Source organism: Ochlerotatus camptorhynchus, unplaced genomic scaffold, assembly GCF_037179485.1.
Source record: "Ochlerotatus camptorhynchus isolate MF236.1 unplaced genomic scaffold, CSIRO-AGI_Acam_v1.1 ptg000232l, whole genome shotgun sequence".
Classification (NCBI taxonomy): Eukaryota; Metazoa; Arthropoda; class Insecta; order Diptera; family Culicidae; genus Ochlerotatus; species Ochlerotatus camptorhynchus.
Window position 1 is genome coordinate 8,186,315 of NW_027040722.1, and position 288,358 is coordinate 8,474,672.

At 40.4% G+C, this 288,358-nt stretch overlaps 3 protein-coding genes and 1 pseudogene across 4 annotated transcripts; 2 read left to right on the forward strand and 2 right to left on the reverse strand.

Moving 5' to 3' along the window:
• Nucleotides 1–14,747: 14,747 nt before the first annotated feature.
• Nucleotides 14,748–145,811, reverse strand: LOC135704232 (Kv channel-interacting protein 1). Of its 2 annotated transcripts, none has more exons than XM_065225709.1 (6): nt 145,531–145,811; nt 28,978–29,505; nt 28,616–28,685; nt 28,468–28,538; nt 17,251–17,445; nt 14,748–17,189 (listed from the first exon to the last, which is right to left on the reverse strand). In XM_065225709.1, exons 2-6 carry the CDS (start codon nt 29,131–29,133, stop codon nt 17,061–17,063), a joined length of 621 nt encoding a protein of 206 aa, XP_065081781.1. In that variant the 5' UTR covers nt 29,134–29,505; nt 145,531–145,811; the 3' UTR covers nt 14,748–17,060. The 2 variants fall into 2 exon arrangements, with proteins under 2 accessions (XP_065081781.1, XP_065081780.1); XM_065225708.1 differs by having other exon boundaries at nt 144,605–145,811.
• Nucleotides 134,908–135,861, forward strand: LOC135704167 (ADP,ATP carrier protein 1-like; annotated as a pseudogene).
• A 58,425-nt stretch (nt 145,812–204,236) lies between the features above and the next one.
• On the reverse strand, nt 204,237–205,468 carry LOC135704224 (uncharacterized). Its single transcript, XM_065225699.1, has 2 exons — nt 204,686–205,468; nt 204,237–204,622 (listed from the first exon to the last, which is right to left on the reverse strand). Exons 1-2 carry the CDS (start codon nt 205,407–205,409, stop codon nt 204,276–204,278), a joined length of 1,071 nt encoding a protein of 356 aa, XP_065081771.1. The 5' UTR covers nt 205,410–205,468; the 3' UTR covers nt 204,237–204,275.
• Nucleotides 205,469–212,222: 6,754 nt separating this feature from the next.
• On the forward strand, nt 212,223–230,525 carry nxf2 (nuclear RNA export factor 2). Its single transcript, XM_065225618.1, has 4 exons — nt 212,223–213,403; nt 213,470–214,186; nt 229,372–230,148; nt 230,203–230,525. The coding sequence occupies exons 1-4, from the start codon at nt 212,321–212,323 to the stop codon at nt 230,407–230,409; spliced, it is 2,784 nt and encodes a 927-aa protein (XP_065081690.1). The 5' UTR covers nt 212,223–212,320; the 3' UTR covers nt 230,410–230,525.
• The last annotated feature ends 57,833 nt before the right edge of the window (nt 230,526–288,358 follow it).

Consider the following 288,358-nt stretch of genomic DNA (forward strand, 5'->3'; position numbering starts at 1 on the left):
GATGCGCTGTTCCTTCTGCACGTATGCCTCTTCCAAAATTCGTTACAAGAATGCCGTCAACGAGTAGTAGTAAAATTTACGTTTATTTGCTGGTTTTTTCAAGTTTCAACATTTGGGTTTACATTTCAATTGGTTAGCCTTTGGCTCTTCATCTTTGTTCTAGTTAATTGGGTATTCTTATGTGATGATTGCGTTTAGCGCTAATTTACAGGATACCCATTTAGGGGCTTGTTTTCGTTTGAATTTAAAAATTTGATAATCAAACTACTTGAGCACAGGAACCTACCTAAATACTTGAACTAGGTTGCCAAATCACGAATGATCTAGTGGTTTGATCGCAGACAGGTGACTCTGAACCTTTCCAGCGTGGACGTCTTTCGCTCCTCGAGTTCAAACACTGGCCAGGTGGTGAATCTCAGAATTACGCGGTGGACTGTTAAGGATCATTCTGAGGATCTTGTTTTGGATCCTCTGAAGCTTTAGGTGGTGGCACTTAGCACAACTTTCCCAGATTGGCATACCGTGCTCAATAGCCGGCAGAATGATCTGCTTGTGGACAGCAAGCTTGTTTTTGAGGGACAGGGTGGACTTCCTGTTTATCAGAGGGTAGAACGACCTGATCAAGATGTTACACTTGGTGGATGTCTTGTCCACATGGGATCGTAAATACTAGCAATTTGCTATCGTGGGGGTTAGACCAACGTATTCTACTTCACTCGACCATTCAATGGGAGAGCTATAAAGATGGACCTTGACGTTAGCAGGCGGAACAAGCCGAGGTGAATTAGAGTGTGGAAACAGAATGGTTTGTGTTTTAGCTGCATTGATACAAATCTTCCAGCTCTTGAAATATGTAGTCGGACAGAACATCCAGGCCTGATTGTAGTTTACTCGCCAGAGCACGGATCACTCGACCCTTATATATGATGGAGGTGTCATCTGCGAACATTGACAGGATACCACCACCCGGCAGGGGAGGAACGTCTGACGTGAAATTGTTGAATAGGATAGGCCCAAGCAGGCTACCCTGAGGGACCCCTGCATCAACGTTGAAAGTATCAGAGGGGACATTGTTCAAGTAGACCTGGAATGATCTGCCCGACAGGTAGTTTTTGATGCTCTTCACGAGGTAGATTGGAAAGTTGTATCGATGCAGCTTGTACACTAGGCCATCATGCCAGACATTGTCGAACGCCTTCTCGACGTCCAACAATGCCATGGTAGATGTATTGGAAACGGACTTGTTGCGCTTGATGAGTTGGTGGATGGTAGAGTGGCCTTTCCTAAACCCGAATTGCTCTTTGAAAAAGATATTATTATCATTTGAAAACACCAGCAGACGGCTGAGTATCAACTTTTCGAATAGCTTCGAGATGGTGGCCAAGAGGCTGATGGGGCGATAGCTTTTGGCACTGGTAGGATCTTTGCCAGGCTTGTGTATTAGAATCACTATGGCTAACTTCCAGCATGCAGGGAAGTAGCCAAGCTCCAAACATTTGTTGAAGATAATGGTAAGATGGTTGAAGAAGTCAATACTCAAGTCGATATTCTACTATCATCATGCACTATTACGGGGGTGTCAGCGACTTTAGACATTGCCTCCAGTACGGCAGGCCCATGGGGGCTCACCATGGTTCGGCCAAGATTTTGTGAAATTACAAAATGTTAGCCAAGAGCATTGGCCTTTTCAACTGCGGATTATGAGTAGGGATGGGTTCGAGTTCTGGTCAACAGAGGAAAGCGGAGGGATCGGTCTCGACTTATTTTTCAGAATTTTGGTCATCTTCCAAAATGGTTTTGCACAAACTGGGAGAGAACGAGTCTTGTTGGTAAAATCGTTATTCCTGAGTTCCACCATCCCGGCCTGGATAATTTTGGTTAGCCTATTGATATTGTTCTTCAAGTAAGGCAGCCCAGAACACTGGAACTTCCTACGAATTGTGTTACGGAGCCTGATAAGATCTTTGGTTGGGCTGTCAAGGTTCAGAGTATGACTCACCAGTCTGGATACTGGTACGTGTTGCTCCCTGGCACGGGATATCGCCTCTTCGATGGTTTGCAGATACCGATCAAATTCTTCGAACGATTCCGGTAGGACGTCGTAGTCGATTGGTGTGTCCACACAGCGCTAATAGTCCAAGTTGACACGATGGTAATTTCCCCGGGAAACTTGAAACCTATTGGCCGAGGAACCACCGGGTAGTGGTCCGAGCTTAGTTGCTGATAGGCGATATATTGAGAGATGTTATCGCCAATGTTGCTGATGAAGATGTCGAAGGTGGCATGAGCTCCGGATCGACTCAACCGGGTGGGAGTGTCCGGACACAGGATTGATGCTTGGCGTTCAGGTCGCCAGCGATGATGAAATTTTGTCGCCGTTGTGTTAGCTTGATGATGTCTCTTCGGAGGTCTGCGGCCGAACCGTCCCTAATGTTGGTTTGCTTGGGGCAGTAGACTGCGATGATGGTGATTGGACCAAGCGATGTGCTCACCTCAACTCCGATGGCTTCGATAATTTTCAGCTGGAAGCTTGGTAGTAGCCGGCAGCTGATGTTCCGCCAGACAGTGATGGCCACTCCCCCTCCCCCGGAGCTGGTGCGGTCAAGCCTTACGAGCTAAAAGTCGGGAAGGAAGACGTTCAGCTCGGGCTTCAAGTGAGTCTCGGTGATGACGGCTATGTCGATGTGCCGTTCGTTGAGAAAGTCAACAAACTCGATGTTTTTGCTCTTCAAGGAGCAAGCGTTCCAATTTGCAATTTTTATAGCTTCACGGGTCCATACTTAGTGACAAGGGACAAGGCAGCATGAAGCTGTTCAGATCGAGTCTTGCAGGTGCGCATGATGATGATGACCTCGGCCACGAGCGTCACAAGTTCCTCCGAGGTGAACGGAGAATCGTCGACAGGTTCACCTGAGACAGCACCAGCGTATGATAAACCAGGGGCGGTGGATGAACCTGGAATTGGCTGGGCCGCAGCAGCAGCGAGACGATGCTGAACTGTCCGACTGTTGGGAACCATTTGGATACTCGCAGGATTGGCTTGTTGGTTGTTGAGCGGAAGCGGGGCTAGGTTCGGAACATGTCAACGGGGCTGGAGAGCTGGGTACTGGACTTCCGTGAGTACAGGAGGCGAACGATTATTACGGAGGCGACCGAGCTGGTTGTTGATTGTAGCCTTCCGACGGATATTAATGAACTCCACTCGCTTGGGACATTTGCCATTGGAGGCTTGGTGGTTTCCACCGCAGTTGACACACGTTGGCTCTATGTCATCAACTTGCTCACAGGACGCAGTTGAGTGAGTTCCAGCACACTTGCCGCAGTTTGTCTTCATATGGCAGTTTTTGGTGCCATGGCCATAGGAGAGGCAGTTCATACACTGCGTAACATCACGATGTTGGGGTTTGTAATGCTCCCAACTGATGATGACCTGAAACAGGTCCCGGATTTTGGATCTCAGAGCCGCAAGACTGGTGGATCTCTTCGTGAAGTGCACCAGGAACAACTGGTCACGGAAGCTGGTATTGTTGTTGGAACGCCGGTTCATGTGGAACACGGTCTCAGGTTTGAGCCCCAGATCCAGCTCGGATTTCACCGTAGCCGCCTCGAACGACGGTAATCCACGCAAAACCACCTTCAGTGGCTTGCTCGATGGCAGATCATGCGTGAAGAAGTCCTTCAGGAAACATCCTATTTTGGTTGTACTTCTCCAGGTTGGAGCACATGATTTTGGTACCGATGCTGCAAAACTTGAAGCGAGGCAGCAGCTTGTGTTTTGCCAGTTCGGCACCTAACTTCACTGGCGTGAAAAGCGGGGGAATCTGCTCTTTTCTTGCAATGGGAACGCCGTCACCATCGGGAGTACTGCATACTGGTTGGCTTGCAGTACCCGTTTTCCGGCGTCATCCTACGACGCGCTGGACTTGATTAGCACCTTCTTTGAAGGGCCCGCTGCTGTCTCACCATTTGTTTCATGTTTGCAAGTTCAAGTAAACTTGCCCGAACGCGAGAAGGTGGCGACACATCCACGGCGCAATACGACAGCACAAAACGAAACAAAATCGAAACGAGATCTCGAGCGAAAATACGGACTGAACAGCTCAACAGTCGAGCAAAAAATAATGAACGATCGCCGTCAACGAGCTTAGATACCTCATATTTATACCTGCTAACCTATCAAAATTCTCGAACCAATGAAATTCCATTTACATACGGTATATCACGCTTCACGCTCACTCGATTCTACTCATTCTTTATTCCACACTAACCCTATCTACTACAGTCGGATCGCAATAGAGTTGGACATGGTCAAAACCACCGTCTGTGCAGTGGTGAAACGTTTCAAGAAACGTTTATCTGATTCCCGGAAGGTGCAATCAAGGCGTCGAAGCGATACAGTGGACCGGAAACTGCTGCAGAACGTCATGAAGTCTTTCAAAACGAATCCAGGCCTTTCGGACGTGGCTGTGGCAAACAAAATCGCTGTTTTTCGCCAGTACAGTTCGGAATATTTGGGAACGTTTCTTCAAGTATCAGGCTATTAAGAAACACAACCGGACCTTAAAACAAAACATTACGGCCAAAACGCGGGCCTGAACTCTTGAAATTACATGTCCCAGATCCAGATTCTCCAGCACTTGGCAATAACTTTTGACTGAGAAGTCCAATCAATTTACGGTCTTTGACAAAGTTGTTCTGTACGGTTTGCTCAATCTAAGTTTCCAGTTTGAGCAATATTAAGCTATGTTTGAATTTTTGACAAGAAAATTAATACTTTATTTCCGTTTTCCAGCAAATCCAAATCGTAACCAAATTCGTGCAAATTTGGCATAATTGTTGGGGACCTGAATACAGACTGAAAGAGCAGTGGGTATCAGGGTTTTTTTTTATAAAGTAAGTTTTAGGAAAGCTTCAAAAGCCTGGCCTGTCGAAGACCACATGCTCCGGAGTTTCATCCACGTTGCCACACTCCGGACAGAGGGTTGATGCTGCGTGTCCGAACTGATGCAGGTATTTCCTGAAGCAGCCGTGGTCAGACAGAAACTGCGTTAGGTGGAAGTTGACTTCTCCGTGTTTTCTGTTCACCCAGGTCAAAATAATCGGCATTAGTCTATGTGTCCATCTACCGTTCTCAGCCGTTTTCCACTCCTGCTGCCACTTAGCCAACGACTCCGATCTCACAACTTTCCGTACTCTTCCGGCTTCACTCCACCTATAGCACTCGCTGTCCTCCGCCAGGGTGATGCCGATAGGGATCATTCCGGCGATAACGCATACTGCTTCCTACGAGATGGTTCTGTACGCACTCACGACTCGCATGGCCATGAGCCGGAACGTACTGCTCAGTTTCCTTTAGCTCTGTTTCGTTTCCAGCGCTGCAACCCAGGCTTGACCTCCATACCTCAGTATCGACGACGACACACTGGCCAGAAGACGCCTCTCGCTATTGCTGGGACCAGCGTTGTTCGGCATGATTCTAGCTATCGCGTTGATGGCCTTCGAGGCCTTCTCAAAGGTATATTCGACGTGGCTGCTGAAGTTTAGCCGGTTATCGATCATCACTCCCAGCAGTGTTGGAAAAATATCAAAAAAAAAATCAAATCTCACCAAAGCCCAAAATCGTGCTTGATTTTCGTAGACAAAAATCAACAAGCACACAACTGCGGTTGATATTGCAAGCTGTGATTTCGTAGCTCAAAATATCAAGCTAACAGAACTCACCAGCTGTAAATCTCTCCACACTGTGGTGAGATTGAGTTTCATGTAAAGCAACCCGAACGCAACCATAACTTCCATAACGGCTAGCAACAGTCGCTTCGTGTCTGCCATCGATGAAGATAAAAAAGAGATAGCATTGTTGTACCTTCTCATTCTAAGAAAACGAGGTGCAACGGAATCATTTTTGCATCGATTCAACTCTCAGCTTCAATCGAGACTTCAACTTTACACGTTGTGAATAGTCTCGCAATATCAAAGAAGCTTGTAAAATCAATATCACGCATTATATTTTGCTCCAATATCACGAGTGATATTGAGAGCGCATGAGAGCGGAAAAATATCAACGACGGTGATTTCTGCACGCTGCACCGCTTTACAGTTACTGACCAATAGCACTTCCGTTTTGTGGTGGGCTATCTGCAGCTTCGCTTCTTACATCCAGTTACCAATCATGTCGATCGCCTCGGCTGCCATCACTTCCACCTCCTCCAGCGTCTCGCCTGTTACCGTCAAGACGACGTCGTTCGCAAAGCCAACGATCTCAACTTCTTTGGGCAGCTTCAGCGTTAGCACGCCGTTGTACATCCCGCTCTAAAGCGTTGGATCAAGGATAGAGCCTTGTGGAACTCCAGCTGTGATTCTAATCGGTCTCTGTCCATTTCTGTTGCGTAGACCAGAACCCGGTTCTGGAAATAACTCCTCAGGATCCTGTACAGGTAGTCAGGGACCCTCATTCTATGCAGTGCTTCGGTGATGGCCACCCAGCTGGCGCTGTTGAACACATTTTTGACGTCGATCGGTATCACGTTATCGGGTAGCAGGCGGTTGCGATCCACCATACACACTTGACTCACCCTAATGATCATACTTACTTATCTTAGAGATTAATCATCATACGCGTAAAAGGAAGGACCAGCGATCAATGCAGCTCATAATGAAAATACGACTTTTAGGTAGTTGTCAGAACGAACAGCACATTTTCAAGTCTGTGATATTCTGCGTAATATTTCAAACCGACCTCCCATAAGTTTTCATAAACATGTATTTACTGCTTTGCATTTTTGCTTCCTTGGAACAATTGCATTCGTTTAAACCCACGTTCCCTATAATTTATATATCCTTGAATATTCACAACTCTCATCCTTATTCCGAGTTTCTTCCGTTTTAATCCTTCCTATTTTAAATTCCAACCGCTCGTATCCTACACGCTTAGTGTCAATCGAGTAATATAACCAAACTGTACATATGAAAATAAATTCCTCACACTTTGTTTTTGAAACTCTGTTCCGACCTGTGCTTTCCTAAATCCCACGCACCGCACCGCGTACCGCAGCCGCACCTATTCCTAGACGACGACAATCGAAATAAGTTATAAATTTTTCCATCTTATGCTGTGTGTGTATTGTGCAATGCGCACTGCATCGGAGCTTCTTCTGTGCCATCGAGAGCAGCCGAAAGTTTTGATATTTATATTAATTCATTACTTTGTGATCAATAATAACTGCTGTGTTCTCTATAACTATAGTTTTCATACTCTGTTACTCGCTAGAGATAAACTTTGGTGGGAGAGAATTTCCGGTTTCTGCATCTTACAGCTAAGGTTGACTTCTGTCTTCGGCATGTCCGCTGAATTACAAGCTACTTCATGCACAGGTACATTAAAAACTGTTTATTTTCTTTAATCTGTTACAACTCTGTTGGGGGGGGTGTTTGCTTTAAAATTTCAACTTTGTTTCTGTTTGCTAGTTAGTTCACTTTTGGGCTAGTTGGCTTGTTTCTGTTACCAGTGCAAGTTTTGTTTATTGTTCTAACGATATATTTTGCCGTTTGCATGGAATACGAGGTTCGTGTGTACTATTTACACGCTATGTAAAACTCAAATCACGTAAATTATCACTAGCATGCTTGTCATTGTTTGTGTTAATGCGATCTAGCTATGACACTAATGGGAGCATAGGGGTTCTGCAATGTCGTCTCGGGTGTCGACCAGACTCGTTGGAAAAGTGTGTGAACATCGTTGGAGCTACGCGGTGAGTGAAAAATGATTGTAGATTTCGAGTTCCGATCGTTAATTGACAGAATGTGGGCATCGTAGTAGAGCCTCAACAAGTGTTAGAAAAGATTTCCAAGTGTTCTAAGAGATGTAAATCAGTGATTCTTGTTTCTTCCTGTGATCTTTGTCCGGCAAATATTTAAGAACCCTTCGAAAAATATATGTTTGTATCGCATCCTATAGTAAGTCTGCATAGGCATTTCTTTCCGGCGTATAGGTTTTGTTGTTGTATAAACTATTGATTTCCAACCTGCTTCCTGAACGCTCATTCGAGCGTCAGCTTCAGTGTCTATGTGTTTGTGTGGATTGGAATATGAATAAATTCGTCGAATAAGATTTACATTAGTGAGAATCTGGTGCATTGAAGTTGGGAACGCCATCAATTGAATAGTATTTTTTTCATAGTAATGAACTTTATCTGATGATTTGAGCCACTTTTAAGACTCCCCTACTATCATACCAGTTTACCAGAAAATCACTTGATTATTTATAGCGAATTCGTTTATTATCGGGGTTGGAACCAGTTCCAACCCAGTGCGAAACCGAACTTTTTGTCAGTGCGAACCTCAACCTGAACTGGGTTTTAAAAACAAACGATCAAACTGACGTTTGTCAGAGAACAAGCAGGCCCAATCTTGATACCCGATCCAGGTTGGAACTGAATAATAAACGAATTCGCTATTAGATTGCTGCATCTAACATACCCTAAATTATGTTTCTATAGAGCATAGCAATTCTGCCATAGTTTTATCGAAGACTGGCCACTTTTATTTTATCTTCTACAAACAATATTACTCGACATTAACTCCCTCGTCATCTACCAATTATACCATCTACCGTTCAAAGGTAAATGTTCCGAATGCATTTACTAATGATGATCAGGAAATTAAGAAAATCCTATCTTTCGATGCTTACCGACGATAAAACACTAGTAAATGGAATCATGATCAGTGTACATCTGAGATGATGGACTATCATCTATGTCCGCCGTCATTTTTAAATCCAAGATGGCGGTCGTTGGTTTCAGAAAACTGTCAAATACCCAACAACTGGGATGACGTGTATAGGCCCAAAATCGATGTCCGCCACCATTTTGGAGTTCAATATGACGTCCATTAGATTCAGAAAAAGTGTCAAAACTGTTCCAAAAATATCCATATTTCGAGTATTTGACCCTTTTCTGAAATCCATGGCCGCCATCTTGGAGTTTGAAATGGCGGCGGACATCAATTTTCGACATCTATACGTCATCCTAGTTCCAAAAATACCAATATAATAGGCTATTGGGGAATTTTCAGTGACGACAGTTGATGATGATGCTCGGAGATTTTCGCTATTTCATGGTCTTTCATTTATTTATCGTCGGTCTCTGTTCCGCAATCTAGTGCCAATCACCGACGAACATCGATTGCCATCCATTAACGGCAATCGAATGTGCAGGAAGGCAGCTTCCACAACCAACGGCTTTACTTCCCTTCCGAAGGAAGACGTGACCAGAGATTTTAATGCCTCAGAAAAATCCCACCGACCTCGACTGGGATCGAACATAGACCAATTGGGGTGAGAAAGCAGTCACGCTTACCACTACACCACCGGCGCCGGCTTTCGCTATTTCATATGATCATGATCTGTAACACAACTGTCCGTTGCGATGTTTGAGTTTGTACTGATTATGAGTGTAACCAAAATGAGGATGACATTATCTTTATCTGAATCGTTGATTTTGATTACCTGATGATGATATATACCTAAAAAGAGAGGTTTGAATATTCGTTCACATGGCCGAGAAACTTCTACTCAGATTGCAACGGCTGGATTTGAGACATTGTACCCATAGTCACTATATTCATAGTCTGGCAGAGACAATGACGGGAGCCAATTCGACCTGTCACTTGCGGGAGCCCATCGAGCATGACTGTTTCTTTGGTCGAAGTATTGTGATCGTCACGATAAATAAATCGAACAAAAATTAAACCAATGCAGTTGATATCAATGCATTTCTGAATGCTGTTTTTATGTTTTTCACAATCTCATAATCGCCGCTAATGCGGAGACGACAATTAATATACTTTTTGATGTATTTTTTTTTTACGGATGGAACGGTAATTTTGCAGGTATGCGCAGGCATGGAAAATCATTTACATTTATTTCGTGCATTCAGTTACATTCATTTGCCTCTAACTTATTTCATCAACAGAATTCCGCAAAATGATGTATTAAGCTTTTGTAAGTTTTGTGATTAGCTACAACTTTTGTGAAGAACTATAATCCGTATCTCTTATGCATGACGAATCAGAGCAAACAGAATCCACTACTGTTTTCAGTGAATGTATTTTACATTCACTGAAAAACAGTTACGAGTTCTGCCCGCTCTAATTCGTGATGCATAAGAGATACATATTTGAGTTTTGGGCAAAAGTTGTAGTTAATAACAAAACCTACTAAAGCTCTATACATGATTTTGTGGAATGCTGTTGATGAAAAAAGTTAGAGGCAAATGAATGCATGAAATGATTGTAAATGATTTTCCATGCCTGGGTATGCGTTGAAAAGTGTAAGTTAATCGATATTCTTTTAACACATTTCCTCCAATTTCGTCTAAAATTGGTAACATTGATATTGATACTGTAAAGACAAAAAAAAATTATGTTGCGTACAACGAAAACGTTCTGCAAAAGCTTGAACATTTTCACGGGGTGCCAGATTAAAGGGTGTCCCACACAAGGGGTAGGTCACTCCGCTCACCAATCTTGGGTCATCTTTTTTGTCAGTGTGCCGCAGGTGTGCCGATTGTGCCGGTCACAGAACAAGCTGCGATTGTTTGTAAAATACCCATCCCGGCAACCCGGTATTTCTGACACCTTGAATGATTTGATTTGAAATCACAAGGATAAATCGGATTGAGGATGACGCGGGAAGTGGCTGGTGTTGGTGTTTTATGTTCATAGGATGATAAAATTCCTGTGTTTTAGTCTTCTATAATGCCCTCAAAGGCAGACCAGAAACCTAGCCTTTCGTGATGTGAAAAGCATCGGTCTATCAGCGGCCGGAAAGAGTTGGAACCGGTGGGGAGCATTGTTGGAAACTGAGTATAGAGGATGAATAGACTTCTTTAGTTTGGGGGTCTAATTAACTGCCTCTTTCTCTGGAACCCACTCTAAATATATTTCGTGTTTAGATAATTTTTATAAGTGAACTGCTGGTCTGAGTTCCTCTGGTATATTAAATTAGAGGATATTCCTGAATATACAGTCAAACAGCTCGTAATGATCTGAACAACTTCAATGACAGTTGTCCAGTAGTACCATAGAGATAACTCTTAGTGTAGTAGGTCCCGAAGAAATGAGCTCTACTTTTTGGCTCACCTCTGGTACTATCTTCGGTCCCAAGCTAATCGATTCACCCCCCGAAACATAGGAAATTTCACTAACCCCTCATTTTATCTGTCAAACTTTCATAGCGAATCAAAACAAACATTGTGTAGTACTAGAATTTTGACTAGAATGGGGTACGTTAATCGATTTGCTTGGGACCAATAGGCTAGTCAAGTAGTAAGCCAATTTCAAATCGATAGTTTCATATTGATTGTTGGTAGTACTCCCATTTTATTTACAACAATCCAATGCCTACGAGATTGTGCCGAAGGTGTGCTCAAGGTATGCGGAAGGTGTGCCGATGGATGTACCCAAGCTGTGTCGAATCTAATTTCGGCACAACGTGCTGAGTGACTTACCCTTGGTCCCACATCAAATTGCATCATGGAAAAAACGATGTAGAAAATTAACTATTCGACCGATCCTTTTCAAACTTTCAGACAATAAAATATAAACCATTAGTAAGCTTTTGGTTCACACCTTACGCCTAACGTTCTGTACAACATCTGGTTGCAGCTTCTTCTGTACGGAATCCCACTTTTTCTTCATGTCTTCCTCAGATTTGACCTCCTTGGAATGCTTCCATAGTGTCTGCTTCATAATAGCCCAGTATTTTTCGATGGGCCTTAGTTCCGGTACGTTGGGGAGGTTCATGTCCTTGAGTACGAAAGTGACCCCGCTAGCTTCGTACCACTCCAGGACAACATTTAAATAGTGACACGAAGCTAGATCCGGTCAGAAGATCGTATGGCCCTCGTGTTGCTTCAACAGAGGAAGCAGACGCTTCTGTAGACACTCCATGAGTAGATCTCCCCGTTTAAAGTCCCGGTAGTCACGAATGGCGCACTCTGTTTGCCACATGAGCAGATCGCTGCCAAGTCATATATTTCTTGCAAACTTTGAAATTTTCTGCTTCCTTACTTCCTCCGGAACATCAAACTTGTGCTGGGTGGTGAAGAACAGTAGTCCCGGAAGCTGCCGGGAGTTTGGCTTGACGTAAGTCTCATCATCCATGACTTTACCACCGTATTTTGCCGTTCGTCACGATGTGGAGCCTTCTGCACTTTGTACGTATGTAGTTCCTCCCGGTCCTTGGCTCTCTGAACGAAAGGCTTGGACAGATTCAACCTTTTGGCCATATCCCTGATCGAAGCATTGGGATTCCGCTTGAACGCTTTAACGACACGCTTGTGATCGCTAAAGGGCCACCCACATTAGATCCGTTTGCGTTGCGTTGACATAAATTTGACAGTTAGACAATAGATTTAGCTGTCACTTTGCCGCAACGCGTCCGATCCGGATCTAATGTGCGTGGGTCTTAATAGAACATCCATTCTGACTCACCGTTGTCTGCACGATTCCGAGTTGTTTTCCGATGTCCCGATGAGAGAGTTGAGGACGCCATTCTGTTCGAACTTTCGAAAATCTGACAGCGATAAAAATACAGGGTAAACAATATACTCTAAACTACTTCTACCCAAATTGTCAACAGAAAATACCCAATGGGCAGTTTTCTACAGCGTTTTTTCTGTGATGCAATTTGATGTGGGACACCCTATATTATTGAAGAAATCAAAGTTGCCAGTTGGCAGGATTTTGTATCCACCAGACTATAAATATAGTGACTATAATTGGGTTTTTTTAAGGGTATTGAGGTAAATGCATATCCGTAATCTGCATTAAAAATGGAATCCAAACCCAAAATTTCATCAATTTTGGTACACTGGAACTATTTTAAATAAGAACGATTACATTTGCAAAAATCACCTTATTAGCGCCCCTCGGTGTCATTTTGTATGGGAGCGTGCTGTCAGGGGGCTGTTCATAAACTACGTAGACAGTTTAGGGGGGGGGGTTGACAATTATCCACAGCCCATACAAATTAAAAAAAAATGTATGGACAATTGTCTACGCAGGGGGAGGGGGTCAAGAATCCCAAAAAAACTGTCTACGTAGTTAATGAACAGCCCCCAGTTTGTCAGTTTAGTGTCAAACAGTGAAGTTATTATTTTGCTTGTGTGTGTGTGTGTTCGAAAAAAATATCGCTGTGCTCAGAAAACGGAGCTTTTTTAGATGATATCTAGATAGAGCTGGAATTAGGGCGTAACAGCCTTTGTAAACAATGACTTCTCTCGATGATTTCTACGAATTCAAGGCACGCCTACATAAAGCAACATATCCATCGAGTAGGGGAAGTCTTCCCCTAATCGCTGGGGATGTCGATTTGCCAGGGCGAGATGACTTTCGAGAAATCATCGAGAGAAGTCAATGTTTACAAAAGCTGTTTCGCCCTAATTCCAGCTCTATCTAGATATATAAAAACCGATATATTTTTCAAAATTAAAGAACCCAATTGTAAAATTCTCAGTGCTGCAGTTGCGACGTCACCAATGATCCGAGGTACATAAATTCATCCACTACCTCGAACTCATCCGTCGATTATAACATTTCGGTCTATGTGAGTTCTATCGCGTTCGGCTCCTCTAGCCAACAAATATTGTGGCACCAGAACCAAACTAAAGTTTGGAAATCTAACTTCCAACTTCCGAACCTGATGCCAACCTTAATCATGGTTTTCATATGTTTGTTGCTAATATTGTTGACACTAATGACAATTCTTTTGCATTGCTGCTAGTCGCGTTGGAACTCAATACATCAGCGACATGCAGATAATTTTTATCTAAATGCACAATACTTAGTCTTCGACGTATTCACCTTTAATCAAACCTTATCTGCTTCACGCTTCAGTCTGGTTTATGTGTCCGCCACTGGCTGGAATGTTCTTTCGACAATGTTCCCGTCATCAGTGAAGCAGATGAACTGCCTGGATTTATTGAAGATCGTGCCGCGCATGTTGAAGCCCGCAAATCTCATAACACCTTGTAGCGCAATGTTGAACCGGAGGCAGGAAGATCCATCGCCTTGTAGAAGTCCTTAGCGGGTCTCAAACAAGTGCGATAACGCACACACGCAATTTAAGTGGATTAAGATCCAGAAACGTAGTACATTCGAGAAATTGGAGACTAGCAGCCATGAACCGTGTTGTGTGTGCAGTAAAACTTTCTTACTAGGTGACTTTATGAGGAAGCCTTTATCTTGAAACTTCAAAAGCACAACTGCCAGCTTCCACAAAACGTACAATGGTAAAATTGTAACTCTCTGCATTGCAACTGTAATTGTAACTGTTCTACTGCAAACGTTGAGTTCCACTTTCATTATTGTATGTTTGGTAGGAGCGGATTTATGTGCTTTTGAAGTTTCCAGATAAGGCTGCCTTAGAGATTCATCATAAGGGATTGAAAATTAATTCATGATTATTTCGAAAATATCCCAAATAGGGTAAATGATGGCTTCGGCACCCATTGACTGTTTTTGGCAACAAACATTTGAACGTTAATTCGCTGTATTTTCTCATTAAAACACGAGTTGCCGATAATAGAACAGCTGGTCAACACGCAGTTCAAATGGAAAGGTTGCCGAAGAAAAGAAGGTTGCCGACAATAGTCAAACGCAACTGAGAAGTTTGGAGCGTTGTAAAAATGTGTTCAACCCGTTTCGAATCATTCTGCCAATTGGAATGAATAGAATAGCAAGCAGCAATTATTTGACAGTTAATCCATGGGTTAACTGTCAAATTTACGTCAGCGCAACGCAAACGGATCCATTGTGCGTGGCTCTTTAGAGTGAAGACTCTCCAAGAAGGACATTCCCAACTTCAAATTACTTACATAAATTTTTTTTTTCTTCTCGTGTAAAGCGAATGACATTGACAATTGGAATGTGTATGGATTGTGTTGTTGTTGTGGTTGTTTTCATTCACGAATATTATGGCTTTGTTGCTGGGCGCGCTACTATTCCTACATCAATGTGGTAGTAGTATTTTGTTTAACTTTCTGGTGTAACACTTAATTTTTACGTTTGATTTGCTGGTTTTTGTTTTTAATTTATTTATTTTTTTTCCATTCGAGAAGCCACTGCTATTTGGTAAGAAATACTTTCGCCTACAAGCGGTGGTTTATGGACTAATGAAAAGATTAATTTGCCTGCTAGTAGCGCTTGCCTCCAACTTTTAACATACAGATCAGAAGATGATGCTTTGCATTGATTCGTTTCATCGTGCTAGTTTGTGTAGATAATAATAATAATAATGATACTTTGCTGAAAAACACACACACCGATAAAACATCCGCGCATATTTGGAATCCACTTGCCGGGATCCACTTACCATAGGTTATTAAATGCACAGATAGAACTTTGTTTAACACACATTCTTTGAAGTCCACTTGTTTAACGTTTGCGATTTACGATATAGGTTTGGGTAACAAATTTGAGCACTCATACTATGTTACTACCAGTAGAGCTCACAAATGGGTTTTCTTCGTTTTGCTAGTAAACTTATGTAATTGGTGTTTGTTTTGCTTTCCTTAAACCTTGAATGGTGGTGAAATTAACATAAACTGATTGCTAGAAATCGGTTTTCAAACTTCGGTTGGTGCTAAAATGACATTGAAGAATATAAAGAAGAATAAGATTGATATTTGCAAATCATGTTGGATTGCATTTTGAACTATAGTCTTAAAAATAATACCACTAACCAGTTGTTGGCGATGTTGTCATGTTTGTTGTTCGTTCATAGTGGAAGCGAATTTCTAAACTGCCGATCATTTAATTCTACTTCTCTCACCTAGATTGCATTTACTAACCGTCTGCCTAACGGTTCGAAGCTAGTTTTTTTTTGTCAAAACGATTGTCTATTGTCAACTAACGCCTGTGTCGCTACGAATATATTTTCTAGTTTCGAAAATAAAGTAGTAAAATTCCGTTGTTCTGTTAAAGTTTACTTTTTGCAGTTTGCTTTATATTCTATTTAAAATATCCTCCAGTCAAAGACAAACTTTCTTCTCTGGTCTCCAATTCGATTAACCACTTCTATAAGCTTAGCTCGTACGTTTTTTCCCCCTTAGTATCTAGACTTTTAACTGCTCCTAATACTAATTCAATATCTGTTTTCTTCTGTCTTCTCCCAATGACTATTACATGGCAATTTTAATACTTTAGTTACTATTTACTTGTCTTATAAAAAAATTAAATCAAAATATGTTATATCACAAAAACAACCTACCAAATTATGTATGAATATTTTGTCTACAATATTACATTATTTGTTTATAACATAATATTGCTTTGATTGGTATGGAACATGATATGAAATTCTAAAACTTATATTCCTTGCATGATTCACATATTGTTTTTCTTGTAGTTTTCATTTTTTCTCGTTTTCAGGGAAAATATATTGCACACAGTCAAAAAGAATGCTTCCTTTTACAAACAGTAAATTGTTTCGAACTTAATTATTTTTTTTTTCAATAATCCATATCATATTTAAACTATTTCACGTTGTGCCTAGAAACGGTCGGTATCTTTTTTTTTTAAATAATCCAATGCAATTCAATGTTTTGAAGTTTAACCATTTTCGAAAAAAATACTTGACTTACACAGTTTTATTTTTTTTTTCATTTTTGGGAAACATTTAACTCATTTTACACATATATCAATGCAGTATTTTCTTCGAAAATGATTAAACTGCATCCATTTTTGATAAATATGCAAATGCCGTGTGGAGAAAAAAAAAAGTTAACTTAAAGAAGCATCACTATGAATTTAAACCTTATCACCATCTTAAAACTTAACGAGAACCGTTGAACCACATTTGAGCGAGTACCTTCCGTTGAGAGCACTTCCGTCAGCTTGTGTTATGCTGAGTCGGGGTGCACCGTCCGTTCCATTCCATCCCTTCCATCCTTCCATCCAACTGCCAACTTGCTGTCCCTTTCCGCTTACAGATGTATCAGAGCGAAACGGTCCAGGTCGGCGGCCTTCTTCGAGGCAGCAAACACGCTGTCGGTAGACGGTCATCAAAGGCAGGTGTCGAACATTTGTAGCGATTTAGTAACGACGTCATCCTTCAGGCAGGCCTCCAGGAACTCTTCGATCGTGATGACACCGTCCTGGTTGAGGTCCAGCTTTCGGAAGACTCGATCCACCTACGTGTGTCAATCAAACATATAAGTAATGTTTCAAGAATGGAACTCGAGGCGTTCTCACCTGTTCCTGGGCCTTCACTTCGTCGTCCGGATGGTTGGGCCTCCGGCCCATTAGTTCGTGCACTGACAAGATTATTTCACCCAGCTCGCCCCGGCTGATGCAGCCATCGTTGTTGATGTCGTACAGACGGAACGTCCATCGTAACCGTTCGTATACGGAGCCCCGCAGGAGCGTTGATAGGGTTACTAGCAGATCCTGTTGGAAAGATGAGAGAAGATTGTGGATGTAGAATGTGATTAGTAGAAATACTCAGAGGGAGAGATGGGCGGAGAAAACAAAATACAGTTCGGCAGCAGGGATTTGTACCTAAATAATCTTGCAACCCTTGCTAGAAGCTAGCATTTCACATGACTGTTACTTTTGATTCGATTTACGTGCAAAATAATAATTCTAGATAGAGCTGGAATTAGGGCCTAACAGCTTTTGTAAACAATGACTTCTCTGGATGATTTCTAGAAATTCAAGGCTCACCCACGCAAACCAACATCCTCATCGGGTAGGGGAAGTCTTTCCATACCCGATGAGGATGTTTGTTTGCCTTAGTGAGCCTTGAATTGCTAGAAATCATCATGAGAAGTCATTGTTTACAAAAGCTGTTAGGCCCTAATTCCAGCTCTATCTAGAATTGATTACATCGCAATATTTTGCATTTTTCTTTGTGACATTTATTAACAAAGTAAGATCAATTAATCAATAGAGTTAGCATATTGTTTTTTATTCAAAAACTAGTTGAATTTGAGAAGCACACGAAACATAAAGGTGATTGAATTTCTGTTCGATTGCAATACTCTCAAATTTAATCTAGTAAGAATAAGAAATCCTCGTTTCTAATAGGAATGTTCGACAGATTTTGACAGTTCATTTGGCTCAAAACATTCCTTCTGCTTATCTCTCCCTCATATGTGTACACTCAGAAAATTTTTCACTTAGATGTTACATGAAAACTTATATAGATATTTTCCATCTAGTTTTTCACGTAAATTTTACGTTTTTCATATGTACATCGGTTCTAAAGTTTTAACTACAATCCACATAAAACTGCAATAGGTAGTATAGGCTTTTGAAATAAATTTCACTATATTTTCATGTAACATCTAAGTGAAAATTACTCAAAGTGAAAAGATCTTTCCCCAATCCACTAGAAAGCAACATACATTTTATAGTACTTTCTATGTGAATTTTATTACACTTTCACTTAAATTTTAGTAAATTTCTTCGAGATAATAAAAATAACTGGCAAGATATTTGTTTATTTATTTTATTGCTCAGCTTAATGCAGCGATGGTTTCTTATATCTACTTACACGTTTAAGCTATTTTTTTTTACACAAAAACTAATTGTTAATCCAATGCAATGCAACTGCTAGCCGCCCCCGGCCAGCTGCACTTCCTCTGCCAATCTTTCGGGTGAAATGGTAAGGAAATCAAACTCGTCGATTCCTCGCTCTACAAAAAATATATGATTTGTAAATGGTGTATTATGACGAAAATAAAACAACTTACTTTTCAGAAAATTCAACAAATCCAATGGAATTTGCAAATTTATCCACTGGTCGTCAGCAATGCACCGCTTGTACGCTATATTAGGTTTTGTTTATGCCATCGCCACTTAGAAATTTTCACACTATAAATTCATGTAGAATCTAAGTGAAATAATCTCACATGAAATTCACTTGAAATTTATATAAATTTCATCTAAGTTTCAAAGCTTATCACATTGCTTTTAATATCATTTGTAATGAATTTTATTAACTTCATGTACTTTTCAGATAATTTATAATATCTGAAGGTTACGTGTTTTTTCCAGTAAAATTTATGTGACAAATTTTTTGAGTGTATTGTCAGTTGCATAGAGATTTCCACGTCCGGTTGTCTTGGTGCGATATGTGAGAGCGTGTTAGTGAAAATCCGAGGAAAATACATGACAAATCGCTGTCAAGCTTTGAAAGATCTAATTTCATACATTTTTTAGGTTAGCCAGAGGAAAATAATAAACAACGTGCGTGCGTTAAACGTCACTAATCTCCATAGCCAATATACTAAACAATAAGTTAGTATGGTTTTCAGGACACAGACATTCATACACGAAACGAAAATCAATTATTTTATTCATGTGTTTCACTTACACATTTTTGCCAAAACATCAGCCTTATACATTCCATAAGACAAACCACATAGGTCCTATAAGAATGCATAAAAGGTATGTGTGACCGCCTATACATTTCATTTGACACATGATCTTCATTAAATTTTAGCAAGGCGTCTGCTTATTAGTTCCCTAATAAACAAATACCATAAACGAACTGTATCACGGATAGGTAAACTATCCCACAAATGGTTTGGAGGATACTCCGAACACGTCGTTAAGCTGTCTTTTATGGTTATTTTTATTAGGGTTGGCTTGTACATTTTATTAATAATCAGCTATAGAAATTTGCCAAAAGGTATAAGGAGATTTCTATCCGTGTACATGGATTTGAGAAATTTTCTTCTCCAACCATCTACTGCCCAAGCCCGTCTGCGCAAAATTTAAATAGCAAAGACAAAAATTACAAAACCATTGTGAAAAGCTATGTTGAAAAAATGTGTATTGTGACTTTCAGTAATTGAAAAATGCTCATAAGGCCGATGCAAATATCAAATTTATTCTAAGATACTTATTCTAAGATACCCAAGTAACAATTTTGGTTTTATGAGGGTTCTGTAGACCATGATTTTGTCTTGTAGAATGCTATAAAACCTCGATAAAACCTGCAATGTTACTTGGGTAAGAACATTGGGATTAATCACTGCCTCTTAGATGCAAATGGCACAACCTCCTTCGATCGAGAGCTGACCTATCCACGTCCTTCCAACTGGTGGGGATAGGAGGGATTTGTTAGTTGGACACATACTTATGAGGAATGCAGAGAAGTCTACGACCGTTTAATAAGAGTCGTTAGAAGGGTGGAATTGTTAGTAGTACGGCTATAGGATAACGTTATTCAGTAAGTATTTATATCAAAGTTACACGTTTTAAAGTGGACAGTGGACATACTAGGGCTTAAACCTACGACATTTTGCTAACTGACCCAGAGTAACCCACAAATATAAGTTCAGATTTAGACAGTGCGAAACATTTCTTATAAGTTTTGATTAAAAGTTTCTGATTTGAATAGCTGAATGAAAACAAAAATATTGGTTGCTGTCTGTTTTACTCGTACGCTTGGTTTAGATTATTTTTAAAGTTATAAAGTTCTAGACTTGAACAGACCATCCAAGATTCAATGATTAACATAACGCCTTAGCTGACTAACCCATATGAGACCACTGGCTACGAACCAGCTAATTGAGCATGATAAGACATTTAGTTTCGGATTTTCGGATGCAAGTAATGGGAGAAATCGCCTGATTGAAGTTGGGAAAACTGTTGGTCACGACCGTCACGACACTTACTATTCGCATATTCGAAATCATGCGAAATAATATTGTTAGACACTATAGCACTTAAGGCGGCTTCCAAAGATGGAATCCTCAATATTATTGAAATAGCTACGATTGAGAATAACCAACAATCAATACGAAACTAACGATTTTAAATTGGCTTACTACTTGACTAGCCTATTGGTCCCAAGCAAATCGATTAACGTACCCCATTCTAGTCGAAATTCTAGTACTACACAATGTTTGTTTTGATTCGCCATGAAAGTTTGACAGATAAAATGAGGGGTTAGTGGATTTTCCTATGTTTCGAGGGGTGAATCGATTAGCTTGGGACCGAAGAGAGTACCAGAGCTGAGCCAAAAAGTTGAGCTCGTTTCTTCGGGACCTTCTAGTCTTAGAGTTACCTCTATGGAATAACCGTGTTGATCTAGTCTAATTCATCCTTCGAAAAACTCCAACACTCCTACGGTGGATGTCGTAATCAAAATCTAAATTCCAGCGATAATGTTTACAGAACCTTATATGTCACAGCCTTTTTATTGACAGCATTTAATAATAAAATGCTCTGTGGGAACTGTCATGCTATCGAATTGCTTGTAAATCGGATCATTGTTGATCTGTGGTTTTTGGGTATTACGCATCCTGAATTGGAGTTGATATAAGGTTTGTTATTAATATGTTATACTGGGAAATCCAGGAATTAAAATTTTGATCATCCGAACACCCCCCAAATCACGATTAGAGCCATATTTACGGAGATAAAGGTTTAAAGGTTTAAAGGTTTGGGACATCCACCATCATGTAATATAGACTGTCTTGCAATGAGCACTCATACATTGGATTTCCAATGAAAACTAGATATATGAGTGCTCATTGCAAGGCTGCCTATATTATATGATATAAGCCATATGCCGCGGATACACTTGTATGACAAACTATGAACTTAAGCATTATTTGTATAATAAATTATGAGCACATCCCTGATCACACTTGTATAGTTTGTGTATAGTTGTTGTATAGTACTCATAATTATTATACAAATAATGCTCATGTTCATAGTTTGTCATCCAAGTGTGTCCGCTGCAATAGTCTGTACGGGGTATTAGCATAGAGGTAACTCTAAGACCACTGGGTCCCGAAGAAAATCATTATTATTTTTGGCTCACTCAGTACCAGAACAACGGTCCCAAGCAGTCCCAAGCTATTTCACTCACCCCTGCATGTTCTGCATGAATCCACACACCCCTGATGTTATCTGTCAAACTTTCATAGCGAATCAAAACAAACATAGTGTAGTAATAGAATTTCAACTAGAATAGGGTACGTTAATCGTTTGCTTGGGACCAATAGGCTACTAAAGTGGTGAGCCAATTTAAAATCGTTAGTTTCGTATTGATTGTTGGTATTAGCATAGAGGTAACTCTAAGACTAGAAGGTCCCGAAATAACGTGCTCAACTTTTTGGCTCAGCTCTGGTACTCGCTTCGGTCCCAAGCTAATCGATTCACCCCTCGAAACATAGGAAAAACCAATAACCCCTCATTTTATCTGTCAAACTTTCATAGCGAATCAAAACAAACATTGTGTAGTAGTAGAATTTCGACTAGAATGGGGTACGTTAGTCGATTTGCTTGGGACCAATAGGCTAGTCAAGTAGTGAGCCAATTTAAAATCGTTAGTTTCGTATTGATTGTTGGTATTAGGCTGCCCCAACCCAGTATATAATATACTGTATAACATATATGATTTACATTAATTTTCCACCACATGCTGCAAAATGTGCAGACAATCCATTTGGCGTTCAATTTGGCGTGGAGAAAACTCCATTAAGAATTTGTCAAATTTAAGAGAACCATGTAAATTTAGTTTAAATAGATAAAATCAGATACGATCTTACCAAGTGAGTCCAAATGAATCCACAGGAAGCATCCGTGCTATTGTTGCATTGTAGTTCCAATCAATCAATCAGTTTGTAGTGTCCAAATGTGGAAGATCACTGACTTGGGATAAAAGATAATCGGTGGTAGTCGATTGCTGGATCCGAGTGAAGGTAACCAAGTATCAGGTCCAGCAACTTGCAATTTTTTTACAAGAATGAATTTTATTTTATTTAGACGCAAACTCATCCTATTTAGCAAATACCATTCGTTCTTGCCGGATTCCTATAGTACTGATGCCACTGGATTCATATAGTACGGTTGATCCGGCATCAATGAATACACGTAGCATATGGGATTAGAGCTAATTGGGACAAAACACTGATTGTACGGCAATTTGAAGAGATAACTTCCTGATGTCTTTTGAGAAGTTGTTAAGTAGAAAGTTAGCCACCTTTTAGGACGATTCAGCTTTCGGTAGGACACAAGTCTGGTCCTGTGGAAGATCCGGAACATCCGTAAAAGTGGTCAATTCATGAAACTGATCCTAGAGCTCCGCGTATTTTTTGAACCACTCATAACCGTCTTATCAGAATGTATTCGGAGTTGTGATTTGAATATGGACTCTGGGGACCACGGGATGGTTCACCGGAAGATCCGGAATATCCGTAAAAGTTGTCAATTCATGAAACTGATATTAGAGCTCCGCGTTTTTTTCGAAACCACTCATAAACGTCTTATCAGAATGAATTCGGAGGTGTGACTGGAGTATGGGCCCTAGGGACGTCGGGATGGTTCACCGAAAGATCCGGAACATCCATAAAAGTGGTCAATTCATGAAACTGATCCTAGAGCTCCGTGGATTTTTCGAAACCACTCATAGACGTCTTATCAAAATTAATTCTGAGTGTTGACCAGAATATGAACCCTGGGGACTACAGAATGATCCACTGGAAGATCCGGAACATCCTTAAAAGTGGTCAATTCATGAAACTGATCCTGTAGCTCCGCGGATTTTTTGAAACCACTCATAGACGTTTTAACACAATAAATTCGGAGTTTTGTTCGGAAAATGTACTCTGGAGACCACGGGATGGAAGATCCGGAACACCCAGAAAGTGGTTAATTCATGAAACTGATCCTAAAACTCCGTGTTTTTTTTCGAAGCCGCCCATAGACGTCTTATCATAGATAATTCGGAGTTTTGACCGGAATGTGGAATCTAGGGACAACAAGATGGTCCACCGAAAGATCCGGAACATCCGTAAAAGTGGTCAATCCATGAGATCCTAGAGCTCCGCGGATTTTCCAAAAAACACTTATATACGTCTTATCAAAATGAATTCAGAGTTGTGACCTGAGTATGGACCCTGGGGACTACAGGATGGTTCAATAGCAGATCCGAAACATCCGCAAAAGTGGTCAATTCATTAAACTGATCCTAGAGCTCCATGTTTTTTTTTTCGAAACTGTTCATAGACGTCTTATTACAATTAATTCGGAGTTTTGACTGGAATTTGGACTCTCGGGACTACAGGAATGTTCACCGAAAGATCCGAAACATCAGAAAAAGTTGTCAATTCATGAGACTGATCCTAGAGCTCCGTAAATTTTGTGAAACCACTCATAAACGTTTTATCCGAATGAATTTGGAGTTGTGACCGGAATATGAACGCTTAGACGGAAATGGACCTTTGGGACCACGAGATGGTTCACCAGGAAGATCCTGAAAATCCATAAAAAAATTCAGTTCTCGAAATTGAGCTTAGAGGTCCGCTTTTTTTCGAATCCACTCACCGGCGTCTTATCAGAATTCATTTGGAGTTATGACCAAAAAATTGACCCTGGGGACCAATGCACAATCCCAAAGCCGTGTTAATGAAGACAAAAATGGAATGGAGCAAAATAGGATAATTTATTGGTCTGCAGTGTGAAATTATTTGTAGCTGATTTTCTTGACTATCTACCACATCATTCAGAGCATTTCACCAGCATTTTATGACACATGATCAGCAGTCGCATATAAAGCCAAAAAACTGTTAATTCCGCCTAAAATGGGGAGAAACCGGCAAAATGGGGTGCTTCCGGTAGTTTGCGCAAGACGAAACCAGCGGCATTCGATTTGCCAGATAAGAATAGGTATTTCAAGCCTCCAGATACCAGCCACACGAAATAAGTGCGGTTCTGGTTCAGCTTTTGTCCACTGTGCAATGCTCACAACCGTTTTAATTTCAAACGCAAAGTAGTTTAGATGTATAAAAAGAGAGAGAGAAAGATTAGAGTAATTTCCATTTAATTACACTACCTTATTTGTTTATCCTTGACAGATACGCGCATTTTGTCTACAATGTGCAGACTTCTTCAGTGCCTTGTACTAATACTCAGTCGAGTACAATACATCAATAGTACAATACACTGAAGAAGTCTGCACATTATAGACGAAATACGCGTATCTGTCAAGGATAAGCAAATAAGGTAGTGAAATTAAATGGAAATTACTAATATTTCTCTCTCTCTCTCTCTCTCTCTCTCTCTCTCTCTCACGATTTGGAGCATTCTGCACTTTGTACGTATGCAGTCCCTCCCGGTCCTTGGCTCTCTGAACGAAAGACTTGGCAGATTCAACTTTTTGGCCACATCCCTGACCGAATCATTGGAATTCCACTTAAACGCTTTCACGACACACACTAATCCAGCATTTAGTTGTTCGGTATTTTTTTGTACTGGGCTTACACCGTAAAACAAAAGATTTACTGAAAATTCAGTTTAAATCAGGTGAATAACCGACGTCCTGTAAAACACAAACTGAACTTCGGTATCGTTTGATGCAAAATACTGTACACAGAATATTTATTTACTGAGAAAGTCGTTAATTTCCAAATCTTCGTGATTTCACGAAAAGTCAGTAAAACTAATTACTGTGCACAAAGTAGTTTTTATTTTTTACCGACTGGTCAGCAAAATAGCCTCCTTGTTTTACCGACCACGAATTGTAAAACTCTAACCTGTCAATTTTATTCCCGCCGCCATTTTAGGTTCAGTCAAATCCGGGAGCAAGTCTTTAATCGCGCAGTTTTGTTAAAATTTGAATTATATCATGTGTGGAGGCGAACCAGCCCATGGCTGAAAGCCTCCCTAATAAAGAGAAATTAATTAATTAATTATATCATGACGGAACTGAGAAAGCTCGACAGCGAAATTGAAGAGCTATTTCGTTAGTACCAACAATTATTATTTACTCTTTTTGCAGTTCCTTGATCTCCAACAAATTTTGATTAATAAAATTGATGTTTGCATTATTTGCTTTCACTGTCGATGCGCTGTCCCGGGGTACGTCAAGGGATTAAGTCGTCATATTAATTGGCATATTATAAACGGTGAATTGCACCAGCATTCGTGATTTTATCACTGCATATTCACAACTTTTAATATAACTGGGTAACACGGTACAATAATGAACCAAATAACTGTCTTGTCAGTTAAATTGCAGCAAAATAAACAAAACAAAATACTGGGTTTTCCAGTATACGCAACTCAAACCAATTACTGAATGAACAGTTATTTCTGACAGATTGACTTTACGGACAGTTCGGTAATGCAAATTATTTCTGTGATGATTACTGGGCGATCCGCAATTCAAAAACCCAGTAATATTTTACTGACTCCAGTAATCTAAAGTTAGTGTGCACGCTTGTGGTCCTGATCACTAATAGAACATCCATTATGACCGCATTTCTCCTTCCGTTCGATGCTCAGAGTTTCGTAGTAACGTTTAATCACACGACTCACCGTTGACCGCACGATTCCGAGTTGTTTTCCGATGTCCCGATGAGAGAGTTGAGGATTTTCCAGGTGCTTGCGCAAAATCAATTCGCGACGTTGCTTTTCGGGTGACGCAATTTTTTCCAACTTTCGAAAAACTTACAGCGATAAAAATACAGTGTAAACAACACACTCTAAACTACTTCTACCCAAATTTTCAAGAGTAAATAGCCAATGCGTAATTTTCTACAGCGTTTTTTTCCGTTATGCAATTCGATGTGGGGCACCCTTTATTCCAAGAAAACTGAAATATCGGCAAATATTTTGATATATTCAGCCAAGTTGTCCCACCTCTAGGTTGTACAGAGGTTGTACAGACTCAACTCTTGTCCATAGACAATGGGACACACATAACACCCAGTAGACCAGTAAAGAAATTAACTTGTTTTTTCAAAAGTTCTACAGGCTGGAGCGGCTCACTTACCAATAAACCATTTTTTTTTTCTAAAATGCTCAACTGATTCTCTTCAACTTCTTCTAGGACACAATTTCGATACAATCGAAGATTTTCGAGTTAAGATTTTTTTTTGGAAAAAATTGGTGTGAAATTCGTCTTTTTAAAAGTTGATTAAGTGTGTATAAATATATTCGCCTGTCGATACCCGCAAGTAAGCAGCAATCTGCATTAATGATGTTCAACATCTGTCTTGTAATTTCAATACAATATTCAGACAAATCGAGTTTACAATAGCTTTTAAATATTCATTCATTCACATATTGACAGATTTCCACGCTCTTCATTTGTGGATACCACTATCTGCTCTCAACGATGTCACCCTGTTATCAACGAACAAAATATGTAATCTGTAGAGTCAATATTTGAAAGATCAAAGTTCCTTCAAAAACGCCATAATCTCTTCTATTATTCATACGCTGTGGGTATCGCTAACACCTGTGTTCAATTTAATGAAACGCCTTCTCGGAGTCAATTAGCTAGGGACAAATTACAACGTTGGTACCATATTCGTTTAACCATACATTTTTTTATGGGAAGCTCTTTCTCAACAAGGAGTTCCCCATACTGGTACCGTATTCTGTTTAGCCTGTCATCGGACGACTAAACGACGTTGATATCCAGCTGGTTTTTGTTCTCAGACTAGGTAAATGTGTTCTTGGTTCTTACGACGCGACGCAATATTCGCGTGACAATCGGCAAAATTTACATCAGTGACTGGTGTCATGCTTACTGTATGAGCATGACATTCCACCTTCCATTTAGGAGCAACAGGGGCAACATCGTTTCTACAGCAACAATTGGAAAGGGCCGAAACCATTTGTAAACAATGGTTGGAAATGCAAATTTCTCGAGAATCAAAATACATTGACGCAATTTGATATAGCAAACTTCCTTTATCCGATGAAGAAATTTGGGTTTAAAGCTATTGTTTACAAATGGTTGATGATCCGCCCTTTTCAATTGTTGATACAGGTTTGTAGTCGTTGCCAGTAGGCATCGAGCCTACGGGCGAATTGCGTGAGGAGGTCGAAAGTTAACAGAACGCTACACGATAATACATACTTCGCGTTCACGCTCCTGTCAGTTTGCCGTAAAATCGCTGTTTTCCACGAAAGGTGTTCCCCACCTCGTTCAGTTAGTCAGTCAGTCAGTCAGTCAGTGGGGATAAGCATTGGTTAGTAGGTGAAAGTCTGGGAGAGGGGATTCTTCGTTATTATTTGCGCATGAAACGGTGCGGTACTCTAGAAATTTGGAGCCTTTGGATGCAAACTTTTGGAACAGATTGCGTGACCTGACTAATTGGGTTGCTGCTTCGACGCATATTATAAACTAATTTGATTTTTAGCTTAGTGAAGGAGCACCACGCTGAAAATGAACTCGACACGGATGATTTTTTTTTGCCGACAATTTAGATTTCTGAATAGCCGTACCGTCGGGTACGGGTACGGGTTGAGTTTTGGGTAAATAAACCCGTTCCTGGTGATCTACAGTTAATATATTATATTTTAGCACTCATCACTAACTACGACTCGTGTTGAAAAAATCTTCTTTTTGCAACTTTGGTGCAACTAATTATTTTAGTTTGGTGCTCGAAAACTTTAGAGTGCATTAAAAAAAAATCATTGGTTTGTCATGCTTACCCGAAAGGTAATGTTTCCGTTACAATTAACATCGAACGCTTTGAACACATAGTGTGCATAAAGGCTGGAATCTGAAATGGTATATAATTAGGGAGTGAGAATTAGTTTCTCTTGAATGTGACATTGTTCGAACGGGAGAAATACTTACTTCCATGAGGGAAAAACTTCGCATAAATGTCCTTAAAACTATCTTCGTTCACTACACCGTCAGGGCATTCCTGTGGAATAGAAGATTTGGACATTGTCAGTGTTATATGCCAAGAAAGCTCACGCTTAGCAACTATGAAATTAGTTGTAGTTGAGAACAGTCAAGAAGAGGAGTGATTCCGTCGAAATCATTTATGCCACTAACATATCAAACTTCTCTTTCGTCAGACAGGAACATAACGTTCCCATCCTTCTGTACAGTTTAATTACCAAACTTTCGCAGTTACGAACTATCTTTGCTGTAATTTATGAGACGTAATATATCTGTACATTATTTTCTATACACCCACTATCGGAACGTACCGTTTTGAATCCCCGATACATGACTCGTATCTCCTGGCGGGTGAACTTTGTTAGCTTACAGAGGTCCTCGAGGGCAACGGGAACAGGTTTGGGCGCCCGGGTGGGCTCCAGTTCGTACACGACCTCCTCGATGGGACTGTCCGGTGGGGTTGCCATTTTCGCATTGACTGAATTGTTGGATGCGCTTCAACCTATTCCTACCGTATTTCAGGGAGTTTAATTATCTTTCTACGGAGAAACGGTTCAACTGTGCTATACTGCTGCTGTTAACGCAGGAATACGAAAGGAACGACGCCACGTATGTGTTAACTTTTTAAATGAGGAAGCTCAGCTAATGGCTATGGAAAGTTATTCTTTAATTCCACTACCGCTGTTCGTTGGGCTCCATCAAGCGTTGTGAAGTTTTTGATTTTTGGTGTGGTATGTTTTTGTGTTTGTTGGTTTTTGTGTGTGAGTATTGATTTGAGCTTTCACGTGTTGATGATGTTTTCTTGCTTGATGGTGGTCGATGATGATGGATTGATGGATCTGGAAAGAAGTAGAAACAAGGTATGAACTTTTAGTGTGGATCAGAGTTTTGTTATTCAAAATTTATTGCTGTGGAATGGGTAACGGAGAGTGTAATTTAAAAATGGCATAGGAGGCATTTGGTCATTAGTGATCTAATATTCTATCTTTTAATATACATTAGAGTTAACAATTGATGTTATTGAACAACATAGTTTGTCTTAAATTACTTTACGCAAGATATCAATACCACTTTATGCATTCTTGCCCAACCACAAAAAGTATCATCAAATTGGTTTTCTGTTTGTAAACATTTATAGAAACGATCTGTGAAGATTCTAGATGCTAATACTTGCTAATAATCTGAACCGGTGCATTTCAAGTCATAGATGTTATTCACCGCATCTATCAATATTGCATACACTGATAAATATTAGAATATTCCCATTTTTCTTAAAATTTTATCATTTTGACATTAAACTCAGTTTAATCATATCGAATGATTAAAATTTAATACTCTCTTTCTAAAAAAAAAAATGGCAGTTACTTCAGCAATCCCTATGAAATCCCTGTACTGCATTCAAAAATTCGGTTTTTCGAGTGCTTATTACATGTTTCTTACAAAATGGACATCAAGAAATGTAGTGCCAAGCAAGATGACTACAGAGAGCGGAAGCACGTAATTCAGAAACAAATTCACCGGGAATTGGGAATTCTAGTGGATACGAATTAATTGAAAGGTTTAGTGTTATCTTGAACGCGGCATGTGGCTTTGCCATCGATCCAGTTAGCTTTAAAAAGTACGCTTTAGAAACTGCCCAGCTCTTCAAAGAACTTTATCCATGGCAATACATGCCAGCATCAGGGAAACAAAAATAACAGGTCATTTAGAGAACACCGAACTCGTAAAGTTTCCAGGGAAGCCACTATGACCGATTTGTTTCACAGGCTTTGGATTACCGGTGATATTCTATTTTCATCTTTGTGGAAATACGAACCCAAGGACAAGGAAGAGTTGGGCGAATCAGTAAGTAGTTTGCTTTTATAAGTCTCTTTTGTTTTGTAAAATATAATTAGATTTAATTAATTTTTAAGTTACATTGATTTGTCACATAACCGATACTTATTAAAATTATAAACATAATAAATGATTCTCTCAAACAATAAAGTATCACAAAATAAAGAAATATAATCCTCTTAAAAGACTAAGAAAGAAAAATTTGTGATTAGCAAACTGCAGGAAAAAATTCAAAACTTCATTCAGATTCTGGCCACTTCCTTGGAGGCACCTGGAGCATATCCGGATGTGGCCAATGTGGTTTTGGGCACTCAATATGATTACCACTGATGATTGATTATTGATTATTTGTAAGATCTGGTGTGTGATGTAATGTGGGTTGAACACGGTTTTCGTCATATATGGTTTGAAGGATATTTACAAAAACTTAATCCTATCTAATCCCCTGAACCAGTTGTCCGATTTCAAAAATATTCGATAACATTCTACGGGACCATTGTACTTTTCATTTTTCGGCTGGTGCATTCAATTTGGAGCAGTGATTGTCGAGAAACAAAAACGGTATATATATATACTCTTTCTAAGAAGGGAAAAACATAATGTTCAGCTTTACGGCATATTGAAATGTTAGTTTATAGTGCAAATTTGAATGTTTTTCACAAGAAAAAAATGTTAGTTAAAGAATCCAAGGCCATACGGTTTAACCAACAATCAATACGAAACTAACGATTTTAAATTGACTCACTACTTGACTAGCCTATTGGTCCCAAGCAAATCGATTACGTACCCCATTCTAGTCAAAATTCTAGTACTACACTATGTTTGTTTTGGTTTGCTATGAAAGTTTGACAGATAAAATGAGGGGTTATTCGATTTTCCTATGTTTCGAGGGGTGAATCGATTAGCTTGGGACCGAAGATAGTACCAGAGCTGAGCCAAAAAGTTGAGCACGTTTCTTCGGGACCTACTAGTCTTAGAGTTACCTCTACGGTTTAACCTCGAGTGAAATAATAATTGATGCCAACTATTTTCCTATATGGACCACTGTGCGACGATGCTGACGAGTATCGCAAAACACACAATGAGCAACAATCAATACGAAACTAACGATTTTTAATTGGCTCATTACTTCACTAGCCTATTGGTCCCAAGCAAACGATTAACGTACCCCATTCTAGTCGAAATTCTAGTACTACACAATGTTTGTTTTGATTCGATATGAAAGTTTGACAGATAAAATAAGGGGTTCGTGGATTTTCCTATGTTTCGAGGGGTGAATCGATAAGCTTGGGACCGAAGAGAGTACCAGAGCTGAGCCAAAAAGTTGAGCACGTTTCTTCGGGACCTTCTAGTCTTAGAATTACATCTATGCTATAAGTATGGTTGTTGCCATTCAATTTAAAAGTTGCTGCGAAGCAAATCAATCTTTGGTAAACTGACCCGATTTGCTCAGCTCCATTTTGATAGACAACAACAGGACGGTACCATAGAGGTAACTTTAAGACCAGAAGGTCCCGAAGAAATGTGCTCAACTTTTTGGCTCTGCTCTAGTGCTCTCTTCGGTTCGGCTAATCGATGCACCCCTCGAAACATAGGAAAATCCACGAGCCGCTCATTTTATCTGTCAAACTTTCATAGCGAATCAAAACAAGCATAGTGTAGTACTAGAATTTCGACTAGAATAGGGTACGTTAATCGATTTGCTTGGGATCAATAGGCTAGTCAAGTAGTGTGCCAATTTAAAATTGTTAGTTTCCACCAGTTGACGGTACTCTAAAGTAGGGCACACTAGGAAAGCCATAGGGATGAAACCCAAAGATCAGGAAGCTTTGTCGGCGATACAAGCAACAATCAATACGAAACTAACGATTTTAAATTGGCTCACCACTTTAGTAGCCTATTGGTCCCAAGCAAACGATTAACGTACCCTATTCTAGTTGAAATTCTATTACTACACTATGTTTGTTTTGATTCGCTATGAAAGTTTGACAGATAACATCAGGGGTGTGTGGATTCATGCAGAACATGCAGGGGTGAGTGAAATAGCTTGGGACTGCTTGGGACCGTTGTTCTGGTACTGAGTGAGCCAAAAATAATAATGATTTTCTTCGGGACCCAGTGGTCTTAGAGTTACCTCTATGATACAAGCAATGTGCTGATTGAACGTAAGCTGTGAGTCCAAGACGATACTAAATCTTTTACGTGATTTACTCATTCAAGTAAAACCCCCAGTTTTACTTAATGTCTTGAGCAAAGTTGGTCAGGTGACCAGGTCCTTTTGGATGGTGGTCATATTATTTAAGAACTCTCTCACTACGCGGCGCTAGTGCACACGTGAACTTCCTTAATATGTTATGTCTGGAAAGCTTGTCCATATAAGATGTTGCTGTGCAATGTGAGGACACGAAGCGGAATAGGGATGACGTGTAGAAAGGCTTTAATCTATTTCGGATGCCATTTTAAAATCCAAGATGGCGGTCATTGATTCATGACATATTGTAAAATTCTCTACAATATGGGTATTTCCATATTGTAGGGTATTTGACAGTTTGTCGTGAACCGATGGCCGCCATATTGGTTTTCAAAATGGCATCATTTGCGTAAAATAAATTTCTATACATTTAGGATTTAAACATGTTCAAGATGAGGATTTAAAAATTTCGAAAAATATGAAAAAGTCTGGTTATAATTAGTCATGATGCTGATATTTGAAGAGAAAAAAAAAAGCAATAAAGCATTTATTCAGATTTTTTTTTGACGTAGGACTACGTCTTTGATTTCTATATGGGGGTACACTTTGTAAAAAACGAAAATGGAACATGTAACAAATTAAGAAAGATTTTGAACGTTAATAACTCAGCTGCCCCTGGTCCAATTTCAATAATTGTATCACCAATCGATCAGAAATATGGCTACGCATCGATAACAGTGCTTCCGAATGTTGATTTTCAACAAGAAACTTTTGAAAAACTGGTAAATGTCCAGTATTATCCAAAAGCGTCGAATTAACTAACAAATCCACCAATTACCTACATGTATATGCTGCTTCCCCAGCACAGTCGTCAGAGAGTAGTAAGTAGACGAAACAAGTCGAAGTGGTATTCGGCTCCGATCCTCGGGCGCGTGCGAATAGGGAGGATGGAATTGCGTAATATTTTGCACACTCATCGCCATATTCAGAACCAAACGCAAATTCATCGAGATAACCACCATCCGTCGTCTGGCTCGTGCTGACGGCGGTGTCTGACGTATCTCCTGTCTGATTTACGAGGTGTGCTGAAGGTGTTCTTAAAAAGTGAGATCCGTGATGCTGTCACCTACACTAAACACGCCAAGCGTAAGCGGCCATGGATGTCATCTACGTTTTGAAGTGACAGAGACGCACTCTGTTTGGTTTCGAAGGTTAAATCATCGCCAACCTTGGCAACAAAACGGCTCTTTTCAGGGCCACCAAGCTTATTACCGTAAAAAGTAGGAATAGAATTCATCTGCTGTTTGTCTATATTCAGAACCAACGATCACACAAAATGCTCATGTAACCAAACTGGAAGCAGGACGGCAGTTAACATTCGTGAAGCCGAGTTATTTACGAAAGAGAGTGTCGATGAAGAGAGTTGATCAATGTAGATAGGACCTATTGAAAAGTGACGCGAGATTTGTTTTCCGTACTGAGCTCCAATGCTATCACGCCAGGGAGGCAGATCCCACACCTGGACCCTACCAATCGACCCATCAACTCAACCGGGGACCAACGGCTTTACTTCCCGAAGGAAGGCGTGATCAGAGATGTTATGCTTTAGAACATGCCGGTGGCGCCGACTGAGATTGGACCCAGGCCTGCTGGGGTGAGAGGTAATCACGCTAACCACCGGCGCCGATATCTTTCAAGGTGATATAAAGGCGAATGAGATCGACCCAAATTTGAGTTTAGTTATCTCAGAAATAAGAAATAAAGTGCAGGAATTCAGCGATGAGTAAATTTGCCTCATGGTTTCCCAGGTTTTTTCCAGGATTTTCCAGGGCAAAATTCCCGAATTTGAGAAAAGTAAAGATTGGATTCACTCAGTCTATTGGTACTACTCCGAGACTGAATAAAATTTCCGTCAATTTCCTCATTTTCTGGCGAATTTGGTAGGTTTTCCACATGAAACCATGAGACAAATTTACTCATCGCTGAGTTCCTGCACTTTTGGCGATTATGAGTGAACTAAACTCAAATTTGGGTCGTTTTCATTCGCCGTGTACGCAAAAGGAAAATAGCCAGTGTCGCTACTTGATAGCAAACTACTCATAAGGGAGGAGTCTTTGTAGCTTTTATACCACTTGGTTGTACATCATTCTGCATTAACCTGAAAAGATATAAAGAGCGCTGCTGTATGTCATTATCTCATTTTCGCTTCGGACGGCGTGGTGAACAGCAATAGCAGCAGTAGGAAGGTGGTGGCTAGTCCACTCCTTCACACCGAACAAGCAACAATTGACTGGTCGTGGCAAAGGAGTAAAAGGTCTGGTAAAGGAGGCGCTAAGCGTCATCGCAAAGTTCGTCGAGATAACCGCCATCGGTCGTCTGGCTCGCCGTGGTGGTGTCAAACGTTTTTCCGGTCTGATCTACGAGGTGTGCTGAAGGTGTTCCTGGAAAATGAGGTCCAAGATGCTGTCACCTACACTAAACACGCGTAAGTGGCCATGGATGTCCTCTTCAATAAAACGGCCCTTTTCAGGGCCATCAAGCTTACATCAGTAAAGAGTTGGTATAGAATTTACCTCTGCCCGTTTTTGTCCATATTCAGAACCACAAGCCCCCAACGACCACACAAAATGCTCTCCAGAGTTGTAATCTTTTAACCAAACTTTAAGGCATGGATACAAGTGATTGATTATCTTAATCAACTTTGTCTTTGAAAAAGATTACTACAAATTTGGTACGCCTACAATTCAAAAACGGATCAATTAAAATAACTAAATGCTCTTCACATTTATTCCGTCCACTAGCGGTCCTACGTCAAGCATCCGTTCGTGCCCCTAGGCACAGACCCTTCTACTTTTTATTCGATGCATCCGACTAACTAACATTCGGAGTCAATCAAGATTTAACTTTAATCGAAGACTACAAATCAAGAAGACTGGCAACTGTTCCCTTCTCCCATACAAATGTCAAACGTCACTGATAACAGCGCCTCTGTCAATCAAAGGTGGAACTTTGAAGCACAAGTGTTAGTGAGACTGCTCATAGACAGTGACTGTGTGTGTGACCTTATGTCACCGAAACGAATAATCATAAAATGGTACTCGTTGTTGTTTTTGTTTTGCTCTACAAAATTTCACGGCAATTTGAATCCTAATCCCAGCAAGCCGGTGGTTTTGCAACTCCAAACCGAAAAACTTGTCATGGTGGATCAAGTAGAGGATTGAAACTTGGATCGATATATAGTGAAAGAAGCTTTTACTTCTGAACGAGGAACTGACATATTGTTTATTTTGCCTGTTGGAAGCAAATAATTATAAGGAATTGGCAGCTTCCACCACCATTGAGTGAACTACCGTCATTGCATTGGAAGCTGCTGAAAATTCAAGGATTCAAAAAGAAGAAAGATCCGATACCTGTATCACGATCCAATGGAAGGCGTAGCAGGATCTAATGGTGGAGAAAATGAAAATGAAAGGTTGAAGCACTACAATTCCATTTTAGATGATGTGGGAACATGAAACCACCGGATAGTGATCCTCTGTATGCTTTAACTATGCTTGGAATCGACCGACTCCTTCCAGAGAATGATAACAACAGTGTCGGATTGGTCAGTGACATTCAAATGGTCAGCTAGTACTGTGCCAAATTGCCGAGCATCACAACTTAACTCCCCCGCTGTGGCCAGGTGCCAAGGCCGTGCGGAACGGGCATGAATTTTACTAATGCACCATACAAATGCCCATAAATGCATCACTAAATAGCTTAGGAAAAGGGGAAGATAATTCTGAGGTAGCAAATTAATGATCAAGGAAGGTCCCACCATTATTGTCAATGGCATCAATGCCATAAGTTTAATTTTCATCACAAATTTACCTATCCATCTGTTCAATGTCAGCTAAAATTTTACTCGTTGTCAGCATAAAGTAAAGAAAGAAACGTTTACTTTTTACGACAATCATAATAAAACCAATAATTGACAGCTATTTATGTCTACCTATGTGTGTGAATGCACTCATGAATTAACACACACCATCATACACAGGTTCCACTTTTGCTCAGAAGAGGCGTTGCCGTTACTGTCTCCTGATTTTTGGCAGAGTTGCCAGTCTTCTTGGTTTGTAGTCTTCGCTTTAATACTAATCAAAAGAAATGAACTCGAAACTTGAATGATTGTGTCCCTGTTTGTAAGTAGATAATAATTGAATTTAATTTTACATGAAGTTAGTTTTGGTTGTACTCATTTGGAACCAATTAATTATATACACGAGCTTTTTCAGTGCTCTTGATTTATTTAATCAAAAAATACACACAAAAGGCACGGATTTTTTTATGTGCTAAGGCATTCAAACTATCCTGAAGTTGAATTCAGGGCATACATTTCATCGAAAAGAATTAACATTAGATTTATGTAGAAATTTCCATCTCTTCGTTAAAATTTATGTCCGGAATTCAGCTGCTAGCGTGCTAATTCTTGACAATATAGCTAAATCACCAAGACACGGGTCTTCCCTATAGAGAATGTACAAACATTCCCATAAAATCTAGATTCATCATTCAAGATTTCATCAGATTCAATTAGCTGGAAAATTTTGCAATACCGTAATCTGGGGATAAATTGATCACTATTTAACGTAAATAAATAAATCTCTACAAAAAACTAAATTGAAAAACTAATGGTATTTGAATCAGTAGCTATGAGGGCTCCATCGTCCTGCAAGATTTCTTATAATATTGGATGTTTTGTTATTTTTTTGAAATTTTTGAAATCTTAAATTTGAAAATATCGATATGGGGTGAAATTGATCAACTCCTCAAATGGCTTCCCAGTGTATTTCTAGTCACTGTTCTTATTAAATGTGGGTTCCCTAAATCTGATTCAGATGCGAAAACCCTTGTGTGAAAAGTATTTTCAGCAGAAACGCCAAACAAGATGTGCCCAAATGTGTGCAATTTCATTCAAAATCAATAGTAATTTTGTGAAAAACCTGGATTTCTTGATAGTTGAAATATTCTACCGCAATTTATTAAATAATTCGGATTCATTGACACTTAGCTTAGTAAAAAATGATACTTGAATGGTAATGACATCAATCGTTGCAGTCCTATGATCGTTTGCTTGGATGTTGATATTGTTTGCTACTTAAAGTCAGCTCTATGAATTGAAATTTATGCTATATTTTTTTGTTATGAGAAACAGTCTCATGGAGTCTCATGATGATATACTTTCAAGATTTCTTTTGATATCTATCACCGAACATTTTATACGTGACAATTAAAAATGCAACGCATTATGATCAATTTCACTCAGGTGATCAATTTTCCCCCGGATTACGGTACTTCCTGAACAACTTACAGTCTTGAAAGAACATTGAATTTTTAAACAGTTGGAGATCCTCAGAACTTGATCAATATATCCAGAGAACTTTAGTAACTGAAAGAACATCCTGTAACTTATGCAACGTTTCATCTACAAAACTCCCTTAAGTTTTACTAAATTACCTAAATTAGTTTTTTTTTTCTGAATTTATTCCAAATTCCATATTTTGTCAATCTCTCTTAATTCTACTAAGATCTCTGAACATCTTTGTACTTCTGGAAAGGCACCTATCATCTACAAATGTTCTTGAACATCTGGAAAATTCCTTGAAATTTAACGAAGTTCTCAAAACCCCCAAGAAGTTCATGGAGCTTTTTCGACATTAGATCTCTTACAAATTGCATACTGAAACGAGAATCCCTGAAGTTCCTAGAAGTTTATTGAATTATCTTTAGATCTTCTACAAAATTCCCTGATATTTTTCAAAATTCCTTACACTTATATGAAGTTGTACGCTACGAAATTCGCAAAACTTATACAAAGTTTGCTGTACTTCTACGTTTCTCGATGAATTTCCGCGAAGTTCCACGAACAAAATTTCTTGCATTTGTACGTAATTTCCACAACTATTCCAAGATCATGAGGCTTCAAAAAAGTGCCCTGAAATTACATAGAGGTTTCCGATCAATAATAAGCTTCCCTGAAATAAAATAATGTTCTCTTAACTTCTTCGAAGCTTCACAAACTCAAATGAATTTTCTACTTCTACGCAGTTTTCAGAATTTTCCAAGTTCATTCTTTCTATTATTTTTTCTGTAGATGTTTGAAGCTCCCAAATTTTCTAATAAGTTTCCTAAATTTCTACGATGTTCCCTGAACTTCTTAGAAGTCCTTGAAGTTTTACGAAGCTCCCAGAAGTTAAAGAAAAATCCCTGGACTCATTACCAATTTTTAGATCCGGTAGACGTCTTATTATGACATCGATTAAATATCGATATAATATAATCTATCAAAATTGCTTCTTCTAGTCCAGAACGTAAGAAAAGTAGGCAACATAAAGGACTTTGAAAAAGTTTAGTAACATCGAACTTGAGAAGCTTGACAAAATACCAACAAATTGGCACCCCCAGTAGCTACGCCAATGAGCATAGTAAGGAATGGAGTGGCATATCATACAAAGGGTAGTGGATACGATTCCCAGTCGGAAATGTTAATGGCATAACGCATGATAATCTTTGCCAATTTGTTACCAATTAGTCTATGGTATTCTCCCAAAGCTCTCAATCGATAAATTTGGATGTGCTTTAAAAGAAAAATGATTTGAATACTGGAAAATTTTTCAGTTCACGAACGTCATTAACAAAAAAGAAGAATGTATCAGAAAAGCAGCTAACACAAAAGCACATGTCCTTCATACTATAGAGCCACCCATAGGCTGCATGCTATCTGATGGTTATGCCAACTGTACATAGGCAATAGAACGTCTGCCATACCAAACTTCTGGCTGTCATCATAGGACAACACATGTTAAGCGGGCTTCCCACTGTTGGATTCACTTGTGTGCATGTAAAGCCATATTACCATCATGAAATTCTACCAACCGCATTATCCAGGTCAACGACAATTATAATTGCTGCTATCGTTCAAAACTAGCATAAATCCTAGCGCTAGTTTAGCTTGTAAACGACCACACACTTTGTGCAACGTATCTATCTAGGTGATTTTGATTACGCATTCACAACGTGCTTCCAATAGCCCCATTGGAAGTTTCCGCCCAGCTTCAGTCATCCAACGTCAATCAATGTCTGGTTGGGATTTTCCCGTTTGTGCTTTACATGTCCTTCCTTTGTTAGATAACTGAACGTAAATTTAAATTCGTTTTCTACATGTTTGATTGTTGTTTTATTTCTCCCAAGTGGTTTGCTCCCTTGTTTTCACTCCAGAACATACGCACAGGATGCTTGCTGAAGTACCATGCGTCCGCGTCAATTGCTGACACAGACTGTTAGTTTATTCAGGCGCACTGTACAAATCAAAGCGACAAATACGAAGGAGTAACAAAAAGCTGAATGCTGTAACTGGAACAAGATTACAATTGACTGACAAACATCGTGCTCTCTCCACTGTATTCATACACGTTAACAAAAGGAAATCCCCAGTGGTAGTGAACGTTCCGGGGACAATTGCGAAAGAGTAACACATTTCGAACGAGACAACATAGTTCCGTGTGTTTTTTTTTCAGTTACGAACTGTGGAAAGAAGCACATTCCATGGTTGAACACTCGATTGAGATTTCAAACAATGTCGAACATGTGGAATTTCCATCGTCTTCATCATCATCGTCATCAATACTATGGTTGTCGGCCAGGAAGCGCATTGAGCAGCGCAACATTGTGCACTGAAATTTGAAATAGAAACCGGTAGGTGCACAAAGCTGCATAAAGGAATTCCCGTCAAAATACTATAGTATAGTGGCTGTGGTTGAATGATGAACTCTTCCTAGGAAACCACAAAGTTTTGTAGTTCAAAAAAAGATCGCATTTCACAAGCTTCTTATTCTATAATAGGGTAAACGCACCTGCAGGGGAGGTACGTTAGTGCAATGTGTTCCTATAGTGGCTTATGGAGATTCCATAAACCACTAAAGAAACACGTTGCTCTAACGTACTTTCACTACAGGTGCGTTCACCCTATAGCATTCCGAACGCATGGGTGTTGCAAATCGGCTATAAAGTTTTTAGTTGACAATGGAAGGCTATGCAATATGGTATAAAGTGGACTTTCTGTTTTATTTACACGAATGTAGATGATAATTTCAAAAGGTCATATCTGGCTGATGCAGTGCTCAAAAGGGAAGGGAAAGCAAATTTTCACAATAGTTTGCAAATTATTGATAAAGAGTTGATTTTAATTTTCTTGAGATGGGGGCCTACAATCAAATCAACAGTCAAGTTAAAAAGTGTTAAAAAATGCATTTTGAATTAAAAAAAAGTAGAATGGTCAGTGCTTAGGGGCACGAATGGAAGCTTTACGTTGGACCGCTAGTGGACGGAACAAATATGTAGAGACTTTAGTTCTTTTGATTGATCGATAATCTAACATCTTAACTCTTTCCGTTTTTGAATTGGTGGCCCTGAGAAGGGTCGTTATTTGTTTTTTTTTTCTTTCTGGTATCCTTTTGATCGTTTGAGACGGCTACCGCGTAGCCGATGAAAAAATAGTGATTATTAATACCTGTAATTTTAAAAATTTGTTTGTGACATTAAATACTGAATGATGATATATCAGTAAGTATAGGCCGATAGTAAGAGAAATAGGTGATACATACTTTACATTTAAGATCTGGAATATGTAGCGCAAAGGCTGTGAGTGGTGGGAAGAAACGTGTTTGCTCTTAGTTCTTTTAATTATTCGAAAATCGATTATCTTAACTCCTTCTGTGACTCTGAAAAGGGCCGTTTTGTTGGTTGTTGGCCCTGAAAAGGCCTTTTCTTGTTTTTTCCTGGTGTTCATTGAAAGAGTTGTTGGAGTTGGAGGGTACGGAACCAATAGGTACTAATCGCTGTTGCCTTATTTTGGCGCTATTTGTTGATATTGCTGTTGTATTTGCTTCAGTTGATGGAGAACTAACACGAAATGCATAAACGTACTACCAATTGACGTCTGCGGGAAGGTTTAGAGCTGGATGATTTACGGAAGTTTTATTCTCTCACGGACCCAAAGCTGATAGTGATTTTACGAAAACTTCTATTGGCACTGATTGATGATTCTTTGCTGTTAATTATCTCCATGGTTTAAAAATATTTCAATTTTATGAACCTGTTTTACCCACCATCTAGAGATTCTACAGCGTAGAAATATAGTGGCCCCGAAAAAGGCCACTTGGGATCCAAGAGATTTACATGCTGGTACTTTCGGGATGGCGTGCTTACACCATTGCACAGTGGTTGAAATTTTGCAGGTGATCAGGTCCTTCAGGTTCTTACCAAATTGATGATGGTGACCAAGTCCATCGCAAATGAAACTGCCAGTTTGGATCGAAGCGAACAAACTGGTGTACTTGGGTATCTCCAAAGACATCGTGCTCAGTCGGCTTTCCTGGCAGCAGCATTACGCAGGTGATAATTGTAGTCACCTGTAGTCACCTGTAGCTGTGCAACGTTCGAAGGATGTCGTTGCCGTTGGTAATGCATCTCATTCCAACGTCCGAATCCACTTTCTGGGTCTTTCAAATTAGTTGTGACGACTGCCAAACAGCTAATGGAATTTCAACTGTTCATGTTCACTGAAATACAGCCTGTTTTATACTTGCAGAATATCTAATTAGGCCCCTCCATTGCCCGTAACGTGGGTAGATCACCTTTCCGTGGTACGTTACGGGATGTAAGAACTACCACCGATTCATAGTCTTGACTACTTCAAAGTAGGGCAACAGGATTTTTCAGTAATCAAAGGAACACATCTTAGTCCTTGTTACTCGTTATACCTTGTTGATAATGATAAGACTCGGCTTTGTCCACCGAGGATGATCTTGAAACAAAGAAAAATTAGTTAGTTAGTCTTCATCTATGTGATTCCTAATCTTCTATTCGTTGTTCCATAGTTTGAAGTGGTTAAGACTAGGGTTCTGATGCATGGTCATTATCGGTGTCATTGTTTAATTTTGATGCTAAGGAATACAATTTTGACTGACAAAGGGGCGCGCCTTTGGAGGGTGTTCCAACACTCCGAAGGGTATAAATAGCGGGACCTTTCAATTAGAATCGATTGCTTGCGATGAAGGCAAGAATGACAACTGTATCAAAACAGAATACTTCATCTTTTTTCAATAATGATGGAGTAATACGACATGCACTAAAATAAGGACGGGATATAGGATATAAGGACAATAGATCAAATTACTGGTCGCAGTGGTGTTTTGTTCCGAACAGAGAAAAAAAGGCCCCTCCATTTTGGAGTATTTTTCGTCAGAGCGTTCCTAGTTGCAAGTATATGGCAGCATTCACACCAGACCAAGACGTGCTTCGATCAGTATGCCGATGCCGACCGGATGACGACCTATTGCGAGAAGCCTTTCCTCTGGTCGATGTTATAGTCGCTATATTCATAGCCTGGCGGATTTAATCTCGGGAACCAATTGAGCTGTCAAATAGCGTGAAAACCAAAAATGGAATATGAAACAACATTATGAAAGATTTTGAACATTAATAACTCAGCTGCCCCTGGACCAATTTCAATAATTTTATCACCAATCGATCAGAAATATTTCTACGCATAAATAGCAATACTTTCGACTGTTGATTTTAAACAAGAAACTATTCAAAAGTGGTAATGTGAAGCATTGTCCCATGTACAAATAAAAAGTGATAATTTTATCACTGTTTTCATGAAATAAACGTTCTTCCCAAACCCAGTCGTCATAATCGAGTACCACTTGGTTGCACATCATTCAACTCATTTTCGCTTCGGACGGCGTGGTGAGCAGGCAGCAGAAGTATCAATAGCAGCAGTAGGAAGGTGGTGGCAGGTTAGGTAATCCACTCTTCTACCCAACAAGCAACAATGACTGGTCGTGGTAAAGGAGGAAAAGGTCTTGGTAAAGGATGCGCCAAGCGTCATCGCAAGGATCTTCGTGATAACCGCCATCCGTCATCTGGTTTGCCGTGGCTGTGTCAAAGGTATCTCCGGTCTGATCTACGAGAAAATACGAGGTGTGCTGAAGGTGTTCCTGGAAAATGTGATCCGTGATGCTGTCACCTACTCTGAACACGCCAAGCCTAAGCGGCCATGGCTGTCGTCTACGCTTTGAAGTGACAGAGACGCACTCTGTACGGTTTCGGAGGTTAAATCATCTCCAAATTTGACAACAAAACGGTCCTTTTCAGGGTCAACAAGCATTGCAGTAAAGTGTTGGAGCCTAAAGGTCACGAGTTCACATCTCGTCCCCAGAAAATCACGAATGATCCCAAATGTGTAGAAGTGACGACTTTAATACAAACATAAAGGAGTAAACAATATATATGGCTCTGTCGAAGGTAAAACAAATCAAAAAGGTGATCTGAATTTCATGCCAAATATTGAAAATTGAGTCTGGCTTTAGGGAAAATTAGCCTTCATCTATCCATTTCTAAAAATGCAATTAAATGATGAATCTTTCTTTTTTGTGTACTCAGTGGGACAACCCTGTACATCATACTCCAGTGAATCAGTCAATTTGTGTCGTTTGCGAAACTTGGTGTTCCGAGATTGACTTTTCCATTCCAGCAAAGCACACGCGCGACACCACTTTTCTCGGGTCAGTCGTTTCCAGGGGACACATCGTTTCCGGTTTTCGATTTACCGGAAGCCCAACAAAAGCGTGCTGTGGACAGACGGAGGAATAGAGCAATCATCACGTCGTCATGCTTGGTTGAACAGCAAACTTTTTTTTGTTTGATCAAATCAGATTTGAGAAAAAGTTTATGCTTTTTGTTTTTAGTTCGTTTTGCTTTATTCTGTTCTACATTCTAATGGAGCACTATCACTATCGTTGTGAGTGCATCCTTGTGTATTGTAGAGCAATTGGTAACCCAAACTACCAAAGGGACTGTTCACAAACCATGTGGACAGTTTTTGAGATATTTTAGATCTCCTCTTGCCCTTTTCCTCTTTAAACTGTCCACGTAGTTTGTGGGCAGCCCCCATCGTTAGAGCATGTTGGGAGCAACATCCAATCATAACCGCAAACTTCAGTGTCTCCTACCCATTTGCATCGGAATGGCTCTTTTTGTACATAGTTGTGTCGTAGCCTTGTGGTTTGTGAAAATCGAGAATGACTACAAATATCAATTTATTCTCTCCACTGGAGAGTCTCCGGGGTCGTGCACTTTCGAGCGGTTTTAGAAATCGCAGATGGTGAATCCGATATGAATTATTTCACTCAGCAGAGGTATGCAGAAAAGTTTTGGATTCCTCCATGAATTAACAAAATTTTCCTATTTTTGCGAGCAATGTTGTTCGTATAATGATGAAGTGTAGTTAGTGTACATTCCATTCAATGGGCAGTGATAATCGTTTGTTATTACCAGAAGATTGTCGATGATATTTTACATTAGGCATTGATTGATTGTTTTCTGCTTCATTGCTTGCTTTGGCCCAGTAATCATAGGCTTTTCTATCATTTATCATACCGAACATAATATATATAGTTCAATGATGATGAGCACGACAAGCACCTCTTTTTTCTTCTCGATCAATCAATATATGGTAAATTACGGCTTTGGCAATACCTGTACCAGTTATCGTCAGGAGGTAAATGAAGTGGAATTTTTTGCATGAGGGTACATCCCGAGTAGACGAGAATATCATACTCATAGCAAGTTGTGCTATTCAATTTGGGTAATAGAACATCAAAAATTACTCATAGTCTGATTGAAATAAGTGGTAAAATATCAAAAATTATTTCCAAAAACTTATGGGACTATAACTGAGGAACAGCAAAGTCAGTCTAAAGAATAGTAAAAACCATAGCTAATAGCGGCACCGGTGGTGTAGTGGTAAACGTGATTATGTAGTCGGCGCCGCCGGGATGTTCTGAGCCATAACATCTCTGATCACGCCTTCCTTCGTAAGGGAAGTAAAGCCGTTGGTCTCCGGTTCATGAGTTGATGGGTCGATATGTAGGGTCCAGGTGTGGGAGCTGCCTCCCTGGCGTCGGTAGCATTGGTACTCAGTACGGAAAACAAGAACGACGGAAAACAAATCAAGGGAAAAAATAATAAGATATTATTGATTGTAAAATTTGATATTATTTTGCCCTGGTCTTGCTATTCCCCTCTACCCGTGATCTTGCTTCAAAGCATATCGTTTGGCAAAGATTGAGCCCTCTTGGACTTCTTATAGGGTGGGTATACCAGTTATGACTATACATTCTATACACATCATTTCCAATTATGGCCTATTGGATTCCCAACTCTCAACCCAAGAAAAACTCTAATAGGCATGTTCTTTGGTGGAACTACAAGCTGGAAAAATTGAGGAAGATGTCCAGACGATTGTTCAATAGTGCCAAAGCTATTCAGATTGGGGTTAATACAAAAAGGCACTATCTAAATACCACAGAGAATTAAGGCGAGCTAAACGCAAGGATTGGAGACGGGTATTTGAAGACACCAATAACGCTCCAGCAGCTGCAAGGATGCATAAAGTACTTTCAAACGACTATTCAAATGGTCTTGGCAGCCTAAAAAGAGAAGGTGGTAATCAGGGTTGCTTCCACTCACTTGCTATAAAAAAATGTTTTTCGGAACTATGAAATCATTAGATGTTATAATGGTTATTAGTACTTGAAGGTTAAAAGAAGGGGTCGTGAAGTATGTATTTGACACAAAAAACCTGTCAATATTGCTTTCAGTGCGTCACAAACAGCGATTTGACGATTCGTGAGCGTTCACTCACATCATAAGATCACTGATTGTGACGCTCTGGAAGCGAAATTGACAGGTTTTATGAGTCAAACACACACTATTCACCAGGGTTGCTTCCACTCACTTGCTATAAAAAAAATGTTTATCGGAATTGTGAGGTCGTTGGATGTTGTAGTAATGATTGGTACTTGTTAGTTGCAGGAAGGGATTGTAAACTAGGTGACACATGAGACCTTTCATTATTGCTTTCAGTGCGTCACAGTCGGCAATTTTACGATTCGTGAGCGCTCACTCTGAGTGAACGCTCACGAGTCGTGAATTCGCTGATTGTGACGCACTGAAGGCGAGATTGACAGGTTTTATGTGTCAAATACATGCTATGCAACCTCTTCTTGTGTCTGGCAAGTACACAGTATTATTGTAGCATCTGGTAGTTCCATAGTTTCGAGAAGCATTTTTTATAGCGAAGTGAGTGGGAGTAATCCTGCTTTTCACCTACTTCTTGTTACTTGCAAATACAACATACCGTTCCGATTCAAATTTCGGACGATTCAAATTTCGGACACTTTCATTTTTAATTAAATATTACATCCAGTTAGAAACAAAGTAATAATGTTAGATGATCGTGGAGGGCACTAGTCAAAAAAATTTAAAATTTACAAGACATGTGGATCATATTCGACCGAGATAATCAACTTTTAAAAGTGTCCGAAATTCGAGTTTAAGTGTCCGAAATTTGAATCGGCACGGTATCATTATATCATCTAATGATTTCATAATTCCGGAAAACAATTTTTTATAGCAAGTGAGTGGAGGCAACCCTGGTGGTAATTTTACTGCTGAATCTTCTGAAACACTGCAAGAAATCATGAGGATTCACTTCCCAGAGTCGACTCCATTTTCGTCGGAAGAACAGGAGTTTTAAATGGCGAGACATGAATGGTCAACAGATGCCTATCAGAAAGCTTGTGAAACCTTCACGCCATTTAAAGTTAAATGGGCATTGAATTCTTTTCAACCTTTCAAATCTGCCAGGAAAGATGAAATATTCTCAGCATTACTTCAACAGGAGAAATAAACGCTAAGCCCCCTTCTTACTGAGCTATTTAAGGGGAAGCAGACCGCTCCGAAAAAAAAATTACGTTTTGATTTTTCTAAAAATATTGAAAAAAAGTATCAAAAATCTAAAAAAAATCACATTTTTTCTAATTTTTTAAAGAAAATTCACGTGCAAAAACATGTTTTATAAGTCATTATGGCATAAAGTTGGACTCAAACAGCTCAATGCGTTCGGCTATGGAAGCAAAGGGCTTGAAAAAACTATCATAGTACCTTTCACCAAAAGAACACAAGTTATGATGGCACAGCCTACTCTAGATAAGGTTCAAACTGAGTTCGCGGAAGATGCTAAATACCTTGGTGTTACTTTGAACCGGAAACTTAATTGGAACTCTCATCTTGATAAGGTTATCACTAACGCTAGAAATGCGCTATGGGTTTGTAGTAAAGCTGTGGGGCAAAACATGGGGCTACGACCAAATATGGTATACTGGATATATTCAGCAATAGTTTGACCAAAAATTATTTATTGCTTCACTGATATGGTGGCCCAAAATAAATGAAGTATCCGCTCTAAAGAAGTTAGGAACACTGCAAAGACTTGCTTGTAAGGTCTGTTCATTAAAGAAAGTGGACACCTGTTTATCAATGGTTTAGGGTTAAAACGTAACGAAAAATTGTGAATTTTCACTCATTGTGTAAAAACATTGTTTATTTTGGCAACACACCTGAAAAAAGTGAAAAATTTCGAACGATGGTTCGGATCAACTTATCAACTCGCAAATTAATTCTGCACATTTTCCGTAAAGTTGTCGTTTCGAGAATTGGCAAAAAGCGTGAAGTGCAGTAAATCTACAGTGTTCAAGATTATTAAGAAGTTTGGAGAAACGTGTTCTCTTGAAGATTTACAGAAATCTGGGCGCAAAAAGGAGGCATTGAACCAGAAAACGGAGCTGGCAGCAGTACGCCTTTTGAAATCGCATAAACCGTGTTCCGTTCGTGAAATTGCCAAAAAATTGGGCATTAGCGTCGGAACTGTGCAGAATATATATATAAAAAAAGACGTATTAATATGAGAACCTAAAAGAGGTAAAAAAGCACCCAAAAGGACGGATTCACAGAAAGTTTCTTCGAAATTACGGTCACGGAACTTGTATGACGTTCTCCTTCAAAAGCCGAACCGGTGCATTTTGATGGCCGACGAGACGTACGTCAAATTCAACGCTGAGCAGAGGACAGATGTGCCTGATGATGTGTGATACATCCGAACCGAAAAATTTGGAAAAAAAGGTTTTGGTGTGGCTTGAAGAGTTCTTCGTATTTCACAACGGGCACAATCAATGGTGAAATTTACAGAAAAGAATGCATCAAAAAACGGCTTCTACCCATCTACTCAAAGCATACGGATCCTCCTTTGTTTTGGCCGGATCTGGCATCTGCTCACTATGCTTCTGCTACGTTGGAGATGCTCAAGAAGGAAAGAGTCGATTTTGTCGAAAAATTCCAATTGATCAATTTAAATGGTCAAGTTTTGAACCCACCACAACATGCTTTTGGCGCTACTGTACATGGACGATCAAATGTATAATACTATGGTAGCCATAGCGTAGTTCTGTCAAAACCTCAACAATTTCACTGATCCATTCTACTTTCTTGTTTTGCTTTAGTTTTCTTATTTCGAATTTCTCAGCAAAGGTGTCATCAAATAACTTTTAGATCTTAAGAAAATCAAGACCAGTATTACGGGGTCAAAACCATAAATATTTTCCATGTTCGACTTTAGGAAAAAATAGGAAGCAAACGATTCAGACAACCATAATTTACGGTTGCTAAATTTGATCCAGCGATTTTCGAATTTACTCATCAGTAAATAAATTTGTTTATACTGCTCAAACATAACAATTATTAATCGGCATCGATCTATCACTATATGATCAATCAATCAATAATTAAATAGTATCAACGAAACAATCAACTGTCCATCTTACCACCCACTGTTTCCCAATGGAATTCCCATCTGTACGTGAAAATATCAATTTTCATTTTATATGCTTCGACCATAAATTGTGAAACTATCAAATCCTGTAAATTCCCATTCCGTAAACCAAAATCCACTTTCGCTCTCGGGGGTTCTTCACTAATGAACATTCAAAATTCAACAGAGCAGCAAGTAGTACAGCATATATGCATCCGTTGTCATAATGTCCACTTGAATAAGTAACAAATTTCGAATTATGTAACCGATTTTTGCCTTTCGCCTCGGAAAACGTGACTTATCTCTAGGTTTGAACATTTGCATCGCAAGCGTCTATAAATAACTGAATATTACGCTCCAGAGCGCTTCGGACCCTGCGGTGTCGATTTTCCATTTTCATTCACCGTCATCGCATATCGTCCTCACGGCAACGAACGGTGACTGTGTCCTAATGGGACGAAGGATTCTACATTTTTTAGCCTGATTTCACCACTTTTCTTTTTCTTTCCCAACTAGGTATATAGTCTTCCTTCTCGGTTATCTTGAATCGGTCTTGTGTTTGATAGTGTTCCTCTCTCGCTCTCTCACTTCTTGGATCACTGCCCAGCATTTATAGCATTCCAGTTTGAATTACATTTTCCACTGTTGTCACACGGTGGTGGCGCTATCTGTGCCGTTTCATTTGCCTTCCTGTCGGGGCTATAAAAAAGTAAATTAAATCTTCAGCACCGTGCTTTCGCGCTTCGGATTTTTATATTGCATTTGCTGGAGTCTTGCTATCGTGCTAGGAACCGAATCGAATGCCTCGCTCGTTTGGGAAAAATCGAAATCTATGCGTCAAATATTTCGCTAAACATACGAGTGAAAGGTTGGAAGAGAACATAAAATTGGACTTTTTGTCATTGGTTATGATTTCATCAGCTATATATCTTAACATTATCAGACATTCAGACGCGAGGCACGATTGCTCTTTTGAGTTGTGAAAAAAATAATAATGTATCTCTGCTTTGCGCTTCCGCAGTGTTGATTGTTTGGGTCTGCCTTAACCTAGTCAGTAGAAGCTCGGTTACATAGAAATATAGCTATAGTTATATTAGAAACCTGTTTCCTACTTGTTTTAATGAGATTAATAAAGGCTGTTCATAACTCGAAAAAAAAATGCAACACATAAAAATGATCACCAAAAATTAATTTTAAGTCGGATATTTTTGAAACCCTCCGGGAATAATAAACACACATTGACTATGTTTTTGGAAAGTTGGTTTATTCAACCTACTCTTCAAGGCTAATTGCCCGTACCTTGGACTTACTACCCATTACACACTTTGTTGATTACTTATTCGCCTCAGTTTTGAATCTGTTTTGAAAAATGTCACCTCAGTTAGTAATTTCCGGAATCGTTTCTGATTTGGTCTCACTTCTAAAAATTTTAAACCGATTTTGAAAAGATTGGATTTAGCTCGGAAATTGAAATTGAATCGCTGTAGAAAAGAACTGAATTCTTAAGTAGCATTCCAGCAGGTTTGTAAGCTGCAGGTTTTTAGATCGAATGAAAAAATCGGGCAACTACGGATTGCCGAACGAGTGTAAATTCTTCCAACCAAGTGACTCTGCAGGTCGACTCACAACTGACCAGCGTCGCCAGGTCATTTTCAGAAAAATCTGGACCAGGTAAAATATAAAATCTGGAATGCTCCAAAAAATCCACTTTTTAACATAATGCTATTGAAATCAAAGTGATGTGCCAATCTTCCGTAAAAATAGGTAATTACGATCATTTGGAATTTATTTAAAGTACTACAATGGTTATAAATTACATGTTTAAATAAATTATTTAAATAATTACATGAAGATTTTATTAGTTCAAAACATTATAATATTACTCTGAGGTTGATCAGATTTACAGTTTAATTCTTGGCATCATACAACACACAAAACCCAACAGACCAGTAGGAAATTTTATTTTGAAGCAAAATTCACCGAGCTGAAGCCTAACATCGTGGAACTCACACCCAGTTCACCTAAACTACGGGTAACTCCACTATTCGCATGACCATTATGCCAAAGAATAATTTTATTATATTACTAAAATGAAAGTCTGATAGCTTCATTTTTGAAGTCTCAAGATCTTGCAATGATTCTAAATTCCGAAATTTATATTTTTTCCTGCTTCTCATATCATGTTTTTTTTTTGTTAGTCTGAATTTACTTGGAACTCTTCACAGGATATCTTCGCCTTTTTTAAGTTCAATTTGAATCATCCTAGAATTCCATCATATTTCATTTATATATTCCCCTAAAATAATCTTGAAAATATCTAAACTGTTCCAGTGACATTCTAAGAGTTCTTGAAATCTCTTATTAATCACTCTCCAATTCCACAACTCCCTCAAATTGGTAATAATTTCCAAGAATTGGCTCAATTTTGTGTCCATTTTTCTCTATGAAATTCTTAACTATTTCCTTGGTACACTTTTCAGAATGGCCGTCACACTCTTCTTAGACCTATCCGATAATTCCCTTTAAACTGCTTTGTAGGTAAGGTTAGAATTGTTTTGAAATCCTTTTCAGTATTACCTGAGTACTCAAGTACTTTGCCAAAATGGTTTTGAAAGTCTCCCAGAAATTGCGTCTAAAATTTGATTAAAATTAATCTCCAAAGAAACATTGGACAGAATTCCATTGACATTATTCTCACGATTCGTATCAGCATACTCTTTAAGTTTCATCATGAGAATTTTCTATGATACAATTGTCATCAGAGTTGACAAGACAATTGACACCGTATTCAACCAGAGGTTACACAGACTGAATATTTAACACTAGACAACGTACAACACACCACACCCATTAGAACAGTAGGGAAATTTTCAGGTTGCCAAAATTTGCACCGGCTGGAGCGGGAATCGAACCCTCACTTTGAGGCACTCACAATACGCCTGAATGATGGATGACGCCGCACGACCTCCAAGCCCACAAAGATGGATGTAATTCTACTCAGAAGTAGCTTGAAATTCTCCTTTGATTTCACAAAGAATTCGCCTCACACTTAACTGTGAACTATTTTCAGAATTACCTTAAAATTCCAATAGTGTCTAACGTTGATGGCCTTTAATAATTAAAGTAGCAAGTTTGGCTTTTTTTTTTTTTACTAGAGGGTAAATCAACTGCAATGACATTTTTAAAGCAACATGTTTAAAAAATCTGGGAAAATCTGGAACATATTTTAAAAAATCTGGAAATATACGTGGTCTGTCTGTGTATCTGGCAAGACGACTAAAAATCTGGAAAATCCAGATAAATCTGGAATACTGGCAACGCTGCAATTGACAACAGTAGAAGGAAAGAAGGATAAACTGAAAGGCAGCCGAACTTTCTCTACCGAGCGAGAGCCAGATTGAATGCGTAAAATCCGAATGCTAACGATTTAAATAGCCGAATCAGATAGGTTTAGACTCACTGATTGAAATCAGTTGAATCGGCCACAGAAGTTTTACGGTATTTGCGTGACGCTTATGTTTATGTTTTACAGTATAGCAGTTTTCTCCATATGAATAGCAATTTAGTTGTGTCAATGTATGTTTAAAGCAAGAAAATAAAAAGTGATTCTTTCTGCAAAATTCTCATTTAGCTCACGCAGCAGAATGCAATCCTAAAAAGCTCAGCATGGAAAAAATAATAAGCGAGGAATCATCCACACTACTACATTCAGAATCATTCATGTTATGCTCAACTGTCTGTTTTGTGCAATTCTGCGTTCATCGAAGAAAATAGTAGCAAGCGAATACGAAAGAAATCAGTACGGCTCGCACAAGCTGCTGTTCGTTTCTGATTCTGAATGCGTGCGAGTGTGTAGTAAATGCAAAATGAAACGATTTTTTCCATGCTTGATCCTATGCCCCGCCCCTAACATTATTTTCCGGCTTTTCTTTGATTGGCGCGGGATTTAGGAAGCATTTTTGTGTTGAGTATGCTTAAAAAAGGGACTTACAATTGGATTCTAAAGGCCTAAATAAGGGATCCGTCCGGGTTTTTCAGCAGTGTTGTTAACTTTCCATGCAGTACGATCCATAGATAGGTCAATTTGTTTACAATGCATTACTTATTGCTAAATTTAATGACTATTTCCCAAAAACCATCATTCAAAAAAGTTAAATTTTTTAAAAGTGATGAGCAGGGCCAAAATTTCGTTCGAGAATCCGTAGAAAAAAATTCCTTAAAATTTTGTAAAATCTGTAGATTTTTATGGTCAGTTCGTAGATCCGTTGTAAACTAAAAAATCCGTAGATCTACGGATAAACCCATAAAGCTGACCACACTGTTTTTTAGTACTAGGTACTAAATTCTGAAATCTGTGTTTTTTTTCCACCACAGAATTGCCCTGTTTTCTTATGAAAAATGATGGATGCACGTGTACAGAACGCTAAATTGTTCTGATCGCGAGATATTCTCCATCGCTTGCAAAATTTCGCTAAGTAGGTGCTTTGCGCTTAATTAAAACCCCCAGAAAAGTAGATTCTACTTCACAATTCTTTTCCGTGTAGCATCCTGAACAAAGCCTTACCTACATTTCAGTGCCAACATTTCAAAGGGGCGTAATTGCTTTTGTAAACAATGGCTTTAGCCGTCAATTTCTCGCGAATGAAATCTCATCCCTGAAAAATAACAATGCTAGCTGGTAGACGAAACATTCATCTACCTGTTGGTGTCATTATTTTTCATGGGTGAGCTTTTATTCGCGAGAAATCGATGGCTAAAGCCATTGTTTTCAAATGCAATTACGCCCCTTTGAAATGTTGGCACTGATTTGATGGTACCTTCTCAACGTTAGAGTTTTACCCTGACTGGTATTAAATCGGAAACCAGTCTAAGTAAGAGCGCGCAGGCTAATTATTACTCATCAACTCACAAATAGAACCGGAAAACTTGATTGATGTTCCATCGTTAGCGATTTTCGTGTTTGGTCCGGTTTATTCAAAATAATATACAGAGTGTGACGACTATAACCACACCATCATCATAATAATTTCCCTTTTCCAATCATTTGTCGTTCGTCAAAGTCTCAAATCATCCCACACCTCGTCTCACCAGTCCGTGAATGCGTGCCAACCACAAAATAGAAATCTGCCACCAGATTGGTTGTGGGTTGACCTGTTTTTTTCTTCAACCAATTGCGTGCGCTATGGCCTTTTCCGCTCGGTCCGGTTCAGTTCCGGTTCATTCAATCATAATCATAAATTAATTAGACGGGCTAAACGGGCTTCTAGGCACACAGTGATTGTTTATTATTGTTATTTTCCTTCCATGTCCTGTCGGTCGTCGTAGTGGTATGGGGTGATGCGGGTGTCGGCGGTTATGTCGTTTGCACAGACCTCGTGCGGGCAGTAAACGTGTGCGCGTAGGTACCAGCCTTGTTATACCGACTGAATTAAAATTGGTAAAGGCGAAAATGGCTGTCTCCGTCTAGGTCGCAATCTAATAAATATTTGTAATTTTCAAGCTAAAATTAATTCAATATGTACAATCGCAAACCCAAGGCACACAAAAAGTCCGCCAATATCTCACATTGGGTGCACCGTCTGATACTGCAGACATCCCACTGACACTGGTTGCTTCAGTACACAGCAAAGAAAATTGTTTAATATTACGTCAAAATTGCTGCACCCACCAGTTGTATAATTTTACGTAGTATACAGGTTTTGCGAATAAATTTACATCGATCGATGTAATATTGCATTATTTTCATTAACATCAGTATTTGATACATACGCATAAGCTACGTCTCACCAAAGCCCATTTTTTAGTTGTGATACACAGTCAAAAAATTGTAATATAGGTCAACGTAATTCATGCTGATGAATGAAAGATTGATTTGATAGCAAAAAGCAGATACATTCAAGAGACAAAGAAATCCTGATCCTATCTTTCGGCAATGTACCCATCTAACTTCGGGTAAGCCGCGAGTATTCGGCCCAACTCCTACTAAACATAGAAATAAGGTAAATTTTACAAACAACGGACAATGAAATATCGGCTCCGTAAAGCTAACGCGATTGAGCCTTCCAAATAAACGAACTAGATAAAAAAATATTACATTCATAGATGTAAATATGTTAGCCATTCTGGTATACATCTTACAATGTAATATTCCACAACCGATGGAATTGACCTGTGTGCAGCAGTTTCGATGTAATATTCAACAATTTTTTTTTGCTGTGATAATTATTCCCTCTCGGTGATGGAACAGTTGTTTACTAATGGACGCTGCAGTCGATGTAATAGGAAGCACGCTCACCACATCATCACTTAATCCTTCTGAGAGGAACAAACAACTCCATCTTGCCTGCTGCAGATGGGACGTCAATCGATTTAGAGTGGATCCGGATTAGCTGAAGCACATTCTTGTGGTAACTGCTCAAATAATACGGTACTGAGGATGCATAGTGTGTTTTCTAAAGGAGAAAAACGGAGTACATATGCTATGCTATCGTAACAGGGAAAATCCTCTTTACCGAGCGTTAAAGTCAATCAGTATTAAATATTTAAATTAACATTACATCAGTTCCAAGGACTCCTAATTAGAGAGTTATCTAGGCTACCTGATCCCGATTTGCGTTGATTCGGATACGGTAAATTGAAATAGCTTCAAAATTTGCTGAACCTTTGCTTTTTCCACAAACCAGAAAACATCGCCTCACATTGCTGTTGTTAATTGCCACCAGTTCACTCAGTGCATACCTAGAACTTTTCTATATCCAGGTAACAACCAAACCAATTTTTTGTCATCAAAGCTAATCTCCACATCGTACAGCTTCATTAGCCAAAGTGCAGTTGGCAATTTCAATCAGTTTTATGCCCGAGATCTGGCTTCTAGATTTTACACCTTTACTGGGCTGGAAACTTTCCAGTTGAGTTTCGACGGACATGCTTACGTTGTTGAAACGAGAGCAATTTCGTTTACGACCACCTAGATGCAGCATCCGCACTAATGGAATGGGTGGGATATAATTTGATTTGTATGGAAGCATGTTATGACAAGTTTTATAATTCCTTCATCAACCACGCAAGAATACGTGGAACCATTCTCGGCGTTCCGTTTACCGCCTATACCGAAAAGCACTAACCGGCAGCAACTTTTGTTTCCTAGTATATTTAAAAAAGTTTTATTGCGACTCCAAACTTATCCAACATATCCCAGGGCAGAGGATCTTTGCCAAAAACTTCGTCATCCGAAAAAAGGCCACACCAAAAACTTCGGGCACATCCTTGGGCTTTGTACCTACGAGGGCCATCCGTGAGCGTGTTAATAGTTTTCTACACGGCCGATTAAACCAACTCAACTATAAGCTTCATTCACTCAAAATCGCAAAAACATAGGTTACTTATAGACAGAGTAAATATGAGGAAAATCGAGTGAGCTTTCACTCAGTCTATTGGTATACTCCTAGACTGAGTAACAATTTCGTCGATTTTTCTCATGTTCGTGCAGGTTTTTAAGTAAAAGCAAGGACAATTTTACTCAGTCTATGAGTAACCTTCATTCACACTGGGCCAGGAACCGAAATTAGCAAGACAAAACCTCTAGCGCATTGGGTTTGCATTATATTGAACTAGTGTCTTTGGCAAAGTTTCTCGGTTTAACATGCGCCTTCATCTGGTCATAAACATTAGTTCAAATTTTCTCCGCATAGATGGTGCTGCGATACTAACTTTCTTATTTCGCATGATAGAGGTTTGCTGTCTTGAGCAAAGTTGTAGAATGCCATTGTGATATGTATTCCGATTGGTTTATTATCTGAAGAGGCGCAAGAGCGGCGGAACAAATCCATCAGAAAATATCGAGAGCACCATTCTCGACAATTCAGTCGTCTTGCAAACATCGAGGACTTATTCCATCGACGTTTGCTGACCTCTGACTCAGTGATGACAATGCAGAAACAGTTTCCTCAAACCGATAAAGAGCAATTTCCAGGACCCGTGCAAATGCTGTTGCAATATCGACATTGCAAGAGAACAGGTAGTTGTAAGAATTAAAAAATACTATGAATCTAGATCTCATCAAAATTTGTCACAAGCACACATGTTCGAGAATATACATGAAGAAGCTTTGTGCATACATTAGTACAGCGTTCGCCAACGTGCAGCTAGCAAAGCATAAGAGACATATTCCATCGTTTCTATCGCATGCAGCCAGCAAGCCGTGCGTTGGCGAACGCTGCTTGAATAAACAATGTTGTCTATGAATTCAGATATCTCTAAAATATAAAATTATATGTCCGGCAAACTTTCACCTTTGATTGATGATAAATTGTACATTTCAGAAAGTAAACGACTTTTTGCTAATACTTGCTACTTTTCGAGAAACCGGATTATGAAAATCATGGTAATTTTCACTATTTTGGCTAATATTTCACTTGTATCGACTTGTAAATATTGGGAACTCTTACTCAAAACTTGCAAATTATTCGACTTAAAAGATACACGGCCTAGAACTTTGAGTCCTTCTGCATTTTAATATATTATTTTATATTCTACAACTTTGCCCAAGACAGCAAACCTCTATCATGCGAAATAAGAAAGTTAGTATCGCAGCACCATCTATGCGGAGAAAATTTGAACTAATTTTTATGACCAGATGAAGGCGCATGTTAAACCGAGAAACTTTGCCAAAGACACCAGTTCAATATAATGCAAACCCAATGCGCTAGAGGTTTTGTCTTGCTAATTTCGGTTCCTGGCCCAGTGTGGCATTGTTGCGAATGTGAGTGTAAAACCACTGAATGTTGAGTCGATCTTATCGGTCGTGTTTTGGCGAGTGCCATGTTTTCAAAGAGTGCTCTCATTCTATGTATAACACGTTAGGCAGGATGGACTGGCACGTGGAAAATTAAGCCACAGCCTTTTTCAACAAGAAGGAAAGGACACTTTTGTGCTTCTAATGCGCTGAGGTAAAACATGTTAAGTTGCTTTTAGTAGACATGATTCGCAGATTTATAAATCCTACGGGAAATTCTATTGAAAAAGTTTGATGCGCTAATTTTGAAGCTTCCGAGTAAAACCCATAGGTACGGTGATCAGAAAGACATTGGAAAAACAATATGACAATACATTATATTCTGAACGCTATTGTTTTCCCTCAATCAATAATAACCGTTTAGGGGAAGGAGAGGCATTGTTTACAGGTGGGGCATAGTAGGCTTCCTGTGCTTTAACCTTGGATTTTTTATGGTTTGATACAAATGAATTGGTCAATAATCATTGCAATGGTGATATTTAACCTACTACCTACTACTGTTCTATGCAATCCTTATGCACCGTGGGACCACAAACGAAGTGACAGACGACTAACTGGCGAAGAAATCAATTAAAATAATGTGGTTCGCTGTAATAGAATTTTCTTAGAAGCTTGTGCCATCAGCCACCAGATGGGCTAGTTTTTTTTGTTTTGATTTGAACATAGTTGATTTTGTGTGCAATATGTTCTTTGATAGTGTGCAAAGAGTGTATCATTTTCTAATTTTTTGACGTTGGATAACGTCTTTCGGCAACATACGGGGGTACAAAATTGAAAACAGTCATTTTGGATGCGTTACGAAAAATTAAAAGATTTTGAACGATAATAACTCAACCGTCTCTCGATAGATTTACGAGATAATGGCATCAATCGATTGCAAATATTTCTAGCAATTTGCTGAATGTTTCAAAACTATTGATTTCATTCTGTAAACTATTGAAAAATGGTTAAAAGTAAACCATTGTCTAAAGATGGTGAAAATCGATTGATTTTTTTTATATTCTTATACTTTCTCCAACCGAGACATCAGATGTGAGTATCTGACACCTCTGATATTTTCTGTTCTACTATATAAGCGTCCAACAAGGTCACCCGTTCCATCATTGTCTATCCGATCGTCGACCCAGCAGCAGAGCAGCAGAGCAGCAGTACCAGAGCAGCGGAAGTAGAGCAACGGCAGCAGAGCAGCGGCAGCAGAGCCTGGGGGCAAAAGGGCAACTACGCCGAGTGCGTTGGTGCCAGTGCTCCGGTATACTGGGCCGCCGTCATGGAATGCCCAGCTGCTCAGTATTCACCGTCTGCTCCGCAAGGGCAACTACGCCGAGCACGTTGGAAAAATGGCCCTTTTCAGGGCCACAACATTATCAAGAAAGAGTTCAACGATTAATTTTCTAATGCCTTTCCGACACTTGAATATCGAAAGTTGAATCTTCGCAGAGCCATAGATTCCATTTTTTTGCATTTCTTATGCATAACTTATTTCAGAATCGAACTCGTCTTCACAGACTGTGTGAAGAAGAACGATGCATCATCGAGCACAACCCGTTCCGTTCCAAAATCGTCCTCATCACAACCTCCAAAACAACCATCTACCCTCTCGACATCTCGAGTGGATTTCCCGGTTCATCATACCACCTAGCGCTGTTCTACTGATTGGTAATAATATTTACCCGGAGTTCACCGCACTCGTGGTTGAAGCAAAGCGCCCGGCATGCAAACCGCTCATCAAAATCGCCATCCGGTACCCGTGCTCGGCATAACCATCATTCCAAAACCTCAACCAAAACGGCCCTTTTCAGGGCCACCAATAATTCGACAAATAGTTAGTTTTGAAGACAATTTCTTTCCAGAATATCACAGTTACACTTAAATTTGGGGACTATACTGGGGTGTGGGAACGCTCGAAGGGGAGATGCTGTCTGTCTTCGAACTACCAACATCATTACAAAGCTCCTCCAGGGCGACAGAGTAGAGCAAACCCAACAACATCAGCCCAACAAAACGACCTTTTTCAGGGCCACCAAATTTTCGCAAGAGAGTTATTAAGGAATATTCCTAAAATATAATATACACAATTAAGTACAACACATAACAAACGTTATCCAACGCCAACCCTGCGGTCGTATCTAGTATACAACCCTTCCAACTTTTTTTTATGTATTTCAGTTTAGAGTATTGTGAAAGAGATAGAACCAAAACATTCTAGTTCAATTGGTGAAAATGCTAGTTCAATCCAGTAGTAGTGTTGCCATGTGGTACAGTCCAGTAGTAGTGGTGTTGCCATGTGGTACACTGAAAAATTGCAATAGCAGGTTAGTCACCAAAGTTTTCGAGCCGCACCGTCTGTCACTTCGTTTGTGGTGGGACTCTTATGCGCATAACGGCACGTGCGCACGTGTTTTCACTAATGTGTTTAAAAAAAATATTGCTCTAAAACGAATATATTTTGAAACTATTTTTTTCTCAAGAACATTCTTTCATCATAAGCTTGTCGTGGTTCGCCATCTACATCAATAGAATTTTTTAGAAGTACATAAAATTCCTTACATATTACTTCCCTGTCGAACAAGACTCATGGTTACTCCATGAGTAACAACCCTAATAAAAAATATCATACCCGAACGATAACCCAAATGATAGAACTATCCCACAAATGGATTAGATGATACCCTGAACACGCTGTTAGCAAAATAACCATTCAAATTTTATTAAGGCAGCTTCGAAAACCGATTATTAGATTTTTCAAAGCTAACAAGGCGCAAATCTCCTCTGCTTCGTTGTTGACGGAATGTCTGAAGGACTGCAGACCGACGCTATCTACATAGATTTGTCTTCCGTTTTTTGACAAAATCAACCACGCTGTTGCAAAACTCGCCAGGTTCGGTTTCACCGGCTCACAGTGGGGCAGCGAAGCCATTCGCGTGGCCAAAACCTCTAGCGCCGTTGGTTTGCTTTCTACAGCAATACAATGTCCTTCAAAGTCGCTCAAAATTAAAAGCGCCATCTTTTGAAACTTTCATATTAGTTCATTTTTACGCCACATAGGTGGCGCTCGAGTCTATATTTTGAACGGAGCATCCTAGCCAAATAGTTTTTCCTGCAAAGTTGTGTAATTTGAAGTTTTAATGATTGTTGTCGAAAACATTGAAACTCTATGACTCGCATTAAGCGAGATATCGGGCAATTAGGAAAACTAACCTCTAAAATTGCGTTTTTTCCTTTTTTTCACCCATATACGTCAAATGTATAAGTTTTATAGTCTGCTAATTATCAAAACATTTAGACTCATCCAACAAATACCCATGATTTTATATATCATGCTTTATTATAAAGATATTAACATAAATGTCTTAAAAAGGTTATGCATAAAATTGTCAATTACTCAAAATATAGCAAAAAGTAGCAGCCAATTTTTTAACAGTGATTAGTGTAGACCTTGTTGGGTAAAATAGCGACCACAGTTCAACAGGTAACTGCCAGGCATTTTCATATAACATCATTTGAATATTGCATATGGTAAAATCGTTCCAATTTGTTGAAATTTTGCATTGTGTGTAAAACATGATCAGATGTTATTGATCGGAATAGATTACACACAATCAGAAACACAAATTATAATTCTTATTATGATTTTTAATCCAACTGCGGTTCTAATTGAGCAAATTTTTCTGCTTTCAAATGGCTAAGTTGTACATCAGTTATGCAACATGACTCCTTGCATGGATGAATTTCTGATGAGTTTAGGTTCTTAATTTTTTTTCCGTGCATTGAATCGAATAACTTCGCCAGTTGCCAACTGTACCGCGGTGACCAGCACTGTCAATAACGAAAAAAAAAACGTAGTTTCAAATGTCAACAATGTATCAGCGTGTGCAAATTTTTCAGTTACCTATACAGAAAAAAAAACATGCCCATGGGACGTTCGTGACAATCACGTTTTTGAACATGTTAAGAAAGTGATGAAAATTGACAAAAATGATACTCGTGTGCTTCAAAGTGTGAGAATATGCGTAAAAAACACTTTGCACTGATACGCAAACGATGGAATACATGTGACCGTATTGAGAAAAGATTCAAAACCGTTAATGAACGATGGCTTGCAGAAAATTATGCTACTGTTGTTGCACGTTTAATGTGTCTAGGCATCGAATTGAAAACATTTATTCCTTTAAAATACAATGAATTCTGTGAAGTACAAGTCAAGAAATGTGCTGTTCTAATTTCATTCGCGTTTCTAGTATTATATCTATGAAAATCACTTCCTCTTTCAATTCGATCACACAAATATCGAGGCAGCAAACCGTTAACTACTCTCAAAATAAACACCATAGTGAAATATATTACTCTTTGCTTCTCTGACAACCATTGATTGTAAGGCGTCTAGCATCAACGTTGAGGAAGTGAATCTATTACATCGTAAAAGCATTTTTTTTGTTCTGCAAGCGCTGTAATCTCGATATTTGTGTTTTATTGGCCAGAAATAAAATGGATGGGCAAAAGTCTAGATGAGATTTGTTACATATAAATTTGAAGATAATGTGACATTTTATAAATACAACTAAATATTATATGCAAGGAAATGTTCTCTTTGATGCTTCAAGAATTTGTGCATTACATGCATTGTTCCACTCCATTTTTCTTTCAGGAAAACCTGGTTGACCTTCTGTAGGTTATGAACAGGGTAGTACTCGTTCAAAACGGAGGAAGACATCTGCATTACGGAAGTCAATTCCGTCACCTGCTCTTTCAAAGGCTACGGAAATGAGTCTTCGAGCTGAAGGAAAAACTGTTGAAGCTGTACTTGTTAAAGAAGCTTTAAATACAACACCAAGTCGTGCATCGAAGATCGTCAAGGCATGGAGTGAATCTAAAAAACAAACAGGAATCCGTCCATATATGTACAGCGAACGAAGCCTTAGCACTCATTTTGGATACTGGTGTTTCGAGGAATGGGTATCAAATTATGAGAGTACAAGCAAAGGAGAGAGGTGTTGATATGTACCCTTCGTACAAAAGAATTCAAGACGCAAACAGTGCTTCTTACCCAAATAACGAGTTTCTTAAGATTACCGAAATTAAGGCTGAGGTGAAGTTGCAAGCGTTATTGGATCTGACTATTCAAAGAATTTCTGAAGTCCAATTCGAAGCATTGGCAGTCATATCTTTAGATCAGCTTAAAAGGTGTGTATTGATTACAAAATGGGGTTTCGATGGCAGCTGAAATCAAAAGTCTTACAAGCAATCTCAAGCGAATTTGGTTTTAATGACAGCAGCATTCTTATGAAGACTCTTGTTTCGCTTCAGTTATACGTTGAGTATGGATCAAACTTAAGAAAAACAATACTGTGGCAAAATCCAAGGCCTTCCTCGACTAGATTTTGCAGGCCTACCAAAATAGAGTTAGCTAAAGAAACCACCAGCTACATCATCCTCGAACAACAACACGTACAAGAGCAAATAAATAACCTCCGTCCATCTGTCATTGAGGTAAACGATGGAAAACTGTATGTCAATCACGAAATGACGCTAACAATGATTGATGACAAGGTGTGTAATGCACTTACTAACACTAAGTCTGCACAAAGGTGTTATGTGTGTGGTGCTCTGCCAAAAGACATAAATGATGTGGATAATGTTATGCAAAGACAAGTCGATGAAAGTTGCTCAGAACTCGGTTTGTCGACTCTGCATGCTTACATTCGATTCTTTGAGTGGTTATTACATGTAAGCTATCGCTTGGAATCCAAATGCTGGCATAAAACAAAAGCTGTGAAAGCACAAATTGCAATGCGAGAAGCTGGAATATAGCGTCGATTTAAAGAGGAGACTGGATTACTGGTTGACATGGCTCGACAAATGATGGCAATTCTGCACGCAGATTCTTCACTAACGCAATAACTGGTATTAATGAATAATTAATCGGCCGATGCGATACAATTCTTCGTACGTTGTCTTCCGGATTTTCGATCAACATATAGCATTTCGAAATTTTGCTGAAGAAACTGCTCGTCTTTATGTTAGCCTTAATAAATGGTATCCAATGCCAGCCTCTGTCCATAAGGTTTTAATCCACGGATCGCAAGTAATCCAAATTGAATTGCTTCCAATTGGTATGTTAAGCGAGGAGGCTCAGGAAGCCAGAAATAAAGACTTCAGAAAATTTCGGGAACGATACAGTCGCAAAAAATCGACTTCTATACACAATGAGATTCATTCCAACGAGAAAGGATGGAAATTTTAAACCAGCAGTTTTAAGTCTCCTAGAGTCACCAGTACCACCAACATTGCTTTCGGATGAAGAAGATTGAAGGTAAATAGATATAAAAGATTAAGTAACGAAAATACATTTCATTCCATTTTCAGTGTTCATTTTCGTGCTCCTTTCAAACTCAAGTCTTACTTGTAATGCAATAGCTACAATAATCGATTTAAAAATGAATAGTGCAGTTCACAGTCCACAATTTACCTCAAACAAATATAAATCTAAGTTTATCAAACAATCTATCACCTATAGAAAAATTTCAACAAATTTGAAAGAATTTACCATATACAATATTGAAATGATGTTATATGAAAATGCCTGCAGTTGCCTGTTGAGCTGAGGTCGTTATTTCACCCAACAAGGTCTACACTAATCACTGTTAAAAAAATGGCTGCTACTTTTTGCTATATTTTGAGTAATTGACATGTTTATGCATTTATGTTAATATCTTTAAAATAAAGCATTTATGTTAATATCTTTATAAAAAAGCATGTGTTCGTGCAGGCGACTACTACTGCCTCTACCCTTAACATAAAGTAACTACTGTACCTACTCATAGATGTCACCACTTGTCCCGGTATCATTGTCATTGCTTTTGTAGTTTCCTTGTTATGTTACAATAAATAAACGTTTATAGTTCTTATACCTCCGCCATGGCAAGACGGTCAAATATTAGTTCTCGTTTAAACTAATTATCACACAACGTACAAATCGGGTCCTATCCGTGCGCGATCAGCATGATAAATTAAAAAAAAATGGGTATTTATTGGATGAGTCAAACTGTTTTGATAATTAGCAGAGTATAAAACTTATACATTTGACGTATATTGGTGGAAAAAGGAAAAAACGCAATTTTAGAGGTTAGTTTTCCTAATTGCCCGATATCTCGCTTAATGTGAGCCATAGAGTTTCAATGGTTTCGACAACAATCCTCAAAACTTCAAATTACACAACTTTGCTGGAAAAACCATTCGGCCAGGATGCTCCGTTCAAAAGATAGACTCGAGCGCCACCTATGTGGCGTAAAAATGAACTGATATGATGGTTTCAAAAGATGGCGCTTTTAATTTTGAGCAACTTTGTAGAACATTGTATCGCTTTAGAAAGCAAACCAACGGCGGTTTTGGCCACGCGAATGGCTTCGCTGCCCCACTGTGCGGCTGTCTTCTTGGTTGGTTCCAATCTTACTTGATCGGTTGGCGTCTTAACGTCAAGATTGGAGACTGCCTCTCTAACACTTTGTCTGCCTCTTCTGGAATTTCTCAAGGCAGCCCTTTGGGCCCGTTAATTTTCCTAATGTACCTGAATGACATCAACATTTTACTAGAAGGACCTCGTTTATCATATGCAGACGATTTCAAAATATTTTGGAAAATACTGAAACCACACGATGCGAATTTTTTACAAAGGCAACTACATATATTCGCCGAATGGTGCGACTTGAACAGGATGGTGCTAAACCCAAATAGGCTGTAATTTCATTCACAAGAAGCCAGAGTCCGCATATCTACGACTATTCTTTGTCGGGTGTTCGTATTAGTAGAGAGAGCCTGGTGAAAGATCTTGGGGGTGATCATGGGTTTCAAAATGTCTCTTATACAACGGATAAAGCTTCGAGAAACCTGGGACTGATTTTCCGCGTACCCAAAGATTTCGAAGACGTGTAATGTTCGAAATCACTATACTGTGCACTCGTTCGATGGAATATGTATCAGCAGTTTGGAACCCTTTCTACCAAAACGGATCCGACAGGATGGAAAGCGGTCAACGCAGGTTTCTTCGCTGAGCCTTGCCATGGCGCAATCGCTTTGAGCTGCCACCTTATGAAAATCGATGTCAGCTGATAGGTCTATACACTATAGACTGATGCAAAATTTGAAATTTTCTCTCCACAGTGCTCAAACGGTTTCAAATCAGGTCTTGATTAGCCTCCCAAAATTTAAACTCATTTGGTTAGAAACTGACTTGGCACAAACTATTCAAAGTTAATATGGAAATTACTATGGGAAAACCAAAATTTTTGTTCATTGGCTTCTACCCACTTTCCATATTGCTTTTTCGAAAATTTCTATAACTATTATTACGGGAAATTTTCTAAGCTACAACTTTGCGAAATATCGTTTTTCAGCCAAATTTCAAATTAAATAGTTATTAATTTTTTATGAGATTGATAATCTTATGGCATGATCAAGCAGCTGATCTGTAGGCAACACTGTATTCTGCAGTGTGACATAGTAGCCATGATATTTGTGCTCTATTCTTTGCACCAGAAACACCAATGTTGCCTGATGAACAGTTGAATGAGCATAATCATAAGACATCAGTGACTTGAATCATTAATAATAATTGATTGAAAACTGGTTTTCAACAAAGTTGTAGTTGGAAAAATTTGCTACAATCACTGCTATCATTTTTAAAAGCATAGTGATGTGGTGAATTGTGAGATAGATATCAACAAAAACATAAGTTTTTTTATAGTAATTCCCATATAAACTTGAAATGGTTTGTGCCAAGTCAGTTTCTTGCTAAAGTAGTTTAAATTTTGGGAGGCTAAGCAGGACCCAATTTGAAACTGTTTAAGCACTGTGGAGCGAAAATTTCAAATTTTGCATCAGTCTGGACACTCACAGCGTCAGAAGCAATACATCCAGTGCTCTCTGTGTTTCTGATGTGCACGCTATGTCAGAACTACCCTATTTTGGGTAGAATACACCCAGATCGGTCAAAACTGAATCTGCCCAAAAATGGGTAAACTATGTTGGGAGAGACAAGATGACAAATGGACAACAATGAATCCGATCGCCTTTGTTCATTTGTTAACTTGTCACTCCGAACATAGTTTACCCATTTTTTGGTAGGTTCAGTTTTGACCGATCTGGGTGTAGTCAAATGTAAACTACTATAAGCGGCTTACTGAAAATTAGCTTATTGAATCGAACATGGGAGATGAGTGAAAAGAACTTAATTTTGGGTAATTTTTCGGTTCCGTGCATTGACTGTCCCACTCTACTGTAAAAAAGTACTCAAAAGTAAGTTCTTTTCACTCATCTCGGCACTATAGTGCAGGAATCCAAAAGTAGGTAAAGCGGGTCAAAGTAGTTTTCATTTAATTGTGTTCAATTCAAATTCACTACATTTCTCTCCAAAAGTAAGTTATTTGTACCCCAAAGAAGTTATATATGATTATACTCAACGTTGGGTTCCCACACTTTACTACCTCTGTTGGGTGGTTTTGCTCCTCCGTTTATGACAACATTAGAAGGAGAAAAGCAGACAAACTACATTCAAAGTGTTTTATGTTACTTCATACGCGAAGTTAGCGTTTCCAGAGTTGGTTGGAAATGCTAACATGAAGCTTTAGTGTGATAATTTATTAGCTAGAGAAAGATCTTTAGAAGAGGGTAGGTGGATACTTCTGTTAGAGTATGGCAGTATGAAAATTGAATAGAAGTTGAAAATGAGCGAAGGGCCATTAATGCGACAGTTTTTGAAATAAGACGCGCATTTTTTGCCTAACCCGTACGATGTACACGAAGACTTGAAGTATGTCTTCAAGTCTACAGGCAAAAGATGTGCGTCTTATTTCAAAAACTGTCGCATTAATGGCCCTTCGCTCATTTTCAACTTCTATTCAATTTTCATACTGCCGTACTCTAACGGAACTATCCACCTACCCTCTTCCAAAGATCATTCTCTAGCTAATAAATTATCACACTAAAGCTTCATGTTAGCATTTCCAACCAACTCCCAGACAAACTAGTCAAAAGTAGGTAAAAGTGAACTGGCCGTTGGGTACTTTTTTCTTACCGTGTACCTGTTCAGGCAACTAAAACGCTGGCCAGACTGAGCAGTTATAACATGTTACACTGGAACCTCCATTTACGAACCAAAACGGGGGTTCGTAAATCGAATTAGTGCGTAAAAAAAAACCTCGTTATTTGGGATTTACTTCGAAAAAAGAAAACTCGTTATTTGGGATTTACTTCGTAAAAAGAGGTTTTTGAAAATATTGTCAAATACCTCAAAATATGGGTATTTTTGGAATCAGGGAGACGTGTCGGGACCGGAAATCGATGTCTGACACCATTTTGAAATCCAAGATGGCGGCTTCCGGTAACGTAAAACTTCGAAATTCAGTCAAATACCCCACAATATGGGTATTTTTGGAATCGGAGTGTCGTGTCATTATTTTTCTGTTTTTCTGTGACCGGAAGCCGCCATCTTGGATTTCGAAGTGGCGTCAAACATAAATTTCCGGTTCTTACATGTCACTCCAATTCCAAAAATACCCATATTGTGGGGGTATTTGGCAGAATTTCTAAGTTTTTCTGTATCATCATTTGATATCTTTTAGATATCAAAATGGCGTCAGACATTGATTTCCGGTTCCTACACGTCACTCCGATTCCAAAAATACCCATATCGTGGGGTATTTGGCAGAATTTCTAAGTTTTTCTGTAACCAGAAGTCGCCATCTTTTCGATTTCAAAATGGCGTCAGACATTGATTTCCGGTCCCTACACGTCACTCCGATTTCAAAAATACCCATATTATGGAGCATATGACAGAATTCCCAAGTTTTTATGTAACCGGAAGCCACCATTTTGGATTTCAAAATGGCGTCAATTTCTGGTCCCTGCACATCACTCCGATTCCAAAAATACCCATATTGTGGGGTATTTGACAGAATTTCCATGTTTTCCTGTAACCGGAAGCCGCCATCTTGGATTTCAAAATGGCGTCACACATAGATGTCCGGTCCCTACACGTCACTCCGATTCCAACAAGACCCATATTGTGGGGTATTTCATAGTATATCCCAGTTTCCCAAAATCACAAAAAAAAACTCGTTATTTGGAATTTACTTCGTAAAAAAACCTCGTTATTTGGGATTTACTTCGTAAAAAGAGGGACGTAAATTGAATACTGCGTAAAAAAAGACTTCGTAAACGGAGGTTTCAGTGTATAACGGTTTTCAAATAATTGCACCGCAGAAACCACCATCAAGATAGCGCTATAACATGTTATAACTCTGTAGTCTGAACGTGCTATAATAAATAACTCATTAATAAGATTACCTTTTCGTCGTACCAATTATAGTGCAAACTGTGGAATTCATGGCCTCCTGCGAATTTTCAATTGGCGTCCTGCAGCACAACTATGACAGCTCATGCGAACTCTGTGTGTGGAAATAAGAACTAGTGAACAGAGGATGTTTCTTCGATTCCCGCATTAGTTTCCAAGGTCCGCAAAACGAAACTTGAATTTACGGTAAATTAAAAGCCTTTCCCGAATAAAATAATGGCATCCACAGGTAAGAATTCAATATTGTCACAAGTGAAATACATTGTTGAGGCGATTAACTCAGGATTTTCCTTCTTATAATGCCTTCAAAAAATGTTTGTTAGTCGAAGTGGGGTTATGTGATGTTTGTTTTGAATTTCAGCTGATGGCCGGGAGGAAATCAAAACCAGCATTCTTCTAGTGGACATACTGGACTATGTAGCTGATTCCGTCCGTCCGTCCGCGAGGGTAGCTGCGTTTTCGATGCCGGACATGTGATTTGCAAAATACCTAGTTAATTACTAAGCTCTTGGTCAGTGTTCAGGATATTTACCGGTTAATACATCGCTTGGTTTAAAATGCCGTGGGCACACCCTCAAGCAAGCATTTGGCACGTCGCTTGTCAAGCGGTTGGTGTTGCTTTTTCTGCTTGGCCGGAGGAAAAGCCGTCAGCATTTTCATTGACCGGTTCCAGCAAGTGGAAATACAGCATACTCCATCGGATTTTAAGTACGGATCTGCTTCAGGTAAATTCACCGATGTGCACGGCATCACGGCGTACCATTCTACGAGTATCTAAAACACAAACATTACTTCAATTTGTATTCATACTCATAGATGAAAAAACCTACTCATGGTAAAATCTTTCTCGATTCCCTCCGAGATTGATGAAATCGCACCACTTCTTGAACAATTTGTGAGTCCTTCCGGGAGCAGTAAACATTTTGAGCTCATCTTGTGTCCTGCAACCGGGAACAGCACACCGAGTAGGCTTCCCTCCTTCCTAAAAATAACACCAACTAAATTCAAGTTACACTGCATTCCTTTGACTAATTTTTTACCATCGCTTAGAAAAAACATTTTTTAACCGTTTTCAGTAAGAAATTTACAACAATTTCCACTATTTAAGTACCAAAAAGTGTTTTTCTTATGCTTGTTCGCTTGTTCGCGCTTTGACATAAATTTTGATTCGATCATCAAAAGCACAGCAGCGCTGCCTAGATGTCATTTGCTAGTGAAATCTTCCAATAGAGTAGCCTGTATTTTTGATTTCTGTTTTTTCCCCATGAAACATTGAAGAATAAGTTTGTGACAGCTTTCAGACGATGTGTGTAATTAAGACTAAATCATATTTATCATTAGGGCCCTGTGCGGTCTGTTGATAGTATAACCAAATACATAAATCTTGTTCAAATGATCAAATTTAGTGATTGCAGTGTAGATTTCGTTTTAAAGTAGGTTTAAAACAATTGAATTGTTATTAAAACAATTGAAGGTACATTGCTCAAATTTTACCGAATAGTTCAACTGTTGAGTAACATTTATCGAAGTCGGCGATAACTCCAAAGTGTGTATGCAGAGGATGTAATAAATCCAACCTTACATTGGATGTCAGAGAAATTTTTATTGCGTGCACGAACCACACTTCAAACGCGTTTCTATTGGCTTCTTGATTTGTGCTATTCGGCAGACTTACAATAAGCGGCAGTTATTTCATCTATAAAGATTTTTTGTGCGTCGTCCTAATCGTTTCGCAAAACCTTCAGAGAAGTTTCAAATTTCCTCTACGCAACGGTTGGCCTAAGTGGTGTTAGCAAATACTGTTGTCATGGTCTAGCTTTTTCTCCTACTCTATGGCTCGTGGTTGAAATGTGTTATATGGCACAGCCTCAACATTGTTGAACACTCGGTGGAATAGAATTCCTATCCTGCATGCTGCAAATGTTTGTTCACCAGATCCTATCATAAGTTTTTAATGGGTAATAGATCCGATGATTTATATGGCTTCCTCACACTAGATCAAATGTCTACCGAGATTTGCATGTCGGAAGGGATTGAGCGGAGCCATTGACATTTTGATAATTGAATGTCAAAGGCTGCCATCAGCAAAGAACATATTCTGTAGGACCTTAAAGTTGATCCCATGTCCTTTTGGCTTACCGCTCTACGCCATCATTACGTTGAGAGGGTCGAACAAAGAAATTCCATCATCTTTTGCCCATAAATCTCGACCGCAGAAGAGCGTCAACATTTCATAATTTTACAGGGCCATTAAAATACCAACCACTAGTGCTAGTCGGTGGTCCCCGATGCGCTCGAGCTGACTTGGGGATTTGGCGGATGTCCTTCCTCTTGCGCTGTCAGAATGGCACAAAGAGGGCGGTGAATGTATCTTCTGGTGTCAGTGTCATTTTTAATATTCAATAGAGCAGTTTTTCAGCATTTTTGTTGTTGTTGCTGTTGTTCTGGAAAAAAAAAACCATCGCCATCTGGGGTGTGCTTGTTTTTCCTTATTCTGTTTCTTCAGAGAGCTCGCTCGAAATTGTATTTTAATCTCCTTTGCCTGTACCCGGTGGAAAATGGCCAAACAAGCGAAGAGGGTGGATGAAATTGTGCTCGCTGGCTGATTTGAATGGATTTGTCTCTCGAGCAACGGAACGGAACGAGAACAAATCCCACCGGCGGGTTAAGGTCAGGGAGAGCAGTTAATAATGCTAAAGAACAGAAAATCCTTTGAAATGGCTGAAATGGTGGGGACGCCTGGTTATTTAAAAACAAATCTCGGGACTTCATAAAATCCTGCATAAATCTGAATGTTTAATTATCTATAGTGAAGTATACTGGGAAGTAGTTTTAATAGTGGTTTATTTTCAAGCTCCTGTACGCTCTGCCAATTGCCAGATGAGAGACCCGAAGTTCCAAGTCCACGTCTAATATTCGACCTTCAGCTCGATTGCGCTCAATTCAGCATTATTTGTTCCGCTCGAAATTGTACAGATAACCGCATGACCTCATCCAGTCTCTCCGAATTGCTACTGAGGGATATTTGCATTATGGTTCCTCAATTTAAAATTCATTCATTCATTCATTGGCAAATTGAGTAACGTTTTGTTACGAAAACCACGACCGTCATTCTCTGACATTTATGTTTCCTTTCGCGTACAACAACAATTTCCATCTGAATTTTATATGTTTCGCCATTAGCAGCCCGCCGGTCGTCGTCGTCGTCGTCATCAGACTGGGAGGGATTTTCCCATCTGATGCCTCTGTCAGACTGGCTGTACCGATATGTACACGTAAGTGAAACGTAAGGAAAGCCGCTGCTGCTGCTGCTGGGTGGAGACTTGTACGGCCATTACATACACAAAAGGAAATGTCGAACAGTCGTAAAAGAACAATCGAGAATCATTCGGAGCTCTTTTTTTTTTGTTATCGGTAATTTTAGCAGATCTTGACAAGGGTAGGTGTAACCCCATTGTCAGCGGTGAACATTTTGGCGATCACAAAAAAAATGGGACTTTACTGCTAGTCTCTGGAGAGGTTTTGGGGCCTATGCTGTAAAGCTGTTATCTGGAGATGTTTTTTATTAGGCAACGTGGTTGCAGTTTTGCAGCTTATGGTTTGCTCGTAATGTAAGGGTTGAGGTTGAGATTTATTGGACCAGTTTTATAATCTACTGTCAGGTGATACTCAAGTTTTCGAGCAATTGCTGATCAAGCTTACAGTAAGCCGGTGATTTTTTTTTTTGATTTATAGTTACACACATTTGACGGTTTGTCTGAGGATGAGTTTTTAGCTCGTGGCCTTTTGCGTGCTTAGTACTACGCCGGGTCCGTCTCGCGGTGGACATCCATTTTTTTTTTGCATTTGTGTGTCGAGTCCAATCCATTGATAACCATATTGCATAGTTACAAGGGGTGTTTTTGCTGTGTGGTTGCCGGCATCTTAAATTCGAGTCTATCATCTTGGATTAAAAAACGGCGGCAGACATTTTTAGCCTCTTGGACTTGTCAAGTCCTTTCTGATGATGTACATATTAGGGGGTGTGATACATAAATTATGTCACGCTCTAAGGAGAAAGAGGGAGTTAACGTGTCCTCAATTGGCATTATGAATGCATGGCCCTTTTACAGTTACATGGTTTCAAATGCGTATTTGCTTTCTGCAATCACCTTTATGCTGATTCACCAAAATGGAGCGCACAGCAAGTTCAGCTTTAGATTAGTATTCACTGTTTGAAGGCCACCATCTTGAATTCGAGTCCACCATATTCGATTAAATCATTTTTGGACATCGTTTTTCAGTTTACAATCGTCGATCACATTACGTAGGTAACAGATGCGTAATCGCTGTCCGGAAGCCGCCATCTAGAATTCAGATTTGACATGTTTTATGTGTGTCATCCTCTACCCTTGACCATCCTGGGAGTGTTGGACAAATAGAACTGAAAACATTTTGTTAAATTCTAATGCTCCGTAATGGAGCCCTTAATGTTGTGAAGATCAGTACTTTAAAAGGATAACTTTTGAAGCAAGACAAGGCGTCCTCAACAAGTTTAAGGAAAAGGATGTACTAATTTACACAACTGGTGCAGCAAAACATCATATGGACGCCCTTATTCACACTTTCCATTCAGAGATAGATGAAAAAGAAGTGCCACAAACAATGCCCTGTCGTATTTAGTATTTGAATATTGTTGCATTTATAAATGCATTTTATGTTATGTACTGGAATAAATTTATTTTTTTAAATGGATAGCTCTCACTAAATTTTAAGCCTGGTGGCAAAATTTGTTCCAGCAGCAGCATTATAAAACCTCTGGTAACGCTTAAAAAAAATTACAACCGACGAATAAATCGCAAAACGAACGACGGTTGTTCATTTTATTTTCTTTTTTATTTTAATATTAGTCACGCAAATGCCACGCAACCGCCGTTACCGAAATGAGCAAAAAAAAAACACAAGATCAACAATAATAAAACGTCATATCATCACCAATTTTTCTCATTGCCAAACGATTGCTGGTGATTTCCGATATCACAATCGATACAAATTACATAGACTACACTTTGCGTTTTTCTGGACACGTGATATTCGCGAGGTGCTATGAATGACATGTACCCGCAAAACTATGTAGGTGGTTAGGCCTTGTAACGAAACAAACACAAAACGCACACACGAAGAAGAAGAAGGTTCTGGGTATATTTTTCTACACTTGGATGGAGCTCCGGGAGCACGAAATAGACACAGACGGACCGACGACGGGACTAATGGAGCAAGAAAGGAGATTAATCATAATCAGAATTCGGATTTGCAATGTTGGAATCTAAAAGAAATTTTTAGCTTTTACTTGTCGAGTCCATTCTGTACCCGCGCAAAGTTTTATACCAAATTGATAACAGTTTCTGCTACCCGATTATCAAGGTTTGATAACTGTATATGCTATCATTCCCAGACAACCAGAATGCACGTATATTCAAAGTTGTTTCTGTGATATACAAACATATATACAAACAATCAAATCGTATAGAATGCAAAAACAGGGCTTATACGTACAAAAGTGGAGGCCATATACGTGTAAGTTTTAATTTCTTTTTAAACGATTTGATTAGACATCATATACGATTTAATCTGTAACAACAAATTCAATTTGAAAAGTTTTACGATGTTATCCGATTTAATTTGTGATACAGTACGATGGAAAAATGATTCATCGCATCTAAGTCGGAAATTTGCATTCTATACGATTAAACTTAAACATAATCCGATGTATGTCATACTTATATGCGATGTTGACTAAAACTGTAGCTATTTACGATGCTGTCTGTACATTGTTTTACGACTTCTGGTTGTCTGGGTTGTGGTTGAATAAACAGCCATCATAACAACAATTATTTAAAAAAAATGAACACTCGTTGGATATCGCAAAATTAACTAATTTTGTCAAGGGTATTCAACTCTGCACACCTTAATCTGTGCCAAGAGTTTTGGCAGTGCCGAAAGCTGTGCCAAGCGTTGTGCCGATCATTCCGAAGGAGGCCGAAGTGTATCAATCAAGGTGTCAATATCCCATGAGTTTGGCAACCCTGAAGTTAGACTTTTGTGATTGTGTTTAGGGGCTGTTCATAAACTACGTAGACAGTTTGGGGAGGGTGGGTTGACAATTATTCACGGCCCATACAAATTAAAAAAAAAAGTATGGTCAATTGTCTACGCAGGGGGAGGGGGGGGGGGGTCAAGAATCCCAAAAAAAATTCTACGTAGTTTATGAACAGCCCCTTACTTGTTCAATTCATCTAATTCATGACCATGGTTCATGGCAAATATTAAGCTTCATTCTCATTAGAAAGAGAGTGGATTGGGCAGTGGAAGAGGAACTGGAAGCAATACAACCTATCACAAGAAACGGACGGTGGACAAAATTTTCACCAGCTGCCAGTAAAATCAAACACAGAACTCGAACGGACGAAAGTTCACTCCCACCCTAGAAACAACATCCTCGACACCGTTCTGATCGACTCAGAACTACGCAACCTCGAAGAAATTACCCAAGCCTATTGTATCGGAGATTGTGATGTCTCCAATCATCACCCAATTACACACGTTCAAGCCTATCAAGTTCACGATCCTTGGCAGATGTGATACCTTCCACAAGGTACCACCAATCAACACCAATGGCCAATGTACCACCAGTGAAAGGCATCAAATGTCCCCCCACTTCATATCTGTCATACCTCGGAAATGGTGCACGATCCAGATAAACTTCGCATCTGCAGTTCAACTCTACTCTTTGATTGTTGTTGTTTATCTGCACGCCCATGGGATCTTGCCGAACAGCAAATTACTTATAGCGAATTTGTTTATTATCCGGGTTGGAACCAGTTCCAACCCGTGCGAACCTCAACCCGAGCCAGGTTACAAAAACAAACGTTAACACTGACGTTTGAAAGGCAACAAGCAGACCCAATCTTGATACCCAATCCAGGTTGGAACTGAATCAAAAACAAATTCGCTATTAGTATCGTCATGCGTCATGCACTTTCGAGATTGAGCAAGGCCACCCATCGCACCGGATCCTTTTGAGACGAACTAGTGCAACAGAAGAGTACAGCTTGGATTTTTTATGATGGGGTGCACTCACGGAATAGAATGTAATTGCATTTTTGATTGCATTGATCTGTCCCTATAAATCCTATACTGCCTCGCTAAGGCAATCGTCCAGTCCTGATGGAATATTTGGGGTTAATTTGATCGACATTCCCCAATAAGTACTAGGACTTGTATGGACATCCTTATAATGTCCTGTGGATTTCCACTCGAAGTCCATACCAATTGAAACCAATGACTGGCAAGGATACCTAAGGAAAAACGTATGAGAAAACGATAAAATTTTCATCCCGGAAGACCCTTGGCAAGACCGGGATTCAAACCTGGCCAAAATACAAAACCCATCACCCACACCCAGCCTCCGAAGCTGGCACAATATTGTCGTCGCTCAGAGGATATTTCGCCTATCGCATTCCATACCGTACCGTCGTATTAGACGATCTTACAGGCATTTGACCTACCGTTGCTGGAGGGAACTCATTTTGGCCATCTTGACTGTCGTATCGTCCCTCTCGACCGACCATGGTGTGGAAGAACGCTGTTGACGTGAAGCTATTCTGGACGAAACCACGAGCCGCTGGGATTTTTACTACGAATGGGATGAGATCAGCCCAGTGGCAGGCCCTTAGGCAACATGTTATACCGTGACAGTAGGCCCAGCACAGCAAAATAAACTATTTGAGCCCGGGACATGCTACCTACTGTTGGTATAGGCCTTGTCATTGGCCTGGATGAGATAAACTTAGTTTCATGGTGCAGACATGGAATCTGAACCCAATGTATATATCGTTATGTTTCTCCGTGTACTTTTTTGGCAACCGAACTAAACTGACACACACATTGACAGTGAGCAAGTGTGACGTTCATTTCCTCTTTAATTTTCGTTTGCTCGTTGCTTTGCGCGCATTATATTCAAAGAAAAAATTCTGACCGGTGATTTAATTGAATATCATAAAGAAAAGAATTTATTGGGATACCAATGTAAACAAGCGTATAAAAAAATCTAAATATCGATCTACCAAAGATCGATTCATCAGTAGCGATTTAATCAGTGGATCGATTCCAGCGCCAAATAAAAGATCGATCTGTCAAGATCTATCTCCCCTTAGAAAAGGTCATAAAGTGATAGCCATGATGGAAGCCTTCGGTTCCGAATGGGATGATCGGTAGGTACTGGCACAATGTTTTCAACAACTTTCTCATGTGCTGGTATCTCATCTTGAACATCGTCTTTAGGTGGGGCCACCTCTTCTTCACTCAACGGTTCGTCGCGAGCCAGAACTTCATCCAGTAGCTGTGCTTCTCCAGGATCGGTAATATCATCAGGTTGCATGTTGAACTCTTCAAGCAGCACGGTTCATGGTAGATGATCACTTGGCGTAGTAGCTTCGTTAGCGTCTTCCAGATAACGTTGGCTTAGTTGGTTAGTGTGAGAGCGGATAAGACGACCGTTCTTCAGAAGGACATTGAGGGAACCTTTTCTCTCGATCACCTTTCCAGGAATCCAGGATGTTTCATTATGATGATGAGTCTCTGCATACACCAAATCAGCAGCGGATAAATTCTCTCTTGACGGTGCCATGGCGTCGGTTGAATTGCTTGTTTACAACTGGTGTCATTGATTCACAAGGCTTGAGCAAATCTAGTATGGTAGTGATAGGCCTACCTAGGAACAGCTCCGCAGGTGATTTACCATCAGGTGCACTTTGGTTGGGCGTCGACCTGTATACGGAAAGAAATGTTTGAAGATGTTGGAAACTTGCCGTGTTTCCTCCTTCTCGTAACTTCTTAAGTCCTCGTTTCAGTGTCTACAAAACGCTCAGCCTGTTTATTGGACTGAGGATGGTATGGAGCAGAAGAAAACAACGAATGAATACCTAATTCTGATCTGATACCAAAATTTGGTATTGACCAGCATGCCATAAGAGGTAAAATACCAAAGAATAATACCAAAACATTACATGCAGAATACTTTGTACATGAATACCAAAAATTGATATTAGGATACTAAAAGAATACCTGGGTGGTATTGTTTTGGTATTGCATTATCATAATTTGTCATTGGAATGGTATTGTGCGAACATTTTTTTGGTCTTTTACCTCTTATGTCAGGCTCATCCATACCAATTTAAGGTATCGAGATATTCGTTCCTGCTCGGGTTGTTAGGTGCGTGATTCCATTTTCATCACAAAATTGATTGAAGCGAGTGCTGACAAATTGCGTTTCATTGTCCGACACGAGGGTTTTGGGATTACCAAACCTCGCATAGGTTTCCTGCAGCATCTTCAACGTCACCAATGCGGTAGTAGTTCGTGTGCGGAAGATATCTGGCCATTTTGCAAACGCATCGATCATCAAGAAGTAGTAGAAACCTTCAATCGGATCAACATAATCTATGTGGACCATGGCTTTAATGAAATGGGCCACGATTTCACGTCGTTTTTGTGTGGTGATTTAACACAAAACTTACAACATCGAACAAAATTCTCGACGTTGCTATCAATATTAGGCAAATAGACGAAGCTTCGTGACTTCATTCGGTCCATTCCCGGGTGACCTCGATGTAATTGCTTGAGAATGCGTCTTCGAAAGCGCTCCGGAGCTACGACTCTGTCGCCGAGCATGATGCAGTTCTGCACAACTTGAAAACTTCCTCGGTGATTGAAGAATTGTTGAACAACTGGATCATAGATCGCCTTGGAATGATTAAGTCATCCTTCAACTCTTTGGTGCAAGCAATGGAAATGTTTACCTTATTTGACAAAACCCAGGTAATCATGACGTTTGATTATTGAAAACAATTGGAATGAACAAAATAGACCTACTGGTGTCATGATTATCTAAGATTTGTCAGATAATTTAAATATTTACACCGATTGCATCGAATGTGGAACAGAGAGTGTCTTGTATAAGAGAGGAGCGGAGTCTAAACAAACTGCTTTGGCAACCTATGTCTATATGAATTCTAGCAACACTGCAATCAAGATAGGCGCTGCTCGATTGGATCTGGCTTTGACAGTTCGTTTGGCTCAAAACCTACCAGTTCACTCCTCAAATGTGGAACACCTCCGATTGGAGAGCAGGACTCTTGAGATTCAGACGTCACGGGGCGACTTGAAGTACAATCGCTGAGAACGGCTTTGATATCAGTTTCCATTTGTACAGCAATACATGGAATTTCATCAGTCGTGAAAGGAGGTCAGCGTGTCCCAATTCCTCAGTCGGCACAAACTGGATGTCAAAGTTGTTGTTTATTAATTTATTTGATAAGGCTCAAACGAATTAACTTTACAGAGCCGAGGATTCTTGGTTACTATACAATACATCTTAAAACTACAGTCAAAAGGTACAACACAATAAACACTACATCTTCCGCTATCCAAATAGCCTCCTCCATCAAAACTGGAGCCGTTTCCAGTAGTTTCATTGTATGGCAGTTACGCCAACGGGGGTCAGAGCGCTTCCATTGCAGCAATGGACGCAAAACGTGGTCAGCACTCACACGCTCATCACTAAACGGTTGCTTTCCAAAGTCGACGACGCATCGACCAATAGAACTGCCGATGAAGAACAATGGCTTCCGAATACCTTTAAAACTGGATTGTGGTCGGTCTGCAAAATGAACTTTCGACCGAACAACATCTTGTGGAATCGTGTAACAGCAAAAACTAGTGGCAAAGCTTCTTTCTCGATTTGGCCGTAGCTCTGCTTGATACATGCGCGATAGCCTTCACTGATCCATTAGAGAAGCGATGCATAATAAAAGTGCCAGCCGCATCTTTGTATGCGTCACATACAACGCGGGGCAACTTGTCGGCTCCAGTATATTGCCAGTAGTTGCCAGTGTACCCCAACAATTTGGTGCTGGTGGTTCTGTCAAACTCGCAAATTTCAGAAGTGCTATCTGAAAAGGGCGAATGCGGAATTGATGTACAGTAAACCAAATTAATGTTTAAAATTCATCGTATAGGAACTCCAGCGATGCCAGCTAAAAATTTCCCCTTGATTCTCAGTAGTATGCACAATACATTATCACTTTATGAAACTTTTTTTGTGTGTATCGTATGCATTTGAGCAGTACAGAACCAAAATCTCAAACATATGATTTGTAAAACGAAAATATATGATTGCCATCGAATTAATTAGAACACATGGGAATAGAACAAGGATACTTTCGGCATTTCCAAAGCTATTGCAATTATCGTCGATGATGGAAAAAAGAAAGAATGGGTTTGCAGCTAGTAAGAATGTACTAATAAAATGTTCTATTTGAGGTACTAGCATAAAAGAGTACAACGTTAGTATAACCAACCGGTGAAAACTAACGATTTTAATTTGGCTCACAATTGACTAGCCTATCGGTTCCAAGTACATCAATTAACGTACCCCATTCTAGTACTGCACTATGTTTGTTTTGATTCGCTATGAAAGTTTGTTAGATAAAATGAGGGGTTCGTGGATTTTCCCATGTTTCGAGGGGTGCATCGATAAGCTTGGGACCGAAGAGAGTACCAAGCTGAGCCAAAAAGTTGAGCACGTTTCTTCGGGACCTTCTGGTCTTAGAGTTACCTCTATGGTAAAACCATAGAGGTAACTCTAAGACCACTGGGTCCCGAAGAAAATCATTATTATTTTTGGCTCACTCAGTACCAGAACAACGGTCCCAAGCAGTCCCAAGCTATTTCACTCACCCCTGCATGTTCTGCATGAATCCACAAACCCCTGATGTTATCTGTCAAACTTTCATAGCGAATCAAAACAAACATAGTGTAGTAATAGAATTTCAACTAGAATAGGGTACGTTAATCGTTTGCTTGGGACCAATAGGCTACTAAAGTGGTGAGCCAATTTAAAATCGTTAGTTTCGTATTGATTGTTGGTAAAACGGTGTACTTTGTACGTATGTCGAAGGCCTTAAATACCCTTAAGCTAAATATGTGATATATTATTCAATTTGCCTAAATTTTCAATATATTGCTACAACGGATCTGTGACCAATACTTATGTGCAAAAATCATCAGAGCTCCATTTCAGCTGATATTCTAGATAATTCTGATTAACAATCACTTCATTTATATGATCACTACATTTTTCAGAGTTCTTCGTGGTATTTGAGTTGTCATTGTCAATATGCCCATAACTGTGTAACAACATAATATAACATACAATTTTATGGTCTGATATGCTTCTTGAGGCTTCAAGTTTGGTGAGGAATAACGTTAATGATACGGACGGGTGTAACACAATACAAACTGTGAATAATTTTTTGTGAGACCCTCATTTGATTTAGTTCATTTAAATTTATGTATTTCTTCAATTTTCAATGGATCTACAAAATGTTCCTCATCAATCAGCAAAACTGCTACTCACCGCGAAATATAATCAATTTTATAAGTTTTTTGCGGATACAATTCTTAATGTTTCCAAAGTTTTTGGCCTATTCCTCCAGTTTTAAATAAAAATCGTTGCACAATTTTATCAAGATATTGCGATGATTGTTTACTGCATCCTGCTTAAAAATAAGTTATGAAAGTTTCAAAAAAACTTGTTGATGAATGTTGCAGATACTCATTAGGATTCTATTTTCAAGCCGTTCGTAATATCTTCCAACGTTGAAATATTTGTGATGATTAATGAGTATTTTCAGTTAAATTTCAAAAGTCTTGCATGAAGAATACGCAAGAACACAAGAATAGAGAAACACAGGAAAGTAAAATTTTGGTTATTCATATAGCAAGCCTTTATCGCACCACTATTATCAAAAAAAAAAACCTGTAGGCTGATTATATTCAAGGGCAAAATAAAATAGAATTATTTTTATTGCCATTTGATTATAAAAGAAAAATAACCTTCATCAATCGGTTTCAAGTTGTTTGGATTATTTAATTTCACCATGAACATAATAAATTCGCTCTTATCATATAGCATTCTTGCTTGTTGTTTGACATCCACACATGGAGAAACAAAAGGTTTGATTCCCATAGAGAAATGCCATTGCGGCGGTGAAGGACAATCCCTTTGTTTATGTTGTGTGGCGACATCTACTATTTGCAAGTGGGTATGTGAAAATAAGGTTATCTGTCACCTTGCCGGAGACTTGGTCACATACTACAAAGATTTCCTTGTTCGGGTCAAAGTATGTTAGCAACAAGTCAGAATTGAGTAGACTTTTTAACTTCTCGAATGACTTTTGGCAGCTGGTAGTTCATTCCCACGTCACATTTTTCATCAGCAAGTTGTCCATGGGTGCCCTAAGCTCCTTCATTTGCTTGACAAAACGTCCATAATAACTGATAGCCCCAAAGTACGATCGAAGTTGAGACACGTTCTTGGGGGGTGGCATCGGCGAAATCATGGGTGTTTTGGCTGGATTTGGTCGTAAACCATCTTCGTCGATGATGTCGCCTAAAAACAAGAGACCAAAATGGCACTTGTCAAATCTAGGGTGGAAGCCGTACACCTTGATTCGTTCCAGGACTTCATTGAGGCTTTGGTCATGCCCTTCCTTCGTCCTACCGGCAACCATGCTATCGTTGAGATATGGTTTAACTCCATGAATTCCTGCAATCATGCTATCAATAATCCTTTGGAACGCGTCAGGGGCCAAAAGGAATCAACCTACATTCTAAGGCCCCTTGCAGAGTGAAAGCCGGTGACCGAGCTGACCAGCATTTTTTTCAAAATGGTCTAAAATCAATATATATGGCAACACTGTGCCTGACTGTGAAAAAGCAACTGGGTTATGGCTGCTGGCCAACATGTATAAATTTACTGTTGACCGTTGAATTTTGATACTAGTAGGTATTTCCATTTTTATAAGCACACTATAGAATCGTTCCTGTATATTTGATGAAATAATTCAAGCAGTTGATTATCTCATTTCGGACACACCACTCCAAAATCTCCCTATCTAAAGTGAAAACTGTATTATATCAAATATTTACTACCCCTTAAAAGCATAGGAAAAGATCCCACAATACTCATACATATGAACTACCCAGCAAACCACTTCACTCCAGTTTGAAACGAAGCTGCATTTCCCGTATGACGTCCCGGTTTTATCGCCACTATCCATCAAAGCGGTAAGCGGAACAGGGGGCATCCGTACCTGCGATGACCGGAAGCCAAGGCAAAGTGGAGACAAAACTTGTATGCTCACGTTTTATTCCCTCCCACTTGATGGCACTTCATCAAGCTGGATTACCTCCCACCTATGTACAGTTATCCCTCCATTTATGCGGTGGGTGGTACCGTCCACCCACAGCTATTTCTCGGCTGTCCTTCGATCAATTTTCTGTTTATGGTTGACACTATGGACAGTCGACGGTACCACCCATCGCATAAAAGGAGGGATTACTGTATGTGTTTTGTGGCTATGTTTGGCGCTCTGCTGCGCTGAAACTCAATCTGAACAACCCAACAGATCAGAACATTATTGCTATAAATAATTGAGTACTATAACTACGATTGTTGAGTTGATTGCTCTTTTAGCTGTTTTGCACTTGCGATGTGATATCGATAAGCCAATCGACAAATACACTAAATGAGAGCATGTGGCTCTTATATTTTCTCTATGGAGCCTCAGAAAGCTTGATCGGTAAAGGCACGGTATCGGCATGCCGGAGGTGGTGGGTTCGATTTCCGGTCTGGTCTAGAGTTGGAAATTTTCTCGACTGCCCTGGACGTGGAACATCATTGTGCATAAGGGTGGGTCAACTGTTCCCCACTGCTTTTTAAATGCGTATTGAGGTCCCCAACATCTGCAAAATTTGAATGAATTTGAATATATTCTCGATTTGCGGGAGAATTTTAAATTGTCTAACGGAATACTATACACAGAAATTTTTTTTTTTTAATATTACATCCAAGAGGATGCACTTCAATCATGTCGAAAATCTCATGTAATTTTTAGGGCCGCAAATATAAACAAATACAGTAAAAGCAGCGTAATGTCAGTTCATGCACTGTATTAATGATAATTTTGTCCTTTTTGGCAAGCAATATTACACCATATTTTTGACACGATTGGAGTGCATCCACTTTGATGTGATATCAAAATTAATTTTTTGCTGTGTATGTTTGGGAAACGAAACGATCTTATTAATTTGCTTACCAAAAATCAAATATATATCAAATTTCACGAAATCTCGGACTTAGATTGAAAATACTATTCAAACAACTTTGATCTGTAGCAAGTTGTGAAGCAACTGTAAACTCTAGAGGGAATTTATATCTGTAACTGAAACCAGTTCGATTTTGTTTGCCAACCTGGTTAAAATGTCATATTTAATTATCTTAAAGATAAATCGTCCAGCTCAAACCTTTGTAGGGGTAAAAGGTGGGACCATCATCATCATCATCATCATCATCATCATCATCTTTTTACACAAAGCTACTAATCTATCACTTTAGAGTAAGTGTTCCACACGTTACCTGTAGGTATGCCTGGAGCAATAGGTCTAAATCAAGATAATAATAACTTTTTCTCAGAAGTCTAATTTATTTGCAGTCTTCGGCAAACTTGTTTTGAATAGTATTCCCAACCTATTTGCTAGATTTGTTGAAATTTGCGCAATATTTGAATTTTTGGCCTTCATACTGCAATTGGTTCGATTCGTTTCCCATACATTTACCTATGCAATATTGAAAATTCTCCCGCAAATCCAGATCATAACCAAATTCGTTAAAATTTGACACCGTTGTAGGGGACGTCAATACACATCGGAAGAGCAGTGGGAAACAGGGGGTTATGATACACCACACAAACTTGATTTTAAATGCCCAGATTAGTCAGAACTTGGTGAACAACGAAATCCACACGAAAATAGTGGTTTTCAACAATAAATGCAAAGGGTAGCATTTTTCTAGGCTTATGTCACATTCTACTCCATACATGATTGTTTACAGTAAATACATAAAGAGAAAGAGAAAGATTAGTAATTTCCATTTAATTCCACTACATAGTTTGCTTATCCTTAACAGATACGCGTATTTCGTCTACAATGTGCAGACTTCTTCAGTGTCTTTTACTAACACTCGACTAGACTAGACTAGTCGAGTATTAGTACAAGACACTGAAGAAGTCTGCACATTGTAGATGAAATACGCGTATCTGTCAAGGATAAGCAAATAAGGAAGTGGAATTAAATAGAAATTACTAATCTTTCTCTCTCTCTATCTCTCTCTTTATACAGGTATTCCACTAAGACGCCCAAATTCATCAGGAGCAAATACATGTTTTCTAGAAATTTGTGTAACATGACTGCTCGAAGTTTTCCTCCACTATGGGCAATTCCAGTTTTTCGATGACACATAAAAAGTCTGATACTCTTTATTACATCTTCAATAAAAGCACAATCATGACCTTAAGGCAGTACTGTGGTTGTGGGGAGTCACGGGTAGTCAACGACAATTTAGCACCAAATGAATTTTTTTTTTAATTATTTTCACCAGGAAAAGAATTTGGATTACAAGAAGCTAAGACAATTTTTATTTGAAAAAGCGCTATCGAATTTGGATTACGAGATATGAAGTCAAGTTTTCCTTTGAAAAGTGCAATCGAAATTGGATTGCGAGAAGCAAAGTTAAATTTAACTTGGAAAAGTGCAATCGAATTTGGATTGCGAGAAGCGAAGTCAAATTTTTCGTGGAAAGCGCAATCGAATTTGGATTATGAGAATCGAAGTCAAATCTCACATGGAAAAGCGCATCCTAATTTGGATTACAAGAAGCGAAGTCCAATACTGCTTGGAAAAGTGCAATTGAATTTGGATTATGAGAAGCGAAGTCAACTTTTACTTCAAAAAGCGCAATCGAATTTGGATCACGAGAAGCGAAGTCAAATATTACGTGGAAAGCGCAATCGAATTTGGATTATGAGAAGCGAAGTCAAATCTCACATTTAAAAGCGCTTCCAAACTTTGATTACGAGAAGCGAAGTCAAATATTACTTGGAAAAGTGCAATTGAATTTGGATTATGACAAGCGAAGTCAAATTTTACTTCAAAAAGTGCAATCGAATTTGGATTGCGAGTGAAGTCAAATTTTACGTGGAAAAGCGCAATCAAATTTGGATTACGAGAAGCGAAGACAAATTTTACTTTGAAATGTGCATTCGAATTTTGATTATGAGAAGCGAAGTCAAATATTATTTTGAAAAGTGCAATTGAATTTGGATTACGAGATGCAAAGTCAATTTTTTCTTGGAAAAGTGTAATCGAATTTGGATTGTGAGAAGCGGAGTCATATTTCCTCCTACCATCAGGTTTATAACCTCTGTAGTAAACACAAAAAAAGTCCATCTGGAAAAGCACAACTTACGAATAAGATTGATAGATTCCACAAATGGCCGCTATAATGGTTGATTTGATAAGGCAACAAGCGTCAAACCGTTGAGGTATATTTTGCACGGGTTTCGGAAACCTCAAAACGACCCACCTCTCTCAATATAAACAGCTTACCGACAGTTCAGGTTGATTTTCCAAAGTAATCTTGTCCGAAGCTTCGTTGCTTCTTGCTTCCCCGGATTGCATTAGCATTCGTGCTCAGAGGCATTAGGGTATTAATTATGTTCCACTTGAAAACTTAGCCCCAGCGGATGCACAATTTTGTAGTTCACAAAAAAGACGGGCGTACACAGAACTGCTATTGAGTCGAAATAGGTAAAAACAACCCGCTGCATTCGAGCAGCGCCAGCGGACCGGCACCAATCTGCTATTCCTGACTAACAGGATTTGTTTTTACCTCTTTGTTGTTTTCATTCACTCGAGTTGGACGGGATGGCGAATCTAATCAGTGTGGATTATTAAAGCTTCAATAGTGGTGGAGCTGCCACTCGAACACGACCAAGAAGAAAAACAATGGGAGCAAAGTTAGTTCTGATTGCGTGACCTTTGAAAAGTGTATAAGTTTTTCCTGAACTAATAGGTAGCACGTAAGATTTCATTCTGGATGCAATCGTTGATAATTTTTTAATCAATTCTGTTGTCTTAACATTTTGCAGCAACTGCTTTTGGCAAACGAATTTACATTAATTCAAAGTTGAATGGAAATAAAATTGTTTATTGAAGAAACGTTGCATATCCTTTCAAATGTCTATGATGATGATGATCATGATGATAATTGTCTAGCACGGAAATAGCAGTGGGCTTTTCTCACTTTTTGATTTGATCAAGCTCAATAACCTTTGATTGTCCTCTGAAAGGCCAAAAACGGATTGGGTGGATCGATAGGCAAAGTCACCACGATAGGTAAAGTAAAGAACCTTCTTCCAGCAGCATGATCATGCAATTGGTCTAAAAACAAGCCGTCAAACGGAAGGATGCCCCAATCAGTGTGGAGATGAGCCCACCCTTTATTCACGAATGCACAACAGGAAGTCCCAATCTCCAACATAAGTATATATAATATATAACGAATTCTGGCGTAACATTTGAAAAGGGCCTATCCTCGTTGATTGATTCTCTTCATCGACTTTCTCTTTGGTTTATCATGGCTACATAAACGAATTTCTCGCTAAGCTCGCCGCACAGAAGACTATGTTAGCTTGCGCCTGAAACAACACACTCAATGGAAAATTAATTAGCGAAAGAGAAAATCGTTGAAGAGAACCGATCAAGAATGATAGGCCCTTTTCTCGTGTTGCGCGGGAATTATGAAATAATAAGAGTAAAATAATATGGACAGGTCTCACCAAATTCTGCTTCGATGGATTCTGCCTCAAGTACGCCATCGTCCTCCTACTCATGCTCATAGATGCTTCTTTTACAGCAGCTACTGTTCACAATCTACCATGCGCACAGCACTAATTGATCCTGGATTATCATTAAAAGGTCCATTCGCAATATAGGCCCCAATTATCTTTTGTATATTTGTAGTAATTTATAAAAAATAGCACAAATTCTTGAAAAAATAAAATACAGAAGCAAAAACTAAAAAAGAAAACGAACCACGACCGAAGAAAACAAATAAATCCAGCTACGAGCACAGCCCACTTCGATCGTATGATATCCTTCAATAATACATGACACAATAATGCCGCGGATACACTTGGATGACACACTATGAGCATGAGCATTATTTGTATAGTAAATTATGAGCACATCCATGGTCACACTTGCATAGTTTGTGTATAGTTGTTGTATAATGCTCATAATTATTATACAAATAATGCTTATGCTCATAGTAGGTCATACAAGTGTATCCGCGGCATTACTCGGATTGCATGAACATCAAATGTAATGGTCGAATCAAGGGGTTGGTCACTCCGCACAATTTGCCAAAAATACAGATGGGCACACCTGGGCACTTTTATTGGCACCCATGGTTAGACATTTTCATGATATTTAAAGTTACTGGCAACACTGTCCTATATCTGCGTCTGCTCTGTGCATGTGTCAAAATGTTAATCATTGTTGTTGATACAATTCAATTTTTACCAAGTACAACTGTATTCTGGAGGCAGTACTGGAATTCTCCTAGATAATGCTGGAGTCACTACCGGAAGACTTCGAGATCGGAGAACCTCCACTCAAGACGATTGAACCGTTCAAGGATCTTGTGCGGAAGGCTTTGGTGTTTCAGAACAATTTGATCGAAGTTGGGAAGGGGGTGGCATCGTTCCGGAAGCTGATTGAAAAGATGACCATGAAGGAACTGCTACTGGTCATAATGTCGATTCGGAATGTAATTAGTGAGTTGCTTAGTGGGGAGAGCGAGTCCCTGAAGGAGGAAGTGAAGGGAACGTTGAAGACGTTGGTACATCGATTTGGGGCGGGGAGATTCATGACGGAGCTGAAATCGCAGCCCAAGGAGGTTAAATGGAATTGTAAGATAATGATTGGTCAGTTGTTGGGCTTGAAGGTGAACTCCTGAAAGTCGACATCGATGAGTTGGTTGAAGGATAAGTTTAGCTCTCAGACACGCTTTAGCTCTGGTAACCCAGCGCTCGAAATAGCGCGTAACAGCTTTTTAAACAATGCATTCTTTCGATGATTTCTTGGAATACAAGGCACACCCGCGCAAACCAACATATTCGTCGGGTAGGGGTAATCTTCCCCTACCCGATAGTAATGTTGATTAGTGTTGCCAAGCCTTGACTTTCTAGAAATCATTGAAAGAAGTCATTGTTTACAAAAGTTGTTACGCCCTAATTCCAGATCTATCTAGATTTATAGGCTTGGCGCAGAAGAAGTCCCGACGAAGTGTAAAGTGACCGGTGTTTTCCATGATGCCTAGCAATTGGAGCAGTTCGGTAAGCATTTCAACATCGCTATGATTGCAATAATATTCGTAGAACTGATCCGCACGCAGCTTTTCGAACTCTATGAGGTACGAATTGATTATGGAATCCGAGCCGCACAGAAAGTCGTAAGGGCATCGGTTTCAATACAACGACCACCATCTGGCCGTAGCAGTTTTATCAGTGGTCGTTTACCATGTTTGATTTCGTAACGCTTCACCACTTCGTTGATTAGCCAACCGACATGCAGTTCCATGTATCGTTCCTCATCGTAACACGCAGAACATGTTCGGAGGTAGAATCTTCACCGGTGTTGGCTTTCATACCATCGACAGCGCCCCTGTTACAATTGTTCTCTGGCCGGCACTGCTTTTCGACAGAGACATCATACTTCTCTCCATTTGTCCGATCGTTGGACTGTCTGACCGAGTGGACATATTAAATCCCACCTCCACCAGGGAAGTCTGATTCCGGCTAAAACTCCCACTAGAACGCTGACGAAGCATCTTTGACTGAGTTGATGGCTTTCGGAAGAAACTCCTCCCGGAAGCGTTCATCAGAATCTGAAGAGCATCTGGACCAGTTTCCTCTGCACGCTCGCTTCGTCTACTGTGGTTCATCCGAGTATGTACGCATCATACTCCAATCCAGTAGAAGTTATTATCCTGTCGGAAATTGGAAGTGCCTCCCCCGGAGAACGTTCTCTCTCGAAGCTTCGATTCGGTGGCCGAGGCCGTTGCTTATTAGGGTCAGTGTATTCCTTTTCCGAGATAATTTGGGAGCAACGAACCAAGAGTCACGACAGTTAGGATCTGGTATAGGATTCCACTGCTTGTTGTTTTGTTTCTTCAAACATTTCACTCAAATTAACCGGGTTGCCAAATATACCATTATACAAACAAAAAATCAGTCTGATGACACTCTTGGCGATGCCGGCACAACTGCGGCACAAATTTACGTCAACGCAACGCAAGCGGATCTAATGTGGGTGGCCTATTACAATGGACTGTAGCAAATGTATCTAAAATGAATGTTTTCGTATGAAGCCTCTTTTAGCCACAGTTCAATTGGCAAATAAACTTTGTCCGAAAATTAAGCAAACATAAAAATTTGAAAAATATAAAACAAATACTTTTTTCCGACGATCACATTCAACTGACGATAACATATGCATTAATTCAACTTTGAATTCCAGAGAGTTCTTTGATTTGATCTCAATTAAATATGCGAGTGTTTTATCAATTAGTCTAATTTACTGCTAATCCGGTTGGGCTGATAGTTGAAACATCTAGGTCAATCGATGCTACATTCCAATATTTTTTAAAGGGGATAATCATGAATCATACCTGTAGTAAATGTCACGCATAAATTAGTAAATGTCATTTTGCGAATTGGAGTAAATGAATCTCAAATTTGAGTTTACATTCAACGGCCGCTTAGGGGTTAGTACAAATTCGTGGTCACCAATCGTTATTTTGAGTAAAACCGTTGACGGGAAAAAGCTGGCTGAAATTGACAGCAGAAATTGAGTAAGTCACCCGCTCATCTCGTTCAAGTGGGTGGCACTTTAATGATAGGTCCAATAGCACAATCTTCATACAACAGCAACTCGTGGCTCGTAAATTCTCCCCCACTCGTTCCAGTGCTAAGGGCACTATTTGGTGTTTCTTTTCGGTTTATGCTAATGCAAATATGCTCGGTTTCTTTTGACTATTCAAATGGAGATACTATGCATAGGAATGACTTCTTGAACTGATTTGATCTGAGTTGTTTGGCGGTGGCGGTTTTCCTTTATCTATTCATCTAGCAATTGGACATATATGTATCATGGCATAAAAGCTTTGACGGATTGAATAGATTCTGTTTGAGCAGGAGGGAGGGATTTTCATACATATAATACTAGAAACGCGGATGACATAAGAACACCACATTTCTTGATCAGTGCTTCACATAGTCCATTATATTTTAAAGAAATAAATGTTTTCAATTCGATGCCTAGGCACATCAAACGTGCAGCAACAATTTAAGAGACACTGAATTTCACACGTTAAAGCTGTTTGAACAGTCTACAAACGTATGAGCCTCGCGCGCGTATTACGGATATAGAGGACTGAATTTAACATTTGATAAAACAAAATTGAACTTTGAAGCTTATTTGAAAGATGCCTTGAATTAGTAATAAGTTTTCTAGCTGAATGTCGGGGGCTCGTGAGCACACCTGACGTTGCTGAAAACTACGATAGCATTAGATTGCGGGGTTGCTAGTGTATTAGAATGCTTTGTTCATTATTCGTGAATTCTTGATCGCTGGGAATGCTTGTGAATATTTGAGGAGGGTAAAAGGGTGAACAAAGATGTGGACGCCTAGACCTTTTCACATTTATATAGCTGAGGAGCAACTTTAAAATTGTTGAGGGAATTTATATCTGTAACTGTAACCAGTTTGGTTTTATTTGCTAATCTAGTTAGGATCATTTTCTTCTTATTTTGGCTTTATTACGTCTCTACTGGGAATTTACGCCAGCCCTCAACATTGGACAATACAGGAGCACCCATAATTGGAATATATATGAAATATGCATGAACACACAATGTAGTGTTCTCGACCCTAAACTTAATTTACACTAGGGTATGGATAAAATGTTTCTGAAATCATCTCGACATGTAACTATGGTACACGTAAACACCAACTAGAGTTGAATCCAGACCCTCGCCTTAACTCCTCGCCGAATTCCTAATCAAATCGCACCATGTTCGCCCATGAATCGGACGCGATAATTAAAAAAAATCCTCGCTGCATTACAGAAGAAAAGTCAATAGACGCCACGAATTTAAGCGAGAATATGAATATCCAACAGATACAGATAGACATTGTAACTTGCACATGCCTGTAATTTGCTACAGTCAGATATTAAAAATAAGGCAAAGGCCATAGAGTTCCTGCAATTTTCCAGATGTTCATAAAAACGTTCCTGAAGAAACCGGAATTTTCCTGAAGCTTTTGGTACGGCCGTGAAGTTCATGTTACTTCCGTAAAGATCTCAAAATTATCGTGAATTTCTCTGAACTTCCTCGAAGTTCTCTTGACTTTCCTGAAACTATCTGGATTTCATTGAAGTTCAGTAGGCGTTTATGAAGTCCACAATTTTCCTCAAGTTATCTTTAAATCTCTGAGATTCTCATGTCTTCCTTCAAGTTTTCTTAATCTCTGGTGTTCTCACAAATTTCTCAGAAGCTACAGTTATCCAGACATCCCTGACATTTTGTTTTTTTAATATTTCCTGAAAACCTCGGCATTTCTATTCATTCTTCAAATCTTTTTTGAAATTTCCTACAATTTGCTTGGAGCTTATGGGACTGCCCTGAGGATCTCTAACCTTTCCTGAAGTTCAAGAATCTGCCCTGAACCTATCGCTATTCTTCTGAGGATGTTCCTGAAATTGCCTTGATACTGCCTAAAAATCTCCAAACTTCCATGAACTTCTTGAAACTACTGTGTAAATTCCTAAATTTTTATCAAACGTTTTTTCATCAATAGCTGTGAAAAAATATCAGTGCTAACATTTGAAAACGGCACAAAAGCCATTTGTAAACAAATGGTTTGTGGGCCCTTTACTCACTACTTGAAGTACACCCACGCGACACAACAGCAACATCGGGTAGGGGAAATTTTCCCCTTCCTGACGATGCTGTTGGTTTGCGTGGGCGTTCTTCGGGTAGCGAGTAAAAGGGCCCACAAACCATTTGTTTACAAATGGCTTTTGCGCCGTTTTCAAATGTTAGCACTGATATGTCCTTAAGAAAAAAAAATCTGATAAAAACCATTTCTTCTACACTCACCTAAGCTGAAAATTAAGACAACCTTATCAGATAGACCAACTACCTGCGTGAATTTGAATTTTGACATAAAAAGATTCTCTTGATCAAGGCAACCTCTAAGTATCGAAGTCAACATTTGTTTTTGTTCATTTGTGGCTTTATCTGCATTATCGCCTGTGTTGTTGTCAATATTAATATTCGCCTTGATGGTTGATGGCGATGATTTTGAGGATCAATTGCAAAATGATTATTTTCATTTAACACTGTAAAACGTGTCGTGTTAGTTTTTACACACAGATCGATGCAAAATTATTGCCTCATGCTGAATTGATGATAATATCGAGGTCTTAGGCTATGGGGTCGACAATATTCAAAATAATCATTTTGGCTAAAATGAATTTGATTATTTTGCTTTTGAGGATTGCTTCTGATTTTGATCATTTTGGGTTGGAAAATCAACGCGTATTCGTTGATGTTCGTTTCGCTCGCACGTGACAACGAAGATATTCAAAACGAACACAATTCATTTACTCTTGGTTAAAGCGCTACTCCTTGCGTGTGATGGTAAATGATAAAAACAGACACTGCTTAAGAGGAAGCTAATCACTCGAAATGCGTATTGATTTTTCTAAAAAAATTTGACAAAGTTATCGGAAATATAAAAAAAAAAACTGTTTTTTTCTAACATTTACATGTAAAAACATTTTGTTTCTTAGGCATCATGGCAAACATTTGTACTCAAAACATGATCTTTCGGTGTTGCTTAGAGTTCAACTTTTTTTTTTCATCATGTGATAGAAATCATATTTTTACATGTAATTTAATTCCGGTCCAGTCCTGAGATATCGTGGGACCCGTAAATCAACTTTGTGTTTCGAGAAAAACGCTTTGCCAGTTTTACAGTTCGCTTTGCGCGTGGAACAAAATTTGGTCAACGAATATTAGTTACGGGTCCCACGATACCTCGGGACTGGATGGACATGTTTACTAATACGAATCGAATTCGACCATTTTTGAAAAATCTATTTTTTGGTCGATTTTATTCATATATAATCCCTGAACTTCATTGAAGTTTCCCAAACATGTACATGTGCCCCACTTTTACGAAGCTTTCTAAAAATCGATGCTCTCCGAATTCAGATTCCAAGCATTTCTACGATATCCATTGAACATCTTCAAAGTCAATACAGTTTAATGAAATTTAAAGAAAAATGACAAATCATTTACGAGCTTCACCTAATTTTTAACAAATTTCTACAACGTTTGATTTACATTTCTACAAAGTTCACTGAAGTTTTACTGGATTTCTATGATGTTCGCTGAAATTTTACACTAATGGATTAACTCCTATAAAATGCGTTGCACTTATAGAAAATTTCCAGAACATCTACGCAGTTTCTGAAGTCCTAATAAGTTTTCTAAGGTGCTTTGAAATTTCTGAAGATATTTGAGGTATCTTGAAGTTGTATAATATTTCCTAAACTTTTAAAAAGTTTCCCAACAATCTACGTTCTCAGAAATCAATCTCTTATGTCATAGCTTCAACGAATTTTCATTTATTTCTAAGAAGGTTCCTGAACTTCTGTAAAAATTCACTTTACAAAATCTGAAATAGGGTTACGGGATGTAATGTCAGCCTATCGGCTTCGGCATCCATTGACTATTTTCTGCAACCAAAATGTAAACGTTAATTTCACTGTATTTTCCCATCAAAACACTTCCCTGAATGTGTTCAAACGATTCCTTAGTCTTTCAGCTTCAATCTGATTACATACATGTTTATAACTGCGCAATCCTATTATGCCAGATATTTTCTATACGCACTAAAAAATGCGGCTGCTTTCGAGTAGCTGATAATAGAACAGCTGGTTAACACGCAGTTCAAATGGAAAGGATGCCGAAGAAAAAGGGGCTGCCAACAATAGTCCCACTCATCTGAGTAGTTTGGAGCGTTGTAAAAACGCTTTCAAACAGTTTTGAAGAGAGAAGCAAGCAGCAGATAAATGTAAACAAATAATCACGTCGTATGTATGCGTGACATTGATAAAATGCTAATAGAAGTTTAGACGCTGCTTAGATTGACGAGAAGACGTAAATTCCCCTAAATGAATTGCATATTGTTTGAGTGAATTTTTTATATTTTTTGATTCCTAGGCGCCATGATCTTGCCGTATTATTACTTTACTTAACGATCCTGCGCATCTCCAGGGGTGCAAAGGGCCTTTGTGAAAGATTTCCATCCTGGGCGATTACTAGCTTTGGCCTTGACCTGTGCCCAAGTCAAATTTCGGTCAACGTTCTTAATTTCACTGTTTAGGCTCCGCCGCCACGAGCCTCTGGGTCTGCCTCTGCTACGATGTCCTGCTGGATTCCAGTCCAGTGCTTGCTTGCAGATTTCGTTTCCGCTCCGTTATAGTGTGTGGCCGACCTACCTCCACTTCCGTTCACGAATTTCTGTCTCTATCGGCTTCTGATGGCACAAACGATGAAGCTCGGAATTTGAGATCCAATTGTGGGGCCACCAGACACGAATTATGTACCGCAGGCATCGGTTGATAAACACCTGCAGCTTCTGAGTGTTCTTCGCTGAAACACACCATATTTCACTGGCGTATAACAGCACTGGCTTCACGTTCGAGTTAAAAATTCGGATTTTGGTGCGTCAACTGATCTGATTCGCTCTCCATACATTTCGCCAACTGGCAAAAGCAGCCCTCGCTTTCTTAATCCGTGCACTTATGTCGCTCTTTGTGCCGCTATCCGACGCTATCTGGCTGCCAAGATATTGGAAACTTTCGACTTTCTCCACTGGCTGCCCAGCTACCGTGAAATTTGAACGGTTTTCCGTGTTGACATCCAACGATTTGGTCTTGTTGACGTTGATAGTTAGATCTGCTTCAGAGGTCGTCGAGCTTACCCTGCATGTCAGAGCGCCGTTGTGCTAATAACGCAACATCATCAGCCAAATCGAAGTCGTTGAGATACTCCATGGTAATAGGCTGCCACAGCAACCCACGGTTCGGTACACTGTCAACGGCTCCAATCATGATCTCGTCGATTACGATGAGGAACAGTAGCGGTGATAGTATACATCCTTGCCTCACACCCGCGATTACCCGAATCAGGTCAGACAAAGCTCCGTTGTGCAACACTCTGCATGAGAAAGCCTCTAACTGCACTTCGATGAGGTTGACGATCTTATCAGGGACTCCCTTGCGTCTCAGAGTTTTCGTGGTTTAGTCGGTCGGAAAAGTTTTCGTAGTCAATGAATACCAAGTCAGGGACTCTTGGAACTCATTGACCTGCTCCAAGATGATGCGGAGCGTGACAATATGGTCCACACAGGATCTTCCAGCACGGAATCCTGCCTGCTGTCGTCGGAGATATGCGTCGATCTTCTCCTGTATCCGATTGAGGATAACTTTACACAGAACTTTGAGAAGAATACACAGTAACATGATGGCTCGCCAGTTGTCGCTTACAATTGGATTCCCCTTATTGGAGACTTTTATCAAGACGCCCTGCATCCAGTCGGCCGGAAAAGTCGCGGTGTCCTAGATAGTGACGAATAGTTGATGCAACATTTGTGAGGATAGCATGGGGCCTGCTTTGAGCATCTCTGCTGATATGCGATCGACCCCCGGGGCTTTGTTGGACTTCATACTTCTGATGGCTGCTTCTATCTCCTGCAATGATGGAGTTTCAGTGTTGACGCGAGTAACGCGCCTCACCCTTGGCGGATCATGCCGAGATGTTGATGATTGGTTGACCGTTGAAACTTCGAGAAGTTGTTCAAAGTGCTCAAACCAACGTTTCAACTGGTCAGTGGGGTCGGTGAGTAACTGTCCATTCGCGTCTTTCACAGGCATCCTTGGGTTCATCCTTGTCCCACTCAGGCGTCGTGAAACATCATAGAGGAGGCGGATATTGCCAGTTGCTGCGGCTTTCTCCCCTTCATCAGCCAGGAAGTCAACCCACGCTCGCTTGTCCCGTATGCAGGAGCGCTTAACTTCCCTCTCTAGAGCCGAATACCGCTGACGGGCCTCGTTCTTGGCTCCTCGGGCCCTTGCTCGCTTTATCGCGGATTTTACTTCTCTCCGCTCCTCGATCTTCCTCAAGGTTTCATCGGCGATCCACTCCTTCCTCTGAGTGCGCAGCTCACCCAGGTTGTTCTCGCTTGTTTCAGTAAAGGCATTCTTGATGCTCGTCTACTGTTCTTCTACGCTGCCACCTTCCGGAATATTAGCTGCGCGAGCCTCGAGTTCTTCGATGAATGATCTCTTCACTGCTGGGTCACCAGTCAGCGTGTGTTGAATCGCCGCCCGAGTCTCTCCTCCCGCCGTTGAACCCGTGCAATGCGTAGGCTGATCTCACCGACCAGGAGATGATGGTCAGATGCGATGTCGGAGTTGCGTTTATTCCGAACATCAAGAAGGCTCCGTCTCCATTTTCGGCTGATGCAGATGTGGTCGATTTGGTTCTCTGTATATCCATCACGGGAGATTCATGTGACTTTATGCACTGGGCGATGGGGGAAGAGCGAACCCCCGATCACCATGTCGTTGTTGCCACAAAACTTTGCAAGCAGCTCGCCGTTCTCGCTCATATCTCCGAGATGATGCGCTCATAGTCCGAGTTGTTGGAGCCGATCTTCGCATTGGTGGCCCCCGAGGTAGATCTTGATATCACCTCTTGGAGTCTTATCCACGGCAGCATTCAGTTGACTGTAAAAGTTCTCTTTGTCCTGCAATTCGGCAGCATCGGTTGACGCATAACATTGGACTATAGTAAGGTTTCGGACCCGTGTTCTGAATCAGGCAACGATTATTCTCTCATTGATAGGTTCTCACTTGATGAGCGCAGCCTGTGCTTGGGCGCTAAGCAGAAAGCCAACTCCACGATGTTGCGGAGCGTTTTTACCTCACATACCAGAATATAAAAGTACCTGTCCCGAAGGCAGCTTGTGGTATCCAAAGTTCGGCCAACGGACTTCACTAAGTCCCAGGCTTTCTAGCTTCATACGGTGGGCCTCACTGGCGAGTTGTGCCAGTTTACCCTGTTGGGCTAGCGTCAGTACATTCTATGTTCCAATTCTTGTCCGTTGTTTAGCGCTAAAAGTCGTTGCCATAAAATCAGTTCGTAATCTTTCACTATTGGTTTCTGTAACAGTTTCGGAGACAGTAGGTGGTTAGCCTAAGGTCTCCTATCCGTCGTGATGGGACTGCCATCTTGGGTATAGCTTTCGGGGAGAAGTATTTCGTATTCAGCCGCTGGATGCCAGTCAGACGCTGTTTGAGCCGCCCCTAACATGGAGAACAGACGCTCGGGTTTTGTAAGCCACATCCTCCGAAAAGGATGCAGCTCCCCCTTCCCTGTCAGCATACGACCAAAGTTCCCACCGGGGTTGGTTACCCGTACTAATGAAAATCTACACTGCGGTGGTCATCAAAAAACCTGAAAATTCAATGAATTGAAAGGACTTACCTTTTTGTAACATGGTAGCCTAATATTTAAATCAATATCACAGTTTTCACTTGTATTTTTAATTCACATCTATATAAGGGGGCGACCCCGGCGTAGTGGTTAGCACCCATACCTCTCACGCCAAAGTCACGATTCTCACTTCAAATCTCACCCCCGCACAAGTCACGAATGACCCAAGAGCGTTAAAGTGACTATAATTAAAAAAAAAAAAAAAAAAATTCACATCTATTACTTCTAGAGCAACATGTCATAAAGTTCTATGAGCCGAATGTAAATAATGACTTTACACGATTGCTCATGAATCACAACACGTCCACGCAAACTAACTACACAATTTGATAGAGCAAACTTACTCTGGCAGATGCTGCTGTTGGTTTGCCTGAATGAGTCTTAATCTGCAAGAAATCGATGTTTGAAGCCAGTTTAACATTTGGAACATAAGCCCGTTTCACATGTTGATCTAGAATGTACTTGACAGTTCGTTATAGGTGTGGTCGTGAGATGATCGATTTGGCATCGTGGTTTATGTTATCTGGATCAACCGTAAAGAAAACACTGTCTCTTTCTTCCTCATCAGTTCTAACGCGAGAAGTGTAAGTGACGTGTAAGTGTAAGATTCGCTTATAATTATGTGGGATTCATCATCAGAGGATGTTAGTGGAGACCGCATGAACCGAGGATGCGATATACCTAGCTGCGGTCCAATGCAAGAAAATTGGAGACCGAAAAATGCAGAGTGTATTAGTGAGGTAAATAAGTTATGTCGAAAAAAATAGGAAACAGATTGCCGACTGGACTCGAACCACGAACGTTGCGAAAATCAGACCTTTGCTTTCTCCACTGCTCTCTCCATGCTTCTGAATATGGATAGCCTAAAAGCAAAGATGAAGCGCTCATTTTTTCGCATACTTGATTTCGAATGCTTTTTCTGCTGGAGAGATTCGAGGCAAGTGTGTGCGTCGTTCTACAATGTTCTACAATGAGCGTCGTTCTACAAGCTTACTGGTATAGTCGAAAACGTAGATAGAACACGAAATAAAAAAGACAAAAAACCATTACATCGCCTGCATAGTAAATTTCTAAAATTCGTTACGATGTTCATGAACAGAGGATGATAGGAAACGGAACTAACATTGATTGTAATAGATTTTTGGTTTGTGTGTAAAGTTTTCATGTTAAAATGGTGGATTTTACAATTTTCCGTCGTGCCTAATTCATATTTAAATAATAAGGATATTTGAGTTTGCATGTTGGCAGTGACACATCTTTTGTAGCTCAATTATTAAATAGAATGTAATTAAAGGTTTCATATTAGACCCAAGTTAGGGACATGTACCCTAGTGTACATCTTTCGCCACCCGTAATTTTAAAATCTATAAAGTGAAGACATTTTGTCGATTCCTCCATACTACCGATAGTTTATGGGTTATGTCTTGTCAGCAAGGGCCAAGGCCCTCCCTAGCCCAATATCCTAGATACGCCTATGTCTCGGTGTACGATAAAGCCATAAAACCCCAAACACGGAGCCCCGTCTCTACTACTGCTTTAGTTTCCTTAGTTTCCTTTTCCGGTTTTTCGAATGTTTGTCAAGTATGATCTAGATATGATCAATTTTTTTTTTTTTTTTTGTAATTACTTTATTTGTACAGGCTCAATCGAATAAACTTTACAGAGCCGAGTTATCCTTTGCGTTATACATTGTTACTGTCTTATATTTAAAGTTAAAGGAACTGGACCGAGTACTCGCGGTCGTCTCGAGGTTAGTGGAGATTTACAATTTTTTGGATGGGAAAAGGGAAGAAGGAGGTTTTAAATGTGGTTTACGATATAACTATTTAATTAATCCTAAAGCATGAAATTATTTCTATTCATCTTGAAAACAAACATTGAAAAAAAACCCACACGTACAAAATACAAACTAAACACAAGGTTAATCAAACTTACAAGCTAAGGTTAATATCCTTAAAGTAAACATATATGAGTTTCATAAACTCCAGATCGCGTCTAGCCAAAATATCCCGAACTGGAACATTAGGTTGTCTACCTCGAGCCCGAAGGGAATCATAAAAATGTGATCTGACTCCACGATACTCCACACAAGACCAAAGGATGTGATCAGCGTCCTGGTAACCTTGTCCACATTCACAGAGATTGCTGTCTCCCAACCCCACACGGAACAAGTGAGCGTTTAGACAATAGTGATTGGACATGAGACGAGACATCACGCGTATGAAGTCTCGACTCAAGTCCAACCCTTTGAACCATGCAAACTTCGACACCTTAGGGATAATTGAATGTAGCCATCGTCCCAAGCTCCCTTCACTCCATTGATGTTGCCAGCTAACGAGCGACTGCTGACGATAAATAGAGAAAAATTCACTATAGGCGATCTGTCGATCATAAATGTCGCCTTCCATAGCGCCCACCTTCGCAAGTGAATCCGCCTTCTCATTGCCCAAAATTGAGCAATGCGAAGGGACCCACGCGAAGGTGATGATGAAAGAGCGCACGGATAAAGCACTAAGCAGTTCTCGTATTTTCAAGAGAAAATACGAGAAGTGCTTTACCGGCCTAATGGAACGGATAGCCTCGACAGAACTGAGACTATCCGTAAAAATAAAGTAGTGGTCTGGAAGAAGTGAAGCAATAGTTTCCAAAGTGTAGTGAATTGCTGCCAGTTCAGCCACATACACAGAACAAGGAGCTTCAAGTTTTCGAGAGGCGCTATGAAATTCATTAAATACACCAAAACCAGCGGACTCCTCTATTAGAGATCCATCTGTGAAAAACGTTCTTGCAGAATCAACATGGCCAAACTTTGCAGCGTATAATGACGGAGCAATCATAGGACGATGATGCTCTGGAATTCCGCGGATTTCCTGCGTCATAGATAAATCAAAATTCACTGAATTGCCGAAATCGGAGAAGACTACACGATTGGGAATATTTATTGAAGGGCTGACATCCTGTGTTAAATATAGGTAGTACAAAGTCATAAAACATGTTTGAGGATTTAGCTCCAGAAGCTTCTCAAAATTTGCAATCACCAGTGGGTTCATTACTTCGCAACGGGTGAGGAGCCTAAGAGATAACTCTGAAAAACGGACGGATAGTGGCAACATGCCCGCCAGCACTTCGAGACTCATAGTATGAGTCGAGTGCATGCATCCTAACGCGATACGAAGACAACGATACTGGATCCGTTCCAGCTTGATGATGTGCGTTTTAGCTGCCGACTGGAAGCAAAAACTGCCGTACTCTAAAACCGATAAAATCGTTGTCCGGTACAACGTCAGAAGATCTTGTGGATGGGCTCCCCACCACGTTCCGGTAATTGATCGAAGGAAATTGATCCTTAGTTGGCATTTTCTTCTCAGATACTCAATGTGGGATCTCCAGGTGCATTTGGAATCGAACCAGACCCCGAGATATTTAAAAGACATGGAATGAGTGATCGGTTTACCCAAAAGTTGAAGCTTCGGTTGTGCTGGGCTATGCTTCCTAGAAAAAACGACCAACTCAGTTTTCTCCGTGGAGAATTCGATACCTAGCTGAATAGCCCAAGTAGACAAATTGTCCAAGGTATCCTGTAAGGGTCCTTGCAGGTCAACCTCTTTTGGCCCTGTGATAGACACTACGCCATCATCTGCAAGTTGTCTCAACGTGCAATTGTCACTAAGACAATTGTCAATTTCTCTAACGTAGAAATTGTACAAAAGGGGGCTTAAACATGAGCCTTGGGGGAGACCCATGTAGCTAAATCGAAAAGCTGTAGAGTTTCCATGAGAAAAGCTCATATGTTTTTCTGACAGCAAATTGTACAAAAAATTATTAATTAATGGAGACAATCCACAAACGTGGAGTTTCTCTGAAAGAACTTCAACGGATACTGAATCAAAAGCCCCCTTGATATCCAAGAACACAGAAGCCATTTGCTCTTTCTTAGCAAAAGCTAACTGAATTTCCGAGGAAAGCAACGCGAGACAGTCGTTCGTTCCCTTACCCCTACGGAAACCAAATTGAGTATCTGAAAGAAGGTGGTTCGTCTCAACCCATTTGTCGAGGCGAAAAAGGATCATTTTCTCCATCAATTTCCGAATACACGACAGCATCGCGATGGGCCGATACGAATTGTGATCCGACGCGGGTTTATCAGGCTTTTTAATGGCTATCACCCTTACTCGTCTCCAATCGTCGGGAACAATATTGAGCTCCAAGAACTGATTGTACAAGTTCAACATGCGCCTCTTAGCGACGTCTGGGAGGTTTTTCAACAAGTTGAACTTGATTCTATCAGATCCCGGGGCAGAATTGCCACACGAAAGGAGAGCGAGTGAAAGTTCGACCATTGAAAAAGGCTGACTGATTTCGTCTACCGAATTCGCGGTTTCGTGAAGAATCAACTGCGACGGCACGGAATCTGGACACACTTTTCGCGCGAATTTAAGAATCCATTGATCCGAGCATTCCTCGCTTTCGTTGTTAGTAGACCGGTTACGCATTCTTCGCGCCGTACTCCAAAGCGTATTCATAGACGTTTCGCGCGACAATCCGTCTACAAACTGCCGCCAGTAACCCCGTTTTTTGGCCTTGATGAGGCTCTTGAGTTCGCGTTCAAGAGATGTGTATGCGTCGAAACGCTCGCGTGTTCCGCGTTTCCGAAAAAGTTTAAACGCGTCGGACTTTTTACGGTAAACCTCCGTGCATTGTTGATCCCACCAGAGCGATGGTGTTTTCTTACGAATAGACGATCGCGGCACCGGTCGTGTTTGAGCTTGAAGTGCGCTGTCGACGATGAGATTAGAGAGGAAATTATATTCCTCCAACGGCGGAAGCTCTTCCACTGACGATACTGTATCGTCTATCGCAGATTGGAACTTAGTCCAATCGATGTTACGGGTTAGATCATACGCGACGTTAACGGATTCTGACGAGTTGAACCCACTGGCAATCGAAATTTTGATCGGCAAATGATCACTACCGTGCGGATCCTGGATTACATGCCAAGTGCAATCCAACGATAGTGAATTGGAGCAAAAGGTGAGGTCTAATCTGCTACCATTCGAGGATGGACCAGCCAAACGTGTTACTTCTCCATTGTTAAGTATTGTCATGTTGAAGTTGTCGCAGAGATCATAAATCAAAGTAGAACGGTTATCATCGTACAGTTCCCCCCAGCCTGTACCGTGGGAGTTAAAATCTCCCATGATCAACCATGGAGCGGGAAGTACCGCACATATGTCGAAAAGTTGTTTGCGATTAACAGGGACTCTAGGAGCAATATATACAGAAGCAATACAAAGGCTCTTACCTTTAATGGTAGCCTGACATGCGACAACTTCAATACCGGGGAATTCGGGAAGATTCACTCTATAGAAGGAATGGCACTTTTTGATCCCCAAAAGTACCCCTCCTCCACGTGAATCCTCACGATCCAATCGAATAATGTTAAAATCGTAAAAAGGGAGATCAATTTCTGAAGAGAGCCATGTTTCACAGAGGGCAAATGTATCGCAATTATTGTTATGGACTAAATACTTGAACGAATCTAATTTCGGAATAAGACTTCGACAATTCCACTGTAGAACAGTGATCAAATCCCCGACCTCGTTTGGAAAATTATCCATCGAAGGAGATGATAGCTGCAAGAAGGGGCCATTTTGAAGTCAATTGCTTCAAGAAGGATTTCACAGTGGGAAGCAATGTGAGGACAATGCTTTTCAGAGGATCAGAAATGTTGAGGTATTTGAGAATACCGTCCACAATGTCATCAAATGAGAACAACCCAGATGAAGAAGGGGTTTCTGTTCTTAAAATTGGGGCATCAGGGGTTTTGGATGTCCCCGGAAGTGGTGGAAAATCCTGGGTATAGTCAGTTCTGCGGAATCCAGGAGGAGTAGAAGTCTCCTTTTTTCCACCACTCCTTGATTTAGGCAAGCTGATTTGGGGTTCTTTATTTGCAACAATCCGCGAACGGATGCGCTTTCGTTTCCGTGCAGAACCTTCCGGAAAACTGAAAGAAGTTCCCTCCTCAGCCAAGTCAGAGTCAGTCTCGTCATCTGACAAAAGAGAAAAGGGATTTTTGTCATTGGTCGATGGCGTGGCTGTCTTAAGCATTTCTGCAAAAGACCGCCTGGAACGTTCCTTAAGGGAGCGTTTCATTTTGTCCCCGAGCTGTTTGTACGTCGGGCACGACGAGAGAGCATGAGGAGGAGTTCCGTTGCAGTACACGCATTTTGGTGCAGTAGCTGCGCAGGCGCCATCCTCATGCTTCTCCCCGCATTTGGAGCAGCGTGCCTTGTTGCCGCAGTGGGAGGCCGTATGTCCCAACCGCTTACAATGCTGGCAGTTCATGACCCGAGGTACAAACAACCGCACAGGAAGACGAAGTTTTCCCAGCTCGATGTATTGAGGAAGGGCAGATCCAGAAAAGGTCACCCGAAACGAGTCTGTGGGGGTAAAACTCTTTTTACCCTCGCTGAGCGATACTGACTTCATTCTATGAACGGCCAGTATCTTTACCGGAGGAAGCAAGGAGTTCTTGAATCGGCCAACCGCTTGCTTCTCCAGTATCTCGGGGTTCAGACTCGCCTCAGTGACCACGCCTTCGATCTCCACATCAGAGGCTGGAATGTACACCCTATATTCCAGTGTGAAAAATTGGGAAACAGCAATCTCATTGGCCTGTTTCAGGTTAGCGACGGTCACACGAAGTTTGTTGTGCCTAACCTTCGTTATTTCGGTCACGGCAGAGAATCGCTTTGTCAGATCATCAGATATCTGAACAACATTCAAGGGTTTGTTTTTGGGCTGAAAATAGACAACCCATGGGCCAGTCGAGTCATTCGGGTAGGCCCGCAATCTGGTGCTTTTCTCAGCCTGCCCATCGACAGACTGAGACGACGAACCAGGGATGACATCATCATTCTTCTGAGATGAATGGTCATCCATGTCGTCTTCTGACAAAACATCCATTTTGTTCAATTAGTGGGAGCGCAAAACGCTCTCCCACTGAACGCACAGACACAATACACAGAAAACACTACAAACACAGAAATACAAAATGAAAATTTAACTAATGGGGGAGTAAAAGAAACAAGAAAAAAACAAAAACTTATCTGATAATCCTATACTACTACCACCGAGCGTTATATGTGTAGGCGTTTACACCGATGGCTGGGAAGCGACGCGCAGCGTGGATGACCTTCGCTGTGGTGCACTTGATCGAGGCGCGGCACTCAGCGCACACAGGCGCACGATGAATGATGAACGATATAGATGTAGAAACGGGTGCTCACACTCGATGATGATGATACGTGAGCGGGTATGCGTAAGCGCGTATGCGTGACCACGCAACGATGATGCCCAAATTTGTTTGCGAATTTCCAATAGCACGGATTAATCTTTCCGACAATGACACTTTCTACTAAAAAAAACTCACTTTTCGATCAATTTACCGGGAACTATGCCAGGAGTCACTTAGTGAGAAAAAAACTGATAAATTATATCAAGCGAATACCGAAAAAACTTCCAAAACAACGGAGCGCGAAACAAGTCGACCGTACTTCTTGCTAGGACGCAGTGGGATCATATGATCAATTTAGCATCAAAGATATGCATATCTTAGTCATATTGGGCATTTTTTGTGGTTATACTATCCATATAATTATGCAACTTACGGAGTTGAATTCTAGGGCCGGAATAATCGAGATTAGTTCTCCACAACGTGGAAGGGCTAGTGGATATTATGAACCATATTCATTATCATTAATTGGATTTATATGAAAAAAAAAAAAAAAACAAATCATAACAGTGTCACAAGTCCCATCCTATACAATTAAGCGCAGTAGGCCTAAATCCATGCAGCATATGACTGGTTACTTTCCAACATGGTCATTATTAGTTAGGAATATTCCCAAAAATATCATTTTCATCAACAATTCAACATTAAATAATAATAAGGTTTTCCTCTCTTCTTCGCTCTCTGAAAAACTCCAAAATTCATGATTTATTATACACCAAAATTTCCGCCAAGTAGTATGAATAACGTTCCCGTCTGGTGGCTGTTTTTTCGTACGACGATACGTCATATGCGTAACCAAGTCATCCACCATAATTCTGATTTCTTGTTTTTTTTCTGTACCGTAATTCAGATACTGAATACAGGGAAGCCCACCCCCCATCGTCTGTGCACCCATGTGCGAATGTTGGCTGATGAATGAGCTTGTTTTTCGAGACAATCTGTCTCCTGTTGAATTGCGAAAGCAAGTCTCGGTGTATCCTAACTTATTTGGTTTTTTGCTTTCTTTCGTTCGGCTACCAACCAACCGACCTCACTACATCAACGGAATGGGTTAGTTTTCCGTTGGGGGTTTTGTGAGCGGGTGGTGGCAAAATGATGTCTCGGCATCCCACTAGCATCACAGCCAAGGTTGATACACCGAACAAACATATTTTGGCTACCCAGCGACGACGGCTGCGATGGACACGGAAGGGGACAAAAGAAGCTTGGTACGTAGTGGGTTGCAGGTCATATCAGAAGATTAAATCCCAAACCGCTGATCGGAGTGAGCAAACTGGAATAACGAGAAAAACGAACTTTGCCGGGGTTAGGGGATTTCACAGAACGTTTTATGACGAATGGAACGTGAGCAATGCAAATCAACTGGAAGGACTGAAATAATGACGTGAGAAATCAGCGATAAAATTTGATTGCTTAACGGTTGAAGATTGGTGAATTGGTTGCATTCCACTTTGGATTATGAATATTCATGTATTTGCTGGAAAAGAACTGCTTCCACCGTCGAGAAAGCAGCATTGACTTGATTGAATGAAGAAATTGCGTATAGGCTATATGTTACAGTTTGCTACAGAAGCAACCCTTGTTGAAGTTCCGTCCCCAACAAAGAGATGATACTCAAGGACCAAACCGCCGTTTGCTTTCAACCTTACAATACAATACCTCATCAGCTTGATCCGTTCGACTAGACCGGTGTATGGATATCAACACAGGAGCCACTTTCACGGTCGGCTTGCTACTATTGAGTTGGGGCATACCAACATCAGTACACCTACCCCGTTGCCCTTGATTGCCGGTCCGAATAAAAGCTTTTGATGGCGAACATAAATCGCAATTGGATTATGCTTCAATGGGTTAAGGTACCCTTTTTCGGCGCAGCGGTGCGGACCCAATCATTTCGGTTGGCCTCAAATGGACATATTTTGCAAAGTACCCTCGCGGATGGCGGCGGCGTCAGTGAATTATCGTTAAATTCCAATATTCACCTCGCAAATCACTCTATTCATGGGGCTGTGAGGCTTTTATTAGACCGCGTGGAGACGAGAGGATGAACACACAGGAGTGCATCAGCGACCAACGACGAGTTTTATTATGCATCATTTGTGACGTGTGTCCCTTCGGATATTGTGAGAAATTATGTTCGACCTGATTTCCCCCGTGTCGAACGTCACTCGTTTATGGATGTTGAATGGGTTCACTTCAGGATTGAATTCAAAATATGTACGAGTCTATTATCGTTAATAGAGTTGCGATGTGTTGGAATCATTCGACCATATGCATGTTTATGTTTTTCACGACAAATTATCTTCTGCTGCGTGGAGAAACATGCTCGGGCCAACTGCTTTTTTGATCCTGTGAACTATGTAGTTTGAAGTTATCTATTTGATTTTAGTTATAAATTCAAGATCAACACTTGTTTTTTTTTGATTTCATAGCCACAATATTGCCAGGTTTGAATGAGTAAAACCAGGGCTCCACATTTTCGATGCTTTAAAATGAACTCGAGTTTTATTTCATTCATACAATTTCTATAATGCCTATCAGCACGAAACGAAAATGAGAACGAAGCACGCTTAGAACGAAAGACTGGCTGTGGATTTTCTCGACGTTGCTATGCTATCACCCCTTTCAATGAAAGTATCGCAAATTTTCGAATGAAACGAAACCTCATTATGGCTTTTAATCCCTTCCATCGATACTTTGTCACCGTGCTTATAATTTGTTTGATATGTGGATGGAAGATAAATTAAACATATTAGGATAAACGCTCCTATAGTTGCGGTACTTTAGAAGCGTTAGGTTCCTATAGTTGTGTATTGAGTCTCCATGCACAACTATAGGAACCTAACGCTTCTAACGTACCGTAACTATAGGAGTGTTTCCCCTACATGTAAACAGTTTGAAAAAGTTGTGTAAATGTTTGTTCAAAAGCGTCACATATCCTACAAGTTTACATTATAAATCGTGTAAAGTTCTGAGACCTCCCTTAGCTCAGTCGGTAAAGGTACAGCTACAAAGCAAGACCATGCTGGAGGAGGTTGGATTCGATTCCCGGTCCGGTCTAGGAAAATTTTTCAATTTCCCTGGTCATAGAGTATGATTGTACTTTTGCCACACAATTATACTAATGCAAAAATGGTACAGGCATCGAAAGCTCTCAGTTAATAACTGTGGAAAAGCATCTAGAACACTAAGTTGAGAGCACGCAATAAGCTAATATGCCATACGCAATAAGATTGAAATGCGGGGAAGAAGAAGAAGAAGAAGAAGAAGAATAAGAAGAAAGTTCTGAGACATTTCATGAAATGTTGCAAATATTGTATGCAACATTCCATCTTTGTAAGCAGCATTTTTTGCAAGTGGTTTGTTTGTGTGAAATGAAACATAAGTTTACGCGCATCAATGTTTACATCACAAGAAAAATTCAGAATGTTTTGCTATGTAATCTTCAAATGTTTTCACTTGAGAAATGCTTTAAATATGTATTTTCATTTTCCGTCATATTCGTCATGAAACCACGGTTGATGTGTTCCATAAAAGAGGAATTTTAGTGCTCTGTCACTAGTTTGATTCATCGAAGCTTTAAAGAAAGACTAATGAAGCGACGGGAGAGAGAGAGAGAGGTAAACTATTGAAAATTTGTTTGTAGACGCCTACTAAGCCTAAGCTGCTAGAATGCTGCGAAGTTGCTCGACTTCAACAGAAAAAGAATGCTAGCAGTCTCTTCATCGCATCGATTTTGTCGATTGAAGCTGATATTGTGACACCCCAACAAACAATTCAGAGTCACAAATAAGCATATATATTGAATAAATGCTTTATAACAGTGTACAATGCTGAATAAAACGGGTTGTCAAATTATGTGCTGAAAAAACCTCATTGAGATCGATAGATGTGCCTTCATTCCGTTGTTGGCTCTGATTTGATTGATATACTTATTAAAAGCTATACAAACGATGCCTGTCTTCCTGATTCAACACCACAGGGCTGGTAGCGAGCACTTCTGTCAAAAATAGTGATTTTAGTTACCATTTTGAAGAAATAAGTGACCAAATAGTGACTTATAGTTGTTAAAATAGTGACTAAAAAGTGACCTAAGAGAAGAAAAGCAATCATTATGATGGCACACAAAAGCTTTAATACTTCAAGAAATTTTCAAGAATCTGAAGTCAAATTCCATGCACAGTTTTAGAGGCTCGAGGCATTTTATTATTATTTCTAAGGACCTCAAACCAAAGGAGTTCTGGGAAAAAATCTTTCAGAAAAACATCAAATGCAATCTGCAATGAAATCTCTTAGAAATTTCTGAGAAGGACAACTCCTGTGAAAGGAAAATTCCAAAAGAATTCTGGGGATAATTTCATAAATTTTGTGGTAGAAAACTAATCCGGAGTCCTTGGAATTTGTTTTAAAATACTAAAATGAGGATTAAGATTAAATCTGAGAATAACTCCAGGACATCTTCAAAGGAATTCAGAAAATAAATTCAGGAGAGTTTGCCAAACAGATTATGAGAAGAAATCGAAAGAATTTTTGAGGAGAATTTCCAAAGAATTCTTAGGAGACTTTCAATGAGAGTAGAATGCCAAGGGAATGAGTGAGATTCAAAAGGAAATCGGAAATGAATTCAAGGAATATTCGGAGAATCTTTCCAAAGGGTTCATATTGTGAAGAATTTCAAGGCAATTCCGAGGAAAACTAAAAAAAAATAATTCGGAGGATAGCTTCATCGAAATTTTGAGGAATATTTCAATGGGAATCTCCGTTGAATATGGAATGGACTATTCTGAGGTCTTCAGAACTACTTGAAAGTTCTCAAATATTTTCCTGAAGTTAATGAAACTGCCTTGAAGTTCTTTTGTAGTTTGAGAAACTAGCCTGATTCTCAAAATACTTCTCATCAAATTCTCAATCTTTCCTGAATGTTATAGGAATTCCTAAAGTTTCCTCAATATTTCTAACGATCATGGATTTCCTCACTTCTTTAAAATTTATGTGACTTATCTAATGTTAATGGAACTGCTCTGAGGTTCTCTGTTCTTTTCTGAAATTCTCAAACCTTCTCTAAAGTTTTTGCAGCTTGTTGTACTGCGCTGAATTTGAATTTGATTGAAGGACCTTTAAATGTTTAAGCTTCAGTGAACTTAACTTTTTAACGTCTCTGAAGTTATCTAAAAATCTGGGAACTGTTTTAAATTTCCCACTAAATTTCTGAAACTAATGGAACTGACCTCCCCCTGAGATTCTTCCAATTTTTGGATGCTCCCGAATTTTGCTAGTATTTATAAAAAAAAAACCTCGCGGATCTCTTGTTAAGCTCCATAGATTTCTAAGAAGTTATCGAAATTTTTCTGAAGACTACTGTCCTTATATAAAGTTTTCGAAGTTTTTCTAAATTTCTGGAACTTTGATGATGCCGCAATTTTCATGGAATTAGAACGAAATAATTAATAAATTTCTATGATTAACACTGAAGTTCTCAAGATTTTTCTGAAGTTCATGGAGCAGCCCTTAAATTATCGACACTAATTTAAAACTTCTTCAATAGTCTAGACCGTCCTGGTGTTATTAAAACTGCCTAAACGATTACTGAATGTCTTTAAAGTTCTTGTATCTGCCCTGAATTTATCAGTATTTTTTAAGAACACGCAACTTTACTGGAGTTAATTGATTAGCAGTGAAGTTTCGACATTTTTCCTTAAGTATAACCATTATAAACGCTCACTAATTTTCCCTGAACTTATCTATGCTTACCTGAAGTTCTCTACATTTGTTTAATAATCCGGCAAATTTTCTGATATAGGGGAAATGGATGTAATGTCGGTCTAAATGCTCCTAATTTGGGCCCATACATAAATTCATCAATCGACTAAATTTTCAATAGCGACCAAAATATCCATTATTACCGTCCCAATGTTCATCTAGATAAAATTGATAAATATCAGATTTTTAGTGATGGGCCCAATCTTAGATCCATAGGTCAACATTAGCGCCATGTCCCCTATATTCATAATTCCTTGACGCTTCTGACGTTTTCGGATCAATCATAGAATTCTTGGACTACCCATAATGCCACGGAACTCCTTGTATGTCGCTGCAAATTTTCTTAAGTTAATGGAATTATTATGAAGCTATCTCAGCGTCCTCGAAGTACTCGGAACTTCGTTGAATATCATGAAACTATCTACAAATATCTTAATTTATTAGAAGTCCGGAGATGAACCAGCGTCTGGCTGAAAATCTCCTTAATAAAGACAACCAACCAACCAACCTATTAGAAGTTCTCTGGAATTTTTTGAAGATATCGCTGCTTGCTAAAAGTTCCCACATTTTTCGTTAATTAATGCAACTTTGATAATGTTCTCTTATCAATTTAGCTAAATTTTCGCATTTTTTTAAGTTCTTGAAATCTCCAAGATATAACACCCTTAAAATACTCTCACGTTTTCCGGATGTTCACATAATTTTTATCACGTTCCAGAAATTCTGAAGTTTCCGGAAATTCCCTGAGTTTCTCGAAACTTCTATACGTTTTTTACAATTTTCTTGAAATTATTTAAGCTGCCCTTTGATTCTCTGATCTTTCTTGATGTTTTCGAAGCTCCTCTAAAGCTCTCAATTCTATTGAAGATCTCGGTTCTGATCGGCAAAAAATGGAATTCCCGTAAACACCTTTAAATTTTCCTCAAAATTCTCTGGACTTTGTGAAATTCCTGAAATATTTCTGAAGCTTTCATAAACTCTCTGAAGGTCTCTGTACTTCCCGGAAATCCTCGGAACATCTTAAGGGTTCTCGATTTTTTTCAGCACATCATGGAACTATCCTGATTTTATTCTAAATTTAAGATTATACATCTTTAAACTGCTCCAATTATAATTTTAACTTATACGTTAACTGCTCTTAAGTTCTGAAATTCCCCAAAGATCTCTAGACCTAGCTTAGAAGGTGCTTAGAACTTCTTAAAAATTAGCACAATACCCCTCAAGTTTTCTATATTTTTAAGGTTCGCTTGACACTTGTGAAGTTCTCTGACATTCTAGGAACTTCATAAAAGTTCCTGAATTTTTTTGGTTGCTAAAATAACAGCTTTGAGGTTCTTAAAGCTTCCAGTAAGTTCCCCATATTTTATTTACTTCCCTTACGTTCCCGCAGTTTGTTTATGGAGCTTCACTGAAATTCTCAGCATTTCTTTTCATTCCTCAGAACTTCTCCAAAGTTCCTACAATTGTTGTGAAATTGATGGTAATGCATTGAAGATGTCTAATCTTTCATAAAGTTAACTAGGAACTTGAAATAAATCATTTATTTTTTCACTTAATTCTAGCACTTTGAAAATTTTCAATATCTTGAACTTGTACATAGAATAAGAAACACCAAGACATTGAATATTTTTAGATTGGAATTACTTGCTTGGAAAACTCAGGTCATTTTATTAAGAAAAATAAGTAGACATCCTGTACATAGAGAGAGACGATTAAACGTTCCAAAGCAAAGAATAATCAATCTTGAAATAAATTCACGCTAAAAATGTTGAAAATAGTGACTTATTACAAGAAAAAGTGACTTTAGTGACTTGGCCTTAAAAAAGGAGACTTTTTAGTGACTGACTTCAAAAAAGTGACCAAGTCACTAAAAAGTAACTCGCTACCAGCCCTGACACCAGCAGTTTGATCTAATAACATACTCAATAAGTGTAATTTGCACACACATTGTAGCTTTAATCCGACTGTTTTCAATTGATTTAATAACATGCTTGTCTAATAATTGTTTTCTAGCTCCATTTTTAGATTCCACACACAGAGTTTAGATTACCGAAGTCGGTAAAATTTTACTGGGTTTTTAAACAGCTGAGTTTTTAGTAATCAACCCAGTAGGTTTTGCTTTTGCTGAAAACTCCGTAAATCGCAGAATCTCTGAACTGTCAAAAATTACCGTGTTAGTCAGTACTAGTATTGCTGTCTTATTCAGTAATTTATTTGTTTACGTAGTTTTTTGCTGATTTTTTCAGCATTTTTATTTTATTTTTTTAATGAATAAGTCAGTAAATTCATCAACAATGTTCTCATTTCATTATTTGTTTAAGTTCATTCGATTAAAACATTTCGAATTTATAGTGATTTGTATTTGGGGACGGAGTTTAGTGGCAGATTAGCAGTAATGCTGTTTTAACTAGTCCAGGTTGAGCGGCCAGAGTTTCCCGGTGGTTTAGTCGGGTGGTGGCTCTTTCGATGTGCCGGATTGGATGCCTAAGTCTGAAGCTCTATAACAGGAAATTTTAGTGAAATTTCTTTCTTCAAACTAACTTTAACATCTGAAAGTCAATGCAGGAGTGGAGAAACTGATAAATTTCGGGGTAGTTTATGCAATCCTGTGTTGACTTCCAGATGTTTCACTGATTTTCACAATGGTTTCTTGTTTTCACGAGAAGATATCTGACGTCAAGTGTGAGGTTGAATCGAGGAGGATGACATAAGAAATTTGCTTTACTGTCAGCATCAGCAATGTTGGAATTTCGTTTGATGACTGCTCCAGTAAAACATAACGAATACAAAAAAACTCGGTACTCTATTTTACTGAGTTTTAGTCATTATCCGCAAAGCTGTTATTTTACGATAAGCTCAGTACTTACTCTTACCGTATTCAGTAGTTTGTCGCAAGAGCTACTGATCGTCAGTTGTTTTATTGAGAATAACTGTGTATTCGTTAATTTTTGTGATTTACAGTTCGAAAACTGTAAAACAAATTACCGAACAGGGAAGCCGTGATTAAGTGTGTACATTGCTTAACAATATTGCTGAATAAAGGTGAATAAAGTCAGCATAATAGCTCTTATACCACTATGCGTCCATGTTTTCATTGCATGCTTTGTAAATGCTTTACTAACTGCGTATGCATTCATTATTCCACAACACTGTTTCGGGCTAACAATAAAACGAAATTGGTAGCATAGTAGTTACCGTTTCCACTTTCGAAGTAGAAGGTCTCGAGTTCAATCACAACCTCAACCCGGTTTTTATCTATTTTCTACGCCTAATTAATTTAAATCGTAATCATAGATCGTATCACTCACGACAACCAATTCATCGATCCATCGAAAAGAAGAGCCCAGCATCCTTTCCATCGAAATTAGAGAAAAGGAGAGGTAAAATTGGTCTCATGTAAAACAACTATGAATGAATTAATCATTTTCACATCTCCTTGAACTAGCTAGAGTTACGGCTGGGAGTGCTGATAGGTATTCAGATTCAAGCTTTTATTGCTTATTTAGCTGCCCATATGATGTATTCTAGGATAGCTCAGATGGCAAGGCAAGTGGCTGGTGATCGGAAGGTCATGGTTCGTATCCCATCTGATGGGATATGTAATAAATTTTCTAGTATCTGTGTGGTGGGTGCGTGCTTCGACAGAAATAATGACACAACAATCACTAACGACAATAACCCTGCTCTGTGCCGTTCTTATTTTCGGATTAATTATCCCGTAGTTGAATAATCGTTTAATAAATGTATAATAGTGTCTAATTAAACATTATTTCACATGAGAATCAAACGTCTATATACACCTTTATACCATCGCTGTTTAAGGAAGTAATGATGTCTAATAGACGCTGAATAATCAAACATTTGATCTAATAAGCTCTGTTACAACTCTTGTAAGTCGAATAAAAGCTTCTCGACATATATTATTCAACATCAAATATTTCGATGTTGTGGTTGAATAAATTCTCCAGATTCGTGTGAACAAAGCCTGAACAGAAGGTATTATTAAAAATAGTACAAGTATTATTAAGCATGCAGTTGAATAAAATCGTCAAGAAATCGTTTCTTCAATAGACAATTGTTTGTTGGGACCCTGGCTATAACAACTCGATAAGTGGTGTGATGTGATATGAGGGGCTCGGTGGCCTTAGAGCGATTGTTTTTGTTACTGAGTAGAATATCATGAGTTTAATCTCAGGCCCCTTAATATTCATGATTTGATAGCCTATTTTGTTCTTAATTCAAATCCATTACTGTAATTCAGTGTACTGTTTGCCATAACGAACCTTGTTACACCCTTTTATCCAACATCCCAGCGATCTCTCGTGGAAGTGCAGAGGTCTTCTTGGCTTCCAACAAAGTGCGTATCACATCAATACATTTCTACTAAATCCTTTTCGCATTCGGACACGGCCGGCACTGGTATTGCCTAATTGTAGATCACCAATTGTAGTTTTTACACATTGAGCATGATTACTAGTTCCAAGCATCATCTGTTGGTTATCTGTGCAATTACTGCTGATCTGGCAATCCACGGGCGGTCAACCATGCTCATGCTCATTATCACATATCGGTTTTTGGGCATTACGGTGAATCAAAACGCTACGATGTTTTATGTACGACGTTTAAGTCTTCGAACTAGTCCTTCTTCAGGGTATATAAAGTTGCATCGTCTTTCAGCGCAAATATTTTGTGATCTATTGCTAAAAAGAAACTAGTCCTTATGAAAATCCTAATCTCCGGATCGAAACGTTGGCGATGATAATACTGTAATCGGCCGAAAAATACGAATTGTTTAAAAAATTTAAACTTCCCCGAAAGTCTAGACTATTTTCGGTGCTTCTCTGAGGTCATTGGAACTGTCGTAAAGATATATGAACTTCAATAAAGTTCTCAAAACGTCCCTGAACTTCTCATAACATTTTTAAATTCCCCTCAATTTTCCTGAAGTTAATTGAACTGTCTTAAAATTCTGTTACCTATCCTGAAGTTCCCGTAATTTTTTAAGAAGTTTTTTGAGCTACTTCGTGGAATTTCCCTTAAAATCTATTGAAGTCTCGGGACATGTCTGAAGTGTTTGTTTCTTATTCACTAGCATTTTTGGAACATTTTGAAATTCTCAGAATTTTTCATAATTTTTTTTGATGATGTTTCTCGAATTACCCTGAAATTCATGAAACTGCCCAAAAGATCTCTAAACTTCAAGAATTTTTCTGCACTTCCTTGAACTTCTCGGAACTTCTGTGAAGACTACAATTTCTTCTTTAATTCACTTAACATACCTGATGTTTTCTGCACTATCTTAAAATTTTTGTACTTTTTTAAAGATATCACCTTTTTTTTCTAAATTTTCCGTCAAGCTCTCGAAATTTACCCTCATGTTCTCGGAACTTCCCTGAAGAAGGTTTGCCTAAACTCCTCGAACTCAGATTATGCCGTATAGACGCTCATTCATCGTGAGCTAGTTCATCCCTCACATATAAAGAGCAATGATGTCAAATTCAAAGAGCGCAAAAAAACTCGAGCTCACATTGATGCTCAAGCTGGACTTCCACAAAAAACGCATCACGATGAGTGATGCGGGGTTCGTTCTTGAGTGAGGCGTGATTCACATCGGCTCTGCTCACCAAACAACATTTTGAACTTCGGGATGGACTCTGTGAAACCGTAAATATAGAGCTTCGTTATGCACTCGGAAAGAACACGCACGGCCTTTGATTGATGCACGGTTTTTCCATTCAATATTACGATAAAAACAATACATTCAATGGACTATTTCCAGTGTTCACTCGGCTGTCGACAAAAGCAGACCACTCTCGATGTGTGCTACGCGATCGTCTGTTTTCTCGGCAGCAACCATTGTGTGGTCCTCCTCATTGTTCTTCATCAGCAGTTCTTTCGGTCGATGCGTCGTCGACTTTGGAAAGCAACCGTTTCGTGATGAGTGTGTGAGTGCTGACCACGTTTTGTGTCCATTGCTGCAATGGACGCGCTCTGACCCTCGTTGGCATACAACAATTTGCCATACAATGAAACTACTGGAAGCGGCTCCAGTTCTGATGGAGGAGGCTTTTTGGATAGCGGAAGATAAAGTGTTTATTGTGTTGTACCTTTTGACTATATTTTTAAGATGTTTTGTATAGTGACCAAGAGTCCTCGGCTCTGTTAAGTTAATTCGGTTGAGCCTTATCAAATAAATTAATAAACAAAAAAAAAAAAAAAAAATGGACTATTTTCCGAGAACGTAACATTTTGAGAGAATGATGTTGTTTTAAACTTGGGGACAACTTTTTGGGTTACTCAAACTCAGTCACAAAAATCTTTGATCGTTTTTCCGCTAAGTGCTTTATGAGTGAATAAACGAAATTATATTTCTGACTTAGAATGTACAAGGAAAAAACTAGTAAAAGCAACAATTACTCCGTTTAAGGATTATCCCTTGGTGATTATTATCTAGTTTGTTTATTTGGGAGGCTCAATCGCGTTAGCTTTACGGAGCCGATAATTCATTGTTCACTGTGTGTAACAAAATTCACTTAATTCTATGTCTAGTAGGAGTTGGGCCGATTACTCGCGGCTTACTCGAGGTTAGAAGGGTACATTTTCGAAGGATAGGATCAGGGGAGGAGCTTGGGGTAGGGTTTCGTTGTCTCATCAGAGCGTTGTCGCCAGTATGAACGGTAGTGCTGTTCTAGCTTCGTCCGGAGTTCGACCGGCTATGGTGGGTGACCAGTAGGCGACGATGAGACTCATCGAGACGGGGGGACAAGACAAACAAAAACTAATAAAGAGAGACAAAAGACAAAAGGAATTAAATTCTTATACTAGACATTTGAAGAAAAACATAAACGGACTGCATATAGCAGAGATCACGGGTTGCCAACACGTCTCTGATAGGAACATAGGGTTGTCTTCCTTGGGCCTCGAGGGTATTCAAAAGTCGCTCTCTGGCGGCGTCATTATCCGTACATTGCCAAACTGCGTGTTCGATGTCATCGTAACCGTTTCCACACCGACAGATGTTGCTGTCCACGAGGTTTATTCTATTGAGATGAGCATCTAGCGAGTAGTGGTTGGACATAAGTCTACTCATCACGCGAATGAAGTCACGACTTAAGCCCAAACCTTTAAACCACGCTCTCGAAGAAACATTAGGAATAATTGAATGTAACCACCGTCCAAGATTTCCAGTGTCCCAATCGGTTTGCCAACTCGAAAAGGTACTCTGACGCACTAAATGGTAAAATTCATCGTGTGAAATTTGCCTGTCATAAAATTCGCCTTCCTGCGCGCCCACCTTTGCGAGAGAGTCCGCCTTCTCATTGCCTGGGATTGAGCAATGTGAGGGGACCCATACAAAGGTAATCATATATGATCTTTCGACCAGCACACACATCTGCTCCCTTACCTTTGAAAGGAAATAAGATGAGTGCCTACCTTGTTTCATCGACCGAATAGCCTCAATCGAACTGAGACTATCCGAGAAGATGAAGTAATGGTCTGTGGGCATATTGGAAATCATCCCCAATGCGAAGTTGATTGCTGCCAGCTCAGCAACAAAAACGGAACAAGGTTCCTGAAGTTTGCGGAAGGCGCTAGAGTTTTCATTGAAGACACCGAAGCCAGTGGATCCATTGAGACGGGACCCGTCTGTAAAATATCTTTTCATGCAATTGACTTGTTGGTACTTTTCAGTAAAAATACGTGGGATAATAATAGGTCGAAGTTGATCGGGAAACCCATGAGTTGCTTGTTTCATGGTCAGATCATATTCAATTGAGGAACTGCGATTGGTGAAGTGAACACGGTCTGGAGTATAACAAGGAAGACACATATCTGATGATATGTAGTGGTGGTAGATTCTCATAAATCGAGATTGTGTGTTCAGCCCAAGAATTTCTTCAAAATTAGCAATTATAAGTGTGTTCGTCACTCCGCATTTGATTAGTATTCTGAGAGAGAGCTCCCAGAAACGGTTCTGGAGGGGTGTTACTCCTGCCAGAACCTCGAGACTCATGTTATGCGTTGAGTGCATACAGCCAAGGGCAATACGCAGACAACGATATTGAATTCGTTCCAATTTTATTAGGTGACTTTTTCTTGCCGAGAGAAAGCAGAAAGAGCCGTACTCTAGAACAGAGAGAATTGTTGTTTTATAAAGCGTTATGAGGTCTCCCGGATGAGCACCCCACCATGTGCCGCAAATTGAACGGAGAAAGTTGATCCTCTGCTGACATTTTTGCTTCAAATACGTAATATGGGCATTCCAAGGGCACTTTGAATCAAACCAGACCCCAAGGTACTTGAAAGACAATGATTGAGTAATCTTTCTGCCCAAAAGATTAATTTGCATTTGGGCTGGGTACCGCTTTCGAGTAAACACTACCAGTTTCTGCGGCGAGAATTCGATCCCTAGATTCCTAGCCCAAGAAGACAAGTTATCTAAGAAACTTTGCAATGGTCCTTGCAAGTCCACGGCATGTGGACCTCTTACGGAAACCACACCGTCATCTGCAAGTTGTCTTAGCGTGCATTGTTCTGCCAAACAGTTGTCGATATCTTTGACATAAAAGTTATAAAGAAGAGGGCTGAGACATGAGCCTTGGGGCAGGCCCATGTAGCTAATTCTGGAAGTTGTCAGTTGTCCAAGGGAAATGTTCATTTGCTTTTCTGACAACAAATTGTACAAGAAATTATTTAAAATTCCAGAAAGTCCACATCTGTGCAGATTGTCTGGCAGAATTTCAATGGAAACTGAATCAAAAGCCCCCTTAATGTCCAAGAATACTGAAGCCAATTGCTCCTTGTGTGCAAAGGCCAGTTGAATATCTGTGGAAAGCAGCGCTAGACAATCGTTTGTTCCTTTGCTCTTGCGGAACCCAAATTGTGTATTTGATAGCAAGTTATTTGATTCGACCCAGTGATCGAGTCTCCGAAGGATCATTTTCTCCAACAATTTCCTAATGCACGAAAGCATAGCAATCGGACGGTATGAGTTATGGTCAGACGCTGATTTGCCAGGTTTTTTAATTGCTATTACTTTGACCTGTCTCCATTCAGGCGGTACAATGTTGTTTTCTAGCAAGGAATTGAATAAATCTAGCAAGCGTCTTTTAGCGATATCTGGGAGATTTTTCAGAAGATTGAATTTAATCATATCGCTTCCCGGTGAGGAGTTGTTCGATGAAAGAAGAGCCATAGAGAAATCCAGCATTGAGAATGGTCTATCCAGAGAGCCGCCGCTAGGAGACGCTTCTCGAAGAATATTTTGTGCTGGAACTGAGTCCGGACAGACCTTTTTAGCGAAATCGAATATCCATCGGTTGGAGTATTCTTCACTCTCATTGAAAGATGAGCGGTTACGCATGTTGCGAGCCACCCTCCACAAGGTGTTCATTGAGGTTTCTCGTGAGAGTCCCTCGACGAAATTGCGCCAATAACCGCGTTTTTTTGCTTTGATTAATTGTTTCAGCTTTGTCTCAAGCTTTGAATATTCCTCGAAGTAAGTGGAGGTTTTGTGTCTACGAAAAGCTTTGAAAGCATCAGATTTTTCTACATACAATTTTGTACATTCTTCGTCCCAACCAGGTGTGGCTGGTCTCCTTTTAAAGGGTGCACTTGGAACTTTTCTTTTTTGTGCTTCCAGTGAGCTTTTGTAAATCAAATCGGCTAGGAATCGATATTCTTCCAATGGTGGAAGCGCATCTATTGATTCGACACCGATTGTCACCGCCGTTGCATATTTCTGCCAGTCGATGTTCCTTGTAAGATCAAATGGAACCCGAGATGGTTCTGCAGAGTGAGGGCCACACTTTATTGAAATGATGATTGGCAAATGATCGCTACCATGGGGATCATTGAGAACCTTCCACTGACAATCCAATGATAGCGATCTTGAACACAAAGATAGGTCGAGTCGGCTTTCTCGAGCCGGAGGTTTTGCTATACGTGTCGCTTCACCAGTGTTCAAAATAGTCAAATTGAAATCGTCACATAAATCGTAAAAAATAGCCGCTCTATTGTCGTCATATAGATCGCCCCACCCAGTACCATGGGAGTTCATATCACCCAGAATTAATACTGGGGATGGAAGAATCGAAACTAGATTCCAGAGTTGACTACGGCTAATGGAGGTTCTTGGTGGAACGTATACTGAAGCTATGCAAAGATCTTTGTTCTTCACATTTATTTGGCAAGCAACGATTTCGACGCCGGATAGAGCAGGAAGGGAAATTTTGTAGAAAGGGTAGCACTTTTTGATCCCTAAAAGTACTCCTCCATAAGAATCGTCTCTATCCAGGCGTATAATGTTAAAATCGTGGAAGTTGAGTTCTTTATCGGAAGAAAGCCATGTTTCACAGAGAGCAAATATATCACAATCAGAATTGTGAAGTAAAAATTTGAACGAGTCTAGTTTAGGCACTAGACTACGGCAGTTCCACTGTAGCACAGTGATCATATCTTCAACCTCGTTCGACGAATTATCCATCGAAAGATATGATTGATGCAAGGAGGGGCCATGAAACAGTCAATTGCTTAAGATATGATTCTAACGTTGGAAGCAAGGCAGAAACTAAGCTTCTTAGAGGGTCTTGTATGTTGAACATGTTTAATATGAATTCCACAATGTCCGAAAAAGCTAGCAAACCTCGTTCGGACTTGGATTTCTTTTGAGAAGTTTGAGGAGCAGCTTTTTTATTTTTTTTATCTTTGTTGGGCAATGGCGGAAAATTCTTGCTGCATCCAGGGATTGGATCAACAGGAGCCTTCGGTTTTGTTTTTTCATCCCCATTACCCTGGGAATTTGGCAATCGTCTGGAGGTGACTTTAGTTTTCTTACGGCGCACTTTCGGGGAGGGGCATTTTCTTTTTGAGGAACCGTCTATTTTTGAAGGTGCGTGTACCACCGTAGAATCACCTTCATCGGATGAGTCAGAGTCCGATTCTTCAACTGACAAAACCGAAAATTGGTTTGCATCTTGGACGGCTGATGCAGCCTTCAACATTTGAGCATATGTCTGCTTGGAGCGTCCAGAGATTGAACGCTGCACTTTATCGGAGTGCTGTTTGTACATCGGGCACTCCTGCAAGGGGTGAGGATTCTCGCCACAGTAAGCGCATTTTACTGATTCTTTGTGGCAAGAATCCTCTTTGTGGTTTTCACCACATTTGCCACAACGAGTTTTGTTGCCGCAATGGCTGGCCGAGTGTCCCAGCCTTTTGCAGTTGGTACAATTATATACCCTCTGTACAAACAACCGCACCGGAAAAAAAGCATCATCAATTTTAACAAAGTTTGGGAGAACTGAACCTGCGAAAGTCACCCGGAACGAGTCTGAATGTTTATAAACTTTTTTACCGTCTAGCAAAGATGCTGAATGCAGTTGCCTTACATCCAGTATCTTCACTAGCGCGGTAGCGAATGTCGAGTTTTTAAAAGTTCCCGAGGCATGTTTCAAGTCCTCGACAGTCAGACTCGCGTCGGAGACCACGCCTTCTATCTCCACATCTCGAGAAGGGATGTAGATGTTGTACTCAACACTAAACAACTCGTGATCAGCAATTTTATTTGCCACATCATAAGTCGGTGCTTCTACACGCAGTTTGTTGAATCTTTCTTTGTGTACCAAGATTCCCGGATACTTACGCAGCAAATCTCTCGTTATGTCGAGAGTTTTCAAAGGTTTATTTTTGGGCCGAAAAAAGACAACCCATGGTCCTTTCGAAGACGGTTCATAGTATCTGGTTCGCGTAACGTAGGCATCGGAAGATGCCATAAGTGTTGCGCAAAAGCGGTGCGCAACCACTTAAGAAGGAAAAAAAATAAAACCTTCACTAATTAATTAATTTTAATTACTAGTAATTAAATTTTTTGCCCGACGTACGAACAAATCAAAAAGAAAAAAAAAATCGAAAAAAAAAAAAACTTATATCTACTTGCAAAAAGTTGTCTCACTATGACCCATACTCCCCTACCAGGGGTGAGAGACAGAGTCACGCGCCACGAGGCAAAATTAAACTACAATAGGGAGGCAATGGACTTGCAAAATGTATTGTCTAATACTTATGCCGGTTGTAAACAACCTATCAGCCGTTGCAGCTAGATGGTCCGTTTGCTGCTGCTGGTGGTGATGGTTGGTGTTGGTGGGTCGGCACGATGATGAAAAAATGGCTTGACGACCGGATGGATTACCGGGGTGAATTAAAGCTGGATGGCAACTCCAAGGGGCTCGGCCCATGGAATTCCACTTCCTCTGTTGCACACTGGTCACTTGGGGCACCCAATGGGGGGGGTGAAAAAACCGCTCGGGCGGAAAAAACACCGAAAAAAATTAGATGCCGCGCGACTGAGACCGGGACGTTGTTAACCGACTGAGTGTTCAACTAGGAATGATCCCTTGGTGATGTTTTCGTATTCTCCTGTTGCCTTTTAACATGTTCAATCATTCAATTCGCTACCCTCGCTGCATACAAGGTAGCTCGGAAATCTTTCTGGACCAAGAATTGAAATAGGCAAATGTAAGCAATGGCTTTAAACACAACATTCTCGAGAATCAAAACGCTTCCACGTAAACTAAAATTGCCATTCGATAAAGGAAGTTTGCTCTATCAGATAATGGTGTTAGATTGTTTGGATGTGCTTTGATTTTCGAGGAATTGAGTCATAAGAGAACATGAATTGTAAATATTTATTCCCCATTTCAATCTGTCCCCATTCCCGATTTCCGGGTTTTCAAAACCGCCGAAAGTTCACCAAAAAATCATTTCGTTTTAATTTAAATCAATTTTAATTGAAACGCTATTCAATGAACGCGTGATAACTATAAGTAGTATAATTATCACGCGTTCATCGATTAACATTTTAAATAATCAGATGGGTAAAAAATGTTTTTACTCTACCTAAAAATTCAGCATAGCATTAAATTTGCAATGTGCCAACTAATGCATGATAGATACCGTAGAATTTTCTATCTCTGACTCTATGTATGTATTCCCCGCATAGGCCAATATCTCTTGAATCTTAACTGCGATTTTAGTTTTCGACACAAGAGATGATCCGCTATACGATGCCGAAATCGTGGTCTAATCTTCTAATCTGCTTTGCCTAAAATATAGGCGTTTGCCAAGAATATAGACAGTTAACCCACCGACAAACCGACATGAAACTTAAACTTAACTCTTGATCAAGAATCCATAACGGCGTATTCAAATGTGCAGCGATCCCATCTGTCAAAACCATAGAAATTTGTTATCTAGATAAAAATAATTTTCCCGGAATAGATTGGACACGAACCAACTCATACATTGTATATCCGTGTTCGTGGCTAGGATACACATTTTTCGCGAACACGGCGGCAGATGTCAGTTTTGTGCTTTGATCAGAAATTTTATGATACTTTGTATGGTCATTCATGTCGGTTTGTCGGTGGTCAACCTACACGGTAATCACAACAAACACTCTTATGACTATAAAGTACGCTCTTTCTTTGGAAAATGGGACTACCCAATAAAGGAGTATACTGTTTTTACTCTCTTTTGCGTAAATTGAATGTACGTCAGAATCTGCATACTTTTTACACCACATAGTAAACTTAAAAATGCGTAGTTTTGACACCCCGAGCAAAGTATAAATGCGTAATTTATACTCCCACATGCAAAGTTAAATGCATAGTTTTTACATTGAAAACAAAATATACCTACGATAAAACAAATTTTGTATTTCAAGATCGTTTCAAATATTGAATAAAAATGCATAAGAATTTAACAGTAATATTTATTTATTTTATTAAATGGAATAAATCCTTTCTAGATTTTATTCGTATAAATCGTCAAAACACTTACACCAATCCATCGAATCAGCGGTGCTGCCAACTCCTCCTCGACTCCCAATGGCATCACGTTTGGCGGTTTTTTAACGCCTTTGCTGGACAGTTGTCCCATGATTCGGAGGCATCCGCGGACATGATCTACATTTAGATGAAAATTTAATTTAACACGTCATGAATACTCGATGTCCTTTTTATTCGGTTGAATTTTTTTATTTGGTTAACAATAAAAGTAAATGCTTTAATTACCTGTTCCAAAGTGGACAATTCCTCCATTTTCCGCTAACCCACCGCTGAAATAATCCGGGACCGGGAACTGAATTAAAACGCTGCTTTTCCATTGAACGCTGTTTTGAATATGGCGGCACGTCGCGGCATAAATTTTCTTTTCTCAGCGGGGACTACTTTTTACACATTTTTGTTCGTCGTTGACATACTCGGAAATGCATAAAAAGTACTCTTCATTTGTAACTAAAATGTAAACATTTTTTGACGTATAAACCGTATTCTCGAAAATGTGTAAAACATAATCATAAAAGGAGTATTCTAGAATTACCGTGTACGAATACAACTCAAGCTGAACATTGCATTAGGTCCTAAGTAACATAGACAGATTCCCTTCGTCGACTTTTTCGGCCTACGGCCATGTAAAGACATTCCCAGGTATTTTCAGCACACAGTTCGATGAAATAAGCTTTTATCTAGCATCTAATACGACAAACACAACAACAAACGCTTATGTGCTCAAGTTATTAACGAAATAGAAAGTCGACGAAGAGAATCGATCATTGTTACTTAGGACCCAGTGCAATGTTCAGTTTGAATTTCCACTTTGGAGTTACGGAATATATGCAAAGTTCATTCTATACGCACGAGTACTGATGGTCCGAAAGTGAGGATAACAATAACAAATCATTTTGTTTTGGGCTAAAGCGCAAGTGTGCGTGTTATAAAAGTCAGAAAGGTCAATACGTTTCATAATGTCTGTTTTTTTTTCATTTCTTGGTTGTGCATTTCTTTCTCGAATACAATACAAAATCACTCATTCATGCGCATTGGCAGAAGCCATCAAGAGGCAAGCTCTCTACGAATACATCACGGAGCTCCAAGTTTACTGCTTTGCGCGAGCGCATCACGAAGTTAAACTTTCTGCTCGGTAGGCAGAGTCGATGCGGGTTCGCAAGAGCCCAGCTTGAGCATCAAGTATAGCTCCGTGAGAGAAAAATATATCATCATCAAAATATGCTGGAGCTCAGCTTATTGATGACTCTCGATGGAGCTTTTGGCAAGCCTGCCCTGAAGTACCCGGAATTTCCCTGATATTCACTTAACTTCCCTTAAGATTAGAGGTTTTTGAAAGTTCAGCAAAGTTCCCAGAAATGTTCAGATGTCTACGGAAGTACTCTTATGATCTCAGACCTTTCCTAAAGATCTTTAAAAATGCCTGAAGTTTTCTGGGGTTTCTTGAAATATTTGATAAGTTCCTGAAATTATCTTGAAGTTCATGGAATTAACCTGAAGTACTTGCTAAAGATCGTTAAACTTTTCCCAAAGTTCTGAACTTTCCTGTAGTTTTCGGATCCCCTCTTGAAGGTTTTGAAACATCTCGGAAGATTTCGATGCTGCTCTGAAGTTCTCGAAATTGCTCTAAAGAATCTGAACTTCCCTGAATTTCTCAGAACTTCTGTAAAGTTGCTGCAATTTTCAAAGAAATCCAGGGTTTTTCGCAAAATAAGCAGTGGTTTTGAATGAAATGGCCTGGGTTCAATCCCAGTCGGCGCCGCCGGGATTTTCTGAGGCATAAAATCTCTGATTACACCTTCCTTCGGAAGGGAAGTAAAACCATTGGTTCCCGGTCCATGAGTTGATGGTTCGATAGGTAGGGTCCAGGTGTGGGAGCTGCCTTCCTGGTGACGGTAGCATTGCACACTTGGCCAGAAACGCAATCTAGCGGAGCGAAATTAATAACTCCGAAACGAAGCATTTCCGCGACTTGGTGTCTTGGGTAAAGTTTCTCATCATAATAAGGACCATCTTTTGACATAAACAAATAGTTCAAAACTCTTCCGCAAAGATAGCGCCACAATCACATTTTTTTCTGTAATTCCATATAACTCAAAAAAAGTAGGCTGTGGAGTTGTAACTTCTTCAGAAGAGTTGTTTATTTTATCAAGATAAACAACTTTGCCTAAGTTTTCAAGTCTTCAAAACGCCATATCAATGCATTAAAAAAAAAAATTATAGAAAAAAATACATGCTCCACTAAAATGATGAAATCTCAAAAACACCAAAATGATCGTTTCTGAAATTTTGATATTTTGTTTATCGATTTTTGCTGAAAATGTAAGGTTGCAATTTTTTGCGCTTTGGGAGATATTAAAGTTCAAAAATTGTTGTTTTTTTCAGTTTTTCAACAATATCTTTGAAATTTAAAGCTGAAACCAGTATGTTTTTGCACAGAACTTATTTATTTAATGCATTTGCATAAGAGAAAAATATAACGTTAAAAAAAACCTAAATAGAAAGAAAAAAACATATTTTCGACATTTTTTTTTCTTTAACTCCATATAACTCGTAGCCAGTAGGCTGTGGAAATTTTACGTCTACAAAAGAGTTGTTTATTTTGTCAAGGCAAACAACTGTGCCCAAGACATCAAATCTCTAAAACGTTAGAGAAATAAGTTAGATTGTGGCGCCATCTTTGCGCAAGAGTTTTGAACTATTTTTTTATGTCACTAGATGGTCCATATTATGATGAGAAACTTTACCCAAGACACCAAGTCGCGGAAATGCTTCGTTTCAGAATTATTATTTTTGCTCCGCTGGATTGCATTTGCAAAAAATGAAATTGCCTACATTTAGGTGCAATTGAGCATTTAAAACATCTCATTTTGATGTTTCTGCTAAAAATACTTTTCACACAAGGCTTTTAGCATCTGAATCGGATTCGGTGAAGCCACATTTAAAAAGAACAATTACTAGAAATGCACTGGGAAGCCATTTGAGGGGTTGATCAATTTCACCCCATATCGTGTTTTTCAAATTTAAGATTTCAAAAATTTCCGAAAAACTAACAAAACTTCCAATATTACAAGAAATCATGCAGGACGATGGAGCCCTCATAGCTACTGATTTAAATACCATTATTTTTTTCAGTTTCGTTTATTGTAGAAATTTCTTTAGATATTTACGTAAAATAGTCATCAATTTTCCTCCGGATTACGGTACACGCACACTTAGAAAAAATCACCGACTTCGGTAATTCATTTACCGAATTCTCAACAGCTGAACGGTCGGTAATGTTTTCGGTTATCGAGAAAATTACCGAAAAATCTGTAAACTGGATCACCAAAATTAGCTGTCAAATTTGCCGAACGATCGGTAACGTTTACCGATGTGCAGTGCTTGATTTGTAGTCGACTTTACCGGAGAACTGTAATTTTGAGGACGATATGCAAATCAAAAAATACCGAGAGATCTGTAATTTTTTAAAAAGATCACCGGCTCAACTGTAATTTGCTTTAATATTGTTTCAACCCATGCAAAAATTTGGCTGCAGTCGTGATCAATAAGTTAGTGTTGCAAATTGCACCACCAATGAAAAAAACCGTTGGCGACGATCTGAAAACTATTGTTTTTGTCGGAAAGATTCGGCGCTACACTGAAAACACGAAAGCATTGGAAGAAGATTTCAAATGCTGTTTTCAGATCGTCGCCAACGGGAATGGAACTTGGACCGACAGAAAAAAACAAGCAACAACATCGGCCATCTGTTAACGGTATTTATTTAGATAACGAAAATTAATTATTTACGGAAAATATCTACGATTCGCTCATCTTAGCGTTGCCGAGGGCGTTGCATAACAGCCTCCATAATTTCACTTTTTTTTATTATTCACAAGCACGAACGCTTTTAATGTCGATCGAAATTAACAATATGGTGGATTTGACGTTTACCTAGACCGTTACCGAACTCAGTAATGGAACGCTTTGATTACCGAAACTTCAGTAAAATATTTCACCGAAGTCAGTGATGAAGCTGATTTACAGACCTGCCGGTAAAAATATTTACCGTTTTCGGTAAATTAAAATAAAATTACCGAAATTCGGTCATTTCATTTACAGTTTTCAGCAATAAAGCGAGAAAATACCGAAACATCTGTAATTTTTAGCATTACCGATCTAGGAGGTATTTTTACCGCAAAATTGGGGAACAAATTGAATGCTCCATATATACTAAACCAATTAAATATATAATATTCAAATTGTGTTTCCCTAATCATTCACTTGTATGTAAGGTAGCCACCATCCCTTTGAAGATCTTGTCTTGTATGCGGCTCCACTTAATAGCAAGATCGAATTGAGTTACCGGTCCGAAAAGAATTTATCACCATAAAATTGCAAGGAAGGGGACGGGCCTGGGATTGGACTCCCGACCTTCTGCTCAGTAAGCAGAAACGGTAACCACTGAGCTACCAGGTTTCGTTAATCATTCACTTTAGGATTAAATACATCTACCATGTTTTATTCCGGTGGAGATCATGTTACCTTTCGTTTGGAGAATGTTGAGTCCGATTCGATGCAGTGGTTGTCGAGTAAGACGTCTCTCAATATTTTGTAATTTATTATTCCAGCGCTAAATAAAAACATTGTACACTAAGCTTAAATTACTTTTTTAGACAAAGGTTTCAATGCTACAAATATAGCAATGCTTTTTCCTGATCAGGGAACCACTTGGAATGAAATTCATCTGCTTGGATTTCAGTCAGCTCAAACACTAAACAGTTTTTGTTAAATAACTTGTTTCCTTCAAAAGTGCCCATCTTGAGATGTAAGGACGACTTGATAAATTGTTTGTCTTTCTGTAGAAATAATTTCAGATGTAAAAAAATAAGTTTTTGAGAAAATTAAATTAATTTTTGTTTCAGTGTAGTAACATATTTTTGTATATCTTCTTATGACAGCTCACGCATATCATCTTTAGAAAAAAATTGTAGGACTTATCAGTTTTAAGTCATATTTTTTGAAGGAAATATTGGAAAAAATAAGTTCGCCCCATTTCAAATTGTGGTCTTGATTTTTTTTTAATTAAATAAGTAGGGGAAATGGATTTATGTTGGCCTAAATGCCCTTAATTTGAGCCCATACATAAATTCTGCAATCGACTAAATTTTCAATAGCGACCAAAAATATCCATTAGTGCCGTCCCAATGACGCGTTCATCTAGATAAAATTGATAAATAGCAGATTTTTAGCGATGGACCCAATCTTAGATCCATAGGCCAACATAAGAGCCATTTCCCCTATGTAAAGTTTCTTAAGTAGAAGATATCTTTACACTCAAAAAAATTCTTTGAAATCTGAGAGGATGCTGCCAACCCCATAGTCGAGTTGACGTGAAATTCATCAATTTCGTTTGATAATTTTGAAATCATTGTGGTATCTTCAGCTGAATTGATAATTATTAAAATTAGAAAACACCAATTTCAATTTGCGAATATTAGGAAAGAGTACGCGTACCCCAAGCTTGCAAAAATCTTGAACATTTACTTACTTTGGAGTGGTAACTTTCTTTTACCTGGATTGCATGGATGCATGGATTCAAAAATATTGATAAATGGAATATAGTGTTTAAATACCATCAGTGAAAAAAAAATGGTTGGCAGTTATAGAGGGTGTCACCGAATGATGATACGCCCCTGTGTTTACCCCCGAGTAAGGCACATAGCCTCTAGGAGGTAATACAAGTTAATGAAAAGGGTTTTCTTGATTGTGCTCCGAACTATACACATTCCTCATCTATGCCTATTGTCAACATATGCCGCCGGAAATGTCTAAACAACACAACGTAGGGTCACAAAACCAAGTTTCTTGGATTTCTGCAACCCATCTAAGGATAGTCCGCAAGCCAAAGATTGAATAAAGCTGTGTTAAGGTGTAGTGGATATCCTGGGCCTAGCACAAACTATCAATTAATCATCGCATTGGATCATTCTTGTCCTGATCTGCTAAATTGTTCAATACAGAAAATTTGACTTGTACCCAGAATCTTGAAAAAAGAAAATCATTTGGAATATCTGGTCGATGTAACCTAAAATTTACCTGGTTCACCATGACTGATCAAAGGTCACAATACTCGACCCAATCAACAATGGCTTCCACATGTCAGTGTCAACGTTGACATTATCATGCATGATACGTGCACCAAATACTATGATTTATCATCCTGGCTCCCGGGAGAGATATTGAAATCAACCCCGACTTGCCAGCTTTAATCAGAATTACGATCCAATCCCGGGTGCCAAGTATCGTACATATATGCGTGCTCTATCGCTATTCCTTGCCCACATAAAACGTTCGAAGAATGTGTGGGTAGACATCTTACCCCTCCGTTATACAAGAAGAGCATTCAAGATGAATAGTCTTGTCGCAACATGAAAAAAAATCTGGATTAAGACCTTTCAGGCAAGCAGTCAGCAGCATGGAAAACACTTATCTAGTCTCTCCACCTTTCCACCTCTTTGAGCCACCCAATCTTGCTAGGCCGCTCTTCCTTGATTCCTCCGTTTTCTCGAGTATCTATCTACTGAAAATAGTCAGACGTCATTACAACCCTATATCTTCATCAATATTTTAAAAGGGCGAAACTGTTTTAGTAAACAATGGCTTTAGCCGTCAATTTCCCGCGAATAAAAACTCACCAAATGCAAACTAACAACACTATCAAGTAGAGGAATGTTAAGGTTGGTATGGTAAGTTTGCAAGAGTAAGCTTTTATTTGCGAGAAAGCGGCGGATGAAGTCGTTGCTTATAAAAGTAATTTCGCCCTAATGAAATGTTGGCATCGATGTACACAGTGACCAAGTGGCTGCCTAGGGATCCATACTGCCTTGTTACACACCAAGGAGCATTCGAGTGCTGCTGCTGACGAGCTGTTTAATAAACGAACAAATGCTGTATGTATCCCATCGTGACAGAAAGTGATTTGGGACCGATTTCATGGTGGCAGAGGATCCCGCCCATCACTGACATACACACGCGCAGCCGTCACTCGTAAATGGTGAATCAGGAAATTAATGCGAAAAGGTCTCGTTTAACTCTGATACCAGCCCATCATTATTACCTTCTTTTTTGGCTATAACGTCAAAACTAGAACTTAACACCTTGTGAATTAATAACTTTTTAATACTGCACCATTTTTCCATTCGTATGTTGTGTGGTCCGAAAAATGCATTAACCAAAACCGGGAATCGAACCCATTCACCCAAAGCATGACCTAGTTCAACGCTACGCCTTTACTGACTGAGCTACTGGAGTCCCAAGCGTATCATGCATACAAGTACATAACCAACAGACATGCACCCCACCGGTAGTAACATCATCACCAAGCTACGTAGCTGTGCTGTGCCTAAGATATGGAATCGTTTCAGTCACGTTTTTCACCCATCAGAAGAGTCACACGCATCCTGTCCTGATCCTGAAAGCGCACGGCAACACGTGAACACGCGAACGGAGATTGCATGTTCGTAATTAAATTTTTCATCGCATCCTTTCTGTTGGGACAGAAATAGACGGCTGTATAGAAATGTTTTGAATGAAAGAATACTGAATGTGTATTTGGTTTTGTTTTATTATTCAGCTACTCAGTATGCTGCAAATGTTAATAAAGTCATATAAAATACGGGTCCAGAATGCTAAACGAATCGTGTGTTATTTACGCGTGGTTATGGGATGTAAACTAGGCCTAGCTCCTCAGTTCGGTCTATCCAACAAATAAATCATTTTCTGCAATCAATCACATTCAAATGAACTGAAAAAAAGAAGTAGGCCGCGCTGAAAAACTTACGTTTTTTGATTTTGCTGCAGTTTGTGTTTTGTGATTTTAATAAATTTTAATGGTTTCCTAAATTCTTAATTCTAAACTTTTGATTGAATCGAATTTTGGCACGTGCACTGCGTTTGTCGTGAAACAGTTTTTCAGATGCTTAATATTGACAAAAAGTCGTTAATTCCAACCGCAGGGAGGAAGCCATTCAAACAAGCTCTATCACAGGCCGGACCATTTCATATTCATCGCCGTCAAGTAATTGGGATCACACGTCACCATGGCTATTTGGATTAAAGAAATGGTGCCGCATTTGGGAGATGCAATTTGATTCAGCTTAGGAAACACGAGAAGGCGGGCTAATTACAGATCATTCTGGTTAGACCAAGGGATCCGCACACCAATCTTGGGTCATATTTTTTTTCAGTGCCGATTGTTCCGGTTATAGAGCAAGCTGCGATTGTTTATAAAATACCCATCCCAGCAACCCGGAATTTCTGACACCTTGAATGTTTTAGCTTGAAATCGCAAGGATAAATCGGTCTAGCGGCATTTCGGATTTGATCTATAAGTGAACCGAGAAGTTAACTGCTGGTCTGAGTTCCTCTGGTATATTTAATTAGATGATGTTCCTGAATATACAGCCAAACAGCACGTAATGTTGTGAACAACTTCAGTTGTCAACAGTGCTCCCATTTTATTTACTACAAACCAATACCTACGAGATTGTGCTAAAGCTGTGCCGAATCTAATTTTTAAGGGTGAGACCCTTCCTTTTTATTTGCTTACATTATATTTCAATCAGTATTTGTAAAAACTTTACCAAATAGGTTCTTGTTGAAGCACACCATCGGCTTCGGGCTCTACATGATTTAAAATTGTAAGCAGCAACAATAAATACCCCCCGGTAGCGAAGAACAATGTACAGTTCTATTCCCACTACTGTGTCAGTTGTGTGTATACATCGTTGTGTATTGTGCCCTCCGTACGGTTAGGAAGCTCTCGGCCGTTGTACCTTCAGTGCGCTCATCGCCTAGTGTGTGTGCCAGAAAAAAAGAATCAGAAGCAATGTCTGGAAAGAAGCCTGATCCCTATGGCTTCGCCAAGGATTTCCTGGCTGGTGGTATCTCCGCCGCCGTGTCCAAGACTGCCGTGGCCCCGATTGAGCGCGTCAAGCTGTTGCTGCAGGTACAGGCTGCTTCAAAGCAGATCGCTGTCGAGAATCAGTACAAAGGCATCGTCGATTGCTTTGTTCGCAACCCCAAGGAACAGGGCTTCGGAGCTTTCTGGAGAGGTAACTTTGCCAACGTGATCCGGCACTTCCCGACCCAGGCGCTGAACTTCGCCTTCAAGGATGTCTACAAACACGTGTTCTTGGGTGGCGTTGATAAGAACACACAGTTCTGGCGTTACTTCCTGGGTAACCTGGGATCGGGTGGTGCCGCTGGTGCCACTTTGCTGTGCTTCGTCTACCCACTCGACTTCGCCCGTACCCGTCTGGGCGCTGATGTCGGCCGTGGTGGACAGCGTGAGTACAACGGTCTGATCGACTGCCTGAAGAAGACCGTCAAGTCCGATGGTATCATCGGTCTGTACCGTGGCTTCAACGTATCCGTTCAGGGTATCATTATCTATCGTGCTGCCTACTTTGGCTGCTTCGATACTGCCAGACCCGAAGAACACCTCGATCTTCGTCTCGTGGTGTCAGAAGACGCATGATGATGTAGTCTGGCCGTGCCAAGGCCGACATCATGTACAAGAACACCCTCGACTGCTGGGTCAAGATCGGCAAGCAGGAAGGTTCCTCGGCCTTCTTCAAGGGCGCCTTCTCCAACGTCCTGTGTGGTACTGGTGGTGCTCTGGTGCTCGTGTTCTACGATGAGCTGAAGGCTCTGATGGGTTAGATATAAGTTTAGCGAAAACAAATCACAAAGATACAAAAACAATTGACTATATATAAACGTAAACAATAACAATACACAACGATGTATACACACAACTGACACAGTAGTGGGAATAGAACTGTACATTGTTCTGTAGGCGGGCTTCGCTACCGGGGGGTTTTTATTGTTGCTGCTTACAATTTTAAATCACGTAGAGCCCGAAGCCGATGGTGTGCTTCAACAGTCCTAAATTTTAATTTGAGGAGCTCGGCTAGTTTGGTGGCTGCCGTTTTTGCTTACTGAGTAGAAAATTGTGGGTGGTGTTTCCTAATAAGATCCTCCAAAAACAAAACAATTACTATGGTCGCGTTGCCTGCTTAAGCGAATCCTGACCCATCTTACCAACTCCGTAGCATGTATGGGGAGCGTCGGTGTAGGCACTGGCCTCCCGTTATGTAGGTTATGTAGGTTACATCAATAATATCCTTCCTTTCCCCGCAACGGAGAAGATGAGCGTGGCCGGCAATGGTGATTGTCATGCTTTTCCTGTTCTGAACTTTGATTGGCGAGCTATTCACTCCTAAATAGTCTTCCTTGTCTACGAAACTTTGAATCATTATTCAATCATAAAAGATCTACTCCATGCAATCAACAAAAATTCCATCCTTGCAAGACCATTATCCTCTCATTTTGTTGATTATCTGGTAAGCTATCAATATAAAACAATAAGGAACAGAGCTACACGTATTCTGATAAACAAAACATCCTCTGCTCTTAACTCAAAGGCACTCCAATGTGCCTAAAGCATTGATTGTTGTTGGATATAGCTGAAGGTTACATTTTGTCAAACGCTATTAATCATATGTTACCATGCTTCTGCGTAATAAATTGAATAAATGTAGAGCTTTGAGTGGGTTGTTTTATTTCCTTTAAATTCCGTTATAATTGCTTATCTTTTGACAGATACGCGTATTTCGTCTACTAGCACATCGCAGAGGTAAAAAAGGCTAACAAAGAGATGGATAAAGGACTTCATTATGAATTTAAATCCAAGGTTGCAGAACATATCGTTACAAAGGGGCACAATATAAAAAAAGGATAACATTAATATCCTGCGGAGTGTATCTTGGAAACTAGACGTAGCAGAAAGTTTAGAAATATTTAAACATAATCCATCAGCATTACTTAATAGAGATCAAGGAAACTGATACTCGAGACTCTTTAGCATGCTACCTAAAACAACACATCGTAGCATGCATCTACCTGTTGGAGACTACATTTAGGTACCTGTTTAGGTAAATTGTGACATGGCAGTGGATACCTGCTGATTTTGAGTACCTATTGATTAGTATTTAACTCGTAGACAAAAGATGGGTTCTTCAGCGGTGTTGAGTACTTGGCACTGATGAAACCTGCAAGTAGTAGACGAAATACGCGTATCTGTCAAAAGATAAGCAATTATAACGGAATTTAAAGGAAATAAACCAACCCACTCAAAGCTCTTCATAAAGGGAATCCGTTAAGAGGTTCGAAAAATTTAAAGGATTGAATAAATGTTCCACTGTGTAGCCCTTAGATTTACCGTTCTGCTCGTGTTTGTTTTAGTTAGGGGAGCGTAGCGACGGGCAAGCTTCTTCTAAAAGAAGTTTCTAAAACAAGAAGCTGTTTGAGAAACAAGCTTATAAAAGAAGCTTCTACAGAAACTTCTAAAAGAAGCTTATAGAAGACGCTTTCCCGTCGCTGCACTCCTCTAACTAAAACAAATATTAAAATATTTGAGGGTTACACAGTTTATTAAACATTTCATCGATAGTTTTTCCGACAGATTATCGGGTTAATCTAGTTAATCAGACTGTCCTTACTAAAAATAAAAACAAACAGACATCATGCTTAAAGCATAAATAAAAAAAAACTGACAGCACATTGTATTCAAATGTGTGTTAATATTTTTCAATCCGGTATTTTCCGAATTAACGGGGTCCAGATTTTTGAGTCGTCGGATAAGCGGGGGAATAGTTTAGTGATGTTCAGCTATGGATCATTATTAGGGCAGCCATTTAGGAATCTAGTAGTGTTCAGATTTGGAAATCTTTTTTCAAGTATTTGGCCAAACGGCATTCGACCAAATGGCGTTCAGCCAAACGGCATTCGGCCAAATGTCCAGACATCGATTAATGTATCCATCCCAGGTGATTAAAATCCCCGTGAAATATTTTGGCCAATTTCAAGTTTCGAGCATGCAGATTTTAATTTATTTTAGCAGAGCTACCAATGAAAAATAAATTTATTTGTTTTTCCGCCATTATTCTGGAACAAACCTCCACCTAAAGTCTGTTCCAGTTAGTATTTGGCCACTTCTTTTTAATTGCTGTAGCGCCTCTAGTTGTCGTAGCAAGAAACTATTGACATCGTTTTGATCCGGATATTTATTAGTAGTGAAAAGATTATCAGGATTCATAAACTTGTTCAAAAGCTATGGAAGATGGAACGTGACAGATGTGAAAAAATTCTGCACACTCACGGTCCAAATTCAACGTGGTCAGAAGGAATGATTGCAAAGGCTGTCAAATTTCCAAAATCGACTGTAAATACCGTGCTTAAACGTTACCAGGAAACACTAACGTTGGATCGTGCAAAACAAAACAAACGTAGAAGTTGAACATATGACCGAAAACTACGAGCGAAGGTCATAAGGCCAGTCCAAAAGAAACCTGGGATCTCCGGTCGTGATTTGGCGAAAAGGTTCAGTGCGGCACACAGTACAGTTCGGCTAATCTGTATGCGAGAAGGTTTCCGGTCGTACCATGCCAGCAAACATCCCAACAGGACGCTGAAACAAAACCTGGTTGCCAAAAATCGTGCAAGGAAGCTAGTACGAGCAAGTTCTGACCAAGTATAACGGATGTATTTTAATGGCCGATTAAACTTACGTAAAAATGGACTTTGGACAAATCCCGGGCCAAAACCTAAGGGGGATACTCAGGATAAATTCAAATTTGTCTTTGCAGATAAATTTTCTCGCAAGTTGATGATTTGACAAGGCATCTGCCGTTCCGGAAAGGAAAACAAAGGTTTTCATCACTGGAGCGACTATGAATGGACAACTTTACAAGGAGGACCCATAAAGTTCTGGCCTGACGTAGCCAGCTGCCATTACAGCCGCGATGTCATAGAATGGTATAAGCAGAATAACGTCGATTTTATAGAGAAAAGTATCAATCCACCAAGTTGTCCAGATTTTCGTTCACTGAAAAATTTTGGGCGATTATCAAGCGCAAATTGAAGAAATGTGGCAAAACAATCAAAACACCATCCGATTTGGAGAAGAGGTGGAAAAGGATGGTAGATGAGGTTAGCAGTACTACCATAGAGGTAACTCTAAGACCAGAAGGTCCCGAAGAAATGTGCTCAACTTTTTGGCTCAGCTCTGGAGCTCTCTTTGGTCCCAAGCTAATCGATTCACCCCTCGAAACATAGGAAAAACCAATAACCCCTCATTTTACCTGTCAAACTTTCATAGCGAATCAAAACAAACATTGCGTAGTACTAGAATTTCGACTGGAATGGGATACGTTAATCGTTTGCTTGGGACCAATAGGCTAGTCAAGTAGTGAGCCAATTTTAAATCGTTAGTTTCGTATTGATTGTTGGTACTACTGTACAAGACATGATGAGAGGTATTCCGCGAAAAGTTCGAAAATTCATCCGAAAAGCTGACGAATAATTTTTGTTGCATGTTTCCCTTAAAGCTAAATAAAAAATGATACCTTTAGCGTTTTTGTACTTTATTTCCGCTTGGAGAAATGACCTATTTTGTGCGGCCAGATTCTAAATGGAACAGACTTCATAGTTGAAGAACCATAGGTACACTACTTTTACTGAAACAGCCACCTTAAATAGGTGTAAAATTTATTAATGGCGGTAAGTTCCAACTCGGATTAACATTTAATCCATTCCCTGTTTGGATCACCAGCAAAATGTTTGCTTAGAGTCGTGTTGATTGAATCTGATGTCGACATCAAAGCAGCCGGACATTCTTGATCGGGATTTGATCATAGGGTAATACCGGTTGGAGCATACCACCATAAAAGACACACATTGAAGATAAAAATCTACAACAACTAACAATGTCTAGCGTCTACGAAAATGGATTTATATATACACTCAGGATCTCAGTTCAACTCAACAATGTGCCATGAAGTTGTTTGAATTAATTTGAATTTTAATATAATTCCCTGAGATTCCATGAATTTCCAGGTCGAAAATTGAATTCCCTGATATTTCCTGATTTTCAAGGTTTTCCAAGTAGTTGACACCCTGTGATAAAATGTGACAATATGTAAGCATCGAGATTTCAATTGTTGAATGGATGGGGATCTTTAGAATAATACCTGATACACCTGAAGCTTTGAAAACAGCAATTTCAAGAGGAATTACGACAGCATATCTGAAAGAAGTAATTTGAATCCAATCTGAAGTCTTGAACAGAAGTCATCAGGTTATTGGTTCAAGATTTCAGCTTGATCAGGTATTATTCTGAAGATCTTCATCTGCCCAGCAATTCGAATCATATTTCCCAGTTTTTCTCTCTAATACCAGGTTGCTTAGAATTTATTCCAACGCCAGGTGATCGTACAACTCCTCAGGATATTCGTTCAAGAATTCAGCTTGATCAGGTATCATTCTGAAAACCTTCAACTGCACAACAATTCAAATCAAATCACAACTCTCAGATGTTCTCTTAATATATCATATTGCTCAGAAATTTTTCAAAAGACTTACAGCTGATCAGAGACCTCCAGGATATTTGTTCAAGACTTCAGCTGGATCAGCTATCATTCTGAAGATCTTCAACGGCACAACAACTCAAATCACATCTCCCAGGTATTCTCCAAAGATCTCCAAAATTCCACTGCCCAACAATTCAAATCATATCTACCATGCACTTTTCAAGATACCATGTTGCTCAGAAAATATTTATAGACCTCCAACTAATATTATAAATTAACAATATGGTCCAGTCTTCTATTATCCCCAAGATACAATTTTTCCCGATGCTAGCGCCACTAATGACATGACAGGTGACTAGTACACTGTAAATTGAGCGCTTAGCAGCTCAATTTCAACAAGGCTATCGAAAATTACTCATAGTTGAGTAAAATTTTACTCAGTATTGAGAATTATACAAATAATGCTCATGCTCGTAGTTTGTCATCCAAGTGTATCCGTGGCATAAGAATGCTTGAGAAAGCTAATACCAACCGGTGGAAACTAATGATTTAAAATTGGCTCACTATTTGACTAGCCTATTGGTCCCAAGACATCCATCCACATCCAGCGAACACCATTCTAGTCGAAATTCTAGTATTACACTATGATTCGCTATAAAAGTTTGAATAAAGATAAAAGGAGGGGTTCGTGGATTTCCTATGTTTCGAGGGGTGCATCGATTAGCTTGGGACCGAAGAGAAGTACCAGAGCTGAGCCAAAAAGTTGAGAACGTTTCTTCGGGACCTTCTAGTTCCGAGAGTTACCTCTATGCTTATACCATAGAGGTAACTCTAAGACCAGAAGGTTCCGAAGAAACATGCTCAACTTTTCGGCTCAGCTCTGGTACTCTCTTCAAATCCACGAACCCCTAATTTTATCTGTCAAACTTTCATAGCGAATCGAAACAAACATAGTTTAGGACGAATTTGGAATCAGGAAGCAGTGTTAGATTTTGAACAATATCTTAATAATGTGTGGCTCTTTATCAAACTCAACGGTACTAATGGAAAGGGGAATAAACTTAGAAGTCATCTTTGGTAGAAACATTTCATTTATTGTTAAAACCCGTTCGATAAAGAGAAGTAAAGCGTGGGTTGTGCTTAGTAGAACGGAAATTAGATCAAAAACCCGATACTGTGTAGCCCGTCACTAATACTTTTTTTCCTCATTTGGTTGCGATCTCATACTACTGGAAAAAAAGCATTAGTGACGGACTACACAGTATAGTTTGGAGTTTTTTCACACACAGCTTAGTCACCAAGTGCTGCTAGCGAGCAAATCAACTCCCCGCACAGTTGTTCAAGTGACCAAAATCCTAGTTAATGATGGTGAGCAATCTAAGTTGAGTTCCTAGGCTAAGAATAACTAGCATGCATATAGATTAGAGTGGTTCTAAATATAGATTTTGATTTACCTAGCTCAATCGATTCTCAATCAGGTCCTGATCATTCTTTCAAAATGTGAGCTCATTTTGTTGCGATCTCATACTGCCCTGGCACTTTGAAGTTTATAGAGGAATTACTGTGGGAAAAGTGAACTTTTTGTTCACCTCGATAGCCCTTGCCATACTCTGTATATCTCGAGAAATAGAATGAGACAATGTTTTGGATTGTGGACCATAGAAAACATAACAATTTAAAATTGTGTAGTCAAATCGATCTAGTGAAGAGCCCGAATGATTTGCAATATATTTTTTGCGAGGGGGACGATATTTACGATGCAAGAACAATTTTGTTTTATTGTGGTTAGCTGCGCGCACGCTGAGTAGATAGAATGAAGATTGATGACGATTCTGAAGATTTCCTGCAAAAAGATGATGCGCGATGCAGGTAGATGCGAGAAATGAATGAAGATTTTTTGTAGATTGATTTGCTAGTGTGAGATTTTTCGAGCATCTAGAATTAAGATTTAGATGTGACGCCAATTGTCTCAATGTGGATCCAGGTCGTAAAAGTTATGATTCGAAAGTATTTCTCCGAAAACAAATATAGTCATTGGGAACAGCAGCACAAGGAGAGAGGTTGTTGTGATGGACAGCAGAATCCATCTAATTGAGTAGATCGACCCACCATCTGACATTTCAGTGCTGCAGTATTAAAATCCACCGTTACATCTTTCTGTGGTAATATTTTACTGTAATTGGCTGATTGATTTTAGGCTCCCGGAAATGCTTTCAACAATTTCAAGTGTGTTAAAAGGTACTGTGTTCAGGAACAAACCAGTGGTATCTCAGACATGGAATTTGGTGAGATCTATCTGATTATAAATGATTTATTGCTACCGTATTGAGCCAGCAACGTTTACCAATCCTATCCTGTGGATTTACCTTCCCCACTAACAAGCCCCAAAACTCCGGTAACACTTATGACAGTGCCATATTATCGGTAGAGCGATGGTGGGCTAAAGCTAAGGCCCCCATATTGGAAGGGACTCCCTGGCTCAGAGTCATCAATCATATCCTTCTCATTAGTATGTTTCAAGGAGTTAATCGTTGGCTAGCTTTGTATCGAACACAAAAGCTTTGAAAATTTGAATCAATGCATCATGAAAAGAAAACTAAAAGCTCTCACAGATTACAGAACAACATTAGGACAGTTAGGTCGTTAGCGTGGCCAAAATCTCTTGAGTCATGGGCATGTTTTCTACAGCTTTACGTTCTTCGACAAAGTTGCTCGGTTTACAAAGCACCAACTTTTAAAGGTTTCTGTTTAGTTCTTCTTCTCACATAGAAAGTCGCCAAGTTTTTAGTAAGCCAGAACTGGAAACCGGAAGCAGGTGAGCTGTACAAACTAATTATTAATATATCGACAGGTCCCAAGTAGTATTGCAAGTTTAAAATGAGTGAATAATACATTGAGGGATTCTATAAACTAGACTTAATTGGTTACCGATCATGAGTATTGAATGCGAAATATTGATGAAAATTGATATCAACCCCACAGAAAAAAATCTGAATATTAACTATCGCGTAGAATCTCCCTTCGATTAACTTTGAGCTATACTTGGCATAAACAACGAAATCGTTTACAAGCTTGCAAACAATTTTGCTAATTTATGTGATAATGCGCTTAAAATTAAACAAAATATCGCGTATATTTATGCCAAATCTAGCGTTAATTTTATGTGCGCTATATCTCGCAGAAATTTACATAAATTTTTCGAACGGTGCCAAATTGGCATTTAAAATTAAACGGAAAAGGATTGTCGCAAGTGCCTATTTTTATTTTATGTGTGCTACAATTTGAAAATTGTTATCGCGGGGGCCCCGCAATAAAAAATAGACCAGGTGTCCAAGGGTGGTTAAGACGGCCCTGACTTATGAGAGCTCATAGAGTTCTCTGCATCTCTCTCTAGTAAGTGTTCAACTAGATATGCTTTCCCATTCCCAGCAGTTGCAAGGACGTGGCCAGGACCTTCGTTTAGGAGGCTGAGATCAACCCCCAATTTCGGTCTTTACACAGCAAAAAAAAAAAAGTGGATGCACTACAATCATGTCGAAAATTTCATGTAATTTTTATGACCACATAAATAAACAAATGCAGTAAAAGTAGCGTAATGTCAGTTCATGCATTGTATTAATGATAATTTTGTCCTTTTTAGCAAGTAATATTACACCATATTTTCGACATGATTGTAGTGCATCCACTTTGACGTGAAATCAAAATTATTTTTTTGCTGTGTAGGGTAATGGACGAAGGTGGCACTACTCTCATACAATGGTTTAGGTATTGTACCATCAACGAATTTGTGCAACTAATGCGAATGCGAATGCGAAATCGATCAAGTGAAGAGCCCCCTTTCCAATGTCGGTATTATTTATGAGATTAGAACTACAACTCATGATACACTTTGTCAACAGTCTACTGGAATGAATTGGCTTCTTTTACAGCTCTATCATTTCTTTTCACTTAAAAAAAACCTCCATAATCTAACATTGATTGTGAACCTCCCTTTCATTGCTAACGATAGACAGTCGTCGAATGATGATGATGATGATAGCAACATTGATGAATGATAACTTACATTGATTATTATCCGTCTCGCTTCGGTTCCAACAGCAGCGTCCAATGCTCAAGAGCATCGTAAGGGTCCACTTTTTGGGTTCATCGTTATCGCTGTCTCTCGATGCAACCGAACTGAACCAGCAGCCAATCCAAATGTGCGAATACGAGCACGGAATCACAAGGCTTTCAATCTATGCTTTATTTGTACGACGACGAGCGGCAGCAGCAGCGGTGGCACAAGTAGTATTTGAAGCTAGGAAGAACCGAGCTTACAGCTCTAGCACATACAACACCCCACAAACACGTGGAAATATGGATCCGACACGAGACAGACGGGCAGGAAATGGGAAAAACTCGAGCAAAGGAGCCTGTGTAAGAAGGACTGTGTGTAATAGAAAGAAGATCCTTCCACCCACACACACACACTCACACACTTGATTGAAGCACCTCGCCGTCGTTGGTTGGATTGCACATTGGTGTGTACGGTCTGTGTGCCAACGTGTGACGAGAAGCCACTGAGAGCGCAGGGGAGTCGAGATTTTCCAAGCGCTCGTTTTTTTTTTCTTCTTTCAATCCGCCCAGACTTATTTGTCGGGATTCCTTTGCTCGGATCCTTTTGCTTCTAATTTCCTTGATTATATGAACTTTCAACCTGGGCAGAAATTCGCTCTTATCTTTACACTCGATTTTGTTTCACTATTCTTTCAACACTTTCTCGTTAATTAAGTTGAAGATTGCTACCCTATCGCATCCCCATATCGCTCCGTTGTATACACATTTTCCTTTCAGTAGACACACACGAACACATACACGGTTTACATTCTCAAGTATCAAACGGCCGGGAAAAGCATTCGAAAATATCCACCCAACCCTGTGCCGTCAGAAATAGTATCAATTTACATTTCTCGCACACTTTCCATTGCACGCAGATTTCGAAGCTCTTACCGCCATCCAACAGGCGCTCCAGCACTTCCCCTGAACGCAGGTTTAGTTTTTCCACCTCATTTCGCGCGAATCGTGTAAAACCAAAACTACTGAGTTAATCCACTCGAAGATGAACCCGAACTAATCCACTCGTCTGCTTGATTTCGTCTCAACCTAGTACTGGTAGAACTCTTCTATTCCGGACCGACACCCCAATGTCTTGTGCTACCCAAAAGAAAAAAAGAAAGCAAATTTGATCACCGTCGTGTGCGTTGCTGCGGATGCGGGCAACTCGCGCTGGCTTGTCTCTCGGAAGCGACCGTGGGACTGAAACTTTCCGTGAAATCACCTCGGAAAAATGTACCATAAGGACCTGCTGCCACTTGATGAGCCCCAGCGCCGCTGATTTGCTGGGAGAGTTTGTGAGCCTTCCGCTCTTTTTCGGAGTGGGGAGCGTGTCCGGTGCCGTCACGTCAGTTGTCGTCGTCGGGGATATGGTGGCATGGCAATAAGGTGTTGCTCCCAGTTCGGTAGGGAGATTGGTTTCTCTATCCTCTCCGAGTGGGGTTTCTATCTAACGCTCTTGGATGAGACAGGAGAGCTTTACGGGTAGGTATAGATTTGCAATTTGCCCCTCTCGTTTGTTATCAGAATCTATCAAAACAAAGGTCCTTACAATACAACCGTGATGCTGGTTTTACGGTAGTTTTGCAACCGTTTTTTTGTTTGAAAGTAAAATCTAAATTAATTTATTTAATTAAAATATTTCTTTATTAAAATTGATAAACGTAAAAAAATGCACTAAAATTATAAACAAAAACTTGAATGTATCCACCTATGGTGAGATCTGACCCATGTTACGAATTACATTTCGGAAAAAAAAAATTGCTCAAGCCTGCATTCAGGAAAGAAAAGGAACATTGTATGTGTCCAATGTGATCGTGGGCACTTGATGTAACCAGCATTGCACTTGTTTTTGAATTCTCATATGATTTTAGGTGTCGCATGATGGGTTTTGGACCAAGTCAGAAACTTGCCACTTCCCTTGGTCCGGAACATCCGGATGTGGCTCAAAATAACTAAGATTGATCTTTTTTTTTTAATTCTCATGTAATTTAAGCTGCCACATGATGGGTTTAACACAGTTGAGCTCGATTATAGAATCAAGACCCGTATTCACCGTAACATCATAGAGGTAAAACTAAGACCAGAAGGTCCCGAAGAAACGAGTTCAACTTTTTGGCTCAGCTCTGGTACTGTCTTCGGTCCCAAGCTAATCGATTCACCCCTCGAAACATAGGAAACTAACCCCTCATTTTATCTGTCAAACTTTCATAGCGAATCAAAACAAACATAGTGTAGTACTAGAATTTCGACTAGAATGGGGTACGTTGATCGATTTGCTTGGGACCAATAGGCTAGTCAAGTAGTGAGCCAATTTAAAATCGTTAGTTTCGAATTGCTTGTTGGTAACATGTTAATGCCATATTTCCGGAACCAGTTGATCGATTCAAAAAATATAAAAATATAATTATATATGGGACCACACCAGGGTTGCTGATCTTTGCAACGAATCGTGTTTCGTCTTTTCTACTGCTCACCAACGCTATTATCATAGAGGTAACTCTAAGACTAGTAGGTCCCGAAGAAACGTGCTCATCTTTTTGGCCCAGCTCTGGTACTATCTTCGGTCCCAAGCTAATAGATGCACCCCTCGAAACATAGGAGAATCCACAAACCCCTCATTTTATCTGTCAAACTTTCATAGCGAATCAAAACAAGCATAGTGTAGTACTAGAATTTCGACTAGAATGTGGTATTTACGTTAATCGTTTGCTTGGGACCAAAAGGCTAGTCAAGTAGTAAGCCAATTTTAAATCGTTAGTTTCCAGCGGTTGGTATTATTCTGCTGCAGTAAAAGCTTTTCTCTTCGTGCACTAATACTTGTGAGCATAGAATGGTCCGTTCCCTTTCTGTTTTCCACTTCTCCTACTGTTATCTGTCATTCGCTGAGTTACCACCTTTCGCAATCTAGCAAGCGTCACTCACCAACTGTTTATTACTGCACGAAAATTGATTCGACGAATTTGACAGCAACTTGCTTCGCAGCCGAATAATATTCGCAGTGAATGCTTCTGAATGAAGCGTGAGCATATGGAACTGCACAGATAAGAAAATAACAGGCAGCAACAGCTTGTTTAGGTAGGGGTTCCTGGGGTAAAATGCACCAGTTAAGGAACTCAAGGTGTTTTCCCCTTAAAATTAAAAGACAACAGTGAATATCATGTATTGCATAAATTTTCTTCAGCATTATTTAGTTTTTTATATTCGAAACATACATGAAAACTTTGAAAACATATCTTTATAAGTGATTTTAAGACATGATAAAATAATCTGGAAATGCCACTAATCGGGGAAAAATGCACTGCAACAAAGAGGCAAGACACCCCATAATAATGAGGCAAAATGCACCCTAACAATGGGACAAAATGCACTACAATAATGGGGCAATATGACTCTCGTTATCATGCCCAATTGATGCAGAAGAACGTCTTCGTTTTTGACAGCCCCCAGTTCCGATCGTAGTTGTTCAAAGGTCCATGTCCGCTTAGTAGACTTCGGAACGTTGCGCACAATTTCTGAACAAAGAATTGAACGTCAACAAGCTTGTTTACTAAAGGATAATTTTACCCCGAACTTAGGAGTGCATTTTGCACCAAATGATCATAAAGTAGAAATACATATTGAAACTTATAAAATAGAAATACATATTAAAACTTGGAAAATGGTTTTCAGAAAATTTAAACAATAAATCAATCTTGTAAAAATTGCTAGAGATATCAATTTTAGTTCTTTAATTTTGCACGGAAGAGTTTTTTTTCGATTGAGCGCTGCGTTATTTTGTAAAAAATCTATGAAGTGAGTCATTTTAATCTGATCCAATTTCACCTTAATTACTGTGGAAGTGCATCTAGAACACTACATTGAGAGCCGGTTAAACGCCCGCTACGGAAGCGCGAAAAGCCTAGAAGAAGATAAAACCATCTACAAATGCATTATAATCCTATTTCTAAACATTGTCTTAGATATATTAAAATCAAAGAGGACAAATACTTCATTAAAACGACGACAACAAACATCAAACGGATGGTTCTGGCGGAGAAAATCTGCACGCCGGATCGTTATGGCCGGAATGTTTACATTTATATTGCTCAGCAGTACTGAGCAGTCTACGTTGCTCTTCAGGATGTCGAATATAAAAAGCTGCTGCAACAGGATCCTCCTACTAGCCAAGGTCGGTAGATGTATCAAGGCCTAGCGATGCTCGTAGGGTGGTAATCGAACCGGATCATTCCACAGAAGTAAACGAAGTGCAAATCGAAGAAAGTTCCTTTGAATACGCTCGATCCGGTTAATCTGAACGACATGGTATGGCGCCCACACCAGCACTCCATATTCAAGTATGCTGCGTACTAGCGCGGAGTAGAGACTTTTCAAGCAATGAATGTCTTCAAACTGCTGCGAGTTTCGTTTGATGAATCCAAGCACTACGTACGCCTTGGCGGTCGTTGCAGCTATGTGTTGGGTAAACCTCAGCTTACTGTCAAGTAGTGCTAGCCCAGATCTTTAACAGTGCTTACTCTGTCGATACTAGTTGTCAACATTCTATAATCGAAAATGGTCGCCATCCTTGATCGATAGAAAGAAATTACATTACATTTTCGGGCATTTACATCCATTCCGTTTAGCCTGCACCAGTGTAGTAACGCGTCGATGTCAGCTTGTATGGCACAGCAATCAACTAACGATGAAACTACCCGAAAGAACTTCAAATCATCGGCAAACATTACCTTCGGAGATTTAATCGTTTCGCAAAGACATACTTAGACATAGTTATAACAACCGGTGAACGCTCGTGTTTATTTCTGTAACCGTGGGGACGTAATTTGTGATTAGCCCCGGTCCTTTTCAACTTGTATCATTATTTATGTACGGTCCTTATATTTGAAATGACGTTTCACATTCATCTAGTGATGGCCGATTTTCATTCGAATAATCGATTAATCGATTAACGAACCGAAAGGTAAAATATTTGTAATCGTTTGTATCATGCCTATATTTAATCTAATCTAATCTAATCTAACACCAACACAGCCAGTTCTTGAAAGCATCCTCGAAAATGATAAATATACCTTCATCATTTTCTTTTATCTATTTGATATATGTTTCACATCGAAGATCCGTCACACATATCAAAACGGCCAGGCCTACTGTGCAGCATTTAAGGGGCAAGATGATTCCGAAAACATCGGGCCTGTTTAAATCAAAGAATTAAACACGATGCTTCAGAAACCAATAAATGGATGAAACGTGGACATCTCGTACCGTACGTTCCGATTTGGGAATTATATGATTGGTTGGTCGTTGGAAGCATCAAAGCTAGAAAGGTTAAGTGATGCTCCATTTTCTTCTGACGGTTGGGGCCTAGTTTTTATGACTTCTGGTTATAGCGCCATTACTCGCTTTCTGAAAATTTGAAAAGGGAAAGGAAAAGAAGAAGGACAAAGGGAAAAGGATTATGTAAAATCTATGAACATAAACAATATTTTTGATTTAAAATATACAATATAGAAATGCATAACGGCGTGGTGGTCACTACCCGAGTCTTGTCACTATTATCATAAAAAAGTAACAAGGACTAAAATGTGATCCTTTCATTACTGGAAAATCCTGATTCCCTAGTTTGAAGTTGTCACGACTAGGTTTCGGTGGTAGATCTTATACCAGTAACGCACCACAAAAAGGTGATCTCCCAACTTTACTGGTTTGAAAAGATAATAATTTACAAAATTGAACGAACTCACCAAGTTAAGCCAATTAATCATTTTGTTCGACCATTTTCCACAGATATGGCGCTGTCCCGCTGGTAGGAAGTGATAAAAACCCCATATAGAAATTGAGAGAAGTAGGAATAATTCGCTTTCGGTGCATATTCAGGTCAAAAAAAGTGAAAGACAACCTAAAGAAATTAATCAGGGACTTTGTCGTTCAGTTTTTCCCCGGAAATTATTGTTAAACAAGCTACAATTAAATAAAAACGATTTTTCCCCATACAGTTTTACCTGCTTTACTACCAGTCCCCAGAGAGCCAAAAAATCAAATTTGAGAGAGAAAATTTGCTCTCAACATGCCATGTATTTTGTTGACACTCGATTTGTGATTTCCCTTTCACAGACTACAAAATAGAGTACCTGACACTACAAAACATGTCTGGTACCTCTATATATGCATTTACTTTAACATTTGAATTCCTTCCTTTTTTACATATTCTGCGCAAAAGATACTTTATGCCCCGCCCCATTCATAAAAATCGGCAGGAAATTCTGTAATGGGTGAGCTATTTTGTGTGCAGAATGTGTAAAAAAGGAGGGACTTCGAATAATAATCTTAATGCATATATAGAGGTACCAGACATGTTTTACACTTCAGTGTCCTCTGTGAACAATTATAGGAAAATAGATTGTTTGTAGTTTCCAATAGATGTCACCGCAGTGTCATCTGATGGAACATGAATGCAGAAGCTTGACAAAATGATTAATTCAACCTGAAGGATGCCTGACATGTGTTGATGTAGAAGTCCAAATTTTAGGCGAAGCTTGACGAAGATCAACATGAACTAGTCCGGTTGATGGTAGGTGCGCGGAATGTCTTGCTTTCATTTGAGATAAACAAATGTTCTAATGTATGTAGGGAAAATGACGGCTTCGGCATGACAGACTATTTTCGGCAACCCAAATTGAATCGCTAATTTCATTGGATTTTCTCAAGAAAACACTTCCCTGAATGCATTCAAACGGTTCCTTAGGCTATCAGCTTCAATTTGATTATATGTTTATCACTGATAAATGGCAATCTATCAGGGTTTTCATGAAATGAAACACACGCACTACAAAATGCTGCTGATTTAAAGTTGCCGATGAAAGCACAGCTGTTTAACACGCAGCTCAAATAGAAAGGTTGCCGAATAAAAAGATGTTGCCCACAATAGTCACTCTCACTAGAGAAGTTTGGAGCTTTGTAAAAGCGTTTCAAAACAGTTTTTGACAATTCTTTCGACTGAAATTGTTAGAGCAGATGGCAGCAAAGGATTGTAAACAAACCAATACTGTATATGTGTGCGTTCTTTAGAGATAAAGGCTATAGAAAGATGGTCGCTGCTTAGGTTGCCGAGAATACGTAAATTCCCCTAGTCGATTTTTGATGTGCATTGGCAAGACTTTTCGTGGCCAATAGTCAGGTTCAACGCTGTGACTCAATTCATGATGGGACGCCTCGTGGAGGTTCTACTTGGCTTTGGAACAGCTTCTAAGCGGTAAATAATAGGGACCTAGAATGAGGAACTAGAAATTATCTCCTGGGCCTGGTCATAGCCAGATCAGCAACCGATTATAGATCCCGTCATGTTACATGCATGATCCTTTCAAAACACCATACTCCAGGCTTTCGACGATCTCCAGTGGCTGCAGCTCTTGCAGGATGCCGTCTGTGGGCGAAGTCGCTGTTATCGACGACACTCTACCGTCACCCTCCCTTGTCTAACCGAAGCTGACCAAACGGACAACACTCCTCCCCTCCAACACGAAACACTTCACTTGCTCTTCTAAACAAACCACCGGCTATATCGTTTCAAACATGTGCAGCACTCTCATTGGTGGAAAAATGACAGAACAGCGAACAAAAAATAATAATCGATTAGTGGAAGGCACCGGTGGTGTAGTGGTAAGCGTGATTACCTCTCACCCCTGCAGGCCTGGGTTCAATCCCAGTCGGCGCCGCCGGGATGTTCTGAGGCATAACATCTCTGATCACGCCTTCCTTCGGAAGGGAAGTAAAGCCGTTGGTCCCCGGTTCATGAGTTGATGGGTCGATAGGTAGGGTCCAGGTGTTGGAGCTGCCTCCCTGGCGTCGGTAGCATTGGTGCTCAGCACGGAAAACAAGATCAACGGAAAACAAATCAACGAAAAAAAATCGATTAGTTGTTAATCGCGTAATTAAAAAATGGGACATCTCTGATTTTGGTGTGATTGTTTTGATAAAAAAAGTGCGCAAAATTTCATCTTTACCGAGGAGGCAGCAAAACCACAAAATTACCTTGCAACGGATGAAAGAGGACACTAAAATAGAAAGTTTTTCTTCCGACAGTTTCATCTTAGTATTCTTCTTTGCTTAAACTGCTTTTCGCTTTCAATAGTTCTTTGGGTTTTCTTTAGGTTCCGCTTGACCACAGACAAACAGACGTAACACTTCATTGTGTATCTTCTTTCACGCATTTAACGGTTGATTTGAATATTATCAGTTCCGCGAACTGCTCGCCGCAGCGCTGGCATCGGATCACTTTGACGTTTCTATACATTCTATAGAACATTGATGCAATATTGTTTGCGAGTTAGCGAGCAAGCTTGTTTTCCGCAAGAAGGCCGAGAGATGCCGTTACTGAGGTCCTATGTTTTGAGATACTATGTTTTCAAGAAAAACTTTGTCAAAGAGTTATGTCTGTTTGTCTGTGGCTTGACGATGACCCAATCAAGAGCAAATTTTCATTATGTCGTAAGTAACATTCGCACCAATCCGAGAAAAATAAAGTTTTGTTTTGATGACCGAAAAGTTATTCCTATTTCCAAGTAAACACATATAATCTCATAGTGATAGCAATGTTTAATATATTTAGCAGGGTTTTAATCATACAAATGCAAATCGCTAGCTTTCATGCTAAAAATACTGGTTTTTGAGACAAAAGTTATTATACGTCGTTTGGTGGCCCCTATTGAGTCAAAGTGTATTTACCAGGATATTCGGGAGAATTATCAATTACGTCTCCTTACGTGCAGCCCATTAATCATTTTAGGACTACCGAAATCATCTTAGCAACAAACAGTTCGATTTATTCACTTTAATAATGAGAAAGCGAAACGACGAACGTACACTTTTCACGGGTTTCTCAGCGCTGTTACTTAAGTCAAACGGCATCTCCATAGAAATTGGGTGACTTAAGTAACATCGAAAACTATTTTGATCGGAAGGTGATTACGTCAAAAAGCAATTTGACTGGCAAATAAATTTAAAAATGGGATTTGATCCTATATTCGGACAGTATTTAGTGTAATAGCAGGAGAATCGATTGACACTGATAGCTCGACTTTGTTTACCTTTGTTACATTCGACGTAATGAAAATTTGCTCTTGCAATATTTTTCGATTGGGCGGAGCACTGGCGTTTTTGGAGGGTTATTGTCATTTTTTTTCTAAAATGGCAGGATGCCAAATCCGGCCAAAACAGAACGGAAAAATCGTGTGCTTCAGGAAAGCCAGCAGACGTTTTTCAGACACTTGTTCACGTAAATTTCCGGGTTGATGGTTCTGGTTGCAATGAAAATGTCGCTGTTCAAGCCACAGCCATTCCCCTTCCAGTTGCCGTACAACACTCCTGTAGACTTCAAGCCTTGACGTATTCTGTGTGCGAGTAGTTCGAATTTCCACGATTCGCGTGCAAATTTTGATGCGTTTTTCCTCTTGCTTGGACGCCATTTTGATAACTGAAGAGCAAATGTCAAAATGAAAATTGAGGAATGATTCTGCGCAAAATGAGAGGTGTTCAGGTTTTTTAAATGCTCGATTAAAAGAAATGCGTTAAGTTTAAGTAGACCAAATTTTTATCGTAGCACCCATTACTATAATTTAAGTATTCACGAACGGTAGACTCAGAATATTTCAATGATAATAAACTTACTGCTAAAACTGCATCCATTGGAACTAAATCTCGAATTTAAACTAAAATCTTCTCTCCAACTATTCTTTGTAGCCTCATAAGCGACATAAGCAAGGTAAATACAGAAAAAGGCTTCTTAATTTTTTTTTTCTATTTTCTTATGATATCTGTCTGCCATTCGACCTTTTGTCTCTCTTTGGACCATTCGACCTTTTGCCCCTTGTTAGATTATTCAACCATTTGTCACCATTCAACGTTTAGTCAATTCGACTTTTTGATTCTCTTTGAGCCATTCGACCTGTTGTCCCTCTTTGGGCCATTCGACCTTTTGTCCCTCTTTTCATCATTCGACCTTTTGTTTCCCTTCGACCTTTTCTCCATTCAAACTTTTGACCCTCTTTTCATCATTCGATCTTTTGTTTCCCTTCGCATAATTCGACCTTTTGACCCTTTCTCAGCATTTGACCTTTCGTCCATTCGACCTTTTGTCATTCGATCTTTTGTCATTTGATCTTTAGCCTTTCGACTATTTGTCCCGCAGCCATCTGCACTGAACAATCAAATCTTAGCATGCGAATTTCATCTCAAATCGTCTATGATGGACTGGATAGCACCCTTCCAACTGCTCCGGAGAAATTTCAGGAACTGTGAAGAATAGTTTGAAAAGAAGCAGTTACATTACCTCAACGGAAACTCTTCCAAAATAATTCAGAAAGCAATATGCAAAAGTGGCATCGATCTTAGGGCTATGTAGTCAAATTTAATATTACGTCGCCGGGATAAGCCTTAGCGGCCACCAAGTCCAATTTGTCAGCCCACCAAGAATGGCAATCAATCATAACCTCCCAGTCCACAATTCGCCATCATTACGGTGAGTAAATATTTTCCCAATCACCAATCTGGCACTCGGGGAAAACCATCCCCACACTTTCGGACGAAATTGATGAAAGAAAAAAAGGCTCTCTTACATTGACGGAGATTCTCAGAGAGAATACAGAGCACCTCACCACCCCATATAGAACTGAAAACTAGCTCCGGTTCACTCTCATCAATCTCACCCCGAGGATAAGTAGGAACAACACACAAACACCCCCATCAGAGCCTTTATTACACATGGAAACGATGTGGTAAAGTAAAGGCCATTTGCAAGTGGAATTGATTCAAATTGAGCCAGTTACAAACAGTACGTAGTGTAAACATTTGCCTTACTCGGAGCAAACATTGCTCTCCTGAGCTGAGCAAATGGAAGTATGAGCTTTATCTTCAGTTGATGTTTCAAACGTACATATTCAAGGTGGGAAGACTCGCTCATTTGCTGTCTATTAAGTACACCCCACACGACGGAAGTTTCGTCAATATTTTCACGTCAATCTTTCCAGCAATGCTGGGTCGTCAATATAGGACTGCTCCTCACTAAATTTGCGATATTCGATCGAATATACCTGGACAAATTGCAACTTTTCTGTCTGAAGATGCTCAGGATCTGGAAATATCTACTGCTGTAGTCGAACAGAGGTTGAAAATTAGGAGAAATCAAGTTGAAAAATGGTTTCGGCCCTACGTTACAGACTTTGTATTTGCATTCCCACGGCCATGCATACACATTTCCAGTTATTTTCAACACACAGTTCCATAAAAGAAGTTATTATTTAGCACATAATACGGCAAACACGGCAAGAAACCGCCATGTTACCTAGGACCTAATCCATTGTTCGGCTTGAAAAATTGAAACACGAAATCACCCTTTTTGATTTTGTGTCAATATTTGCGTCATCAATATTTGCATCAATACTATTGGCAATACTTTTGAGTATTGTCAAATATTTTCATTCGTGTGGTGGGCGCTTTAGAAGAGCAATCTTGTGTAAAGATGATAAAGGGCCGTAGGATGGGTGAAAGCTTGATGGAAAAGCACATGGAATCACCACTAAACTTCTCCCAGTAACGATACGGTGTTGATATGTGCGTGCTTCGGGTCTCGATGGGTGGTGGGGCAAGTTTCCGGTCATGTACTGACGAACAAACCAGGACGGAGTAGTAGCTAGTATATGTACGGGAAAGGTCGAGCAATGCGATCTTATCTGTAGAAGGGAAGTTGAATGAAATTCTATGACTTTATTATTTCTGAAGTCGAACCAATGTTTGCTTTAGAAAGGAGCGATGCGATTAGTACGCATGATGAGGGGTTGAATCTGATAAGATTTTCATTGAACCGTGAACAGGTTAAGAGAAAATTTAGCTACCATTAAAATCCGCCTCATTGAATTTTGCGTATTTGTTATACAAAGTGCACACGCCATCAGTGTCAATTATATAGGCTGAATTAGAACAACATACTTCTAAGATTATTCCTTCCAAAATAAGTGTAGTTGAATACGAGTTTAGTGGTGTACATTTCCTTTAGAAAAAAAATAATCAATTGAAGTTTTAAAGATTTTTTTCCGATATTATGTATTGCACGAATTTTTAGACTTCTGCGAGAAGATTTCAGTGACAGTTATGCTTGCGCACTCACTAATACTACTTAATCCTTATGTCAGACAGTGTTATGCAAACATTTTATTTGTATTTATCTCGTTCTCAAAGATTTATCTGACAGTTACAAGCAAATGTATGTTTCTTGCAACTATTTATTGAATTTTACACTATTTATTAATTGTTCCCTTTTATCACCAGGATGGCAGATATCCTTCAGGAAATTACCAAGCGCCGTGCATCGGATAATACCGTTTACCATGCTTTATACGTTTATTTCTTCCTGGGACTTTCGAAAGCCAAAGTCAATTTACCGGAAACATAAATCAACAATCGCTAACTGGATTTCTAATTACCAGCAAAACGGATGTTTTTCCAGAAAGGAGCAGCAAACCATCAAAACCAAAACAAAACAAAATAAAATTTCTCACGATCTGTCAAATCACAAGCCAACTAGGCTATCCAAGACAAGGAGAGGAGGTCTGGCAATGTGCAGCTTGTTGTTTTTTCCTTCGCTCGCATTCGAATGGAACAGTGAGTTTGACGTCACACTTGTTGTTAAATGGTAACAGTAGGGGAATGAAAGAGACTATAAAATTAGCATTGCCCGATCTTTCTCTTTGACATAGCTAGGCTACGTTTGTGTGAGTAAGAGATAGGTGTACGCTGGGTGTGCGAAAATATTCACTGTGCAGAAATTTTCTGCACAGTTGTCTAAGAAGGTGCAAAATGCGCAATATTTATAGAAAAATTAAAACGTTTTTTTTTTGCTCGGGGTGGTAAACTTTTATTAATTTTGTTGTTGATGCTCCACCACCGTGAGATTCTGAGTCTGACTCTGCTGCGACGTTCTTCCGGATTCCAATCGAGAGCTTGCTTATAAATTTCGATAAGACTCCTAACAACCGTTTAATTAAGACCATGTCTTAATTTGTGCATGCTGTTTGTGTTGTTTATGTGTGTTTTAGTGTCAGTGTAGGGAAAGTAGTATTAGTACACTGAGAATTAAATAAGAAATAAGCTTAAGAATTTCTGAACAATGTTGGTATCATATGACACTTTTGAATTAATCGAACGCAATGATGTTTGAGGCGACATAAACTGGCTGTTCATAAACTACGTAGACAGGTTAGGGGGACGGGGGTGGCAATTATTCACGGCCCATACAAATTTTAAATATTTTGTATAGACAATTGTCTACGCAGGGGGAGGGCGGGGGGCAAGAATCACAGACCCTAAACTGCTTTCCGTTAGTTGTCAACAGAGGACAGTGCAGTCATCAATCTTAGGAATCCCCTTAACAGTTTACAAAATAGAGTGACTTACATTGCAAACATCTCTGATACCTCTATAAATATATGCATTTAGATTAACATCCAAAGTTTTTCTTTTTTTGTATAGGGTAGAGAACTACTTCGGCCTATCGAGCAGAAAACTTCAAATAAATCCATGATTTCAGAGTTAACAAGTCAATTATGCGTTTGGTACGATACTTTAGTTAATAAGCTACCGAACGAAGTCAATGAGAACGCGTGATATGAAGGTTTGCATCCATTATTCTCAAAAACAAAAGAAGCGCTCCGTCCGAATCAATTTTTATCTTCATCCGATAGGCCGAAGTGAATTCATTTTCGTTTCAAAGGCGTTTCAATGCGTTAGGCCGAGTTTAGCATCCGTAGGCCGAGTTTGGCGTCAAGAAGCAGTGTTAGATTTTTAACAATATCTCAACCACAGACAAACAGACATAACACTCGCAAGTTGTTCATCGAACAAGCATTTAACGGTCAATTAAAAAGTATCGTAGTTGGTAGTACCGCCACCTGTAGCGCGCATAGTCAATTCTCTTGCGTTTGACGTTTACACACTACCGCCATCTATTCAGCGTACTACCCACCACAGTGTACTCAACAGATGGCGGTAATGTTTTAGCGACGATGTTTTACAGTGAGAAATATTCAATGCGTTATGTCTGTTTGTCTGTGTCTCAACGATGGGGTTCTCTTTATCAAATCTTTTGGTACGTACGGAGAGGTAAATAAATTTGGAAGCCATCAGTAATAATAATATTTCATTTGGTTCTAAACTGCGCTAGATTAAGAAGAACTAAGTGCGGGTTGTGCTTAATAGGCCGGAAATGGGGTATTTAACCCTACTCGGCACAAAAAATACTTCCTAAGTCCCGTCCCTAAAAGGATTTCCCACCGTTTCTATTAATAGGGCAGGGCTTAAAAAGTATCTTTTGTGTCGGATATGTTAAAAACGAGTGTCTTCAGATGTTAATCTAAGTGCATAAATAAGGGTACCAACAACTTTTTCAGTGCCAGGTACTCTGTTCTGAAGTCTGTCAGAGGGAAATCACAAATCGAGTGTCATCAAAATACATGGCATGTTGAGAGATAAAGTAGCTTTTTTTTTTAAACTAGTTCGTTTATTTGGAAGGCTCAATCGCGTTAGCTTTACGGAGCCGATTGTTCTTTGTTTGTAGCAAAATTCACTTAATTCTATATCTAGTAGGAGTTGGGCCGAATACTCGCGGCTTACTCGAGGTTAGAGAGGTACATTGTCGAAGGATAAGATAAAGTAGCTAATTCTTTAGGTAATAAGGGTGAAAGGAAAGTGTATGGGAATGAACTGTTTTATTTATTTAACAGTAAATTAACAAGTAAATTTTTAAGTAAAATTTTTCATCAAGGTAGATATTCTATGCACTTCGCCACGTGAATTGTTGATAACTGCAGTAACAGTTGCTGTCAAATTTGACTTGATAGTCACTTGATAGGCAGTATGATCACATTTCCAGACAAATTTTCAACAGTCAAATATTGATAAGTCTGTGGAAGACAAACTGCGACAGAGAAACTGACTGTTTCTATGCACCACCTATGTAGAGTGCGCTAGGCGATTATGAGAAGAAACCTCAACCAAACCGATTGTTTACATCAAAATTACAATTTTTACATCTCAAATTAACGCATATTGCAATGCGTATCTTGCATATTTTCATCGGGAGGAGTCATATTTTATTATTTTTCACATATTTGAACGGATTTATAGCTCAAATAACACCACATTAAAAATCCGGACGATCATAACCGCTGGGGTAGATTTATAAATCTTTACTTTTCTTAACAAAAATATGTGGAAGCACCAGCCGGTTCACTCCAAAATCGATACAGAAAACAAAATATTCTATGTGATTACAAGCACCTGCGATCAGGGATGGAAAATCATTTACATTCATTTCGTGCATTCATTTACATTTATTTGCCTCTAACTTTTTTCATCAACAGAATACCGTAGAATGATGTATAAAGCTTTTGTAACTTTTGATATGAACTACAACTTTTGTTAATAACTAAAATCTGTATCTCTTATGCTTGACGAAATAAAGCTGGCAGAACATGTTATTGTTTTTCAGTGAATGCAATTTACATTCACTGAAAAACAATGGTGGGTTCTTATCGCTCTGATTCATCATGCATACAGATTTGAGTTGTTTACAAAAGATGTAGCTAATATCAGAGCCTACAAAACCTTCAAACACTATTTTATGGAAGTCTGTTGATAAAAAAAAAGTTGAGACAAATGAATGTAAATGAATGTAAATGATTTTCCATCCCTGCCTGCGATGGATAAATTCAAGACCAACAATTGAAATGGCCTTAACTCCATTTTGTAAACAAACCTTGTAAGGCCATTTTCTCGCGAACCGAAACCGTCTTTCGCAAACCTAAACCACAAACGGGTAGAGGAGAATTTCCCCTACCTGTTCATTATGTTGGTTTGCCTTTGCGGACTTCGGTTCGGGACAAAATGGGCTTATAAGGTTTGTTTACAAAATGGAGTTAAGGCCATTTCAATTGTTGGTCTTGAATTAATCAGAAAAGGTAAAAAACATTTTCCTCTTCCTATGCTTCACGGCAAATATTTCAGCCCTCATCACTCTTTTGATGATCAGTGTTCACTCGGCTGTCGACAGAAGCAGGCCACTCTCGATGTGTGCCACGCGATCGTCTGTTTTCTCGGCAGCAACCATTGTGTGGTCCTCCTCATTGTTCTTCATCAGCAGTTCTTTCGGTCGATGCGTCCGTCGACTTTGGAAAGCAACCGATTAGTGATGAGTGTGTGAGTGCTGACCACGTTTTGCGTCCATTGCTGCAATGGAAGCGCTCTGACCCTCGTTGGCGTAACTGCCATACAATGAAAGCACTGGAAGCGGCTCCAGCTCTGATGGAGGAGGATGCTTTTTGAATAGCGGAAGATAAAATGTTTATTGTGTTGTACCTTTTGACTATAGCTTTAAGATGTATTGTATAGTGAACAAGAATCCTCGGCTCTGTAAAGTTAATTCGTTTTAGCCTTTTCAAATAAATTAATAAACAACACTCTTTTGATGGTTCCCTTATTCACCACCAGAGGTTGAAACGTTCACTTTATTTCTGTTGGATTCGCCTATTCTGATCGTTGCTTAAGTTGAGAGCCGGCAAAACGTTCGCAATAGAAGCGTAAAAATCCAAGAAGAAGAATTACCCTGGGGAAGTTTGGGTAATCTGTTTGGCAACTTCCATTGGATGTTTTGGTGATATTCTTGGGATGTTCCGGAACACATTCTGAGAATTATTTGGATTTCAAACGCCTTACAAAATAGGTTGAAGCAGTTTCTTATACAATCTGCAGAAGATTTTTTTTTCATGTGACGTAATTCAGCTTTGACGTAAATCATGTAAATCACGTAAATCTGATCACTTACAGAAACCGCAACATATATGCAACTCGACGAAAAGTGCTTCTGATTGAGTTGAATTTCTAGTTTCTTTCAACTGAATCTTATTGCATAACGGCCGCTTACATGTGTCAGTCTCACGGTACAGACAAAATGAAGATATCTGTTCTATCCTTGTAACAAATCAAATTTTGTAAAGAATTAAAAAAATGTGGAATTTAGCATATGTCCAATTTGAGGACCACTAGGGCCAACATCTGGCGAACCTACCCCTCTATTCATAAGTCGCGTAACGAGCCTTAATTACGCATAATCCAGTTAAATTTATCAATGTTGCTGGGTCTACTATGCAAAACGTCCAGATTTACCACAACGAGTTCCCATCATCTGTCATTCGTTCGCGCTCCGCAATGAGCCATCCATCCCCGAAACCACAGACTTATTGCACCTCGCATCCGGCAAGCGACTGTACGAGTGGAAGCTTTTGCTATTTTTAGCCGTTGGACAAGTATTTCCATCATCACTCACACATGTGTAGGGCAATGACGACGCGCTCACATCCTTGACGTCGTTGATAGGCTACTGTGTTGTGAGAAAATTCGATTCTCACGCGAGAAAAATCAGTTTTCCTATTTTCGCTCTCCCTCCTGCTCCCACCCAGTTTAGTTTTCACTCTCACTGGAGAGAACTCATGTGCTCTTTCTTCTTCTCTTTCTCCGACAAACTCATTGTTTACTGCGATTGGATTAGAATGTAGTGGAAACCTGTAAACATTGATAAAGGCATCTACTCTGCTATCGAGCCTCGCATGGACCTGGCGGCGATTTCACTTTTTTTTTCTCCCTACAATGGAAACAGATGGAACGGGTAATTGTCGGAGGGAAGGGGCTAGGCTAAGCGTTTCCCCATATGTGAGTGTTATGTAATGTTTTTGTCCCATGGTATTAATTCCACTCCGCACCCTTTGGCGGAATGCGTTCCCTTCGCAGCTCGCCACTTGGCTCTATAGCGGGATGGTCAACCCTGGATCGTGGGCTTTCGCATAGGGTTTATGTCCCTAATGTCTGCTTAATAGCACATTTGTTTTTGATTCAGTGGCAACCAAAATTGGAGCTGCTTGTTGTCTGTCAAACGTCAGTGTGAACATTTGTTTTGTAAGGGAAGATGCATAACTGACGTTAACGTTTCATGACCCACCAACTTTGGTCCCTCTCGCCCTTGTAGCGTATTTTCTACATGTCTGGTCACCCTAAAATGCTACCTCATTTATGCATCTTCCCTAACCTGGGTCGGGTTGAGGTTCGCACTGACAATAAGCTGCAGTTCGCAAGGGTTGGAGCTGGTTCCAACCTGGATAGTAAAAAAATCGCTATAAGTGTCCCATATCCTAACATTGAACGAAACATTTTTTGACAATTTTTCACTAGCATACAAAAATATCCATTTGTGTTGTCTAGATGATACATTGGTACAAGAAAATTTTTAGAACAGGAGATTTTTTTAACGATGGGCCAACATTAGTGCCATTTCCCCTATATCACAACAATTAGTTTGCTTTTGCTTTCGGTTGCCCTTTTGACATAGAGGAGGACCGGTTGCTCGTTGGTAGATGTCGTTTGTGGTGGTAAAATTGAATTAGATTTGCTTGCCGCAGCAATTCTGTGTCGTTTGAAAGTGCGATTATTTAGCAGTATAGCATTTATCGAATTCCATGGCTTCGTGGGTTCTACTATGGTATCGTTCTAAGGGAATATTGTAAATTGAGATTCCTGCTGTTGTGTATGCATCCAGCATTTTAAGGTAGCCTTATATAAAAAAGCAATCATCCAAATTTGACACTAGGGGCCCTTTACAAACTACGAAGACAGTTTTTGTGAGGTTTTAGATCTCCCCTGCATAACAATAATCCCACAAAAAATTTGGAAATTTGTATGGATCGTAGACACTTACCACGTAGTTATGAACTGCCGCTTAGACGCTTACCTTTAGGCCGGGCGCCCACTGGTGTGGTCATGTGGCATCATACATCATGTCAAAACATCATTTCGAAGTCGTGTGGCGTGTATTAATGATAAATTTGTCTTTATTGGCAATGTTCGACACAATTGAAGTGCATCCACTTTGATGTGATATTAAAATTATTTTTTGCTGTGTCAGACAGGACGTGTCTGCTCAGAGATATATTCCCTCGTGCAAATTATGCTTGAGTTTACAATCCCTTACATCCATTTCTTGTCACTCATCGTCCAACGGAGCAACGTCAATTTGAATGATCCAGGTTCTATTTGGATTCCTCTTGCCATTCAGGAAATAGGTAAACCTACAATTATCAATCAACCCAAATGTGGCTAACTGGAATCTCAGTTAATTTAATTTACGATTTACACTTTACGCAGCACATTCTGCCGTGGGGAAAAGCTTAAAAAAGGAATGTCTTCCTCGTTTGCCTTTCCCAAGCAGACTACTGCTAGCAGCATGGCCAAGCCAACAACAAAGTACCCCATCGTAATCTAACTCAACGGTGTGAATAAAGTTTTTCTCGCTTATTGAGGTCGAGTTTGCGTTTTCCATATAACAATGACCACACTGTACCAAACCACCGTCCTTTGTTCGAATGAAACCTCATACCATTCTAATCGAAACATCGAAATCGCCCTTTCGAATGATAGCTGCAACCGGATGACGGTTGATTTGAAATCAGTTGATTTTCCACTCAAATACAGGATGAACATTGTTATGAAAAAGGATAGGGCCTTCAGTTGGAATGCCTAATGCTCTCTGCAGAATGATAGTCGTGTTAAATTGAAATGCATACAGTATTGGTTCAGCCCCTTAAAACAAATCATTCAAAACGATGATGTAAATAATTCTGTCGAACGTCATTTGCTGCTCTGAGAAGACAAACGAGGTGGAAGCATAGCAATCGATATCAGAGGTGTTACGAACGTAAAGCGTGGAAACCGTAAATTGTCTATTTCATGGTGGAGGAAGTTTCCTCTACCAACAATACATTTTTGTATCCATGATGAATGTCTGTTCATGGCTTTTCAATATGGAAATGTCTAATCTAAAGCATTTGCGTGTCATCCTATCCTTAAATTGTTGTCCTCTGAGCCAAGTATGTTTTACAGCTAATTTTCAAATTAATATCATCCTTTATTTGGAAGACAGTCATATGGATGCTCAACAGTTAATGACGAATTCAACCATAAGGAAATCATCCGAAATTCGACAGAAAATTGTTAAAGGGCTCGAGCAATACAATAATCAGTCGAAGTATTGCGGATGTTTTAGTTCAGTGCAGTTCCTATAAAAATCGTTTCTTCTACACTCAACTAAGCTGAAAATGAAGACAACCTTAACAGATAGGCCAACTACCTGCATGAATTTGAATTTTGACATATTCACTAGAGAGGGTCTAGTATAAGAGAGGAGCGGACTAGCTGATTTTGAGCCAAACGATCTGTCAAAGCCCGAGCCAATCGAGCAGCACCTATCTTGATTGCATTGGCAGTGTTGCTATAAATCGCCTAGGCATAGGTTACCAAGGTATTTTGTTTGCAATCCGCTTCTCTCTCATACTAGACCCTCGCTAATATCCACATCCTTTTGATCAAGGCAATCTGTGAGCATTAAAGTCAAGAGCAAATTTTCATTAAGTCGAAAATTACAAAGGTAAACAAAGTGGAGCTATCAGTGTCAATCGATGCTGCTGCTATTACACATTTTTAAATTGATTTACCAGTCAAATTGCAAATCACCTTCCGATCAAAATATTTTTCGATGTTACTTAAGTCACCCGATTTCTGTGGTGATGCCGTTTGTCTTTAGTAACACCGCAGAGAAACCCGTGAAAAGTGTACGTTCGGCGTTTCACTTTCTCATTATTAAAGTGAATAAATCGAACTGTTTGTTGCTAAGTTGATATCAGTGGTCCTAAAGTGATGAATGGGCTGCACGTAAGGAGACGTGATTAATAGAAACTTTTTAATAGAAACTAAGCGATCGCTTCAACCTCTGGTGGTGAATAATAGAACATCAAAAAGAGTGTTGTGAGCAGACATTTTTGCCGTGAGACATACGAAGCGGAACACTTTTTCATTATTCCTGATAAATTGATTCATCTGAGAGGCTCCAAAACCTGATCTACAGTTGAAAAATATAATTTTCATCGTTTTTGAGGGGATCCTGCTGGTATTCAGAAATGTTTTTGGTGTGAAAAAAGGGAAAATTAGAATAGTGCTTTTGTAGTTATGATCTTCCGGATTTCTTGTGTGTGAGTAGTTTAGATGCAAATCAGTTCAGATCTGTGGAAAATCGTTAAGGTGGTTCGCTGTGAGATCCTTATTATCGCTACCACTTCGAAACTTTAAGTGCACAAATATCAGCTTCCATGACACGTTTTACAATGAAACTGTGCGCTGCAGCATACATGCAGTAGCAATTTCAGGTGAAATGGAACTCTAATTTCCGAGATTTGTGTAATTGAGAATTCGAGGTGGAAGTGCATTTATAGCCTACGTGGCGGCCATTTGTGGACTCTACAAGAAATCACCTTAAATAAGGCAATTACCGATGGAAATTGGTAAACTTTTCAAAAACAAATTCTTTAATTTGCGTGTGCAAAATCTGTATTCTGATGTAAACAGATGGTTTAGTTGACGTTTCCCCTCAACTCCTCCCGAATGCCCTGGTAAATACACTTTGACTTATACCCCGTACAGACTATGGCTTATATTATGTAAAATAGGCTGTCTTGCAATGAGCACTCATATATCTAGTTTTTACTGGAAATTCTATGAATAAGTACTTATTGCAAGACACCCTATATTACATGATATAAGCCATAGTCTGTACGGTGTATTAAGTAACATTAGGGGGCCACTAAACAACGTATAATAACTCAAAAAACCAGTATTTTTAGCATGAAAGCTAGTGATCAGCTTTGTATGATTAAAACCCTCCTTAATATGTTAAACATTGCTATCACTATGATATTGTATCAAGGAGTTGGCATCCCTATCTCTACTACAGGCATACCTCGATATAACGTAACTGTCACTTTTGACTTCCATCGTCGATTTCTCGCAAATTATCATTCAAACAAAGAAAGTAATATCACCATCGGACAGATGAGGTAATATTAATTTGTATGAATCAATTGTTATTAGCGAGCAATGGTAGTTAAAAGTGACAGTTACGTTACATCGAGGTAAACCTGTAATTCTTTGGTACAAGCAAAGGAAATCCCAAGTAACCAAAAGTTCTGATAAAAGGCCATTTGTGGCTTAAGCAGCTTAGTTGGTGATGGTCTTTAGAATTCTAAGCAGCCTCATTTTTAAGTAGTTATAAGAACTTGAAAGTTCCGGTATAATAATTGAAGAGCATTCTAAGCAGCTTCAGGCGGAACTTGAACGGAACTTTTAGAAAATAAAATAAAAAAGGTTTTTGTGCTCTACACCAATTCTATGTTTAAGTTCGCACTTTTATGAAAGTTATTTCTAAAGACAGGTATTAATGTGTATTGATTTATCAGCGTTAGTAATAGAATTTGAGCTGTTTGAAGAATTAAAGCCAGTCCTTCTGCGCGAGAGCCCCAGCACGAACCGCTGCGTCATCTGAAATATATTAAAGTGAGCTGTTGTCCCGCCTACTGTTGGAGTTTTCAGTGCCAGCTGACTGACTTGCATACGAAACACAACACCTTGAGGAATTTTAAATTGCTATTTGCCCGCATGGTATTCCAACACATTTGTGGCGCAGTGGTTAGCGTTAGTAGATCGCATGCCAAATACACGGGTTCGAATCCAGGAAATTACTTTTTAAATTTTTTTTAATGTTTGGATACAATGTTGATGCACTGCATAAATATAAGAATTATGATTTATTCGGGCCACTGATCATTTAATATTTACGTACATTAAATTTTGTTACTAATAAAGACTTGTGAGGATTGCTTCATGTGGCTTGAAAGTTCTATCGGAACTTTATTTGAACTTTATGAAACTTGATAGTTCTGTCAGAACTTTATTTGAACTTTTTGAAACTTGAAAGTTCTGTCGGAACTTTATTTGAACTTTATGGAACTTGAAAGCTCTGTCGGAACTTTATTTGAACTTTATGGAACTTGAAGGTTCGGTTGGAACTTTATTTGAACTTTATGGAACTTGAAAGTTCTGTCGGAACTTTATGAAACTTGAAAGTTCTATCGGAACTTTATTTGAACTTTATGGAACTTGAAAGTTCTGTCGGAACTTTATTTGAACTTTATGGAACTTGAAAGTTCTGTCAGAACTTTATTTGAACTTTATGGAACTTGAAAGTTCGGTTGGAACTTTATTCGAACTTTATGGAACTTGAAGGTTCGGTCGGAATTTTATTTGAACTTCATGGAACTTGAAAGTTCTGTCGGAACTTTATTTGAACTTTATGGAACTTGAAGGTTCATTCGGAACTTTATTTGAACTTTACGGAACTTGAAAGTGATTTTAATCGTTGAATGCGGAACTTTTGGTTACTTGGGATATTTACCTTATTTGACCAAACCCAGGTAATCAAGACGTTTGATTATTGAAAACAATTTGAATGAAGAAAAGAGACCTACTGCTGTCATGATTACCTGAGATTTGTCAAATAATGTTAATATTTACACTGATTGCATCGAAGAATAACAAGTAGTCCTACACGGTAAGAAAAAAGTACCCAACGGCCAGTTCACTTTTACTTACTTTTGACTAGTTTGTCTCCTTCTAATGTTGTCAAAACCGGAGGAGCAAAACCACCCAATAGGGGTTAGTAAAGTGTGGGAACCCAACGTTGAGTATAATCATATTTACCTACTGTTGGGTACAACTAACTTACTTTTGGTTAAAAAGCCAGTGGAAAATTCCATACGAACTGCACATAAGTAAATGAAAATTACTTTGACCCGCTTTACCTACTTTTGGGTTACTGCACTATAGTGCCAAGATGAGTGAAAAGAACTTAATTTTGGGTATTTTTTTCTAACCGTGTAGCGAGTATAGACGCGGGCCCACGCTCTGGGCCCGCTTGGATTGATATGTGATCACGTTTTTATGCTGGCTACGAAAAGAAGGCGCTTGGATTACATTTGTTTAATTGGAAACAGGAATAACTTTTCGGTCATCAAAATAAAACTTTATTTTTCTCGGATCGATGCGAGTGTTACTTTCGACATAATAGACATTTGCTCTTGAAGTCAACATTTCAGTATCAACATTTCAAAAAGTCGTAACTTCTTTTGTAAACAATGGCTATTGCCGTCAATTACTGTCTTTGGTCGAAAGGTATAGTAGCAGCACCTACCCTACCCGTTTCCGCTCGAGATCGTCACGTCGACGATGACAGGAGCACATACCGTGGTAGAGGTAACAATAGCTGCAATAGATCAGTGCTGCACTCTTCTCTCACCCGTAAATTTTGACAGTTTTGGGTGGTTTGTCATCTCTTTTACTCAGAGACAAAATGATTGGAACCAAAAAGTGAGGTTAGGGACCGTGCACTGCTCTATTTCCAAACCTACGACTGGATGCCTTCATTCGGATAACAACATAACAACAATCGATAGAACTATTTCAAACACATCGTCGGTAAATGAGCGAGTCGGTAATCATCTCATCTCGATTTGTACCTTCCTTAAAAAGTTGTCCTAGCTCTCTAGTTATTCTAATATCTATATGCAATCTTCACACTGCCGTACTCTAACGGAACTATCAACTCTATGCTTTCATCTACTCCATCTATCGTATAAAAATTACCACTACAGTCTGTTATTTGAAATTAGCATCTTCAACTATGTAAATCGTTGACTTCACGCAGAAGTAATACTAAAACATATAGTCAAAATATTTTAAGCGTTTACACACACTTAGAAGGTGCTCTGAGAGGGACATATACGAGCGTCAATTTTGACATAAATTTGAGTCATAACAGACGCGAAATATAGCTTAATCAAACGTACTTTTCATCGAGCAACGAACTTTTCAGTTTCAGAGCACTTAATATTACATGACATGTTTGTTTACGTCTTAGCTTTTATGTCAAAGATGGATTCCTTCACGTGTAAAATTAGTTATTTCTAAGTGTGCTGTATCCTGTTTACGTTTAATACTGTTTAGTGCAAAACTATAAACACTTCAAAACACATCTGATGACCTGCAAAGTTTGACTATATTTTATATAACTTTCCAATAGCATCATAAACATGGCCAATGTACCACATTTTAATATGTTGGATATGAAATAAACATTTCTCAAAAATACAATTAACTAGAATACATTTCAACATATTTTAATTTTTCGTTCTTGCAATACACAGGTTGCTTTAATCTTGTGAACAAATACGGTTTGTAGTAAATATGTTGAACATTTAATTGGCAAACAGCGCTCAGTCCATTCTCTGTCTCACTTAAATCAATACGCCCCTCAATAACGCCTAAGATATAAAACGCCCCCCTATTGGTGGCCTGTCCTCCCCCTAATGGAGTGATTTTCGTTCACCTATGGTATATTTTACGTATATTAAAGAAGAAAAAAAAGTCACTTTTCATCAACTATTAGCAATTCGATTCGCAATGGTCGTGAATGACTCAGTAGAAACATTCGTGATTTCGTGCTTTCATAAGCATAACTATACAGTGGCATTATATCATCTATACATCAAACTGCCGAAGCATAAAAATTTCTCCCTGCACGATCGCCAAGAGAGGTGTGCTAATAAATTGCTCCAGCAACAACAACAAAAACTGGCCTATCGTGCACAAGCCCTTGGTATCGTCATATTCTGATACGGCAGTTACAGTCAGTACAGAGGATATTATTTATGGCAAAAATTGAGCAACACACGTGCTGCAGTACACCTTCACCTGGGTGTGAGATTATCGTTCACTGGAATATCGTATACATATCTACAACATGAGGAAAGCCACTTGATGGTGACGTAGTGCTTGTAAACCTTCTCGGTTTAGCCCCCAGAACACGATGCGAGGAAGATTAAACACAACTTTGTTTCCATTCTGACCTATTCTAACATGCTATACAAATGGGATGTTCTAGTCGGAGCAACAGTCGTTAGATAGGGGAAATGGCTCTAATGTTGGCCTAAGGATCTAAAGGTTCGGGCCCATCGATACAAATCTGTCATCTGAACAATACAAATGAATATTTTTGGTTGCTAGTGATAAATTGGCAAACAATGATTTGCTTCTAATTTATGCATATGCCGGCCTTGGGGACATTAACCCTACCTACATAGTGCCAAAGCGTCAAAGGAGGAAAACTAGCCCTCCGGCAGTCCTAGAATGATCAGCTATAAAGCAACATGCAAGAAAGACGAAATGCTAATTCAACTACTACAACAGACACCTGTTAGGGTGTCACGCTGACACACGAACATCACGCTACAGGGCGTTCGACAGGCGTTTGAATTCAGTCGGTGTCAGGTGTAGCTACTAGCTAGTATGATGTACACCGTCAACCTTCACCGTGTTGGATTTTTTATTATTCATCATTTGGATATTATACGTTACCGAAAGAAGCTTTGGGGACCTTTATTGAAATAGAGATGGTTGCAGACAGGCATGGGAAATCATTTACATTCATTTCGTGTATTCATTTACATTAATTTGCCTCTAACTTATTTCATCAGCAGAATACTGTAAATTGATGTTTATAGGTTTTTATATTAGCTACAACTTGTGAATAACGCAAATCTGCATCTCTTATGCATGATGAACCAGAACGAACAGAACCCCAAAAAAATTCAGTGAATGTACTTTACTCATTACTGTGTAATTTTTCGACACTGTTTTGAATAACATAATGGCCTACTATTTATAACTAAAATAACAGTATGGGAAAGTACTGCTTTAAATCATCAAGTGAAAAGGGCATACAAGCTTTTTGCAAACAAACCTTCTTATGCCCTTTTCGCTACCCATTTGACACTCACGCAAACCGGTAGGGGCAACCCTGACCGATACACCCCTCGAAACATAGGAAAATCCACGAACCCCTCACTTTATCTTTCAAACTATCATAGCGAATCAAAATAAACATAGAATAGTACTAGAATTTTGGCTAGAATGGGAAACGCTTATAGATGTACTTGGGAGCAATAGACTATAGTCAAGTAATGATACAATTTTAAATCGTTAGTTTCCAACCGGTGGTAGTACCCAACCCTATCAAACAAGTCCTAGATTCCGCGTTCTGGAATATAGCCTTTCCGAATGCAGTTGTTAAGCTCCTTAGAGCGCCCATCCATACACAATGCACCACATGTTCTCTGCAAATGCTTTACTAAACTAAACATTTGCTGCTGAATCCTCGTTCAAAGAGACACATACGAATACGGGATCCCGTACCACCGCTCACCAAACCGTCGAGAATGTGTTTGACTTTGAATAGAACTAAGGATACAAAGGTAACGGACAGACACCGAATACGGGCGGCTCCAGTTGAATAAGATTTCAAATAAATGCGTCTATTTATTCATTTTTCATTCAGCACAACACTCCACAAGTGGAGAAGCAAACAGTCAAACTGTCTGTGTCTGTCTGTATGTACTAGGGGAAGGTGCCGACGATGGGACACAAGAATGTTAGGCTCTATTAAAGAGAAGCTACACAGAAAAAAAAGTTGTTGAATATTACATCAAAACTGCTGCAACCAGGTCAATCCATCGGTTGGGTAATATAACGTTGTACGATGTACATCGATTTTGCGAACAAAATTACATCCATTGATGTAATATTGTATCTGCTTTTTGCTATTACATCATTATTTCATACATCAGCTTGAATTACATTGATCGATAGTACATTTTTTTTGCTGTGTAGAGACTTGCTGATACGAAACACAAACTTTTTCATCGGCTTTCTGTCTGTGTGTGTTGATTACTTTTTCAAATTTAATGGACTCTAATACACAAGCATTGCACAACCCTAATACAAATGTTATGGTTAATTTGCTTAACGACGTGTTCAGAGTATCATCCAAACCATTTGTGGAATAGTTCAACCATTTGGGTTATCGTTCGCGTATGGTATTTTTTTTATTAGGGAAGATACTCGAAGCAAGATGCTTTGGATGACCCCAGAATATACTGGGTTTTCTCCAAGTCCGTCGTACCACAACTCTGCTCTTCGCAGAATGAACGTCGCGAAAATAAAATTGCTCCTCAAACAAGATGTTGTAGGAATTCGCAAAGTTCAGAGGAGAGGATGATCTTCTCGAATACACTGACACACTGACCCCACAATTATGGATCATTCAGTCTAGCGTGTTAATCACATGGAAGTGATCCTTAAATGTGGGTGATCCGTAATTGTGGTATCAGTGTAGCTTGGAAAGGCCGGAGAGGAGACTGATTAGCCGATAGCTTTTAAGTGAAGAGGGATCTACACATTAACGTTTAAGCTATTTTCAATAAATACATTCAATCCATTCTTGACATTTTGCAACGATTTTCAAAGTGTGTATTGTTATACGAATGCACAAACAAACAACCCACACAAACAATGTAATTCGACAGATCATGGCGGATGAGCAACAACCCGAATAAATAAGTATTATAAATCTACCATACATGTTATCATTCTACAATTATAAAAATAAATAATATTATGATTCATGTTATCCTAAAATAACCATAAATCCTACACGCTAAGATCAGTTTACCTAGACGGTACAAAGAGATTACCGAGATTGGCCGTAAATTGCACAAACTCACATATGGGTAAATTTTTTTAACCCAAATATGGGTTCTTGTGAACCATAAATGATTTATTTTTATGCAAATTTGATTTAAATTTACCCATATTTGGGTTAAAAAATTTACCTATATCTGAGTTCGTGCAGTTTACGCCTGATTTGGGTAAAGTAAACCTATATTTGGGTTATCTGATCTTAGCGTGTAGACAATCTGAATCATATTGGTGGTCAGGGTTGCTTCCACTCACTTGCTATAAAAAAATATTCTTCGGAATTATGCAATCATTAGATGCAATAATGATATGTTGTACTTGTTAGTAACAAGACGAGGGAGTAAAGTATGTGTTTGACTCATAAAACTTGTCAATTTCGCTTTGAGAGCGTCACAATCAGCGATCTTATGATTCATGAGCGTTCACTCAGAGTGAGCGCTCACGAGTCGTAAAATCTCTGATTGTGGCGCACTGAAAGCAATATTGACAGATTTAATGTGTCAAGCATATATTTCATGACCTCTTCTTGTAACTTACAAGTACTAATTAGCATTATACTATTTCTTGTTTTCATAATTCCGAAAAAACATCTTTTTATAGCAAGTGAGTGGAAGTAACCCTGTTTGTCTCCATACGCAATAACAGCGGCACTACCAGCCTTTGCGGACCAATCAACTTTAGAGTGGAGATAACTTTCATAGCGAATCAAAACAAACATAGTGTAGTACTAGAATTTCGACTAGAATGGAGTACGTTAATCGATTTGATTGGGACCAATAGGCTAGTCAAGTAGTGAGCCAATTTAAAACCGTTAGTTTTCACCGGTTGGTAGTAGCCAGTTAGCATGTAAGCAATGCTGAGTTAAACTTCAAGGTACTTTTAATTTTCCATGAAGGGAATCGTTACCCAACATGGTATATTTCTCGTTATATTCCATATATTGTTCTATATGGTTGAAATATTTTTTGAACGTGTCATAGCATTATAAACGGACGATGAATCTATATGTCTCATTTTAAATGACTATCCTCTACCATATGTATGCATTTTATGAAAAGCGTTGTTGCGATTTACGAACGCAACAGGGTGATACGAGTAGGAGTTTGTATGTATATATATATAGAAGACATGCTGGTGGATGGCTTTGGATATACAATTTGAACGCAAGAGAAAATCCTCGTACTACATAGCATTAACGGATGCTAAAATTGTACCTACAGAATGGGGCAGGATTTATTGCAGGCAGCGAATGCATAAACACATCCCTTGAATGGCAGTCCAGGCTTCGCACGACAGTCGAGGGCATGATTATTTTAAATTAATTTCATTTCCATTTGTCAGTGCTACGTGAGGTGGAATTTTCGCAGAGTTCTACTCGCAAACCCAGTGGCAAATAAAAACATATATTTCGGACAAGAAACGTAATGGTAGGACGAAATGCAGTCTGTAGGAAACAAGTTTTTTGTTTTCTAGAATCAAAATTTTATTTCAAAACCTTCAACGAAATATTTTCTAGATACAATATACATTGCAGAATCTGTTCATGCAGTAATTTCTTGCAGTTTTCTTTTAGTTTTGATGCACTGCCCACAAAAGCATAACAGTCCCATGTGGATTTTTGTATGAAATTAGATATCCATTAGAATCGATTGTAAGCTACCTGCGTTTTACTAATAGTTAGATGATTTGTTCAGAAAATATAGTGAAAAATACCAAAACTAGGCAGTCCATTAGGGTGCTTCATTTTTCAGTTCGTAGTATTGCCCCAAATACTGTACCAGTGCAAAAAAGGGTGAATGATGAAGGTTTCGAGGCCGCGCAAATGATTTGAAATTTGTATGGAAATGACTATGGAAGAATTTAAAAAATCACTAGGTATATCCCTCTAACTTTGCTTCTACAAGTTCAAATGTTGAAAAAAATATACTAAGGTGCTAAGACCATCAACGGTGCCGGTGGTGTAGTAGATAGCGTGATTGCCTCTCACCCCAAAACGCATGGGTTCTATCCCAATCGGCCTACTGCCGATAGATGAGGAGATGAAAGTCCTTCCTAAAAGTTGTCCATACTCGCTTTCTACTCTATATATACAATTTTCACACTGCCGTACTTTAACGGAACTATCAACTCTATTCTTTCATATCCTCATCTATCGTATAAAAAATTACCACTTTAGTCTGTTATTTGAAATTAGCATCTTCAACTTCAACTCGTTAACTCCACGCAGAAGCAATACAAACAAATAGTTAAAGTATCTTAAATTTAATACGGGTGAGTCGCAAGCTTATAAAATTTTTGAAATTGGGTCGTAATCGCAAAAGTTCGAGAACCACTGGTCTAAGAGTAGTGAAATATCTCTCAATTTTCGTCATAATCAAGATGTTTTTCTTGAAAAATCGAGGAAAATTTTACTTTTTTTCAGTGAGCAACCTCATTTTTTGCAATTTTGAGACAAGTTCACTCAACTTTAAGTAACTCTCATGGACTGTGTACATTTTTAGATTTGTGTTACCATAAACGCTACTTGGTGACAAAGTTTCATAGAATTCCAGGACCCTTCGACCTAACCTGCCCGATAGTATTCAAATCCCCTAATGCAAAAATTGTATGGGTTTAGAAACCTTTCAACGGATCATATCATTTGAGAAGTGAGAAGTTTCCTACCACCACCCCCCGAGCTTATCGACAGGAAACCTTAGTTTCACGTATCCAATTAAGGCTGGCGCACAATGTAGATGTCTCCACCGTACACTCAAAAAATTTGTCACATAAATTTCACTGAAAAAAACACGTAACCTTCAGATATTAAAAATAATCTGTAATGCACATGACGCTAATAACATTCATTAGAATTCATATTAAACGCAATGTGATAAGCTTTGATACTTAGATGAAATATAGATAAATTTCAAGTAATATTCATGTAACATAAATTCACTTAGATTCTACATGAATTTATAGTGTGAACATTTCTTAGTGGTGTTGACACAAACAAAAACTAACAAGTTACTGCTAAATTTGCAAATTCCATTGGAATTATTATCAAATTTTCAGACAAGGAAGTTGTTTTATTTTCGACAAGATACATAATTTAATAATAATATGCTTTAATTTAAAGGTACCATCTACAAAACAGACATTGAAATTTAAATGTTTGATAGCTTCCCGGTTGCATTGACAATAAGTTTTATATCCGTGTAAAAATAGTTTAAACATATAAGGCATAAGATGTAGGTATAAGAACTTATATATATTCTAATTAACAATAAAATAAATAAACAAATATCTTTGACATAAAATCTGCTTTCCAGTTATTTGTATGATTTAGAAAAAAAAAACACCTAACAACAATGTGTATGCCTCGAAGAAATTAACTAAAATTCAAGAAGAAATATAATAAAATTCACTGAGAAAGTACCATAAAATCTATGTTGCTTTCTAGTGGATTGCCCAGCGATCTTTTTGCGTTGAGTAATTTTCACTTAGATATTACATGAAAATAAAGTGAAAGCTACTTCAAAAGGCCTTAAAAGATTTTGAACCGATCTACATATGAAAAACGTAAAATTTACGTGAAAAACTAGATGGGAAAAATCGAGGTGCTGTCAACTTGAGTATTTTCGTTTCATCTACCTGACTTGAAAAGGTGTATTTTGTTTTTTCGTATATATGTATTCTTAAGTTTTGTGGGAGAACGGCGCTGATCTATTGGGTTTTGCAATGTGAATTGCTTTTGTGCACGGAGTGACTTGAAAAAGAAAAGCGAAGAAAAGTGATATTTGGTTGTTGTGTCGTTCGAGTCGCTGGAGGAGGAATTGTTTAGGGATTACTAGAGAAAAATATGCGCGGTAGCATCGGGAATGCGCTCCCGGGTGAAGTGATTTGGTGAGTACGTTCCAGTTGAAGATTGTTGACAAGTGTATTTGTGGTGACGCAAATTATGGTTTAGATGACGCATGGCTTCAAACATTTTGTGTATCCAAATAAAACATATTACATACTAAATACGCACAGGGCATCGTCTGCTGACCATTGCCGCGGGTATATCGTGGGAGTCCCAGGTACCCGGTTCAAGCTTTAGTTGGCGGCGGTGGCTCTTCTTGACCTTCTACCCCCTGAGTAGTTAGTGTGAATAAGGGCGTCTATGTGATGTTTTGCTGTACCTGTTGTGGACATCTAGTGCATCCTGTTCCCTTAACTTGTTGAGGACACCCTGTCTTGCCTCAAAAGTTACCCTTTTTGAAGTACTAGTCTTTACAACAAAAAGGGCACCATTACGGAGCATGAGATTTGATCAAATTATTCGCAGTTCTACTTGTCCAACGCTCCCGGCTGGGTGAGGGATAGAGGATGACACACACACACACATATGTATTCTTAAGTTTTGTGTATTTTTGCATTAAAGTGTATTAAATTCATTATGAAATATATTTCTCGTGTACAAAGTATTTACGGTGTATTTTTGGGTATTTTATTGAAGGTATTTTGGTTTTAACGTGTACACATTAACGTATTTTTATGTATTTTTTTAAGTGTGTATTTACAATTCAGCTGATTCATTGATCGCCCCTATAGGAAAAAATCTACACGGTAAAAAGTTTTCATATCTAATCCAAATGCTCTTGCACTTGACTTAGTCTGTCATGCGGCACTACGAATCGAAGTGATTTATCATTGATTTTCAAGAGATTTTTGTTTAGAGACAAAATGATTTGCCCTTTACATCAAAATGATTATCATTTGAGTTGGCACTACTGTTTTTATCCATTGAATTTGATTAGTTTTGCTTTTGGAAGCAAATGTCAAAAGCGCACATGACAAACATTACTCGCGAAGATGGCAAGTCAACAACAAATGAAGTCAAATGAGAGAAGCGATAATTCTTCATTTCAACCCGAAATAATTTGCATTCTAGAGCGGGAGTATTATGAAATTGATGCTTGTGAAGTTCTGCCATTGATTGAGGAATCCGATTGCAAGCGTCCACTCGCAATGACGGTATGAGGAAGAGGACGAGAGACGATCGCTGCGTGCTCTCTTAAGCTGGGTTTAGACAAGGCAAGTCAATTAGCTCTATAGCGAATTTGTTTATTATCGGGGTTGGAACCAGTGTGAAACCGAACTTTTTGACAGTGCGAACCTGAACCTGAGGTAGGTTTAAAAAACAAACGATCAAACTGACGTTTGTTAGAAAACAAGCAGAGCCGATCTTGATACCCGATCCATGTTGGAACTGAATAATAAACAAATTCGCTATTAGTCTGTGTCTGCCGTCACATCTGCTGAGAAGTGCGCAGGGCAGGGATGCCAGATGATTTTTTCAAAAATCTGTATGAGTGTCAAAAAATATGTCTGTATTTGTCTGTATTCTAGAAAAATCACCGCATTGCAGATTTCGTATTTCCCACATGTATTTTGGTTATAAAATTGCTCGCCACACACTAAGCTAAACAAATAAGTATGTTTAAACTTAAAAAAAAGTCCATTTTTGCGTTTTTTTTTTTTTAATTTGTATTCTTAGTGAAAAAGGTCATATACCGAACCATCGGAATTAAGTGACAACGTAAAAAAGGAACATAGGCATGCAAACGCAAATTCTTCAAGATAACCACCATCCGTCGTCTGGCTCGCCGTGGCGGTGTCTGACGTATTTCCGGTCTGATTTACGGTGTGCTGAAGGTGTTTCTGAAAAATGAGATCCATGATGCTGTCACCTACACTAAACAAGCCAAGCGTAAGCGGCCATGGATTTTTTTTTTCCTTTGGTTTGTTTTTTTCGTCGATCTTGTTTTCCGTGCTGAGCACCAATGCTACCGACGTGCCAGGAAGGCAGCTCCCACACCTGGACCCTACCTATCGACCCATCAACTCATGAACCGGGGACCAACGGCTTTACTTCCCTTCCGAAGGAAGGCGTGATCAGAGATGTTATGCCTCAGAACATCCTGGCGGCGCCGACTGGGATTGAACCCAGGCCTGCTGGGGTGAGAGGTAATCACGCTTACCACTACACCACCGGCGCCGTTAAGCGGCCATGGATGTCATATATGTTTTGAAGTGACAGAGACGCACTCTGTTTGGTTTCGGAGGTTAAATCATCACCAACTTTGGCAAAAAAACGGCTCTTTTCAGGGCCACCAAGTTTATTACAGTAAAGAGTAGGAATAGAATTCCATTTTTGTCCATATTCAGAACCAACGATCACACAAAATGCTCATGTAATCAATCTGGAAGCAGGGATACAAATTATTTTGATCAACTTTGAATCGTCACGGCCGGATATTTTCGATGAAAATAGCAACAATCTAGCATCTAATTCGACGAAGACGGCAGGAAACATTTGTGAAACCGAGTTATTTACGAAAGAGAGTGTCGATGAAGAGAATCGATCAATGTAGATAGGACCTATTGAAAAGTGACGCGAGATTTGTTTTCCGTACTGAGCTCCAATGCTCCTGATGCCAGGGAGGCAGCTCCCACATCTGGACCCTACCAATCGACCCATCAACTCAACCGGAGCTTACATCAGTAAAGAGTTGGAATAGAATTTATCTGTGCTTGTTTGTCCATATTCAGAACCACAAGCCCCCAACGACCACAAAAAATGCTCTCCAGAGTTGTAATCTTGTAACCAAACTTAAAAGCAGGGGTGTAAGTGATTTTGATTGATTCTCTTAATAAACTTTCTCTTTGAAAAAAAAAATACTACAAATTTGGTACGCCCACAATTCCGTCCACTAGCGGTCCTACGTCAAGCTTCCGTTCGTGCCCCTAGGCACAGACCCTTTTACTTTTTTTTATCTAGATAAAACATTTCTATGGTTTTGACAGGTGGGATCGCTGCACATTTGAATCGGCCGTTATGGATTCTCGATCAAGAGTTAAGTTTCAGTTTCATGTCGGTTTGTCGGTGATACGACCACGGGACCATCACTCTGAGCTTCCGTTAACAGGGGCGGCGTTGTCAATCGATTCCCGTTCCATCGGAGAACAGCACATTGGTTTACAGACGATGAAGAATTCGTGGACATTAATTCCTGGGAATGGAAGTGCGGCCGATTATGTGCACTGAGAACAGCTACCAAAAAATGCCGAATTTATGAGAACAAGGAGCGGATTTTTCTGGCGTTGGCCAGCAAGATCACAAAGGAATGACTTGCCTCTCGTGTGAAATACATTTTTGATTAAACGAATGTCAAATGTACACTTAAAACCAAAATAGTCAAAAACAAACAAAAAACAACTGTCAGACCAAGTATAAGATTCGCAAATATCACACATATTAAAATATTTAATATCTCCACCATCGGTAATGATACTGATACTTGGAGCTGTCCTTCCCCTAGCCTGGCAATGGTTTACGAGAATCAAATCATCCATATTGATACGTTTCCCGATTTGATTTACAAGCGTTATGTAGAAGTTCATCGCCATTGTTCTGAAGTGATAAACATCCTCAAGCTTGATGCGATTGGATGACAAAACATCATCCAAATGTTTGTGTACGCCAGTACCCATATAAACCTATATAAACCTTTTCCACAGTAGTTTCTGGGTTGCAAAATTAACGAACCCAGGTCTTCAAGCTTCGCAATGTAGTCTGGCCTCATGAAATTATCGAGGATTTCCTTGAGCAAACGAACTAGCTCAGAATTGAGTCGGAATATTTAAGGCGCTTCCGATTGGAACAAGCGGTTTAGTTTGTTAACTTTTGGTAGAACAAAATTCCAAAAACCTCAAGCAGAGCTCCGTTATGGGGTTCTCCAAGATACCGCTGGTTTCTTTTATCTTCCAGGAGCGTCTGGCTGAAAATCTCCTCAATAAAGACAACCAACCATCTTTCATCTTCTCGGCATCAAGTCCACATTCGAATTAGTATTATTTAAGTATACTCTGAGAGCTGGAAGTCTTTCTAGCATCCGTTTCACCACCTGCTCTAATGACAACCAGTGCACTATGGGCAAAAATGGGTTCAAAATTACCCAAAATTCAATATCTCAACAGCACGCTGAATTCCGGCCATGAAAAACGACTTTTTCGAAGGGAAATCGTCCGGGGAATCGATTTGGTCCAAATCGCATAATGGTCCAAAACACATACCTACAAGGCTCTCCGGTCTATGGGACCACCTGCAATCGATTCCCTGGACGATTTCCTTTCGGAAAAGTTGTTTTTCATGGCCGAAATTCAGCGTGCTGTTAATATATTGAATTTTGGGTAATTTTGGACCCATTTTTACCCATAGTGCAGTGTGTGGCAGTCGGGTGGAGCATTTTCAATGGTTTCAAGTCCATAATTGCTTAAAGCTGTTCAAATTTCGAAAATAATTTTGTTTTGTTAGATTTCAGGAACCAACTAGTAAAAATCTGTATTAAGTTTCAAATATCTGTATAATGTCTGTAGTCTGTATTGGGTCTGTACGAAACTTCAAATATCTGTATAAATACAGACATATCTGTATATCTGGCACCGCTGGCGCAGGGTTATGTTCGTAGTAAGTAGTGAGCGGCTAGCATCTCTATGCGGGGGTATTCAATACCGCACATCTCCCTGCTCCATAAAAAAAGTAGAAGGGTCTGTGCCTAGGGGCACGAACGGAAGCTTGACGTAGGACCGCTAGTGGACGGAATAAATGTGAAGAGCATTAAGTTCTTTTAATTGATCAAATCAGGCATAACATTTGATAACGGCACAAAAGCATTTGTAAACAAACATTCCAAGGCCCTTTACACGCAAATGATGTTGTTGGTTTGCGTGGGCGTACTTTGGTTCGCGTGTAAAGGGCCTTAGAAGGTTTGTTTACAAATGCTTTTGTGCCGTTATCAAATGTTATGCCTGAAATATCTATTATCTCAACTCTTTCCATTTTTGAATTGTAGGCGATCCAAATTTGTAGTAATATTTTGACGTAGGACTACGTCTTTCGGGAAGATGGGGGTACAATTTATGAAAAGCAAAAAAAGAAATTATGCAAGATTTTGAACGTTAATAACTTAGCTGCCCCTGGACCAATTTCAATTATTTTATCACCAATCGATCAGAAACATTTCTACGCATCGATAACAATGTTCTTGACTGTTGATTTTCAAATTGAAACTATTGAAAAAGTGGTAAATGTCAAACATTGTCCAAAAGCTTCTAAATAGCTAACAAATCCACCAATTACGTACATTCATATGCTGCTTCCCCAACACAGTCATCAGAGAATGGTTTCTAGATGAAACAAGTCGAAGTGTTATTCGCCTCCGATCTTCGGGCGTGTACGAATAGGGAGGATACAATTGCGGAACATTTTGTTGCCAATTCAGAACCACACGCCCCCAACGACCACAAAAAATGCTGTTTTTTTTCCTTGGATTTGTTTTCCTTGCTGAGCACCAATGCTTCCCACACCCATGCTTGGCATACACAATTTTGGTCACGAACTGCTCATTGGCTAATAACTTTGCACACAGTTGACGGAACATAGTTCTTTTTGAAGCAGTAGATATAATAGAGTGTAAGCTTGTTATAGTTATCTTCTTCTATATATATATAAATGAATTTCTGTCTGTCTGTCTGTCTGTCTGACCCTTATAGACTCGGAAACTACTGAACCGATTGGCGTGAAAATTTGTATACAGGGGTTTTTGGGGCCGTGGAAGGTTCTTATGATGGTTCGAGACCCCTCCCCCTTCTGTAAGGGGGGGCTCCCATACAAATGAAACAGAAATTTCTGCATAACTCGAGAACTAATCAAGCAAATGGAACCAAATTAGGCATGTGGGGGCGAGTGTGGGGGTATAAGGAGATAATCATAGAGGGTAGCCCCTTATATAATAGGGGGGGGGGGGGCTACGTACAATATAGCATGCTTTTTTTTTTTAAATCGGCGCATAAACTCAAGCTAATATTGAATCCCGAGCAAGACCGGGCACACTCAGCTAGTGTAAAATAAAGTAGATTCTAATGCTAGTAGTAAACTGTATTTGTTTTTGCGTTGTAAAAATGAGGTGAGAAATGCTCACTACACATCTCGGAATTTAAGTGTTAAATTGATTAGTGTTGATTCAAATGTTAAGCATTACCTAATCTTCGCATATCTATAGTAAACTATGAGCCTAATCTATCAATTACTTTAAAGAAAAATAAATTTCAACATCTGAGTGAAAAGTTATTACCAAATGAGCAGTTGGTGTGTACAACTGTGCATGCCCACACCTGGACCCTACCTATCGACCCATCAACTCATGAACCGGGAACCCCGAAGGAAGGCGTGCTCAGGGATGTTATGCCTCAGAACTTCCTGGCAGCGTTGACTGGGATTGAACCGAGGCTTGCTGGGACGCTTACCACTACACCACGGGCGCCGCTGCTCTCTAGAGTTGTAATCTTGTTACCAAACTTAGAAGCAGGGGATACTCGATATATAATTCTATTCTAACTCTTTTCTGAAATGAACCTGGTGGCCCTGAAAAGGGCCGTTTTGTTACATTGGTGATAAGTTTTAACCTCCGATACCGTACAGAATGCGTCCCTGTCGCTTCAGAGCGTAGACGACATCCATGGCCGTGACGGTTTTGCGCTTGGCGTGTTCAGTGTAGGTGACGGCATCACGCATATTTTCTAAGAACACCTTCAGCATACCTCGGGTTTCCTCAAAGATCAGACCGGAGACGCTTGACGTAACCACGTCGAGCCAAACGACGAATGGCATGCTTGGTAGTGCCCTTGATGTTTTCACCTAGAACCTTCCGATGACGCTTGGTGCCTCCTTTTCCAAGCACTTGATGCTTGTTTGTCGTTGTACGGGTGAATCGAAACCAAGCCTAAAGCGTAGATAGCAACCTGTTATATAGACAACCAGCTCTGCGCCAAACGGCCCTTTTCAGGGCCACCAAGTTCATGTCAGTAAAGAGTTAGAATAGAATTTATATAGAGTTACCCATGATTCACCCATTCAATTTGTCACTAAATACATCAAAATGATTCAAAAATCAAATAATTTGTTAGGGAAATAAATTATGTTCTATTTGTAGTCTTATCGGTGGGTTAATTATTTTCCGTTTAACTGTCATTACCTGAGAAACCCTCATCGTATGCATTTTCCTGCTGCGCGACATCTTCGAAAACGTCCGAACCGTAAAAAATTTCGTAGTCCTACGTCAACAATGCGGTTGTGTCTTTTACACCACCCTCCAACTTTTTTGTGGTCGTTGGGGGCGTGTGGTTCTGAATTGGCAACAAAATGTTCCGCAATTGTATCCTCCCTATTCGTACACGCCCGAAGATCGGAGGCGAATAACACTTCGACTTGTTTCATCTAGGAACCATTCTCTGATGACTGTGTTGGGGAAGCAGCACATGCATGTACGTAATTGGTGGATTTGTTAGTTATTTAGAAGCTTTTGGACAATGTTTGACATTTACCACTTTTTCAATAGTTTCAATTTGAAAATCAACAGTCAAGAACATTGTTATCGATGCGTAGAAATGTTTCTGATCGATTGGTGATAAAATAATTGAAATTGGTCCAGGGGCAGCTAAGTTATTAACGTTCAAAATCTTGCATAATTTCTTTTTTTGCTTTTCATAAATTGTACCCCCATCTTCCCGAAAGACGTAGTCCTACGTCAAAAACATCACTCGTAGTAGATTGAGAATCTTGAAGAATGGCTTCACGGAAAGAGGAGGAAAAGAACACGTTTTTGTTAACTTCACTCACAGACAATCAAATGTAAGATGTATCAATCAATGTTATTCATGATGATGACGAACATCTGCAACAACTGGTAAAAGTGGACACAATATTACACTTATCAAAATTATGTTATCTCAAATTCTGTGTACATCGCACATCGTTATATTACACAACAACCGCATTGACCAATGGGAAACTGTTTTTTTTTCTGTATTCGTCAGATTAGTAGGTGGTGAGTGTCTCCAGTGAGATTTCTTGGCTCTCTTATCATTTTCAAGAGGTAACATTTACTAAATTTACCTTAAAAAGAAAACTGGCATCACTGATATGTTCTTATTTGAGAATAATTGCCAAAAACTTGCGCCTGCAGATTCTGGCGTTTCTGGATCTACACTGTTCTTCTCATGCTCGAGTCTCTTAATCTCTACCAGTTTCTCCTTTCCAATGATATCAAACATACTCAACTGGGATGCCTTAGTTGGAGTAAATGCAACCATCTTCAAATTATCTGTGTAGCTTAAATGTATCGCTTTGATGGATTTCTCTTTAATGAACAAACAAGCCATCTTGCAGAGCTGATTAAGCGGAAGGTTCTACTTGAGGTTCTAGCTTTGCTAGATATAGAGGTCCGCTCCCGATGCTGCCCAGGTGGCCATTCAACGACGAGAAAGAAAGATATCTGAGTGACTGTTCCACATTATCGGGAGCGAGACTGACCATGATCGTTTTCCTTCACTGGTGCGTTCGACAATCATTTTTGTTTGCATCCACCTTACCTTCTTGTCCATTAAACTCGTATCTTCAATTAGCTTCTATATATTTTTAAAGGCTCAATCTCGTCAGACATTCCACCTGGTCACTATTTCGCCACTGAATTTGACTGAACTTTATGTAAATAAACTTCTTAAAATTATACATCTTCCTGTTCAGCGATTCATCCAGCTTTTGGTGATGCATTTTAACCATATTCTGGGTTTGTTCGAAATTAAAACATTGCCATTAAAGCATGTACATTTGTCAAAACAATGATTTTTTTTAAGTGTTCCTGGCCTTACTTTTTAATGGAGTACTCCATCTCACAACTTCATTGGAGCCTGGTCAAACAGTAACGTCCATTGATGCTTGCAAGTTACAACCATCCCGAGAGCATTTGCTTCGCAGACTTTTGTTTTGATTTCCAAACCTCTAATGCGTTGCTCCTGTGGTCTTCCTAATGCACCTTTAATCATGTTCGATCAATTTCCCTCACCATAATTCATTTCCGATCATTGTTCCGGTAGTTTTCTAGACGCACTATTAATTACTTTCGATCAATACTCCGGTGGTCCTCCAGACGCAACTTAATTCATATTCGATCATTGTTTCGGTGGTCTTTCAGACTCACCTTTGACCAGCAATTGTCGCAAACAATTTATGAACAACTTGCTGATGGTCTTCCAGACGCACCTTGGATAATTGCAAATCACAAATCATTAACATTCCGGGGTCTACTAGACGCACCTTAGCAGGTCACAAACCACTGACACCAATATTTCGGCGGTCTTCTAGACACACCATTGCATGACGATTTTCGATGGATTTCGAAACACATCCATCTTTAAGTCAAACTGCACAGACTGCACATTCTTCAGTGGTCTTCCGAACACACAATGTGTCATGCCAGTCTACGAAACGGTTTGGATCAATTCTCCGATGGTTTTCGAGACACTGCTTGCATCGTTCTCAGCCATAATAAACCAGAAATTTGAACAATAATATGAAATGCTTTCAATCAAAAGCTCCGGTGGCCTTCCAGACACACCTTGCAGCATTCCTATGTATGTATGTATGTATATACAATCCAACTTCCACTGTCCGGCAGTGTTTTTATGGAAGAAAAATGTTTGCAATATAATCTATCATTATTATACTGATCTCATTGCAAACAATTTTAGCCCGGAAGTTGAAAGGTGATAGCTCTGTTGAGATTCAGTAACCCATTTCAGAATGTCTGGTCACTCACGTCCATTCCGAGGTTACTTTCACTTACAACAAGCCCCGCATACACGTAGTACCGATATAAAATGTATATTGGTACCATAGAGGTAACTCTAAGACTAGTAAGTCCCGAAGAAACGAGCTCTACTTTTTGGCTCAGCTCTGGTACTATCTTCGGTCCCAAGCTAATCGATTCACCCCTCGAAACATAGGAAATTCCACTAACCCCTCATTTTATCTGTCAAACTTTCATAGTGAATCAAAACAAACATTGTGTAGTACTAGAATTTTGAGTAGAATGGGGTACGTTAATCGATTTGCTTGGGACCAGTAGGCTAGTCAAGTAATGAGCCAATTTAAAATCGATAGTTTCGTATTGATTGTTGTTGGTACTGCGTGTACACTTCCATCATCAAAGCAATTCCTGCTTTGTAGATGGCACGTATTTAGTAGGATGCATTTCATATTTTTATATCTAGTTGTAATCAGTTAGATCTCACCGCTTATGTATTGTGTCCTCGACGTGGAAGCATCGTAGTCTAATCTGCAAATTCATCTTTCCCGGTTTTTGTCTAGGGGCAGAACGCCAATGCTTCCGGAAGTGGAGGCGTAGCACCGGAACACACTAGCACGACGCTACAGCAACACAACTATTCAAACAAAATTCTAGCCCGGGAATTTTCACAATAATTCACAATATTAAAACACTGATAAATTAATCATAATGAATCTATATACACATGATAATAATAAAAACGAATTACTTTTTGCCTTAGTACAAGCCAAAAAGCACGCGGAAAATACGGAATTTGTGACAGCGAAATTAAAACCGCCCGTTTGCGGGCAGAGCCTACTGCGCACTCCACACACCTTGCAGCATTCCTAGCCACAAAAATGCACAATGCTTTATGCCAAATACACGAGGTTTTCCAGTCAAAGCTCCGATGGTCTTCCAGACATACCTTGTGGCGTTTTCGAACCACTAACCAAAAATCTGCGCAATGCTTTATGTCAGAATACGCAATTCCTTCAATCAAAGCTCCGGTGGTCTTCTAGACACACCTTGTGACGTTCCACAAGCCAAATTTCACATTTTTTTCGGTTGAAATTGTATGAAAAATGTGAATCCGTTTATAACAGACTCAGGAATGACCTGGTAGGATCGCCAATGTGAAGTTCTGCCATTGATTGAGGAATCCGATTGCAGGTACGGTACGAGGAAGAGGACGAGAGACGATCGCTTCGTGCTCTCTTATAGCGAATTTGTTTATTATTCAGTTCCAACCTGGATCGGGTATCAAGATCGGGTTTGCTTGTTTTCTTGCAAACGTCAGTTTGATCGTTTGTTTTTAAAACCTAGCTCAGGTTGAGGTTCGCACTGACAAAAAGTTCGGTTTCGCACTGGGTTGGAACTGGTTCCAACCCCGATAATAAACAAATTCGCTATTAGTCTTTGTCTGCCGTCACATCTGCTGAGGAGTGCGCAGGGTTATGTTCGTAGTAAGAAGTGAGCGGCTAGCATCTCTATGCGGGGGTATTCAATACCGCACAATGCTGTATTCAATAAAAGTGTATAATAGAACTTCTATCACAAAACATTGTCAAACTTATCAAATTAATTGCTTAATGTCTCGTCTTGCATCTACTACAAGCCTTGCTTTGTTTTTCAATGCTACTTGGAAACTTGTGATCTGGGTAGTAATATGATACAGTTACATATAACAAGGCTTGCCGTATGAACAAGGCAATATATTTATTTAAACATTTTCAGCAAACATGAAATCCAAGGATAAATTAGTTAAATTTATTGATAGATTGTTAATATCAGTATGGTTGACATTTTGAGTTCAAAGAACAGCACATCAACAACGATGTGCAATACAATCTAAAATGAAGTGATTTGCTGTTGATTTCATCGTGCTTCGATATGATCTCTTCCAAAGAATTTGCACATCGAATTGCAATGTTTGGCAAGTAGTGCAAATTCAACAGCAAACCACTTTACATGAGCATGATGTTTTTTACCGTGTATGTATGTTTTCATGTAACATTTAAGTGAAAAAATTTCTGAGTGTATACGTAAACAATGGGGTCAGCTAGAGTCGGTGTATAGTGAATCACGCCAAGAGAAAAACAGTTGAACTCGCATCACGGTTTTCGAAAGATTCCCTTTCTTTTAACTTGGCAACAGAGGACTTCTACATCAACTTCAAATGACTTCTAGCGAAAAAAAATTATAGCGGCTGTAGTAAATCATTATATCAGTGATTTTGTCAAATTATCTTAACAAAAAATAGTAGAAATTCTCATTACTTATCATTACCAAACGTATCCCATGACAATTTAATGCTCACTGCGTATTTATGATCATTTCTTCGATTATATTTTATATTTTATTGCAATACCTTTCGGGACCTTTCATAGCATCGTAATGTTTGTTTACTATGCACGATAGGTAGCTGGTTTGACAGTTCGATAGGTAGACTTTGCTTCACTCTTGGCGTGACTCATTATACACCGACTCTAGGGTCAGCCATCGTTGGGGGCACAACTTTGTTCACTTCATGTGGACGTCGAAAGCAAGCCAAGAATAAATTTTGAGTGAGACGTAGGGCCTTATTACGGGTATCACTACACGGTAATAAGGAAGTAATATTCAGAATAAGAGCCGTGATTGCCGTGAAAATCAAATGGGAATCACTTCACCGTGACGATAAGTGACAAGTTTTCACCGTGAAGTGACATCCGTAATAAGCCCCGTATTACTGATGTTGCATTATTTTCCTTATATCTTGGAATTTGATCGATGGTCTGGTTAATTACCGGTGGACATCTGGAACATGCCCGGTACTGACCAATGTGATCCGCGGCGTTCGAAATGGCTATGAGGTCATGATACTTTTCATTTGTTGGTTGTTGCATGTAATCCGCATTATTATCGATAAAAAAATTGCAGGCCTGGGTTCAATCCCAGTCGGCGCCGACGGGATGTTCTAAAGCACAAAATCTCTGATCACGCCTTCCTTCGGAAGGGAAGTTAAGCCGTTGGTCCCCAACAGTGATGGAAAAGTTCGCAAAAAATCACTGACTCGCGAACTTTTCCCTTGGAGAACTTTGTGAAATATCGCGAACTTTTCCAACACTGGTCCCCAATTCATGAGTTAATGGGTCGATAGGTAGGGTCCAGGTGTGGGAGCTGCCTCCCTGGCGTCGGTAGCATTGGTGCTCAGCACGGAAAACAAGATCGACGGAAAACAAATCAAGGAAAAAAAATTATCGATAAATGCGACTTAGCTCCAAAAATCCATGTTTATCGGAACTTGTCCTGCCCATATCTCCGGAAATAGTTGACCGATTCTAAATTTGATCAGCAGCAATCAATATGACCTTAATATTTCCTGGTTGTTTAGTTTATTCGCTTGTGTGGTTGCTGAAAAACTCCACTTAGAAGCGCCTAACCAACAATTCGGGTTATCATCCCAACTTTATGTTGTATGGTCGTACCATTTATGATATCGTTAGTGTATGGATATGTTTTAAAGAGCATTCTATAGAATCATGGCACCTTTAATTTAGTGGCTGTTGCGTTCAATTCGGTAGAGTGGTTGCCGAGAAATTCGTTTAAGAAAAATGTGTAACGCGCTCTCACACACACATACACAGACAGACAGTTTCCGATCCCGTCAAGTTGAGTCTATTGGAAAACTATGAGAAAAAAAACAATGTTTTTACATAAACAAAACTCAAAAACGTGTTAAAAAGAGTTGATCAAAAATAAGACCAATTGTAAATTTACTGCATTGACATTATACTGGAGCTGTGGTGGGCGTTGGCCAAATTTGGATTTTTCAGATATAATCCTAAATAGGACCTAGATTATTTAATACTCTAGTAACCTCAAGTCCGTGCTCTGTCACAATGTTTGATTGTGATTAATCAACACTCAAAGGAGTAAAATATAAAAATTGGGGTAAATTTGAAAGAAAGGGAACTAGGAGTGTAGAGCGCACTGCCCACTGGACGATTCTGAAGTCTGGCCAAGTGAGTGGGGTATGGGTTTATTTGATTGAACGTCATTTCAAATGTATATGTATATTGATACATTCAAACCATTGACATTTGAGATAAGACAGAGATAGGATGCGGAGAGTCCGCTTAGGAGGAGCGTAACCCATGTTATGGCTTCCATTTATTAAATACTTGAGATAGGCTAGAAATGACAGGTTTATAGTGAGAGAATGTACCATATTGGGAAAGCATAATTTTCATAGGGTTCAGAGCGGCTGAGCTGTTCGTTTGTAGTTTGACCTTCCTTCAAAACCAATTTGGCTCTAGAACAATTTTAAACTTGTTCTGCATTATTCACATGTTGCAATTATTTAAAAGAGCTCGATATAAGATAGCCAATTTCTCTAAAAACTTGTGTAAAACTTTCTATTCGACTTAGGCGCCACTAACGGCGACTTCCCCACTTAAAAACCCTCTTTGACAACAAGATGGCGCTGGCGTTGCAAAACTTACACTAGACACTAAGTGCTGGTAGCGCAAGTGGCAATTTTCAGCAGATAATTTATCGATACTAGCTCCAAATTGGTCGCAAGTGATAAATTTATAGAGGAAATCAGGAGATGCTAGTTCTACGTAACGGCAACGTTTCCACTTAAGGTGATACGATACGTCACGCTTTTTTTGCTTTTTTTCTCTCCTTTCTATGTGTCAGTGAATTGATTATCATTGATGCTGTAGTGGTGTGAGTGTACATCATGCACTACCGCAACTACCGTAAACCTAGCTGCTAGAGTTCGTTATTATTAGGTCGAATGTGTAACAGAGACTATTATTACATTTCCATTCAATTTGCCAATATTATCGACCTACCACCTCCCAGGACACCCCTTCCTATACAGAAAATAATTATGCGCCTAGCCACCAAGACCAACATGTCAAGTCATCATAGCAGTTGATTGATTCAACATCACACTTTGGTTACATACGACCTCTCCAAAAGTGACTCCAGAGCTCAAACCTCCAGGCACACGGTAAGAAAAAAGATCCCAAAGTGACTCAATTTCACAAATCTCGGCACTATATTGCAGGAAGCCAAAAATAGATAATGTGGGTCGAAGAGTTTTCATTTGATTGTTTTCAATTAGTATGGAACTGACAATTCGTTTCTACCCATAAATAGTTAGTTGTACCCAAAAGTAGGTGAATACGATTATACTCAAAGTCAAAAGTAGGCAAAAATGAACTGGCCGCTGGATATTTCTTATAGTGTATGTTTTTGTTTTTGAATCATCCTTTGCCGCCTTTTGCATATCAGCTGATGGCTTCGAGCAGTGCAACCAGAACGACACATATGTTTTCTATGGAAGATTTCTAGGATCATTTACTATCATTTTTTTGTCTTGAGAAACAAAATAAGAAACTGTTTTAAACATTTATTAGTGATGGTTTCAAAATTGCACACAGTTTAACCACCTTAAAAAGCAATAAAAGCATTGTTTTTACACACTTTGTTTCAATTTAATCGACAACACTGAATACGATGATAGATGATTCGTACACACACCTCCATAATGCGGTGTGTAGAAAAAAGGTAATCAAAACAGTTTCAACTTGCAAAATTATTCGCGGCTCGCGTTTTTAAGTAAATATCGTATTTAAAAGTGAATTAACTTGAAAGTTCTTGTAGAAGCACGTGTCGTAATTGTTTTTAGTGTGGTTCTGAGAAGTGAAAGCTAGTGAAAACAGTTATTGAAATTTCATGCCCTGAGCAGAGCAAAATCGGCTGATCGTACTTTTTAATGTAAATATTGCCAATGAGTGAATGAAATGGAAATATTTTGGTGGCAAAGTATAGAAATATGTATCCAGATCTTATTCATACAAATCATTCCCATTTTTCAAGGTATATAATTAGTAACTTACTGTTTTGTAGGAAGATGTCTTTCGTACGCATACCATAATACATTTATTTAATGATTGTAGGGACAGCCATTGTTGCATGACGTGCCGTATCACCTTAACTTTACAAAAGTTTCTGACCGAACTTGGACGTCTGGTCTCTGTGAGATAGCTTAATACAATTAAATAGAAATGCCAAAAACTTACCGAGTAGTTTAGCTGTTCTGATTTCGGTACAGTTTGGTGAGGTCGGGTATAGCTTCTGAGTATGGATGCCCATTTTGAAATAACTTATATTAGCACAGAGTAATAGTTTTATTGCTAGGGAACTTTCTTTTGGGATCGTCTTTTCTCCATACAATTCTCATTATTCATACTATATTATTCATGATCAGTCTTAGAAAATGTTATATGTTTAAGCCCCGTTCTAGATTTGTTTGTTATTCATATCTTATGCATTGCAGCTCGCGAAAGGTTACCAAATATGGGTTCTTTTTCTCATCCACAATAGTTTGGTGGGAGGGGGCGATCTTAGAGCTGAATAGAGGCAAATAAAATAGGGAACACAACACCATGAACCAAACGACTAACAACCCGAGCAAAGTCTGAGATCAAATCTAAATTTGATGTTGTGATTTCGCTGATAATGATTACACAGGTTGCTGTCGTTTTGGTCGTTTTAACTGTTAAAATATCAAAATTGAGAGCATTGAAAACTATTTCTGCTATCTGTGAGAGCAAACTGAAAACTCAATTTGATATCAATTTTTCCTGTTGATAACAAAACAAGTATTCAATTCGATGTTATGCTAAGGCAATGTAAACAAACCCGCAGCAACATATTTTTGAAGAGCAAATGTACAGCAAAATGAAAACAAAATTTGATATCAAATTTGTCAATTGCGTAAACTGAAATCAAATTATGATTTCAGTTTGATGTTGATATAAAAACTTGATTTCAATTTGCTGTCATTTTGATGCTGGACTTTGTTTGGGCAACGCATGCGGCTCACACTTAACTTGTTCTATTTCTTTCTTCCCCTCATGTACCAATATTACCTGTCTGAGAACACATGGGAACACGGGCAGATTTTCAATAGGAAGAAGGAAAAAAAGCGAGAAAACGTAAGAGAGTAAACAGTCAGAAAGGATTAGGCCATTTGGAAACAGCCAATTTATACTGGACGGAACTTGTAAGTAGGATAAGAATTGTAAAAGGTGTGTGCTTGCATGATTAACCTATTTTAGAATTACCCATAAGCCACATGAGAACCTCATTTCCTTCAATTACTACTCCATTGCAGCACACACCTAATAATGATCACTAACATTCATATAGTTTCAGCATTATCGACATTTAAAATCAAAAGGTGAGTTGTAAAGTATAATTACCATGCATAGATACAAGTTAATGTACCAGAACCTGGACGGACACGAGCCTACCCAGGGGAGGACCCGGATACGACCACCCATGTGTGTCTAGAGTATCGCACGAGCTGACGAGTGCAACGGGAAGGACAGTAGGTGTATAGACTAGGGGGTTAGTCCCTAGATAAGCCAACTTAGTGGTTACAATTACAATTGGGTACTTTAAGGGTATTGAGGTAAAAGCATATTCGTAATCTGTATTAAAAATGGAACCCAAACCCAAAATTTCATCAATTTTGGTACATTGGAACTATTTTAAATAAGAACGATTAAATTTGCAAAAATCACCTTATTAGCGCCCCTCGGTGTCACTTTGTATGGGAGCGAGCTGTCAGTTTGTCAGTTTAATGTCAAACAGTGAAGTTATTATTTTGCTTTAAATCTTGATTTAAAAATCGAGATGAAAGTGTGTGGGTTCGAAAAAAATATCGCTGTACTCAGAAAACGAAGCTCTTTCAGATGATATATAAAAACCGATATATTTTTCAAAAAAGAACCCAATTGACATTATACTGGAGCTGTCAAATAGTTCCCTGTGTGATATCGACGCTGCGTCAGTCTGTTAATTTTGATCAGATTCAAATTTGACGCTGACGCTAATGGTTACCCAGTATTGTGGGTCCCGCTTAAGGCATACAGAAAGCGAATGATGCATTATTGGAGCAAACATTTGAGAACATTGCTGAAAAATGCGACAATCTACAACATATATTGGCCTATAGTTTTCGCCAACAAATACTGGCGTAATGCATAAGCTGAAGACATTTTACTTTCCTGATTCAATAAAGTTTTTCACGCAATCATGCTTTTATGCCTCATTTGCAAATCATCCAAAATACGGTGTATATTCACTAGGAGTTCCTTTCTTTTCGTCTTAATTTTATTCTGCAGCGCCACAAGGATAACCGACTAGCTGGTCCAACAAATTACTCTAATTTCCGGCCAATTTATTCCACCCATTGTGTCCAAGGCAGAATTCACGAATCACGATAGAGTGAAACCAAAAAAAAAAAGTCAACACCAGGAAAGCACACCACCCGAATCACCAATATTTCGGCAGACCGTTGGCGTCGTAGAAATCCTCTGCACATAGGTCCTTAGTGCAGGCAAGTAGCCCGCTTGGTTTGCATTGACACTGGTTGCACTGCTTGCGGAATGTTTTCCCAGGGGGACATTTGAGGCGCTGTCGTTCCGTATCGGTTCCCCGGATGGCGACCCTCTCGATTGCTTCCAGCAACGGTTGGTCGTACGAACAGAAGCGCTGTTGGTCCAATCCGTCGACTAGCGTCAGGCAGTTGATGAAGCCATCGGCAGATCCAATTGTACGCCTGATTCGCTTTCCTGCTGGGGAATCGTTTTCAATGGATATAAATTTAATTTTATCTATCCCGTGTGGCAACAACGGGTTGTTTTACCTGATGCACTCGTGTTCAAGGCTGCAATACATATAACCGTCGTCGCTAGGAGGAAGAATGGAAGCGAAACTCGGTGATTCATTTTAATCCAGCTAGCTAAAATTATAGTTCACAACTGCAACTGTCAGCAGGCTTGTCTTTGTTTTTAAATAATTAAGCGGCTTATATTGAACATGCGAATATGTATGAACGAAGAATGCAAGGATGTACGAGCACCGACTACTATTAGCCCAGGGACGAATCAATAATAATAACATTATATACGATGATAACAACTGTGCACCAGAACGAATGCAGGTCAATTCAAACTCCATGTGCCACGGTCAATGCTATCCGCTATGTTTATGCGGTTATAGAATGAACGAGATTCATTGTGTGATAGTGAGATCTTTTAACTGCCGATGAATTTAAAAATGTTTTGCTCAATAGCATAAAATATTCAGGCAAATTATTTTAAAGTGATGCAATAAAGAAACCACATCACGTGCCGACAAGAAAATAGTCTCAAATTATCATCAATTTATGAGGCGTGTGCTATATACATGTACTGATATACCGATGTTAGGCAGCCGCAGCACCATCAGAGCTATTTTCTTCATATTTTCACACCCCCTCGGGAACAAAAAGATCCCTCCTTGATTTACGATAGTTTTTAAGTGTTTGCCATCAGTGATGGATCGCTCTTTTGGGGCTTTTTCATAGAATGCTAAGGTAAAATCCAGTCGAATTCGCAAAGTTTCTGCACCGCAGAGCCACACTCTGTATTTTCACTGAAGGTGTACCTTCAGTGAATACACAGAGGTGGCTATGCGGTGGGTAAATTTTGAGTTTCGATAGGGAGATTAATGCACTAAACTATCTATTTTATGATAGGTTAACAGAAAATTCAATTGGATTTCTGCATGAATCTCTGCACGGCGAATGAGAACGACCCAAATTTGAGTTTAGTTCACTCATAATCGCAAAAAGTGCAGGAACTCAGCGATGAGTAAATTTGCCTCATGTATTCCCAGGTTTTTCCAGGATTTTCCAGGGAAAAATTCCCGAATTTAAGAAAAATAAAGATTGGATTCACTCAGTCTATTGGTACTACTCCGATACTGAATAAAATTTTTGTCAATTTCCTCATTTTCCGGCAGATTTTTTAGGTTTTCCACAGGAAACCATGTAACAAATTTTACTCATCGCTGAGTTCCTGCACTTTTGGCGATTATGAGTGAACTAAACTCAAATTTGGGTCGTTCTCATTCGCCGTGTGCATTCTATATTCAAAAGTAATGAAAATGTCCCAAAAGAGCGATCCATCCCTGATTTGCTTCGTGATATAATAAACGTGGGTAATGGACGCATGTAGGGGCTGAAGCAGCACGTTATGTTCGATCCTGGTGAATAATATACCATAACACATAGTGCCAAAAATAATACTTACATATCTAACATAGCTATTATCGTGTTGCAGAACTTTTTCGGTGAATCATTTTTCCATCACGAAATTATCGTCAGCAATCTGACCTTTATGTTTAAAGGTGCTTTTTACAGCCAATATTCAAACTACTCTGTTATTGATTACTGCATACAGGGAACTGACTTCTAATATAGAAATGCGAAGTAACTTATTGTCACTCTACAATAATGGTAGCATGTACCTCGAGGGGTGCATCTATTAGCTTGGGACCGAAGATAGTACCAGAGCTGAGCCAAAAAGTTAAGCACGTTTCTTTTCAACTTTTTGGCTCAGCTCTGGTACTTTCTTCGGTCCCAAGCTAATCGATGCATCCCTCGAAACATAGTAAAATCCGTGAACCCCTCATTTTATCTGTCAAAATTTCATAGCTAATCAAAACAAACATTGTGTACAATATGGACCAACAAGTCTGTGCCATAAAAAGGAAAAAAAACATAGTGTAGTACTAGAATGTCGACTAGAATGGGGTACGATTATAGATTTACTTGGGACCAATAGGCTAGTCAAGTAGTGATCCAATTTGAAATCGTTAGTTTCCACCGGTTGGTATAGGGGTGTGCGTAGCGTGACTTGAATATTCGAATATTATAGTGAACCAGTTAGTCAAGCTTAACTTATTGACGTCTTTAATTTGCATCCTAGGGGTTACATTAAAAAAAAAATCAAAATTCAGACATGTAACGAAAAATCCCAATCACTGACGTAACGATAGAGTGCAAATCGAACACACGACACATTGCGCATGCCCACACGAGAGAGCTCACCGCTCGGTTGACCGCTCACCATTTCACCAATGAATGGAAGGGAGCAGGCCAGCAGGCCTGGGTTCAATCCCCTTCGGCGTCGCCGGTATGTTATGAGGCATAACATCTCTGATCACGCCTTCCTTCGGAAGGGAAGTAAAGCCGTTGGTCCCCGGTTCATGAGTTGATGAGTCGATAGCTAGGGTCCAGGTGTATGAGCTGCCTCCTTGGCGTCGGTAGCATTGGTGCTCAGCACGGAAAACAAGATCGACGGAAAACAAATCAAGGAAAAAAATCGTTTTCTTCTTCATTCACTTTCGAGCAACGGACGGATATGCGTCGGATACGACGTATGAGTGGAACAGCACGCATCGTACGAAATACGAAAACGACGACGAATGCACCCACATTGACCGGAGGAAAGGCTTTCCGCAATAGGCAGCATGACTGGGCCACCGTAATCCGGTCGGCATCGACTTGCACTGGCGTGAAAAAGTCAAGTAGCGCTAGTTTTTTTTTTTCCTTTGGTTTGTTTTTTCCGTCGATCTTGTTTTCCGTGCTGGCGTGATCAGAGATGTTATGCCTCAGAACATCCCGGCGGCGCCGACTGGGATTGAACCCAGGCCTGCTGGGGTGAGAGGTAATCACGCTTACCACTACACCACCAGCGCCGTTAAGTAGCGCTAGTTGTTCTTTCACAACAATCCAATTCAATGCTGGTCGGAGCACGTATTGGTCTGGTATGAATGCTACCATATAGGGGAAATGACGGCTTCGGCATGACAGACTATTTTCGGCAACCCAAATTGAAACACTATTTTCACTGGATTTTCTTACGAAAACACTTCGCTGAATGCATGCAAACGATTCTTTATGCTTTCAGCTTCAATGTGGCTATATTTTTACCACTGAGAAAAAGCAATCTATCAAGGTTTTCTTGAAATGCAACACACGCACTACAAATTGTAGCTGATTTCGAGTTGCCGATAATAGAACAGCAGATTTACATGCAGTTCAAATGGAACGGTTGCCGAAGAAAAACTGGTTGCCGACAATACTCGCTCTCACTAGAGAAGATTGGAGCTTTGTAAAAGCGTTTCAAAACAGTTTTTGACAATTCTTTCGACTGAAATTGTTAGAGCAGCTGACAGCAAAAGATTGTAAACAAACCAATACTGCATATGTGTGCGTTCCTTAGAGAAAAAGGCTATAGAAAGAAGGTCGCTGCTTAGGTTGCCGAGAATACGTAAATTCCCCTACTTGTAACTAGTAACGCTCTGACGAAAAATACTCCAAAAGGAAGGGGCCTAATAAATTAGCTATTCTGCAAGTATAAAATAGACTGTCATTCCAAGAACGAGATCATGATTCTCTGCTTGAACGTCAAGCAGTACAGTTCGGTCTTTGCTCGCTCTGTCGAGTTGTTCGATACATCTATAGTTTGTTACAAACGTTCGCAGATATACCATAGAGGCTCTAACTCTTAAGGGCCACCCACATTAGATCCGTTTGCGTTGCGTTGACGTAATTTTGAAAGTTAGACAATAGATTTAGCTGTCACTTTGCCGCAACGCGTCCGATCCGGATCTAATGTGCGTGGGCCTTAAGACTAGAAGGTCCCGAAGAAACGTGCTCAACTTTTTGGTTCAGCTCTGGTACTCTCTTCGCTCCCAAGCTAATCGATTCACCCCTCGAAACATAGGAAAATCCACTAACCCCTCATTTTACCTGTCAAACTTTCATAGCGAATCAAAATTGTGTAGTACTAGAATTTCGACTAGAATGGGATACGTTAATCGTTTGCTTGGTACCAATAGGCTAGTAAAGTAGTGAGCCAATTTAAAATCGTTAGTTTCGTATTGATTGTTGGATATACTGCACGTCGCGTCGTCAGTAGTGTCGGTCGCATCGCGTGATTGGAAGACAGCGCTCCCGGAGCAGACTTCGTGACCAAGCGGAGAAGAAGAATAGTGATGAGGGTAGCTCGATACCTACCTCAAATAGGTACACTACTCTTCCCACCGATGTTGGGAATACCAACCCATTCCCGGTGAAGCGGACGAAAAAGAGGTAGAAGAATCAAGGACAGTCAAATGGTACGAGCGGACGCGACGATGTTACCGCGACGAACGCCAGCGACATCGGTGATTTCGGCGACGCCGTCGAAACCGAGAATTCTGCCGGCCCGAGTGCGGCGAAAGTCAAGCTTCCTCCACTGGTGGTGAAGGTAGTGCCACTCAAGACGCTCATTGGCGATTCAGCATCGCTGGGCATCGCAGCTGAGTACAAGATCAGCAGGATCGGCACTAAGGTGATGCTCCGGACGAAAGCGGAATACGAAATCGCCGTAAAATTCCTGAAGGATTCCAATGCGGAATACTTCACGCACGACATCCCCGGTGAAAAGCCCTTCAAGGTAGTCATCAGAGGTCTACCGAATGTTGATCCCAAGGCGATCCAAGAAGAACTCAAAGACCGGTACAAGCTGGCCCCAATCGCTGTCTTTCGGATGACGAGGCCAGACGAAAACGTGAAGACGTACCCAGATTGTCTTTTCCTGGTGCACTTCCAGAAGGGAACGGTGACGCTGAATGCGCTGCAGGCTATCCGCTCAATCTACTCCATAATCGTACGATGGGAGCCATACCGTGGAGGCCATCGCGATGTGACCCAGTGCCAACGATGCCTAAACTTTGGACACGGCACTCGCAACTGCAACATTAAGCCACGCTGTAGCAACTGCGCTCAAGAACACGCCACTTTCAACTGCCCTGCGGATGGAGCCGTGGCGTTAAAATGCGCCAACTGTGGTGGTGCTCATCAAGGCTCCGACAGACAGTGTTCCAAACGCGAGGACTTCAAACGCATCCGAAAACAGGCGGCAACTAACAACCAACCAGGACGCAAGAAGGACAAAGTCCCGGCATTTCGGACGGAGGATTTCCCGCCCCTTCGTGCTCCTCAGCAAAGGCAAGTGAATTCGCGGGTGCATTCCGCTCAAGCAACTTCCGGTGATTCTGCTGGCCAAAGCTCTCCATCCCCCCCTGGATTCTGGAGACAACCAACAGCGCAAAACAACAACCCCGATTTGTTCTCAGCGGATGAACTGATGGAAATTTTCGTCAACATGTCCGGTGCTCATCGTAAGTGCCGCAATAAGCCCGAACAGATCCAAGTGCTCGGTAAGTTCATCATCCAGTATGGCGTGTAAACCGCTAACTATCGTCACCTGGAATGCTTGCTCTGTAATAGCAAGAGATTGAGCTTGCCGACATCCTCCGCAAGTACAGCATCGACGTGGGCCTTCTAACGGAGACCCATCTAAAGTCCGGTGACAGCTTCTGGTTGCCCATTATTCGGCTTGATCGCACCAGCTCCAGGGGGGGGGGGGGGGTAGTGTTGCGGTCGCGTCAAGAAAGGAATAAAATACCACACTCTGTCCCATATCCGCACCTCTATCATCGAGGCCCTTGGTGTGGAGGTGGAGTCGTCGACTGGATACGTCCAGTTCATCGCCGTCTACTGCCCTCGACAGTGTGCCGCCAGCAGTGGACTAGCGGCTAAATTCAAGAAGGACCTGTCCACCATCACCCGTACCGGTTCCCGCTTCGTAGTTGGAGGAGATCTAAATGCCTGCCATGAGGCCTGGCAGAACTACCAGCAGAACCAGAACGGTCGTCTGTTGTTCGACCACTCACAGCATGGGCTGTACTCCGTTTGGTTTTCGAATGAACCAACATTTATCTCACCCATCGACGCTAGACCTGTTCCTGACAAATATCGGCTTGTCCAAGCCGGTAGCCTTGAACGAACTCAGCTCCGACCACCAACCGGTAGTGGCTGAACTGGGCTGCAACGTGGCCCCTGCTCCAAGTCTGCGCAAGAACTACCATCGCGTAAACTGGGCACGTGGAAGACATCGACCGAGCGTTAGAGGGACTCCACCAAGCCATAACCGAGGCTGGGTGCGTCCGACGAGTTCCTGTGAGGGGTAAGTTTATTGTCATTGATTCCCACACCCAACTTTTGATTCGCCTGAGAAATGTTCGTAGACGCCAGTTTCAGAGGACTGGAGATCTGAGCAAAAAACCTGAAATGGCCGATCTGAACAGGCAGATTGCTTCCAGAATGGACTCACTCCGAAATGAAAGTTTCGGGCGTGTTGTCCAGAATCTGGACGACCGCTCCAGACCATTCTGGAAGGTAGCCAAGGTCCTGAAAACTCATCCCAAACCCACCTCTCAGAGACGAAAATGATGACGATCAGCCCATTATCACCCCACACGAGAAAGAAAATGCGATTGGCAAGCATGTCGCTTCATCGCATTTGCTTGGCTCGACAATCCAAAGTCCGCTCGAAGAACAGGTAGCGCAATGCGTTCAAAACCTAGATGCCTCCCATTGTGTCGTGCCTCCGGCGGATATGATTACAGTACAACAGATTTGCTCAGCGCTGAAATACACCAAGAACATGAAGGCTCCCGGGTTTGACGGTATATTCAACTTGATCTTGAAGAGACTCAGCATGAACGTGCAGTCTCTTCTAACCGCTATCTTCAACAGATGCTTGGAACTGCACTACTTTCCATTATCTGGAAAGTAGCTAAAATCACACCAATCCGCAAACCCGGTAAGGATCCAACATTGTCTTCAAGCTACAGACCAATCAGCCTCCTTTCAGCGCTGAGCTCATTCTCAATCGTTTGCTCAGTTCGGGGTCAGGAAGGGGCACTCCACCAATCACCAGCTAGTACGGGTGATGAATAACATCCGAAGTAACAAAGCTGTATCCAAGTCCACAGCCATGACCTTTTTAGACGTTGAAAAGGAGTTTGACAATGTTTGGCATGACGGACTTGTGTACAAGCTTTGTAACTTCAACTTTCCTTTACATCTGGTTAAAATCACCCGTAACTACCTCCAGCAAAAGTCGTTTAAGGTATCGTTGAATGGTTGTCTTACAGACACATTTTCCATCCCAGCAGGAGTCCCACAAGGCAGTCTAGTCTGCTGCTTGTATTTTGGAGGGATTGATTTTAATTTTAAACGTGGTGACATAATCAGCAAAGGCGTTAAGGCATCGTTGAAGTTTGTTCGTTATTTCGCGAGGCATCCTTCCTTTGACGGCTATTGCGGTATCATCTGCGAACAGGAAAAACACGCAACCGTCACCGAGAGGAGGAATGTCGGAAGTGTAAATACTATACAGCAGGGTAACTTCCACTCACTTGCTATAAAAACATATTTTTCGGAATTATGCAATCATTAGATGATATTATCATCTAATGATTGCATAATTCCGAAAAATATGTTTTTATAGCAAGTGAGTGGAAGCAACCCTGCTATACAGTATTTACACTTCCGACATTCCTCCTCTCGGTGACGGTTGCGTGTTTTTCCTGTTCGCAGATGATACCGCAATAGCCGTCAAAGGAAGGATGCCTCGCGAAATAACGAACAAACTTCAACGATGCCTTAACGCCTTTGCTGATTATGTCACCACGTTTAAAATTAAAATCAATCCCTCCAAAATACAAGCGATCATGTTCCTCCATCGAGACTGAAACTGGATCCATCTTAAACTGTAATCATCGATGGCACAAGGGTTGAGTGGTCCGCCGAAGTAACCTATCTCGGGATGCTGTTCGATGAAAAACTCCTTTTCCGTTCGCATGGAGAGAGAACTGTAGTCAAGTGTTCTGCCTTGGTAAGGTGTCTGTATCCGCTGATTTGCCGCAGATTCCGCCTCTCAAGGGTGAACAAACTGACTGTCTACAAACAAATCGTAGCACCTGCGATCCTTTACGCAGCTCCGGTGTGGGAATCATGTGCACAGACTCACAGGAACAAAATCCCAAAAAAACTGTCTACGTAGTTAATGAATAATCCCTTAAGACTAGGTTTGTGCATAAATGCAATACATCAGAACATGCTTTGATAAGCAATTTGTAGGTTGGGTAGGTTAGGTGTATATAGTAGCTGTAGTTATAAGTAGTCTCTTTTTTTCAAATTTAAAACAACCCAATTCCACCAAGGTGGTCATTCTCTAAAACAGACCTGATACGACTACGAACTGAAATTAATATTAATTGAAATTTCATAAGAACCAACACATAAATACAAGAAATAAAGATCATTTTAAGTCAAAGTAAGTCAAAAGTGCCTCTGCTCATTTCCGCATCGTCATTCGCAAGTCAACGGTAAACGGTGGAATTTTTGCCCTCTGCCACCGTGCATTTGTTTTTTGTGGAGTGTCGACTCACTAAAATTGACCGATTTTCAGTGAGACTACAATATTATTTCCAGAGAATTTTTTATATAAGATTATTTATGGAGTCGCACGGTCAATTGTGTCAACCAAAATTAATTGTTCTTTCGGACAGAAAATACATTCGCTAAACTGAATCTCTAGCCATTCATTTTCTATTTGCTACCTCAATCAACACTATTATAAATGCAACTTATTCCTTCTTAAAAGCAAACCCGAACGTATCTGCCCAGGACATCTTCCTCAACGTTACCAACCCGGCGGCTTCAACATTCAGCTTATTCTCGGTGGTTTTATTCCCCACGCTTACCTGACCCGCATCGTTCAGCTCCGCATGTTGATCCCCCGTCAAACCGGGTTCAACTTCCAGCTGGTCACATGTAATGTGGATTTCCGTATTATCGTACACGGTGTCACTAACGGCTAGATCAAAGACATCGGCTGATTTGGCCAAAACAGTACATTCACCCACGGTTTCCGAAAGCTGCAGCGATACCTCTCGACTGGCAACGTTTGCGTTGAGGGTCCCATAGAAGCCGTCTGTGGAAAAATTAAAATCAACTTACCACCCTCCTAAACATTAATTTATTCAACTAAACTTACTCATAATGAAACGTCCGGGGCCGCTGGAAACAACCTGGCACGATTTGTGAATACTTTTAAGCAGCAAATTGCCTTGGTTCGTTCTGTAGCTCGAATTGTTCGAGTAACTGGAATTCACGGAAATGTCCCCGGAATAGGTCTCCACTTCCACTTCGCCTCCCTGCAGTTTGTCTAGCAAGATACTTCCCTTGCCGGTTGTGACCACCTTGATAATTTGAGCCAACGTCGTCCCGACACAGGAAATGTTTCCATCCGAGCTTCTCAGATCGATCAGCGTACATCGGAGGCTCTTGGTTTCAACATTCCCCCCAGATTCGACACGAATTTCGTCGCTGTACAGATCGGAAATTGCTGTACTGCCATTGTTCAATACCTCGAGATTCGCTTTGATCGGCACCTCCAGAATACAGCTCACCGGGGGAGTGGAAGGTACACCGCTGTCGGAGATTACCACTTCATTGCCATTTATCTCGACGTCAAGCTTGTCGTCAGCGGCACTGTTAAATGATGCCTTGAGAAGATTCGAATCAGGACAGTCCAGCAGGTCGTAGGGAACAATCTTGAGGTTGCAGTTGCAGCGGATTTTAATTTTTGAGTACGGATCCACAATCTTGAGAATTTCTTGCGCTTGTTGATAGATACTCGAAGACGCCGAGAGGTTTCTCACTGAACGGAGCGATTCGAAACGCTTTAATAGTACTAATAGCTGGCGTCCTTGATACATTTTCACTGAATTTTCCTGAGGTTTTTTCGAATTTCACACCAAATTGAGACTATTGACCGGCGCTAGTAGTAAACAGCTGATGATGAGATATTTATTATATTTATAACTCAAACAACTCGCTCCTGAAACCATGGTGGGTACAACATGGTGATACAGCTTAGTGGAGGAGATCGCGCATTTTAGAGCAAATGGTAAACATCCCGCATAAACGCGAACCATAAATTGACCTTACCTAAAATGGTTAAAAATTGTTTATAATCCCTGCTAAACTTTAACTGAAATGGTTATGGAACTTTACATGAACGTTTAATGATAAAGTTTCAACCTTATGTATTATGGTTTTTTGGAACTGGACCTTACAAATAATGGGTTGTTAAGAACCATTACCGTTCCAAATGCTTGTTTTCTCCATACATTTTCGGAAAGAGAACTATATTAGAACCTTTTAACTTATGGTTTGAGAACTTTAATGGTAATGGTTATGGTAGTCAGTAAGGTCCACGAATGGTTTTGTAACATCGATCAACTTTATGTGGAATATATCGCGAATTGGTTGCCTGTAATTTACTGATTACCAATTCACGTTATATTCCACGTAAAGTTGAGCGATAATACAAAACCATTAATGGACCCTACTGACTACCATAACCATAACCATTAATGTTCTCAAATCATAAGTAAAAACGTTCTTATATAGTTCTCTTTCTGAAAATGTATGGAGAAAACAAGAATTTGGAATGGTAATGGTTCTTAACAACCCATTATTTGTAAGATCCAGTTCCAAAAAACCATTATACATAAGGTTGAAACTTTATCATTAAACGTTCATGTAAAGTTCCATTACCATTTCAGTTAAAGTTTAGCAGGGATTATAAACAATTTTTAACCATTTTAGGTAAGGTCAATTTATGGTTCGCGTTTATGCGGGATACCCGCCCTAATAAAAAAACACATAAACGAACGATAACCCAAATAATAGAACTATTCCACAAATGGTTTGGATGATACTCCGAACACGTCGTTAAGCAAAATAATTTCAATTTTATTAGGGCGGTCACTTCTCATGCAATACAAAAATCCAACATGACTGAATCGTGAATTTGACTTATTAGAACACCTGTACAAACTCACCTTGCAAGAAACTATTGGTAGCACCAATTGGTAGCAAATAAGTACACGGAAAGATGGAACAACTCAATATCGAGATAGAAAGTACTGCAAAATAAGTACTCCGCTATCCCTGCTCTTTTGGATGAAATTTCGTTATCATTGATTAATTCTTTTAACTTACTCTAAAGTATAACCAGAACACTTACTTTTCATTAATTTTACTGAAACACTCACAGAAATAAAAAAAACTACCCAAAATTTAGGTTAAAAGAACCCAAAAATAAGTACATCCGTTAAAGTATCCCGTTGGGTAAAAATCAAATGACGCGTTGATTAATTTTTACCCAACGGATAAGTAATGTGTAGATTACCTAAAGTTAGGTAGAAAAAAACTTGTATATTTTTTGTCAAGGTGCGGGAGTAATAAATTTTATATATTGTATCATTATTTCAATTAAATGTTTGATTATCACGATATATTTTCATAATTTGACTTATTATTAACAGCAACATAATTTTTTCAGACAAATTCACCGTTTAATTTAGTTTATAAATCATAACCGCAAAATCGACTTCAATTTACTCAACGCTGAGTAACTTTGAAATTGTCGTTGAGTAAAAATAACCCAAAGATGGGTAAAAAAAATCCCTGTCGATTTGGCTTTCGTACGAAAACCAATGTCCGCGTTGTTCTACACTTTCGAGTGTAAATTTTCTTTAGGTAAATGTGTCTTTAATTGACGGATTCAGTGCGCGAGTTGCGAGAAATCAGTTAGGATCTGAATAATTGGAGCCTGGCTAGCGACCCGCTACAATTACGACTTTTCCGTATTTGGATTCTGTGCTCGGAAGGAATTCCTGGTAATTAAAGCGTGAACTTTTTTTCTCATAAACTTTGATAACTAAATTAATGTATTTGCTTTTAGGTTTTCATCCCGCCATTCCAGCATCGATTACAAGCGAGTTTGCTGGCAAATTCGTTGGGTCGTGTATGTACATCGGTGGATAACAGGATCCGAAGCAGTCATCGTTAATCGACGTGTTGCTACGTTTGTGTTTTGAATAAAACAATAAAAGATCGTTTCCTGGCACGGTTTTATTACCATTTACATATCACACTATCCTATTATTTATTATCTTTTCCCTCATCGAAAGTTCCACCAAAGCAGTTCTGCCTGTTGAGTAATTTTAACCCAATGGTAGTTTATTTTCTGGCGTTAAAATTTACCAATTGGGTCATATTGGGCTATTTACACAAAATTGGGTATTTTAGTGTTTACCCAAAAATACCTTCTTGCACGGAAGTTCGAAGTTGAGTGAAAAGAATTCAAATTTGGGTAGTTTTCTATTTCCGTGTAGTCTTAAGAGAGATCTTATTTATGAGGACATTTTATCTCAATTTAGAGTTAATTTTTTTTCTTCGCTTCGAAAGTATCCAAAATCAAGTGTTGCGATTGCTCTTAATTTTGGATGAAAATTCGCAGCGTACGCCATATTTATTTCGTTTTCGATTTCTATTCTGGCGGAAGCAACAGAATTTCGTGACCTATAATAGGTAGTGCATAAGGTAGTGAATTAACATTACCATTGAACTGACGTACTGTTCGATGGGGTAAGTTTTCAACATTCATGTGAATTTAAAGTCAGAAATATACAGGAGTTTTAATTATTATAGACCCCGTTCGAAAGAAGATAATGGTGTGCGGTTTCGGTGATCGAAGTGTCCACTTGAGGAATACCTTAGTCTGGTCAACGGACATCCACACATGGTCAATTTGGAGCACAAGATGGATATCTACAGTACCAGCTAGGACTGCACCGTCAAGAGGAAGGAAAGGTTGGTTAGATGAAGAAAATTTTCAAAGAAAATATCAATGTTATATTTATGAATCGATCCTTACTTGTGTACATATTAAAAGTAATTAATAAAAAATATGTTTTATTTATAAGAATGTTTGATTTAAATTTTGAAGAGTAACAATTACATCCAAATTTTTGAGATAAAATTTCCTGAGATAAAAACCCAATTTTAAGTATTTTTTACCTAATAGTCACTCTTTATGCAACAGATACCTTTTACTCAAAATGATGTCTTTGCAAAATACTGAAAATTGGATACTTGGCAAAGAACTCAATTTTGTCTGGTTGCACTTAGGTGTCAAGATGAGTACAAAAAACTTAGTTTTGAGTTGTTTCGTCTTTCCGTATAAGAGACGTGCGGAGAGAATAAAAGTAAATCTGGGTGCACGGCCAACTAATTTATTTTTCTGCAAGATTTGGCAATACGCAGCTTTGTGTTTACTTCAAATGACTTTTAATTTGAGCGACTGTCGTCGACTGATTTATCATTATGGTAAAATTAATACTTTTTAACCGTATCGGTAGTATCGCTATTCAATGGAAGTATTTGAAGACTCAATTTTTGACAACTCTGAGTGAAACCAAATATTGCGCATTTCACACCAAACTGGACTAATAAGCGCGTTTTCACTTATTAAAAAGTGTGATTAAAGTGCGAGCTTCCGTCTAATTGTCTTGGTGTCTTCGGCGGTGCACTTATTTCTTATGATGCAAGCAATAAGTGCTCCGAAGACATCAAAACGATTTGACTCAAAGGTGCACTTTTATCACACTTTTTGCATTTTTGGGGCAGTCCAATTTCAGATGCAATCAGCAATATACCACATTGGATTCTACAGAGCGTTGCACAAAACTATTCAATCTGCAATTGTTGATTCCTATCATGTACAAGTGAAATCTCTTTTTAAGTCTTTCTCAAATTTAACTATCTTGAAAAATTACACCGTAAACGCCTTGATCTTTGTTAAGGCCCAAACCCTGGCCCAAACGCAATGTGGACGGAAGCGGAACGGAAACGGAAAGTTTGACAGTTGTCAGAAATGACATCAGGATGCCTAACCGAAGTCGATTTGGTTCCAACAAGTTTTAAATCCGACAAGTTGGCTTACTCAGATCGGTCTTTTCCCTCGGCTTTTCCGCTGCCGTTGCCGTTCCGCTTCCGCTGTCATTGCACTTGGGCCTTAACAGAGCCTGTGTAGATTTATTTCGTTGTGCTGGAGCAAATATTTCGTGAGAACGTAACGAGAATACAGCTGTAGAAAAACAATAATCAATGTCCAATCTCATTTGTCATACGCAAACTTAATTATATTATTTAATTCTCAACAGTTAACCACCGTCTGGCTGAAAATCACCTTAATAAAAATAACCAACCTCAACAATTAAATTCAACACCAATCTCAATACTTCCCACGCTTTTCTTCGTGAAGCGCTCGTGTTTATTTACATTGCTCGATTGGAACCGCGTTCGATGGTTCGATTGGAACTTTTGGCTTCAGTCTTCGCGCGTCTCTTATTTAAAATCGTCTCTGTAGCAGTACACGGAACGAAAATGACTTTAGATTACTGGAGCTAGTAAAATTTTACTGGGTTTTTGAATTGCGGATCGCCCAGTAATCATCACAGCAATAATGTGCAGTACCGAACTGTCCGTAAAGTCAATCTGTCAAAAACAACTGTTTTTCGTCAGCGTACCATCAAAGTGCGACTCAAAATATTCCCAAAAATCCAGTCACCACTGCAATAGACAATAATGAAAACAAAGTAAACAGAAATAATGCAGAAATACGTGCAGTAATATTTGTATACCCATAACATGAGTCATAATCTATATAAAAAAGAATTGTCTTGCATCTACGTTGTAATGAACATTCTCAACCGAGCCTGCCAATTCTTTTCATCCTCCAGTTCCCGTTCCGTTTGACGATGTGCGGAGCGATGTCTTCCTATTAGATGGCAGTTCATCCGATTTTTGCAGTATTACGTATACGTAACCCTTGGATTCCGACCAGCAGCACCAGATCGGATTCTTCACAGGCTCAAAATTCAGTCAAAACTGAAATGGAAATTACGATGGTTCCTTCCGGTGAAGAATATTGGTATTAATTTTAAAATAATATATGTTACATTACCTGTTGGTTGAAAGCTGGGTACTGCGGACTCACTCAATGTGCTTGTCACTTGGGAGCCAGTCAGAACTGTCAAACGGGAGCCAAACATTCAGAAGCAACAAACTCAGTTACTGTTCTTACCTCTCGTCAAGCATTGCAATCTCATAAAAATGATTAATACTTTTTCATAACACATTATTAAGGTTCAATTTACTTTGATGCTTTTTAGAAAATTTCAAAAGCAGTTTTTTCCGACGCATTATATCAGATTGCAAAAAGTTCACACTATTCGATTCCTTTTGATATTGTACACAAATTGACGCGAGCTTTTTGCAATCTAAAATAATGCGTCGAAAAAAACTGCCTTTGAATTTTTAAAAAATGCATCAATGTAAATTGAACCTTAATTGTAAGCTCAAAGACAAAAACCAACAGACTCAATGATGAAAGTATAAAAACCAGCCTAGTTTTTATGACTCAGCTGTGTTTTCAATTACAGTAAAACATACTTTGGCGAAACATGTATGTAAACAAACTTTGATAGAGTCATGGGGCTCGAGCACTTCTGGCTCAGAGCTTTTGGCGGGAATCAACTGAGAAAGAACAAAACAATTTTAAACTTGAACAAATTTTCAAGCAGTTTTCCATTGGCTTGCAAAATGAAATCAATTTACTCCGCAGTACTCTGGTTGAAAGTGTCTTTTTCGATTATATTTGCCCACCTGAGGCCACAAAACTACCCACGAAACTAAATGACCGAAATCGATGTGAAAACAAAAAAAATTAAAGACGGGATAGAAGAACATTATGCGCGCCAGCGCAATATTAACCTTGAAAAATACAAACTGAACGATTTCTACGCCTTTATCCCGACTAAGTATAATTTTGAAATTAAATTATAATCAAATCAATGTTTAAATAGGGTAAATTATGGCTTCGGCACCCATTGACTGTTTTCGGCAACGAAAATTTGAACGTTAATTTCGCTGTATTTTCTCACTAACACACTTCGCTGCATGTATTTAAACGATTCCTTACCCTAATAAAAATGGTATGGTTAATTTGCTTAACGACGTGTTCTGGGTATCATCCAAACCATTTGTGGAATAGTTCAATGATTTGGGTTATCGTTCGTTTATGGTTATTTTTTATTAGGGTAGTCTTTCAGCTTCAATCTGATAATATTTTTAAGACTGAGCAAACCTGTTTTGCCAGGTTTTTCTTCAAATGAATGATACGCACTACAAAATGTGGCTGATTTCGTGTTGCCGATAATAGAACAGCTGGTTAACACGCAGTTCAAATGGAATGGTTGCCGAAGAAAAAGAGGCTGCCGACAATAGTCACACTCACTTTAGAAGTTTGGAGCGTTGTAAAAACGTTTTGAACACGTTTTGGACAATTCTGTCGATTGGAATGGATGGAATAGCAAGCAGCAGATAAATCTAAACAAATAAACTCATCATATGTGTGCGTGACGCTGAGAAATTGCTTATAGAAGTGCGGACGCTGCTTAGATTGACGAGAATACGTAAATTCCCCTATTGATAAAACATAAAATGATTAGTTTTTAATCTCTCTATGTTTAGTAATATTTTTGAGTGTGCGTATAGAAATATTAATTTATCGGTATTCCTGGCAACGCTGGATTCACTGCCCGCTCCCTCGGTGCATTGGTAGCAAAAGAGCTGTCAAAATTCTGTTCGTTCGGCGTCAGTCTACAAAAGTACAGAAATTTATTTGTGCTTGCCGGGTGAAAAAGTGCGTGTTTCGAAATACAACAGTAACTGTTTTTGTTGCTCCTATTAGGTCGGTGAAAAATCGAAGAAAATGGCCAACTTAGACGATCAATATAATACCTTTATGGAGGAGCTGGAACAGAAGCCGGACATCCGCACGTTGGGATTCCATCATGACGATGAAGATGACGATCCTATGCGCGACGTAAAAGCGATGGCGGAGGCCGAGCGAAGAAACAGGCGCCGGATGAAAAATCCGGTGGCGTTGGCCGGGCATTTGCCGCTGGAGCATGACGAACGAATGGACACGGATGTGGACGGGCCCATAACGGAACTTAATCCGAACGACATGAACCGGAAGGTGCTGGTCATGCGGAGCGGCGAGATGGACATTGTAATGGAACCGGAAAAGGCTCTGGTTTATACTTGTTTCAATACGACGTACGATAGGGCTTCGCTGAATCGGGCTGACGTTTGGCATCAGATTATGGTGCATCACGATGGGAAGTATCAGAAGCAGGAGATTTTGGATGCGCTCTTTGCGGTTATCAGTACGGACGATTTCTACCCGGTTGCCTACCGGCAGCATACGAATATCGATTATTTTTTGGTGAGGCTTTGCAGCAAGGCCCTGGTGAAGCTGTTCGATAAGAATCTGAAACTACCGATGCCGGGTGCATCGGATCCGTTGAAGTTGACCGTTAAGCTGAACATTGCCAAGTACATGCAGGGACAGATCTTTCCGAATGGGAAAATTTTCTCAGCGGTCGCCGAACGGTGCGACAATGCCGGATTATACGGGTTCTCGAATATGTTGAATTTGGACAACTTTCGAAATCATGGGGATTTCGAGGAGCTCTGTGTGTTCCTAGGAAACCGAGCTCATTTGGAGTTGGTTTGCAGCTCCATCAACAGGCTGGATGAAGTTCGGGCCAAGATCAATGCAATCAAGATGACTAACAACAGTATTGCACACATTTCGCCTTTGGTGGCGATTAAGGATTTACCGATTCAGACGTTGGATTTGCGTTTCAATCGAATCAAGCATCCGGCTTCGTTGAGACCGCTGAAGGGTTGCAGCATTAACGAGCTGTACGTCGAGGGAAACGGAATTGCCGATGTGCCCGGGTACATGGATGTGCTGAAGGAGTATTTTCCGAGTATTATAAAAATTGTAAGTTGATTGATTTACTGTTATGCTGAAATCGGTTGACATAATGATTTGTTTCAAAATTTTCAGGACCGCACATTCCTCGGGGCAAAGCCCAAAAAGCAGCAAAAGGTAGTAGCAGCTACAACGCGTATCGGTGGAGACGATGAAGTGGAAGTTACATCTACCGGAGAGGTTTATTCATGTGTCAATGGAGTGGTCCCCAATTCTAAAGATTTTAAAAAGTTCAAATTCACCACCAAGTGGCACCAAGTGGTGATCTCCCACGATGGCCGTTATGATAAGGGCGAAATTCTGGATAACCTATTCATCATGCTAGACAGCTACGACTTTTATCCGTGCTACTACCGGACTTACTCCAAGCAGGACGAATTTTTCGTCATCAATAACTACGAAGCACTGGCTTTTTTGATACAGTCCAAGCTGGCACTGAAGATAAAGAGCAGTAATGAGTACATTTCCATTGTGCTGAAAATGAACGTCGCAGATTTCAAGGACGGTCAGGTCCTGGTCGAGGAGAAATTGAACTTTGCACTGACTGATCGGTTCAACGATCGCTGCCTGGATCTGTGTTCGTTTCAGCAGCATTTGGACAAGATCAAATACGTTGACTTCAGTGTGAAAAGCACTCGAACACTGTCGAAAATTCTAAGTCTGGCTGGGAAGAAGTTCGGCATTGCCTGCCTAATCCTTCGGCTGCGAAACAACGGTATCAGAAGCCTGGGAGCATTGTCAACGTTGATTTCCTACCCGAAACTGATTGCAATTGATTTGAGATTTAATGATGTAAGTACCTACATATTTCTTAATTTCCTTCTACAAATCACCGTTTTCCCTGTCGCTGCAATGGTTCGAGATAAAACAGTCGTAGAATAGATGACCCTTGCTGCAGCGGCAACGGTTGCAGCCCTGCTTGAACTCGTCCTGGGCTGTGCATATTTTCGATCCTGGCATTACCGGGCGACCGGAAGCCGGGTTGCACGTGTAGACGCAGTGCTGGCGGTTGCCGTGGATGTTGCATTTGCAAAAGTAGCAGGCCTTCAAAAGAGGTTCTAGGTATTTCAACACGATTGAATTGGGCTAAAATGGGGAATGCGATCTAATTACGTGATTCACTAGATGGTGTGGCGTGCAGGGTAGGCTGGTTTCGTTGAATAGCTTCTGGATGGCGAAGGGAGTTGGAAGTGGATCGTCGGCTGGAATTGTATGCATTTGATTCCGGAATTTTGTTCTCATCAAATGAAATATGAACCTTTGATGATAGCGACTGCAAATAGTATTGCCAACCAAGTAATTAGTTGCGTCATAGTAAAAACGTGTACTGTTTGATAGAAAGTTGAACGCAGACTGGGTGAGAAGTTGGGTGTTTTGTTTGCACAAGTGCTTTTCGGTGCGTTTTGTTAGCTATTCATGAGCAAAACCGAATTGTTTACCATTACGTTGTACATGGAAAATGGAACGTTTTATTTATTTATTTATTTATTTATTATTCTCTTCATCGGACTTTTGTTGTCTAAATGAAGATTGATGGGGAAAAGCCTATTTGGCAAATATTTGCGCAAATAGGCGTAAAAACCCCATATCTTTTCAAAATTCAAGGAACAATATAAAAAGGACAGAAAAACACATCAATTATAAAAATAAACACCGAATAATAATAATAATACTATGGTCTTCATCATGAAAAAAAAAAAAAAAAAAAAATTCAAAATAACCTCGGCCTATGGCATGGAGTTATCCTTGGATCAGTCGAGGCCGTCATCACAGAGTTGATCGGTAACAAAAAAGGAAACAGGTAGCAAAATTCATCAGATGTACATTAATTGACAGCTACTCACCGTCTTGCAACGATTTGCTGATTGAAAGCAGTTGCATTTGTCGAACCGTATCGTCACCTATCCAGCAGACTACTACGAAATGTTTCCACTGTGCAATTGAAATCGAAAAAAAACATAGAATTCATTGAAACGGGCAGACATGAACCGTATTGGATCATGTAATCCGTAATTAGTTGCACGGAATCCGAGATGCAGGAAACTTCTCGATCGTAGAACTCGTTCAGGTGCATAGATTTCGAATTCAGCCAAAATCCCGGTAGAGTCGATTTCGCTTATCAGTACGTTTGCTGCAAAAACTGCCTGGTTAATCTTCCGCCTACGTTCAAGAGTTTCAATACCCAGTAGTTGGCAACGATCTTCGTAGGGTGCAAGGTTCGTAGGATCGTACCAAGGAAGGTGGCGAAGAGCGTAACGAACGAATTTCCTCTGCACAGACTCGATCCTCGCTATCCAAACTGTTTCATACGGACACCATACTGCTACACCAAATTCCAAGATCGATCGCACTAGAGAACAATATAGAGCTGTCAGGCAGGTAGGATCCCGAAACTCATCAGAGATCTTAAAGATGAATCCGAGTTGCCTGTTAGCTTTGGCTATGATATCCGTGTAATGTAGCTTAAATGTCAAAGCTGAATCAAGTGTAATTCCTAGATCACGAACGTTGTCCACACGCTGCAGAGGTTGGTTATCGATCGTATAATTGAATGCAATAGGTTTTAGCTTGCGATGGAAAGTGATGATATTGCATTTTTGAACACTCAACGTGAGAAAATTCCTAGAGCACCACTCTTCGAAACTATCGATCAGGTGCTGCAACCGCAGGCAGCCAGTTGGAAGTATCAAACCGATTTCGTTAATGAATATGGAGAATAGCAGCGGTCCCAAATTGCTGCCTTGAGGAACGCCTGAGTTGTTTGAAAAATATTCCGATTGATCAGACCCGATTTTCACGCAAAGCTCTCGATTGGTAAGATACGATTCAAACCAACGAGTGAGTCCATGAGAAACACCAAGCTTCTCGAGTTTGGCAATTAGAATGGCATGATCAACCCGGTCGAAAGCAGCCTTGAGATTCGTGTATACGACGTCCACCTGTGCCTCTGCCTCCATATTCCGTAGGCATAGGGAAATGAAAGGAGCGAGGTTTGTTGAAACCGAACGTTTGGGTTTGAAAACCATGGTTGTCAGGAGAAATGTAGTTTCTACAGCTGGCAAATAAAGCGTCGTTGATGATTATCTCGAATACTTTCGAGCAGGCACAAAGTGAAGTAATTCCTCGGTAATTCTCCACATTTTGTTTGTCTCCTTTCTTGAAACTTGGGAACATGAACGAAGATTTCCAACGAGAGGGAAATACACCTTGTTGTAACGAAATATTGAACAGCTTTGAAAGCGGAGAGGAAAGCTCTGTTGAGCATTTTTTGAGTATGGACGATGGAATGCCAACAGGCCCAACAGCGTTCGAGAATTTCAGCTTCTGGATGGCAGAGTCGACGAGGTCTAATGTGACCGTGAAAATATCAAAGCTGAACGCGTCACTGGGAGTACCTCTGATCCCTTCAGCAACTTGGCTTAACGATGCCGTTGAATCGTTGAAAACACTCTTGAAATGCTCAGCCAGGAGGTTACATTTCTCTAAAGAGGTGTTGGCTCTTTTATCGCTTAGATGAATCTCAACCGGTAGCTTAGGATTACGCCGGAGATTGGTCTGCATACGTCTTGAGTACTTCTTGTATAGAAAACGGTTGTACATTCGGTAGCAATAACTTGCTAACGAAAATAATCGCTTGGTGAATGGATTACGGGACTGGCTGTATTTTCGAAGAGCCTTCGATCTCACACGCTTCAAGTGTTGTAGTCGAGCATTGGACCATGCAGGTTTTGGAGCAGGTCTCCTCAGAGGCACACAATCCATTATTAATCGGCTAACAACTTCGTCGAAATAGTTAACGGCTTCATTAATGGACGAACACAAGTCAAGTGACTGCCAATCTACCTGGGCCAGTGAGTGATTCAATGCGACGTAGTCAGTTCTACGAAAGTCCAGGCTTTGTACATCAACGATGTTTTCATAGAGAACAGGAACTGATAGATTGATGAATGCTTCCAACGCTGGATGATCGGCGTCTAGATGTATCAGAGGCTCGGATGCCTCAGCAACACTGCACTCTAGTGCAGCGGCTTCGTTCACCAACACAAGATCAAGCAGCCGAGAGTTTCTGTTTGGTACAGAATTAATTTGCATTAAACCATGCAGGCTAAAACCATCCAAAAGAGCACAGGAGGAAGTATGCATGTACGACCGAAGAATGTCAATGGTTGGATGATCATTCGCGGAAATATTCCAAACAAGCCCAGACTGGTTATAGTCGCCAAATAGCAGAGCTAGATCGTTGTGATGTAATCGGGACAATACAGCACCAATGGAACTGATATGGTTCTCAACGCAGCTCAAATTAGATTTACGGTCAGGAAGAAGGTACATAACGAAGAAAGAAATTTAACGGTTATTACAGTTTTTGGCTTCTAGGTTGATACTTCAGATTGAAACGACGAGATTATACCAGCGTAAACGCCGGGAATTTTCGTTAATATTTCAGCACGCGAAGCAAGTCGAGCATCGTGTAAGATTTAAACCAGGAAATTAACGATTCAAACACCCCGAGTTTTCTAAGCTTGCCTAAAGAAATGCAGCGGGCCACCCGATCAAATGCAGCCTTGAATTCTGCCTGAAGCTTGGGACCGAAGATAGTACCAGAGCTGAGAGAAAAAGTTGAGCTCGTTTCTTCGGAAAGTTCTGGTCTTAGAGTTACCTCTATGATTCTACTGAATCCTTTTTTAGAAGCGTGACAGATCCTAAGGGGTAGATGTTTGATAGTTATAATCGGTGGTACGTTGCAGTACACACAAAAAATTATCGTTACTAAAATTAAAAATACCATGGGTACCCGCATAAACGCGAACCATAAATTGACCTTACCTAAAATGGTTAAAAATTGTTTATAATCCCTGCTAAACTTTAACTGAAATGGTTATGGAACTTTACATGAACGTTTAATGATAAAGTTTCAACCTTATGTATTATGGTTTTTTGGAACTGGACCTTACAAATAATGGGTTGTTAAGAACCATTACCGTTCCAAATTCTTGTTTTCTCCATATATTTTCGGAAAGAGAACTATATTAGAATCTCAAATCATAAGTAAAAACGTTCTTATATAGTTCTCTTTCTGAAAATGTATGGAGAAAACAAGAATTTGGAATGGTAATGGTTCTTAACAACCCATTATTTGTAAGGTCCAGTTCCAAAAAACCATAATACATAAGGTTGAAACTTTATCATTAAACGTTCATGTAAAGTTCCATAACCATTTCAGTTAAAGTTTAGCAGGAATTATAAACAATTTTTAACCATTTTAGGTAAGGTCAATTTATGGTTCGCGTTTATGCGGGTAGAATTAAAAGTTTTCTATGGTTCTTTTTGGTCGAAAGTACAAAGAATTCATCATAAAAATGTGTAACCTGACAAATCAAAAGTTTACATCCTTGATAAATTTAAAAGTTGAAGCTTTTGAATCAAATTGTAGAACTGTCAAAAGAAATTGTTTAAGTTCAAAAGGAGTCGTTTTTACCATGACAATATTAGTTTTTATCTCAAATTTGAAATATTTTCAGATTAATAGTTTTCAAAATTTAAATAAAATTGGGTACTCATATTTACATGATTTATAAAAAATAATGTTTATTCATATATTTTATAAACAAAAAACAAAATCATACATTGTTAAAATTACCAGAGCAAATTTGGTCCGAGTCCTAGTAAACAAAGGAAGGTATTTGGTCCAACCTCGGGTCCACGGCATTTTCGGAATTTTCCTCGTTCAAAATGACGATAAACAAAAGGAAGGCGATGATTACGAAGAGTGCTTTGGGAACCGATCCCTTTACAATGCAATCCCAATATCACTCCATGGAAACGGCATTCTTGACGACGTCTTCCTGCTGGAGCAACATTGTTTTCCATGAACTGACGATAAGGAATCTACAAAAACAAAAATACAACCTTTGAAATACAAGCCTCAACCATTGCATACCACAGAAGTGGAACACTCACCGTAGCAATATCCAGCAGAATGGTGAAGACATTCATAAATGTCATCAGCATCGATTGGAGGTAGTTTTCGTACACTGATTCCACCGTAAAATGCTTTTTTTTTACTTCGTCTGGTCTACTCAAATTCAATTTTGGCGGCAAATAAAGTTGGGTTCAGTGCTGCCAAAAACTTTGCTATGAACAGGTATTTTTGACAGTTGAACAACTTTTATAAAAACATAATGCTCTTTTAAAATCACAAGTCCAAAGTGAAAGAAAAACTTTCAAACCAAAGATATAACTTTCATTTTGAAAATTTTCACAGATAAAACAACGGAATTTGGGAAACTTTCATTTTGAAATTGCATTATTTTTATAGCAACAATTTTTGTTTTTTGTGTGTAGGAACCACAACTGCTTGGTAGGCAGGGTTACTTCCACTCACTTGCTATAAAAAAATGTTTTTCGGAATAATTAAACCATGAAATAGTATAATGCTAATTAGTACTTGTAAGTTACAAGAAGAGGTCATGAAGTATATGTTTGACACATAAAATCTGTCAATACAGCTTTCAGTGCGTCACAATCAGCGATTTTACGACTAATGAGCGCTCACTCTGAGTGAACGCTCATGAATCATAAGATCGCTGATTGTGACGCTCTGAAAGCGAAATTGTCAGGTTTTATGAGTCAAACACATACTTTACACCCTCTTCTTGTTACTTATAACTTCTAATGATTGCATAATTCCCAAAAATATTTTTTTATAGCAAGTGAGTGGAAGCAACCCTGTTGGTAGGTATGAACGGTTGGTGGTGTGTAATTAGGAAGTGGAAGAAGGCATCATAATCAGCAATACGATAGGCTTGGTTTCAAAGATATCACCCAAGCCTATCGTATCACTGATCCGCACTTCTGAGTCGATCAGATGATTTAAAACTCATTCGACTATGTTACTCCTAGTCAGGCATGGAAAATCATTTACATTCATTTCATGCATTCATTTACATTCATTTGCCTTTAACTTTTTTCATCAACAGCAGTCCGCAAAATGATGTACAGAGCTTTTGTAGGTTTTGATATTAGCTACAACTTTTGCCCATATCTTAAATCTGTATCTCTTATGCATCACGAACTAGAGCGGGCAGAACTTGATACTGTTTTTCAGTGAATGTAAAATACATTCACGGAAAAACAGTAGTGGCTTCTGTTCGCTCTGATTCGTCATGCATAAGAGATACGGATTTGAGTTGTTAACAAAAGTTGTAGCTAATAACAAAGCCTATAATAACTCCACATATCATTTTGCGGAATTCTGTTGATGAAAAAAGTTACGGACAAATGAATGCACGAAATGAATGCAAATGATTTTCCATGCCTGCTCCTAGTGTGGGATTGAACTCTCGCCCGTTCGAGTTTTGGGTTTACTTTAGTCGGGGAGGATTTAATAGACAGCAATTTAATTCACCATCGATCGGGTTTCTCCTTTGCTCCTCTGCAAGGAATCAACAGTTCAAAGGGAGATCAAGACAGAATTTTGTGGATGCGTGGAATTTGCTTGAACACCTAGATGAATACCCTATAGGTTTGGTGTTACTTCTCCACCTCCCATTCCGCTAACGTTCTACTGATAATGCTTGCCATGACCCATAAGAGAAATTGAGAATGTAAACTCAATCACAAGTCATAACTTTCAGGGTTGCCAAACTCATGGAATTTTAACACCTTGATAGGCATGCTTTGATTAACCCTGATAGACACGTTCGGCACAGCTTAATCACTCGGCACGAAATAAGGGATGGAGAGTTGAATACCCCTTGTAATAAACACTTTAATTCAGTTTAAATGCTTCCCAAAATTCCATAAATCGACAGTGAGCATGCATAAGGGCCTATACGCGATGATCGATTCTCTTCGTCGATTTTCTCTTTTGTTAATAACTCGCTAGATTTAACGTTTCTCGGTGCGTTTGCTGTTGCTTTTGATAGCCAATGCAACCTGTTACTACTCTGCGTTGAACAAATTGTGGAAAATTGTTTCGCTTAGCTGTAGTAATGCAAAGAGAAAGTCGATGAAGAGAATCGATCATCGCGTATTCGCCCTTATGCATGCTCACTGTCGAAATATTTGTTCCACGATAGCTCACTGGTTCAAAATACGATTTCGGAATGTGATGGTTTTCGCGAGAGAAACACTCGAATGCGTCCGTCGTATACAATGTTCAGTTTATTTCTGTTGTTCGTTTCGTACAATGCTGCCAGTTTAATTTAGAGAATAAAATATGATTATTTTTAGTGGAAAATATTAATTAAAGAGGTTTCGTTATCTCACAACCGTTCATTCTCCCCCGTTGAGGCCTGTGGCTCAACAGAAGGCAGCATAGCGATTTTAGTCACCGCCCGCTTGTACTCGCTCGTCGCCGTCCGGACCGTGACCACTCGAACGGCTCCGTCTTCACCAGGATGAGTCGCCACTATACGTCCTCGACGCCACTGCTGAGGAGGCAAATTCTCGTCGACTAACAAGACCATCGCACCGACTTCAAACCGTCTCACACCATCGTGCCATTTCTGATGGCTTTGGAGATGGTGTAGATACTCCTTAGACCACCTACGCCAGAAGTGTTGCTGCATCAACTGGATATGTTGCCATCTGTTTAAGCGCCCGATCTTTTCGTCTTCGTATGATGGTTCCGGTAAGGCTACTACTGACCTTCCAATTAAAAAATGTGACGGTGTAAGTACTGACATATCGCTTGGATCCTCCGACATCGCGAATAAGGGTCGCGAGTTGAGAATGGCCTCCGTGCGAGCAAGAAATGTATTCATCTCCTCCGTTGTCAATCTGGTTTCGCCAACAACTCGTTTCATGTGGTACTTCAGCGACTTAACTCCTGCTTCCCAGATCCCACCAAAGTGGGGACTTCTTGGTGGGATAAAATGCCAAGTGATTCCCTTCACCGAGCAGAATTCATCCAACTTTAGACGATGCTGTTGCTCCTCGAATAACCCTTTCAGCGCTGCGAGCTCGTGGTTCGCACCAACGAACGAAGTCCCGTTGTCGGAATACACATCGGACGGAAAGCCAAGTCGACTAGCAAAACTATGCAAAGCAGCGATGAAATGGTCCGATGTCAGGTTTGACACTAATTCGAAATGAATCGCCTTCACAGCCATGCAGACAAAGACGACAACGTATCCCTTGAATGTCTTCGTGCTTCTTCCTTCTGGTTTCAGTTGGAAGGGTTAAGCGTAGTCGATACCAGTGCTGCAAAATCTCGACAGTACACGGTGATATTGACAATTCTGCTTTGGTCACTCATTTGAGCTAACAGTCATAGTCAAGGCAAACCATGTCAATTGTCAATGACAATGGTGTCAGTGACGAACATGTGCAGATTTGTTTATTAGCTAAATTTGTAACGAAATTTAATGACTTGAGCAAAACAATTACATGGATTCATTTTAATAAACAAGTATCTACGTCCTGAGCTACTTGGATAACAATAATGTGACATAGTATGTACTAAATTACACTTTTTGTTACCAGGTGAATCTTTGTCATTGACGAAAAAATGAATGAGATTTTGACGAAGGTTTTTTTGAGGATCAAGTCTGTCAGTGACTATGTGACGAACAATTTTGTCAATATCGCGCGAAAGTCTGTCAATGACAATGACAAATCTCAGCACTGGTCGATACCAACCCGTGAGAATACTGGAGCAGGATTAACGCGAGCCTCCGGAAGGCTACCCATGAACTGACTGCCGAGATTAGGTCGATGCTTCGCACAAATTTGGCATTGGGAAATGATTCGCTTGATGATTGATTTCGCCCGTAGGAGCCAATACCGTTCACGGACGATGGATAACAGTCCGCCTTGTCCCACATGCTGGTTTTCTTCGTGTAGTTTCCGGATCAATGCCTCCGTGACATGATGTTTTGCCGGCAGCAGCACTTGGTGCTTACCGTCGTATGGTATCGCCAAGTATTTCAGCCGACCGCCCACTCTGATGAGTCCGTCCAGTCCGATGAACGGTGCTAAGTTGGATAGACCGTGCCGTTTGCTTGATTCAGCTTTCAGCCCTTTCAGTAGATCACCGAACACTTCCTTTTGAAGGACCAAGAACATTGCTCGTTCTGCACTGGTAACTTCGTTGGCGCTGATACTTGTGACGTCACGCTTCTTGTGCACCACGTAGTCGATGAACCTCAGGACATACGCCCAGGCACGCTGTAGTTTACGGTAGTCGCTTACACGATCCAGTCTGATTCCAATGCCCTCTATAACAGTTGCTAGTACTGTCGCTGTTTTGAGTTCCTGTATTTCAAGAACCTCGTCAGCTACGCCTGCTTGCAATTCCAGTTGCTGTAGATGTGGTGAACCTTTCCACCAGAGATCGTAGACCAACAAGTCTACCGGTGATGCACCTCTTGAAATCACGTCAGCAGGATTGCTCTCCGATTGGATGTAGTTCCACTGATAACCTTGAGTCAACTCCACGATTGTTGCCACCCGATTCGAGACAAATTGATTCAGTGCCGACGGTGACTTTTTGAGCCAGCACAATACGATGGAACTATCGCACCACAACTTCACATCGACGAAATGAATTCTCATCGAAGCAACCACTTTCGTTGTCAAGTCCGCCAGTAGTTTTGCTCCGCATAATTCCAACCGGGGAATCGTCATCGGTTTTAGTGGAGCCACTCGCGATTTGCTTGCAACTAGGTTCACACTGATCGTGCCATCCGCTGTGACACACCTGGTATACATGACCGCTCCATAGGCCCGCATCGAAGCGTCCGAAAATCCATGCAACTCGATTCGTACTGCGTTCTCGGGGATCACACAGCGCTGTTTGTGCATTTCGTTGACGACAGGCAATTGTTGCCGGAACGTAGTCCACTCCTGCAGCAATTCTTCCGGTAGCTCTTCATCCCAGTTCAAGCCAAGACGCCATATATTCACCAATTTGGCTGCTGTTATTACCGGTCCCAGGAACCCCAGGGGATCGAATAGGCGACCGATATCGGACAGTACCATTCGCTTCGTCGACGACGTATGTTCACTGATCGGCTGGACGAAGAATGCAAAATAATCCTCAAGCGGGTTCCAAATCAAACCCAGTGTCCTTATCGTGTTGTTGATTCCAGTATCCTCAAAACTAACGAACTTCTCTTGCAGCTCCTCTGGTATTGTCTTCAGTACTTCGGGATTGTTTGAACAAAACTTGTGGACGCCAAATCCTCCACGTTGCAACAGCGACGTTAGCTCGCGATAGATCTTCAACACCTCCTCCGCAGACTTTCCACCAGTTAGGAAATCGTCGATGTAACTGTCGTACCGGATCACTTGTTCTGCTGCCTTCGTCCGTTGCCAACTGAATTAGCGCTTTTGTAGCATGATGCGGTTAGCTAGCCACCCCGTACGTCACTGTTTTCAATTCGTACACCTTGCGTACGCCGTTTTTATTCACCCACACTATTTTCTGGAACTTGCGGTCGTTCTTGCTGAGCCAAACCTGGCGATACATTTTAGGCACGTCTGCCGTTAATACCACCGGATGCGCGCAGAACCGAAGAATGATTGTCTGCAGATCGCTTTGGACTGTCGGTCCCACACAAACCGTGTCGTTCAGGGAAACTCCTGATGTCGTGCTGGCCGAGGCATCAAATACCACGCGAACCTTTGTTGTGGAACTCGTGGCCTTGAACACGGCGTGGTGTGGTATGTAGTATCCATATCGGGTGTCCTCGGTGATCTCCTCCATATGGCCGAGCGACAGGTATTCAGCCATAAATCCGAAGTACTGTTCACGTTTGGCCGGGTCCTTGGTCAAAGAAATCAATAGCTTGTCCAAACGTTTGCTTGCCATCTCGAACGACTCGCCCAGCTGCTTCTTGCGGTCATTGAATGGTAGTCGAACCGTATAGCGTCCGTCTTCTTCTCGTACGTGTGTCTTCCCAAAGTGTTCGTCTACCAGCGCTTCAGCAACGGTCATGTTTGACTCTGTACCAACGTTCTCGATCTCCCAGAATCGCATGAGCGTCTTGTTCAACATCTCGTCTTGGTGGTTCAGTTGACACACACGCAAGCATTCCTTGGACTTCCTGGTCTGTACTGATCCTCCTACGACCCATCCTAATTCCGTCTCTGTCGCTTCGTTCTTACCCAGTTTTAGACGACCTTGCTTGATCAGATCGAAGAAGATCTCGTTGCCGATGATTAGGTCAATCTCACCGGGGGTGTGGAACGATGGGTCAGCTAGCTTGACGTTTGCTGGTAGCAGCCAGGATCGGTAATCCACTTCAGTGATTGGTAGGTTGGATGTCACCTTTCGGTACGACCAGGAAGTCTAGAATGGACGAGGAAAAAGAATTAACGCGCGAAACGATGTTCGTGCAAACGATATACTTAACTCGTGTCTGGATATCGTTGAGGCCACTGATAGGCAGATCGACTTGATGCAGCTTCAGATTTAGCTTGGATGCTAGCTTTTCCGTTACGATGTTACTATCGGACCCTGAATCCAATAGCGCTCGAGATTTGATAGTGGTACCTCCTTTTCCCACCACCAACACCTCCGCTGTAGACAAAAGCACGTGTCGCTTAACCGTACCGCCGTGAGTGCACAACGTGGTTGCTATTTCTTTCTGTGGACTGTTTCCTGACGACTCCGGTTGCTCCACCGGCTTTGGTGGCGGCTTTTCAGGTTCGCTGGATTCTTTCTGTACATCGCTGGGATGAAGCAAGCTGTGGTGCTTCCGACCGCACCCTCGGATTTTGCATCCTTGTTCGGACGGACAGTCAGCAACTCGGTGCTTGGACTTCAAGCAATTGAAGCACAAATTCGCCCTCGGGACGATGGATTTGCGCTCCCCCACACTAAGCTCCTGGAACTTCGTGCACTTGTATATAGTATGCTCTTCTCTGCAGCAAGGGCAGTTCTCCTTGGTGGTCTGGACGAACGATCTCGACGAAACTGGAGCTGACTGCTTCTGGTTCAACGCTTGGCGTTGCTTGTTTAGGACGGTTGACTGCTGTGACGTTTGCTGCTGTGAGCGATTAGTCCGCTGCAGAACGCGTCCCATTTCCCTCAGAAAATCCATGAACTCCTTGAATACTGGCATCTTGCCGGTGCCCAGTTTCAACTCCCAATGTTCTTGAGTCTCTCTGTCCAGCTTCTTATACAGAACGTTTACGATGATCAGCTCGGATAATCCTTCCACGACGTAACCATGGCCCTTCAATGCATCAGCATGCTTAGCACAAACTTCGACCAGCTTCGAGATTGACTTACCGCGATTTTCCTTACCGATCTTCTGAAAGTCGAGAATAGCATCGATATGCGTCAATCTTGTCCTTCGCCTCACCAGTCAAGCAGTTTCGCAGATGCAGAATCTTCATCGCCGGGGTTTCGTTCCCATACCTAGCCGTGATACTGGAAAACAGGCTCTTGAAGCTATACCAATTTTCTGGATTTTCGTCGAAAGTGGGAAATGGTGCATGTAATTGCGGCACTTGCTGTTGCACGTACACCGGCGGTTGCGGTACAGCAACCTGGTTTTGGCTTGTCGCTGAGGAAACTGCATCGATCTTCGTGTTTAGACAAATATACAGCTGATTGTGCAGCTCCTCGAAAGTAGCGTACTCTATCCGTTGCTCAGCACGTTCATCCCTAGGAAGCATGGCACAAATATCCGCATTTATCCTCTCGTAGTCGTCAGCACACCTACGAAGTGTTTCCAACTGGAGCTGGAGCAAATGAATGTTGACATTCTCTGCCCGCAGCGTTTCGTTCATCCGCAACAGCTTGTCAACCAGCATATCGCGCCGATCGTATAGCACTTCCAGATTTTTCTCCATGATGATATTCTCTTCTTTCTTCTTCTTCGCCGTTTTCTGATCGGCAAACGACTGCAGTAGATTTTTGCTGCTGCTCCCCGTTAGAGCATCCAAAATATTCCGGCGAGATACTCCCGAAATGTTTCCACGCGGAGTTTCCGAATGGGACATTCACGTACTGTTTGTTTTTCCGACGGCAATATGAATTGTACTGACGCACTGTTTATTTTCTTTTTGTTTGCAGGTTCTATTATTGTTTACATCGTTCGATTGCGACGATGTTTTCACTAGCCAACAAAATGGCGATTTTGTTCTCGCGAAACGTGCTCACACGGTTTCGATTTGGTTTTCAGCCAAACTGGCGTCACTTTTCTTCGTGCCTCGGACGCACACTGTTACTTGTGGCGTAGCCTTGGGCCACTTTCCACCGTTCTTCTTGACCTTGAACCTAATTTCGACGTGTCACGGACACTCGCTCTCACTAGTGGCGTAGCCTTGCGCTCAGCACCACTGTTATTCTTCTCGGTCTCGGACCGATTTCACCTGTGCCACGGGCAAACACTCGCTGTAGCCTTGGACTCAGCACCACGCTTCTGTTTTTTTTTCTTGGCCTTGGGCCGAGTTCAGCACACGGTGCTAAACAACACTTTTCCGAACCGCTCGATCGCGAGGACCATCACCATTCTTCCGGTCATCCGGGAGAACGGACCAAAATGTTCCACGATAGCTCACTGGTTCAAAATACGATTTCGGAATGTGATGGTTTTCGCGAGAGAAACACTCGAATGCGTCCGTCGTATACAATGTTCAGTTTATTTCTGTTGTTCGTTTCGTACAATGCTGCCAGTTCAATTTAGAGAATAAAATATGATTATTTTTAGTGGCAAATATTAATTAAAGAGGTTTCGTTATCTCACAACCGTTCAATATTCTCGGTACAATTTTTTAAAAACAAGTATTTACATTTTTGAAAATATGAGGTTTAAAGTTGAAAAAAGTGATTGATTAATAGATTGATTAATGATAACAAATTGATTTTTTGAAATAATTTGAAAATAGCGTTTATTTTTTGTATCTCTTGTCAAAGACAATATATCAGGAAGACTAGCAACTCTTTCGTTTCTCATTCGACTGCTATACGACCATTGAATCAAACCAAATTTAAGTTAAGGTTACTCATAATCGCAAAAATGCAGGAGCTCAGCGATGAGTAAATTTGCTTCATGTTTTCCTGTGGCAACCTCATATATCTGCCGAAAAATGAGGGAACTTGACGAAAATTTTACTCAGTCTAGAAATAGAACCAAAAGTCAGAGGGAATCCAATCTGTACTTTTCTCATATTCGGGATTTTTCCTGAAAAAAAACTTTGAAAACCTAGAAAAACATGAGGCAAATTTACTCATCGCTGAGTTCCTCCATGAGTAAACTAATCTCAAATTTGGGTTGATCTCATTAGCCGTGTATATGAGTTGAGCACAATTACGTCATTTACCGCTGAAAGGATTCTACGAACGAATTTAATATCAAAGAATCCAACATCAGAATTGTTGTTTGCGTATTTGCTTATTTTTCTATGCGTTGCTTCCACCATAATCATTGAGTAATACCTACATCCGAGAAAAAAGATAGCTATAATATTTTACTTAGTTTCTGGGTAATATCGAAGACAACATATCAAGAAGACTGGCAACATTGCCTGAATCCGAGCGACAGACACAGCAGCGAGTGAAGGTGGAAGTAACGCATAGAAACATGAGCAAATACACAAACCTTTTTTCTGAGGATGGAACCTTTGCTATCCAATTTGTTCGGAGCATTTATCTTTGAGCTGCAGACGACGCGAATGTCCCTGTCTCATACCGGTCGTTTGAGAAAATAGGAGAGTTGCCAGTCTTCTTGATATGCTGTCTTCGGTAATATTGAAATGCCATGTTGATTCTGGAAGCCATCGTGAATTCACTTGTAAGTACTTCTTTCTTAGACAGTTTTGAAAGGTTTTAGAACCCCCTTACCTCTCCCCCCCCCCCTCATTCACTCCGCATGGCCAACCATACACATTTTTGGAAATATGGAGTTCTTTAAACGAAAGAGCTTGAGAACCCCTGTGCTACAGCGAAACAGTTACCAATTTCCGATTCGGTCATGCGCACTTTCCACCTTTAAATTTTCCCCTCTTCTATATTCCAGATCCGCACCTTCGACGACCTGCAGGGCGTCATCAAGAACAAAATCAAAGAAGTATTCCTGGACAACAACCCGATATGCAACGCAGCGCCATCCAGTATCGATTACATCCGCCATGTGCGTACCTTCTTCTCGGGCATGGAAAAGCTCGACGGAATACCGCTGCTCGAGAATGGCAACGTAAACTTTTCGCAGAACTTTATCTGCACACCGGAGGCGTACAAATTTACCGAGTCCTTTGTGAAGCACTACTTCACGATCTATGACTCATTCCAACGGTCCAGCCTGAAGGATCTCTACCATCCAAAGGCGCAATTTTCAATGACCAGCAATTTTAGCCAGTCCAAAACGATGGATTCCCACCAGGTGCGTCTGAATGCGTACCAGGGAAAGAGCCGCAATCTGCTTCGGTTGGCCAACATTGACCGCGCCATTAGCAGCCTGGTGGTGGGAAGTGAACGCATCGCCAACGTGTTAGTTTCCTTCCCCAAAACTGAACATGATTTTTACTCTTTCCGCGTGGACACGCCAATCTTCCGACCGGAGTGCGTTGTCATTACCGTGCACGGAGCGTTCAAAGAAATGGCCAATTCCCTGCTGAGCGATGACTTCGTTCTGGGTTTCAGCCGAACGTTCTACATTCAACCCTGCGCCAAGGGTCTCGGGATTTTCGAGAGAGCTATCGAGTTCAAAATCTACAACGATCTGTTCCACATGTACAACCTAACGAGCTACGGACGGGAAAACGTATTCAAGCACAACGAAGAACATGAAGTTATGGTAAGTGTCATTCGGGAAAGGCCGAGCTGAGATTAAGTGTGTCTGTCTTCACAGGATCCGTTTGTGCCGCACAGCGAAGAACGCGAGAACACGATTATCGTGTTCCAGGAACTGACCCGCCTCAATCGCAAGTGGTGTATGCGTTGCTTGGAGGAATCTTCTTGGAACCTGAAGGTGGCGCTTAACATTTTCCTCAAACTGTACGAGGAGGACCGCATTCCGGAGATTGGCTTCGACACGACGCTTGGACAGAAGCGTTAAGTAGTAGGGTTTATACAAAGACTTTTAATGCTTCGTTTTCCCTGTGGGTGCTGGGAGACGGATTAATGATGGATGTGTGTTAGATGTAGCGTTGTCATACTTGGTAGGAAATGATACGATTAAACTAATATCCTTGGTAACGTATTGCATTATGTTTGCGCATTTTGATATAGAGAAACGTCCTGTCTTCTTGAATCATCGAAGAAATATGTATCGCGTCAACTACTATGGAGAAATCCAAACTAGCGTTGGATTTCTTAGGTATGTTGCCAGCAAAGATGGTATATGTCCACTTCCGGAGCGCGTGAAGGCCGTTCAGTATTTCGAGCTTTCGACAACAGTGCACGAACTACGTCGCTTCTTAGGTTTAATAAACTTGTACAAGCGGTTCATACCACGAGCCTCGGGTATTCAAATGGATCTTCGGACGCTTATTCCTGGTATCAAACGAAATGACACGCGTAAGGCATTCTGGACTGAGAATTCAAAACGAAATTTCGAACGTTGCAAGTAGTCGCTAGCCGAAACAACGCTATTATCATATCGACGACTATCCTGTTACGGTTTATTGTGACTTCCGTAAAGCTGACCACCGTAGTAGCATCATAGATGTATTGTCTAGCATGGTATGGGAGAACATCTTTGATCCAGATGACGTTGAGGCTGCAGCGCAAACCTTTTCACATGTCTTGGCATATGTCATTGACAAACACGTTCCGAAAAGAACTCACCACAAAGTGTCTCACACTCCCTGGCAGACGAGAGAGCTACGTAGGTCAATCAAAAGAGCAGCATTGAGAAGATTTACGAAGTATAGCACGCTTCCTCTGAAACTACATTATGTGAGGCTGAATCACATGTACCATCGAATCAGCCGTGATTGCTTTTCAAGTTTCCAACGAGGCATCCAGCGTAAACTTAAGCTACACCCGAAATCCTTTTGGAACTACGTGCACGAGCATCGCAGGGAATCCGGCCTCCCATCATCTATGGAATTCACCGGAGAAGTTGCTGCCACCGTTCAGGATATATGCCACATTTTTTCCGAAAAGTTTGCCAGTGTATTCACTAATGAGATACTAACTGACGACCTTATTAACCTGGCTGCCAGGAACGTTCCAGTAAACGATCAAACGCTGGGTGCAATTGATGTAAATGCTGAGATGATTTCTAAGGCCGCGACTCTGCCCAAGTCATCCTCCAATCCTGGACCTGATGGAGTTCCATCTGTATTTTTGAAGAGACATATTGCTAGCTTGTTAATTCCGCTTCTTCGCCTGTTCCGAATGGCTCTCTCCAGTGGCATATTTCCATCTTGCTGGAAATTTGCGTACATGTTTCCCGTCCACAAAAAGGAAGGAAACGAGCTGTGGATAACTATCGAGGAATTACATCGTTAAGTGCCGTTCCGAAGCTATTCGAGCTAGTGATTATGGAACCGTTGCTGTCCCATTGCAAGCAGTATTTGAGTGCTGATCAACATGAGTTTACTGTCGGCCGCTCTACAACCACCAATCTGCTGTGCCTGTCGGATCGGGTTCGAACGGACGTTATTTATTCAGACCTATCCGCAGCATACGACAAGTTGAACCATGCTATTGCGATTGCTAAACTCGGCAGGCTCGGTGTATGCGGTAATCTTCTGAGTTGGTTTCGATCATATCTTACCGGTCGGCAACTAAAGGTTGCCATAGGAGATTGCAGACCGTTAATTTTTATACTGTACTTCAACGACGTGCATCTGGTCATCGAAGCTCCTCGGTTATCATATGCAAATGACTTCAAAATCTTCCTACGAATCTACGCTGTCACTTTCTTCAACGTCAGCTGAATGTATTCGCTAGTTGGTGCAGGTTAAACAGAATGGTAGTGAACCCAGCCAAATGCTTCGCTGTTACGTTCTCACGAAAACAACAACCGATAATATTTAGCTATGACCTGCTTGGCTCGACAATCGAACGCGTGAATCAGGTGAAAGACTTGGGTGTGATCTAGGATTCGCAGCTTTCATTCAAGCAACACATTGCATATGTTGTTGATAAGGCGTCAAGAACTTTAAGGTTCATTTTTGAGGATAGCTAAAAACTTTACGGATATCTACTGTCTAAAATCTCTCTATTGTTCGCTTGTTCGATCGATGCTTGAGTATTGTTCAGCGGTTTGGAACCCAAACCACAACAACGGTGCCGAGAGAACTGAATCTGTTCAACGTCGCTTTCTTCGTTTTGCGTTGCGTATAGATTGCCTTGGAATGATCCGTTTCGATTACCCAGCTACGAAAGCCGTTGTCAACTTATCGACCTAGAACTTCTCCGGACTAGAAAAGACACATCAGAGCCCTAACCGTAGTTGATTTCCTGAAAGGAAGGACAGATTGCGAGGCTATCCTAAGGCAAATTGACCTGAATGTTCAACCCCGACCGCCTCTACGTCGTACAAATTATGGCGCATACGGTGGGCTACAAAATGGTGAGTTGACAACCTGGAAGGAGCGGAATACCTAGCCCTGGTCCTCACAAGTTCCTACTTCACGCCTCCTCGAGTCATATGATAACAAAAGACTACCAGCTGAAACATGGACACAGCTGGTTGGCGTAGCCTGGGCAATGTTGCCAGTCCGGCAATAGCAAAGTGAAGAGGTGCGACGCGAACACTGGCGCGGTAACCATAGTACGGTGATAGAGGAAATGCTTCACCAAACCTGAGCGTCTGCTCACCATGGAGGTGCGGCTCAAAACGGCGTCTGTTCTCCATGTTAGGAGCGGCTGATCACCGTCCTAGTGCCAGCGTGGGACTCTAAACAGAGCTGTGCACGATGGTCCCCCCGGCGAGACAGGGGGTTGGGGCAGGCCCAACAAGCCGCCCTGGAAAAAAACAAAGTTGCAAATACCGAAGAAAGAAATACGGATCGGAACAATCGGCACAGACCTACGCGACGAAATAAGGACTACGATTGGAAACTCGGAACATGGAACTGCAAATCGCTCGGCTTCCCGGGTTGCGATAGGTTAATCTATGACGAACTTCAACCACGCAACTTCGAAGTCGTAGCACTGCAGGAACTTTGCTGGACGGGACAAAAGGTATGGAAAAGCGGGCATCGAGCGGCTACTTTCTACCAGAGCTGTGGCACCACCAACGAGCTGGGAACCGGCTTTGTAGTGCTGGGTAAGATGCGCCAACGCGTGATTGGTTGGCAGCCGATCAACGCGAGGATGTGCAAGTTGAGGATTAAGGGCCGTTTCTTCAACTACAGCATCATCAACGTGCACTGCCCACACGAAGGGAAACCCGACGACGAGAAAGAAGCGTTCTATGCGCAGCTGGAGCATGTGTACGACGGCTGTTCGCAACGGGACGTCAAAATCGTCATCGGCGACATGAACGCTCAGGTAGGACGGGAGGCAATGTATAGACCGGCAATCGGGCCAAACAGCCTGCATGCCGTATCGAACGACAACGGCCAACGATGCGTGAACTTTGCAGCCTCCCGGGGTATGGTAGTTCGAAGCACCTTTTTCCCCCGCAAGGATATCCACAAAGCCACCTGGAGATCACCTGACCAACACACAGAAAACCAAATCGATCACGTTCTAATCGACGGGAAATTCTTCTCCGACATTATCAACGTCCGCACGTACCGCAGTGCGAACATAGATTCGGACCACTACCTAGTTGCAGTATGCATGCGCTCAAAACTCTCGACGGTGCATAACACACGTCGAAGTCGAACGCCGCGACCCAACATTGAGTAACTACGGGACGCCGGAATTGCCCAGAACTACGCGCAGCAGCTGGAAGTTGCACTACCCACGGAAGAGCAGCTTGGCGCAGCTTCTCTTGAAGATGGCTGGAGGGACATCCGTTCAGCCATAGGTAGTACTGCTGCAGCGGCACTAGGTACTGCAATCCTGGACCGAAGAAATGACTGGTTTGACGGCGAATGCAAACTGTTAGTAGAGGAGAAGAATGCAGCACGGGCGAGAATGCTGCAACACCGCACGAGATTGAATGTGGAGCGATACAGACAAGCGCGGAACAGACAAAACTCGGTTTTCCGACGGAAGAAGCGTCAGCAGGAAGATCAAGATCGCGAGGCGATGGAAAATCTGTACCGCGTAAACGACACACGGAAGTTCTACGAGAAGCTTAATAGTTCGCGCAAAGGCTACGTGCCGCAAGCCGATATGTGCAAGGACTTGGACGGTAACCTTCTCACGAACGAGTGTGAGGTGATTGAGAGGTGGAAGCAGTACTATGACGAGCACCTCAACGGTGAAGCAGCAGAAAACGAAGGTTGCACGGCAACAGACCTTGGAGCACGCGCAGAAGACGACAGGCTACCGGCCCCTGATCTTCAAGAAGTTGAGGAGGAGATCGGTCGGCTGAAGAACAACAAAGCAACTGGTGTAGATCAACTACCAAGTGAGCTATTGAAATACGGTGGTGAAGCACTGGCTAGAGCGCTGCACTGGGTAATTGCCAAGATTTGGGAGGAGGAGATATTACCGGAGGAGTGGATGGAAGGTGTCGTATGCCCAATCTACAAAAAGGGCGACAAGTTGGATTGCTGCAACTACCGCGCGATCACACTGCTGAGCGCCGCCTACAAGGTACTCTCCCAAATTCTATGCCGCCGTCTGTCACCATATGCAAGAGAGTTCGTGGGGCAATACCAGGCGGGATTCATGGGTGCCCGCGCTACCACGGACCAAATTTTCGCGATTCGGCAGGTTCTGCAGAAATGCCGCGAATACAACGTGCCCACACATCATTTGTTCATCGATTTCAAATCCGCATACGACACAATCGATCGAGATCAGCTATGGCAGATTATGCACGAGTACGGATTTCCGGATAAACTGACGCGATTGGTCAAGGCGACGATGGATCGACTGACGTGCGTTGTTCGAGTATCGGGGACACTCTCGAGTCCCTTTGAATCTCGAAGGGGGTTACGGCAGGGTGATGGACTTTCGTGTCTGCTGTTCAACATCGCGTTAGAAGGTGTGATCAGAAGAGCTGGGATAGACACGAGTGGCACGATATTCAGGAAGTCCATCCAGCTCCTTGGTTTCGCCGATGACATTGACATGACATTATGGCACGGAACTTTGAGATGATGGCGGAAACGTACATCAGACTGAAGGCTGAAGCTAGACGGATTGGACTTGCCATCAACGCATCAAAGACAAAATATATGAAAGCAAGAGGTTCTAGGGAAGACAATGTTAGCCTCCCACCCCGAGTTCAGATTGACGGTGACGAAAGCGAGGTGGTCGATGAGTTCATGTATTTGGGCTCACTGGTGACCGCCGAAAATGATACCAGCAGAGAAATTCAAAGACGCATTATGGCAGGGAATCGTGCCTACTTTGGACTCCGGAGGACGCTCCGGTCGAATAAAATTCGCCGCCGCACGAAGTTGACTGTCTACAAGACGCTGATTAGACCGGTGGTCCTTTACGGCCACGAGACCTGGACTATGCTCGTGGAGGACCAACGCGCCCTTGGTGTTTTCGAACGGAAGGTGTTGCGTACCATCTACGGTGGAGTGCAGATGGATGACGGAACGTGGAGGAGGCGAATGAACCACGAATTGCACCAGCTGCTGGGAGAACCATCCATCGTCCACATTGCAAAAATTGGGCGACTACGGTGGGCTGGGCACGTCGTAAGAATGCCGCACGACGACCCAGTGAAAATGGTTCTAGAAAGCGACCCAACAAGAACAAGAAGAAGAGGCGCGCAGCGGGCAAGGTGGATCGACCAAGTAGAAGGTGACCTGCGGACCCTTCGCAGACTACGAGGCTGGCGAACTGTGGCCATGGATCGAGTAGAGTGGAGACGACTTCTTCGGACAGCAGAGGACAACAAGGCCTTAGCCTGATTGGTAAGGTAAGTATACGGTGTGATTTGCGGATTGCAGAGAACATTCAACAGAGTTGCATCTGTTTTCGACTTTCATCTCTCTTGTGATGCGCTTCGTCGAAAGTTTTCTTCTGTTTTTCGCCTGCAGGAGTAACTGACTATAAGATATATGTTTTTCAATGTTTTTTTATGTAATGACCATGCTTGAATGTATTTTTTTACTATAGTTGATAAGGTTAACATCATTGGGGCTTCATCCAGCCTGTTGATGTAAAACAACTATAAACAATATCCAAACTCTTCTAAAAAGCTCGGTGTAATGGTTGATACTTCTAAAATTGCTGCGGAGCCGTTTTGCAGCAGTTTGATGGAGCATTGTTGGCGCCGGTCGGTTTCTATTCCGAGAAGTTCAACGATGTACAGTTGAAATACTCCACTTTCGGTCGAAAGTTAACTGCAATGAAAATGGCAGTTCAGTACTTGCGCCATTTCCTGAAAAAGCAAATATTTACCATTTTTATATATCATCGTCCACTAACACATTCGCTTACATCGAGTTCAAGCAGTCGCCTGCTCCATGAGAAGCGCTACCTGCGCTTCATAGCGGAGTTCATATACAGACACACAGCGTATCAGCGGAAAGGACAACATTGTAGCAGACGCATTGTCCAGGATTGAAGCAGTTTCGCACTAATCGTAAATTACGAGGAAATGGCAAAGGGTGTCACTACAACTGTTGAAATCTGGGGGGGGGGGGACGTGCTGTCAAATCAGCCTACTGATCATTCTTGTATGAAACTGGCTCCAAACGTAAACAATCGCTGTAGGTTTCTTATGGCTTGTTTACGTTTGGAACCAGTTATGCGAGGCATGCGAGGTAGGCGACGATTGTTCGTATTTGACAGCCACATCCCCCCCTTGGTTGAAATCTAAAACAACTTCTCTATGCTTGCGGAAGATGTTTCTACCACAGTGCAAGAATCCTGTCTTCTGTTATGTGACTGATCCTGACCATGTTCGACCATATGTCCAACGAAAGCAACGCCACATGGTGATGGAAAGGTTGTACGGACTGTCTCATCCGGGATTCGAGCTATGAAGAAACTGATTTCTGATCGGTATTGTATGATCATCGATGAAGAAGGACATCGGAAGATTTGTTAAAGCTTGTACATATAGAGTGCCAGCGTTCCAAAGTGTCCCGCCACACGATTTCGCCTATGGGACATTTCGAGTTATCCAAGAGTCGTTTTCGTCACGTACATATCGACATAGTTGGACCGTTACCTCCTTCTAAAGGCTGTCGATACCTGCTGACAAAGATCGACCGCTTCACACGGTTGTCAGAAGCTGTGCCATTGGAAAACATTACAGCTCTATCTATAGCAGAAGCGTTATGCTTCACGTGGATATCAAGGTTTGGAATCTAAAGGGTGATACGGTCAAAATTTGGTCAATATCAACTTGATGTAGTTCTTTCAATTTTGCATTTAAAAAACCTGAACACCCCTCATTTTGAAGGTATGTGTGTGTGTGTAGAATGTTGCTCCTATTTTGATTTTGGAATTCACTCTTCAGTTGTCAAAATGCCGTCCAAGCAAGAAGAGCAGCGTATCAAAATTTTGCTCGCGCATCGCGAAAATCCGAGCTACTCGCACGCAAAGTTGGCAAAATCGCTAAAAGTTGCCAAATCAACCGTTACAAATGTAATTAAAGTGTTTGGGGAACGTTTGTCGACAGCCAGGAAGTCTGGATCGGGGGGAAATCGAAAACCGGAAGCCACTGAGACGACAAAGAGAGTTGCCGGTAGTTTCAAGCGAAACCCTAACCTCTCTCTCCGAGATGCCGCAAATAAGCTGGGTGTATCGTCTACAACCGTGCATCGAGCCAAAAAACGAGCCGGACTATCGACTTACAAGAAGGTAGTGACTCCAAATCGCGATGATAAACAAAATACGACGGCCAAAGCGCGATCCCGGAGGCTGTACACGACGATGCTGACGAAGTTTGACTGCGTGGTAATGGACGACGAAACCTACGTCAAAGCCGACTACAAGCAGCTTCCGGGACAGGAGTTTTATACGGCAAAAGGAAGGGGAAAGGTAGCAGATGTTTTCAAGCACATGAAACTGTCAAAGTTCGCAAAGAAATATCTGGTTTGGCAAGCCATCTGTACCTGTGGCTTGAAAAGCAGCATTTTCATAGCTTCCGGGACTGTCAACCAAGAAATTTACGTGAAAGAGTGTTTGAATAAACGTCTGCTACCTTTCCTGAAGAAACACGGTTGTTCCGTACTGTTTTGGCCGGATTTGGCATCTTGCAATTACGGTAAAAAGGCCATGGAGTGGTACGCCGCCAACAACGTGCAGGTGGTTCCCAAGGACAAGAACCCTCCCAACACGCCAGAGCTCCGCCCAATTGAGAAATACTGGGCTATTGTCAAGCGGAACCTAAAGAAGACCAAAAAAACTGCTAAGGGCGAGCAGCAGTTCAAGGCAAACTGGCTTTCTACGGCGAAGAAGGTGGACAAGGTGGCTGTACAAAATCTGATGGCAGGGGTCAAGCGTAAGGCCCGGCAATTCGGATTTGGAAAAGCGGAAGCCTAACTGAATATTTTTCCTGAATTTTATACTAATTGAACTTGAAAAAGAAATTTAATTTGATTTTTTAAATAAACGATTTCACCGATTTACACGCGTTTTCCCTTGACCAAATTTTGACCGTATCACCCTTTATAACAAGCGATTAACGTCGGCAATATCGGCACCCAGAAGCTAATGGTATAGTGTTCTCTCTGAACTATACTATAGTGGAAAGATTCCATCGCACCCTGAAAGCATGAATCATGCGCACCAACCCTCAAAACTTTTTTTTCTTGATTTTGTTTGCCGTCGATCTTGTTTTCCGTGCTGAGCACCAATGCTACCGATGCCAGGGAGGCAGCTCCTACACCTGGACCCTACCTATATCGACTCATCAACTCATGAACCGGGGACCAACGGTCTTTACTTCCCTTCCGAAGGAAGACGTGATCAGAGATGTTATACCTCAGAACATCCCGGCGGCGCCAACTGGGATTGAACCCAGGCTTGCTGGGGTGAGAGGTAATCACGCTTACCACTACACCACCGGCGCCGCTATCTGAACAGAGCAATATTGTTATTAGTTAAAATATCAAATTATTGCAAAAAATATAAACAAAATGACACTTTAGTAATCCCTGGGGAATGAAATCTAAACTATGAGAAAACTTCCATCTCGGCAAGCTTTCCAGTAAAACCAAAAAAAAAAAAACTCAAAACAATGTGAAGCAACAGTGCAAACTGATGAGTAAATTCTTAGCTAACTGTTTACCATATAATAGGTCTAGTCTATCTTTGCGTAAGATGGCAGCCTTCTATCTAGTTAAGATGTTAAATTAGGACAAAACATTCTAAACTAATGTCACACGAACAGCATCTGGTGAGTGAATTCTGTGCCGAACATTTCACCACAAAATAGATCATGTCCATCTGAACAAATTTGCTGAATACGGAAAGCTTCTTTCTAGTCCATGTGTTCAATTGGGCTAAATAATTAAAAATGAATCTCACACTAGTGCCACTTAGTTCGTGTTTTCTGAACTAAACTCCTATCCTGAACATAGGTCCAGTTCATTTGAACTACTTTGCCGAAGACGGGAACCTTCTATCTTAGATATCTAATCCATATGTTAAGTTAGGGCAATCAATTCAAAATTAATTTCACACTACCGCTGCCTGGTGACTGAATTCCGAACTAAACTCTAGTCCTGAAGATAGGTCTAGTCCATCTGAACAACTTTACCTAAGACGAAAGCCTTCTATATAGTCCATTGTTAAGTAAAAAGGCAATCAATTCAGAGCCCGGTGAGTGAATCCTGAACTAGACTCTTTTTCTGAAGATAGGTCTTGTCTATCTGGACAACTTTGCCTAATTTCATGCTTTTTAGTGGAGTGTTGGAGACTGTAGGTTTATGGCCGGCGTAGCCCGCTCATGCCGTGATAGTATGGCGCCATGGGCAGGCAATGGGGATTAAAGTTCTGTCCAGTTAGAATCCGGAATCACTTATTGTGTTGCAGTCCGCATCGTGCTCTCTTGCCGTGCGGATCTATTTGCTTTTTGCTTAAGGAAGTGTTACTACTACCTAAAGCTACAACAAATTTAAACAGCACTTTTCAGTGCTCAACCTGTAAAAATTTTATACCTTGTTCAACTCTTATTCCTCTTCGATCCTGGTTTGGACCCTACCCGAGGTAATCCTTCTTGGATATCGATTTGGAAAATTCATCTTCGATCCTTCAGATTCTTATAGTAATCTGCTTGGAAGTCGATTTGGATAAAAATTTACTGCCGCCATGGCGCCTATACGCAAAAGAAAGGGGCAAACTCTTGACCCCCCTTCTGATGAAATTAATTTGAGTAATCAATTTGATTTGCTCACGGATGATAAGAATGATCCATCATCCAAGAAAAATTCTAGTAAACTTTCCCGGCTTAATGCCAAGAAGGAAAAGATTCCCCCTATTGTGATAACCACTTCCGATTTCCATGCTCTTCGCATGGAACTTTTGAATTTCGTGAAAGTTAAGTTTTCACTACAAATTGGACGTCGGGGTGAATGCCGTGTATTGGCTGACACCTTGGACGGATTTAAATGTCTTCTCAAGTATCTTACTGAGAAGAAGCACAAATTTTTTACTTACGACACCAAAACTGAACGTGTGTTCAAGGTTGTCATGAAAGGACTGCCCAGTGGTGAATCCCTGGATCAGATCAAAGATGAACTGGCAAAATTACTTGGAGTTGTGCCACTCCAAGTAATCAAAATGAAAATGAAATCCCGTCCTGGCGATTCGCGCAACGGGATTTCTAATGATTTTTATTTAGTTCACTTCAAGTCTAGTGAACTAAACAACCTTAAGGCCTTAGAAAAAGCTAGCCTTATGCTCCATGTCCGAGTGAAGTGGGAACACTTCAGGAAGACTGGAGGAAATTTCCAAAACCTCACTCAGTGCCGTAAGTGCCAGGGATGGGGTCACGGAACTAAAAATTGCTACATGACAGCTAAATGCATGAATTGTGGTGATTCCTCTCACGCAAAGGACGACTGTCCTGTGAAGGAAGATCCTAAGAAATTTAAATGTTCAAATTGTGGTGAAAACCACAAATCCAATTTTTGGGAATGTAAGACTCGCAAAGCGATCCTACAATCTCGTTCTAACCGTCAGGTAGGAAACGCTCCACGTTTCCGATCAGGTACAAATTCCTCTGCTGTTAACAACGGTCAGCGAGGAACAAATTCTACATTCGTACCCGTAGGTACAAACATCACCCCTGCTTGTGACATATGTTTCATCTGTACCTACTCCTCTCGCTGCTAACAATGTTCAGCGAGTTAATGGAGCTACATATGCTGCTATTGCAGCGGGTAGAAATCAAAATACTAACCAACGTTCTAACGGAAATTTTGACAATTTTGACTTAGGAAGCATTACTGCCCCTAAAATGGAATTTTTACAGAAATCATTAATTGACATGATTTTTGATAAGCTTAAATCTAACTCCATGTTTGATGCTATTCAAATTGGAGTAAAATTTGCAAATAATATTGTCATGACTTTAAAATTCAGTAATGGATTTTAAAGCATTAAATATTGTAAATTGGAATGCTCGATCTCTTAAAGATAATGAAGACGAGCTATTTAACTTTTTGAGAGTTCATAACGTGCATATTGCCGTTATAACTGAAACGTTCCTTAAACCTGGCCATAAGGTTAAGAAGGACGCAAATTACTTGATTTATAGAAATGATCGTCTTGATGGACCCTGTGGTGGCGTTGCCATCATTATTCATAGACGAATCAAACATAAAATACTTTCTTCATTTGAAACCAAAGTTTTTGAAACTTTGGGAGTTTCTGTTGAAACAAAATTTGGACAACTTACGTTTATAGCTGCCTATTTGCCATTCCAATGCGTAGGCCAGCAAAAGAATTTTCTCAAGGGTGACCTCCAGAAACTTACCCGTCATAGGTCTAAATTCTTCATTATTGGCGATTTTAATGCAAAACACCGCTCATGAAATAATGCTCAAAGCAATTCCAATGGTAATATTCTGTTTGATGATTGTTCTGCAGGTTATTACACAATTCAATATCCAAACAGTCCAACATGCTTTTCTTCTGCAAGAAATCCCTCAACTATTGATTTGGTCTTAACTGATTCATGTCAACTTTGTAGCCAATTGGTTACCCATGCTGACTTCGGTTCTGATCACCTTCCAGTAACTTTTGAAATATCCCAAGAAATAATTTTTAATCCCAACAGCTCTATTTTCAATTATCATAGAGCTGATTGGGAGCAATATCGAACATTTATGGAATATAACTTCGATCCAAACATTCCTTTGCAAACCAAAGATGAAATTAATTATGCTCTTGAATCTCTGACTACTTCTATAGTTGAAGCAAGAGCTGCCTCAGTTCCAAAATGCGAGGTTAAATTCGATTCAATTATAATAGACGACGATCTTCAGCTCTTGATCCGTCTTAAAAATGTCCGTAGGAGACAATATCAAAGAACACGCGATCCTGCCATGAAAGTTATCTGGCGGGATTTGCAAAAACAAATTAAAAAGCGATTCTCTGCCCTGAGGAACAAAACTTTTGAAAATAATGTTTCTAAATTAGACCCAAGTTCCAAACCCTTTTGGAAACTCACAAAAATTTCGAAAAAAACCTCAAAAGCCTATTCCAGCGCTTAAAGAAGGTGGTAAAATTTTGATCACAAATTTGGAAAAAGCTCAGAAACTTGCTAAGCAATTCGAGAGTTCCCATAATTTCATTTTGGGTCTTACTAGTCCTATTGAGAATCAAGTTGCTCGGGATTATCTGAATATTTTCTCTCGGGAAAATATTTTTGATGATTCCTGGGGGACTGATTTGGACGAAGTAAGGTCTATAACTAAAAAGTTTCAAAATATGAAAGCTCCAGGTGATGATGAATTTTATATATCCTCATAAAAAACCTCCCAGAGAGTACCTTGTCTTTCTTGGTAAAATTATTTAACAGATGTTTCCATTTGGCATACTTTCCTGATAAATGGAAAAATGCAAAAGTTGTTCCAATTTTGAAGCCGGATAAAAATCCAGCTGAAGCTTCTAGCTACCGTCCAATAAGTTTGCTTTCTTCAATCAGTAAACTTTTTGAAAAGATAATTTTGAATAAAATGATGCTTCACATCAATACGAACTCAATTTTTGCAGATGAGCAGTTTGGATTTCGCCATGGGCATTCAACTACTCATCAACTCTTAAGAGTTACCAATTTAATTCGTTCAAACAAGTCTGAAGGCCACTCAACTGGAGTTGCTCTTCTAGACATAGAAAAAGCATTCGACAGTGTTTGGCATGAAGGTTTGATTGCTAAATTGAAAAAGTTTAATTTTCCGCTTTATATTATGAAATTATTTAGTTCAAAATTATTTAACTGACAGAACTCTTGCAGGTAAATTATCAAAATTCCAAATCTAATCGACTACCTGTTAGAGCAGGAGTTCCTCAGGGTAGCATTCTTGGGCCTATATTGTATAACATTTTCACTTCGGACCTCCCTGATTTGCCTCAGGGTTGCCACAAATCTTTGTTCGCTGATGACACAGGCATTTCCACTAAAGGAAGAAGTCTTCGTGTTATTTGCAGCAGACTGCAGAAAAGTTGAGATATTTTCTCTTCTTATTTACAAAAATGGAAGATTTCTCCCAACGCTTCCAAAACTCAACTTATATTTTTTTTTCCTATGTTGGGGACATAATACCACCGCGACCATTACTTTGATCTATTATGTTGTATCCTCTTTTTATTTATGCCATAACGTAGCGGTAAGCCGCTATTGTTTGAGTAACTACCACTACTGTTGTAAGCAATCATCCCAAGCAGGTAATACATTCCTTATGAAATTTATTACCTGATTGGGAGCAGCAGCCCAGATTTCCCAAGGTCTCATCAGACCCTTATCAAGATATCTGCATCGTTTATGAAATAGTGCAACACAGTCACACAGCAAATGTTCAGAGCTTTCACTCTTTAAGTTACAAAAGCGACATTTATCTTCATGAAGTTTTCCAACGATTTTCAGGTGATATTTACAAGGACAGTGTCCTGTTATCAAACCAGTGTATGTACTCAAATCTTTTTTTGAAAGATTAAGTAACTTTTGTGTATGAAAAGCGTTCGGCTTTATAAAACGTTTAGATTGCCGAGAATTTAAGGTACTGGTCCAGTTGTACTGTACCTTTGTTTTTTTTCCCAGTTTTTTAGCTCCATTTTTAAAGCACAAAAAGAAAGTCCAAAGAATGGTTCAGGACCGATGAATTTCGTGGATGACCCTATTTTTGCCAATTGATCAGCTTTTTCGTTTCCTTCGATTCCACAATGACCAGGAACCCAATAAAGGTTAACCGTATTTCGACAGGACAGTTGCTGTAATAGTTTAGTACATTCCCACACCAGTTTTGACGTGTAAGTTTTTGATTTCAAAGCATTCAGCGCCGCTTGACTATCTGAACAAATGCATATATTCGCATTTTTATAGTTTCTTTTCTTTTCACATTCTAAGATGGCATATATTTCAGCTTGAAATACTGTCGGCCAATTTCCCATGGACACCGAAAAGTTAACCCCAGGGCCGGTAATACCAGCCCCGACCATATTATCTTGTTTCGAGCCATCTGCATAAAAGATTAATGATCCAGGACTAATATTCAGTCTTCCTGCATCCCAGTCAACGCGAGTCACACCAGGAACTTGGAAATTATGGTTGAAATAATGTCGCTTTAGCATGCAATCTTCGTTCATCAATATTAATGAACTTATAATATTTCCACATAAGCCTAGAGCTTCGTTTTTGAAACCTAGTAGTAGTCACATAGTCACTATGAACGGAGTTCCAATTTCCTGGTCAAACCAAGTGAAATATTTTGGATTAGTACTTGACCAAAAATTAACTTTTAAAGATCACATTGAGGGCATTCAAGCCAAATGTAACAAATATATAAAATGTATGTATCCTCTTATAAACATCAAATCCAAACTTTGACTGACGAATAAACTTCTAATGTTTAAACAAGTTTTTAGACCGACCATGCTTTACGCTGTGCCAATATGGTCAAAGTTCTAAAGATGATTTTGAAGTTGCCTCCCTGGTACTACCGAAGTACGTAGGATTTCGAATGTTGAGACTTTAGGACAAATGTCCAACAAAATAATTAATAATTTCAGGCAAAATTGCAACGATTAATTCCCTTTATACATAGATAAGATTTTTAGTTTTAGTTTTTAGTTTTAAGATTTCAATTGTTATACTGACATGCAGGTTTAAAAAAACCTGTTTAAATTACTGAATTACCAAGGCTGGAACAATGTTAAAACACATAAATATATCATAACAATTAAGGCTGGTAAGTTACTGTAGTAACGGGAGCACCTAGGTTAAAATGAAATGTAATTTATTTTGAATTTAAAACAAATAAAGAGTTAAAAACAAAAAAAAAGTGCGCATGGCAGTGAACAAACAGTATATTGCTCTTGATCAATCCAATCTTGATCGGTGGTGTTGAGTACTTTGCACTGATGAAGTCTTCAAGAAGTAGATGAAATACGCGTATCTGTCAAAAGATAAGCAATTATAATGGAATGAATTGAAATAAACCAACACACTCAAAGCTCTTCATAAAAGTATATGGTTGTTTTTGTCCTTGCACTTGGCTTGTACTCCAGCAGTGCTGCCAGCCATTGTGCTGGCACTGTCAAAACATACTGCCATCACCTGCTCCCAAGAAATCTGCATCGCTGTCAGGACCTCAGCAATGGTATTGAAGATGGTCGTCGCGTATGTTTTCAACACCCGTCTCACACCCACGAATGTTTCCGTCGGTCAATTCGGCGTTATCAATATACGGGAAATGGATGTAATGTCGGTCTAAATGCCCCGAATTTGAGCCCATAGATAAATTCAGCAATCGACTAAATTTTCAATAGCGACCAAAAATATCCGTTAGTACCGTCCCAATGATGCATTCATCTAGGTAAAATTGATAAATAGCAGACTTATACCCACTTTTCAATTAGGGAATCCAAAAGCATCTTCAACCTTTGTACAGTTGCGAAAAAGTCCATCCTCAGAATACCTTGAGGTTCTTTTCGAAATTTTTAGAACTCTATGAGCTCTTTTGAAATTCTTCTCAGAATTCCACTGGAATTATTTATAGAACTCTTCTTGACGTTTACTCAGAACACCTTGAAACTGAAATTCCCTTAGAGTTTCAGAAGAATTTCCTCAGTAGTTTCAGAATTTTTTCCCGGAATGAGCTTGAGCTTATCCTCGGAATTCACTTTAAATTTTGCGTAAAATCCCTTTGGAATTTCACTCAAAATCTAATTTTTCTCGGTATTCTTTTCGGAATTATCTTGGAACTATCTGCAGGATTCACTAGAAATTATTCACAGCCTTTTCTTGGAATACTCCCCAAAAATCTTTTGGAACTGTCCTCAGAATTCAATATCCTTAAGGTTCTTCTCGGATTTTTTTAGAACTCTCCTAAGAGCTCTTTTGAAATTCTTCTCAGAAATCCACTGGAATTATATTTAGAACTCTTCATGTTTTTTTTCTCAGAACACCTTAAAACTGAAATTCGTTTAGAGTTTCAGAAATTTTCCCCGGAATGAGCTTGAGATTATCCTCGGAATTCACTTTAAATTTTGCGTAAAATCCCTTTGGAACTTCACTCCAAATTTGATTTTCTCGGTATTCTTTTCGAAATTATCTTGGAACAATCTGCACGATGCACTACAAATTAACCGCAGAATTTTGTTTGAACTCTACCCAGAAATATTTTAAAACTGTTAAAGAATTCAATGTCCTTTAGGTTCTTCTCGGAATATCTTAGACCTTTTTTTTTTCTCAGAACACCTTGGAACAGAAATTCCCCTAAAGTTTCAGAAGAATTTCCTCTGAATTCTCCAGAAATTCTTCCTAAAATGAGCTTGAAATTATCCTCGGAATTTCCTTGAAATTTTCCCCAACATACCTTTGTAATTTCATTCAAAATTAGATTCTCTCGGTATTCTTTTCGAAATTATCTTGGAACTATCTGCATGAATCACTAGAAATCATTCGCAGAATTTTCATGCAATCATCCCCAGAAATCTTTTCTTTTGGAACAATCCTCAGAATTTAATACCCTTGAGGTTCTTCTCGGCAGTCAAGTTTAAGTTGTCCGTCCATCCACCAAAACGTTGTAGTTTTTCTACCAGAAATGTTCAATATAGCTTGCCCCTCCATTCACCAGAGCTGTGCAATTTTTACATAAGGAATTTTCAATTCAGCTTGACCCTCCATGCAGCAGATTGTTGCAAATTTTACACCAGAAATTTTCAATACAAACTTGTCCCCAGAATTTTCCATCGTTAATGTTTAATAAAAAATGCTTCTCCAATCTTCTGATTGGTGCAGATTTCCTTTTTTATTTCCACCAGTAATTTTCAATATAGCTTGCTTCTCCTATCATCAGAATGTTGCATGTTTTCCACCAAATAAAGCTTGCCCCTATTTTCAGATATTTCATCATAAATTTTCAGTAAAGCAGCTTCCCTTCAATCATCAGTGCAAATCAATGGTGAAAATTTAACACCAGAAATTATTATCAAAGAAAGTATGTTTCTCTATTCAACAGAAGGATGCAAATTTAAGACCAAAAATTTTCCGAAAAGCTTGTCCATCCGTTCATTGTTGTGGTGCAGATTTTCCAACAGATATTTTCAATACAGCTTAATTTTAAATAAAGCTTGTGCCTTCATTTACCAGACCAGTGCAAGATTTCCACCAGAAATTTTCTGTTCATTTCATTTATCAGAGCGATGCAAATTTTGCACCAGAATTTTTCAATAAATCATGCTCCTCCATTCATCAGAACGGTGCACCAAAAATTGCTAGTGAAGTTTGTTTCACCATGCACCTTTGTGGGTCAATTTTCAGGCTTTACCTTTTCATGCACCATAATGGTGCAAATTTTCCACCATAAATTTTCAATGAAGCTTACATTCATCAGAACGATGCAAATTATGCACCAGAAAAATGAATAAACCTTGCTTCTACATTCACATATTGCGAACTTTCCACCAGAAATTTTCAGTTAAATGTGCAGCTCCAGATTTTTAGCGTGATTCAATTAATTCATTACGATTAGTCATTCATTTTGATTAGTCCCTCCATGTTATTCAGTTTGATTAGTCTCTCCATGCACCACCTTGATGATATTTTTACAATTGTTACGACCATTTTTAAAAGTGACAGTTTTTTTCCTTCGGTTTGTTTTTTCCGTCGATCTTGTTTTCCGTGCTGAGCAACAATGCTATCGACGTGCCAGGAAGGCAGCTCCCACACCTGGACCCTACCTATCGACCCATCAACTCATGAACGGGGGACCAACGGCTTTACTTCCCATCCGAAGGAAGGCGTAATCAGAGATGTTATGCCTCAGAACATCCCGGCGGCACCGACTGGGATTGAACCCAGGCCTGCTGGGGTGACAGGTAATCACGTAAGTTATTTCGAATCACCTTGTAATACTGAATTCCAGCAATGAGTTACTGAACCCATTTCAGCTAATTGTTTTGCTGAAACTCATAATAGAAATTTTGTGTGTAGATGAGCCGTTTTCGTCCTACACTCAATAAAGTCCACCCGTCTGATCGAAGTGTTTAAACACTTGAGTTTTCAAATGCACAATCACATTTATTTTACGTATTTTTCACCTGTATGTGTTCTACACGTTGATGTCTAGTGTTTCACTCTTTGAAATGTTGAAAATCTCTCACTATTAATTCAAGTGAATTGTATATTGAATCACACTGCTGCTCAAAACAGATGGTTTAGAAGTGTTTTGCATTTCAATACGATGTGAATTGTTTGTTCTACAAGTATACCTATGAGAACATTCGTGGCCCAGTGGGATTAAACGAAGACAACTATAGCAGGCACATCCCAACAGTCCAGGATCGAATCACATATCAGGTCCATTAGAATTCGTAAGCTCTGTCCTCTGACAGCTTTGTTTATATATTTTTCAAATCAGTCGGTAAAGTAGAAGTCGATAATTTTTTTTTTTTTCCTTTATTAACGAGATTTTCAGCCTTAGGCCTGAAGAAGTCGATAAAAAAGAATAATGTAGAACATTGTACTGTGATGTGCAAAATTATTGATATCACATAAACTCCAAGTGTGTCGCAATTCAAATTAATAGTGTGCAGGCATGGTTCATATAATAAGATTCACACATTAAACTGATGTGTTTCACAATAAGTGTAAAATGAAGTGTGAGACACATGATGATAATGTGTAAAATTTTTGAGTGTATGATTAATTGAAAAAAATCTATTACGCCATTTCAAAAAATGGGACGTGAATCAAAATGACCGATTCCCGGCACAATATTGGTGCATTGCCCCCTATAGTGAACAGTTATGCAAAGTTTCATGGAATTCGGAGAGGGAAAAAGCGAAATTAGTTCTTTCTCAATATATCCAGGAAAATAGGCAGCTCATAGGTATCAACAATTTCCAACCAATGAAAACAAACAACCATTGAGGACTTCACCGCATGAAAAATTAGAATATACACAACAAAATTCCTGCCAGAGCACCACATAACGGCTGTTCGAATCGTTTTTATTGAAACAACAAACAAACGCGTAACTAGTGCGGTTTCAAAAGCACAACATGTAGCAACGCTGCATATTGTAGCCAACTGGCCAATAGCCATAATGGACTCCCACGTCGCATACATATGGCTGTGTTGTGCGAAGTATCTATCCAGTTTCGCAATTTCGCATTTCAAATGCACAGATTGATGGTAAATTAAATTCTACTCACAGTAGGTACCTATCACGCTCGCGAGTTGGAATTTCCCGTAGATTTTTCATCCGTCCCTGAAAATGAAATTTGTCACCCACGCTACACTGCACCTCTAGTAATTAAATTTGAAGTTATTCCTTGTCACAGGAGGCCGCTGGCACTGCTACTGAAAATTGCACTACCTATTCCAGCCATCTCCAAGGAAAGGAAACGGAAGGCAGGGTGCCCGAAATCTGGAAAAGTGTCGCTCGAGAAGATGAACTTTTCCGACCAAATTTTTCAACTTTCTGCGATGCAAAATTGTCGCCTTCCGCCTTCGCCTCGGATGATAACCATAATTGGCCGCTGTATTTTCGCGTGATAGAATTATGATGACGTGCAGTTTTTAGCGCCACGTGTACTTACAGCTTACAAGTGCTCTTCGAGAGCTTGCGGCTGTGAGTTGTGAGGGATAAAAAATAATATGCTTGTAGTTAGTGTTTAATCGTGAAGATGGGATTTGCTTGAGCACATTGAAATCGATGAACCTTTGAGTTCGTTGTGATGAACTATGTCTACAGAAGTCGAGAGAGTCCAGTCCGAAAAGATCCTCGGTCGGACCGGGAATTCCACTGATGTCGATCCTCAGCCTTCATCTTGGGCTGGGATCAGGCATGGCAGGACATACTTTGAGGTTCTGTTGTTCTTGGGTCTGCCCCTGTTGTGCGGTGCAGTGTAGGACCGACCTACCTCCACTTGCGTTTACGAATTTCTGATAATATCGATATCTCGTTTGATGCTTAATTTTCAAGCTTTGCATTCGAGAAACAGAGAGGGCTGACTTCGAGCTCAGAACAATTTATGCCTATTATCCCTACACCCAATTCAATTTTAAGCTAGGAATGTAAAACACCAAAATTTATCGTTATACGAATCCACCCCGCAAAAATGCAGCACCTAGTAGTGAAACGAAACAATGCAGTACATAACATGGCCATCAGCGGTTGTTAATTGAGGATGACCACTAAATGCGTTGGAGCATTCACAGATGATACACATATTTGTGTGGCTGCAAAAGTTGCAACTGTGGTCCGTTTGTGGCCGATATTCTGCAACGACGCTTTCCTGATGTTCCTCATCCCGTAATTTCATAGCAATCACAAAGTGGATATTCTTTACGATGTTCTTACAGCTGACAACATTTCCCGAAGCAACTCAACCATAAAGATTGATCGCAGATCCATAAAATATTTCTTGGCCAGTTGTCCCCTCAACGTAAGGGGCAAAAAGTTTCTCAAAGCAACCGACCATGTTGTTGAACTACCAACCCGACACACAGCTCGATTGAGTTTGAGCTCATCTATTTAATCAGTCCGAATAACTTTCCCTATTACGCTTTTGCTACCTTCTTCTTCCTTCTGGTCGTTTTGCAATCCTCGAGAAAAAACTTTGCAATCAGGAAGAGGTTGGCAAAAAAAAATCAGAGTTTGCATCATCTGAAAAGCAACCGCACTAAACAACAAGAAGACTTTCGCCAACTTTCCTCTGCAACCCACTCAGCATAGTCGGTACCTAACTAACTGCATAGCTGCCAACAGGTTTTGGGCCGATGTTGGAGATAAATAAAAAAAAACCGGAGCCCAGTCGAATGTAATTAGGAGTTGCAACAAACTGTAAACCGGAAATCTGTAATTTGGTTTTCAGCACAAAATTTCATTCGGAAACTTCGATACCAACAGACAACGATGAAAAAGCTGCGATGTGAGGAGAAAAGGATGAGAGAAAGCTCGCCTCTCCGGACTCGGCACTGCGAAATCTCGTTACAAATTGTATGCAAAATTTACCCATTCTTCGAGCAAAAACCATTGCAAATGAGCTATAGTCGTCGTCGTGGGAAGCAACCGGTCGGTGGGACAGAGCCAGATGAAATTTTCCCGGTGGCGTTAATGTGGCGGTGAAGGCTCGTGTTTTGAGAATGATATTGCGATGCTTGGTGGGGACCTGTGCAGGTGGATCATTACTGCGATGCAGTAATTATTTTTAAATCATTACCCGTGCAAAGTCGCATATCAAAATACACCAAATTTGCACCATCTTTCCCGTTTCACCTAGGCATAAAATGCCTTGATTTTCTTTGCATGCACGTAACCTATAGCTCATACCGTAGTAGGCTGTGTATAAAAGAAAATAATTTACTTAGTTTGACAGTTGCACCATAACGAAGTGGCAGCGTATTCGTGATTTGTCCCACGCGCAAATGTCGCAAAAAGACATTTCAATCGCCGTGGGAGTGTCCCAGTGGACCGTCAAAAGGGTTTTAGACCGAGAAAAGAAAGGACAACTATCCGCGACGGCGGCCACAGGTCGTCCGAGGTCAGCTCGGGTTCCAAGGGTTATCGCTGCTATCAAAAGGAAGATTCGGGTGAATCCAGTGCGTTCAATAAGGAAAATGGCAAAGGAACACGGGATCAGTGACTTTAAGGCACGGAAGATCGTAAAGGAAGATTTCGGGGCGAAGTCGAGGGTACGGAAAAAAACTCACATGATTACCAACCACATCCGGAAGCTACAAGTCGAACGATGCAAGAAAATCTTGAAATTCCTTAAGCGAAAAAATCCGGTAATCCTGTTTACCGACGAGAGCATGTTTACCGTCGATCCCGTATCAAATTCCAGAACCGACCGGTATATTAGTTCTCTTCCGGTAAAATACGTGGCCGACGAGTACAAGAACGTGTATCTGACCAAGCATCCTGCTAGCGTTATGGTGTTTGGATTGGTGGCTTCAGATGGCAAAAAAATGAACCCGGTGTTCATTCCAGAAGGCGACAAGGTCAACACGGAGGTCTACATCGGGATTTTAAGTAAGTATGTTCTTCCGTGGATCAAAGAACAGTACGGTCCGAAGCCAAATGTTGTATTTCAACAAAATGGGGCTCCGTGCCACACCTCGAACCGCACTCAGAAGTGGTTGCAGGAACATCTTCCGTTCTGGGCGAAGGATATGTGGCCGCCATCCAGCCCCGATCTTAATCCGCTGGATTATCAATATGGCGCGTCATGAAGGCCAAGGCCTGTTCTAAACGCCACCTGAGTACAGCAAGCCTCAAACAAACATTGATCCGTACCTGGAGAGAAATGGATCCAGACTACATTATTGAAACCATTAGAAATCATGTTGAAATAGAGGAAATGGATTTAATGTTGGCCTTAATGCCCCTAATTTGGGCCCATACATAAATTCAGCAATCGACTAAATTTTCAATAGCGACCAAAAATATCCATTAGTACCGTCCCAATGACGCGTTCATCTAGATAAAATTGATAAATAGCAGATCTTAGATCCATATGCCAACATTACACGGTGGCCAGCGAACCGGGAAAACCGGCAATACCGGGAAATATCCGGGAATTTGGAAAGTAGCCGGAAAAACCGGGTAAAACCCGGGAATTCGATGAGAGAACCGGGAAAAATAAATAAACCACATCATAGGAACAAATTTTCACACCAGAATTTCATAATAAGCCATTGATCACCAAACAGAGTGATTTTTTACCAAATGAATGTCTTTCTCTATTTGCTGCATAATTTTCTTCAGATTCCCAGCTTATTGTTTTTAGAATTGAATCCCTCAGCAATATTTCAAATTGATTTTGACGATTCAATTTCGGATGTAAATTGCTGCTGGGCTTAAGAAAAAAATATTTGTAAAAACTGAAACTGAACTATTATTTTCTTGAAACCCCTTCTAAGAAATTGTTGTTGTTGATTGATGATGATGATGGTCCCACCTCTTACCCCTACAAAGGTTTGAGCTGGACGATTTATCTTTAAGATAATTAAATGTAAACATTTTAACCAGGTTAACAAAAAACGAACTGGTTACAGTTACAGATTTAAATTCCCTCTAGAGTTTACTGTTGCTTCACAGCGGAATAAATGTGAAAAAGCTCAGGCGTCCACTTGATACTAACATGAAGCTTTAGTGTGATGATTTATTAGCTAGAGAATGATCTTTAGAAGAGGGTAGGTGGATAGTTCCGTTAGAGTACGGCAGTATGAAAATTGAATAGAAGTTGAAAATGAGCGAAGGGCCATTAAAGCGACAGTTTTCAAGATAGACGCACATTTTTGCCTAAAGGGTGATACGGTCAAAATTTGGTCAATATCAACTTGACGTATTTCTTTCAATTTTGCATTTAAAAAACCTGAACACCCCTCATTTTGAAGGTGTGTGTGTGTAGAATGTTGCTCCTATTTTGATTTTGGAATTCACTCTTCAGTTGTCAAAATGCCGTCCAAGCAAGAAGAGCAGCGTATCAAAATTTTGCTCGCGCATCGCGAAAATCCGAGCTACTCGCACGCAAAGTTGGCAAAATCGCTAAAAGTTGCCAAATCAACCGTTACAAATGTAATTATAGTGTTTGGGGAACGTTTGTCGACAGCCAGGAAGTCTGGATCGGTGGGAAATCGAAAACCGGAAGCCGCTGAGACGACAAAGAGAGTTGCCGGTAGTTTCAAGCGAAACCCTAACCTCTCTCTCCGAGATGCCGCAAATAAGCTGGGTGTATCGTCTACAACCGTGCATCGAGCCAAAAACCGAGCCAGACTATCGACTTACAAGAAGGTAGTGACTCCAAATCGCGATGATAAACAAAATACGACGGCCAAAGCGCGATCCCGGAGGCTGTACACGACGATGCTGACGAAGTTTGACTGCGTGGTAATGGACGACGAAACCTACGTCAAAACCGACTACAAGCAGCTTCCGGGACAGGAGTTTTATACGGCAAAAGGAAGGGGAAAGGTAGCAGATGTTTTCAAGCACATGAAACTGTCAAAGTTCGCAAAGAAATATCTGGTTTGGCAAGCCATCTGTACCTGTGGCTTGAAAAGCAGCATTTTCATAGCTTCCGGGACTGTCAACCAAGAAATTTACGTGAAAGAGTGTTTGAATAAACGTCTGCTGCCTTTCCTGAAGAAACACGGTTGTTCCGTACTGTTTTGGCCGGATTTTGCATCTTGCCATTACGGTAAAAAGGCCATGGAGTGGTACGCCGCCAACAACGTGCAGGTGGTTCCCAAGGACAAGAACCCTCCCAACACGCCAGAGCTCCGCCCAATTGAGAAATACTGGGCTATTGTCAAGCGGAACCTAAAGAAGACCAAAAAACTGCTAAGGGCGAGCAGCAGTTCAAGGCAAACTGGCTTTCTGCGGCGAAGAAGGTGGACAAGGTGGCTGTACAAAATCTGATGGCAGGGGTCAAGCGTAAGGCTCGGCAAATTGGATTTGGAAAAGCGGAAGCCTAACTGAATATTTTTCCTGAATTTTATACTAATTGAACTTGAAAAAGAAATTTAATTTGATTTTTTAAATAAACGATTTCACCGATTTACACGCGTTTTCCCTTGACCAAATTTTGACCGTATCACCCTTTAGCCCGTACGATGTACGCGGGGACTTGAAGTAGGGGAGAATGGTATACAACGCACCCCCTGGGCAGAACGCACCAGCTGACTTTCATTTGTGTTTTTCATGGCTTTAACGTAACTTTTTGTTGTCTTATCAAGCAGTACTTCTAGCATAGCATCTGAACTCAAATCCTGCATGATAAATCCTAGAATTGGATTAAAAATTCCAAGAAAAACTCAAAATAAAATGAAAAAGTGCGTCTTACCCCGGGGGTGCGTTATGTACTGTTCTCCCCTATGTCTCCAAGTCCACAGGCAAAAATGTGCGTCCCTCTTGTTGCTCATAAACTGACTGCGGCTGTGGAATAGTTCTAGCGACGTTTTCATCACTACCTAAAGCCCCACGTTGCGAGAGCATTTCCAGTCGATGGTGTGTTATAATGCAGTTCTTCTTTACCCAATTATTGCTAATAAATCATCACACTAAAGCTTCATGTTAGTATTTCCAACCAACTCTGAAAATCGTTAACTTCGCGTATGAAGTAACATAAAAAACACTTTGAATGTCCACTTGATGTTTGGAATCCGTCTTGAAATTCCCTTAAACCTATTTGGAGACTTTGATTTCATTGAAAACCTTTTCAAAATTTTCTTTGTAAAGGGTGTCCACGATGAAATTGCCACACACAAAATTGATTCGCAAAATTCGAGTTTTCATCCGATTGCCATCAAATTTTCAGGGATTGAGAAATAACTATTAAACTTCATTTTACCATTTTACTCGTATTTTATTTACAGTCCATACGCAAATGCCCGCACCTTGGCCTTAACCCCGGCCATAAGATTCTGCACAACCTGTAAATCAACCGTTTTTTGCATGTAAACCCATACTTTCTTCAGTTCCTCGACTGTCTTCACTACCTTAGGTCGTTTAAGAAGGTGCTGCTTCATAATCGCCCAGTACTTCTCGATGGGGCGGAGCTCCGGAGTGTTGGGAGGGTTGAACATTTTCGGCACGAAATTGACCTTATTGTCCGCATACCACTTCAGCACGTCCTTGGAGTAGTGGCATGAGGCCAAATCCGGCCAGAAGATTGTTGGGACGTTGTGGGCCTTCAGGAGAGGAAGCAGCCGCTTCTGGAGGCACTCTTTTATGTACACCTGTCCGTTCATCGTGTCCTGGGTCACGAAAGGTGCACTCCGCTTCCCGCACGTGCAGATGGCTTGCCAAACCAGGAATTTCTTCGCAAATTTGGACATCTTCTGAGTACGGACATGCTCCGGAACGCTGAACTTATCCTTGGCCGTGAAAAACAGGTTGCCGGGGATCTGTTTGAAGTCGGCCTTCACATATGTTTCGTCGTCCATGATGCAGCATTCAACTTTCGTCAGCATGTTGAGGTACAACTTGCTGGCACGGGTTTTGGCGGACTTGTTCTGCTTCTCGTCGCGATTAGGGGCCTTTTGTACCTTGAACGTTCGAAGCCCAGCCTTAGTTTTGGCCTTCTGGACAAAACTTCGGCTTAGGTGCAGCTTCTTAGCCACATCCCTAACGGAGGCGTTCGGATTTCGGTTGAAGGCCCCAACTACGCGGTTGTGATTTTTGGTGTTGTACGAAATACTTTTTCCTTCACTTCTGGACTTCCGATCGGTGGTCAACCGTTCCTCGAACCGCTTAATCACTCGCGACACCGTGGAATTCGTGATTCCCAACGTTTTAGCGATGGAACGATGCGAGAGATCCTTGTTCTCGTGATGAATGCGCAAGATTTTATCACGCACGAGCTGTTCTTTCGACTCCATTTCCGCGAGTTTTGATCACAGGACTTTAAAACTTGCAGGATGTAAATAATGCACTATGAACTAAATCCACCCAAATTTTCATTAAATTCTACCCAACGGTTAAAAAGTTAGAGCAATTTCATAGTGTGGCAATTTCATCGTGGACACCCTTTACTCTGTTTAAACAGCATAGATCTTTCGAAATTTGGAATTATTTAGAAACCCCTCGCAGTATTTTAAAGAATTTGTTTTTAATTATTAGCAAAGCTCTTTGATGAATCTTTCACACTAGGGTTGAAATTATCGCCAGAACACTCTTAGAACTCTGTGTCTTGTTGAATTCTCATCATAATTCTCTATGGATTCTTCAAAAATTACCTATTAATTTAATTTAGAACTTACAATCTTCTCCACAGAAATCCCTCCAAATTCTTCTAACAATTTCTAAGGACTTTATGTCAGAATAATTCTGGAATTTTGCTCAGAATTTCTCCTTCAAAAACTTTGTGGGAATTCTCCATAATAGTTGTTTGAAATCAACTCTTTGAATGCTTTTAAATTTTACTGAAAATTCCAGGGTTTGTCCGTAAGATTCTATCGATTGTTCTGTAATTTGTTTTAACCCTTAAAATGCTTCCAAGTTTCAGAGCCTTGACAATTATGACTGCAAGACTTTTTAATAAATTTGATTTATTTTTTTCGTTCAAATCTGTGATGTAGGAAATTTTTTAAACTCTCACATTTTAACTATTTTTTCTTCTAATCTCGCATCACGAAGATTGTTATTACTCCCAAATTTTGAAGAAAAGTTCTATTGTCAGACTCTACACAAATTTCAAAGCCCCAGAATCTTGGGAATGTATCTTTTCAGTAAATAATCTTTCAGTAATTTTATTTTTCAAGTATTGGTCTATTCCTATAAACTGCAAAAACCATGCTCCGTATACGTTGCGGAACTCGCAGCCATATTTTACGCACTAGAGCGAATTGCCTCACTACCTTCTGATCATTATTTCATTTTTAGTCTTAGTCTTAGCTCATTGGAGGCTATTCGTTCAATGAGGCCAATGAAGCACTCCTCGTATTTACGATCTAAAATGAGTGCTTTATAAAACTGCTCCTATACTATCACCTTAGCTTGGGTCCCATCTCATTGCTCAATTCCGGGTAATGAGAAAGCGGAGTCGTTGGCTAAGGTGGGCGCTATGGATGGCGATATTTTTGAGCGAAGAATTGCCATGATCGAATTTTTCTCCATTGCTCGTCAGCATACCTTACCAATCAGGCTAAGGCCTTGTTGTCCTCTGCTGTCCGAAGAAGTCGTCTCCACTCTACTCGATCCATGGCCACAGTTCGCCAGCCTCGTAGTCTGCGAAGGGTGCGCAGGTCACCTTCTACTTGGTCGATCCACCTTGCCCGCTGTGCGCCTCTTCTTCTTGTTCCTGTTGGGTCGCTTTCTAGAACCATTTTCACTGGGTCATCGTGCGGCATCTCAAAGTTCCGTGCCATAATGTCAATGTCATCGGCGAAACCAAGGAGCTGGATGGACTTCCTGAGTATCGTGCCACTCTTGTCTATACCAGCTCTTCTGATCACACCTTCTAACGCGATGTTGAACAGCAGACACGAAAGTCCATCACCCTGCCGTAACCCCCTTCGAGATTCAAAGGAACTCGAGAGTGTCCCCGATACTCGAACAACGCACATCACTCGATCCATCGTCGCCTTGACCAATCGCGTCAGTTTATCCGGAAATCCGTACTCGTGCATAATCTGCCATAGCTGATCTCGATCGATTGTGTCGTATGCGGATTTGAAATCGATGAACAAATGATGTGTGGGCACGTTGTATTCGCGGCATTTCTGCAGAACCTGCCGAATCGCGAAAATTTGGTCCGTGGTAGCGCGGGCACCCATGAATCCCGCCTGGTATTGCCCCACGAACTCTCTTGCTTAATGGTGACAGACGGCGGCATAGAATTTGGGAGAGTACCTTGTAGGCGGCGCTCAGCAGTGTGATCGCGCGGTAGTTGCAGCAATCCAACTTGTCGCCCTTTTTGTAGATTGGGCATACGACACCTTCCATCCACTCCTCCGGTAATATCTCCTCCTCCCAAATCTTGGCAATTACCCAGTGCAGCGCTCTAGCCAGTGCTTCACCACCGTATTTCAATAGCTCACTTGATAGTTGATCTACACCAGTTGCTTTGTTGTTCTTCAGCCGACCGATCTCCTCCTCAACTTCTTGAAGATCAGGGGCCGGTAGGCTGTCGTCTTCTGCGCGTGCTCCAAGGTCTGTTGCCGTGCCACCTTCGTTTTCTGCTGCTTCACCGTTGAGGTGCTCGTCATAGTACTGCTTCCACCTCTCAATCACCTCACACTCGTTCGTGAGAAGGTTACCGTCCAAGTCCTTGCACATATCGGCTTGCGGCACGTAGCCTTTGCGCGAACTATTTAGCTTCTCGTAGAATTTCCGTGTGTCGTTTACGCGGTACAGATTTTCCATCGCCTCGCGATCTCGGTCTTCCTGCTGACGCTTCTTCCTTCGGAAAACCGAGTTTTGTCTGTTCCGCGCTTGTCTGTATCGCTCCACATTCAATCTCGTGCGGTGTTGCAGCATTCTCGCCCGTGCTGCATTCTTCTCCTCTACTAACAGTTTGCATTCGCCGTCAAACCAGTCATTTCTTCGGTCCAGGATTGCAGTACCTAGTGCCGCTGCAGCAGTACTACCTATGGCTGAACGGATGTCCCTCCAGCCATCTTCAAGAGAAGCTGCGCCAAGCTGCTCTTCCGTGGGTAGTGCAACTTCCAGCTGCTGCGCGTAGTTCTGGGCAATTCCGGCGTCCCGTAGTTGCTCAATGTTGGGTCGCGGCGTTCGACTTCGACGTGTGTTATGCACCGTCGAGAGTTTTGAGCGCATGCATACTGCAACTAGGTAGTGGTCCGAATCTATGTTCGCACTGCGGTACGTGCGGACGTTGATAATGTCGGAGAAGAATTTCCCGTCGATTAGAACGTGATCGATTTGGTTTTCTGTGTGTTGGTCAGGTGATCTCCAGGTGGCCTTGTGGATATCCTTGCGGGGGAAAAAGGTACTTCGAACTACCATACTCCGGGAGGCTGCAAAGTTCACGCATCGTTGGCCGTTGTCGATCGATACGGCATGCAGGCTGTTTGGCCCGATTGCCGGTCTATACATTGCCTCCCGTCTTACCTGAGCGTTCATGTCACCGATGACGATTTTGACGTCCCGTTGCGAACAGCCGTCGTACACCTGCTCCAGCTGCGCATAGAACGCTTCTTTCTCGTCGTCGTGTCTCCCTTCGTGTGGGCAGTGCACGTTGATGATGCTGTAGTTGAAGAAACGGCCCTTAATCCTCAACTTGCACATCCTCGCGTTGATCGGCTGCCAACCAATCACGCGTTGGCGCATCTTACCCAGCACTACAAAGCCGGTTCCCAGCTCGTTGGTGGTGCCACAGCTCTGGTAGAAAGTAGCCGCTCGATGCCCGCTTTTCCATACCTTTTGTCCCGTCCAGCAAAGTTCCTGCAGTGCTACGACTTCGAAGTTGCGTGGTTGAAGTTCGTCATAGATTAACCTATCGCAGCCCGGGAAGCCGAGTGATTTGCAGTTCCATGTTCCGAGTTTCCAATCGTAGTCCTTATTTTGTCGCGTATGTCTGTGCCGATTGTTCCGATCCGTATTTCTTTCTTCGGTATTTGTAACTTTGTTTTTTTTTCCAGGGCGGCTTGTTGGGCCTGCCCCAACCCCCTGTCTCGTAGGGGGACCATCGTGCACAGCTCTGTTTAGAGTCCCACGCTGGCACTAGGACGGTGATCAGCCGCTCCTAACATGGAGAACAGACGCCGTTTTGAGCCGCACCTCCATGGTGAACAGACGCTCAGGTTTGGTGAAGCATTTCCTCTATCAACGTACTATGGTTACCGCGCAAGTGTTCGCGTCGCACCTCTTCACTTTGCTATTGCCGGACTGGCAACATTGCCCAGGCTACGCCACCCAGCTGTGTCCATGTTTCAGCTGATAGTCTTTTGTTATCATATGACTCGAGGAGGCGTGAAGTAGGAACTTGTGAGGACCAGGGCTAGGTATTCCGCTCCTTCCAGGTTGTCAACTCACCATTTTTGCTCGTCAGCAAGTCCTCACCAACTGGCAACAACAATGGAATGATGGTGATTTGGGAAGATGGTTACATTCTATTCTCCCATAGGTGCCGAACAAACCATGGTTCAAAGGGTTGGACATGAGCCGCGACTTTATACGCGTTATATCAAGGCTTATGTCCAATCACTGCTCGTTAGACTCACACTTCTATCGAATTGGGCTCTCAAGCAGCAATTTATGTGCGACATGGAGGCGAACCAGCCTCAGGCTGAAAGCCTCCTAAATAAAGATAAGTCAATCAATCAATCAATTTATGTGCGTGTGGCAGTGGTTATCACGGTATCGAGCATGTTGTTTGGCTATGTATCCTACACAGTGTTGCCAGATCTGAGTTATTCACATCCCTCAGGGCCCGAGGAATACAACCCGCGATACCCGTTAGAGATGTCTTGCCGAGTCGAGACCTCGACTATTTGAATTTAATTTATCTTTATCGGATAGATCTGACGATTTAGTTTATTAAATTATTTGATAAGGCTCAAACGAATTAATTTTACAGAGCCGAGGATTCTTGGTCACTATACAATACATCTTAAAGGCCTTACAATCTTGTCTTGTTGCTTACGCAAACCAATTATTATCATAATATATTATTATTCCATAATTTAAAAAAAAACATTTTTTAGCCGAAATGAATGGAAGGAACCCTGCTCAAAGCTATAGTCAAAAGATACAACACAATAAACACTTTAACTTCCGCTATCCAAAAAGCCTCCTCCATCAGAACTGGAGCCGCTTCCAGTGGTTTAATTATATGGCAGTTACGCCAACAGGGGGTCAGAGTGCTTCCATTGCAGCAATTGACGCAAAACGTGGTCAGCACTCACACACTCATCACGAAACGGTTGCTTTCCAAAGTCGACGACGCATCGACTGAAAGAACTGCTGATGAAGAACAATGAGGAGGACCACACAATGGTTGCTGCCGAGAAAACAGACGATCGCGTGGCACACAGCGAGAGTGGCCTGCTTTTGTCGACAGCCGAGTGAACACTGATGAGGATTTAGTAGTTAGTGTCATCTTGTGTTCTTCCAAGTTTTTAACTGCCCATCGGTGTACCCCCATGTTTGTCTTTTTTATCAGAGTGTCGCTTAGTTAGAGATCAAGAGCACATTGCTCTACAAACTTTGTGTTCACAAACTTTGTGTTCACAATCCCTACTCTGACATCCATTTGTTACAGTTTGTTACCCCTAACCTCGAGATAGCCGCGAGTAATCGACCCCCGTTTTAATAACGTTAGTTTTAAGTAATTTTGTAATCTAAACAATGAATATCGGCTCTGCAAAGCTACAGCAAATGAGCCTGGAAAAATAAACGCATTATAAAAAAAAAAGTATTGCTCTATTGGTCGTGGGTATAAAATTTCATTTACCATGTTTAGTTACACGTTGAGCGAGCTCAAACGTCAGTAGGTTTCACATATTTTTCGTGTTTAACTTTGTACATTAGCGCAAGTACTGAAAGATGTATGTTTATGTTAGTATAGACAATGGAGTGAATACACATTTTCTTTATCCGATATCTCTATCAATTTTCTCTAATTCTCATTTGTATCAAGTTCATTTTTCTGAAACATTTTTGACGTAGGACTACGTCTGTGATTTCTATATGGGGGTAGACTTTGTGAAAACCAAAAATGGAACATGTCACAAAATTATGAAAGATTTTGAACGCTAATAACTCAGCTGCCCCTGGACCAATTTCAATCATTTTATAACCAATCGATCAGAGGTATTCCTATGCATCTGTTAAATTTAAGACTTTATCATTTTTTTAAAATGCCAGTTTTGAAAATTGCACGAATGTGCAATTGTTGCTATGATTATTAAAATTGCCTGCAAAAGCGATTTCTCTAACACAGATTTCAAAGTTGAATTCCATCCGGTCTCACCAAACGGTGTTTATTCAATCACCGCGTGGTGTTTTCCGGTATACAACGGTAGCAGCTAGCTATCAAGGCTGACTTCAACCGCTGATCGGATTCAGTTCCAATCACCGGTCATCGGCATCAGCAGTAAATAGTGCTTTCGGTACGTGGCGTTGAACATTGTTCTCCATTACACAACGAAAAGCTGCCTGCAAGCAGCGAGTTGCAGCCCACATGAGCATTCATAGAAGGAGGAAGAAGCCGCACCGCTATTGATCTGAATCAGTAGCTCTTCGTGAGTTTCTGTGGCCCATCTATGTCAATCGCGTCATACTAAAGAGAATAAACAGAGAGAACCCCGTTCAAATTCTTATTCCTACACAAAACACAAGCTCCTGCTGTAGTTAACAAATAAGATTTATTATATAAGATCACGTAGTCCTACGTCACCATTGCGTACAACCAACAATCAATACGAAACTTACGATTTTAAATTGGCTCACTACTTGACTAGCCTATTGGTTCCAAGCAAACGATTGAAGTACCCCATTCTAGTCGAAATTCTAGTACTACGCAATGTTTGTTTTGATTCGCTATGAAAGTTTGACAGATAAAATGAGGGGTTATTGGTTTTTCCTATGTTTCGAGGGGTGAATCGATTAGCTTGGGACCGAAGAGAGTACCAGAGCTGAGCCAAAAAGTTGAGCACGTTTCTTCGGTACCTACTAGTCTTAGAGTTACCTCTATGGTACAACCCCATAGGGCTGTCCCTTGTAGTTTTTTTTTTTTTTAAATTAAATCTCTTATTCTTCACAATTCTGTCTTATAACCTATTCGTCCAGATAGCATTTGGCCCAGTAACGGTAATCTCTGTCACTCAATAAATTCTAGGGTTTTTAAATCATAAGGTGTAGGGTTTTTGATCTAATTTCCGTCCTACTAAGCACATCCCGCACTTTACCTCTCTTTTTTGAAAGGGTTTGAACAAAACATGGAATGTTTTCATCAAATATAACTTCTAAATTTATTAACCTTTCCATACGTACCGTTGGATTTGATAAAGAGTCAATCAATGTTGAGATATTATTAAAAATCTAACACTGCTTCTTCATTCTAAATTCGTCCTACGAGTTTTAATTCCGCCCTAACGCATTGAAACGCCATTAGATTTTCTTCGTCCTACGGATGATGGTAGAAAAAGTGGATTCGCTAGGAGCGCTTCTTTTGTTTTGAGAACAATGAGTGTAAATATTCATACAATACGCTGTAATTGGCTTCATTTTGTGGCTTATGAACTAACGGATCGGATCAAACGTATTAATGTTTTGTGGATGGTGAAATCATTGATATTATTGATGCTTTCTGCTCGATAGACCGGAAATGGGCGATTACGACGAAGTAGCGCTCTTCCCTATCTAACATAAAAAGTGGTAGAATTCGATTCACCAAAGTACCTAGTAAGATCAATAAATTGTTTTGAATAATCCTGATGAATGTGGGCGTCTTAGTGGAATACCTGTATAATGAGAGAGAGAAGGATTAGTATTTTCCATTTAATTCCACTACTTTATTTGCTTATCCTTGACAAGGATGTGATGTGGCCAAGGATGGGTGTCAAGAATAAGCAAATAAAGTAGTGGAATTAAATGGAAAATACTAATCCTTCTCTCTCTGTTTTGAATACATTAAGGTGATTCCTTGTAGAGTTCACAAATGGCTATAAATGCACTTACACCTCGAATTTTCAATTACACAAATCTCGAAAATTTAAGTTCCATTTCACCTGAAATTGCTACTGCAATTATGCTGCAGCGCAGCAAACGTGGAGTAACAGTTTCATTGTAGTACGTGTTGTGGAAGCTGATATTTGTGCACTTATAGTTTCGAGGTGGTAGCAAGAATAAGGATCTCACAGCGAACCACCTTAAGTGACTCATAAAGTTGAATTTTTCCTATAGATTTAGAAAACGCTTTCTGTAATTTGGCTTATAATTTTCCCACAAATAATGACTGATTTTTGAATTTACCGTTGGCCACGTTTAAAAAAAAAAATGCGTAAAATTTCGGTTTTTTTTGGTAAATATCAACAACCGGGAAATTTTAAAGATTTAAACCGGGAATTTCAAAATGAAAAGTCACTGACCACCCTGACATTAGAGCCATTTCAGTTTTTACACAAGGGAAGATAGAACTAGGGTTCCGTCCTCCTTTTCCTTTTTCCTACGGCCTTTTATTCCATTTTTTTTTTCTTTTCAGGAAGCGAGTAATGGCGCTATAACCATAAGCCATATAGGGCTAAGACAAGAGCTAGTGCTCATGTCCCAACCACTCGAGGAAAATGGAGCATCATTTAACTTTGTTAGATTAGATTCTCCCAACGACCAATCATTTATAACAACGGAACGTACGGTACGATTAGATTCTGAAGCATCTTGAAGCTCGATGTTTCTGAATCATCTTGCCCCTTAAATGCTGCACAGTAGGCCTAGCCGTTTTGATATATTTTGCGCATCTCTGATTTACAAAATATACCAAATACTTCAGAAAGCTTCTTGAATTTCAAGCAGAGAAATGTAGAATTTTTTCTATGGAAGTAAAGATATTGACATCAAATTTTGAACTATATATTGATGTTGATTGTGTGTAATATCCTGAAAAAAGATCTACACTTTACTGAAGTCTTCGATTAGCTGAAAAACTTTTGAATACTTCCTGATCAACCTGCAGTCTTGGAATAATATTTGAAAACCGTAATTTATATTTTCTAACAGTTGAAGATCTTCAAAATTTGAACAACCTTAAGTCTTGAAAAATACTCAGAGATCTTTACTAATGTCTTCAATATGCTTATAATTTCTAAAACAATCTATACAAAAACTTATGTGCACTTATCTGTAACCCTAAATTTATAAGAAATCATACAAATATTACAATATCCCTTCCATATATGGTACCGCCCACCCAGCGCTGTTTTGCGGCTGTCCTTCAACCAGTTTCATATGGGGAGGGGCTACTGTATGCAAACTATGGCTATCAATAGCAAACCTGGTAATCATTATAAATTACGTTGAATCGGTATAACCGGAAAACAGCTGCAATGCCCGATATCGTCAAAATGCAAAATTTCGTCCACAGCCATCGGGTTGTTCCCATGAATTCATTTTTCAATTACCATATCACAACACAAATGTTGACCCGTGCCAACAAGCCGCGCACGGACAACAACAACCGACGGAGTGAATGCAAGAAAATGCTCACCGAGGCGGACGAAAATACTGACGACGAATGCATCAACCATCACCACCCCCTTCATCAACAGAAAAAAAAATTACATTGATGAAGTTATATCTATACGTAGATGGCTAGGTAGCTCACAATCAGTGGAAGACGAACTTTTCCTACTGTGCTGAACGGGCGAACAGACCCACATCAGTTGTAGCATATCGGTTGGGACTTGGTGGGTCTTTGATTTTTTTTCGATGCCGGCATCATTTCCGATTCGGATGCAGTCTCATTTCGTAACTGCAGATTGGAAACGACTGAGATCGAAGATCAACAGCTACTGTCGAGCAAAATTCTTTAGTTTTTCGTTGCTCATTGTGAACTGAGGGATTTCCGTTGGAGTCGGCATTTGATGGATTTTCTTTTGTCGGATGGAACCGGTTTTTAGGCATCGGTTCATTAGTCGGGTTGCGATTTCCGGTTTATTTGGCTTTCCCTCAAGTTTAACCAGAATTTCGGGACTGTATGCGTATTATTGAATCATTATGGGAGGTAAAGGAATGGAATTCATGCTTGAGTTTTACTGAAGATGTTGCTTGTAAATGGAAGTTACGGCATTTACTTGGTATGCAGAAAATCATAAAGTGTCGTTTTTAACTCAAGTACAACCTACACAAGTAATCTTGCACATATTTTTATCTGTTTTAGGTTCTAAAATCGGTATTTTTGGAAAAAAATTAAAATGCCGATAACACACCGATTTAGATTAACGTTGTCTTGATAGATTCACTTTGTGCTTTACCTAAAATTTAATAAAATATATTACTGACTGCACAACCTATCTTCCTATATACCGGGAACCACTCTGCCACATGTTTGGCGAAGAATATTTACTACACAGCCTTTTTGACGAAGAACATTAGGTACGCACTTATTGAGCGAAAACACCTGTAAAAAGCACCCAATTAGGCATTTATTTTAGTGTGCTAAACTCCTACCATCACAGAACTCCGAAACCCGTCAACACGACAATCATGACATGGATCCATGCCGATGGTTGCCGTCAGCCACCTCACGACAAAACAGCAAACATCGGTGAAGTTTACCGAAAGCTTGGTTGATGCTTGTTTATGCCGAAAGAAAACAACGAAAGTCTTGTGTTTGCATCTACAAGACTGCTACAGCCAGAAGCAAATTGCAATGTTTCCGAAACAGGAAAATATTCCAGCGCACATGCTATAACACTGCTGCACCAAAGGAAACCTCGTGTGGTACAGCAAGCTAATTGCTTCATTATTTCCTGATTTTGCCACATCGTGTGTTTCTTCAGTTGAAACTTTGTACCGCACGACGACGTTACCTGTATCGTAGATGTGCAACTGTTAAGGGTCGTGAGTTGGTTCTGCGGAACAGTTCTAGCCTTGAGAGACCAACATCCATCACGGAACGGTTCATACTCACCGTGAAAAGCTGTCTACGCTTAGAAAAGCAATGCACCCACCTGACTATCACCATCATTTTCCCAATTGGCTGCAATTGAGAGGAAGAACACGCTACCTCGGTAAAGTTGAAGCGTTCTCTGCGTGCCGTCTTATATCTACAACATGAAACACTTCCGGAAGCTGCCACTCCACATCCAAATGTGTCGGTTTAGCTTGTTGTGTTTGACGTGCATCGACGCTGGTTTTGTTTTCGGAGAGTGATGCATGTTTCTAGCATTTGCACTGGCTTAAAATTGAAATGAAACGTACACCTTCTTCAACCAAGTGAGGATTTCATAATTGTTGTTTTGCAGTTTAAATATGAGAGCCATGAAATTCGAATAATATCGTTTATAACGACTTATAACGAATATGGGTCATTCCATCTCAAGCAACCGAGCAATTGCATCGACCCTCTTCGATTCTAACCAAAATTGGTGGGTCTCTTTATTTTGATGGATGATGCATGATAGTGGTCTGTCACTAGGGTTGTCAGTACCGGACCCTTTTTGCGAGTATCAATATTTTGGTACCAGCAACTTTTTTTGATGCAACGCTTAAACTTTTACTTATTATCATACTAATTAAAGTAAATTACTCACAAAAAAGTGGTTTCCTTTACCACTATAGACTCCGTTTTCTAATTTACCTCAATTGGAAGAACTTGAGTACCACTACCCTAACCGTTATCTGTTTGGTGGATTTTCTGGGAGAAACACAATCAGGTAAGTAAACGAATTAAATGTTTCGTCACTAATCTCACTTCTTCTCACTACTTACAGATTTGAACTGACGTCTGATTGCAGTAATTGCGAAATTTAACTCAATAAACCACTTCTAAATATTTAATTTATTTATTTAATTTGTTTTTCTTCACCGGACTTAACGTTTCTAAATGAAGCCTGATGGGGAAAAGCCTAGAAAAGGCGTAAAAACCCCATATCTTTTCAAAAAAAAAAGGAATAACAATAATACAATACAATTACAACGAACATTAATCAAGTCTATAGCATAAAAAAGTTATCCTTCTATGGCATAGAGTTGTCCGTGAATCAGGTAGGAGTCCTCGTCCTTCTCAGGAGTCTGCGTTGAATACGGTGGCGAAAGGTTTCCGCTGCACAGTTAAAGTCGAAAAACTCGTAAAACTCGTTGAAACGTCCAAACATGAACCGTATTGGGTCATGCAAGCTGTAGTTCGTAGCACGAGGTCCAAGATGCAGGAAACTCTTCGACCGAAGAACTCGTTCGGGTGCGTAGATTTCGAATTCAGCCAAGATTCCTGGAGAGTCGATATCACCAATAAGTACTTTCGCTGCGAACACGGCCTGACTAATCGTCCGCCTATGTTCTAGTGTTTCAAGACCCAGGAGTTGACAACGATCTTCGTACGGCAGAAGGTTCACAGGGTCATTCCAAGGAAGGTGACGAAAGGCATACCGAACAAATTTCCTTTGAACAGATTCAATCCTCGCTATCCAAACTGCTTGATACGGGCACCAAACTACCGAGCTGAATTCCAAGATCGATCGCACTAGAGAGCAGTATAGAGCTTTTAGACAGACAGGATCGCGAAACTCGTCAGCGATCTTGAAAATGAACCCGAGTTGCCTGTTAGCTTTCGCAACGATGCCCGAGTAATGAAGCTTGAATGTTAAGGCGCAGTCCAGCGTGATTCCTAGGTCACGAACATTGTCCACACGTTGCAGAAGTTGGGGATTTATCGTATAGTTGAATGCCACTGGTTTCAGCTTGCGATGAAATGAGATAATATTACATTTTTGTACATTCAACGTGAGATAGTTTCTCGAGCACCACTCTTCGAAAGTATCGATTAGGTGCTGAAGCCGCAAGCAATCGGCGAAGCTACGAACAATCACATGGATCTTCACATCATCCGCGTAGAACGATCGGCAACCAGTTGGGAGGATCAGTCCGGCCTCATTCACAAAAATCGAGAATAGCAATGGTCCCAAGTTGCTACCTTGAGGAACACCGGAGCTGTTTGTAAAATAGTCCGATTGCTCTGATCCGATTCTAACACAAAGTTCCCGATTGGTCAGATAGGACTTGAATCAACTAGTTAAATCCGAGGATACACCGAGTTTTTCAAGTTTAGCTAGCAGTATGGAGTGGTCAACCCGGTCGAATGCAGCCTTAAGATCTGTATATACAACGTCGACCTGCGCTACAGCTTCCATACTCCGAAGACATAAAGAAATGGAGGGAGCCAGATTTGTTGAAACTGATCTCTTGGGATAAAAACCGTGTTGGTCAGAAGAAAGGTTATTTCTGCAGCTAGAGAATAATGGGTCGTTGATGGTGATTTCGAAAACTTTAGAGCAGGCACTGAGTGATGTGATCCCTCGGTAATTTTCGACGTTTCTCTTGTCTCCTTTCTTGTAGATCGGGAACATGAATGACGATTTCCAACGCGTAGGGAACTCCCCCTGCTGTAATGAAATATTGAACCGCTTCGAAAGCGGTGTTGTAAGCTCTGAACAGCATCGCTTCAGGATGCTAGAGGGGATCCCGTCAGGGCCGGCAGAATTAGAAAATTTCAGCTTCTTGATGGCGGATTCGACGAGGTCTACTGTAACCGAGGTAAACGAAAAATTGAAAGCATCACTGGGAGTGTCCCTCACCGCTTCAGCAACTTGGGACAACGAAGCCTTAGTGTCATTGAAAAAGCTTTTGAAATGTTCTGCCAGAAGATTACATTTCTCAAGGAAATTGCTGGCGATTCTATCACCCAGGTGAATTTCGACTGGTAGCCCCTCCTCGTTTCGTTTGGTATTCACGAATGACCAGAACTGCTTTGGATTAAGCCGTAAATTAGCCTGCACACGCTCTTGTAAAGAATGCGGTTATATGTGCGATATTCGTTGCTCGCTGTTCAAAATAATCGTTTGGTGATTGGGTCACGAGTACGACAGTATTTACGGAAGGCCTTCGATCTCAGACGCTTCAAATTCCGTAGTCGAGCATTGGACCATGCGGGTTTGGGAGAGGGTCTCCTCAATGGGACAGAATCAGTTATTGCCCGGCCAACGACCTCAGCAAAGTAGTTGACGGCTTCATCGTAACGAACAGGAACAGATAGGTTGATGGAAACTTCCAACGCAGGATGATTGGTGTCGATGCCAATCATTCCAGTCCTGCAGCTTCGTTCGCCAGAACAAGATCAAGCAGCCGAGAGTTGCTATTCAGTATCGAGTTGATTTGCGTTAAGCCATGCAGGTTGAAACCATCAAGGAGAGCACAGCAGGATGCGGGCATGTTCGAGCGAAGAACATCAATGCTAGGAAGATCGTTTGCAGGCACGTTCCATGAGAGCCCAGACTGATTGTAGTCACCAAATACCACAGCTAAAGGGTGATACGGTCAAAATTTGGTCAAGGGAAAACGCGTGTAAATCGGTGAAATCGTTTATTTAAAAAATCAAATTAAATTTCTTTTTCAAGTTCAATTAGTATAAAATTCAGGAAAAATATTCAGTTAGGCTTCCGCTTTTCCAAATCCGAATTGCCGGGCCTTACGCTTGACCCCTGCCATCAGATTTTGTACAGCCACCTTGTCCACCTTCTTCGCCGCAGAAAGCCAGTTTGCCTTGAACTGCTGCTCGCCCTTAGCAGTTTTTTTGGTCTTCTTTAGGTTCCGCTTGACAATAGCCCAGTATTTCTCAATTGGGCGGAGCTCTGGCATGCTGGGAGGGTTCTTGTCCTTGGGAACCACCTGCACGTTGTTGGCGGCGTACCACTCCATGGCCTTTTTTACCGTAATGGCAAGATGCCAAATCCGGCCAAAACAGTACGGAACAACCGTGTTTCTTCAGGAAAGGCAGCAGACGTTTATTCAAACACTCTTTCACGTAAATTTCTTGGTTGACAGTCCCGGAAGCTATGAAAATGCTGCTTTTCAAGCCACAGGTACAGATGGCTTGCCAAACCAGATATTTCTTTGCGAACTTTGACAGTTTCATGTGCTTGAAAACATCTGCTACCTTTCCCCTTCCTTTTGCCGTATAAAACTCCTGTCCCGGAAGCTGCTTGTAGTCGGCTTTGACGTAGGTTTCGTCGTCCATTACCACGCAGTCAAACTTCGTCAGCATCGTCGTGTACAGCCTCCGGGATCGCGCTTTGGCCGTCGTATTTTATTTATCATCGGGATTTGGAGTCACTACCTTCTTGTAAGTCGATAGTCCGGCTCGTTTTTTGGCTCGATGCACGGTTGTAGACGATACACCCAGCTTATTTGCGGCATCTCGGAGAGAGAGGTTAGGGTTTCGCTTGAAACTACCGGCAACTCTCTTTGTCGTCTCAGAGGCTTCCGGTTTTCGATTTCCCCCCGATCCAGACTTCCTGGCTGTCGACAAACGTTCCCCAAACACTTTAATTACATTTGTAACGGTTGATTTGGCAACTTTTAGCGATTTTGCCAACTTTGCGTGCGAGTAGCTCGGATTTTCGCGATGCGCGAGCAAAATTTTGATACGCTGCTCTTCTTGCTTGGACGGCATTTTGACAACTGAAGAGTGAATTCCAAAATCAAAATAGGAGCAACATTCTACACACACACACCTTCAAAATGAGGGGTGTTCAGGTTTTTTAAATGCAAAATTGAAAGAAATACGTCATGTTGATATTGACCAAATTTTGACCGTATCACCCTTTAGGTCGTTTTGTTCTACTCGAGAGAACACGGTACCAATCGAACTGATGTGGTTTGCAATGCTGCTCGAATCAGATTTCCGGTCTGGATGTAGATACATTGCGCCAATACTTATTGATCTACGAGGCGTCGTTATTTTGACCCACAGCTGCTCTAGAGAAGTGCAAACTGGAGCAGGGTCGATGCAGGAGATTAGGCGTTTGGATACCGCAATCAAGACGCCTTCCCCACGCGATTTGGTACTATTCTGGCGGTTGCGGTCGTTTCGAAATACCGTGAATAGACTGTCAAATAATTGAGATGAATTAATGCGGTTATCGAGCCAGGTTTCCGTAAGAACTATGACATCGTAGTCAGAGTCAACGACAGTCAGGAAAAAAATCATCAATCTTTGTTCGCAGGCCACGAACGCTCGGGTAATACACCAACAGGCGGTCGAACGAAGTCGGTTGGAGGTCTGCAGAATGATCGATCAACCGAAACGAGCATGGTGGTACTCTGTAACACAGAGACGGATCAGGAGAAGAACTGTTTTCAACAAATGCATACTTGTCTGATGTAGAAGGTTGGAAGACCCCTTCACCATTCTCAACCACAGGGCCAGAACGACTACGATGACAGGAATCAGCAAACGCGACTGGGTTGAGTGGCGTTCTGGTCTGGGATGTTCCAAAACGTGGCGAGCAAGATCCGGTGCAGTGCTGTATGTCCCATCGGTGATGTGGGATTTGAAGCCATCGGAGTATGACGTTTCAGTCGAACCAGCCGGTTGTTGCTCTTGAGGCGGTGAGGCGCTGGAAGCAACGGACGAATCAGGAGCGGAACTGGTGATGACACGAACATACTTGCCTTGAGTTGCAGGTTGGAAGACCCCTTCTCCAAGCCCACACACAGGTCCAGGACGACTGCAGGATGATGACTGGATTAACTCGACTGTGGCGGGAGAAGAAGGGGCTTCCGCAGTGCTAACTTCAATGGGTCCCAGAGTGTTCAGGTGACAGGCAGGCGATGCATAGTTGATGGTTGGTAAAGCGCTAGAACCAATGGACGAATCAGGAGGGGGACAGATCATGACACGATCATACTTGCCTTGAATTGCAGGTTGGAAGACCCCTTCTCCAAGCCCACACACAGGTCCGGGACGACTGCGGGACGATGACTGGAATGACTCGACTGTGGCGGGAGAAGAAGGGGCTTCCGTAGTGCCAACTTCAATGCGTCCCAGAGTTCTTAGGCGACCGGTAGGTGACGGATGCTTGATGACTGATAATGCGCTGGAACCAATGAACGAATCAGGAGTGGTACTGGTCGAGAAACAGATGATACTTATATTGAAATAACTCCTACAAATTGCACCGTAAACAACCGAATGTTATTGCAATGGCGAACTTATCCTTTTCCTAACTGTTTTGTTTTCCTTATGTACAACCTCCACTATCCATCTGAGCTCTTCATCACCGCCTCAACGATACCTCGTCTCCATGCCTACCGATTCTTACCGTCGACTACGAACACTAGGTCACCTTCCTTCAACGGATGTTGATCGTCGAACCATTTCGCCCGTCGAACCATTTCGACCGTCGGTTGATGGTCGGAAGGTACTCTTTGCTCCATTTTTCCCACATTCGGTCTACAAGAAACTGCCAGCGCTTGTATAGGTTTCGCAGCGCTTCTGCGGTATCCGTTCCGTACACCTTCAAGTCTGCACCAGACACCGTTCCCCGTAGGAAATGGTTCGGAGTTAGTGCTTCAGTCTCGTCCGATTCATGCGGCAAGGACGTCAGCGGGTGTGTGTTTATCATATCGGCCGCTTCCGCAAGTGTTGTCACCAGGATCTCATCGGTCAGCTTTCTTCCGTCGTTCAGCGCGCGCATTGCTTCTTTCACCGACTGAACCATCCGCTCCCAGACTCCTCCCATGTGTGGGGTTCGAGGTGGGATAAAGTGCCAGGTGGTTGTGGAACTGCTTGCAATCTCGGCGCACTCTTGGTTAATTTTCTCCATCTTGACAATCTCGTTGTTTGATCCCTGGAAGGCCATTCGACACGACTCTGTTGTGAATGGCCCTCACAACTGTGAGACTATATACGACCTCCAGGTGCACCGCCCGCACGGCCAACCAAGTGACATTCCACCACTGTGCCGTGCAGGCAGATCTTATTATTCTCCGACGGTACAAGTTTGGAAGATTTAGGGTGTAGAAAGATGATGACCTGGGTCTTTGCCACGTTGATACGGATCTTCCAGCTGTTGAAATATTCAGACAGGACGTCCAGGCCTCTCTGATGTTTGGCAGTCAGAGCTCCGATGACCCTTCCATTGTAGACGGTGGATGTGTCATCTGCGAACAGAGGCAACGATCCACCAGCAGGGAGAGCCGGCATATCGGAGGTGAACAGGTTGAATAAAGCACCGATGTTGAAAGCATCCGATGTGATGCCATTCAGAGAGACTCGGCACGTCCTGTCCAATAGATAGTTATTTATTATCTTCACTTGTGACGGCGCCGGTGGTGTAGTGGTAAGCGTGACTGCTTTCTAACACCCCGATGGGTCTGGGTTCAATCCCAGCCGAGGTCGGTGGGATTTTTCTGAGGCATAAAAATCTCTGGTCACGTCTTCCTTCGGAAGGGAAGTAAAGCCGTTGGTCCTGGCCCATGTGTGTTGAATGGGTGCGATATCCTACGCAGGTGTGAAAGCTGCCTTCCTGCACATTGGATTGCCGTCAATGGATGGCAATCGATGTCCGTCGGTGATTGGCACTAGATTGCGGAACAGAGACCGACGTTAAATAAAGGAAAGAAGATTATCTTCACTAGAAAGATTGGAAGACCGTACTGCTGCAATTTGAACACCAGGCCATGATGCCAGACATTTTCGAACGCTTTTTCAACGTCCAACAACGTTATGGCAGATGTTTTCGACACAGACTTGTTCCGTCTGAGAATGTTTGTTACTCGAGTCAGCTGGTGGACGGTCGAACGACTTTTCCGAAAACCAAACTGTTCCTCGAGTAACAAGTTGTTTTCTTCGGCACATGTTAGGAGCCGGTGATAGACGCTCTTTCGAACAGTTTTGATAACCCTGAGAGAAGGCTGATTGGTCGATAACTTGAAGGAGAGGATGGATCCTTCCCAGGTTTCCGGATGGGTATGACTTTAGCTGACTTCCAACACGAGGGGAAGTATCCAAGTTGGAGGCACAGATTAAAAATCAGTGCCATATGGTTGTAGAATGTGGAACTCAAGTGTTTGAGTTCCAGATTCAGGATGTTGTCGAAACCTGGGGCCTTCATGTTTTAGATGATTTGATATAGGCCAACAGTTCGTCAGCCGTAATCTCGGATTCCTCTGGAAAAATACTAGGAATCTGATGGAGGTTGGTTGCATTTACAGCAACCTCAGCTTCGTGAGGGTTGACGATGTTTTGTCCGAGATTATGGGAGCTGACGAAGTGTTAACCTATCACGGCAGCCTTATCTTCAGGAGTTATAAGATGAACCACTGGGTCGCCAGGACGGTCCAATGGGGTCAGTGGTGGAATGGGTCTTAGCTTGTTTTTAAGGATTTTCATTAGTTTACAGAAGGGCTTTGCACAACCTGGGAGAGAGCGGATCTTGATCGAAAAATCCTGATTTCTAAGGTCCACCATCCTGGCTTGGATGGTTTTTGTAAGACGATTGCAATGGGTCTTCAAGACACGTAAACCAGAACGCTGGTATTGCCTTCGGAAGGAGCTACGGAGTCTGATGAGATTTTTGGCAATTCTATCAAGGTTCAGAGTATTGCTCACCTTACTGGATACTGGCACGTGTTCTTCCCTGGCCCGGGATATCGCCTCCTCGATGGAACGCAGACACCGGTCAACGTCTTCGGGCGTCTCCAGAAGGACACCGTAGTTGACAGTGGAGTCGAGACAGTGTTGGAACTGATCCCAGCTGACTCGATGGTAGTTGCGTCGGGAAGCTTGGAATCGGTTGACAAATGAGAAATTATGCGTTGTATAGAAACAGCCGGTAGAATATCAGTGTCCACCCAGCTAAATCTCCTCCTCTTTTAAGTTTTTCTCGTTTTCTCAACAGACGAAGAGAATCGATCATCGCGTATAGGCCCTTATGCATGCTCACTGTCGACTTTCACCTCTGCTTCCAAGTTTGGTTACAAGATTACAACTCTGGAGAGCATTTTAAGCTGAGCATTGTATTAGGTCCTAAGTAACATTGATCGATTCTCTTTGTCAACTTTCTCTTTCGTAAATAACTTGAGCACATAACCGTTTCTCTTTCTGTTTGTAGTATTACATGCTAGATAATAGCTTATCTGTGTGCTGAAAATACCTGGGAATGTCTTTAATGGCCGTGGGGATACAAAGAGAAAGTAGACGAAGAGAATCTGTCATTGCTACTAAGGACCTAATGTCGTTGGGGGCTTGTAGCTCTCCCTATTCGCACACGTCCGAAGATCGGAGGCGAATGCCACTTCGACTTGTTTCGTCTACTAACGATTCTCTGATGACTGTGTTGGGGAAGCAGCATATGCATGTACGTAATTGAAGGATTGGTTAGTTATTTCGACGCTTTTAAACCATTAGTGGACTCACCAGGAGATGATTCGATAAGGTTCATTCGTTGCTTAATCGGCGTCCACCACAATTGTCACGGTATTTTAGACTTTCTATCTGAAACTGATTCCGAACTGTCTTTCAACCAATTGAGCTGATATTTTGTAGATAACTAGTTTATGGTTGACATTAATAACATACAAAAAAATCAGTGTAATTGGTCGAAGGACAACCGAGAAATAGCGGTGGGTGGACGGTACCACATATATGGAGGAAATGCAGTACTATTCTTGAACCCATTGGAACCAAATTCGGTTCCTTGATGAAACGGCCCTTTACAAATTCCAGTAAATTACCAGTCGAAGACAACAGTTGGAAATTATAAATTGATTCCTGGTTTTCTGGTTATTTGCACCACCACCGTTCTTTCCTCCTGCTCTTCCAGGGCGATGAAACTTCGTTCAAATGTCAACAATCCTACGCTTCATCGTACCTTTCCGTTTTTTTCCCATTCCATCCAGTTTCCTTTAACTTTTTTTTTACTGGGATCGCAACTTCTCCAGATAAAATTGCTTTCAAAGAAGATTTGTAGCGCAATTCCTTTTTATTCTGGATTCGAATAAGCAAGCCAACGCAGCGTCTGCATTTCGTTTGCATACACCCGACCAATATGCGATATGGATGCGATTTCATCCGGATAAAGTTGGCATGGTTGAAGAGGGGGAGGATGTCTTGGTCGTACAATAGGTTGTTTGAGTTTCACTTTACATTTTCCTCGGGGCGGCACGGTTGGTCGGGTATGTGGTTCCATGCTGGTGAAGCATTTGGCACCGGGTTCGATTTTTGGGCGGTGTGCATTTGAACGAGTGGGACTTGGCAGGCAGCCGTGACCGAAAATTGTCGATAATGGTTTTTTTTTCTCTTCTGCGTCGAAATTCACAGCGCGAAACGTTCCAACGATGCCAAAGTTTTATAGCAGGGTGTGAGCAGTGAAAGGATGTATGAATGAAAGCACAAATAAATTTGATCATATAATAAAGTGTTCGTTATTTCTATTTGATTATGTTTAAGAAATATATATTTAATATATGCAACTACAACAACAGAGAGGACTTTTTTCGCTCAAGGGATGAAACTGGGATGGCTTGCAGCAGGGCGTTTTTTTCTTCTTCTCAGAATGGATAGTAGCACTTCTCCCCTTTTAAGCTGAAGTATGTGGTATGTGGCGTGGCTGGAAATCTTATGCTTATTGCTTACTTCTCTAGGATTTCATTGCTTTGTGATTTGATCTGCCAGCAAGGTATGAATAGAATAGAAGGAATACCAAGGGCGTAGACAGGATTCGAAATGTTTTGATGGTGGGGGATTAGGCCACATATCTACAGGTTGAACGCCATTAGGCGAAAGCTGTTATGTCTTATGTCATTTGGCCCAAGAGGTCACTAGGTCAAACCGTAACCTTTTTTCCGATATTCAAACTACATTAGTTAAGAAACGTCTTAGGCCCTGTCAAGGACATTTCAATTATTTAAATATTTTTATTGTGATTTTGCAAAGAAAATAATTCCTTCGACCTAAACAAGAGAATCCGAGCAAAAGTTTATAAATAAATGTTTAAATAATAAGTTTGTTGAAATATTTGTCCAAAAGTATTAATTCCACGATTTTGGCCAATTTTATTATGTACACTATGAAAATTTCCTAAATGTAAGCATTTTTCATAAGCTTTCCAATTAAAGAATGTTAAACAAATTTTAATTTTTTGTCATAGGGGAATTTACGTATTCTCGTCAATCTAAGCAGCGTCCGAACTTCTATTAGCGATTTCTCAGCGTCACACACATACATGACAGGTTTGTTTGTTGACATTTATCTGCTGCTTGCTGTTCTACTAATTCCAATCGACAGAATTGATCAAAACGGGTTGAACATGTTTTTACAACGCTCCAAACTTCTCAGGTGAGAGTGACTATTGTCGGCAGTCTCTTTTTCTTCGGCACCCTTTCCCTTTGAACTGCGTGTTAACCAGCTGTTCTATTATCGGCAACTCGAAATCAGCCGTATTTTGTAGTATGTATATTTCATTTAAAGAAAAATATGGTAAAACAGTAATTAACAGTCGTTAAAATGTAATCAGATTGAAGCTGAAAAGGTAAGGAATCGGCTTAATACATTCAGCGAAGAGTTTTGATGGGAAAATACAGTGAAATAAACGTTTCAATTCCGGTTGCCGAAAACAGTCAATGGGTGCCGAAGCCATAATTTACCCTATTAGGTATTACCATATTTTTCAATTATTCACCCAAAACTACAGAAAGAAAAAAATGCGTGTATATTTTTTCTTGAAAGCATGCATTTTTTCCAACAACTTTGTCGCAGACGCCCTTTTGATTGGAAGTCACGTTTTCGTTCAACGTTTTTTGTCAGGACTCAAAACGGCCGAATTTTAGCTCAAGTGTGAATGATTAGCCATTACAAACAATTATGATAAGTTTTTCCGCTATTCGGGCTGGAACTGCTTCTCTTAAGAACTATTTTGAAATTATCCTCAGGAGTTCTGCTTGACATTTCCGTGCATTGTTTTTGACGTAGGACTACGTCTTTCGGGAAGGGTGCCAATTCAGGGAAATGCACCGAAAGTTGGTCAAATTTTAAATGCTAATAACTTGGACAATAACCAATGGATTTTTATGATTTTTATGTCGATTGATGCACCATGATTTATATGTCGATTGTGTGGTATGTCACACATTATAATTGTTAAATATTAAAATAGTTAACAATGAAGAAATATGGAAATATTCAAATTTCCCATACATTTTCTTCGACCGCATGGTACTCAACCCTAACACAGCGATCAGAAAGTTGAGCCCTAACGACACAAGCCGAAGCCGCACAATCATTCAAAGTTGCACGTTGGACGGTTCGACCTCGGACTTGTTCGCTGCAGCGTGTACATCGTAGCATTCTTATACCACAGACAGACATACAAATTAGTACCATAGAGGTAACTCTAAGACCAGAAGGTCCCGAAGAAACGAGCTCAACTTTTTGGCTCAGCTCTGGTACTATCTTCGGTCCCAAGCTAATCGACGCACCCCTCGAAACATAGGAAAATCCACGAACCCCTCATTTTATCTGTCAAACGTTCATAGCGAATCAAAACAAGCATAGTGTAGTACTGGAATTTCAACTAGAATAGGGTACTTTAATCGATTTGCTTGGGACCAATAGGCTAGTCAAGCAGTGAGCCAATTTAAAATCGTTAGTTTCGTATTGATTGTTGTTAGTACCGTTGTACCAACAATCAATACGAAACTAACGATTTTAAATTGGCTCACCACTTTAGTAGCCTATTGGTCCCAAGCAAACTATTAACGTACCCTATTCTAGTCGAAATTCTAGTACTACGCAATGTTTGTTTTGATTCGCTATGAAAGTTTGACAGACAAAATGAGGGGTTATTGGTATTTCCTATGTTTCGAGGGGTGAATCGATTAGCTTGGGACCGAAGAGAGTACCAGAGCTGAGCCAAAAAGTTGAGCACGTTATTTCGGGACCTTCTAGTCTTAGAGTTACCTCTATGGTTGTACTCCTTTAATCTAGTACCTCAAAATGTACAATTTGTGGTACTAGCTTAAAGCAGTACAACCTTAGTACAACAGTGAACTTTGTATGTCTGTACAAGGTATTAGCAACAATCAATACGAAACTAACGATTTTAAATTGGCTCACCACTTTAGTAGCCTATTGGTCCCAAGCAAACGATTAACGTACCCTATTCTAGTTGAAATTCTATTACTACACTATGTTTGTTTTGATTCACTATGAAAGTTTGACAGATAACATCAGGGGTGTGTGGATTCATGCAGAACATGCAGGGGTGAGTGAAATAGCTTGGGACTGCTTGGGACCGTTGTTCTGGTACTGAGTGAGCCAAAAATAATAATGATTTTCTTCGGGACCCAGTGGTCTTAGAGTTACCTCTATGGTTTTACAGCTCACCTTGCTGCGAGTTACCATGTAATCACACCCAACGGTTCTTCGAGGGAATTTTTTCGGGGTTATTTGTGGTATTTTTTTGGGAACTGTTTTATCCCACAACATTCATGGCGTCTTTTGGAATACAATGGGGTGCAAATAATATTAATAAAAAAGAAAAGGTTGACGAAGTATCGACAAGTTTTGAACGCTTATAACATGGTAATTTATTAATGAAATTCAATTTTAATGTGGAAGAATCACAATGACCGAATGACCGAAGTAACAATCATATATCCATCATTTCAAACTGTACATTGGACAATTTTTGATCAATGATTATCTTAAATAAATGAAAGTAAATTTGGATGGATGTTTTTGTATCACATACAATGATTGAAGAGCAATAGTTTGTATCGCTTAACTCGATTTGTTTACATTTGTTACATTGGTCTATTTGAAAAGTGACGCGAGAATTCAGTTGAATTCAATTGGCTTGAAAAGTTGAGCCTGGTTCAACTTTTTTCAATTCAAGTGAGTTGATCAAGTCAGTTTAATGGCATGGTTTACACGTTCAATTTGCGTTTAAGTCAGTTGAATTCAACTGACTTGATCAATTGACTTGCCCTGTCTAAGCCCAGCTTTAACGCCGTCAACAGAGCAGTAACGCAGCGCTGCAGCGAAAATTGCGAGAGGACCAGCTAGAAAGTAGTACACAAGTGCGAAGTGAAAACCGAAGTCGAGAGAACTCTCCGTCAGAGTAGGCTGAATCTACCACCGGAGGTTAGCCGAGTAGAACGCGACGCTGGGAGCTAAATGGCTCACAAATGTGAGTGAGGTGCGTAATGCACGGCCCCCTCCGAAGTAATACGACAAGTGGTTCCGGGGGAACATGGCAAGGCGTCCAAGGAGGTTTTAGCATAGAGGTAACTCTAAGACTAGAAGGTCCCGAAATAACGTGCTCAACTTTTTGGCTGATCTCTGGTACTCTCTTCGGTCCCAAGCTAATCGATTCACCCCTCGAAACATAGGAAAAACCAATAACCCCTCATTTTATCTGTCAAACTTTCATAGTGAATCAAAACAAACATTGCGTAGTACTAGAATTTCGACTAGAATGGGGTACGTTAATCGTTTGCTTGGAACCAATAGGCTAGTCAAATAGTAAGCCAATTTAAAATCGTTAGTTTCGTATTGATTGTTGGTTTTAGTGCGGTAAGAATCCCACACACCGTGTCACCGCGACTGAGCGCCCAGTCATCAAGAGGTGGCACGATAGCCTTTTGAAGGTTTCCTCCTTGCAAAAAAAAAAACACACACACAATAGTTCTCTTCAGAACTATTTTGAAATCCTCCTCAGGAGTTCTACTTGACATTTCCGTCGATTGTTTTTTTTTCACAATCTCTTTGAATCATACCTCGAATTGCTTTTTAATTCTCCTCAAAATCGTTTGGAAATTCTTAAGAATGTTCTTCAAAATGCCAGATGCATGGTAAAAATAAATTTTAGGGATTTTCAAAATATTCTTCCCAGTTTTTTTCTGTTTTCATTAAATGCAGTTTCTTGGATTTTTTTCCAAATCCAACACTTCAAATATTTCTGTATGTCCCATTGACGGGAAAATGTCTGTATAACATCCAACGCTAGAAATCATGAAATTTTCAATAAGTCCCAGAATCATGAAATTTTAAATAAGTCCTTATAAATCTCAAATGTCAAAATTACACAAATGTCCGACTGTTGCAATGGTGATTAGAATTACCACCGATTGCCTGTAAAAAGCGCTTTCCCTAATTAAGATTTCAAAATCGAATTCCATCTGGTCTCGTGGCGCGTGGCGTTGAACATTGTTTTCCAGTACACAACGAAAAGCTACCCGTAAGCAGTGAGCTGCAGCCCACATGAGCGTCCATTCACCGAATAAGGAGGAAGAAGCCGCACCGTTACTGATCGGATTCAGTAGCTCTTCGTGAGCCGCTGTGAACCATCTATGCCAAGCGCGTTACCGTCGTTTGAAACAACATACAGCTCGCCAGCTTCAGCATTTCTCAATCATCACGACAAAACGGTTTCTTTCTGGAACAAATATATAGTTCTTAAGGGGTTAGGCCACTGTAGCGGGTTCAAAAAGTTGATTTTTCTTTTGATCTAAAATGATAGTTCAGAGTCTAAAGAACACGGGACAATAAGTTTTATACCCGGGAACACTTTCTTTCGCATTATTTTGGGGCGGAGACTAGGGGACTACCTGTAAGCTCCCGGCATGAAATTTATGTCGTATTTCTAATTGATTAATCGGCTTGATTTTTTTAGCTTGTTCTACACATACTTTTTCTAGTGAAGTACCGTAAAATGGAGTATCTTTGATAATGCTGGTAACTTTGATAGTATAATATAAAGATTAAATATACCCGCTGCACTTTTTCCAAATTTAAAAAAATTGGTTCCATATTGTAGCTTAGGGTATTTCTGTTGATATCGTATATTAACTTTATATAGTAGGTATGTGTTCCATATTTTACAAACATATTAAAACACAATTTTGCATGTTTTTCGCCTGTTTGAAAAAGCACTCAAACCATCACTTATGAAATGTATTCCGATATAGCCATCACAAATTCAAAGTTGTATTCTTATTGCCTATGATGTTTTCTGATTATATACTCATTCAAAGTTTCATGTTCAAAGAACTAAATTGTTTGAGCTTCACCCATTTTTTCTGCATTCATCGAGCATTATCAAAGTAACCCCAAATCAAAATACTGAAGTTCGGTCACAAAACTAAAAAAATAGTGCAAATGCCTTAATTTCCGTTAAACATATTACTTACGAATCAACTCTTGGATCCTCAGTACTTGTTTTAAAAATATGAAATTTGAAAAACATTCATTGCAAAACTGTCAATGTTACCCCGTTTTACGGTACCTTAGTTTTTATTTTAATCTCTAAAAGTATTTATTTGTTGTAATTAACGATTATAGGGGATGTATGCCCCTTATTTGGGCCCATACATAAATTCAACAATCGACTAAATTTTCAATAGCAACCAAAAATATCCATTGGTACCGTCCCAATGACGCGGTCATCTCGATATAATTGATAAATAGATGATTTTTAGCGATGGGCCCAATCTTAGATCCATAGGCCAACATTAGAGCCATTTCCCCTATTTTTGCCTGAAAATCAAACCACTTTTTTCAAACGCGCACAATTTTGTCAAAAATCAATATTTTACAATTGGCCAGGTACTTCAAAAGTTTAAACATTCTAGTTTATGGAACTTTTATCCATTTTGTTCTAGGACGACGGTTGTAAATCGTTTCCACCCGCAAACCGCTTCACGCCAGGGGTGCCATCACTTAGACGACTGCAGGGTGGCGCTGCACATTTCAAAAACCAAAATTTGGGAAAATGTTATTTAAAATATTTTCAATAAAATGCTGAAAACCGCCTAACCCCTTAAAGAGTATTCTCTGGACATGTGTCAAGCTCATCAATCGAATGTCAGTTCACATAAGTCTAAATCTATCTGACCATGTATTTGAAAGGCACCATTGCGGGGCAATTTAAAAAATCAAGTCGCGGCAGGAAAGTGGTCTGATTTTGATCGATAGGAAATTTTCTACGAATCTATTTAAACTAAGACTTTATCAATTTTCAAAAGGTCACTATTGAAAATTGCACGATTGTGCAACTGTTGCTATGATAATGAACATTATCACTGATTGCCTGTGAAAAGCGCTTTCCCTAACACAGATTTAAAAATCGAATTCCATCCGATCTCGCCGAACGGTTTGTGTCTGGTCGTCATCCGCATGTAAATTTTCCTCCAGGACATAACGAAAGGCTTCCCGCATTGCGCTAGCTATCAAGGCTGCCTCAAGAGCCCTCGATTCACCGAAGAAGGTGGAACAAGCCGCACCGCTGCTGATCGGATTCAGTTCGTCGTCGTAAGCCACTGTCGACCATCTATGCCCAGTAGGTCACCCTCGTTCCAAACAACATACAGCTCGCTAGCCTCATCAGTGTTGAGCACCCTAATAGCTCAGCATTACTCAAGCATGACGACAAAATGGTTCCTGCCAGGACCACCATAAATTATTGTTGTTTAAGAGGTAATTTTCATTGAACGTTCGTTAGCCTTGCTGCCAGCCACATTACTCCCAAAGCTCTTTGATAATGTACTCAGCAACCAAACGTGTGTGGTCAAATGCGTAACAGTATTGAAGTGGTACATACAAATTCTCGCAATGACTGAATACCACATGACCTTGTCAATTAACCAGAAACACTTCGAGTTATGGTAAGGTTTTCTCCAGGACGCAAGAAAAATCCAAACAATCTCGAATACCTCGCGATGGGAAAATTTTAGCACGACATTCGTCCAATTAATTTTCGCATTTTTATTATCTATTGAATAAACCAAAAATTGCGTGCGTTTTGTGCACGAAAATGCGTAATTTTATTATCAGAAAACTATGCGTTTCCGTGATGGGAAAAAGTGGTTTCCCTAGCACAGTCGCCAATATTTCTTCATCTTCACTATCCAATATTTGGGTCTAAAGGCCAAATCAACCCAATAACGTTAGATCTAATAGTCTTCGGAAAACTTCATGAAATCAAGCATTTATTTTGTTCGGAGACCTTGTATAAAATAAAAAAATATTATCGCGTCTTTCAAGAATCTTGAATTTTTGTTGCTGAGCTAGGGGCTCTCTCTGGCTACGCCGATTCTGTACTGTTGATTGCATCATTTCACGCTCTTATTCAGTATTATATCACACGATATATTTGATTGATTGAATGCTTTTGATGTTGTACCTTTAAATTTGATAGCATCTGATGCAACCCTTTGTCCATGGACAAGTTTTTTTTAATGATTAGGATTCCCATTGAAACTAGATCAAAAAGCATGATACGTAGCTTTCAACTGTCGGAATATTTGAACACCATTCGACAGTGAATGGTAATCCCAATAAAATCCCTGGAAGCTGATTTGAAGCTAAGTGGGAACATCCTTTGGGAAAAATATCTTCTCTGGGGCATTTCTCGGGGGTGGTCCTCCGGGTCCAATAACAACAACAACAACCCCCTCAAAAGTAGATCGTGTTACCATAAAATAAGGACGTGTTTCTCCTCCATCGGTTGTTGTACAGCTTCCCAGTCTATACGGGCAGTTGTAAAAGCATGGGATCTGCGCTGTGCTTGGGAGGGGAAAAATTGTTAGAGTGCAAATAATTTCCGTCTAGACATGGGGTTATGAGTGTACAATGTACATGTACCGGAGAAAGCTGATCCCGCTCATTTGTTGGGAAAGGGAGGTTAGGGCAGAGAGCGACAGCACATTCCGATACTGTTGCAAATTTTAAGCTTCGCTTCCTTAACGTGATTTCGATATGGGAATTGGATTTAGTTTCGATGTGCTCGTGCTTCATTTTGGTTTCTCCGTAATCGCCAGGAAGAAAAAATAACAGCAAAATAAAAAACAGCGTGGATAGTGCCGGATCAACGGAATCAACGATGTCGTCACTGTCGACTCTAGTTCTCAACTCAACTCTCTTGTTGTGGAGGGTTCCCAGTTCTACCTACTTATCGCTACTGTTTCATAAAGGGCCTAGTTGGCCCCGACAGATAGCAGCTCAGCTAGAGGTTTATCATTGGAGAGCAACACCAATCTAATAAAGCCCGCTAATAAAAACTGTGAACTACTGTCACCAGAAAACTGAAAGAAAGCTGTCCTTATCGAGCAAAGCAACGCATGTTGACAGTTCGATTAGAACGTGCTTTTGCAGTCGTCCATACTTTTACTAGAGGGCTTTACAAACTAACAGTGGAAGCGATCGAGGTGCTTGATGAAGAGGCGACGAAAATGGATTTGGTAACCAGGGGGACGATAAAGTAAGTGAAAATGAAGCCCAGTAGCCACTGAACTACTTCCAGCATAGGCAGAGACGGTTTGGGGAGCAGGTGAGATACAGAACATGGAAAAAATCAAAAACTTAATTATAAAATTGTATTAGCCCAGCTCCGTAAAGATTTCAAAGATATTGAACCGAAACAATGCCAAAGAAGGATTTTAGGAAAAAAAGAGCACTTGACTTATTAAAATCTTAAAGATGTCATTTTTAGAAATTTCCAATTCAAATTAATAAGTCATTTATCAAATGATAATTAATTTAGGTAAAGGCGTTGGAATCAATTTGTGCCATCCATCCAGCAGATCCAACGTTCCTTTGATATTGATACCGATTGTTATATCTTACATAAACTACCGTCACTATATCAATGACGCTTATATTAGTAAAACTCACTCTCACTGGCAAAGAACTTCCTGGAATTTATCTCTTCATCCATGTTAGCCACCAGTTTAATTATCCTTGGTTGTTGCAGATCCTGTGCAAACAAATCCACCGTCCACTGCTCAAATTGCATTCACCGCTCGTGAACTATCCTGCACCATTTTAGCTCCAACATATTTATTAAATTTCCACCCTCCAAGACCTAAACAATTTGGTTATTTTCCAAACCCAGCCAGCCTCATTCTGGACCTTTTTTTTTATAGCTTCAGCTCATTCCACCCATCACCGGGTGGTTAAAATTCCCAGCAGCACTATTTTAAAATGTCCCACCCACGGTTTTGTTGGATTCGGCTCAAACCAAGGTTCGGCTAGCCGGATAAGCCTCTCGCTTCCAGTTTAGGGACCAACGCGAGCCAACGTAAGCTCCAAAAGCCTACGCAAACATTTGCTTTTTAGACTAAGGACTGTATCGAAAAGTAACTTCAAACACGTTTGACGCGTTGTTTCGGGACAATGATTCAGTAATTTTGAAACATAGGTATGAAGACCATCTACTTTGTTTACGCGTTTAAGTTGACCCCATTGCATTATTTTAAATGTCCTTAACATATCGCAAGGCTGTCTCAAAAAGAGTATAACCTCAAATTAAATGCAGCTTAGCTTAGCTTAGACTGACTGCACATAAATATGGTTGTTACCCCGTGATTGAT

Bases quoted from the DNA above. Each gene is read 5' to 3' on its own strand.
- LOC135704232 (XM_065225709.1), bottom strand. From the start codon at position 29,133: ATGGCAACCCCACCGGACAGTCCCATCGAGGAGGTCGTGTACGAACTG. The intron at 28,539-28,615 runs GTAAGTATTTCT...ATACCATTTCAG, and splicing joins GAAGTTTTTCCCTCATGGAA to ATTCCAGCCTTTATGCACAC. The intron at 17,190-17,250 runs GTGAGAACGCCT...TGACACACGTAG, and splicing joins AAGTGAAGGCCCAGGAACAG to GTGGATCGAGTCTTCCGAAA.
- LOC135704224 (XM_065225699.1), bottom strand. From the start codon at position 205,409: ATGTATCAAGGACGCCAGCTATTAGTACTATTAAAGCGTTTCGAATCG. The intron at 204,623-204,685 runs GTAAGTTTAGTT...ATTTTTCCACAG, and splicing joins CCCCGGACGTTTCATTATGA to ACGGCTTCTATGGGACCCTC.
- nxf2 (XM_065225618.1), top strand. From the start codon at position 212,321: ATGGCCAACTTAGACGATCAATATAATACCTTTATGGAGGAGCTGGAA. The intron at 213,404-213,469 runs GTAAGTTGATTG...CAAAATTTTCAG, and splicing joins TTCCGAGTATTATAAAAATT to GACCGCACATTCCTCGGGGC. The intron at 214,187-229,371 runs GTAAGTACCTAC...TCTATATTCCAG, and splicing joins TTGATTTGAGATTTAATGAT to ATCCGCACCTTCGACGACCT.